Source organism: Megalobrama amblycephala, linkage group LG17 (assembly GCF_018812025.1).
Source record: "Megalobrama amblycephala isolate DHTTF-2021 linkage group LG17, ASM1881202v1, whole genome shotgun sequence".
Lineage (NCBI taxonomy): Eukaryota > Metazoa > Chordata > Actinopteri > Cypriniformes > Xenocyprididae > Megalobrama > Megalobrama amblycephala.
In genome coordinates, this window is record NC_063060.1 from 40,908,338 (window position 1) to 41,127,302 (window position 218,965).

Consider the following 218,965-nt stretch of genomic DNA (forward strand, 5'->3'; position numbering starts at 1 on the left):
GTAGCCACAACATCAGTTTTAGTTAAACTGAGGAATACAATAACATTGTTTTTAAAATTTTGTATTTATGTACAAGGTATTAATTTATTACACACACTGCACACATTAAAAGCACCGTATTTGGCTGATTATAGCATCAAGATGTCAGAAACACAACATTCAGCTCAGAGATCTGACAATAAACAATAATACCAGGTTTAGTTTTCAGTTGACAAAGCAACAGCTGTTTGCCATGAAAATAATTAAAGGATTAGTTCACTTTCATATTACAATTTCCTGATAATTTACTCACCCCCATGTCATCCAAGATGTTCATGTCTTTCTTTCTTCAGTCGAAAAGAAATGAAGGTTTTTGATGAAAACATTCCAGGATTATTCTCCATATAGTGGACTTCAATGGAGCCCAAACGGTTGAAGGTCAAAATTAGTTTACAGCGATCCCAGACGAGAAATAAGGGTCTTATCTAGAGAAACCATTGCTCATTTTCTAAAAAAAATAAAAATTGTATATGTTTTAATTTAAGTGTATTACTGCCCTCCACAGGTCAAAGTTTGAACTAAATTGTCATATACATTATGCTAGTGCAAGTATATAACAATTAGTTCAAACTTTGACCTGTGGAGGGCAGTAATACACTTAGTAGTGTCTACACTGCTGAAATTCAAATAGAGAAGAAGAAGAGAGCTAGTTCAAGATGAGCATTTATGGTTAAAACGTATATCATTTTTTTATTTTTTAAAATATGAGTGATGGTTTCTCTAGATAAGACCCTTATTCCTCGTCTGGTATCATTTAAAGCTCTTTGAAGCTGCACTGAAACTGTAATTTTGACCTTCAACCATTTGGACTCCATTGAAGTCCACTATAAGGAGAAAAATCCTGGAATGTTTTCATCAAAAACCTTAATTTCTTTTCGACTGACGAAAGAAGGACATGGACATCTTGGATGACATGGGGGTGAGTAAATTATCAGGAAATTTTAATATGAAAGTGAACTAATCCTTTAATTTCAATCATTCAATCAATTCAACTAATTTCCATACAATGATTAAGTGCTGTCAAAAAATGTCACTGTCCATTTATAATGCTGTGCGCTTCATCTGTTGTTCAATCATCATGTCAAACTCCTGTCTTTCTCTAAAAAAGTAAAAGAAGAATTGTTTAAACAGATGCAAGATGCAGTTTTTCAGGGCAAAGCAGTTCACAAATACTCCTACCTGTTACTAAAGCACGGCCCTTTAAGATACTTCTCCTCTGCCTTCTCCAGGGAAAGCTTGTGGACTCCAGCAATGGCATGGATAATGGCCTAAAAAGTGAAACAGTCACTGAAACATGGCTATGCATGATGCTGGAACATGATTCAGCAAGGATGCATCAATTGACCATATGCAGGGAACATTCTTAAAGGGATAGTTCACCCAAAAATGAAATTTCTGTCATCATTTACTCATCCTCAAGTAGTTCCAAAACTGTATGAATTTCTTTGTTCTGCTGAACTCAAAGGAAGATATTTGGAAGAATGTTTGTAACCATACAGATCTTGCCCCCCATTGACTACCATAGTAGGAAAAAAAATACTTATGGTAGTCAATGGGGGGAGAACTTCGGCAATAATATAAGCCAGCTGGAAAACTTCTGGTGAAATGTAACTTGGTGTGTCGGTATCTTCAATGTTCTGAGGTAGCTTTAACAGCATCAATAGTGTAATACTTAGTTTATAATCAGAATATAGTCACTTAAATAGTCAGACATGGCATTAATTTAGTTATTCAAACGTAAGACAACACAAAAAAGACGCATCCCTCATCACCTCACAAAATTCAATTCAAACATCAGTTTTCACACTTTTGTGTCTTTTCTGACTGACAGCTTCTGTCGGTGCTCGCTTTGTGCAATTCATTCACAAGAAAAGTTATTGTTTTTCATGAGACTATGTGAGTACTTATACTTCTGCTTCTGATTTTATAATGTTTAACATTTATTCAAAAGTGAAACGTGGAAAAAATATTACAAGAAATGGCTAATATGAGCCAATAAATGCTCCTTTGCTGGTTATAGTGCTAATTAATGTCTTTTTTATTTGTAAATAAAAGTGTTTTCTATCAAATGTTGGATTTCCTACATTTTGAAATGCTTGGTTTTACAAATGGGGACAATCTCAGAAGGGTAAACAAATAATGTTTATGGTCATCACATTAAAAATAACATTTGAAGTGCTGGAAAAATATTACGTGTCCAATTATAGGCACAATGTTTCTTTATCAAACGTTCCCAATAGCTTCAAGTCTTTATTGTAATCAATAAAACTGGTTTATTGGCAAATTAGGTAAGTGTGATAACTGCATTAAAATATAAATACAGCATTAAAAAAGTCAGCCATTGATGGTTGTGTGTTGAATAACTAACAGTTCACCAGAAATGCCCAAGCTGGCTTATCAAAAACCAGGAAGTAACCATGCATTTGGTCAATTGATCAAAAGTGAAGATAAAAAACATTTCTATTTCAAATAAATGCTGATTAAAAATGTTTGATGGTTTCCACACAAATAAGCAGCACAACTGTTTTCAGTACTGATATTAAAAATAAATGTTTCTTTAGCACTAAATCAGCTTATTAGAATGATTTTTTTGATAAAACAAACAAACAAACAAAAAAAAAACATAAAAAATCTTACCAACCCCAAACATAAACGCTCCCATAAATGAAGGCGATTACCTCAGGCAGAAGCACATCGAGAATAAGCTGGATCCGGTCCACCTGGATGTTTTGTAGGCAGGTGTTATCGCAGACTTTGTCCAGGTAGCGGTACACCTTATCAACCTGCTCCTCATCTTCCAAATAGACATCAACCACTGGGCGAGAAGGCTTCTGGAGGGCTTGCATCCATTTAGACGACTCTCGACCGCTGATGACTGCCTGTGTGCACCAGACAGAAGGGTTAGCTGTGTGCTCAACAAGTGCATACACGAACCTGCCTCAATTCTTCAATACAAATATTAGGGCTGTCAAGCAATTACAATTTTTTATCTAATTAATTACATGACGTGGCAATTCATTAATCGCACATCAGTTTTGGCACATCAGAAATTACCCCCAAAAGGTAATTTGAACTCATTGTATAAAGCATCAAATAGACATTACAAAAATTAGCCTCAGAAAGAAATATTTTATTCAATTCAACATAGAATTTTTTACACATGAACTTTTGGACCATGAGGTTGAGTAAATGATGACTGAATTTTCATTTGTTGGGTGAACTATACCTTTAAAGGGGTGGTTGATCATTATTTAACTTTAATTAGTGTTTAATGTTGCTGTTAGAGCATAAACAACTCGGTTTGAACAATGTAAGGCTGAACACCGTTACTGACAATCCTCATTTTGGCTGCATGAGATTCTCCAGCTTTGTTGTTGTTGAGCAATCAAAGCACGAGCTGTTAAAGCTCCGCCCTCTTCTGGAAAGCGGCCGGGAGCAGCAGCTCATTTGCATTTAAAGGGACACACACAAAGATGGCATGACAAGCTATAATAAATGATCTGTGGGGTATTTTGAGCTGAAACTTCACAGACACATTCTGGGGACACCAGAGACTTATTTATATTACATCTTGTGAAAGGGGCATTATGGGTTCTCTTTATTTATTTTTTTAATTAACATGGAAATATGAAATGATTTAAAGGTGCCCTCGAATGAAAAATTGAATTTATCTTGGCATAGTTGAATAACAAGAGTTCAGTACATGGAAATGACATACAGTGAGTCTCAAACTCCACTGTTTCCTCCTTCTTATATAAATCTCATTTGTTTAAAAGACCTCCGAAGAACAGGCGAATCTCAACATAACACCGACTGTTACGTAACAGTCAGGATCATTAATATGTACGCCCCCAATATTTGCATATGCCAGCCCACGTTTCCAACATTATGAAAGGCATTAGACAAGGGCAGCCAGTATTAACGTCTGGATGTGCACAATTTGCCGAATTATCAGACTAGGAAAGCAAGCAATAACAACAGCGAAAAATGGCAGATGGAGCAATAATAACTGACATGATCCATGATATCATGATATTTTTAGTGATATTTGTAAATTGTCTTTCTAAATGTTTCGTTAGCATGTTGCTAATGTACTGTTAAATGAGGTTAAAGTTACCATTGTTTCTTATTGTATTCACGGAGACAAGAGCCGTCGCTATTTTCATTTTTAAACACTTGCAGTCTGTATAATTCATAAACACAACTTCATTCTTTATAAATCTCTCCAACAGTGTAGCATTAGCCGTTAGCCACGGAGCACTAGCCTCAAACTCATTCAGAATCAAATGTAAACAATATAACAGTATACAATACTCACATAATCCGACGCATACATGCAGTATGCATGACGAACACTTTGTAAAGATCCATTTGAGGGTTATATTAGCTGTGTGAACTTTGTTTATGCACTGTTTAAGGCAAGCGCGAGCTCCGGGGGCAGGGAGCGTGAGCATTTAAAGGGGCCGCACAGCATAAATCAGCTCATAGTTAATGATGCCCCAAAATAGGCAGTTAAAAGAATTTATTAAAAAAAATCTATGGGGTATTTTGAGCTGAAACTTCACAGACACATTCAGGGGACACCTTAGACTTATATTACATCTTGTTAAAAAACGTTCGATGGCACCTTTAAAAAAAATAAATTAGACTTTAAATAAGAAACTAAAACTGCCAGTAGGTGGTGGTAAATGTCATTCATTCATTCATTCATTCATTCATTCATTCATTCGTACTCATTCAGGAGTTAAGTAAATGGTTCTTTTAGGCTTGTTGGACTTGAAGCGGTGCTGCTCAGACTGATGACATACACTGATCAGTCTGTGCAGCACCGCTTCAAGTCCAACAAGTCTTTTATGAATGGTCCGCTGAATCATTGATTTCACTCGGTTCGTTCAAAACGCAGATTCAGAAATGAAACACTGCTGTGCATTGCACTGAGATGAGCAGTTCTGCTTTGTCTTTATATTTTCATTAGCAAAATTGAACAAAATAGACAATATTGTGTCTAAAATAACGCAATATTAACTTCTTATTTACTGAACTGTTGTATAAAATCAGTATTGCATTTGCACTTGTTATACAGGCTATGGGACAAAAACAGCACGCATATTGTAATATTAATAATGTAATATTGCACTTATTCCTCATGTAATATTAACTCATATGATCTAAATATGAGAAAAAAAGTCAAACAGGGGCATTTTTGCCCCCATTTCTTTAATTTTAGAGACTTTCTGACTTTGAGTTGTTACCCTGCATCATATTCATCAATCAATCAATCAACTGTATGTCATGTCAGATGACCTACGTAGGTCTGGGGCAGGGCAAGTGCATTAAAAATTTTAACATGTTATTTTTTTTTACCATAATTAATGCAATTAACACATTAAATCAACAGCCCTAATAAATATATCAACAAAAATACGTACCAGTAAGCGCTTTTCAACTTTTCGTCTGATGATAAAGTCAACCAACTGCTTGTTGGCGCGGTTGCGTGCAGCCTTGGATCGGTCGGGCAACACTTTCTTGGAGAGGAGCTCATCCTGCTCTTCCACAACGATGTCCTCTATGTTATTATCAGAGTTGTCACACTGTTCGCCCAGAATCTCCTGACTGGGGAAGGTCAGCACAGACTTCTCCTCGGAGTACCTCCTCCGCACTGGCCAACCTGGGATCATCAGATCAAAGGAACATTTCTGTTAAACCGGCACTGGTGAATTACATCTAATGACAGTGTCTTAAATCTTAAATTAACAACAACTAACCATCACAAACATTTCAGATGAGTAAGAAATCTTTATCTGTAATGAAAGGAAACCTACTGATGTCAGCGGCACAATATTCGATGAAGGAGCCAGAGAAGGATCCACATCCTGTCAGAAAACATCTGAATTCAGTATTTGAATTTCACTTTATAAGTCAGGAGTCCAAAATCAATCAATAGTTATTGATATATTTTATATAAAGTAACAAGGTTTATTCGTGTCCGCTGCACAGCATCAGGGCATTTAGTCTGCACTTTTGGATAAATATTGATATATTCACATATTTGACTCTGCTACATATTATTTTTAATTTAAAAAGGAAAACAAAAAAATTTAGATAAATACCAATGCGGATCCTGTAGTCCGATACCAGCTCCAGAGGCCAGGTGATGGCACTGCCATACTTCTCTTTTGCTAAATCCTAAAAAAGATATTAAAAAGAAAAGGCCTACCATGTCAATGAAAATGTTTGTAGTATATACAAAATATGCTTAGTGTAATAATGTCTTCTAACAGCAGAAATATGAAAATAGTGGGCATGCACTGGTAAAGAGTCAAAGAGATGTTACTTTACCACCAATGTTTCATACTCTTCACAGTCAAAGCGTTTTAGGTTTCGCAGGGGTACAGAAAACCTACAGATTTGAACAGAATAATTTACTATATATACCAAAAATAAGTGAAATTAAGATACTGATGAATTCTTACCCTTTTCTGGTTCTCTTTTGGTCGATTAGGTAGCAATCAACAAATATAATGCTGGCTTTTTTGCTCTTGTGATTCACACTTTTAACCTGTGGCACAGATGAGCACACTAGTCATCAACTACAGGCTAAAATCAAGAGTTACAAACTGCACAAAATCATATGCTGTACTCACCACTGCTGGCCAGTAGGGATATTTCCTCAGTTTGCACCACACGCAAAGCCCCTCTGAGATTGACAAAGGCTCTATAATGCATCAAAAATATATCAAATCATTGACCAAAAAAAAAAAAAAAAAAAAAAAAAATTATATATATATATATTATTATTATTATATATATTTTTTTTTTTTTTATAATATATATATATATATATATATATATATTTAACAAATTTATTAGACCACCTGTCATAATAAAGAGAAAAACAATTATTGTCATTTATTAGGCAAATAACAAACTGAAACTAAGTAGCCTTTCTTCACACATAATAACCAAAAAAAGTATATATTTAATTTTATTTTTATTTTTTTGTATGGCCTTCTTTGGACTTGATAACAGCTTGTATTCTTGCTGGCATTGTTTTTATGTTATTTTCCACAGTCTCTGTTGTTATTGACAAATTATATACAGTACAGTCCAAAAGTTTGGAACCACTAAGATTTTTAATGTTTTTAAAAGAAGTTTCGTCTGCTCACCAAGGCTACATTTATTTAATTAAAAATACAGTAAAAAACAGTAATATTGTGAAATATTATTACAATTTAAAATAACTGTGTTTCTATTTGAATATATTTGACAAAGTAATTTATTCCTGTGATGCAAAGCTGAATTTTCAGCATCATTACTCCAGTCTTCAGTGTCACATGATCCTTCAGAAATCATTCTAATATGCTGATTTGCTGCTCAATAAACATTTATGGTTATTTTCAATGTTGAAAACAGTTGTGTACTTTTTTTTTTTCAGGATTCCTTGATGAATAGAAAGTTCAAAAGAACAGCATTTATCTGAAATACAAAGCTTCTGTAGCATTATACACTACCGTTCAAAAGTTTGGGGTCAGTAAGAATTTTTATTTTTATTTTTTTGAAAAGAAATTAAAGAAATGAATACTTTTATTCAGCAAGGATGCATTAAATCAATCAAAAGTGGCAGTAAAGACATTTATAATGTTACAAAAGATTAGATTTCAGATAAACACTGTTCTTTTGAACTTTCTATTCATCAAATAATCCTGAAAAAAAATATTGTACACAAATATTTTGTACAATTGTACACATTAAATGTTTCTTGAGCAGCAGATCAGCATATTAGAATGATTTCTGAAGGATCATGTGACACTGAAGACTGGAGTAATGATGCTGAAAATTCAGCTTTGCCATCACAGGAATAAATTACTTTGTCAAATATATTCAAATAGAAAACAGTTATTTTAAATTGTAATAATATTTCACAATATTACTGTTTTTACTGTATTTTTAATTAAATAAATGTAGCCTTGGTGAGCAGACGAAACTTCTTTTAAAAACATTAAAAATCTTAGTGGTTCCAAACTTTTGGACTGTACTGTATTTATTATTCCAAATAGTTTCTAGTTGTTCCCAAAGACTTGCTATTGATGAAACTTTTGTGTGATCTATCTTTGAATCCATTAAATCCCAACAATAATTATATTTTAGCATTAGAAACACTACTGTCACTAAAAGAGCGCACACATACTGGTGTGGATAAACCATTACAGAAACATAAAAATGATTTTGGTAATCACCAATACTGTTAGTTTAGGGCAGCTGTGGCACAAACCTTACATTGGGTGATGCTCTAATAAATTTATTACATATAATAAATTTGTTAAAGGCACAATATGTAATTTTTCGCCACTAGAGGTCGCTTATTCAAAACAAAGGCGTAGCTTGATGACACCTTGATTTCGCAGAATCATGGGAGGTGTTGTCTTTACGTCTACAGCCGATGGAACAGAATCCAACGGGACTCAGGCAGAAATCATTTTAATGGATGAACTAATGTATTAAAGATTTATTAACATTACTGTAGGATGAAGCAGGTTGTGGCTGAAAGCTGTTGGAGAGGAACAAGGCCGCTGGAGCGATTGCTAATGAGAAACGAGTGCGACACACGGCTCGAGAGCTTTTATTATGCCGCAGACGAGCGCTTCCGCTTCTTCCTGTCATGTGTATGTGAGGCAACGCAGCGCTGTTTATCATATTAGATACATTTGTGTGTTGAAAGTTGTTATAATGCTACTCTGTGCATTCGCTCGGCAGCTGCTATGAGACACTTGTAGTAAGATAGATCAATATTAGGCATGGTAAAACATGGCGGTAAATCAAGAAAACGAGATTTAAACAATAAGACTAAATGTGTTCAGCAATATAACATGATTAGTTTTCTGTCAATGAATGCATCCAAACAGTTGCTCACCTATTTAATAAAACATAATATATAAAAGCATCTTTGGTGTTTCCATGGTTTCTACAAAATAAACCCCGCAAATCGAGGGTAACGCGGCTATGATGTCATTGATAAGCAACACACGGACAAGGTCCTGGTTAAAACTGCTTATTTCTCTGGATTTAAACATTCTTGGATACATTTGGGATAATGTAAGTACACAAGTCAACAAAATATATAACACTGTTCTAGTGATTTTTGGATATTTTAATCCTAAAATACAGTTTTATACACACACACACACACACACACGTTCCTTTTATTGCTCACTCACTTTTATTGTCCTGTTTCAAAAAGCTGGGCAGCTCTTCATCATCGTCCTGGTCCTCCTCCTGCATCAAGACAGAGTGGTTAAGAGGATGAGGCTCCTCCTGCAGGCTCAGCTCGATGGACAGGTCAGAGGACATGGTTTGATCTCCTAGGTACACAACACTATATCATTATAATGACTGATTTCAGAAGACAATGACAACAATCATATATCTGAGGCTCTATTTATAACTATTAACATTAAGACTTATAATAATGTAATACATAGACTACATTATATTGATTTTTATAAGGAGCCAAAATTGTTGTATACCTGATTTCTGTGGCTCTGGCTCCTGGGTTTCAATGCAGGGTCCACTTGGAGGTTGCGTCTCAAAGGATGGCTCTTCCTGAGGAGATTTTACAGGAGACGTTGCTCTCTTCCTACCGCGTTTCACTGGTGGAGAAGCACTTGGCTGTTCCTGCACGTTCTTTTTCTTGCGACCTCTTGGCCTTCCTACTGCCGCGAGTCCCTGAGGTCTGACCATTAATGGAGTAGCTTCTGGAGGAGGTGACTAATAAGAATACCACATGAACAATAGTTAATGCAGGAATTTCAAACAACAGTTCAATAATGCTTTAATGGCTTTCATGCAAACCTTTACTAGACTGGAGTCTTTGACTTTCCGATGACTATGTGGCGTGCAACTATTCTCAGCTCTTTTTGGAGACAGGGGATGGAGGTGCGAGTTCGGTGTGGAGCTTAAGAGCGGGCGGGTCCGAGGCCGACCCCGGCCCCGTTTTGGGGTGTGTGGTAGAGAGCTACAATCACCATTAGTGTGGCAGGAGGATATCTCCTCGAGAGGACGAGCAGATAATGTAGTACAAGTGTGAAGCCCTGTAGAAACATCAGAAGGGGTCTGAGGGTTTTGAGTTTTTTTAGAGTGCCGAAAACGTGTCCCTTTCGTTTTTGGAGAGCTGAAGTGTTGTTCTGGGCATGAATTGCGTACAGAATTGTCCAGTGCATCTGCACAAGCTTTGCTAGCAGCTACTTCTTTCTCACTGGGTTGAATGCATTTCTTTTTCCTTCCCCTGTGAGATCTTTTCGAGGTCTCTGACGGGCATTTGCGGGGAGTAATTTTCTGAGGCACCGTCGACTCAGGTTTATGTGACTTTGAAGACGCCAATCCATTTAAACCCCTTAGTTCATGCGTTGAGTTTTGTAAACGAGCTGATGAGTCAAGACTTTGGTCTGCTGCATGAGGTTTCTCCTTTTTCTTCTTGGTCGTTCTCTGTCCGCATGATTCTGTGGTATTCAGAGCTTGTGACACTGTGGTTTCTTTAATATGTAAGAAGGAAGCTTTGTCGGTTGAAACAGGTTTGTTAAGATCTGCAAGAACTTCAGAAATGGTGCGACAGGTCCTGCGCGGATTCCTTCGGTGGTGTGAAGACAACTTATCTGATGAACTCATTCCTGCAACCACTGATGTCTCAGCACATTGTAACCAACCAATGGTTGGCTACATTCTGCTGGGCTGCAAAGAATCCCAAAGTGAGGTCTGTTACTCATGTTAGCTGTCAAATGTATCTTGGACATATGTTTAAAGGATTAGTTCACTTTCAAATAAAATTTTCCTGATAATTTACTCACCCCCATGTCATCCAAGATGTTAATGTCTTTCTTCAGTCGAAAAGAAATTAAGGTTTTTGATTAAAACATTCCAGGATTATTCTCCTTATAGTGGACTTCATTGGAGCCCAAACGGTTGAAGGTCAAAATTACAGTTTCAGTGCAGCTTCAAAGAGTGGTCTTCAAAGGGTCTTATCTAGAGAAACGATCAGTCGTTTAAAAAAAAAAAAAAACAACTGTATATGCTTTATAAACACAAATGATCGCCTTGCACATGAAAAAGCTTAGGCTGTATGTCCTACGCCTTCCCTATTAACTTACGGAAAAAAACGAAGTATAAGTATAATAGGGAAGGCGTAGGACATACAGCGTAAGCTTTTTGAAGAATACGGAAAGCGGAAGCATGTGCAAGGCAGTCATGTGTGTTTATAAAGCATATACAGTTGTTTTTTTTTTTAAAACGACTGATCGTTTCGCTAGATAAGACCCTTATTCCTCGTCTGGTATCGTTTAAAGCTCTTTGAAGCTGCACCTTCAACCGTTTGGAGTCAACTGAAGTCCACTATAAAGGAGAATAATCCTGGAATGTTTTCATCAAAAACCTTAATTTCTTTTCGACTGAAGAAAGAAAGACATCTTGGATGACATGCGATTGAGTACAATTATCAGGAAATTTTATTTGAAAGTGAACTAATCCTTTAACTTGCCATAAGTTTAGCAACAAACAAAGCAACTAAGAGTTCAACACAAAGACCTTTTACTGTAAAGACATACTATGAATTACATTATAAACAGGCTATATTATAAATATAAAACACATTAGAAGACATTTTCAGCAATTGCATCACTTAACGCTTATCATATTGCGAAATGCAGCCTTTAAAGCCGCTGTAAGTTCCTGTAAACAGTATCTTTGTTGTTATAGTGGAACTGATATCAGCAAATAAACATCTGCAAAATCAACCGTATAAGAATTGTAAGACAACAGATACAACGATATACGCATAAAATGCAACATAAAAGAAAGTATCTAAAACACAACAGACGTGTTGACTAGGAGCGCTGTGTATTAGCATTAGCAGCTCCATGGAAAACCAACGTCAACACGGTCAGAGGGCGTATGTTATAGTATCCTAAAAACCTGCAGAAGCATGTTCAGTTGCTGCTGTTTCAAAAGCGTGAAATTAAAGATATTGTAAAATAAAATGTATGCGCTCATATGAGGGATTAGCATAAGATCACTTACTTGTTAGATTTTTAGCTGTTTACGAAGTGCTAGATCGCGTCACTTGATCAGGGCTTGAATCAGGAAGTCGGTTTGAAGGAGAGAGAGCTCTGCTATTAAAAACACAATCTTTTTTTTCTTTTTCTTTATTTTTGCTGATAATTTTGATGTTTTTCAAGTTAAAAATATATTAATAATTATTAAAAAAAATTGGAACAATTGTATTATTCAATTCACTTAATTTGAATATTAATAACTGTAAATTAAATAATAACAATAAAATAATTCAAATAAATCATCGAATTTTGAATTAAATATTCAATTAAATAATATAACCCATTATATAAACCCACCTATTTTCAAAACATAAACAAAAAAAACAAACAAAAATACATTCAACTTAAAAAATAAATATAATATTTTGTCCTGAGAATAGGAATTCATTTTAAAAACATTAAAAATATGTATAAAATATATATTAAAAAAAAAATCAGTCAAATATTTTCATGTCCTCCCAACTTTATTCACACAATAACAACAACAACAACAACAATACTAACCTACTATTACTACTATTATAACATTATTTATTTCACATAACCATAAAAATATCTCATAATCTCTCATTATGAAGGACTTTATAGCACTTTCCATATAATATTAGGCTATGCTATAGTTGTTCGTGGTCGTTGTCGGTTTTCTTCAGTGACGTCTTCGGTTCCTCACCCATTAACCTTACAGTTCTCTCTGCAAAATGGATACAGAAATAAATTAAACAGTGCACTGTCAAATAAACGTCTTGTATCATCAGTGTTGGGGAAATATACTTTTAAAAGTAATGCATAACAATATTGCCTTACTCCCGAAAAAAAGTAACTAATTGTCTTAATTACATTTTATGGAAACTAATGGGTTACGTTATTTTTGCGTTACTTTTCTCACAGGGGCTGGGCTTGCTTGTTGTTTGTTGTTTTTTTTTAAATAACAAAAAAGTTCTATTTTTGGCAAATTTTCACACAAAAAGTGAAATGAATAAGCTTCAGGCTGATTACAAATGTGATGTTTGTCTAAAGTCATTTTTGCTTATTAGTAAGTTTGAACTGGATCATCGATATATAAAAACTGTTCACTCCTATTAGTTATAAATGAAACTGCAACGCGCAATATAGTGGAATACGTCCCGCCTTCTAAGTAAAAGAGCCAATCGCTAATTGAGAAAGTCATTGCGTCACTGTAGCTGCCATTAGAAGCTCCGGTTCCCATAGAAACCTGAGACTCGTGCTTAGGACTGCACATGCGCATTGTCTCGTCTAGCCTGAAAAATAAGCTTTTAAACAATATTTGAGCATAAGAAACAACATTTATGGGGCAGTTCATGTCAGATTTTGTTGCTGATTTGAAATATCAATATTGAAATGTTATTTAACTGTGAGTTCAGCAAGCAGTTTTTCAGATTTCAGGATTCCCCCATTCAAATAGATAGGACTTGGATGCCCGAAATAGCTGCCCAGAGGTGTTGCAAATATAGCCGCCGAGTGAACAGACTTTCCTTTAAAGGGACTTTGATTATAATCACTCACACTTTCTTGACAAGATAAGTCGTTTTGGATTCACAGGCTTTCCTCTGACTCTCTGCTGCCGCCTGCTGGCTGTTTGCGGCACTCCGTAAAGCTGCACATGAATCCAAATGATGCGATTCACTGGTCAGATTCACCCACAGAGTCTCCATTAGAGCTGCACGAAGCAAAACACGTATTAAACACGTTTTCATACATTTATTACCTGTTTTATTCTGAAGTAGCAATTTAAGCTTATGCAATAATAAAATGAATCGTCATGATCAACATTATAAGGAAACATTAGTTCATGGAATTTATTGCATATAAAACACGTAGGCCTAAATGTTATATGGGTCAATGACGGGTCATTTTTTGTCCAAAGGCCTTAATAATAATAAAAAACAAAGCTATGACATCCAAAGTATGTAAGGTAGTACAACTAGATCTCTTTTATTGAATCCAAAAGGTTTGAATTATATTTTACTACATATAAAAGTATTTTTAAGATTTTGAAGTGTCAAATCATTCGGGTTAACCATCCAAAGGCCAATACAGCCACTTCATTTGTGATTAAAATATCTTAAAATGTAATAAATGTATATATTTTTTATTCTGGCATGATTTTATAACATCATATAACAACGTAGTGCAAAATGATATTAAAATTATGTGTAGAAGTCGTTGCTTTGTTATGAGAAAGAATGTCCGGAAAAATGAATTTCATTGATGTCATTTGGAGTAACAAATATGAAGGGACTATTTTGGATCAAGTCATGCGGTCAATATCTTGTGACAGGATGTGACATCATTCAGACGTCTGCAAAGGACCACATGGTCATGAAGCAAAGTAACTAAATTTGAAAAATTCATGTTTTCACGTGCTCATACGCATGTCCCTGAAACATCAGTCATTTGGTACAACCGCTATAAAACATGGAAAATGTTGTAATATTTTAAAAACTTGTACTAAATATAAAATGTTTGATTGTCCTTTTGCTAGCTAGATATCATCCTGTTAGGACTGTTTGAAAATATCATCATTCGGTAAAACCGAAATTTTGGTTAAACCGCATGACTTTTTTGGTGACAAATTTTGTCCATCTTGTAATAAATGACAAAAGCAATTCATTATAAAAAATACGTCATCTCATTGTTAACACTTAATAAAACTTTAAAATTAATTATATCTCCATTATGTTTTTTTACACATCCGTCAATGACCCTTATCAAAGTGTCTTGAAGGCACACTTAGAGTAACTCATTTCATATATATATTATACTCCTCATCTCAAAACAGATAATTATGCTCTCATGTAAAAGATGTCGTCTTTGGTTGCACCAACTTTATCATTTTTAAAAATATTCCCATATTTGGCTCTCCTACCCTTTTGTTGAGCCAGCTCAGAAAAAAGTCTTGCGTGTTCACTGTGGTGCCTGAGTCTTTGATTTTCCAAAGCTGTTACGTTTTCCTTTAGGATCATCTAAAATAGAAACAGAAATTCAATAAAGTCAGCATTACCATCTTTAAAAAATCTATAAATTAATTTTTTGGACTCTTTATCAGTTCTTTTTTATCATCCTTCTATCGTACTTTGATATACAAACTGCACCAAGATATTCAAAACTCATTCATCACACATTTGATACTCACTTGCAGTTGCAGACTCTCGGTTAGAGATGCGTTGGTTTCCCTCTGGCTCTCTAGAATACTTTCCAGCTCTTCTTGCAGTCTGGTCTGGTTTTTAGAGCTCAGCTCCAGTGCAGATTTCAAGACATCTTGCTCCTTTTCCTTAATCACTTTAGCTCCCTCCATCTTTTCAATTAAGGCCTGATGTGCTGCTCTGCATTGTGTAAGGCTAGCCAACGGAGGCCAGGTGACCCAAACCACAATAACGATCAGAGAGATCATGGACCACAACGTGAGGACAGCCATAATCCAGTTACAGGTGTTCTGCGCTGAGCTGGATCTGGCCATACTGAGAAAGGTGATGCAGGACAGAGACCACACTGATCTTCTGCGGTCTGGTGTGGCGGTGAGGGAATCAGGGTTGAACCAGCTGTGTTTTGTTCACTGAGGCTGGGCTGACTCTCTGGATGTGAGTGGAAGCTACGTCAGCATATCTATCTACATTGTTATTTTAAGGTCCTTATCTGTGCTCTGAGGAATAATTACACATTACTGTTTTAGAAAACATCCAGTATTTCCCTGGAGACATTTTTTCCATGTGCTCACGGCAGTGTGGTTCATAAATCGCTGTATGAGCCATAATGCCTTACTCAGCAGTGTTGGGGAAAGTTCATTTTAAAAGTAATGCATTACAATATTGCGTTACTTCCTAAAAAAGTAACTAATTGCGTTACTTAGTTAGTGTTTCTCACCAGGGCTGTGCTTTCATGTTTGTTTTTTTAATAACAATAAAAAAAGCTATATTTTTGGCTAATGTTAAAGGGTTAGTTCATCCAAAAAATGAAAATTCTGTCATTAATTATTCACACTCATGTCGTTCCACACCCATAAGATCTTTGTTCATCTTCGGAACTCAAATAAAGATATTTTTGATGAAATCCGAGATGACTCATCCATAGACAGCAAACCACCACTTTCAAGGTCCAGAACGGCACTAAAGACATCGTTAAAACAGTCAATGTGACTGCAGTGGTTCAACCTTAATGTTATGAAGCGACGAGAATACTTTTTGTGCGCAAAAACAAAACAAAAGTAACTTTATGCAACAATATCATCTCTTCTGTGTCATTCTCATCCGTCATTTACATCCAGCTTTTCCGTGTTTACGTCAGAACGCCGACTCATTATTGGCCGGCTCCTGCGTCAGCATCACTTTCATGTGTCGTGCTGCTCATGTGAACAGCTTTGGCCAATACTGATCCGGCGTTCAGCAGTGGCGTGTTTGCCCCTGGCGTTCAGACGTAGAACCAGGAATTTAATATTGTGAATTATTACAGGTTTGCATATAGTTCTGAAATTCATTTCACTGTTTTTATTCATTTTGAGGAATACTTAAAGGTCCTCCAAGCGATGTCACAAAACATTTTTTGTCACATACAGCAAACATCTCCTCACTATCCGCTAGCTGCCTGTCCCCTGAACACACTGTAAAAAAATGCTCCGAAAACGGCAATAAAAACAAACTGGTGCAGCCTGGACCACAAAACATAATAAACATGCTCCAGCCAATAACCGACAAGAATGATTTTAAATGCGCGTTCATGACTGTTTCAGGAAGCACGGATGGGAGGGGAGGGGGGAGGAGGAGGGAGGGTCTAGCTAGCCTCTGTTTTGTTTGACAACACTTCGAACGTCAACAGGAAGTTACTCCGCTCAGGATCGCTTAGAGAACCTTTAATGTTTTTCATGCAAGTGAGATGAGTAAATGCTCATTCACATTTAGTCTAGAACTACAATACCCATCATCATGTTCACACAGCGCACATAACGCCTCTGCACTTTATTTCTCTTAACATGGGGACAGGAGAGCTGTCAGTCAATAAAAAATTAACAGGCTGGACAATATGACCTAAAATCAAAATCTCGATTAATTGAACATTTTACCTCGATTACGATTAATGAATGATTATTTTGTTTGCTTGTTTTTTTGCCCTCAAAGTTCACTGACAAGGTTTGTACTGTAAATATGCATGACTATTTAAGGCGGGATATTTGAAAGAGTGCTCCGACATAACAGCTCAGTTTCAGCACTTATTTTATCTATGGTTCATAACATTTCTTACAGATTTCTGCTCATTGTAAATCAGATAAATTAGCACAGTACCGATATATTTATTTGAATGCATTAATGAGAGAGCGATTGCATGTGTGAATTAGCAAAGTCCCTTTAAGACAAGTCATTTCACTCGGCGGCCATCTTTGAAACGCCTCTCGGGCATCCTGGGCATCATGCAGCTCCTATCTCTTTGAATGGGGAAACATCAAATTCTCCAAAACTATTCGCCAACCTTATGATTAAATTTCATATTTGAAATCACCAATGAAATCTAACAACAACCGACTCATAAATTTAGTTTCTAAACGGTCGAATCATGACAAAAAAAGCTGTATTTTTTCAGGCTGGATCAAGCTAATTCGCATGCGCAGACCTAAATGCGCGTCTCTTCGGAGGCGCGTGTCTGACTGTTTCTATAGAAACCGGTGATTCTAACGGCCGCTGAGGTGACGCGATGACTTTACCAGTCGGCGATTGGCTCTTGGCTTTAGAAGGCGGGACTTATTCCGCCATATTGCGCGTTACACTTTCTCCCATTCAAAACAATACGAGTGACACGTCTTGTGTTATTCTATAGTCTTTGGAATTAGTCATACCCTCTCTATAAAGTGTGAAGCTGTGGAAAGTAGTTACTTCAAAACTAAAGAAATATGCACTATAACTTTTGAGTTTCTAAGCTACTTTAGTGATAAATCACAGGACTGAGTTGACAACGACTTTCTGTGCTCCTGTCTGTGCACGCAATCTTCACTGATGTGCAGCTACTGTTCACGTGCCACAATGCATCAGTACTGTAGCTCGATAAAACGACACATCCGATGATCTAAAATCGCTTGAATGTCCAAACTGGCAAGACTTAAAACACATGCAACTGACAAACTTTTGTGAAGAAGCAAGTGAAAGTGATCTCACTTCGGGGCTCGCACGCTGTCTGTGTTGACTCACCGTTTGAGTTCACCTCCGTGTTGCTTCCATGCCACTGACAGGACGTGGCAGAGTCACGTGACTACACACACAGTACTATGTTTTAAGGGGAAAGTATTAACAGGATTAAAAAAACGAAATAACCGACATTATGTCGGTTAGAGGTTCTGAATTTACTTTTCGATTAATCATCCAGCCCTAGTAACTTGCGTTACTTATTTGAAAAACTTATTTATATTTTGTTGTAAATTGAAAAAGTAATGCGTAACTTTACTAGTTACTTGAAAAGTAATCTGATTACATAACTCAAGTTACTTGTAATGGGTTACCCCTAACACTGTTACTCAGTACAATGGGATGAATATGGTAGGATACTGACCAAAATGCACTAAAGATGAGAGTTCACCCAAAAATGAACAATCTGTCAGCATTTCCTCACTCACTGTCATGTCGTTTCAAACTTCAAAAACAGTTGAAACATTCTTTAAATGTCTTCTTTTGTTTCGAGACACATTCATGTCATTTTTCATTTTAGGTTGAATTATCCCCTTTAAACTTAAACTTGGTGACAGCATAAATTAATTTAAAAATACCAAAAAACTAAAGCGCATGTTGATGCCAGAGCCAAAGACAGTCATGCGCTGTTGATTTACGACAAAACATCTCATGGGAAGCCAACAGTTCTCAGAATATTCATAGATGCCCTGTGGTTTGAAATTTCAAAGTAAACAGTGGCATCTACAAGACCCCAAAAATCCAAATGTTTATCTGAGTAACAAAACACGATTATGTTACAATGGACATGGAAAAATCCTGTTTAGTTAAACTCTGGGACTTTCAACATCTCTAGACATGTTGAAAATTAAGATAAAGAGTATGTGACAAATGCTCAGATTTATAAAACACCACACTTGACCTCCCAGTGCGCTCCTCAGCCCACACACACACCTAATAAAGACACTGCATCTGGATTCTTCTTTAATTCTTTTATTTGAATGGACTTTTCTGAAGTATATATATATATATAAAATTTGTTGTAAATAAAACATAACAATGGATACAGTACTGTAAGCAAACAGACATGAATATTGCTATTACTACAAATGACCACAACCATTCCCTGTAGGAGATAATGATGCTCATTTGCATATGGAATGTCATACAAAAAAAATGGAATGTCTGAAGTGTGTGTTTTGAGCAAAAGAAAAGCGTTAAAGGGATAGTCCACCCAAAAAAATAAAAATACTGTCATCATTTACTCACCCTTATGTTGTTCCAAACCTGTACGACGTTCTTTCGTTTGTGGAACATGCAAAAAAACAAAATAAAAAAATAAATATTTTCAGCTGTTTTTGTACAGTACATACTATGAAAGTCAATGGGGTCCAAAAACAATTTAGACTTTCATTGTAGAGACAAAAAAATAAACACTTTTCTGTGTTCCACAGAAGAAAGTCATACAGGTTTGGAGCATGAGGGCGATTTTTGTGAGCGAACTATCCCATTAAATCATATTTATAGATAAAGCAGCAGCTTACTGAGTAAATATATGTACAGATCATTCAAGACAGCATTTAGGACTTTTATATGTTTAGAAGTAATTTCATTTGTCATCATAAAATCATAAAATTAGAATTTGATTTGCATAGAAAAAGCGGACATGCAGCACAACAAAAGCAACTGGCGCCTTGAGATTCTTCAATTCCTCATAGAGGACTGTGTAGTGCATTACTCACAATGTACATTAATGTGCTGTAATTGATACTCAAGTCGTAAATAAACTTTTCTCTACTGATCCAGCATGTATATTTGTGAGGTGGCGAGTGAAAACGCTTTAGACTGGCATCACATAAGAATACTGCAATGCACAGGGAAACTTCATTCTTAAAGCATGCACACCCACACAATTTTGCGCTGCATTTGTTCTAAGAGTAACATGAACACTACAGGCTTACGTGAAGCTTATTGCAAAGTTTAATGCTCTATATCTGCCCTGCACATACCAAGCAAAGATATTAAGGAGTTGTTGCGTTTTAAAAGCAAACAGAGCAGCTCAAGCCATACTGTTGCTGCGAGTGTCGTTTTCAGCCGAAATGGAGCGCACCAGCTCTTCCACCCAGCGCACCTCAGAGACCATCTGCTCAGCGAGCACTTCATAGCGGTTCTCCAACCGACCGAACTTGCGTTTGAGGGCGTTGGCCGACAGCATGGCGGCTCGGGCCTCCTCCTGGTTCTGTCTACGCAGGGCTTGTGCTTTCTGCAGCTCCTGTTTGATGTGACCGAGATCTGCAGCGATGCTTTCGTTCTCCTCCTTGTACCAGCCTTCCTTCTCCTCATAGATGGAGAGCAGAGCGGCCACGTCCTCCCCGCAGGAGCGCTGGTTCTTCTCCAGCTCTCGCAGGCCATCCTCGGCCGCGGTTATCTCCTCCATGACCTGCGAGAAGCGCTCGAAATTGATGTATGTGTTGTTAGGAGGCATGCTGGAGTGGGATTTGATGGTGTACTCCTTCAGACGGGTGGTCTTCAGACGCCTGCGCTCCGGCTTGCGCTCGCTCTCTTCAGGTCGAACGTTACGCCTCTTAATCACCTGTAGGGGATGATGGGATGAGAACTGGTCAAGCACAGAACAGATGGTGACAGAACTCAAAAGTGAGGGAAAGGGAAACATTCGAACCTTGATCCAGGGGTGCTGGAGACTGTCCTCGATTGTCATTCTCTTCCTGAATGTTAAAAGCAAATATTGAATTATATTTTAATAAACAGGAACATTTTAATCAATTGAGACTTATACACCAGTGTTATTTTAGTATTTTTTTCCCCTCGGTTTCACAGACAAGGCTTAAGCTAGTCCTAGACTAAAATGCATGCATGCATAATTTTTCCATTTATCTTTATTTGTTTAGTTTTAGTGATTTTACTACATCAACTTTTAATTAGGGCTGCAACAAAAAAAAAAAATCAAATCTCGATTCATGGATCAATTCTGAGATTTTCCGAATGCATCGCGATTTTCTCTCGAAACGATTCTGAGCTTAGTTTTTAACAGCAGATGGCGCTCTAGGCTATTTTTTAACCGCATGCTCAAATGCTCATGAAGAAAAGCACTCGTGCATTGAGTCTGAGAATGTATTTGCACCTCAAAATGCTTTTATGATATGAGATTAATGTAAACAGCCCACTGCAAACACCCTTGTAATTTGCTTTAACCTTTTCAAACTTTATGAATGATTATTTTATAAAGATTCAAGTGGTGTGTTAAGGAACTGGAAGAGAGCAGAGTACAACTGTTTCTAAAGCACGCAGTGCCACCTGCTGTTGAAAACTAAGCTCAGAATCGATTCGAGAGAGAATTGCGATACATATGGAAAATCTCAGAATCGATCCAGAATCATTTCTCGAGTCGCGATGCATCGATTTATTTTCCCATCCCTACTATTAATTATTTTAAAGGGTTAGTTCACCCAAAAATGAAAATTATGTAATTTAATACTCACCCTCATGTTGTTCCACACCCGTAAGACCTTCATTCATCTTTGGAACACAAATTAAGATATTTTTGATAAAATCCGATGGTTCAGTGAGGCCTGCATTGACAGCAATGTCACTGAACTTCTCAAGATCCAGGAAGGTACTTAAAACTGACTACAGTGGTTCAACCTTAATATTATAAAGCGACGAGAATACTTTTTGTAAAAAAAAAAAAAAAAGCTTTGAAGCTTTACGAATCTTTTGTTTCGAATCAGTTATTCGGACCGCCAAAGTCACGTGATTTCAGCAGTTTGATACGCGATCCGAATCACTGATTCGAAACAAAAGATTCGTAAAGCTTCAAAGCAGTGTTTTGAAATCGCCCATCACTAGATATTGTTGAAAAGTCGTTATTTTGTTTTTTTGGTGCACAAAAAGTATTCTCGGCGCTTCATAACATTAAGGTTGAACCACTGTAGTCACATGAAATGTTTTAAATATGTCTTTAGTATCTTTCTGGGCATCTGAAAGTGTTAATTATCTTGCTGTCAATATAGGCCCCACTGAGCCATCGAATTTCATCAAAAATATCTTAATTTGTGTTCTGAAGATGAACGAAGGTCTTACAGGGTGTAGAACGACATGAGGGTGAGTAATTAATGACAGAATTTTAATTTTTTGGTGAACTAACCCTTTAGTTTTTCATCTAATATTCACATTTTATTTGAACAGTTTTAGTAATAACACAGCATTATACTAACTTAGGATCCTTGACCAGCAGTCGGCGAATGAAGTCCTTGGCGAGCTCACTTGTGTTGCTGAAGTACTCCTCATCAAAGTCATAGTTGACAGCTGAAATGTTGGTAAGTGTTTCTTGTTTGGTCTCGCCAAGAAACGGAGAAGCGCCACTCAAGCTAAAGAGCATTAATAATGCATTAATAGTACAGCGGCATCATCTGGGTGTGGAAAAAGCATCATCAATGCAGCCAAACAAGCCAATTACATGATAATTACTTACAGTATATATGTGATAACTCCAATGCTCCTGCAGGAAAGAAAATCACAAGAAAACCAAACGAGCAAAAATTAGCATGTGAATATTATGCATTCACAACCCTACAATATTTTATAACCACCATTAGCTACGTTTCCAACCAAAGTTGTGAATGTATCAAATTTGGAATATCGCATAAAACATTTGCAAATAAAGCACAGTTTCCATCCCATGTGTTCAAGAGAACAAACTAGTCACTTCCTCGAACATTGCTGCAAAATATCTGTAATAAAAACAGAAGTTGCTGCAGTCAGGGAAGTCAGTGTCTCTTTTTCTACATTGCACCTCAGAGCGTGCAAACAAAACGCAATAAACGCGGTCATGTTATCTTGCGTTCGGATGCCTGGTGTTTGTAAGACACTTCTGGGAGGTCATTATACCAAATCATTTAGATTTTTCAGAATAACTAACACAACATTTGAGATGCTGTGCAATGAAACTGATCTGCTTGTTAGTCCAGTTATCCAATCAATCACATCCCGTTAGATTTTTTGTTGCGCATCAAGGGATTTATTTGGTAAATGTGTACTTTAGACAGGTTCCTTCTAATAAGGTTAAAAAAAATAACCTGACTTTTAGGGGTTTTTATGCACGTTTAGAATTTACGTGCATCTTGGTGTTTCCATTCAGCGTTTTTTTTTTATTTATTCGATAACATGGCTATTGACAGTTATGACTTACCACATGTCTGCCTCCAGGCCAAGGGGCTCATAATTCACAATTTCCGGTGCTACAAATGACAAAAAAATATGGCAAATTAATCTAGGACTTCCTAATACACTTATAATGAATAAAGATATAACACAACGTTATAATAAACTCAGGTTCCCACCAACAAACTCAGGAGTTCCAAAGATGTTTTTAAATTCGTTTCCATCCTTAATCTGATGCGCAATTCCAAAATCTATCAATTTGATTCTGGGGTTCGGCACATTTTTATCCAGCAGCATTATGTTTTCTGGCTGAAAAACAAAGTACATTCAAGACTTTTATAGTGCATGTTTCCATGTCAATGAGACACATTTCACCATTACTTAAAAATAAAAGAACATTTTGAGTGATTGGACATCTACATTAATCAAAACACACTAGAGCTCACCTTCAAGTCAAAGTGTGCTATGCGTTTAGAGTGGAGGTAGTGCACTCCATCCAGGATCTGCTTGAGGAACTGCGTGGCCTCCTCCTCGGTCAGCGACTCCTTCTCAGCCAGGAAGTCGAACAGCTCCCCTCCAGACACCAGCTCCAGGATCAGGATCACGTCGGTCTTGTTCTCAAAGATGTCGTGGAGGGTGATAATGTTGCTGTGCTGAATCTCTCGAAGGATGTTCACCTCTCGCTCGATCTCCTCTCTGGCTCACGCCCCGTCGACTGGATGACAGCCGTCTCTTCTTGATAAATTTGGCCGCATATTCTGATCCGGAGCTCTTTTCTTTACATTTACGCACAATGGCAAACTGTCCACTGGGAAACGTGTTAAAACGATACACAGAGGAAAAAAAGAAATCGAAACAGTGATCATGATGTTTTTCTCATTTAAATTTGACAGAAAATAAGGATCATCAATTATCGATTACAAATTACATGACATATAATCCATTGCATGACATATTTAAAGTAATATAATCTGAGTACTTTTGGATTACTTTTAGATTACTTTTGACCTAACTTGTTTATCATATTGATTTGAGTAGAATAATCTTGTACCATATTGAAATAAAAATACACAGAGAAATAACATATATTCCATTCTTTGTTATCAACAACATGAAGTGCATTAAATATTACATTACGTCAGGGTTTCCCAGACTGTGGTTTGAGAGTTAAATGATTTCTGTAAATCCAGTCATCAAATACTGTATGGGTCTCAGTTTTCAGTGATAGTCACATGACTAGTGGCTGGTCTGTGTGTGCAATTCTACACACTTTGCAATACCTTCTGAACATATACAAGCAGTAGCCGTTTATAGAAAGGAACATTTTTGTAATCGTTTATAGAAAGAAAAATTTAAAAGATAAAAAAGAAGTAATAGGGAGAATAGAATAACAAGTAATCATGTAATCAATAAAAAAAGTAACTGTAGTTTGAATATGAATATTTTGAAATGTATCTATGTAAATGTAATCTAATTAAAATAAAATAAAAATTGATTATGATTTCACTTTTTAAATTTTGGTTAGTGTGTAATGTTGCTGTTTGAGCACAAACAACATCTGCAAAATTACAACACTCAAAGTTCAATGCAAAGGGAGATATTTACAGAAATCGCCTTTTAAGGACTACAACAAACGGCTGGTAGGGACTACAATGAGCTTCTTCCCGGGTTGTGACATCACTAACCCTAAAATTTGCATAAACCCCGCCCCTGAGAACGCACAACAAAGGGGGCAGAGCCATGTTGGGCTGCTTTAGAGAAGAGGAAGAGTTGTTGTAGTAGAGTGTTGTTGTCATGCCGTCATTTTACACCGGACTGCTTCACAAACGAGGGTCAATTCAATGCTGGATTTGCACAAAAGATGAACATGACGGCACATGCTAGTGGATGAGTTGATCAACTCCACAGCAACTACATAAATTTATCCACTAACCGTTCAGAAACGTCCAGTTTCATTCTAAAAGTTGTAACTTCTTCCTGAGTCTCTCCATCAGTGTCGACTCCGGTTTGAACAATGTAAGGCTGAACACCGTTACTGACAATCCTCATTTTGGCTCAGTGAGATTCTCCTGCTTTGTTGTTGTTGAGCAACCGAAGCGCGAGCTGTTAAAGCTCCGCCCTCTTCTGGAAAGTGGCCGCAAGCTGCTCATTTGCATTTAAAGGGACACACACAAAAATGGTGTGTTTTTGCTCTCACCCAAATAGGGGCAAATTTGACAAGCTATAATAAATGATCTGTGATGGTATTTTGAGCTGAAACTTCACAGACACATTCTGCGTCCCCTTTAATTTAGGGAATCTGATTACATAACCCAGATGACGTGCATTTGGATGTGGAATGTGTGCAAAAAAATCACTACACTACACATTCCACAAAACCAAACTCTAGTAAATTATTCAAGGAGTAAGAGAGTACCTCATTTAGATAAACGGTACAAATGCTGCATAATACAACCAATGAGAACTATAAAAGTCGGATAAAATGTTGTGTGGTTAAAGTACTCCTCTGACGCCTCTTCTCCGGCCCATCTGTACTCTCATTTGCACTACAGCTGTGCTCAGGCTCAGAGAGCGAGTATATGCATTGTAAAGCAGTGATGTCATGCTGCAGCAGCACAGACCACAAACCTCCACAACCATATATAGGAAGAAAGGCAAGACTGGATTCAGTGTTCGCAGATGATTAAGTCACTGTTCTGGGGATTTTTAAATTGCAGGACTCTCATAATGTTTGTTTTTATTCTGCACTGATAAGCACAAACACTACATCGCCTTGGCAACTCTAGGCCAAACATTGTGATGTACTCATTTAACTTATATCTCATTAAAAAGCATTCATAATCATAGTGCTGAATCAAACGTTAAGATCTTAGGCTCAATCTTTTCTTTATTCGCTATGTGTGAGATCATTTTAAAGGGTTAGTTCACCCAAAAATGAAAATATTGTCATTTATTATTCACCCTCATGCCGTTTCACACCCGTAAAACCTTCTTCAGAACACAAATTAAGATATTTTTGATAAAATCCGATGGCTCAGTGAGGCCTCCATAGACAGCAATGACATTTCCTCTCTCAAGATCCATTAATGTACTAAAAACATATTTAAATCAGTTCATGTGAGTACAGTGGTTCAATATTAATATTATAAAGCCACGAGAATATTTTTGGTGTGCCAAAAACAAAAACTAAATAACGAATTATTTAGTGATGGCCGATTTCAAAACACTGATTCAGGAAGCTTTGGAGCACAAATGAATCAGTGTATCGAATCATGATTCAGATCGTGCGTCAAACCGCCAAACTGCTGAAATCACGTGACTTTGGCGCTCCGAACTGCTGATTCGACACACTGATTCACTCAATGAAGCAGTGTTTTGAAATCAGCCATCACTATATAAGTCGTTATTTTGGGGTTTTTTTGGCGCACCAAAAATATTCTCGTCGCTTTATAATATTAATATTGAACCACTGTACTCACATGAACTGATTTAAATATGTTTTTAGTACATTAATGGATCTTGAGAGAGGAAATGTCATTGCTGGCTATGCAGGACCATCAGATTTCAACAAAAATATCTCAATTTGCATTCTGAAGATTAACGGCGGTCTTACGGGTGTGGAACGACATAAGCGTGAGTAATAAATGACAGAATTTTCGTTTTTGGGTGAACTAACGCTTTAAGTCAGGTTACAAGAGTTTTAAGGAGTGAAATCACATCTCTTACCTTCCTAACTCCTCTCCCATTTCATAGAAGAGCTCCACATCCTCCTGCCTGAAGCCAGCCATGATTTGCTGACTTCAAATTATTCAATCTGTTAGAAAATGACCAGAAATAGTGCTTGTTAGGACTAGTTTAGCTTCATGTTTTTTACTTCATCAGACCACTTTATTGACTATAAATGGTTTGTAACTCTTCTGAAGAGTGCACATGCTGTGGTATTTACTCTTGACCTCACAGGAAGTTGGATTTTAAACTGACAAGGGAATGAGAAAGTCCAGTGTGGACATTTTATTCCTGCATACGTCATTACCTTCAGACAAAAACTAGGGACGTCAGGTTTTTTTCCTTTCTTTCTTTATCATGGACCTTTAACAGCGAATATCTCAACACTGTACAAACTCACACTGCTAAAATTACATCTCATCTATGCTATAAGACATGTTTCAAGCCTAAATAGGTAAAGATAAACACAACAACAACCGTTCTCTTTCTAACATTCGTTCAGTAGGTTATAGTTTCTCAGCCAAAAATAAGTTGAAATGTGGCTAACGAGTTCGTAAAAACAAATACGAAATAAGTACATTACAATAATCCACAAAACATCTAATACATCACTGACTAATTCCAGTAGCCATCTGGCTAACTCGTAAAAGAAGAAACGACCGGCGAGCTACGAATGTCGACACACAAAACACGTTACGGCATAAACAAATTTCTCTATAATATTAATAACACTACCTAGAACAGTGTTATGAAATAAGTAAACGCTGAGAGTTTTGTTACATACCTTAACGTCGCCGCATTCCTCAGCCAATGGGTATTTTCCGGTTGCTGCGCTCTGGAGAGGCGTGGCTTGTTCAGTGACATCATCGCGACTCCACCGCAGGATGATGTCAGTTCGCGTGTACCTGTTATTAAGAGTCTGCCAGGTGTTAGCGCGCCGATCTAAGTAAAAACCCTACTTGTTTGGGCTTGTTTTGGTCTGTTCTTTTGCCAGCGTTACCACAACAGACTCATAACACACATAAAGGTGTGAAAGAATGAATTGCCTAGAGAATCTTATATTAATCTTATCTTGAATATAAATATTAATATTGTGAATCTAATCTTTATCAAAGTCCCTTTAATATAAGTCATTTCACTCGGCGACCATCTTTGAAACGCCTTGAATCGGGCATTCAAGTGCAGCACCTATCTCTTTGAATCAATAAAATTCTCTTGCCAAGCTTTCGATTAAATTTGATATTTGTAATCACCAATGAAATCTGACAACAACCGTCTCATATTTTTTTTTTTTCTAAACGCTCGAATCATGACAAAAAATTGTATTTTTTAGGCTGGTTTAAGCTAATGCGCATGCGCAGTCATAAAAGCGCGTCTCTTGTGCCTCATTTCGGAGGCGCGCGTCTGACTGTTTCTATAGGAACCGGAGCTTCTAACGGCCGCTGCAGTGACGCGATGACTTTACCAATCGGCGATTGGCACTTATATTTAGAAGGCGAGACTTATTCCGCCATGTTGCCGTTGCACTTTCTCCCATTGAAAACAATACGAGTAACGCATCTTGTGTTATTCTATAGTCTTTGTCTATAGACCTTATTTACCAGAGAAACAAGCGCGCCGCCATCTTTATAAAATTGTCTTTGAACTTCCGTTTTGCGGTAGCTCTGTACATTTCTATGGCATCGTTGTCAAAGAATAATTAGTTGGTTAAGTGGATTTACTTGTTGTAGAGTTAATGAAAGTTATCATGAGCATTGTTATGTTTAAAGCAGATGTCTTAACAAATGTCAGTAGGTCGGGAAGATTTTAAAACGAGCAGTTCATTCATAAATGTAATATCGCTGTGGAAATACAAACCGGAAGTCAAAAGACAACGGGGCTACATAAGGTCTATATACAAGAAAAAGTTAACTTAAAGGGTTAGTTCACCCAAAAATGAAAATTCTGTCATTTATTATTCACCCTCATGCCGTTCCACACCCGAAAGACCTTCGTTAATCTTTGGAACGCAAATTGAGATATTTTTGTTGAAATCCGATGGCTCCATAGTGTGGCCCAGATCCGGCCCACATCTGGTAAATGTGGATTACATGTGGACCAGATGCATTTACATTTACATTTACATTTATTCATTTTGCAGACGCTTTTATCCAAAGCGACTTACAAGTGAGGAATACAACAAGCGAGTCGTCATGACGAGGCAAATAGACAAGAAGTGCTCATAATACAAGTTATAGGCAGTGCTCAGATTATCCTAAACTACAATAGAGAGGTATTAGAGGAAGTGAAAGGATAGGAATAAGAAGGTTTTTTTTTTTTTTTTTTTTTTTTAAGATGAGGTTAAGTGCTCACGAAAGAGATGGGTTTTCAGCTGTCTTTTGAATATTGCCAGGGATTCCGCATTCTGGATGAAGGCAGGAAGATCATTCCACCAGCAAGGGACAGTGAATGAGAATGTTCTGGAAAGTGATTTTGTGCCTCTCTGTGATGGTACCACAAGCCTTCGCTCCTTTAATGAGCGCAGGTTTCTGGTAGGAGTGTAGACTCGTAAGAGTGAGTGGAAGTAGGAGGGTGCTGAGCCTGTGGTGGATCTGTAAGCAAGCGTCAACGCCTTGAATTTGATGCGAGCAGCAAGTGGTAGCCAGTGAAGAGAGATGAAGAGTCGTGGCTCTTTTGGGCTCGTTGAAAGTCTGCTGCGTTCTGACATGATTTCAGCAGTTTGGTGGTTTGACACCTGATCCGAATCCTGATTTGACACGACTGATTCATAATGCTCCGAAGCTTCCTGAATAAAACATATTTAAATCAGTTCAATATTAACATTATAAAGACAAGAATTCATAATGACTTAATTGATGGCCGATTTCAAAACCGCTCAAGCTTCGGAGCATAATGAATCAGTTCCAGGGTGAGCGCCAAAGTCACATGATTTCAGCAGTTTGGTGGTTTGACACCTGATCCGAATCATGATTTGACACGCTGATTCATAATGCTCCGAAGCTTCCTGAAGCAGTGTTTTGAAATTCCCCTCCAGTGGGTGTATAGTTCTCAGAGAAATATGACACGTTGCTCTCTGTCTCAATCGCCCGTATCCACTTTTGTGTCCTTAAACGCTCATAAAAACTTAGTTCTGTATTTTTTTTAGCTTGGTTGCTGTACACCCTGTCACATAGCAGCTTTTAGTTCTGTTTTTTGTTATAAGTCAGAAATGACAAGGAGGCAGCTTCACGCAACGTGCAAGGCGATCATTTGTGTTTATAAAGCATATACAGTTGTATTTTTTTTAGAAAATGACCGATCGTTTCGCTAGATAAGACTCTTATTCCTCATCTGGTATCATTTAAAGCCCTTTGAAGCTGCACTGAAACTGTAATTTTGACCTTCAACCGTTTGGAGGCCATTGAAGTCCACTATAAGGAGAATAATCCTGGAATGATTTCATCAAAAACCTTAATTTCTTTTTGACTAAAGAAAGAAAGAAAGACATGAACATCTTGGATGACATGGGGGTGAGTAAATTCTCAGGAAAAGTAGTCACATAAACTGTTTTAAAAACATCTTTAGTAGCTTTCTTTGCATCTGAAAGTGTTAATTATCTTGCTGTCAATACAGGCCTCACTGATCCATCGGATTTCATCAAAAATATCTTAATTTGTGTTCTGAAGATTAACAAAGGTCTTACGGGTGTGGAAAGACATGAGGGTGAGTAATTAATGACAGAATTTTCATTTTTGGGTGAACTAACCCTTTAAGTCAGTATGCCTTTCTACATTAACATTAACTGCAGAAAATAATATCAAGGAATGGCAAATTTGGACGTTATGAAGTGAAGGCGTGGCCAAAATCTGATTGATTAGAGTGAAAGCCAATAGGCCAAGAGTGGACGTTCGCAAGCACACGAAATTAGCCAATCGGAAACGTACTGCAAAATGTGGGCGGGATATGTTTAAACAGCTGATGGTTGTGTCTGAGAGCAGTGCGGATGGGGGAGACGACAACTATCAGGCATCATGAGATTTTTGTCAAGTCTCCTTTGGGCAGCTCTTTTGTTCAAACAGGTAAGACGCAAGAAGACACTAAAGAACCGCTTTGCTTTTTGGCCGGTTTCTCAACAGGCTTGTACGCAGTTAGTTTGATTTATTTTTTGATTTATGATTACTGGCTACATGCTATGTACGATTAGCTCTCGGCGGACTTCAGTAGGGATGTGCTCGTGCATGTTTTGGGCCCGCGCGGCCGAGTCCTCTCGCGCTTCTGTTGACATGACACTGACTGTTATTGCGAAACAAACATAAAACACTAATCAAACGAGCGACAAACTGTCATTTTTGCTGGATCATCGTTAATGGCAAAGCTTTATTTTAACGTGATTATTTATTTTGCAAGCAATGAGACTGTACACTGGAAATGTCAGTTATTTTTACCAGAAGACGAATGTAAACATGCTACATCTTTAGTTGGTAAACCGTAAGTTACCTTACCATACACCTTACCAGAATTATATCATATTTAGATGTAAAAAGTATAAATTGCTTGAATATATATATATATATATATATATATATATATATATATATATATTTGTTTTATTTTTTAAAATGTAGTGTATTCTTTTTTCCTTACTAGTTATGCACATTTGAGTATTATGTTTGTTCCATTTAATGTTATTTAGTTAGTGTTTGTGTTTGTGTAGGTCACAATGAGCTCTGTCTTTATGTAATTATTGTCCAGTCGCTGGAAAGGCCAATTATGATGATCTATAACTCATCATATGGCCTTTCATCGTACCACGTGTTATTATCAGTCCATTTATATATACACACACACACACACACACACACACACACACACACACACACACACACACACACACACAGCTGATCAAAAAGTTTTAAGATAAGATTTTTAATGTTTTTAAAAGAAGTTTCTTCTGCTCACCAAGGCTTCATTTATTTGATCCAAAATACAGTAATATTGTGAAATATTTTTACAATTTAAAATTACTGTTTTCTATTTGAATATGTTTTAAAATGCAATTTATTCCTGTGATCAAATCTGAATTTTTTTAGCATCATTACTCCAGTCTTCAGTGTCACATGAATCTTAAGAATATGCTCAAGAAACATTTATTATTATTATTATCAATGTTGAAAACAGTTCTGTTCATTTTTTTCAGGATTATTTGATGAATAGAAAGTTCAAAAGAACAGCATTTATCTGAAATATAAAGCTTTTGGGTCAAATAAATGTATTTTGGATCAAATAAATTAAGCCTTGGTGAGCAGAAGAGATTTCTTTTAAACACTGCAAAAAATGCTTGCATTTTCTTGACAAGTAAAAATTATTTTCAAACCAAAAATAAGATATATAATCTTGTTTTCAGTTTGGATTAAGATTATTTTGCTTGTTTTAAGGAAAAACTCACTTAATTTTCACTTATTTTTCCTAAAAACAAGAAAATAATTTTTACTTGTCAAGAAAATGCTTCTTAAAACAAGAAACAAGACAAAAATTCGAAGAAAGAACAGCATTTTTTGCATTGAAAACCTTACAAAATCTTACCGTCCCAAAACTTTTGACCGGTAACGTATTATATATATATATGTGTGTTTTGTTTTTTTCTTACTACTGATGCACATTGGAGTATTATGTTTGTTCCATTTAATGTTAATTATTTTAGTGTCATCATGTGTTTACCTGATGGTGTATTGTGTTGCTGTGGGTCACAGTGAGCTCTGTCTTTAGGTAATTATTGTCCATTTGCTGGAAAGGCTAATAATACTGATCTGTAACTCATCATATGGCCTTTCATTGTACCATCTGTGTTATTATTATACGTTTTAAAAAGCTTTATTTAAGCTCATGTCACCCTCAGACTTATACACATTACTTTCCACAGCAAGGAGGAAATACACAAACCTGTTAACCAATAAGCTGAGCTGTATGCGTTCTGATTCCCAGGTTTTAGGTGAATATGGCATGGCACATTTCAGCGAGTGGGGGAACACTAAAGGCAAAGATTACTGCATATTCTTCAACTCTCAGTGGGCTCGATTACCTCAGGACCTCAGTAAAGCAGTTAGTAGAAATTTACATTTCACACACAAACAAATAAATTCAGATTGAAACTGCAGTGTACAGTTTATCATCACAATGCTGGCACTCATTCACCCTTTATTGTTTTCCAGGCACGGCTGCAGACTTACGATCTCACCACCTCTGTACTGTGCTCCCCCTCTGATGTACCTGAGGGCGGCTTCCCAAACAGCATCCCAATGGTGATGAGAGGAAATTGCACTTTCTATGAAAAGGTCCGATTGGCCCAGATGAATGGTGCCAAGGGACTACTGATCGTCAGCAAAGATAGACTGGTAAGACTTTTTATAACACCATTAATAGCACCATTAAAACATTTTCATGTGTCACAAATAAGCTTGTCTGACATGCTTTACAGACTCCTCCCTCAGGCAACAAGTCCCAGTATGAGGAGATAGGCATCCCGGTGGCCTTGCTAAGCTATAAAGACATGCTGGACATCAGTAAGGTAATGTTTCATAAGTGAAGTTTGTCTTTGGACTAAAATCGCCCATTTAAAATCACATTGAACAAAGGCAATAACTGTTTTAAAGGATTAGTGCACTTCAGAATTGAAATTTCCTAATAATTTACTCACCCCCATGTCTTTCTTTCTTCAGTCGAAAAGAAATTAAGGTTTTTGAGGAAAACATTCCAGGATTTTTCTCCATATAGTGGACTTCAGTGGTTACCAGTGGGTTGAAGGTCAAAATTACAGTTTCAGGTCAGCTTCAAAGAGCTCTACATGATCCCAGATGAGGAATAAGGGTCTTATCTAGAGAAACGATCGGTCATTTTCTAAAAAAATAAAAAAATTATGTACTTTTTAACCACAAATGCTTGTCTTGCACTGCTCTGTGATGTGCCATGCATTACGTAATCACGTTGGAAAGGTCATGTGTGACCTTTTCCAACGTGATTACGTAATTCGTGGCGCTTCGCAGAGCTAGTGCAGAATGAGCATTTGTGGTTAAAAAGTATATACATTTTTATTTTTTTCAGAAAATGACAGATCGTTTTGCTAAATAAGACTCTTATTCCTCATCTGGGATCATGTAGAGCTCTTTTTGACCTTCAACCCATGGTAACTGTTGAAGTCCACTATAAGGAAAAAAATCCTAGAAAGTTTTCCTTAAAAACCTTTCTTTTCGACTGAAGAAAGAAAGACATGAACATCTTGGATGACATGAGGGTGAGTAAATTATCAGGACATTTTAATTCTGAAGTGAACTAATCCTTTAAATGAATTTCTTTCTCTCGTCTTTGTCTCTAGACGTTTGGGGAGAAACGGCAGGTGGCCATGTATGCGCCCAATGAACCGGTGGTGGACTACAACATGGTGCTAATCTTTCTGATGGCAGTGGGCACAGTGGCTGTCGGAGGATATTGGGCTGGCAGCAGGGACATTAAAAAGTAAGAATTGTGGCCTTGTAACATTGTGAGGACATAAATAAGTAATTATGCTAACAGCCTGCAGAATTTATTCAACTAAACCCACATCTGTGTGCCGGCAGACGTTACATGAAGCACAAAAGGGACGACGGTGCTGAGAAGCAGGACGAGGAGATCGTTGATGTCACCCCTATCATGATTTGTGTGTTTGTGGTCATGTGCTGCTCTATGCTGGTGCTCTTGTATTACTTCTATGATCAGCTGGGTAAGTAAATAATCAAAGTATTACCGTCTTTCAACAATCTGTCTGTACTTCGGTTGAACTTGATGATTTGATTTATTCCTCTCACAGTGTATATGACTATAGCGACGTTCTGTCTGGCATCTGCCGTCGGTCTGTATAGCTGTCTTTGGCCTTTTGTCCGAAGAATACCATTTGGAAAATGCAGGTCAGAGATGTGCACGAGAAAGACAAGATGAGGTTCTTTCCTTTTGGTTTTGTATTGAAGGAGATGCTTTGTGTGTCGACAGGATACCTGAGAATAACTTGCCATACTGCCACAAGCGGCCGCAGGTGCGCATGCTGATCCTGTCAGCCTTCTGTATAGGAGTCAGCGTCACTTGGGGAGTTTTCCGCAACGAAGACCAGTAAGAATAGCGAAAACTACTTTAAGACTCCTGACACTTTCAGCACTCTTATGGTATCTGATGAAAAAATCATGTTCCCTAGGTGGGCTTGGATACTTCAGGATGCGCTAGGCATCGCTTTCTGTCTCTACATGCTGAAAACAATCAGGCTTCCTACTTTCAAGGTGAGTTTATTTAAAATGCTGGTGGATGCTGGCGATTACCTTAGCGTGTGGAGATGATCCATTTCCTGCTTATTTTTCTTCTCATTGTAGGCCTGCACTCTGCTGCTGGTCGTGCTGTTCGTGTATGACGTGTTTTTTGTTTTCATAACACCACTCTTAACTGAGGTACAAAGCTCTTCTTTTGTTTTTAACACTTAAAACTGATGCAAAATAGAATTTTATATTCTTAAAGGGATAGTTCACCCCAAAATGAAAATTATCCCATGATTTACTCTCCCTCAAGCCACCCTAGCTGTATAAGATCTTCTTCTTTCAGTTAAACACAATCAGAGTTATACTAAAACAATATAAAGTTATAAATATGGATATTTTTCTTACCAAAACGCATCGCTTTGCTTCAGAAGGCCTTTATTAACCCCCTGGAGTCATATGGATTACTTTTATGATGTGCTTTTTTGGGCTTAAAAAAATAGAAGATATCACTCCCATTATAAAGCTTGGAAGAGCCAGGATATTTTTTAATATAAGACGCACCTAGGATGGCTTGAGGGTGAGTAAATCATGAGATAATTTTCATTTTTGGGTGAACTATCCCTTTAAAGATTTATTTATATATTGTTCCATGCAGAGTGGGGAAAGCATCATGGTTGAGGTGGCGGCTGGTCCCTCTGATTCCTCTACTCATGAAAAGGTAGAAAGGCGTTTTTTGAAAATTTGGATAAATTTAAATGCATTTTTGTAATATTTTGTGGTGTCAATTTTGGCATTTTTGTCTTCATTAGCTTCCCATGGTGCTGAAGGTGCCCAGGTTAAATTCGTCTCCTCTGGTCCTGTGTGACCGGCCCTTCTCTCTCCTGGGCTTTGGGGATATCTTGGTACCAGGTAACATTAATATTATTGTTGCATCAGCTGCGTGATGAACAGATGTCCAGGGTTCATGGAGAGAAATTGATGATGCAAAAAAAACAAAATTAAAGGATTAAATATTGAATTTACCTCGGCATAGTTGAATAACAAGAGTTCAGTACATGGAAATGACATACAGTGAGTCTCAAACTCCATTGTTTCCTCCTTCTTATATAAATCTCATTTGTTTAAAAGACCTCTGAAGAACAGGCGAATCTCAACATAACACCGACTGTTACGTAACAGTCGGGATCATTAATATGTATGACCCCAATATTTGCATATGCCAGCTCATGTTCAAGGCATTAGACAAGGGCAGCCAGTATTAACGTCTGGATCTGTGCACAGCTGAATCATCAGACTAGGTAAGCAAGCAAGAACAATAGTGAAAAATGGCAGATGGAGCAATAATAACTGACATGATCCATGATAACATGATATTTTTAGTGATATTTGTAAATTGTCTTTCTAAATGTTTCGTTAGCATGTTGCTAATGTACTGTTAAATGTGGTTAAAGTTACCATCGTTTCTTACTGTATTCACGGAGACAAGAGAGCCGGCGCTATTTTCATTTTTAAACACTTGCAGTCTGTATAATTCATAAACACAACTTCATTCTTTATAAATCTCTCCAACAGTGTAGCATTAGCCGTTAGCCACAGAGGACCATCAAACTCATTCAGAATCAAATGTAAACATCCAAATAAATACCATACTTACGCGATTGGACATGCTGCATGACGAACACTTTGTAAAGATCCATTTTGAGGGTTATATTAGCTGTTTGAACTTTGTTTATGCTGTTCAAGGCAAGCGCGATCTCCGGGGCGGGGAGCATGAGAATTAAAGAGGCCGCAACCTATATATCAGTGCATAGTTAATGATGCCCCAAAATAGGCAGTTAAAAAAATGAATAAAAAAAAATCTATGGGGTATTTTGAGCTGAAACTTCACAGACACATTCAGGGGACACCTTAGACTTATATTACATCTTTTAAAAAGACGTTCTAGGGCACCTTTAAAGTTTTAATTTAGCTGAAAATCGAACATAAAGTGTAGGTCATTGAACATGGTATGCTGATTATTGTGTCGTGTTCTTTAGGTGAATTAAACTAGTTGTAGGAAGGTTCTTCACAACAAGCTGATATTTTTAGACAAACTAATTTTACATAATGCTACTTTAGCATCCTTTTTGTTCTCTGTACAGTGTTTCCACACTGCTGACATGTTTACCTGTTTAAATGTTACTGCGCTTAATGGTTTCGCCCTCCTGACATTTATTTTGCCATTTTGGATTAATATTTTTGCCTGTTGGAAATTCTGTGCATCACTAAAAGAAACTCTGGTTATCAAGCCTGATTAAAAGATGTCATTAAGGATTTCTTATGATCTTCAAATATACAATGCTTGTATCTGATTTCTTTGTTTTTAAGAAGTTATTGAAATCAAACATCCGTCTGTTCTTTTTTTCTTCCTTTTAGTCGTCTTGCATTTCATTTTAATAATGACAACAACAATATCTTTTTCCTTTTGTTTCCTCAGGTCTGCTTGTAGCATATTGTCACAGATTTGACATTCTCATGCAGACTTCTCGAATATACTTTCTGGCCTGCACTGTTGGTAAGACATTGACGACCTTTTTAATTCAGATATGTTTCATGTGGTAATATACTGACTGGCACATTGAATAGCAGTATTTCTATTTTCATGCTTTTATTTAGTATCTTTTAAGCATGTACAGCACATGGTGCTTCTCTTTTAAAGACTGTGATTGTGATCTCTGTTTGTTTAGGCTACGGCATCGGTCTTCTCATCACATTTGTGGCTCTGGCTCTGATGCAGATGGGTCAGCCTGCCCTCTTGTACCTGGTGCCTTGCACTCTCCTCACCAGCCTTGCGGTGGCACTGTGGCGCAAGGAGCTGCCTTTGTTCTGGACAGGAAGTGGATTTGTGGTGAATACCTGTTTGATATGAGTGCCTACTTCGATCGGAAAAGTTCTAGGGTTATGTACGGTTACTAGAATTACAGTTGAGTAAAACCACCCACGAGTTTTTGTTCCGCTCTTATTTTGCTTACTGTGGGTGTCTTCTTTTTATTAAAGGAGGGGTTTGGTGTCAACCTGTACCTTAATAAAACGATCATTTCCAATATGTCCTTAAAGGGACAGTTCACCCAAAAATGAACATTCACTCTCATGTCGTTCCAAACCTGTAAGACTTTCCTTCCTTTCACACCAAAATTTTGATGCTTCAAAACGTTCATAAAGAGATGGTAATTTAAATCCATGAATTGAGTGATTTAATTCATTTTGTGAAGAGAGACAGTCACTTGATATGATGAACGGATTTTATTTAAGCTTTTATTCACATATAAACGGTGATCAGCGAACATACATAGAGCGCTTAAACATGGTAAATGGAAACTCAACCGTACTTGTTTGATGCACAAGAACAAAATTCATTGGTTCTCACTTGTCAAGCAATCATGCTTGAGCTTCTGTTTACCAAATTTGAGTGCTATGATGAGTGTTTATATGTGAATTCAGTCTGTTCATCATATCAATCGATCGTGTCTCTTCAGAAGACTTGAATTGAACTGCTCGATTCATATCAATTTCTTTTTCTGAATGTTTTGAAACATCATTTTTTTGAGTGAGTTGACATTCAATGGGACAGAAATCTCTCAAATTTCATCAAAAAGATCTTCAGTTGTGTTCTGAAATCATCGAAAGTCTTAGAGGTGTGGAATGTCATGAGGGCGAGTAATTAATGATATTGGGTGAACTGACCTGATAACACACTATATGCCTTTTGTTTTTTTCATCTGTGGCATAGATCCTGAATGGAAACTCTGCCTTCTGTAGTAAAAGATTTTACAGGGATTTTGAAGGCTTTAGACAAATGCCTGTTTGATTGAAATTATTAAAATCCTTATTTTTCTCTCTAAACCACAGTAACAGGAAATAATATACCCGAGTTAAAGCCACTCACTCTGGGTTGATAACACCACATCTCTCCTTTAGTTCTGGTAAAAGATCTGGAAGAGGGCTTATGTTTCATCTCCTCAGCTCTTTAGCTAACTGTGTTCCTGCTTTTAATCTAATAATCAACCTGGAGATTTATTGGTCTTGAGTTGATCTATGGTGATTTCCTGTATGATGTAGGGAAGATCTGATCCTTGTCAAATCCTCTGAGTGTTCGCTCCTTCACTAAGTCATAGAACAGAAAACATTTTCTTATTCTCTTTTCCCAGTCAAGCGATTCTAACATTTTTCTTCTGCTTTATTGTATATTATTTATATATACGCCATCATTCAAAAGGGGCCAGTAAGTCTTGATCAAAAACACAGTAAACCATACAACTTATAATTGCTTTTCTATTTTTATATATTTTAACATGTAAATTATTCCTGTGATTCAGCATCATTACAGCAGTCTTCAATGTCACGTGATCCTTCAGAAATCATTCTAATATGCCGATTTGCTGCTCAAGACCCAATTCTCATTATTATTGTTGAAAATAGTTGTGCTGCTTCATATATTTGTGGAAATGGTAACTTTTTCCAGGATTTTTTGATGAATAGAAAGTTAAAGCTGCAGTCCGTAACTTTTTTTTTGGTTAAAAATGACCAAAATCAATTTTTGAGCAAGTACATAACCAATCACTGTTCAAAACTATCTTAGCTGTTTCACAACGGGAAGCTTTGAGTGGTACTGGTAGGTTTTCGCGGGAAATACTAGTTTGCCTTTGTGTCGTTACGTCACATCTGTGTACATAAAGGAGGAGTCCTGGATGCTGCAGGCGGCGGATCATTTATAGCCTTTTCTCACAGCAGCTGAAACTAAACTTATCATTTTGATGGCGGATTGTAATCGAGAAAGGTCCAAAAGACAATCATCAGTGACATTCACCCGTAGTCAAGAGCAAAAGACTTCAGACACTAATACACACTAAATACACATCGTCAGGCAATGCTGATGTTGTTAACATTAACAATTTGAGAACACAGTGTAACAGTAATAATTTGTACGGTTTGACGTGATCCGAGCTAAGCGATCGTTAGATTTAATCACCATTGGCAGCAAGATTTACTGTAATGCTTTTTTTCTCAGTTGGTCATAGGGCTGGGCGGTTTTTCAGATTTTTTCGATTAATTCGAATTTTTGTTTTGCCTCGATTTTATTATTTTTGGAATCGAGAAATCGCGATTTTTGAATAAAAATGTTGGCAAGTGTTCAATTAGACATGTTGACAATACAGCAATGATAACCGCATTGGGAGAAGAAAATGATCCGACCTCATGATGGCGCCGGCGCGCCTGATTAACCGCTCTCATGTGACGCTCCATGAACACATCACTGTTCTTAAGCGGCTGTTCATTCAGAAATCCGTTATTGCGTTATAAAAATGAGACGCAGGCAGTGGAAAAAGGCAAAGTTATTAAACGCAAGTTGAGCTTTTTTTTTTTTTTTTTTTTTACTTGACCCCCGTGTTTTTACAATGCCGTTTCATGGGTGAGTCGCTGCAAAAGACAAGAGACAAGTGCAACACCTAAACATGTCCGCCAAACATAAAAACAATAAGACAAAAATAGTGCAATGAAATGCAAAAACTTGTAAACCTGTTTGATATTTCGTGTTTGCATGATGGTGACAGGTTGAAAGCTGCTGTTGTTTTCTGTTTTTACAAAGCATTTGCTGTTAATAATAGCCTATTACTTGTGTTATTTATTGGTATTTTTGGCTAAGAAATATTTAGCATTTTCTTATATTATTTCTGAGTAGGATGTGTTTAAGATAAATTTGTACAACATTTGTCTTCATATTTCAGGCATATTTCTGCAAAGATATTTAAAAACTGTTTTACATTTACACCATTTTAATCACTTCTTGTCCCAGGTGAAAAAAATTACATTTCTATAATATACTTAAAGTGCTCTATTTTTGTGCACTAATTTTGTACTTAATATACTAAGAATTCTTCTTCAGTACTTCTTAAGATCATCTTAAGAGCATCTAAGTGTACTCAACTGTGCTATTTTGAGACACCATGAAATATGAACTAAAATATACTAATAATATACTACCTCTGTATTTATAAAATGTATTTAGATATCACTTATTGTACATTTGAACCCATAGTGTACTACAAGTGGTAGCTAAATATATTTTTTAAATACAGATATAGTATATTAAAATCACATTTTAGTTAATATTTCATGCTGTCTCAAAATAGCACAGTTGAGTACACTTAGATGTTCTTAAGATGATCTTAAGAAGTACTGAAGAAGAATTTTTAGTATATTAAGTACAAAATTAGTGCATGAAAATAGAGCACTTTAAGTACATTATTGAAATGTACTTATTTTTTTCACCTGGGTGGTGCACTTGGAACTGCTTTTTTTAACCAGATTGTTAATAAAGTGAATGTTACTTATATTGTAGTTAAGTTAAGGTGACTAGTTAAACCGGGAAAAAAAAAAAAAATCAAAATCAAAATCGTGAATCAGTCAATCGTTCGGAAAAATCGAGATTTTATTTTTTTGCCATATTGCCCAACCCTAGTTGGTCAGAACAAAAGTGGCAGACATTTTACTTACTTATTCAGATGACATTTTCTGGTGAAAATTCTTATTTTGGTCATATTTCCAAGACACAGAATCCGTGATTCCGAAGTAAAGTGAATATCCACACTGGTGTGATGACTGACAGCCACACATACTCCTCAAAACATTAGATTGATCCGCACTGAGGAGCCGTGCTGATGCACAACCCTCGTAAAGATGATAATTCCACAAATAACTGCAACTGACCCTTCACCAGGACTTTGATTGACAGGCGTTCTAACCAATCATAACTTTCCACATACCTTCTGATGTTCATTCATGTTTATTTGATGCTATAATTTAACTAGCAGGAACAGATGATCTGTTCACAAGCCGCTTGAGCTGAGGCGCTACAGCAATCTGTTACGACATATTAAAGAGCCACAAACGGTATTTAGTTTAAATTTAAAAATTACAATATTTTAGATTTTGTTTAATATCACAAGTAACCTGCTCTGTCTTGTCTGTCGACGCATTGTCAGTGTCCTCTTTGCGCCGCGATGTATTTTTCACTGCGTGAGAACATGATGTGTGGCGTGAGAGCGGCATGGCGTAGCAACAATAACTAAAGGGGGCGGGTCTTTGCAAACGGTCAATTGCAGGTTTCAAACAGAGATGGCGACAAAGAGGACTGCAGATTTAATAATCATTTATTTGAAATAGAAATCATTTGTAAAAATGAATGTCTTGATCACTTTTGATCAATTTAATGTGCGCTTGCTGAGCCTCTTAATAAATAAAAAAAATCTTACTGACCCCAAACAGTGTGCACATATAAATTATTTCTAATTTAATTTAAAATGAATCAAAATTAAATTAAAATTGTACTTTCCTGTCTCATTTCTTTCTCAGCCTCCTCCAATTGTCATGGAACAGATCAACTGTACTCAAACCCCAGGACCGTCCACAGACGAACCCCAGTCCAATCCGGAGCCGCCGGACTCTGAAACGACCAATCAGAGCGAGGAGGAGCCTCCTCCACCAGCCCAAGTGGAAGTTCCGCATCTTACAGATGCATCTACTTCATAAAAACAAAAGACTTGAAGGATGCTAATATCTTTTTCATTTTTGATGTCAGTTATATATCTGACCTTATATGTAATAGACTTGAGCAGTATGAACATCTCAGTGCACTTGTTTTAAGCCTTTGAAATTGTACAGTCTGTTCGAACCGAAAAAACACGAGGAGGAGACACGACATCTGCTGTGCTTCATCCAACTTGCTTTAAGTTTACGTTTGATGGTATTAGGAGGGAGTCGAAGGGACAGATTTATCTTCTTCACAAGGATTTCAACTCTGTGTGTTCATTTTGTTCATCTTTTCTTTCTTTTTTTAAATCAACAGTAAATGAAACAAAGTGCAGCTATTTTAAAACAAGTGTCGTGAGAATTCAAGACAGCTCACTGAAAATATTTCTATTTGGCTTCCAGGTGATAATGCATTACTGACGGGTTTTGTCCTTGTCATGACAGCGCTGAAGTCTCGCATCCTTTAAAATACGGTGCTAATAAGGACCGAATGAACCACAGGCATCAGGAATAATGATTTATTAGTTTCATCCCAAGTTCTGAGATGCGAATACTGTGGATTGATAAGATTGTTAATCGTTTATATTCTGGTATGCTGTATAATTAAGAGCAGTACTGTTATACATGGCCACATAATTTAACAAAAACTTCTTTATAGGTTTGGAATGTGATTTCAACTTTAGCTGCGTTGAAATCGATCATATTCATATGCTCATGGCTTGTTTGAAAGCATTGTATTTAGATTTTGCTGTTTACTTGATGGAAGGGACGTTTGAGATCTTTAAATAAAAACTCAAGTGCATTTTTAAAACAAGTGCAGTTTTTAAGCATACTTTTTTTTTTTGCCCATCTGTTGTGACAGTTTTTCTGTTTTATAGTAGGAATTTTGTATTCACGGTACTTCTTAAGAAGTTGTTTTCCCAGTGTAAAGCACTGATGTGTGTTTCTGTATATGATTTAACAGTCTGAAGTTACATCGAGTTTATTTAAGAAGTGTATGTCATGCTGTTGTCTCATTGAAATCTTTTTGACTTGGGTACACCGTGTGATCATGTGGAATAACTTGGACAAGTTGTAATCATGATCTGTTCGTTTATTAATATTCCTGCAGGCTGGAGGTTGTGTCAGATCTCGATTAGAGATCAACATATGCTGTAAAAGACATATTTTGAAAAGTTGTTGAAGAGAGCACATATTAAAGGAAAAATGCATTATGTTATATACGGCGTATTGTGTTTTAATGTGAGATCATTTGCGAAATTCTTAAACTGTTTACTGGCAAGAACGTGTTATACAATACTGTTCATGAGTTCTTGGCATTTTCCTCCCATATTAAAGGGTTAGTTCACTTCACCCAAAAATGAAATTTCTGTCATTAAGTAGGCCTACTTACCCTCATGTCATCCCACACCCGTAAGATCTTCGAAACACAATTTAATATATTTTTGATGAAATCCAGGGTTTCTGAAGTTGAACCACACATAGGCAGCAACGTCATTGCACCTTTTGAGGCCCAGAAAGGTATTAAAGACATTGTTAAAATAGTCAACATCTTATGGGTTTGGGATGACATGATGAGGGTGAGTAATTAACAGAAATTTTATTTTTGTGTGAACTAAACCTTTAAAGGGGTGGTTGATTATGATTTCGCTTTTTTAACTTTAGTTAGTGTGTAATGTTGCTGTTTGAGCACAAACAACATCTGCAAAGTTACGACGCTCAAAGTTCAATGCAAAGGGAGATATTTTCTTTTACAGAAATCGCTTTTTAAGGACTACAACAAACGGCTGGTAGGGACTACAACGAGCTTCTTCCCAGGTTGGTGACATCACTTAACCCTAAAATGTACATAAACCCCGCCCCTGAGAACACACAACAAAGGGGGCGGGGCCATGTTGGGCTGCTTTAGAGAAGAGGAAGAGTTGTTGTAGTAGAGTGTTGTTACCATGCCGTTATTTTTCGCCGGACTGCTTCACAAACGAGGGTCAATTCAACGCTGGATTTGCACAAAAGATGAACATGACGGCACATGCTAGTGGATGAGTTGAATCAACTCCACAGCAACTACATACATTTATCCACTAACCATTCAGAAACGTCCAGTTTCATTCTAAAAGTTGTAACTTCTTCCTGAGTCTCTCCATCAGTGTCGACTCCGGTTTGAACAATGTAAGGCTGAACACCGTTACTGACAATCCTCATTTTGGCTGCGTGAGATTCTCCAGCTTTGTTGTTGTTGAGCAACCGAAGCGCGAGCCGTTAAAGCTCCGCCCTCTTCTGGAAAGGGGGCGGGAGCAGCAGCTTATTTGCATTTAAAGGGACACGCACAAAAACAGCGTGTTTTTGCTCACACCCAAATAGGGGCAAATTTGACAAGCTATAATAAATGATCTGTGTTCACAGACACATTCTGGAGACACCAGAGACTTATATTGCATCTTGTAAAAGGGGCATTATAAGTCACCGTCAAATAGCAACTGGTAAAGTGTAGTAGTATAATTGTGTATCATCTGGTTCACTGGACTCGCTATGAATTCTCACTCAGGCTAATGTTGAACTGCATGACGTTTTTGTCTCCAACTATTGTGCATGAAATGAGCCGTACTGAGCTAAAGGCCAAATTGCACAATGAACAACACCAACAACGAAAAAAGGCACTTCATGTCAAAGGTTGTCAAGCCCTGGGCAAGAGAGCTTTCTTTTTCAAGTTAAATGAACAAATTTCAGAAGACTAAAACGATCCCCTTCCATTAGAGCAGAAAGAAAAATCTCAGTCCTTAGCTTTTCTTTCTTTCAAGAATGGTTACTGCTCTTTTTCATAAAATGAAAGTACAGGGTTATTTTCAGGCCACTATTTCTAAGACATTTTACAGTATGTGCCCAATAAAATGCATATAATACTGGAGCAAAAACACAAGCATACATGATTTATTGTGGTTATTGGATGTTCTGCTGAAATGCTATTATTTGATCATATGTGATATGTTTTGTATACTGTCCAAAAACCCAATTTGAAAATTCAGATTGTTTTTGTGTGTGTGTGTGTGTGTGTGTGTGTGTGGTCAATGTATAGGACATGTCATAAGTGGAATTTGGCGTCTTTCGAATAAATACAAACAATGAAGTAAAACTGAGCACATGGGTTTATGTTTGTTCATTTTACTGAGCAAATGGCAAGCACTTAAAAGTGCAACAGTTTTTCTTAGTGCAGAGTAAATACAGCTTTTTGTCCTCACAATTTACAATGTACGGTTTCTAATTAAGACAGTCTGTATTTTCTCAGAATAAAATCAAAATAATAATCCAGCTACATACACTATAAATGAATGACAAAAAAACTAAAAAGAAATAAGGAGTGGTACCTCTGATATCCAGTAGTGAAGAGCATATACCCCAGTCAAAAAGAAAAACAAGTATTTTTTTTCTAAAAAAAAAAAAAACCCACTAAAATATTTGCTCAAATATAACATTATTTTCCAGTTGACAGAAGCAAAACTATGTAAAAGACCCTTTCATCTGTACAAAAACAGGAGAAAATGAAAAAGGAAATTTACACTTTAAACCAAAACTGTCTTCCACATATTAAATAGGTCTACACTTTTTTAAAATGTCACAGCTGAGAAACTCGACTCCTATAAAGAGTCCAGGAAGAACACTAAGACTTTGTAGTGTAACGCTTGTGGGGCCAAACACCTCTGAAATAAAATCACAATAAATAACTAAAAACAGCTATTTACAGGAATGACAAATCATTAAGACAAAGACCACTGTGTAATGTGGAACTGAACAGGAAACAAGAGATTGTTTAGTTAATGTAAGAGGCCTAAAACTCTGAGAAGTACTGCCAGGAATGATTCTTCCTAAAGTGTTTTTTCACTAACCCTGTGAATTTTTTTTTTTTTTCCAATCAAAGGTAAAAATCAGAGTAAAAACAGAAATCATAATTGCATGATTTCATTTCTTTGAAAAATGCATTTGCAGGTCATGTTTGAGAAAAAAACCCATGTTGTAGTCCTGCAGATCACACAGAGTCATTAAAAGAAGTAAATGTCTTCTGCAGCTGCATTGTCTTTGGGTTTATGTTGTCCTGAATGGGTACTGTGGGAGTTATGATTGTTATTGTGCTTCCTGCTGCCATTTCCTGAATGAGAGGGTGCGGAGCTGGATAACCTCTCTGGAAGCATGAACGTATCTGCAGAAACACCACAGAAATGGGTTTACTAATGCAGAAACACAAGGATGAGTGGTTGAACCGACTAAAACAATGCTGCATTCACCCAAAACTGAAAACGATCCCATGATTTACTCACCCTCAAGCCATCCTAGATGTATATGACTATCTTCTTTCAGACGAACACAATCGGAGATATATTTAAAAATATCCTGGCTCTTCCAAGCTTTATAATGGTAGTGAATCAGGGGGGAGATTTTTGCATCCGTCCATTATAAAAGTAATCCATACGACTCCAGGGGGTTAATAAAGGCCTTCTGAAGCGAAGGCTTATATAATATCCATATTTAAAACTTTATTAAATATAATAATTGTCTTCCTGTATGCATCAATTTGCGGCAAAAGAATAACCTCTGACCTGACACGTGACGTATTGATGAACGCGGAAGCTCAGAGGATAAAGCAAAACAAAACAAAACACCGGTCGTGAATTAGAAGTCTAAAACGAGAAATATCAGAGGATTTCGACATAAGAGAAGAGGAGCTTGAGTTTGTTGCCAAGCCATGCTTGTTTGAACCGCAAGAGACGTCTAAACTTACGATACTCCTACATCCTGCGTCATACTCGTGACACAAGTCGACGTGTGCAGTATGTGTATGGTTGTTTGGCGGAAGCTAGTTATTTTAGTTTATAAAGTTTTAAATATGGACATTGTTCTTACAAAAACCAATCGCTTCACTTCAGAAGGCCTTTATTAACCCTCTGGAGTCATATGGATTACTTTTATGATGGATGGATGTGCCATTCACTGCCATTATAAAGCTTGGAAGAGCCAGGATATTTTTTTTTATAAATCTAGGATGGCTTGAGGGTGAGTAAATCATGGGATAATTTTCATTTTTGGGTGAACTGTCCCTTTAAGTAACATGATACACAGTGTACAAAGAAGTGTTAGAATATGAGGTTAAAAGGATGTAATTAAAAAAAATAAATGAAAAAAAATCAGTGGTTTTGGAGTAAAAATATCCTTAAAACAAAGAGAATGTAAACATTTTAATAACCAGAAACACTATCCAATCCTGTAATAGAAAGAAGCTCTCATGAGGTGAGACAGAATAAAGAAGTGTCACCTGGACGGAGTTGGTGAGGACTGTTGGATCTCACGGCTCTTAAACTGCCTCCTTCCTTTCCTGCAACTTTGATGGGAAGTAATTGAGACACCTCTATGCCAGCTAAAAGTGAGACAAGATGTTCAAGTTGAATTAAAATCACCTAAAACGTACTGATACCTCTTTACCACAGCCCAGAAACTGATGTGATGGAGGTCATACCTGCGCTGTTGGTGCGCTGATGGGAGTTCCTGTGCTTGCTGTGCTTCTCCTTGCCTTTCGGTTGGGCGGCCAGCTTGGTGGGGATCTTCTGTTGGACAGAGCCGGCTTTGTGGGATTGGTTGGTGGTACTAATGAGGTGGATGGGCACTTCTGCTTTAACAGGAAGGTTAATGATGCTCTCCCTGCGTGGCGGTACCAGAGGAGGCCTCTCTTCAAAGCCGGGAGTAACCACGTTCAATATGGGGTAGGGTGGAGGTAACTAGAGAGGAAGGCACGTTTATGCATGTCACTTTTTCTGACTTACAATGGCACATATATTCAAAAACTTCAAAAAAAAAAATAGTATTGGCCAGAAAAACTGCTTAGTCTGAAATGCATGCATTGTTATGTGCACTAATGTGTAGTATCTCTGACATAAATACAATACAATTATTGCCCTAACCTGTATCTGTTCATTCTCCAAGGGAAAGGTTGCAGTGTTGGGTACGTTCTCATTCTTCTCATACTTCTTATACTTCTTCTGCAACTGATCCACCTTTTCTTTCTCCTTCTGCAAATTACGCATAGAGTCTCGGAGCCGTTCCAGATCCTCCTGGTACTCCATTCTGCCCCTGGCCAGTTCCTGTTTATCTTCCGTAAGCTTTTCTTCCAGTTTGCTGCATTCCAGTTCTCTCTCGCTCAGCTCCTTCTCCCTGACCTCTGCCTGCACCCTCTGCCTTTCTCTTTCCTGCTCCCACTGCACCTGCTCCTGTCGGTGCTGATTCCGGAGCCGCTGGAAGTTGACCAGCTCCTCACGCTGCTTTTCCAGGTTCCGATGCTTTTCCTTCTCCAGGAGAGTGTTGCCCCGGGGGCGGGACATCAGCTCCTCAATAGTGGCGCGCTGCAACTCGATGTGGCTCTCTTGCTGCTGGACGACGGACTGAGGAAGGAAGGGAACGAATCAAAGATTAATTTGTGCCGATCTGGATTTACACAGATGAATCTTATATTTAAAAATATCATATGCAACTGTTAATGAATAATTGGATCATTACGAGTGAACTGCACATTTTGAGTTTGGATTACCTGAAGGCTGTAAAGTTTCTGAGACAATCTATTTGCAATGTCATAAAGCTGTGGAGATAAAAACAGATTATGATCAATAATAGTTACACATGTTTAAAGTAAGTGAACTACACAATTGAATATTAGAATATTACACACTATAGTTGCTTCTGTTAGGTGTGTGCACACATTGTCATAATAAAAATGCAAACTTAATCCTAATCCTAACAGTATGAAAATATGAAAGAAGTGTTTTTTTCATATCATGTAACATAAAAACTTAATATAATACTTGATATGAAAAGTAAATAATTGCACAAAAAAAGAAAAAACATTATTCAACTTTACGTAATTGCCTTTTCCGGAAAAGAAAAACAGGTTTTCTAGGGCTAATCAATGTAAATATTGTAAATAAAAAATATTTAATGTCATTTACTATATTATTATTGATGCATAACGGCCATTTTTGCAGAAATGTGCTCATAGATTTGATTAGAATTAGGGATACACCAAAACAGAAAATTCTGGATGCACTTGGCTGAAAACTGAAACTGGTTTTTAAAAATGATTTATTTATTATTTTAAATGATCTTTTTTGTATAATTGTATTAATATTAGACTTAATGAAATTCGGTAATTTTAAATGATACTGAATTTAAAGGGGACCTATAATGCCCCTTTCACAAGATGTAATATAAGTCTCTGGTGTCTCCAGAATGTGTCTGTGAAGTTTCAGCTCAAAATCCCCCACAGATCATTTATTACAGCTTGTCAAATTTGCCCCTATTTGGGTGTGAGCAAAAACATGCTGTTTTTGTGTGTGTCCCTTTAAATGCAAATGAGCTGCTGCACCCCGCCCACTTTCCAGAAGAGGGCGGAGCTTTAACAGCTCAACAACAACAAAGCTGGAGAATCTCACGCAGCCAAAATGAGGATTGTCAGTAACGGTGTTCAGTCTTACATTGTTCAAACCGGAGTCGACACTGATGGAGAGACTCAGGAAGAAGTTACAACTTTAGAATGAAACTGGACGTTTCTGAACGGTTAGTGGATGAATGTATGTATTTGCTGTGGAGTTGATTCAACTCATCCACTAGCATGTGCCGTCATGTTCATCTTTTGTGCAAATCCAGTGTTGAATTGACCCTCGTTTGTGAAGCAGTCCGGCGTAAAATGACGGCATGTCAACAACACTCTACTACAACAACTCTTCCTCTTCTCTAAAGCAGCCCAACATGGCCTCACCCCCTTTGTTGTGTGTTCTCGGGGGCAGGGTTTATGTAAATTTTAGGGTTTGTGATGTCACTAACCCAGGAAGAAGCTTGTTGTAGTCCCTACCAGCCGTTTGTTGTAGTCCTTAAACGGAGAATTCTTTAAAAGCAAAGATCTCCCTTTGCATTGATCTTTGAGCGTCGTAGCTTTGCAGATGTTGTTTATGCTCAAACAGCAACATTACACACTAACTAAAGTTAAAAGAGCAAAATCATAATCAACCACCAATTTGTAATTCTCACTTTGTGCTCATAGATTTGATTAGAATCACTTTTATTTTTTGACCAATTATCCAAGTAATGTATAGCTCTAACAAAGCTATTATTATCAGAGCATGTGAGCAGAGCATAGACATTTCATGTCCACGCATTATAAGAGCAGACTTTGCTTTTCCGATGAGTTTGAGCAGCACATGAGTGGAGCTTTCGCATGGGCCGTGAGCAACCGTGAGCTGTGAGCATGTGCACAGAAGGGAATATTGAGCAGAGCGTCACACTGAGAAAATGTGGCATACGCATATGGTGCTCGCAGACTTCTCTCTTTGGAAATGAATGACTTTCAGTCATTTATCAGAGTGAGTGTATAGGCTGAAGCTTTCAATCATCAGAAGTTGAGTAAAAGTGGTTTCTTTACGCCAAACACACACAGAATATTAAATCTCACCTCTGCTTTAGGGAAGAAGACCGACAGATATGCACTCCAGCTCTGTAGAGTCATCTCCTCATCTGCCTAATGGGTCAAAAGCAAAAACATACATTGGTTTATATCAGTACCACTCCAAAAAATAACAAGCGTGATACTGTAGTGTAGCTCACCGACAGCTCCAGGTCCTCATTGGAATAACTCTCAATACCACCTACAAACAAGCAGTCCATCAGTCATTGGCAATGAATATGTAAATAGTACAATAATGTCATGAAATGAAGTAGATATTTTACAGAAAGCTTCTCTTACTTCCAGGTAGCATGCAAGTTTCACTCTCAAAGCCTCTGAAAGCATCAGGTCTCTTGGGAAGTGGCACCAGATCCATCCCTTCACCAGGAGGAGGAGGAGGAGTTTGGCTGTACTCACATGTTACCAGCAAGTTTTGTAAATTCTCCACTGAAGAAAGATTGAAAAATAGATTGCAATCCATCATGCTGTACAGCAGCCCCTAAGTGGGCTTATCACATTTATAAAGTAAAATAAAAAGGTAACAGAAGCCTACACCCTATTCTACAGAGCTGTACTTATATATACGATAAGATGTCAATCCTGAACATAAACATGAATTCCCCTTCCTGCTGTGCAGTGTAAGTCTCACCATCTTTCAGGGCTCCAGCGAGGAGTTGCTCCCCCTGCAGGGGCTCTGATACATTCCCACGCAGCAGATGGCGCTCACTTGGAGAGATGTCAGTAACACCTGTCACATAGGCTGTAATGTTGGTGAATAACTTCAGCTTTTCTGTGAGGTTCTGCTCTATCATGGCATCATGAATGTAAAGCCTCCCTATTTGGAAAACACCATTGAACAAGAAAAGCCAATATGTTAAACGTGACAGGAAGAAAGAATGAAATCACAGATTGTGATGCAGAAATGTGCATGTTACTTTGAAAGTCCTGGATCTTCTCAGAGAGCTCTTCTGGCTCCTCTTCCTCATCTTCTGGACAGCTGAAACATAATCAGATTAATAATGTTAGAAAGAAATCCCAGATATATTACTTGAAATGGACTATTCTGAACTATTTTTTTAACAAATCTCAAGCGGAAAAAAGTAAAATGTCTATACATCCGGTTTAATGGACCACTATTTTGGCACTTTTCCACTGCGTGGTACGACTCGGCTCGCTTTAATTTGGCTTGGTTTGCTTTTCCACTGCAGTTTAGTACCGTTTCAAAGTGGGTGGGATTATAGACTTATCGTTATAGTTCTACAAATTTAAGGTTGATATCTCAAAAATTGAGTTTCCAGTAAATTTTGTTTGGGCGCAGTACCAAACTTTTCCACTGGATACCATACAGACTGCATTAGTGACCACATAAGGACTTTTCCATTTCCATAAACCTATGGTTTGGTTTGAGTGACCTAAACCATTTATTTTCATAATGTTCATACAATTTATGAAACTGACATCCTATTCAGAAGTATTATGGGCAGAATGGCAGCATTTGGTCTGAATTCAACCTTTAACAAACAATTTTTCATTTTCATTCCTATTTCAAACTAAATGTCTGAACATGCCTTATGAGTCAGAAAATATAGTTGCGAATTAATAAATTACTGTTCCCCTGTCATTTGTAAGCTTTCAAATGATATATAGGTTTGTCAATATTATTTTAGGTTTATACTAAGATATTATTGTTTTAAAGGGTTAGTTCACCCCAAAATTAAAATAATGTCATTAATTTCTCACCCTCATGTCGTTCTACACCCGTAAGATCTTCGTTCATCTTCAGAACACAAATTAAGATATTTTTGATAAATCCGATGGCTCAGTGAGGCTTTCATTGTCAGAAAGATAATTAACACTTTCAATGCCCAGAACGGCACTCAAAACATATCCAAACAGTTCATGTGACTACAGTGGTTCAACCTTAATGTTATGAAGTGACGAGAATACTTTTTGTGCGCCAAAAAAACAAAATAACGACTTTTCAACACTATCTAGTGATTGCCAATTTCAAAACATTGCTTTTAATCTTGTTTCGATTCAGTGATTCGGATATCTGCTGAAATCATGTGACTTTGGTGCTCTGAATCACTGATTCGAAACAAAAGATTGTGTTTTGAGAGCAGTGTTTTGAAACCGCCCATCACTAGATATTGGTGAAAAGTCGCTATTTTGTATTTTTGCCGCACAAAAATTCTCGTCGCTTTATAATATTAAGGTTGAACCACTGTAGTCACATGATCTGTTTTAAATATGTCTTTAGTAGCTTTCTGGATCTTGAGAAGTTCGGTGACATTGCTGTCTATGCAGGCCTCACTGAGCCATCAAATTTCATCAAAAATATCTTAATTTGTGTTCTGAAGATGAACGAAGGTCTTATGGGTGTGGAACGATATGAAGGTGAGCAATTAATTCACCCTCATTATTTTCATTTTTGGGTGAACTAACCCTTTAAGTTTATAATGGCAAACGTCCAGCTAGAGGGACGGTGACAGTTAAGGGGTTAAAGAGAGCCATACCGAGCCGTACCATTCATAGGCTTTCTCTGCAAATTGCCATTTTTACCAAACCAGAAACATTTTTTCCACTTTTACCGCTCTTCATATTTAGCTCATAATCGCCCTCAAGAATAACGAGTAGTGAATAATTTACTTTTTTTTTTTTTTTTTTTCATTGCAATACTACAGTTCAAAAGTTTATGGTCAGTAAGATTTTTATTTTAAAGCAATTAATTATTTTATTCAGCAAGGACTCATTAAATTGATCAAAAGTGACAGTAAAGTAATTTATAATTGTATAAAAGAATTCTACTTTAAATAAATTCTTTGGAATTTCCTATTCATCAAAGAATCCTGAAAAAGTTTCCCAAAAAATATTAAACAGCACAATTGTTTTCATCATTGATAATAAGAAGAAATGTTTCTTGGAAGCAATGTTATGGTAATTTCACAATATTACTGTTTTTACTGTATATTTGAACAAATAAATGCAGCCTTGGTGAGAATAAGAGACTTATTTAAAAAATATTACAACAATTACTATTATTATTAACAAACTTTTGAATGGAAAAAAAAGTTTATGAAACCTACAGTTCCACGGCCTTCCAGATTTTGTCTCTCCAGGTGTTGCGCTCCTCTCCGGAGGAGGTGTGAAACTCGTACATCTCTGGAGTGTCCGAGGAGGCGGAGATCAGAAACATGGTCTTCTCGTTATGAGCCGCTTCACGCACAATGAGCTTCAGCAGTGAAATCACTGCAGGCTTACCGTCCTACAGGTGAAAAGAACATCCTGGCGTTTAATGATAACGGCAACTGTATACTATACATAAAGAAAATGCAAATGATTACATTCTGCTCACCAGAGAGGCAAAGGTAAGTCTCTGATCTTTCTCCAGTAACAGCAGCAAAACATCTGACAACAGCAAGACTAGGACATCTAAAGGCATATGAGAGAACCACTGTAGTCACATGAACTGTTTTAATGATGTCTTTACTACTTTTCTGGACCTCAAAAGGTGCATTGACATTGGTGCCTATGTGTGCTTCAGAAACCCTCCGATTTCATCAAAAATATCTTAATTTGTGTTCCGAAGATGAACGAAGGTCTTAGGGGTTTGGGACAACATGAGGGTGAGTAATTAATTCATTTTCAGGTGAAATAACCCTTTAATAGATGTGTCACTGGTACAATGATCACCTTTGCTTTTGTTAGAAGTTAACCTCCAGTTAAGCATGCCCTCGTGAAGCAGCATCCTTTTGCCCTGTAGCATGTCCTCTCTGCGAAACACTCGCCCGTGGGTCATCTTGACCTGGGACTTGGGCTCCAGCTTACTGCTCAAGTCCTTTAGCCTTGACGCCTTCTCAAACTCATCCACGTGAGTATTCACTTGTGATATGGTGTCTTTCAGCAAGTCCAGACCTCGTACTAAGCATTTGTGCTCCTCTGAGTCAACTGTCAAAAGGATGAAAAATAAAGCAAATCATACAACCTCAATGAAGGTGAATTATGGACATACGTGCATATATTGTGTCTGATTAGACACAGTATGCTCAATTTAAACTGCGTTTCTGCAAACACTGTTTAATCTGCCATGCTAAAGAGATATTAAAAGCTTAACTTTGATGTTCTTGCACTTAAAGGGTTAGTTCACCCAAAAATGAAAATTCCGTTATTAATTATTCACTCTCATGTCTTTCCACACCCGTAAGTCCTTCGTTCATCTTCTGAACACAAATTAAGATATTTTTGATGAAATCCGATGGCTCAGTGAGGCCTCCACTGACAGCAAGACAATTAACACTTTCAATGCCCAGGAAGATACTAAAGACATATTTAAAACAGTTCATGTGACTACAGTGGTTCAATGTTAATGTTATAAAGCGACGAGAACACCTTTGTTGAATAAAGTCGTTATTTCGTTTTTTTGACACACAAAAAGTATTCTCGTTGCTTCATAACATTAAGGTATATGTCTTTAGTAGCCTTCTGGGCATCTGAAAGTGTTAATTATCTTGCTGTCAACGCAGGCCTCACTGAGCCATTGGATTTCATCAAAAATATCTTAATTTGTGTTCTGAAGATGAACGAAGGTCTTACGGGTGTGGAACGACATGAGGGTGAGTCATTAATGACAAAATTTTCATTTTTGGGTGAACTAACCCTTTAAGTGCATGCATCCTGCCACTTTTTACATTATAAAAACTACACAGCTGTACCTTGTTTCTGTAATAGAGCCAAACTATGACTAAACTATACAATTATTTAAGCATTCATATATATATATATATATATATATATATATATATATATATATATATATATATATATATATATATATATATATATATATATATATATATATATATATATATATATATATATATATATATATATACACACTACTGTTAAAAAATGTTTTTTTTTTTTTTTCTATTCATCAAAGAACCTTGAAAAATGTTTTTAAACATTAAGAAATGTTTCTTGAGCACAAACTCAGCATATTAGAATGATTTCTGAAGGATCATGTGACACTGGAGTAATCATTGCTGAAAATTCAGTTTTGCCATCACAGGAATAAATTATATTTTAAAATATATTAAAATAGAAAATTGCTATTTTAAATTCTAATAACATTTCACATAACTGTTTCTTCTGTATTTTGGATCAAATAAACACAGCCCTGGTGAGCATAAGAGATTTCTGTAAAGAACAATAATAAAAAAAAATTAAAAATCCGACCCCAAACTTTTCAACAGAAGAGTATAGTATAACATTTTAATGCCCTACTTTTTGAGTTACATTCAAAGAACAAAAACACTGAAACAACAGAAACTCGGTTCAGAAAAAAAAAAACCTACCTTCAGTGTATTTAATGACACGTTCAAACAGAACTGGATATTTTGTGATGCGCTGCGTTATAAGGAGAATAATCTCTGGGATTCCTAATCTCCGTATAATGGACAACTGACATATTTTCTGAGGACAGAAAAGTGTGTTGTGATCAGATCAAATGAGTCACTTTTTTTAAATAAAAGAATATTATAAAACTCTATTTCAAGTCCTTTTAAAACTTGACGACGAAAGGTCAGGTCTTACTCGTATTAAAGCCTGGAACTTCTTGTTTTGCATCATGTCTTTGTAGAAGTTGACTGCATCGGTGTGGTGACTGCAGAACACTCCATAGCAGTACTGCATTCTGTCCCTAATTTCACCTGAGAACTACAACACAAACAAACATGCAGATCAGAGAGCACCAAAGATTTTCATAACTACACTAGAAGTTAATAGAGAAATATTTAGGATATTTACAAATGTTTAAACTCTGTTAAGATGACAAAATATGAACACTGGTTCATTTAAAGAAGTCTTACACTCACAATATGCTGCTTTTATTTGATTAAAAAAATAAATAATAATATAATAAAAACACAAACTTGTGAAATATTACAATTTAAAATAACTGTTTTCTATTTTTTATATTTTAACGGTAGTAAAAATATGTGAAAATTTTTCCCAGAACTAAATTCACTTTTCTTGGCCACTTGCTATAAAATGACTTAACTCGTGTCTAAGTAATTTTAGTGTCTTAGCAAAGTAGTTCATCACATTAACTATGTTTCACTAAGTGTCAAAATACTAATATATATATATATATATATATATATATATATATATATATATATATATATATATATATATATATATATATATATATATAAAAAGTTAAAGCTAAACAATCAATCTTTGGCTTAATCGTAAAAAGATGGCGATCTCGATTCAAACACCCATGCGACCTTTATTAATGATTAATGACAACAATTCGCCTTTGTCTATTAAACCTTTGACAAAATCATACCGGAACATTTAAATCTGTGTTCGTGCTGCCGCTGATCCAGAGAGAGAGTGGTTTCGAACCACACAGTAGTTATTTCTCCGTTACAAAAATACAAATTATCACAGAAGTACTGAGATAAAAGTTTAAATTTAGCATATAAACACTGATGTCTACAAAAGCGATCAAAACAGAGCAAACCAACTTTTGAAACTAACTTGTTGCTTCAAATAACAGTTGTATCAATTACATCTTATGTCACTAATTGGCGACAAGTGACTGTTAAAAATGTATTTGTCATTGAATCATTCATTCAAAAGATGTGTTCAAAAACACTGATTCATCCAGTAAAGAAACAAATATTTATTAATGATTCATTGAATTCATTCCAAACCCTTATTTAAATAATTCATTCAAATTAATTAAACATTTTTCCAGCAATTACCATTTTGTCAGAACCTCTAGTAAATTACATGTTATTTTGTTTAGTTTTACATTCAGAATCGTGATCTCTATTTGAAACCAAAAAAGTCTCATTGTATCCAGAATCGTGCAGCTCTAGTATGATACATTTAAAACAAATGCTACCTGGTTTGATACTTTGCTATACATTAAATACATCTTGAATAGCCAATACTTTTTGGGGCAACCTAATTTAACGATGAAACAATAAATCCATTCATTTCAGGAAGCACCTGCTGCTTAGCTCAGCTCTGGGGAATGTAGATCATATAAAGGACACTAGCTATAACTGACAGTTCGGTGATCCACAGCATGCACCTAGAGAAACTGGTCATTGTCGTATAGCTAACTATTAATCCTCAAGTCTAATCTTTAAGACATATGCAGTATCTGTCAGGGCATCTATGCACATCCTATAGCAGATATATGATAAAGATACCTGTGCGATAAGGATGTCTCCAATACTGTGGATGCAGTAATTTTGGGTACTGCCTGCCTCCATGGAGTTGACTCTTCGCTGTTTAAGGCGGTCAAGGAAAAGCTGGTGCACCTGGAGCAGGTTTTCCACCTGTGGAAAGAGTCTTTCTAGTCGCATCTCATCCATTTGCAGGTTCTCACGTAGTTCTCGCACGTATACACCCAAAACCAGCTTAAGCGTCCGCACGTGATTTATTTCTGTCTGAATCAGCTCTGTTATAAAAACAATAACAGCTCAAATTAAATTTCTACAACAAGACAAAAAAAAAAAAACTTAACAAAACAAGTGATCACACCCCTTACCATGTATTACGTCCTGTCTTTTAATGGCCTCTTTGGAATAGTTTTTTAAATACTCCTGGTCAACAGCTAAACTCCAGGTGGGAGCCTCAAAATCCCGAGCATCTGCTTCCAGATCTTCACGCAGCGCATTATAACGCCCATCTGTGTAGAAAAAGAGTAAATATACTCTTCCTTAACGTCAACAAACAAGACCTGTGATGTCGACATGTTTACATGGCTACAGTAACTAAAAAAGGTTAAATGGCCAACCGTCAATATTGATGGAATCAGCATTTGAGTCTTCTGCCACGGGCTTGGCTCTCACATAATCAGTTTCTTCCATCTTACCTTCTGGGAAAAAAAAAACAATAACAACAACAACCAGAAAACAGTCAAAAAACACAGTTAGACACTCAGTTTTGTCTGAAAAAAAGTATTAAAGATGAAGCAAGTCATTTTTGTGCCACAAAATGCAATCAAAAAACAAACAAACAAAAAAACAGGCTTCTTAGGCCCTGTCCACACGAACACAGGTATTTTCAAAACCGCAGCTTTTTCTATGCGGATTGTCCATTAATCCACACGCAAACGCAGTATCCGGTCACTAAAACTCCAGCCAGGGTGAAGATTTTTAGTAGTGATGCACCGATATGAAAATTTTGTCCGATATGGATAACTCTTTATATTTGAAAGCGATAACCGATATATTGGCCGATAAATCTAAATTCAAATTTTTATATAATTTTTGAGAGCCTGATTACAAAAATGAAAGTCTCGCCATTAAAAGCCACACAATTATAATTTTATGTAGCCTACATGTCAGATTTGTGCTGCACATGTTGCACTTAACAGTATTTTTCTTTTTGATTTTAATCATATTTCAAGCATAACCATCATGGTGAACAGTGCGCATCTGAAGTGTCTCAGCTGAAGAAAATATATCATTATTTATCGGCTTTAAAATATATCGGCCAAATTTTCTTATCGATAACATTGAAAAATGAACACATATCGGCCGGTACTGATATTGCGAGCGATATATCGTGCATCCCTAATTTTTAGAAACTCTGGTTGCAGTGTTGTCGTGTAGATGTTGAAACTGCAGATTTTGGCTTCTGACGTCGGAAACGTTCTTCTTCCAGGCTTCTGATTGGCTTCATAGTGTGTTTTCACATTTTCATGTGGACGCGATTTTTTTTTAAAACAAAGGAGGAAAAACACTAGGCCTTAAACATGACATTGACCAGGTTGATCAGCAGGATTCAACAGTTCAAAAGTTTTTTTTGTGTGTGTGTTTATGAAAAGAGTCTCTTATTCTCACCAAGGCTGCATTTATTTGTTCATTAATTGGTTTAATCTGTAGCTGAGTCATGACACGCAAACACTTAAATCCTCAAATATTCTAATTATACCTCCCTTTCTAACTGATAAATCATATATATTTAATTATAATTAAATTATATATACAGTTTGAGCGGGAATAAAGTTTTCTTTGGCTGTGAGAAAAGTACTTTTGTAGCAGCTGTTACAGTTCCTGTCCAGAATGCCAGAGCACTGACCTGTGGCTGTAGTGATAACCAGTGGAGGTCAAAGGCTGGAGGATGCAGGTTTATCTGCGCTGTGAGAGGGTCATGCCTGCCTGGTCAGTCACGGAGCAGATACAACCAAACGCAGGATGAATAGTCTCTGTCAGACCTGAGCACAAAAGCAGAAAGTTAGCTTTGGATCTGTTATTTAAATGAATATTCTGGATCAAATACAAATTTAGATGCAACATCATAGTTTTCCTGGTATTCTTACAGATACAATGTGAAGTTACTGGGCTTCCAAGAATTCCAAGAATGTGTACATGACAAGATTCGCTCTGGCTAAACTTCTGATGAACTGTTTTGGTTTGACTCCAGCACACACTGCGGTGGAGGACTGATCAAGGACAGTCATGAACTGATAAGATGATAAATGACAAACTGACAATGTAATAAAATGTATTTATTGAATGTAGTGTAAGTTGCTTTGGGTAAAAGCACAGAGACTACTAAACAAACAAGAGAAGGGGAAAACAAGATAATGAAACAAATCTGTTTCTTCTTCTCTTGGTTTGCCACATTCCTAAGCTCTTGTCAAAGATTAAAGAGCAGAAGATACATGACTTTACAGTAAACAGGCTTAATTTTTTTGATCTTTATTTTTGGACTGTAGTTTTTTACTGGGGCAAAACATTTTTTCTGAGACATGTAATGTTTTTTTCCAGTTTCCGGTGTGTATGACTGTGAAGCACAAAATGTACACAAACCCACCAGCCAAATTTACACATTAATTTTTATATAATCATATATATGTATAATTAATTACACACGTCCTTTCAAATGTTTGGGGTCAGTAGTGAAGATATTTACAATGTTACAAAAAAATTATATTTCAAATAAATGCTGTTCTTTTGAACTTTCTATACATCAAGAGCCCATTTTTTTACTGGGTTATTAATGTTTTAATTAAATATTATTAATACTAAAGAGGATGTCTAATTATTTGAATTCATAAAACTTTAACAATTTAATAATTTAACATTTAAAAAAATAAAAATAAAATACATATTTTGAATCCACATTTTGAAGCAAAAATAAAATGCACCCATCCATAATGAAAGTAATCCATACGACTCCAGGGGGTTAATAAAGCCCTTCTGAAGTGAAGCGATACGTTTTTGTAAGAAAAATATCACTTAACTAACTATAATAACTAGCTTCCGACAGATGGCAGTACACCTTGATTTGTGGTAGAAGAGCAACCTCTGACGCATGACGTGATGTCGAACGCGAAAGTGCACAAAATAGAGCAAAACAAAACACCGGTCACGAATTACAAGTCTAAAACGATAATTTTTAAAGAGAAATGTTGGAGGATTTTGATATAAGAGAAGAGGAGCTTGAGTTTCGCTTCACTTCAGAAGACCTTTATTAACCCCCCAGAGCCATGTGGAGTATGTTTATGATGGATGGATGAACTTTCTTGATCTTCATAGTCACGTTTAGATCCCAACTGATTTCTGAGTCTGCCTTATCTCAAATCTGATGAAGCATCTATACTATGGTTTGATAAAAATAGCAAAATCTAAAACAGACAGAGAGTTCAGCTCATGTATGTTTCGGTCAATGAATACGCATTCTGGCTTCCCAATACGTTACAACAGCGATGATCAAAAAGCGTGGACAAAGCAGTCGCTCTTTGTAAACTTGGTTCACTGCGTGTGCCGTATGCTCAAATATGAGCAGTCATTCATGGGTGTTGATAGTGCACGAGCGCAGGTGAGACATGAACAGCATCATGCCATCTGTGTTTAAACTAAAATCATTTAAGCCTTGCTAATTTAAACAATCATGAGCAAGATGCAAAAGATCGTGCATTATGTCTTAAAGGGAAAGAAGCCTAATATTCCTGCTGTCTGTGTTTTTTAATGTTAATCAAACAACAAATGACAAAGAAATCACTCACTGCTCTTGACTGAACAGCTTTTGTAACTTCAATAATGATTAATCTTTACTTAAAGGATTAGTCCATCCTTTCAAATAAAAATTTTCCTGATAATTTACTCACCCCCATGTCATCCAAGATGTTCATGTCTTTCTTTCTTCAGTCGAAAAGAAATTAAGGTTTTTGATGAAAACATTCAAGGATTATTCTCCTTATAGTGGACTTCAATGGGCACCAGACGGTTGAAGGTCAAAATTGCAGTTTCAGTGCAGCATCAAAGAGCTTTAAATGATACCAGACGAGGAATAAGAGTCTTATCTAGCGAAACGATCGGTCATTTTCTAAAAAAACGTAAATGTATATGCTTTATATAAACAAATGATCGCCTTCCAAGTGGTTCCACCAAAATCACACTTTCATATTCTTCAAAAAGCTTACGCTGTATATCCTACGCCTTCCCTATTCTACTTACGGAACAAACGCAGCGCCAGTTCCATTTTTTCCATAAGTAGAACAGGGAAGGCGTAGGACATACAGCCTAAGCTTTTTGAAGAATACGAAAGAACGATTTTGGCGGAAGCACTTGGAAGGCAATCATTTGATTTAAAGCATATACATTTACATTTTTTTTCCGAAAATGACTGATCGTTTCGCTAGATAAGACCCTTATTAAATCCCTTATTAGGACCCAGTTGTCCTGTTTTCCCTGAACATAGCACATACCGAAACCGTGACCCTAAAACCATGATAAAAACCAAACCATCAGTAATTTGAATCATTGCACCCCTATAATATATACAAAGAATATCGGCCAAAATATATCGATATCTGACTTTTTTTTTTACTTCCTTTACTTACTTTATTATAAACCTATAGTCCCGTTCACTGCCATTATAAAGCTCGAATGCGAAAATGTATTACTATAACTCCGAAAGAAAGAAGAAAGTCATATACACCTAGGATGGCTTAAGGGTGAGTAAAGCTTGGGCTAATTTTCACTTTAAAGTGAACTAATCCTTTAAATAGAACAGAAACTCTGAACCAGATCTAAAACTATAGACTTTCACTGTATAAAAAAAACAAAACAAAAAAACAGATACATTCTTCAAATATCTTCATTTGTGTTCCACAGAATGAACTAAAGTCAGTCATACAGGTTTGGATTGACTTGAGAGAGGTTAAATGACGAAAGAATTTACAATTTTATGAGAACTACCTTATAATTTTAGTTGTCAATCATCAAATTAAGTTGTGACAGGAGACACGGTTTTAAAAATCACCCCAAATTTATGAATTTGAAATGGCTACAGTTGTACAGCACTCATCTGTTACAATGGCAAACTGCTCAAGAAAGGCAGGATACACCTCATGAGCACACTAACAATGCCTAATAGCACTCAAACAATGTGTGTGCTGCTATTCAAACAGTACATTCATTCATAAACACTAGCATGTGTAAAGTGCATGAAGGCGAAATAAAAGACAGGCAAACAAGAAGAGCAAACCTGCCCACAAACACATGACTGGTGCTCCATTAAGAGGAGGAGGAGGATACTGACTAGGATGCACATTTCATACCCAAATTCAGGTTAAATGCTCTTCAAACTGCCGGGAGACCAAGAAAGATCATTACATGAGCTGAGGCGCACTTAAATAATACTCAGACCTCATTGCAGTTTCCTGCAGGTGTTTTCACTAATGCACTATTCTAGCTGATTGACAGCTTCTGCTCCTCCCCTGAATCATCCACTGGATGGAGATGAATATAACCAAATGAAACGAGGCTAAGGTTTACTCTTATTTGTCAAACAAGAAAAGCAGGCTTCTCCAGTCTGCAGATGAAACAACAAACGCCCTCCTTCCTTTACAAAGAGCATAAGACACATGAAATTTGACACTTCCACCATCTTGGTTTATTTTATAAACGGAAAACGACATTCTGAAGTAAAACACTAATCGAGGGAGGGCACTGGCTGCATTAATATTAACTGGCTCGCTCTGGTTTTCATGGTGTGATAATAGATTCAGCAGCTGCAAAATGTGAGAATTTCTTGTTTACACATGCTGTAACTGATTTACCAGTTCTGTTACTGTGTGAAAAATGCCTGGCTATGACCATGAAGCCAACCTCCCCCTCTCACACATCAACAGGCCAGATAAAATACAGAAAGCCTCCCTGTTTCTCAGAAAAAAACAGATAAGCTACAGATTACACATGACCTTAAAAGATGCTGACCTTTACTGCAAGTCTAAGACAAGGTTTTGTGAGATTCTAGTTTGCCTCGGCTGAATTTGGTGGGCTCTTGAACGGAGTAAAGGAACTGACTGACCGAGTAGCAGAAAGTTATTGAATATGAGTTTATTTTGAAAACTGTAGGTTTATTGAGCTGTAACTTTTATTCCTTTAGGCTAACAAGTACCTATTTATAGGTTACAGGACTTAATATCTAATTTATTCCTTTTAATCGTCAACTAGACACCATTACTTAAAGGGTTAGTTCACCCAAAAATTCCCTCATGTCGTTCCACACCCGTAAGACCTTTGTTCATCTTCAGAACACAAATTAAGATATTTTTGATGAAATCCAATGGCTCAGTGAGGCCTGCATTGACAGCAAGATAATTAACACTTTCATTGCCCAGAAAGCTACTAAAGACGTATTTAAAACAGTTCATGTGACTACAGTGGTTCAACCTTATTGTTATGAAGCGACGAGAATACTTTTTGTGCGCCAAAAAAACAAAATAACGACTTTTCAACAATATCTAGTGATGGGCGATTTCAAAACACTGCTTCATGAAGCTTTACGAATCTGTTGTTTCGAATCAGTGGTTTGGAGCGTGTATCAAACTGCTGAAGTCACGCCCCCCAGTGGTGAACTATTGAAATTTCGAAACACATATGAAGTAACGAAGCCTCATTTACTGAAATCACGTGACTTTGGCAGTTTGATACACGCTCAGAACCACTGATTCAAAACAAAAGATTCGTAAAGCTTCATGAAGCAGTGTTTTGAAATCGCCCATCACTGGATATTGTTGAATAAAGTTGTTGTTTTGTTTTTATGGCACACAAAAAGTAATCTTGTCGCTTTATAATATTAAGGTTGAACCAGTGCAGTGGTTAATTTGTGTTCTGAAGATGAACAAAGGTCTTACGGGTGTGGAACGACATGAGGGTGAATAATTAATGACAGAATTTTTGGGAGAACTAACCCTTTAAGTGATGGGTCATATTAATTCAGTCACAAGCACTTGTTCTTTACTAGAACTTCTTTCTTCTATCCTAATAGTAGTTAGTATCTGTTCCTGATTTACTAGTAATTTTTTAGGTATACTGTTACTTATTTATGAGACACTAGTATCACTTTAAAAAAAATAATAATAATTTTGTCATGTGTAATGACTAGTCAGACACAGGGTTATTATAGTTAACTAAAACCATAAAAAAAAAAAAAAAAAAAAAAAAAGCACAAAAAATTATTTTTGTTACTCTTTGTAACCCTTAAAGACAGACAGCTGCCCATGGCTAAAAATAACATCTCATTTTCATTTAGTTTAACGATGCACTAAAATAGCTAAAACTAAAATACAGTTAATAATAAAAACTAGAGACACTTAAAAAAAAAAAAACCTAAACCCAGAATATTATATATTACACTAATTTAGAATATTAATTATATAAAAACTATATTGAAAAATTTTTTAGAATAAAAACTAAATTGATGTACTTATATATATATATATATATATATATATATATATACATACACACACATATATACATTATATATATACACATACATATATACATATGTGTGTGTGTGTGTGTGTGTGTGTGTGTGTGTGTGTATGTATGTATATATATATATATATATATATATATATATATATATATATATAGTACATCAATGGTTACTAAAATAACTAACTCAGAATGACTACTTTATAATTAATTTAAATGTCCCAATCAGTTTACAAAAAGTGATTTTTTATACATAGAAAGCACATTAAATGCAAGTAAATCATCTACTTTTAAGGTTTCAAAAAGTTTTGGCAGAATAAAAAGTCAAAATGTTCCATTGTTCTATTTATATTTATGTAAAATTGAAACATACTTATTCTGACCTGTATGTATTAAAATATATAAAAGAATATGTGAGCATACTAATTTTTTTTGCATTTTAAATGAGCAAAAAAAAACAAAAAATCTTGCTGACAAATGTAAAAAACCTAGGATAGTGGCAAAGTTTAAATATGTAAAATTACAAGTAATTAGGCTAGTCTTTAATATGGCATAAATAGATTTTTTGTTATAAATATTCCTGACAAGATTGTTACACTGAATGACATTTTAGTGGGTGTCTTCTGTAAATCATGGTAAAAATGTATATTATTTAATTTTTGCTCAGAAAAAAAAACTAATTAAACAGAACTCATTCTAATCTGATGTATTGAAAAAACAATAACAACAACAACAACAATTCAAAGCTGTATTACACTTATTGTTTTGATGCTTGAAAACCCTATATTGACTACCAGGAAAATCTAAATATTTACTAGAAGTAACTAATTGAATGGTTTCAAGTATCTAAAGTACTAAATGTACAAGTAATTTGAATAGGTTCCAGGAACAGACTGAATACATACTAGTCGGAAATGAATAGTTGACATCCGAACCAAAGATTCCCATGGAAAAAAATGGCATAAATTTGCCATTTGTTGATGTTGCATTAACAAACAGTTAATGTGTCACAACCCTGACACAGTATTACAAACGAATTATTACCAGGAGGTAACGAATAAAGGACTAGTGAATAATAGAACTGATGTGTTATTAGTGAAACTAATTCTAGTCACTACTGGATTAAGTACAAGTATCTAGAAGACTGATTATCTTACAAACACAAATTCCCAGGACCACAAACCCAGCTTTTCCACAGATCTGACACTGGTGAAACTTGTGTCATGAGTAAATGAGGCATTAATCAATCAAGAGAGACAGAATTCAAGGAATGTGAGTTAATGGCCGAACAGATAAACCATCCTTCATTGTCATCATGACACCAGAGGACAAGTGTAAACACAGCAATCAACCGATCAGAAAACATGTAGTTTCCATTGGCCACATCTACTCGCCACAATAAACGTGTCATTGTCTGATGTAAAGAAAGAAAAAGAAAAAGTTGTGGTTATTTCAGCAAAGACGCCATTATTAATCCTAAAGTGAAATCACAGCGAAACTCGTCCTGCTGCTGATATACGTCACACTCCTCTCAAGAACAGCCGCGACGACGAATGAATGATAGGGCACGAAAAACTCTCAAAGTAGCACTTAAAAGACGTCATATATCTCTAAATAAGGTCAAAAAGACGATTTAGCAACGAGAATACAAGTTCTGTAAACTATAAAACACAACGCCAACGAAATAACACGAGGCCTCGATGACAAACTTTAAACACAAAGAGGCTCGCGCAAACTTCAGCTAACGTACAAAAGTTTCTACTTACCGTTTTTTAAAGAAACATCACATCAATTTCTTAGTCTCTTTTTTTCGGGACAGTTTCTTTTCTTTCCTATATTGTCTTATTTTTTCGACACAGTATCTTTTCTTAAGCATCCGCCTCACCGGTAACAACAAGTGCAGCACACACACACACACGCGCGCACGCACGGGAACGATGGTGGAGCGCGCGCGCACGTGCACGCACACTTCAGCGCTGCTTTCCTTGAGGGATGATGGGAAGTTCGGGAACAGCAGCACACCTCCTTTCCTTCACACCAATGTTATTGTATTGTATTATAACTGAAATACTATTATAGTGTTTATTAACATTTTTGAATTTATTTCGTTCATTTTAGTTTTAAAGGTTTAGTAATTTTGTTGTGTTTTTAATTAATTTTTATTCGCTTATTTTTAATGTCTATAGCTTTTATTTATTTTAGTTTAGGTTATTTTAGTACAGTTCACTTTCAAATAAAATTTTCCTGATAATTTACTCACCCCCATGTCATCCAAGATGTTCATGTCTTTCTTTCTTCAGTCGAAAAGAAATGAAGGTTTTTGATGAAAACATTCCAGGATTATTCTCCTTATAGTGGACTTCAATGGACTCCAAACGGTTGAAGGTCAAAATTACAGTTTCAGTGCAGCTTCAAAGAGCTTTAAACGATACCAGACGAGGAATAAGAGTCTTATCTAGTGAAACCATCGGCCATTTTTTAAAAAAAGTAAATGTATATGCTTTATATAAACAAATGATTGCCTTGCATGTGCTTTCCATATTCTTCAAAAAGCTTACACTGTATGTCTTAATTTGTGTTTATAAAGCATGTACAGTTGTATTTTTTTTGAAAGTGACCGATCATTTTGCTAGATAAGACCCTTATTCCTCGTCTGGTATCCTTTAAAGCCCTTTGAAGCTCGAATCATGATTCGGATCACGTGTCAAACCGCCAAACTGCTGAAATCACGCTCCGAACCGCTGATTCGATAAGCTGATTCATTACGCTCTGAAGCTTCCTGAATCAGTGTTTTGAAATCGGCCATCATTAAATAAGTCGTTATTTTGTTTTCTTTTTGGCGCACCAAAAATATTCTCGTCGCTTCATAATATTAATATTGAACCACTGTACTCACACGAACTGATTTAAATATGTTTTTAGTACATTAATGGATCTTGAGAGAGGAAATGTCATTGCTCCCTATGCAGGCCTCACTGAGCCATCGGATTTCAACAAAAATATCTTAATTTGCGTTCCGAAGATTAAAAAAGGTGAGTAATAAATTACAGAATTTTCAGTTTTGGGTGAACTAACCCTTTAACATTGATGTGATCAAATTATTACAGTTACAGATCAGGAGGCTGGTGTTCAGTAGTGATTTCCCCTGTTGCTCATTTATAATTGGTCAAACCGATATTGCTACAACATCTTGATTTTCTTTGTTTTCTTCACACATCACATCTCATATTTCATCTAATGCATAAGTGAGGTCAAGTAGGTCAAGAAGAAAGGTCACGAAAATCTCAAATAGTAGGTAAAAGAGCTCCCACTTAGTTCTGCTTGAATGACTTGGAACTTTGCATTCCATTTTTGAATGAAAATGGAACTTTGCATACTATATTATGGCACAATGACATCATAGACACTGCATTCCACATACCCAAATAGGCCTACTGCGGTGCGGTCACTGGTCAGACCGCTCACATCTCCTCTTGATAGTTGCGCAGCTGTCAAGTTAGCAATGGTTGCAAGAAAAAGCGCCTCAGTTCCGAGTGTTCCTGTGAAGACGTCAACCCTCTACCTGAAATCCGCCTTCTCTTGGCATTATCTTGGCGCCTGGGACAGGCCGGATAGTGGGGAAGAGGAGATTGAAGCATGGCAGACAGACGTGAGGTCGGCTGGGGAAATGTCCCTCCACCACGGCGAAAACTCATCCGTCTCCCTCTCATGGACCGACGACGACTACTGGATGTCGTGGGACTTGTGGGACGAAGTAATAGACTGGGATGAAGAGGAGAGGCCAGCCCCAAGAACTCGGGAGCTGAGGAGCTCGATCCCCCATCCTGCCAGGCGCAGAAATGTACGGAGACACAATACTGTGGAGAATCCCGTATAAAACGTCAAGGAGCCCTATAGAAGGTCCTGGCGGACAGGGGGGTGGGGGTAAATTAATATAAATAATAAAATGTTAAATATATACTGTGTTAAGTGTGAAAAGATCAACTTTTTCTTCCTTTTACTGAAGGAATGTGTTTCCAATCTTCACAGAGATGACATTCAGGTAGGTAATGAAGCTTTAGCACTTTTTGAAGAGCTTTGCTCTTACAGAAAAAAAAAAAAAAAAAAAAAAAAAAAAAAAAAAAAATATATATATATATATTTATATTATTTATCACTGTGGGCTTTTGACCGAAAGAACAATCCCAAGTAGGCTGACTTAAAGTCCCCCGTGGAGAAAATCAAGTTTTTAATGTTGTTTATATGTCTATGTGGCTTTTTTAATATGCTTTAAGATGCAAATTCATAAGTCAGCACTGTTGCTGAGTATTTTCTTTAAAACTGTAGTGATCTAAAGACAGCTTTTTGAAATCGCTAGTGTTCCTGACGTCACAAACTACCTTGTAACCAATCACATCAACGTGTGGGCGGGCTTTAGCATATCATTAACTATGACCACTCTGAAGCAAGTGAGTTGTGTAACATTAGCAACACATTAATAGCTGTCAGGCTAATCATATTAATTGCCGTTATGTGTCCGATATTGTAAAGAGCGATACCTTTGTGCAGCGTTTACCTCAGTAAAGTTGACCGAGTGGATCTCTGAGCTCGTGCGAGTGAGTGGAGGCGGGGCTAATTTGCATATTCATTGATCCACGTATACTAAATAAAGCAAGGGTGTAAAGTTACATTCAAGCAATTTTAAGGCATGATTAAAACATTTTCATAGGAAAAAACGTTTAAATATGTCATTTTGGTGATCAAAGATAAGCTTTAAGGGACACAATTATTTACATACAGTGGGACTTTAGAAAGATGTATTTATATTAAATATAAATAAAAGACAACTTCCTGTTTGTGGGATGAATTTTATCATGATCTTGCATTTTTGTCATATGTCTCTTCACAGTTTAGTTATCACACAAATTGTGCGAATCTGATGTAAAACACTTCCTTCGTTAAAATGACCCTGTATCTACGATCTGTGCTTTGATAAGACTTTCTCACAACCACGCACAAGAAAAACATGACAGAAACACATCCATTCGCTCTTCTTGAATGCACCTCACTGCTTTATTTACAGCAGTTATTTCCATTGATATCAAGATCTGACATCTGAAGCCGAAGGCATCTAGACACTCCTGTGCATCTTGGAGCTGCTGGCTGATCAGAGGTCCAGGATGATTAGTATGATTTTCGGATTAGAAAAAATAAAGATTCGAGACAAACATGTAAAAACATTTCTACAACCGGCAATAACTCGAATGACGACATATCAACTATGTACAAAAACATCAATAATATATTTATATATACTTTTTATCGTCATCTATACCCACTAAAATATATCAAAGCAGCAACTATTGGTCAATCCGAGGAACTCTTTTAGTCAAAAGTCCTGAAAACGGTTTAAATATCCTTCAGCTGTAAATGTGTGAACACCAGGGGGGAGAAAGAAGAAAAGGAGCACAGGTAAGCAAATAAATAAAAAAATAAGAGTCCAAAAATCTGTTCGTTCTCTCCGTGTAGTCTGGAATACTGAGTCGCAGGTAGAAAAGCAGTGTCTTGTACAGGCTTCCCCTGCAGACAGTTTGTTCTTGGAAGGACGCTAAACGTCATCCTACAGTTCCCAAGTTCAACAGGTTTGCCACCAAAGCCAAACGTGTACAGATTCAGACACAACTCCATGTTGGCATGACATAGGCCACAAACAGAGTAAGGTCACTTTTTTTTTCTTTTTAAATTTTATATATATTTTGTCTTTTTCTGGAGAGAGTCCGGGAGAATCTGTTGGTGGATGAGGAGAGAGTCTGAGGAGATGTAAGGTTTAAAGCAGCCTTCTGGTTGTCTGAGGTTAGTTTCACAGTTTGTTCCATTTGACCAGTCCTTGAAACTTGGCAATATATATATATAAAAAAAAAAAAAAAAAAAAAAACACGACAGAAAAGAAGCAGTTAATGTGTATTTTCTTCTTTAAATACAAAAAAAATAAAGCCTGCACCCTGTATCATCATCATACTGAGGCAGTAAAGAAGAAAACGAATGTCCTGAGATTACTTTCTGAAGGGCTTCTGATAGAGAGCTCAATAAAAGTGAATCTATAAAATGATGAGGAAAAAAAAAAAATTAATATAGCTTGATGGGATTAATAATATTAAGAAGGGTTAGATCGGGGTAGGGATAAGATGCGTCCGTTTTTCTTGCCGCCGTTCATATGCGTGTACGGCACGTGCTCCTCGTAACTCCCTCGAAGGCCCACGGATGAGCCCTCGTCCCCATCTAGACAGCACTCCCTCTGAGAGTACGAGGAAGGGTCCAGCGGGATGCTCTCCATGTTCTCCAGGTCCATATCAAACTCTTCCGTCTCAGGCGGCTTGTTCTCCTCACTGTAGAAGAAGGAGACCTCCTGAAATGAGGGATGCAGATCCTCCCGGAGCATCTCGATGATCTCCTGGAAGGCGGGCCTCATTTTGGGATTGTAATGCCAGCACATCTGCATCAGGTTATGCCTGGAAGATCAGGAGATATGTAAAATTCAAGTACATTTATTTATGTTAAAGGGTTAGTTCACCCAAAAATTAAATTTCTGTCATTTATTACTCACCTTCATGTCGACCTTCGTTCATCTTCAGAACACAAATTAAGATATTTTTGATGAAATCTGAGGTTTTTTTTATCTCCCATAGAAAGCAATGAAATTACCACATTCAAGGTCCAGAGAAGTAGTAGAGACATCGATAAAATAGTCAATGTGACTGCAGTGGTTCAACCTTAAAGGATTAGTTCACTTTTAAATAAACTTTTCCTGATAATTTACTCACCCCCATGTCATCCAAGATGTTCATGTCTTTCTTTCTTCAGTCGAAAAGAAATTAAAGTTTTTGATGAAAACATTTCAGGATTTTTCTCCATATAGTGGACTTCAATGGGCACCAAACAGTTGAAGGTCAAAATTACTTTCACTGCAGCTTCAAATTGTTCTACACGATCCAAGATGAGAAATAATGGTCTTATCTAGAGAAACCATCACTCATTTTCTAAAAAAAAAATTTAAATTTTATACATTTTAACCAGAAATGCTCATCTTGAACTATACTTTTTGTGAGCAAAAAAAATAGTGACTTTATTCAACAATTTCTTCTCTACCCTGTTAGTCTCCTACGCAGTTAACGCAGTGAATGCAGTGCAGCTCTTCCATGTTTGATGCATGTTTCAATGTAAACTGCATAGGAGAATGACAGGGTAGAATGGAAATTGTTGAATAAAATTGTTATTTTTGTTTTGGCGCACAAAAAGTATTCTCGTCACTTCATAACATTGAGGTTGAACCACTGCAGTCTTTACTACTTTTCTGGACCTTGAATGTGGTAATTACATTGCTTTCTATGGGAGATAAAAAAATAACCTCTCGGATTTCATCAAAAATATCTTAATTTGTGTTCTGAAGATGAACGAAGGTCTTGCGGGTTTGACAGAAATTTCATTTTTGGGTGAACAAACACTTTAAATGTAAAAATTTTTAAAGCCATGTCAGCAGCAAGGCTATCTTCATGGTGAGAACAAAGTGAATAAAAAAAATTTAAATTAACTATACAAGAAATTTAAGGTTAATTTAAGAGAAAATACATTCAGGTGATACTTTTTTTTAATACATCAGTTACACATATCTATGAATTAAAACATTAAAAACAGTGCAGTCCAGTAAAACATGTTTAACAGTCATTAGCTATGTTTCCATCCACCTTTTTTGGTGTGGGATATTGCATAAAAAACACTAAATGGAGACGCCAACATGTGCATACATTCTAAAAATGTGCATAAAAAAGCTCAAATAAGTAAGATCAATTTTTTATGCGATACGAAAACGTGCATAAACTACGATAGAAACACTTTTACAGAATAAATTCCTTGATGCGCTTCAAAAAACGTGACTATGCGATGTGATGGCAACCAGTGGACCGATCTCATTGCACAGCATCCGAAATCTGTTTTGGTCATTCTGTAATGCCTGAGCAAAGTCTGTCGTTAAAGTGGTTTGGTTTAATTCCCTCCCAGAAGCGCCTCACACGATTGCGTTCACAAACACCAGGCATCTGAATGCAAGATAACATGACAGCATTTATTGTGCTTCATCTGCACGCTCTGAGGCGCAAGTCATTTATTTTATACAAAAATGATTATATATACAGTGGCTTCTACTGCAGCAACTTCCATTTTTCTTAGTGACATTTAGTGCCATTTTATCAGGAAGTGACGATTTCGTTCTCTTCGGCTCGCTGGATGGAAACGGTGCTTTATTCGCAAATGTTTAATGCACAAGTTATTGTTTAATGCACAAGCTATTGGCGTTTGACAAGGAAAGCATGACCGTGGTTCTTCACCTTTCAATAAATAACCATGTGTGAATCCTAAATGACCTAAAAAGGGACCTAGTAAAAATAACCTGATACCTATATTTGAAATTTCTTATACTAGGATTTATTTGCTACAAGACTTCTTGCAAGGACAAAAAACAAAATGTTGAAAAGAAATGTTAAAATTTCTAGCAAATATAAAAATGCATTGCTAATAATAAAAAAATGATCATTTCGTGATGTGCAGGTGAAAACATTGACAGTACTGGTCCGACTGACCAGCAGAAAAAACTCCTTTTTGAGCCCAGATACAGTAAAGTTAGTATTGCAATAAAAAACAACTTTAGGATGTTAACACGAGCAATAATTCAGAAATACACTCACAATCTGTCTGCACAGTTGTCAGGTCTGTCCAGGAATCCTCCCTCCATCACAAACTTAAGGACTTGTTCATTGGACAGCCCCTGGTAGGGCTGCTCAGCCAGAGTACTGATCTCCCATAACACCACACCAAACGACCTGGACAAGCACAACGTGGGTCATGAGTGACTAAAACATACTCTAAGGATTGTCCTACAACAATGACGCACGTCTTCATATGGTTGTATGTGAGTGTGTGTGCACATGGTCGGCTCACCAGCAGTCTGAATGAGCGGTGAAGACTCCATCCTTCAGCGACTCAGGGGCCATCCATCTCACAGGAAGCAGGCCCTTCCCACCCTTTCTGTAGTAATCCGTCTCATAAATGTCTCTCGTCATGCCAAAATCTGACAGCAGTCAACACAAGACCATTAGAAAACTCTTAAAATAACAGATGACACAATCCACGTACGAGATATACTACAACACATCCTGTGCTTCATACCTCCGTTTTCATTATGAGCTTGCATTCAGCATCTCATTTTGGCACTATAGCTAGAATATTTTACTAGCCTTGTGCAGTTATTTTATTTAGGAAACTTACATACTAGACCCAAGATGAGTTCCACCCCGACTGTGAAACATTTATCATAATTGGACATAATTATACAGTGTTTTTTCATCCACACGAAAACAAAGCATCTGAAGTGCATCTATTATAAAAAAATGCATTTTAACAAGGTATTTGCACAGAAATCATAATTGTGGGACATGATTAATCAGAGTGTCTGCCTTGTGTAGATTCTCGAGCACAGTGGACAGAAAACGCATTTCGAGTTATCTATTTCTACTTGTCACAGGTTCACTTATAATAAAGGAAAAATGAGATTTTAGTTTAGATATTATGTTAATGAAATGCTTTTTCTTTTTTCCAAAAATGTATGCTACACAAATAAATTTTAATTGAATTATTTGTGAATCTATACTGGGAAAATCAACCTTTTGAATATTTAACATTTACTGTTTGGTATTGGTATCATCCCTGGATCCGAATATTCATACTTCCCTACTATAGTATGTGAAAAACAGTATGTCTGAATTCATAGTTTTCATAAAACAGTCGGTGTAAAGTAGGGCTGGGCATTTTTCAGATTTTTTCAATTAATTCAAATGTAATGTTTTGCCTCGATTTTATTATTCTTAAATCAAGAAATAGCGATTTTGATAAAAAATGTAACAATTAGACATGTTGACAATACAGTGATGATAACCGTTAAGAGAAGAAAATGACCACATGATGCCGCACCTGATTAACCGCTCTTGTGTGACGCTGGTCTTAAAGCGGATGTTTACTCAGAAATGTGATATTGTGTTGAAAAAAAACAAGACGAGGGCAGTGGAATGAGAAAAAAGTTGTTAAACGCAAGTTGAACTTTTTTTTTGTAACTTGAGAGCCGCGTTTTTACAATGCCGTTTCATGGGTGAGACGCTGCAAACGATGAGAGACACGAGTGCAACAGCCAAACACATCCACCAAACATAAAAACAAAAGTGCAATGAAATGCAAAAATCTGTAAAGAAACTACTACTATATGGCATCATGGTGCCAGGCTGAAAGGAGCTGTTATTTTCTGTTTTTACAAAGCATTTGCTGTTAATAATAGCCTATTACTGGTGTTATTTATTGCTATTACTTTTTGGTTAAAAAATATTTAGCATTTTCCTTATTTTATATTATTTCTGAGTATATATGATATGTTTAAGATAAGTTTGTACAACATTTGCCTTCATATTTCATGCATATGTTTTGTCATATACCCAGATGACCTGGTAATTCCTGTAAAATTCTGAGCATCTGATGTCCACTTTACAATCCCATACTTTAAACTTTTTTTTTTTTAAGTTGTTTTTAAAAATCATCAAATGTTGTACCTACTCAGAGTGTATGTAATTTCAGATCCACCTTTTGGCTGCCAACTTGAACATTTACATCATACTGCTTATTTCATCTAATAACTAACATACTTACCTCCTGAAACAGTGTAAGTTATCGCGGGACTTAGGATCGCTCAGGGCATTGCAAAGAAAATATAGAGACAGGACCGCTTTAAGCTTAAATAAATAAATTTACCTCCAATTTTTACGGTCAGATCTTCGGCCACCATGCAGTTCCTGGCAGCAAGGTCTCGGTGCACAAACTTCTTGGCGTTCAGATAAGCCATGCCATCTGCTATCTCTGCGGCCATTTGAATCATCTCTTTCAGCGTTGGAGGAGGCCGACCTGGGTTATTCTGTAACAAAGCAATCATACAAGACAGTAAAACAAAAATGCATTATTTTAAATAAATATATATACATAACGAAAAACTCTAGCAGGTCTGATTAGTGACACTTCTGATTTGTTACCTCTGAGTCAGGTCTGAGAGAACGCAGGAAACTCTTCAGATCTCCATGTGTCATGAGCTCCATCACCACTAGGGTGGGCTGGCCTTTAGACACCACCCCCAGCAGCCTCACCTAACCCACAAGATCATGTCAGTAACCATCAGAATACGTCACAGTCCAACCAGTGTTAATATTAACTACAACTAAGCCTAAAAATATCAAAATCAGTTTCAGTAATTAAAATAAAACCTAAAAAGTATATGTTGAAAGAGGTTACTTAATAGTTTTGTGGAAACCGTGATACACTGTCATTCAGAACTGACAGTAAAGACATTTATAATGTTACAAAAGATTTCCATTTTAAATAAATTCAATTCTTTTAAACTTTCAATTCATATAAGAATCCTGAAAAAAGGTTTCCACAAAAATATTAAGCAGCAAAAACTTTTCAACACTCATAATAAGGACCATTATCAATATTTGAGGCAATAATAATTATAATAATAATTGATAATGATTGACAACCAAATCAGAATATCAGAATAATTTCTGAAGGATCATGTGACACTGAAGAATGGATTAACAATGCTGACTATTTAGCTTTCATATCACAGGAATAAATCACATTTTAAAATATATTCAAATCGAAAACTGTTATTTTAAATTGCAATAATATTTCACAGTTTTACTGTTTTTACAGTACTTTAGATCAAATAAATGCAGCCTTGGTGAGACATCTTTCAAAAAACATTAAAAATCTTAATTATTCCAAACCTTTGAGCAGCAGTGTATATATATATATAAATATTAGATTAAAAGAAATGTTGCCTTGGTAACTAACTGAAATAAATAAGTTTAAGTTGAAATTCTAAAATTAAAAACAGATATAAAATTAAATAAATCTAAATAGAAACATTAGAAAATGACAAAAGCACATAAACTACTAAAATTAAAAATTAGAATGAAAACTGAAAATATAAAAATAAAAGCTTATTCTAAATAATAATAAACAATATATAAACAAATACTAAAATAAGACTACAAAACACATGTAAGAGACATGTCTTACCACATGGTGGCAGCTGAACGCCTTCATCACAGAAGCTTCGTTGAGGAACTCAATCCTCTCTCTGAGGCTGGCCGACTCGTTAACCGTCTTCACCGCAACACGGGTCTGTGGTTCGCCTTTAACTATGTCCTTTCCGATGCCCTCATACACCATGCCGAATGATCCCTGGCCTAACTCTCGCAATAGATTAATCTTTTCACGGGGCACCTCCCACTCGTCTGGTTCATACACTGCACAAACACAACACACACGCAGGACACACAGTGTCATATTTGAGATGGAGCAGATCTCAGGCAAAAGAGAAAGTCATTTAAAATGTGATAATCTGCTTAAATCGATCGTTAATGTGATCAACTCTTCAATTAGAAGTTAATTAAATGTGCATCGACCCGAGCATTTTCTGCTAAAGGTCACACACAGAGAGAAAGGAAAATTGCTCACCTTCATCTGGGCTGAAATACTCTGGATTTGGGGAAGTATAAAGTCGTCCAGTCGGACCTTCTGTTTGCCTGGTTAAAAATTAATGAAATTCATTATTTACCTCATAAAGAATAGTTTTATGCTTGAGTTTTCAGGACAATCACAACACTTACTTTTTCTTGAACATGAAAAAGCCCACACCTCCCATCACAAGGAGTAAAAAGACACAGATCACAGGACCAATCACAATCTTCAGCATGTTGGATGGGTCCACACCTGTTCACATAAACACAACCAAAAAATATATAAAAGTTGTGTACTTCCAAACTAAGTTGTATACAGGTGAAGGATACAATGGAGCAAATAATAATTAATGGATTAAATAAAAATATTCTGTATATAATGATATAAACAGGAAGCCTTAAGGAATAAAAAAAATCAATTAAAGGCACAATATGTAATTTTTCACCACTAGAGGTTGCTTATTCAAAACAAAGGCGTAGATGGGAGGTGTTGTCTTCACATCTATAGCCAATGGAATCGAATCCGATGGGACTCAGGCAGATATCATATTAATGGATGAGCTAATGTATTGAAGATTTATTAACATTACCGTAGTATGAAGCAGGGTGTGGTTGAAAGCTGTTGGAGCAGAACAAGGCCGCTGGAGCGATTGCTAATGAGAGACGAGCGCAACACATGCCTCGAGAGCTTTTATTATGCCGCAGACAAGCGTTTCCGCTTCTTCCTGTCATGAGTATGTGAGGTAACGCAGCGCTGTTTATCATAACAGATACATTTGTGTTGAAAGTTGTTATAATGCTACTCTGTGTGTTCGCTCGAGATTTAACCAATAAGACTAAAACATATAATATATTAAAGCGTCTTTGGTGTTTCCATGGTTTCTACAAAATAAAACCGGAAATCGAGGGTAACACGGGTATGATGTCACTGATAGGCGACACATGGACACGGTCCGTGTCCTGGTTAAAATTGCTTATTTTTCTGGATTTAGACATTCTTGGAAACATACGGGATAATGTAAGTACACAAGTTAACAAGATATATAACACTGTTCTAGTGGTTTGGGATATTTTAATCCAAAAATCTTATATATTGTGCCTTTAAATATAAAAAATTATTATAATAAAACCCACAACTACGGAAGAGCATTAGGTCCAAGCAATAATAAAAAAATAAAAACTTCTCGAGATTAAAGTTGTTAAATTTAGAGAAAAAACTCGGTAAATTTCGTGAAAAAAGTCGAGATAAAATGTTGAGAATAAACTCATTAAATTATGAGAAAAAAGTCAAATTTGTTCTCATAATTTAACGTCTTTTTTCTCGTAATTTAATGACTTTATTTTCAACATTTTATCTCAACTTTTTTTCTCGAAATTTAACGACTTTGTTTCTCATAATTTAACGAATTTGTTCTCATAATCTAACGACTTTTTTCTCGTAATTTAATGACTTTATTCTCAACATTTTATCTCAACTTTTTTCTCGGAATTTAACGACTTTGTTTCTCATAATTTAACGAATTTGTTCTCATAATCTAACGCCTTTTTTCTCATAATTTAACGAGTTTTTCTCGTAATTTAATGACTTTATTCTCAACATTTTATCTCAACTTTTTTCTCGGAATTTAACGACTTTGTTTCTCATAATTTAACGAATTTGTTCTCATAATCTAACGCCTTTTTTCTCATAATTTAACGAGTTTTTCTCGTAATTTAATGACTTTATTCTCAACATTTTATCTCAACTTTTTTCTCGGAATTTAACGACTTTGTTTCTCATAATTTAACGAATTTGTTCTCATAATCTAACGACTTTTTTCTCGTAATTTAATGACTTTATTCTCAACATTTTATCTCAACTTTTTTTCTCGAAATTTAACGACTTTGTTTCTCATAATTTAACTAATTTGTTCTCATAATCTAACGCCTTTTTTCTCGTAATTTAACGAGTTTTTCTCGTAATTTAATGAGTTTATTCTCAACATTTTATCTCAACTTTTTTCTCAAAATTTAATGAGTTTTTCTCGTAATTTAATGAGTTTATTCTCAACATTTTATCTCGACTTTTTTCTCGAAATTTAACGAGTTTTTCTCGTAATTTAATGAGTTTATTCTCAACATTTTATCTCAACTTTTTTCTCGAAATTTAATGAGTTTTTCTCGTAATTTAATGAGTTTATCTCAACATTTTATCTCAACTTTTTTCTCGAAATTTAACGAGTTTTTCTCGTAATTTAATGAGTTTATTCTCAACATTTTATCTCAACTTTTTTCTCGAAATTTAATGAGTTTTTCTCGTAATTTAATGAGTTTATCTCAACATTTTATCTCAACTTTTTTCTCGAAATTTAACGAGTTTTTCTTGTAATTTAATGAGTTTATTCTCAACATTTTATTTCGACTTTTTTCTCGAAATTTAACAAGTTTTTCTCGTAATTTAACAAGTTTATTCTCAACATTTTATCTCGACTTTTTTCTCGAAATTTAACGAGTTTATTCTCGTAATTTAATGAGTTTATTCTCAACATTTTATTTTGATTTTTTTCTCGAAATTTAACAACTTTAATCTCGAGATGGTTTTATTTTTTTATTATTGCTTGGCCCTAATCCTCTTCCATACACAACAAAATTAACCAACAACAAACAATAAAAATGACCACAAAACGAAAATTTATGGTTTTAAAAAAAAACTAATTCATGGCATCTTAGGGCTTCCAACTGAACAACTGCAACATTTTGACCATTTTTCCCTAATGAAGACCTAGAGGTTGAAACTTTCCAATAAAACTCAATAGTATCAGTGTGTGAATAATTAATTTTTTTCCACAAATACACACACAAACCTCTTCAAAATTCAGTTATGTGGGTCTCATGCATAATTTAATAACTGAAGATATGATATTCATAGGTATTATAGACCAGCCGTCTTACGTAGGTCCTGAACATAGAAGTGTGTTGGCTCTGTCCACGATCCATTGCCTGCCAGGGAGGTTGCTCTGATCCGCACTGTATAGTTCCCAGGGTGCACCACTCTCAGCTTACAGCCTCCATCTGCAATATAATTCTTCCTGGATACGCAGTGGTGCAGCTCCTTAGACATAAAGGCACGCAGTTAGATAACCCATATAGCTGTGCACATCAAACTCAAGACAGCCAAAGGCTTAGTTATCATCATGTTTTTAAAGTTCATCTCACACTAATACATATAAATATTACTCATCAGATTTTAATGAAACTGCCAGAGGTCAGTGTAAACAGAGTGTTTCAAATCCATCAACCCAAACAGGTGCATGTGTCGCTAAGTGCAAAACCATCACATTTTGTTTTGCTTATAACAATTATTAACCTTTATATAATCATCCCTTGTTTATCCGAGGCTTTTCAAAAACAGCATTAGGAACATTTCCTCTGTCTCTGGCTGGATTTCTCCATGGTTACAGAAATACACAGCTGACGCAATTATGCTAAAAAAGCTTGTTTATTTGGAGCGATTTGGAGATTTCATCAGGACTGATAAAAATCAGTTTAAAAGTGCAGCCAGCATTCATGGGAGCAGAGTGCAGGCTTCCATCTCTATCCTGTGTAACATCTCACCTCTGTATCTCCCAGTCTCTTGTAATGGACTTCATAGAGAATAATCATGCCGTTAGGAGCCTTGGGCTCCATCCACCTGATGTGTACAGAGTACTCCGACACCTCGTAGGTTATCGGACCCACAATGTCATCGGCTTTTTCTGCACAGAAACAGAAGAATACATGTCAATAAAAAACAACTATACTATATGAAATAATGCATCATAAAATTACAATCCCACACCTTCGGGCATGGTGCGGGCACTGACGTAGGCCGCCATGCTGCAGCGAGTGGGGTCACTCTCGTGGTTGCAGGCATGGATTTCTATCTGGTAGCTGGTGAAATGGCGCAGATTGGAGATGACTGTTGACTCCTTGGAATGAACAATCAGTGAAATCTTATTGGCCTCTGCTTCCTCCTCTGGGCTACGAGTGGCAGAGCCGTTGGGCAACGAGGAAGGTGTAGTGAAAAGACGAGCGGAGGTCCTATTGGCAATGCCCACCAGAGATCTGCGCTGTCTTGATGTCCTGGGTACACAGAAACATGTAAAGAGAAGGAAGTTAGTCTAGATTTAGGTTCAGTCTTAAAGGAGTCCTTGATTATGATTTCACTTTTTAACTTTAGTTAGTGTGTAATGTTGCTGTTTGAGCACAAACAACATCTGCAAAGTTACAACGCTCAAAGTTCAAATGCAAAGGGAGAGATTTTCTTTTAAAGAATTCACTGTTTAAGGACTACAACAAATGGCTGGTAGGGACTACAACGAGCTTCTTCCTGGGTTTGTGACATCACTAACCCCAAAATTTACATAAACCCCGCCCCTGAGAACACACAAGAAAGGGGCGGGTCCATGTTGGGCTGCTTTAGAGAAGAGGAGGAGTTGTTGTAGTAGAGTGTTGTTAACCTTGCCGCCATTTATGCCGGACTGCTTCACAAACGAGGGTCAATTCAACGCTGGATTTACACAAAAGATGAACATGACGGCACATGCTAGTGGATGAGTTGAATCAACTCCACAGCAACTACATACATTTATCCACTAACCATTCAGAAACGTCCAGTTTCATTCTAAAGTAGTAACTTCTTCCTGAGTCTCTCCATCAGTGTCGACTCCGGTTTGAACAATGTAAGACTGAACACCATTACTGACAATCCTCATTTTGGCTGCGTGAGATTCTCCAGCTTTGTTGTTGTTGAGCAACCGAAGCACGAGCTGTTAAAGCTCCACCCGGGAGCAGCTCATTTGCATTTAAAGGGACACACAAAAATGGCGTGTTTTTGCTTACACCCAAATAGGGGCAAATTTGACAAGCTGTAATAAATGATCTGTGGGGTATTTTGAGCTGAAACTTCACAGACACATTCTGGAGACACCAGAGACTAATATTAAATCTTGTAAAAGGGGCATTATAGGTCCCCTTTAAAGCATATTCAGGTTGAACTTTAAGATGTTTTTTTATCTTGCATTAGAGCATGTGAATTCTAGTTTTTTTTATGTGTGAACAGGCATTTAATTTGCCAACAATACATCAATGTTTAGATAAACAGATATTTGTGGATGTTGAAAAAGTGTGCATATGTTGTGATTCCAGCTGATGTGAGTCATGTAATAATGCATGTAACTGTAATAAAACACATAATAATGCATGTGTAAACAGCAACCTGATTGACTAAATGACAGTTCTATATGTTGCAGTATTTTGTTCAATAATCTAATGGACACCTGTGCTAAACAACTGTTCAACCCTTCAAAGCAATGTGAGGAAAATCAAAAAGAATATGATATATGCCTGATGACGCAGAGTCTTTTCTTCACTCCCACTAAAAAGAGAAAGAGCTCTCATTATCCCTTCATTTTTGAATACAGACAACAAATGATTGTATAATTGCATAAAACAGTAGCAAATTACAGTTTAGGAAATATCTGGAGTCTGAAAGCAATTAAAGTGACTATTCATTCATCACATCTGAACAAACTGAAATATTAGCAACTTGAAATTGTTTACTTTCTGTGACATTTCCTATTGAAGCAGGTTGTTAGCAGAAACACTCTCATTATGAAAGAATTTGATTGGACAAAAATACTTACTACTTTACCACTACTAAGTTGTTTCAAACTCTAAATCAAACTTTAATTCGGCAAGGATGCATTAAATTGATTTGAATTTTACAAAAGATTTTTAAAAATGCTGTTCTTTTGAACTTTCTATTCATCAAAGAATCCTGAAAAAAAAGTATCATGGTTCCGACAAAAATATTGAGAAGCACAACTGTTTTCGACATTGATAATAATAATGAATGTTTTTTGAGCATCAAATCAGCATATTAGAATGATTTCTGAAGGATCATGTGACACTGAAGACTGGAGGAATGATGCTAAAAATTCACCTTTGCCATCACAGGAATAATTTACATTTTAAAATGTATTAAAATAGTTCTTTTAAATCGTAATAATATTTCACAATATTACTGTTTTAACTGTATTTTCAGTAAAATAAGACTTTCATTAAAAAATCGTACTGACCCCAAACTATTGAACGCTGGTGTATTTGACACACATTACCAGGAGACAAAGTCTAAACGAGCATCTTTGCTATTTTGGCCATCTTTTAAAGCATATAACACTAGCATGCATGGACTGCAAGCCACAAAATTCCAGTTCATTGGGTTCATTACAAACATCGCCTCTAGAGGGAGCAAAGGAGCATTTCATGTGGTTGATTTTAACTATTCCAGCGGTCAACCACTACCAGAGCACCACAGCCTTCAGTTATTTCCTCATATATAAGAGCTCAGGACAGGAGGATTCAGCACTTTTGGTGTGCTTGAAGAGCCAAAGCATTTCTGAGGATAAAATCATTCTCAAGTAAAACCATATTTTAAAGTCTAAATAAAACGAATTGAATACTTTTTATAGTCTGTAAAGTCGCAGTGAATAAAACGTGCAGAACAATGAAGGGTAGTGAGACAAACCGCTTGTGTAGGAGTCTCCACTTCCTCTGAAAGCGTTGTGGTAGTCGTTGTCAACATTGTCCATCCCTACCACAGACCAGACAACATCTTGCCCCCAAAACAAAGACTACATTAAACCAAGGCCTGAGAGAAACTGTGTGTGTACGTGGGAGTGTGCATGTGTGTAGGAGTGGAACGAGATCTTTAGAGCCAGCTGTGAGCTTCTGAAGGCCAAAGATACACAAAGAAGGTGGAAATGCAACTAACAAAAACATGTACTCAAGGTCTTGGATTCAAAAACAACCCAGTGAAGGAGAGTGTTCTGACAACTATGAAGACGCTCAACCCTGAGTTTAGAACTCTGGGCAAAACAGATGAACACAATAACAACATGAACCACTCGTCTTTCAAAAAATAAAAAAAAAAGTCTCCCTGATTCACATTTACAGTTCTAATCTAGGCTAGTTAAATGAGGAACTGTGAAATTCACCTGAGCTCAAAGACTTCATTATGGAGGTAGTTCTCAAAGGTTTTGCGGTACTCCGTCTCCTCTGCCTCTTTCTTCAGCTGTTTCTCTGTTTTGGGGCAAGCGCAGCAGCGGCTATCTTGGCCCTGCTCCTCGGTCTGGTTCCACTTCTGTTCCTCTTCGTTGTCCACTTGTGTGGGAGCTCTGGTGGGCAGCTTCATACCTGAATAACAGAAACACAAGGCCTCGATTTTGCTCTCCCAATCAAAGCACTCACAGCGCTCTCCCAGATAATTAGGTGCCAAGACCCATGTATCAGTAGTTCAAAAATTCAAAAAAGGTCTGCACTCTAAAAATTGTTTTATTAAGTTCAAGCAGGAGATAAAAAATGTGCAAATGTTTTGGTTGCATTTTGATTTTGTTCTGCCATCTTTACGGATAACTATGGAAGCTTGTTTCTGCCACTAAATAAAAAATAAAAGGCAACTGCGACTTTTAATCACGCAATTCTGACTTTATATCACAAAATTCTGACTTTATAACTCACAATTCGGACTTTATATCACGCAATTCTGACTATAACAATTCTTGACTTTATATCTCGCAATTCTGACTTTATCATGCAATTGTGACTTTATATCACAATTTTGACTTTATATCATGCAATTCTGACTTCATAACGCAATTCTTGACTTTATATCTTGCAATTTTTGACTTTATATCATGCAATTCTGACTTCATAACGCGATTCTGACTTTATATCTCGCAATTCTGACTTTATAACTTGCAATTCTGACTTTATATCTCACAATTCTGACTTTATCACATGCAATTGTGACTTTATATCACAATTTTGACTTTATATCATGCAATTCTGACTTCATAACGCAATTCTTGACTTTATATCATACAATTTTGACTTTATATCATGCAATTTTGACTTTATAACACAATTCTGACTTTATCATGCAATTTTGACTTTCTATCACACAATTTTGACTTTATAACGCAATTCTTGACTTTATATCTCGCAATTCTGACTTTATATCATACAATTCTGACTTTATAACACACAATTCTGACTTTATCATGCAATTGTGACTTTATATCACAATTTTGACTTTATATCAAGCAATTCTGACTTCATAACGCAATTCTTGACTTTATATCTTGCCAATTCTTGACTTTATATCATGCAATTCTGACTTTATATCACGCAATTCTGACTTTATAACGCAATTCTGACTTTATAACGCAATTCTGACTTTATATCATGCAATTCTGACTATAACAATTCTTGACTTTATATCTCGCAATTCTGACTTTATATCATGAAATTTTGACTTTATATCATGCAATTTTGTCTTTATAACGCAATTCTTGGCTTTATATCACGCAATTCTGACTTTATATCATGCAATTCAGACTTTATAACTTGCAATTTTGACTTTATAACTCGCAAATACTTGACTTTATATCACACAATTCTTGACATTTATATCACGCAATTATGACTATATAACTCGCAATTGCGAGAAAAAAAAATTGAAATAGTGAGATAAAAAGTCGCAATTACCTTTTTTATTTTTTATTTCATAGCAGAAACAAGCTTCCATACATAACAGTTCAAATCTTACCAACCCTAAACTTTTGAACGGTAGTGTGTATGTTTTATATTATAATCCTGTATGTTTTCTAACCTTTTTGACAGTAATCAAACTTGTAGAGCTCGCTGGCCTCTGGTTGCTGCTGGCAGAAGACTAAGTAGTGTGTGATGTTTCCGTTTGGATCGTTAGGGGGCTTCCACTTCAGAATGATCTGAGATGAGGAGTTTGACGAGGATATGGGGTCCAGGGGCACGGAGGGTTCTGAAAAACAACAACAACAAAAAAGTCACCCATTATTAAGTGGAAAAAAATAATGACTGAAGAAGAACAAAGCAAAAAAAAAAAAAAAAAAAAGTAGACTAGTAGACTCTAAACAAAACTCAATTCTGGTTAGACCGCATTGTCAGACTGGGTCACCGACGAGACAAGAATAACGACAGCTTCCTCCTAAAAAGGAAGAAGTAGAGGGGCACTATGGATGTCGCAGTGTGCGAACCCAACCGTTTGCCAAACCAGAAAGAAAAAAAAAATGAGAAAAACCCTGAAGCGCTACTTTCAGCTCTTGCCAACCAGCTGCCGAAACAATGTTCTCAGTTTAGTGAATGGTTATGTGGTTATCAGGAAGGAAAGACAAAACAAGCTCAAAAGGAAGTCAGACAGACACCTGGCAGCACTGAAACCAAACCACATTTATTTTTTCACCTAAATCACGGCCTGACATGGTGCACACTACTGAGTGATTTCACACCACTGAAAGTCACCAGCGACCTATTTTACCAGCCTTTGACCTCTTTTATTCCTCTCTCATGCCAAGTCTGCACAATAAACATTGCTACTGAAATCAACTTTTAAGCAGGCTTGGTAAGGAGATCACGCATACAAATGCTTTAAAGTGAAAGGTCTTAAAAGAGTAAATAGATGTTCTGAACCAAAAACTGGTCATCCCAAATTTCTAAATTTCTAGGTTTGTCCTAAAAGTTTCATTTTCCTTTTCCTTGAAAAAATCATAACCTTCCTACAACACTGCTTGTGAAGCTCTTACTGGTAGCATTGGTGCGGACATAGATGATTTCGCTCTTTGCTCCGTGGACCTGGTGCTCATCAGAAGCGGAGAGCTGGGTTTTGACCATGATGGCGTACTGCGTCCATGGCTTCAGAGGGAGGATGAGGTAGCCGGGCTCCTGCTGTTCTTTTCCCTCTGTGGCGCGAGGCGGAGGGTCCACATCTGCTATGACCCAGCTGTTAGACCCACATGCATCCTGACCATCGAACTCAGTCACATTCTTATATGGCCTAGAGAAGCAGAGACAAATGTCATCAAACACTAACACAGCATTGCATTGAACTCAATCTACAAACCAAGCACAGCCATAAAATGGACCTTAAAGTCATGATAGACACCATTGTTAAAATGGTGAAAATGAAAACGAGGCTGTGAGGGAAAATACAGTCCGTATAACTTGGTGTGCATCATTAAAGGGTTAGTTCATCCAAAAATGAAAATCATCACCCTCAAGCCATCCTAGGTGTATGACTATCTTCTTTCAGACGAACACAATCAGAGTTATATTAAAAAATATTTCCAAGCTTTATAATGGGAGTGAATAGTAACCAGGATTTTCAAGCCCAAAAAGCACATCCATCCATCATAAAAGTAATCCATATGACTCCAGCGGGTTAATAAAGGCCTTCTGAAGCGAAGCTGTGTGTTTTTGTAAGGAAAAATATCCATATTTATAACTTTATAGACTATAATCACTAGCTTCCGGTAACAGCTAACCCTTTAAGTCGACAAAACATAAAATATAGTTTTCACTGAAGTTTCCAGTGGACAAAATTCTCTGGATTTCGGATGGTATTTCTATCCCTCACAGTCTTAATTTCATTCACAACACATTATATGCCGTCTATCTTGATTATAGGTGCACTATGCAGAATTTTCAGTTACTGTTTGTAAACACAACGTTCAAACCTGGCCCCTCATCACAGGCAGAGCACCGCCAGAAGTGCAAGCCCTCGACCCTGACATGATTTATCAGTTGCACACGCAGCCCAGCCGACTCAAGAGAATACCAGCGGGATGAGCTATTTTGCAAAATATTGTGCTTAACATGCATAAATAGCATTTTTTGTACATATCAAAGAACAGTTACGCTAATAGTTAGATGACTAGCTGTAATTTGTGAGCAAGTTTAGCCAACTAATTACGAGTCATCATAAAAACGTAATTACAATGCCTAGTGATCTGTCGAGTTACAGAAGTAATGATTGAGAGGCATTATTTTTGTACGAGTCCAGAGTTTATTTTTTCAAAAATCCTTCATAGTGCACCTTAAAAAAAAAAGAAAAAAAGTTGAGTCACTTACGCCTCTTTGTATAAAACCATGAATCCCAGGAGGTCTCGAAAATCTGGCGGCCAGAAAGGTTCCCATTTAATAATGATCTTGTCTGAAAGTGTGCGAATCTGTGTGAACTTCAAAACCTGGCTCTCACCTGGTGAAACACCAACAACAATGCGTTCAGATTTACTCAGAAAAAGTGCACATGAGCATAAAGGAAATGCAAAGATATGTCCTCCTCACATGAAGCCTGATCTCCATTGGTCTTTGAGACAATGTCATTCTTTGTTTGACGGTTCTTAGTGCCAGTCACCTCCTCCATCTTCCGGATCTCCGACATGCAAAGTTTGGAGTTATGATGGAAAAACATGCGACCTTGCTGGATGGTCAGGTTGTGTTTGTTCCAGTCCCACAGCTGACGCAGGTTCTGGTTATCGAGCGCGTAGAATGAATAATTCCTGATGGGAAAGAAAACAGCACACAAATAAGAACAAGAGGTTGGTTGACAAATAAGTCCTGACATCCCAAATGGGAAACAGTGGCAAGGAAAACCTAGACATCCAATGAAGAAGACTCATACCCAACTTCCTGCGTCTCTCCATGGATGATTCGGAGCTTGCGAAGGAAAGATAGAGAGACTAGGGCATACGAGTGTCGCACTGTCAGGTAGCCGGTGATCTCCTCCAGCTGCCCCAGGTTAGCTTCCAGCTCTGCGGCTATGTTATCTAACAGGGAGAGGTGGACAGAAGAGCAAGTTTAACATTTATGAATTTACGAAAGTCTGCACACTGTTAAAAATGTGCAATAAGGTACAATAAAGCTACTCTGTAACAACTGTTATTGATTACATTGAATTATTGGAAGTGAATGTATCTGTTTGAGGAAAATGAACATTTTTGATTTATTCTACAAACTACTGACAACATTTCTTCCATATTTCAAATGAAAATATTGTCATTTAGAGCATTTATTTGCTGAAAATGACAACTGGTAAACGAAAAAAGATGCCATGTTTTCAAATCCACACAGCCAGGCCAATCAAGGTCAAGACCCTGTCATGTCCATCACAATCTCCAGACCCGAAGCAAGAGGGTCACCAGCCATTACATAAAGCCAAACCGCTTGAATTTTTTCACCAGGAGTGGCATAAAGTCTCCCAACAGCAATGTGACTGACTGATAGGGAGCATGCCAAGACGCAGGAAAGCTGTGATTAGAAATCAGGGTTATTCAACCAAATACTGAGTTAAAACATTAGTATCGTGTTGTTTAAAAATTAATATAAACTTGCTTTCTTGGCATTATTCGAGGTCAGAAAACATAGCATCTTTTTTCAATATTTTGACCAATTGCAAATAAATGCTCTAAATGACAAATTTTTTATTTGAAATTTGGAAGAAATGTTGTCAGTAGTTTGTAGAATAAATCAAAGATGTTAGTTTTCCTCAAACAGATACATATAAATAATAAATGCAGAGAAACTGCACATTTTGGAGTGGTCTCCAATTTTTTTCCAAAGCTAAATATTTCTTAAAGGTGCCCTAGAACCAGTTTTTACAAGATGTAATATAAGTCTAAGGTGTCCCCTGAATGTGTCTGTGAAGTTTCAGCTCAAAAAACCCCATAGCAATGTTCCCTCTAAGCTGCGCGCGTGCGCGGCCGCGCACTTCTGAAGCCGCGGCCGCGCAGAAGAAACAATTGCCGCGCAGAGAACAGACATGAAAATGATTGTAGTAGTTTAAATGAGAAATAATTGCAGTGCTCTGGACAACCGCTATAGAGTTATTGTCGCTATAGAGTTGGAACCGGTGAATGCGGTTTACAAGTTTCATAGAAAGACAACGATTGAGCGCGTATGAGCTGGCTGGCCCTGAGCCAAATCAGTCGTGGTAAGAATACTGTAATGTTTGCGGACTAAATACCTCAATACAAGAGGCAACGCAAAACGAAAAGAAATGTGAAATAAAACATCCATGTTTTAATGAAAAGTGATGGAAATAACGGATAACGGAAAACTCTGAGACATTTACAAACACTCCCACCACAGGTGTAGCTTGCAAACTCAAAATACATAAGTGATATACCTAAGTTTAAATAGATTTTTGTGTGTGTGGTGCTGTGGGTTTCAGGGATGTTTAGATAACTATAAACGAGTTAATGTTCACATTTCTTAAAAATATTTATCAGTTTAAATGCTTCAGTTTGTTTTCACTATATAATATATTAAAAGAAATGGAAGCATTTAAACTGATATAATACTGTATATCAGTTTAAATACTTAAATATTATATTATATTTTATTATATTATAATGTAAGCCTAATAAAAAATTGATCTCACAAGGGGATTGTTTAGGGCTCCTTGCCACGAAAAATCTTAACCTCCTGATATATAAAATCTGGGAAATTCATAAGCAATAAACATGTAATTTTGATGGTTTAACACTGTCTGTTGTTAATAATTGACTGTAAAAAAAACACATTATGGTTGTCCCAAACCATCATTGTAACTGTTCATATTATATTATTATAAAGAATTGAACTGTCCTGCAGGAGGACAGAAATTATTTTTAATAGAATTTCTTGGTAAAGACTGGTACAGTTAATACAGCAATGTGAAAAAATCTCAAGTAACCTAAAATTTGCTTAATTTAGTGACTGAACTGCTCATTTTCAAACATATTATTTAATAAATCACTAAGTTACATCAAGGGTCAAATAAAATAGAAACGGCACATTGAAGTTAAATGTTACAGTTGCATGATAAAACCATTTTTTTGTGTGTTTTTTTTTAACGTTCATTGTACAGGTCTGATATAAAGTATGTTTTTGCTCAGGTGGCCAAAATGTGCGCTCAACAGAGAAAAATTTTGCTCAGCGAGAAAAAAAATTAGAGGGAACATTGCCCCATAGATTTTTTTTTTTAATAATTTTTTTACTTGCCTATTTTGAAGCATCATTAACTATGCACCGATTCAGCGCGCGGCCCCTTTAAATCGCGCGCTCCCTCCTCAGCTGTGCACATCAAGACGTCCTGCCCTTGTGTAATGCCTTGATCATGGGCTGGCATATGCAAATATTGGGGGCGTACATATTAATGATCCCGACAGTCGGTGTTATGTTGAGATTCACCTGTTCTTCGGAGGTCTTTTAAACGAATGAGATTTACATAAGAAGGAGGAAACAATGGAGTTTGAGACTCACTGTATGTCATTTCCATGTACTGAACTCTTGTTATTCAACTATGCCATGGTAAATTCAATTTTTGATTCTAGGGCACCTTTAATAATAAAAATCAGAATATTATTATTAAGTAACCTGAAGGTAAATACACCTCCAGTTAGCAACAGGGTGATCAGAACACTGATGGGGATCTGAATCTAACAGTATAGAAGAATGGTTGCCACAAAAGCCAATTATATAGTTTAATCATCACTATATAAAAACATATGCAGAATGCTGATTAACCAATCAGAACCATGAATTCCAGAGAGATGCGTATTAAAGTCGCCCTTCTATGCTGCACAAAGAGGAGAAATAGTATTAGAGAGCTTGTTTGTTCTTACTTCCTCCGCGGATGTTGATAACCAAACTGCCGTTGATCACAGTGCATCCTCTCAGAGCCTGCGCCGCAGTGACTGAGTCAACTGTCTTCAGCCCCATGCACACTTTGGGACAGAGGCCAGCGCACGGGGTGCAGTTCAACCTGCAGCACAGAACACAAAGTCACATTTACACAAAGCCACATGACAAAAAACAAGTCATTCATCCACACTTGCTGCGAACAGACACAAAGAAATGCAGATATGATGGAGCGTTTCTATTTTCGTTGACGTTAAGGCAAATATGCAGCATTAAGACAATAACGGATTGTTTGTGTCAAGGACATGGATCCTGTTGCGCAAAGTGCCAGCGCTGTTTCGGTGGGAGCGGGGGCGCGGGTGACCTTGCAGGGCAGGCCGAGGGTGCAATCAAAGATGAATGAGACACTCTCTCAGACGTGCCAGAGACAAAACTTAATCACTGATTGTTTTTGTAGATTTGTTGTCCCTGACTGAGGAACTGCTTGTCCTCTGTGCAGGATGCTTTCTGCGCCACTGTTTCCTGTAAAACTATGCAATGCATGTTTGTACGACAACTTTAAAAAATGTGAATCCACAAGCAAAACAAAGGATATTAAGGTGTGGTTTTCACAGTCTTGACAATCATACTAGTGTCACAACATAACACCAGATCTGAAGCCGTGCCAAGAATGTGCACAAACCACAGATCGGGCAAAGCTCAAATAATTTCCTTTATGGGTCATCACTGTTTTGCACTAGGGGTGGGACAAAATATCCACAGGGCAATATTGTTGTCCTCCTTCGTGCAATATGAGAATCGATACGCTGGCGCCAAATATCGATATTTTAATTAAAGCAGAACTAACTAACTTTTTTTTTATCTTCATAAATAGTTTTCTAAGTCCTTCCGATGGTTAATTGACTTGTGGTGTGTTTGAGGCGTGCACTAACCCCCTCTGGCACGTCTACGCCAAAAAACAGCACTTGCAAGTTGAGCTGCGCCGACCCGACACAATCTCGCCTCACATTCACGCGAGAGTGACAAAATGCTTTATGGTAATTCAAAAACAATGAATATATTATGACTTTATAAGCCAATTTTGAAAATTACCCACCTCCATCGAGATTTCTTGTACTGTATTTGCAAAACTACTGCGCTGGTGAGCGTTGTAGTCGTTGTAGTCCAGAGCTGCGCTTGGAGTATTTACAACAGTGTGATTCACTGAAGGAACCTGTAGGGGGAGCTTCGCAAATCTTACCGAGTTCTGCTTTAATAAAGTAAGGCACTCTAAACAGAGGGGGATGGGATGGAGAAAGGTCCATGAGCAGGGACTCAAACTTGGGATACCCAAAGCGCAACTGCGCTATTTGTCGGTGTGCTGCCCACTAGGCTATCGGCACCGGCAGGAAAAAAAGAGAGTTTTTTTTTTTAATGGGACAGCAGTTTGAGTAAAATTATAGATGCCCCAGCCATTTTTAAGTCCAAAGTGTGGAAAACCTGCACCTTTCCACAGCATTTTTTTTTTTCATAGTTGGACAGATGTCGTGATGTATCATTATAGGATTGTCTAGCAATATATTGATTATCTCAGAATTGCTGTATTGTGATATTTTCGGGATTGTGAGCCATGTATTCTGTATCATGTATCGTATCTTGAGGTACCCTGTGATTTTTTTGCACGTTGTTATTCTTTTTCGGTACCCGCCAAAAAGGACAGAATGTGCTGCGCTTTATCCAGCTAATCTGAAAGGAAGCTTGGTGCGTGGGTGAAATCCTTATTGCAGACATATCAGAGAGTCTAGTATGTCGTGTCTCCCTGCGGCGAGGATTCAACTCAAGAGTCGTTTATCTGTCAGTAGCCAGACGGCGCTCCCTGTCTATGCATCTGACAGACAGTGAGAGACCAGCCGATGAGGACAAGGGTGTCGAAACTCCTGATATCTCGATGGACGCGTTTAACATGCAGAGATTGTAACCGAGGGCGGCAGCACTGGGTGTGAGGTTGGACCACTGCGCTGTTGTCTGTCCAGCCTCTGTGATTTGTGTGTCTGCTGTCTGAATTCCCACAGTGCACCCAAACTTCCCAGCCCAGGGGTCATACTGGCAGGGGGGAGCAAGAGTATCATGAGAAAGAGAGAACAGAAAGTGGGAGTCTCCTATCTGGCAGAACATGCATCTCAGGGTCAGTTCTGTCATCATTAACTCACCTTAATTTTGCTTCAACCATATATGATTATTTTATTTCCTAGGAACACAAAATGTCTGCTTTTTACTTACAACAAAACAGGATGGCGATTCAGACTGTCAAAAGGATAAAAAGTACCATAAAAGTGGTTCATTCAACACCCAAAGCCATTTAAGACACCCTCTGGTGAAAATCAAGTTTTTAATGTTGTTTATATGTCTTTGTGGTGTTTTTAATATGCTTTAAGACAAACCTTGAGCAAATTTATTAGTCAGCACCATTGCTGAGCATTTTCTCCTTAAAGCTGCAGTGAACCAAAACGCAGTTTGAAATCGACCTTGTTCTCTTTGTCACAAATATGTAGTAAGCAATCCCATCAAAGTGTGGGCGGGCTTTAGCATATCATTAACAGTGCTCTGAAGGAGGGAGTCTCAAGAAAAGCCAGGTTATATTTTTCTGTTGATATGAAAAATCGGGAACATTTAGCAATATAGTGGGTGAATTATGTATATGATAAACATTACAATGATATGATGAACTGTATGCCTTTCTCCACTGACTTCAAAGTTGTTCAAAGCGTTTATAAGGATAATGATTGTTAGAAGGCAGCTGTCCGACTCTGAGATGGCGAACGGGAACATGGTTTGTGTAACATTATTAGCTGTTTGATAACATAGTCAAGCCAAAGGCTAATCATATTAATTAGCGTTTCTTCTTCTGAATTCGTTTTTGGTTCAAACATATGTGGCTGAATTAAACCAGTATTGCCATTGCATAGTGTTTACTACAGTAAAGTTGATCGAGTGGATCAGGTATTCTGAGCGTGTGTGATTGAGTGGAGGCGGGGCTAATTTGCATATTTATTGACCCACGTATACAAAACGAAGCAAGGGTGTAGAGTTACATTCAGGCTATTTTAAGGCATGAAAAAATTATTTTCAGAAAAAAAAAAGATTAAATATGTCATTTTGGTGATCAGGGGACTTTAATAGTTACTTCTGAGAAACGGAACAAAACTGAACTTGTTATCCACAAAATATCTTGGTTTAAAATCTCATTCAAGTGTTTGCACATTAATAACATGGTGACTCATGATAAATGTGAGAACCAATGAAGATTGAGCAGTTTCTTATCGTCTTTCTCCTGATATGGTGTTGAGAAAGAAGCTTGTTTGTAGCTTAAATTTTAGTCCGTTTCTCACACAAAGCTATTGTGTGGCCTCAGAAGATGAGTCATATGGACTCTTTTTATTATAGTTTTATGATTCTTATGCTTTTTGCAGATTGACAGAATGACTCAGCATTTCACATTATGCTAATCATGTTCCTCAGTAGAATAAAACATCACTTGGGTATGGAGAGGTCAATCAAAATAAATTCTGGCAGATTCTGTAACTACACTATATAGAGTAAATGGACAGCCATTCAAAATTATATATTCTGACAAAATAATACTTTTTGCAAACAACATACATCACTACTAGTATTTTATTATATTATAGTAGATGTTTTACCAGTGCCCAATAATTTTTTTGAGAACTCTTAAATGATAAAATGGACATGTACACTGAAAGTTTTAAAAGTTTGGGGTCAGTAAGATATTTTTCACAGTGTTAATTTTGACAGCAAATTTTGATTTAGTTTTAGTCATAGTCTTTTGACTAAAATGCCATTTAGTTTTAGTCATAATTTAGTCATCGGAAATTGTTTTAGTTTTAGTCTAGTTTTAGTCGACTAAATATCATAAGATTTTAGTCGACTAAATCTACAGTAGATTTAGTGGACTAAAATCTAATTTAGTTAAATTGTAATGCATAAAGCATTTCTCTAACAATACACAGATCCTATACACTGATATAGGCACATCTGATATTCCCCAAACTGTTTATGTTCACCCAACTGTACTTTGCTCCCCAAAGAAGACGGTTTTTGACCGTTCAAGTGCAAAAAGACACGAAAGAGCAAAATTCAGCATATTTCAGGGATTGACACACTTATCAATGAGGTACTATAGTTTTTGTTTAAAATTTTATTAGATTTGATTTTTAGTTTTAGATTTTTAATTTTTTGTGTTTATGTCTTTTAGTTTTCGCTTTTAAATGTCTAAGTTTTTATTTCTGTTATTTTAATACCTCAGGTTATGGTAAAGCTTAGAAACTAGATGAAATAAAATAAGTTTTTTATATATATTTATTTTTTATTTCAGTTAGTTTATTTAAAATAATGAAGATTTCTTTGGTTTTAGGTTTAGTTAACTATAATAACCCTTATACTTGTAAAATATATTGAATAATATGTCAAATAATGTTCTTAGTCTTTCCTTCCTGTGACAGAAGATACAGTAGTTTACTATGAATTAAATAGAAATTAAATTAAATACAGTTTATTGTGTAAACAAAATAACAATAATGACCAGGAAAAAAATAATAATTATAAACCATCCCGAAATACACCGTGACTCTTATTCTGAAATATCTGCAGCCTGCGTTGTAGCCTATTGTAGTAGCAGGCTACTAATGAGGGAGATAAATATGCATTCTTACAACCTACAACACATTACCATATAAACATAGTGTAGTAAACATTGACATAATTCATCAATATTAGTTTATAAGCAATCTCTTGGCATAAATGTGCGCTATTCATTAATTACTAAGCAGTCTGAAGTGCTGCTGCGCGAGCCTGTAGAGCGCGCAACAGCGCCGCGTTTCCTGCGGTTAGATCAGCGTGTTACACTTCAAATGTGCACATCTTCCACACAGGACAGCATTCCTGACTGGATATCTTCCTAAATTGTCCCTCTCTTTCATTTTCATTTCATTTTTATTCGTTGGCGAATATTAAGAGTAGATTTTAGTCATAGTTTTAGTCATTCAAAACCCATTTTTATTTAGTCATCGTCTCGTTTTCGTCCGTGAAAAAATGTCGTTGACGAAAATTATGACGAAAATTATTCGTCAACGAAATTAACACTGTTTTTCAATACTTTATTCAGCAAGAAAGCATTAAATTGATCAAAAGCGATAGCAAAATTCAGCTTTTCAATCATAGGAATAAATTACATTTTAAAGTATATTAAAAGTTATTTGCAATGATACTTCACAATATTACTGTTTTACTGTACTTTTGTCAAATAAAATGCACCATAAGAGAATGTTTTCAAAGCGTTTTTTTCATAAAAAAAAAAAAAAAACAAAAAAAAAATCATACCAACGCCAAACTCTCAAACGATAGTTTATTTTTTCCTGTCTGCTGCTCTTCATATAACCGCTCTAGATAGTTGCTAACATGCATTTTCATTTAAACACGAGTATTATTTTGCCATGTTTAAGTGTGCGTGACGATGCATGTTTTTATCTAAATATCTCATCATGATTGTATGCTCTGCTGTTTTCTTTGAGGGTTTTCTTTGACCACAGCTGGACCAAAGCGATGTCTGGAAATCAGACCGACCATTTTTAGAATACGAAAAAAACAACATTCATGTGACCAATCCTTCTGCATATAGATACACATGTGTGTATATAGAAATAAGTGAGAGGGAAACAAGCTATGAGACATTGGTCATTTCCACCACAAACAAACAAACAATACAAACTGTGTTCTGAAAAGCTCTGTAAAACAGAGGTTAGCGGGCTGTCGTAATCCTCCCTTTTCTGCTCAGACTTTCTTTAAATGGGCACAAACAGCACTGCCAAGCCTCACACTAGGTCAGCGCTCACACACTTCCTCTCATTAATATACAACGCTCCCTTTTTGACACACACTCTCATTCTCTCTCCAATATGACCCTTTTTGTGCTCAGACAGTCGACTGAGGTCAGTACCGCCCTGATCACTCTAAGCCATCTTTGCAGTTCAGACTTTTTCTTCACTTATTGTTCCTGATCAGAGACAAACAAAAGGGATGCATGAAATCCCGGCTTAAAAAGCAACTTAAACTGGTTGGCTGGTCTTAGCAGAATTAGGGTTAGTTCTCCCAAAAATGAAAATTCTGTCATTAATTACTCACCCTCATGTCGTGCCAAAGTCGTAAGACTTTCGTTCATCTTCACAAATGAAGATCTTTTTAATGAAATCTGAGAGATTTCTGTCCCTCCATTGACTGCCTTTGCAACAGCGTTTAAGCTTCCATATGAATCGAGCGGTTTAGTCTATTAGTTTTACGATATCTTTATAAACTTTTTGATGCATCTAATTAGTCATTTCAAAGGCAGTCAATGGAGGAAAAAAATCTTCATTTGCGTTCTGATGATGAATGAAAATCTCACAAGTTTGGAACGACTTAAAGGTGAGTAATTAATGACAGAATTTTCATTTTGAGGTGAACTAATCCTTTAAACAAACGAACAAACTGGTGTGACACCAAAGCGAACTTTACAAGAAAAGTTGGTAAACACCTTCGAACTACCATTGGTCAATGGCGATTACGTAATAAGTAGGTGCAGTCTGGGGCTCCGCCCACTTTGAAGTGAAAATCTCCGGCTCATTCCCTCTGTCTGTCGAGGTCAGATGTCCGTGAGTGAAAACAAACACTGGAGGGCTGCTTAACAGTGGAAAATGAAGTGTAATTCGGTCCCACTTTATATTAAGTGGCCTTAACTACTATGTGCTTACATCGAAAATTAAGTATGATGTACTTATTGGGTTCATATTGAATTGCAAAACACTTTTGCTGCTATTGAGGTGGGGTACGGGTAAGGTTAGGGAAAGCTTTGGTGGTATGGATAGGTTTAAGGGTGAGTTAAGGTGTAAGGGATGGGTCAACAGTGTAATTATAAATGTAATTACAGAAATTAATTACAGATGTAATTACATGCAGGTGTTTTTAAAATATAAGTACAATGTAAAAACATGTATTTACACAATAAGTGCATTGTATCAAATGATTAATTTAAATGTAAGTACATAGTAGTTAAGGCCACTTAATATAAAATGGGTCCTGTAATTCTAATTGAAAGCAACATTAACCGTGTTTTTTCATGTTTAATACCGTAAAACGGTTTAACACAATCTACTGTATAAAATGCTATATAAATAAACATGCCTTTACTTGACTGGAGGGCCAAATTGCACAGCTCGTGCAAACAACCACATCGCTATGATCAGACAAGTCTGGCCTGCCTGTTTTAGAGGGATTTTGGGTACTTTTCAGGCTGCGAGTCAGCTAAGACAAGAAAACCAGGCTGAATTAAATGGATGGATAGCCGATCACTTCATATGAGCAACCGTGAGTCCTCTGTGCTGTTTGAGTATATACAAAGCATCAAAATCATCTTTTTTATTTAACTAGTAAATACAAACAAGAGGAAAAGACAAGCAACTACTCTGTCTACTATCCAGTTCATAGCCTAAATGAGGCACAGAGTGGTCCAATGACCCAGGCATCCTCTGGGTCATAGTTCATACACGAAATATTTAGTTTATGTGGGTTCTGACGCACACATGAAGCATTTGAAGTACCCTTTAAGACACTTGGGGACGTGCACGCTAGTATTTGTGCATGTTCACTGAGTGGAGAATGAATAAGTAGAGCGCTACTTACGTAGTGGAGTTTACAGTGGTGTACCCAGAAGGGCACTCTGGGATGCAGGCACCATCATGGATGACGTATTCGTGGCAGTCACCTTTGCCCTGCTTGCACTTGTTGTGGAGCTCCTGGCAAAAGCTGAAGTTGACGCAGCGCCAGCCCTTAAAGGTGTAGAAACCAGCTGGGCACTTTTCCACGCAGATGTTATTGTGCATGTAGTTGCGGCAGGCCACGCATTTGCGAGACGAGTTGGGCTCCGAACAGCCGCCCAGACACTGGTCGTGGCAGCACTGGTTGTCTTTGGTGCAGGCACGGTGCTTGCATGAGGATGGACACACTGTGGAGAGAGAAAAAGTACATTCAGAGAAACTATTTTAAGGGAAAACACAGATGCTTCTCATTCACAGAGAGATATTTTCATATAGTGAAAATATGGCTTAGCACGAAGAAGAAAAAAAAAAAGAAGGTTACCACACTTACCCCTTCATTTCTATAGTGAAAAACAAGAAAAATATAAAATATATTTGGCTTTTTCTGGAAAGAAAAAGGGTGGGTTTGCGCCATATGAAACAAATAAAAATGTCTCTTCCTGGTACACTTACAACACTGGCACTTACAAAGGTGATCATTTGTTTATATAAAGCATATACATTTACATTTTTTTCAAAAATGGCCGATCGTTTCTCTAGATAAGACCCTTATTCCTCGTCTGGTATCGTTTAAAGCCTTTTGAAGCTGCACTGAAACTGTAATTTTGACCGTTTGGGCTCCATTGAAGTCCACTATAAGGAGAATAATCCTGGAATGTTTTCATCAAAAACCTTAATTTCTTTTCCACTGAAGAAAGAAAGACATGAACATCTTGGATGACATGGGGTGAGTAAATGATCAGGAAAATTTTATTTGAAAGTGAACTAATCCTTTAACCAATGCCACGAGTATGGAGCGGAACTATTAGTTTGTCCGACCAAAGCATGTTTTTGGAAAGCTGATAAAAAATTAATTAATTATTTTTGCAAAACTGTTAAAAAGTTATTTGGAATAAGTTTATACTTTGGGAACAGGTGAGTAATGGTGCTGAAATGTCTATTGTAAGTGCAAAACTCTTTCTTCAGATTAAGCATTAAGTGACGGATTATTTTCTGTGGAAAATGACAGACGCTGTCAATACTTCAGTTGTAATCTACCTTAAAGTGTTTTCTCAGTAACTCCACGGTCATGTCCTAACTTGATGTAACACTAGGTTACCATTGTAAATATTAAAACAATGACAAAATGGCCTACTCTGATAAGCAGCTCCTAAAATGGTCTAACCACATTCCTCTGCCTTTTATGTGCTCTTTATTTCAGTCAAACACATGCACACAAAACCCTATAAACTCACACTACACAGAACAGCACACTGCTGCCAGTTGTTTGACAAGAGTCTTGTTGCAAGTCCTTCTCTCCCACTGAAGTCAGTGTTTACATATTTCTTCACCCCCCACCAAAACGACACTGGTGAAAGAGGCTGTGTGTGGCACAGGCAAAGGAAAGAGAGAGGAAAAACCCTAAAGATAACTACAGAAAGATCCAGAGGGTCCTTACATAGCGCAGAGAATCTATAGTGATCTACAGATTCCTTTGGACTAACTGTACGTGACTTTACTGGCCTCTTTCTAACAACGTGACCTGCAAGCTTGTCTCTGAGACAGCCTGTTAAAAATAAACCACGCATGGCTAGCTGGAGCATGTGCTGCTGCCCTCAAACACACATATGAACGCACTTGTGTATGTTCAAACGCACATACAATCTCCCTCTCACAAACACAGACAGATTAGTAGAGTTGCAGAGTGAGCCGAGTTGCCTTGCTGGCTGTAAAAATTGTTTAAAATCATGTGCCAAGTTCCTAGAAATGGACTCTCTGTATGCACAGTGGTTTCAAATGGTTTCGAAAAACTCATGTCATTATTAAGAAAAAAAATGACAATTAACCCTCTGGAGTCTGAGGCTGATTTGGGGCCTGGAGAAGTTTTGACATGCCCTGACATTTGTGCTTTTTTCAGTTGTTCATAAACATATAAATGACAAAAGTGTCATTACACTGTATTCAGCATGAACTAGGCTACAATAATATGTGAGGAACATGTATGTACATGTTTGTGTTTTTGAAGGAATAATGTTTATGCGTGGTTATTGAAAAAACAAAAACCTTAAGTCACTGAAATAAGGCCAAAAAAAGTATAGTAAATCTGTGTTCACAAGACTTCTGGGTATTGGAGGTTGTAAACTAGAGTTTTTGCTTCAAAATTATGTAAAAATTATGCTGCCTACTCCTTCATATAAAACAATATATTGATTTAGTTTTTGTAAGACACTTTTTGCCAAGAAACACAGTATGCATGGAGGCGTGAATTACCACTGAAAATGGGCCATTCTCACCTGAGAAGACAAAAGAATTGGATAGTAATGAGCTGAAATGACTTGCATGTTAATGAGGCATTTCAGTCAGGTAGGCTGTGAAAAAAACCTTCTGTGATGTCTCAAGCTCATCATGATATATGAAACATACAGAAAAATATTATTACAATATAAAGTAATGGTTTTATATTATACTTTAAAATATAATGTATTTCTGTGATGCAAAGAGTCTGAATATAGGCTTTTAGTTTAAAAGCATGCACATTTGGAGAAATATTGGATTCTCATATGCTTATGTCAATTTTCTATACAGAGTAGTTATATTTATTTAATATTCATTGTCATTACTATGAGCGCTGGTGTTTTCAATTCATCCTTGAAGTCGGAGGGCGCTCTCTGTGCATTTTTAGTCCACAAATTCATCTAAAAGAAGAAGAGGCTATTCCATGAATGGAGTTTCCAATTCATACTGCAGCCGGAGGGCGCTAAAGAAACAAAAACTCATCTAAACTTCATCTATAGAAGAAAAGAAAACAGGAACTAACTGCATGTCTTCTAGAGCTCCCTAACCATGACTTTTACATCCAGATAAAAACTTTTCAAGACAATAAATACACGATTGAGACGATGAATGCATGTATTGCCTCTGAATTTGCGTCTGAATAGCGCTGGCTCCGTGGGCGTGGCCGCATTAGCAGATAATGAGCTGAATCACGGACTTCTGACATGGCTCTCTTTTCATACAGATTAAATAAACACAGAAGGTTTGTTTTCGATTTGACTTACATGATTTAAAACCTGACATCTTAACGTTTTTTTAGACATAAGTTTAATTTTTCTGTGATTAGTATTCACTAAGTTACAGTTCATTTTCTGAGAACTATCAGATTGGACTTCGTTCAGAGGGAGAGGAGAAATCACGCATCATGTTAGTTTTCTTTATTTTACAAAAAGCACAACATTGTGTTTTTACTCTGAGTGTATACAAATAAAAGAAGATATTTTATAGTTTCAATTGATGTATTACTTATGTCTCTATGACAAAAAATGACGGAGTATTTTAAGTCTGTTTTGCTGCAATGTGAAAAAAAAAACTGCAAAACGCGCCGGCGCGTTTTCAGACCTCAGAGTGTTAAAATTTAGATTCTCTTTTAAAAATTGTAATGTTGTGTAACCATCAAATAAAAAGTACTTTGACTTGAACACGTGGTGTACACATTTTTATAATATTGTGAATAAATATTAATTTATAAATTGTAGGGCTGTCAAACGATTAATCACATACAAAATAAAAGTTTGCATAATATATGTGTGAGTACTGTGTGTAATTAATATGCATATATAAATACACACAAGTTAATGCATATATTTAACAGAAATATGTTATTTACGTACAAAATATTTGTATTTATATATAATGTAAATTATATAAAAATATAAATAAATACATATACTTGTAAATATTTCTCAAATATATACATGAATGTGTTTGCATTTATATGTACATAATAATTACACCCACATATATTAGACAAACTTAAACTTTTAGTTTGTATGCAATTAATCGTTTGACAGCCCTAATAAATTATTTTGGGGGAGCTGTGCACGTCTTGGCGAGTATCCTAGTATACATAGTCTGTTATATCTAAAGTGAACATAAACAGTTGAGAAATAAAACGTATGTGCATCAGTATATTGGATCCGTGCAGCTCTTAAAGTGACAGCAGCCTAACAAACCTGCTGCTGTCTTTGTTTTAATGTTAATCAAACAAAGGCCAAAGAAAAATCGCTCACTGCTCAACTGAATAATTTTTGTAACTTTAATAAGGATTAATCTATATTTAATTTATACAGTGAAGAATATGTAGTGCTATTTTACATCTAATTATTAATTTTTTCTAACTGAAAATTACTGGTAGACTTACCTGAAATACATGAAAAGCAGCAATACATGCTCTTAATTTGATTATTTGTTCTTGCTTTATTACTGACAATTTATTTGTCTTTAACAATATTTGAAATTTATAGTTGGACTGGTAGTTTTTGGTGTCACAACTAGTGATCGACCGATGTATCTGTTTACCGATATTTTTCCCGATATTTAAGCATTTTTCCATAATCGGGTATCGGTTTTGTAATATCGGATTCGCCGATTTACGGCGCCATCTTGTGGCCGTTTTGAGATTTCCGCCATTGCAGCCCGGGCGTCTGAGGAGATCAGTGCACAGGTAAAGTATATGTTCTACTTGGTTTGCTTTAATTAATCAACTTTATTTAACATAACAGACATGCACAAATGAGATCTGAGACATAAATTCCTGATATAGTTAATTTATGCAGCTTGTTTCTAAACAATTGAGACGAACTCATTGAGTCACGTAGTGTAATTCGTCATGTCCTGCCCCCCAATAAAGACGTAACTTTACATGAATTAAATAAAACAGACATGAATGAGTGCATGTTGAAAATAAAAGCGCTGAATTTAATTCTCTATCTGTTGTATTTGCTCACCATTAGTCTAGAAGAAAAAGTTCGTTCATATTGCTTAGCAACTGACGGATGATCAGGAGGCTTAAGCACGGCCAGTGAATGAAACTTTTGACAAGATTATCTTGTTTAAACACCCTAGATTATATTATCATTTACTACATAACAATTATTTCGCTAATACACATATAAATATAGCCTACCGCTTTGTGGAAATTAATTATTTATTATCTCCATGCGCGATCGCGGTTGATTAAGTTATAGTCAAACAGCACTTTGTCAGTTGGCATTTCATGATTTAATGTTAGATTAAATTTAGATCATAAAATGCCAACTGACAAGTGCTGTTTAACTTTATATAGTCTTGGAAAAAAAAGTTCGTTCATATTGCTCAGCACCTTGCTCGTCTGTCAAGAAAGTTCCTTTGCCCCCCACCGTCTTCGGTGCCCAGTGAACGAGTCTTCAGTGAAGTGGGAGCCATTTATTAAAACAAACGAAGCAGGCTTACAGGGCAGAATGCTGAAAGACTCTGTTTTCTACACTACAACCCAGCCCTAATAAATTATTTTGGGGGAGCTGTGCACGTCTTGGCGAGTATCCTAGTATACATAGTCTGTTATATCTAAACTGAACATAAACAGTTGAGAAATAAAACGTATGTGCATCAGTATATTGGATCCGTGCAGCTCTTAAAGTGACAGCAGCCTAACAAACCTGCTGCTGTCTTTGTTTTAATGTTAATCAAACAAAGGCCAAAGAAAAATCGCTCACTGCTCAACTGAATAATTTTTGTAACTTTAATAAGGATTAATCTATATTTAATTTATACAGTGAAGAATATGTAGTGCTATTTTACATCTAATTATTAATTTTTTCTAACTGAAAATTACTGGTAGACTTACCTGAAATACATGAAAAGCAGCAATACATGCTCTTAATTTGATTATTTGTTCTTGCTTTATTACTGACAATTTATTTGTCTTTAACAATATTTGAAATTTATAGTTGGACTGGTAGTTTTTGGTGTCACAACTAGTGATCGACCGATGTATCTGTTTACCGATATTTTTCCCGATATTTAAGCATTTTTCCATAATCGGGTATCGGTTTTGTAATATCGGATTCGCCGATTTACGGCGCCATCTTGTGGCCGTTTTGAGATTTCCGCCATTGCAGTCCGGGCGTCTGAGGAGATCAGTGCACAGGTAAAGTATATGTTCTACTTGGTTTGCTTTAATTAATCAACTTTATTTAACATAACAGACATGCACAAATGAGATCTGAGACATAAATTCCTGATATAGTTAATTTATGCAGCTTGTTTCTAAACAATTGAGACGAACTCATTGAGTCACGTAGTGTAATTCGTCATGTCCTGCCCCCCAATAAAGACGTAACTTTACATGAATTAAATAAAACAGACATGAATGAGTGCATGTTGAAAATAAAAGCGCTGAATTTAATTCTCTATCTGTTGTATTTGCTCACCATTAGTCTAGAAGAAAAAGTTCGTTCATATTGCTTAGCAACTGACGGATGATCAGGAGGCTTAAGCACGGCCAGTGAATTAAACTTTTGACAAGATTATCTTGTTTAAACACCCTAGATTATATTATCATTTACTACATAACAATTATTTCGCTAATACACATATAAATATAGCCTACCGCTTTGTGGAAATTAATTATTTATTATCTCCATGCGCGATCGCGGTTGATTAAGTTATAGTCAAACAGCACTTTGTCAGTTGGCATTTCATGATTTAATGTTAGATTAAATTTAGATCATAAAATGCCAACTGACAAGTGCTGTTTAACTTTATATAGTCTTGGAAAAAAAAGTTCGTTCATATTGCTCAGCACCTTGCTCGTCTGTCAAGAAAGTTCCTTTGCCCCCCACCGTCTTCGGTGCCCAGTGAACGAGTCTTCAGTGAAGTGGGAGCCATTTATTAAAACAAACGAAGCAGGCTTACAGGGCAGAATGCTGAAAGACTCTGTTTTCTACACTACAACCTAGTTCTGCTTAAATGGGAGTATTAAGTTACACTACTAAATAGCTATGCACTTCTAAATAGCCCCCACCAATATGTTATAATCATTTTTGTGCTTTATTTTTTTACCTCAAAGCTTTTATTTTAAAACAAAGACACTTAGTAACAATGCACTTTAATTTTTTGGACTCAGATCCCTCTATTTATTTGTGTATAAATATAAAGGTTTTTTTTTGTATGCAAGGAGGGAGTGATTGTTATAAATAAAATGGTTTGTTCAGCTCATTGTGTTGTAATAATTGTCAAAAACAGAAGTATAACAGTAAATAAATATCGGTTCTGCATATCGGTTATCAGGTACATAAACATGCAAATAATCGGTATCGGTTATAAAAAAATCAATATCGGTCGATCACTAGTCACAACCTTATTTATTAAGGTTATGCATCAAAAAGAACGAAGACAATAATTAGGCCTATTTTATTTATTTATTTTTTGTGAAAATTTTGGCTGGGCAAGAAAAAATTTTAACCACTGGCCCAATCGGGCCAGTAGAAACATCCTTAGCGTTAAGCCCTGATAATGTTACAAAAGATTTAAATTTCAAATAAATGTTGTTCTTTTGAAATTATTAATAAGCAGCACAATGGTTTTTACCATTGATAATAATAAGAAATGAATCTTGAGCAGCAAATCAGCATATTAGAATGATTTCTGAAGGATCATGTGACACTGAAGACTGGAGTAATGATACTGAAAATTAAGCTTTGCCAACAAAGGAATAAATTATATTTTAAAAGTGAAAAAAAGTAATTTTAAATTGTAATAATAATAATAATAATAATTCACAATATTACCATTTTTACGGTATTTTTGATTAAATAAATGCAGCCTTGGTGAGCAGAAGAGACTTATTTCAAGAACAAATCTCACAACCTCAACCTTTTGATACTTTATGAACTGCATTTTCAATGTATTTTTGGAATAAATTAATAGATACAATCAAACAATTAGAATTACATGACTGATATTAATATATGATTGTATCGGCACAACCCTAATGCACACACACACAAACACACACCATTAAAGCTGCGCACAAGGAAAGGACATAATAATGATTCGCATTAAGAAACCCAGACTTCTAAGAACAAGCCACAGAGGAAATGTGTGTGTGTGTGTGTGTGTGTGTGTGTGTCCTAATGGAATATTGGCTCTCGCTAGTGATGTTAACATCACAACTCAGTTCAGCACAATCCTGCAGTTGGTTTAGTCCAAAAAGAAAGGCCAGCAAACACCTCCACTTCCATGACAACAACAACACAAGATGAGGGCTTAGAAATCTCCAGACCTGTCTTATGCATGCCAATTAAGTGTTCATCTGACTTTTAACACCATGTTAAAGCGTCTGACAAGTGTTCAGTGTTTCAGGCAAACAACACTAAGCTTTCTTAAAGGCTCGGGGGCTTCTCTGAAGTTTCCACACACTCTTGACAAGCTCTGACAAACCCGGGGATCATGAAACGCTTGCTAAAAAAAGTGAATTTATTTAGAGCTTTGGAGAAATGGAGCATGCTGAGAATAAATAGATGAAAAAACAGAGGAAAGTTGTCATGAAAAGTGAGAATGCTGGCACAAATCCAAGCAGCTAAAATGGATTCATATGCAAGTTCAAAACAATTCTCAGTTTTTCCACTAAGTTCTTCAATACATCTTTCGAAATACCGAAAAGGTGTAAAACAGAGTTGCCTTTCACACACAGATTCTCATCACACATTATGGTATATAACGAGTCCGGCAACTGTTGTTGTTCACTTCAATGTCAGGTGACACCAGGTCAGCCAACTCAAGAGCAAAACAACATTACCCTCTGTCCCTTATACACGACAATCCAGGGAGGGCCACCTCACCGCCTGCCGTGAAAAGGAGGGGAAGCATGTGTGTGTGTGTGTGTGTACACACGTTTCAACAATGTAAGTTGGAAAAAACAGGCAAGCCTCCAAGATTGTCAATTGAAAACACGTTAAATTAAGAAGAATTCTTCACCGCATGAAAAACAATCTTGTTGACTCTAAAGCCTTTCTGTGAAAATGCATTACCATCTATTCTTTGAAAAACTCTCTTTGAATTGCCTCTGCCCCTATTTTTGCTCCCTCCCTCCTTTCCCTCGCTCTCCCGCTGAACGTGGATATGAGCAAATAGACACATGGTGCGCACAGCGACTCCTGATCCAGGAGAATCCAGTCCATTTAACATCCTCAACCGCAGACCCACCCTCAACCTTAACCAATGCGTTTGCTGACTGTAGAAGGTAGCCATTCAGTGTCCTGTACCGTCTGTGAGAAAGAGCCACTGAATGTTAACCCTTTATTGCTCAAATGTCTGAAACATTTGGCAGAAAGACAAGGGGAGGGGAAAACACTGCTACAAGAGTCAGAAAAACTCGTTCCTCTGCTCTGGAACGATGTCAGCTCCTCTCTACCGACAGAGCCGCAGCATGCTGGGAGCTCCTGCAGTCCCGAGCACTGTTGTCGATTAGTGGTGCATGTTTGAAACATGAAGTCATGTGGATTACTGAAAAGCGTGGGGTTATTTTATAAATCATGATTTACAATTTTCGCATATCCAATTTTAGAGCAATGCACCTGTTTTCAACACTGATAATAATCAGAAATGTTTGTTGTAGGGCTGCCTCCTGATAGTCGACTAAATGTTAGTTGACTAGAAGAGGCTTAGTCAACCAAGATTTTATTAGTTGGTTAGTCGCAGAAAAAAAACAAAGTCAAGCAATCCGTGAGGGACAGATCTTTAAAGGATTAGTTCACTTTCAAATTAACACTCTGAGGTCTGAAAACGCGCCGGCGCGTTTTGCAGTTTTTTTTTCACATTGCAGCAAAACAGACTTAAAATACTCCGTCATTTTTTGTCATAGAGACATAAGTAATATATCAATTGAAACTATAGAATATCTTCTTTTCTTTGTATACACTCAGAGTAAAAACACAATGTTGTGCTTTTTGTAAAATAAAGAAAACTAACATGATGCGTGATTTCTCCTCTCCCTCTGAACGAAGTCCAATCTGATAGTTCTCAGAAAATGAACTGTAACTTAGTGAGTACTAATCACAGAAAAATTAAACTTATGTCTAAAAAAACGTTAAGATGTCAGGTTTTAAATCGTGTAAGTCAAATCGAAAACAAACCTTCTGTGTTTATGTAATCTGTATGAAAAGAGAGCCATGTCAGAAGTCCGTGATTCAGCTCATTATCCGCTAATGCGGCCACGCCCACGGAGCCAGCGCTATTCAGACGCAAATTCAGAGGCAATACATGCATTCATCGTCTCAATCGTGTATTTATTGTCTTGAAAAGTTTTTATCTGGATGTAAAAGTCATGGTTAGCGAGCTCTAGAAGACATGCAGTTAGTTCCTGTTTTCTTTTCTTCTATAGATGAATTTTAGATGAGTTTTTGTTTCTTTAGCGCCCTCCGGCTGCAGTATGAATTGGAAACTCCATTCATGGAATAGCCTCTTCTTCTTTTAGATGAATTTGTGGACTAAAAATGCACAGAGGGCCCTCCGACTTCAAGGATGAATTGAAAACACCAGCGCTCATAGTAATGACAATGAATATTAAATAAATATAACTACTCTGTATAGAAAATTGACATAAGCATATGAGAATCCAATATTTCTCCAAATGTGCATGCTTTTAAACTAAAAGCCTATATTCAGACTCTTTGCATCACAGAAATACATTATATTTTAAAGTATAATATAAAACCATTACTTTATATTGTAATAATATTTTTCTGTATGTTTCATATATCATGATGAGCTTGATACATCACAGAAGGTTTTTTTCACAGCCTACCTGACTGAAATGCCTCATTAATATGCAAGTCATTTCAGCTCATTACTATCCAATTATTTTGTCTTCTCAGGTGAGAATGGCCCATTATTCAGTGGTGATTCACGCCTCCACGCATACGGTGTTTCTTGGCAAAAAGTGTCTTACAAAAACTAAATCAATATATTGTTTTATATGAAGGAGTAGGCAGCATAATTTTTACATAATTTTGAAGCAAAAACTCTAGTCTACAACCTCCAATACCCAGAAGTCTTGTGAACACAGATTTACTATACTTTTTTTGGCCTTATTTCAGTGACTTAAGTTTTTTGTTTTTTCAATAACCACGCATAAACATTATTCCTTCAAAAACACAAACATGTACATACATGTTCCTCACATATTATTGTAGCCTAGTTCATGCTGAATACAGTGTAATGACACTTTTGTCATTTATATGTTTATGAACAACTGAAAAAAGCACAAATGTCAGGGCATGTCAAAACTTCTCCAGGCCCCAAATCAGCCTCAGACTCCAGAGGGTTAAAGCTTTACTCTCCCTCAAGCCATCCTAGGTGTATATGACTTTCTTTTTTCTGATGAACACAAATCGTAGATATATTAATAAATATCCTGATGCATCCGAGATTTACACTGGCAGTGAGTGGGATCAACAAGTATGAGCTGAAGAAAGTGTCTCCATCCACATCCATCCATCATAAACGTGTACTCCACACGCCTCCGGAGGGTTAATAAAGGCCTTCTGAAGTAAAGCGATGCATTTATGTAAAAAAAACAAAATATAAATCCATATTTAACAAGTTATGAAGTAAAATATCTAGCTTCCACCAGACCGCATTCTGTATTCAACTTACGAAAAAAACGGAAATGCTGTCGCGTCAGTTAAGTTGAATAGGAAAGGCGCATGATGTAGCGTAAGCTTTTTGAACTGCGAGACTTTTACACTTTCTTTGTAATATGAATACGGAAGGCGGTCTGGCGGAAGCTATTTTATTTCCTAACTTGTTAAATATGGATTTCAGATTCAGAAGGCCTTTATTAACCCCTCTCCGAGCCGTGTGGAGTACATTCATGATGGATGGATGTGGATGGAGGTCCTTGTGGTAATTACAGTATGTCGGGCAGGAAATCCAAATATGTCATCTCAAATATGGCTTATCATTTGAAACATGCAAGTAGTTTTTTTTTATTTAAAACACCGTCATTTTTCCTGAACAGCCTCTCCCTGAACTGGAGCGCATCACAAAAATGAACCGAAAAACAGCATATACTTGCCTCACAGACATGAGAAATATATCTATAGAAAGCTTGAAAGTTCTACTTTTAGGGTGCGTTCACACTTGTAGTTCGGTTCGTTTGGTTCATTTGGTCCGGACCAAAGAAGAAAAAAAAAAACATTTAGTCCTGGTCCGATTAGCGTGCAGATTGGCAATTTTATCACTGAACCTAAAGGCATAGGGATACATTCACAACGTGATTGGTCGGATTTTATGACGTATTTTGAGACGGAACTTACCGAACATCCAAAACAATGCTGTTTGCTGAGGTGAATGCGCTCGTTGTGTTTGCGTAGCGGTGCGTAGACTGCATATGATGGTATTTTGGCCAGCTGGGAACTCGTGAAGAGCTTATAAAATGTGTAAAGTAGTCAAAACAGCAGCAGGAATCCATCCGTCACACACACAAATGATCTGCTGCGTGGAGACGCGCGTCTGATGCCTGTGATGGGCAATCTCGCGACTATGACGAGAAAAACCGACATGCGTGAGGATTCTGTCCTTTTTAGGGTCTCGTCTTCCTGTTTTGGGTTTCTTTACATGTCTTTGGTCTGTGTTGCATTCATATATCATTCGAACCGCACCAGAGTTCGTTTGGAAGCGGACCGAGACCCATCTTTTCAGCGGTCCGTTTTTTGGTGCACACCAGGGTTCGGATGGCAGCGTTCACATATGTTGAAATGAACCGCACTAACAGAGCAATCGCACCAGGGTTCGTTTTAATCGAACTAAACATGGCAAGTGTGAACGCACCCTTAAACAAACTAATTTGAATAGAAAACAAATACTCTATGAAAGGTGCATTTCTCTCTACAGTCGCGTTACTGCGGAGATGACGAGTCAGCATCGCCAGCTTCATCTTTGCAGCCGACACTGACTCAGAAAACACTAGTTTATTAATAAACAATTAAAATGTTATTTTATAAAAATAAACGTATATAAACTTGCAATTTTTCCCAACACATTCTTAATCATTACTTTTGCCAGTGCTTTGCGGCAAGCTTTATGCGTGCGCTTGAGCGTGAGGCATATATTCCGCATCCCAGTATATTTAATTAAAATACAAGTGCGATTAGTCGACTAATGGCTTAAATGAACGACTGCTTGTGGACTAGAAAAATCTTTAGTCGGGGGCAGCCCAAATCAACATATCAGAGTGATTTCTAAAGGATCATGTGACACTGAAGACTGGAGTAATGATGCTGAAAATTCAGCTTCAACATCACATCACAAATATATTAAAATAGAAAAGAGTTATACACACAAACACTATACAATGCTAATTTTACTATCGTTTAATCAACTAAATGTGCCATTTTTCACCTTTTACTTGCATCTAAATATTACTGCTTATTCATTTACTCCTACATGATTACAAGTCCAACTGTTTTTCCTTCTGTTCATTTAGTGAAAAACAATGTGGAAAACATGCCTTTACTTCAGAGCAGATATGTAAACAATAAGATATATGGGTCAATGATGTCAAAAAGCCTTAATAATAATAAAAACATAGATATGACATCCAAAGTATGTAAGGTAGTACAACTAGATCTAAGGTTTTAATTATATTTTGCTACATATAAAGGTATTTTAAAGATTTTGAAGTGTCAAAATGCCATTTAGTTTAACAGTCCAAAAGCCAATACAGCCATTTCATTTGTGATTAAAATATCTTAAAATGTAATAAATGTATATTTTTTTTATTCTGGCATGATTTTATAACATCATATATCAACATAGTGCAAAACGGTATTAAAATGATGTGTAGAAGTCGTTGCTTTGTTATGAGAAAGAAAAATGAATTTCATTGATGTCATTCGGAGTAAAGGGACCATTTTGGATCAAGTCATGCAGTCAATATCATGTGACAGGAGGTGACATCATTCAGACACCTGCACAGGACCACATGGTTGTGAAGCAAAGTAACTAACTTTATCATAACTATTTAAAAAATTCATGTTTTCACTTGCTCATACGCATGTCCCGAAACATCAGGTCATTCGGTACAACTGCTATAAAACATTGAAAAATGTTGTAATATTTTAATGTTTGATTGTTCTTTTGCTTGCTAGTTAGTAGATATCAGCCTGTTAACATTGTTTGAAAATATCGTCATTTGGTATAACCAAAAGTGTCATTCGGTAAATTTTTGTTAAACCGAATGACTTTTTTAGTGACAAATTTTGTCCATCTTTTTAAAAAAATGACAAAGGCAGTGTTAATTGATAAAAAAAACAAAAAAAAAACAATCTCATTGTTAACACTTAATAAAACTTCATTGACCCATATAATAGGAATGCCTAAAAAATATAATAAAAAGAAAATAAAGCCTTGGAAAGCAATATAAAAATCTAATTTCTTCAATGTTCCGTCTCTCAGTGTGACCAGGCAGAATCATTCATTGCTCATTAGCTTTCATTCATTCATGTTCAAGGCGTCTATCTGCTGGATCTGGGTCACATTTCAACATTGGGGAAGGGTGGCCACATGTGACTCATTTATCAGAAACAGTACGCTCAGCGGCAGTTCAATCCAGTTCAGCACGAGCAGAAACACCACCTACACCTGTTCGCAAGCACCTGAGACGGGAAGATAAACTTCCATTAAGGATATGCAGAGCATGTGTGTGTGAGAAAGGGAAGCGTGTTAAAGAGACGAGAGGTGTGTGAAAGGATGCGACTATTTACCTTTGGCGCCGACGCACAGAATCTGACCCCAGGAAAAGCAGCGTCTTCTTGTTGGACATAGATCACATACAGCTCAGTCTATAAACACACGACTGAACCACAGGAAGGAAAGGCAGCACTAGAGAGTTCAGCTATTGTTTTTATGACAGCCGATGTCTGACACGCCGGCAAGTGACAAACACTCTCACAATCTGCTCTTTGCCACCGCAAATACACAATAATTCACACTGAGACACATTATGATATGTAATTAGCACCCGAGACATGTGCCTTCAGTAAGAACTGTTTTATGCAGTTGCGCAGAAACAACAGATTTGGTTAGGAAATGTATGGTCAACCAGGACCCAAAAATGCTGTGTCCATAAACACCCATGAAAAGATTAAAGCAAGACAAACAGACACCTTAACAAGTGCTGGAGGAAAAACAAACAAGCTATCTCTCAAAATTATTTGTCTTTAAACTGGGTCAAAGGCTATGAGATTCTCCTCCTTCTAACAGAAGCCGAAATATTCAGTGCCAAGTCTAAACCTTCAAACTTTCATGTATTTTGTATGTGTATTCAATGGCATGCCTTTTCTTATTAACATCACGTACATATCGCAGGCAACACCATTTATGAAATTAAACTCTGCTTTGTGCACTTGTCAGACAATTTTCAAGGTTCATATCTCGAGGACTTCACTACAGTAAGGGGGCCCCTATAATTCAACATATGGGTGAAAGGATTTCTTGGAAAAAGTAAGGATCTCTGAGTAAAGCAACGGCAATATACTGGCCTGGATGGTTTTGACTATACAAAGAAAAAGATTCTCTAAATAGTGCTTGCCAACGCAAAACACATAGATGCTAGGGTATTCAAGGTTGCTGATTACTGGACCAGGTCGAATGTATTTATTAAAAAGTTTCATTATTTATTAAGTTTTATCATTAGAGTTTTGGCATGACATGAGGGTGAGTAAATGGTGACAGAAACTATCTCTTTAAAGTTGCACAATTTCATGAATCATCCAAATCCTTAGCTTGGATGATCCAAATCCATGAATCATCCAAAACCAGTTTATGGAACAAACCTAAAGACATGATATATACATATACAACAATTCAAACGTTTGGGATCGGTATGAATTTATGTTTTTGAAATAATTCTCTTATGTCCACCAAAGCTGCATTTATACAGTGATATTGTGAAGTAATGACTATTTAAAAATAATTGTTTTCTGTTTTAAAATGTATTTAGTCCTGTGATGGCAAAGCCATTACTCCAGTCTTTAGAGTCACATGATCCTTCAGAAATCATTCTAATAGGCTAATAATGCTCAAGAAACAATATTAGTTGAAAATAGTTGTGCTGTTTAATATTTTTGTGGAAAACAACAGCATTTATTTAAAAAAGAAAATTTTTGTAACATTATAAATAACTTTACAGTCAGTTTCGATCAATTTAATCACAATTTTACCACAAACTTTTGAAACTTAATTTTAATTTAAACTTTTGAAACATATTATATATTTATAAATATATATTTATATATTTAAGATATATTTATATATTTATATTAGGGCTGTCAATCGATTAAAAATTTTAATCTAATTAATTACATACTCTGTGATTAATTAATCTAAATTAATCGCATACATAATTTTTGCTGTGAAAGTATTAAATATTTCAATTCAAATGAATCAATACAGGGTTTTTCCTGGGTCAAAAATGGTCTTTGGTGGTGACAGACATGGTCATCCACACAAACAGTAAAAAGTGCCCTACCCACGTGATCTGCGAGCCCGATACTGACAATAAAATACCCGTCACTCTCACTGTAATTCTTTCTTGCCCTCTTTGCAAAAAAAAAAAAAGTGATTTTATAGCTTTGTAAGAGAAGATGCTTTTTTGCTAAACTTGAAAAGTATTAAAAAGTAGCATTTAGAAGTTATATTAACTAATAATATCATTTTCTACCATATACAATTGAATGCACCTAGCTAACAACAACTTGCTTTGTTCTGGTTTCACCTCACTCCAGTCTAAACTAACTGATTTTATAGGTAGGCCTAATTTACTACACATGATTGTCATTTAAATAACCTGAAAATATTGTGGATTATTAAGGCTAATTTTACTAACCACTCTTGCTAAATGGGGTAAGCACACTTATGTTCTCATTTCAGAGTTGTTCGAGTAAATGATTCGTTATAGACCGTGTGGACAGATCAGTTGTTGTCATGATTCATTAAAATGAATCTGTTCAAATGAGTCATTAGGTCGCGAATCGGACATTAGCGGATGTTGACGCGTTGCGTGCGAATCGCGACTGTTATTAAGATATCGCAAAAGATTTGTCAACACAGAAAACACTTCACCACTGGATAGGATTTTCTTTTTGTTTACTGAAAGTGTGGTTTATGTCAGCTGCACGTGCAGGGCGCCTGTCAGAGAAGATGAGGTGACGTTCTTTTGAGCACTATTCACACCCAGAGGTTATTCAGGAAAAACATTCTCCGAATGCGCCTCGTGAAACATGGATTCGGTCTTACGAACTTTTAGCATTGTGTCAGTTGATTTAGATTATTATGTGTGAAGTAGAGAGAGTGCAAAGACGGTACTTTGAAGACAAAGAGAGCTCTGCTCGTTCTGTCCGTCAGCGCAGCAGTCGTCTTCCTCCATTTTACAGTTGAATGGTGGCTAGAACGGCTCCAGGTTCAAAGGTCAATACGGAATGGATTAATCTGCGTTTTAAGGACAAAAACCTGACAAATGTCTTGAAATACAACATCTGAATAATGTCTTGAGGTGTGGGAACCGTAGTATAAGTGAAATAAATGACTCTGAGCCGTTAAGTTATAAAAAATAATGCCCGTTGTCAATTATTCCTGTCAGATCTGTGCTTGTGTTTCATCACAAGGATGCTTTATTGTCCTAGCTGAGTTACAGTGGGATAACCTGCACACAGATACCTAAACGCAATGCACACTGCTCAAACTACACCTCACATGTGATGACAAGACTGCTCTTATGGGCCTCTCTGCCAAAGCAACTTGAGACTGATAAACATCTTCTGTCCAAATAATGCATAATTCCAGAGTAAGGCGTTGTTGTAAACTTGTGGGATGATCTGTATTACTTCGAATGTAATACTTCCCAGCCTGTCCGTATCAGCTGAAGTGATTTCATTAAATCAAGGGTCTTCAACCGATTTAACCCAATTAATGTTTGAAACAAATGAATTTTATTTTGAAAAACATTATATTTTAGAGCATTTACTTTTCAATTGAACTCAATTTCTTTCTCAAAAACTTGTGCATAGTATGCATGCTGCATTTAGAAAGGCACATGACTACAGGAGGTGTCACAGTTCAAAGTGCATGACAGGGCAAAACCAAGTCATAAAATCCGATGAACTCTCTGTAGACCTCTGAAGCTGTCTCATCCTCGAGAAGAATATAATATTAACATTGAAGACTCTGAGATGCAATGTCAGCGAGGTGACGAAGCCCCCGATGGCCCCTCAGAGCTCCTAAGCTACTGTGCAGAGCTAGAAAAACATCCCAGAAGGACAATCATTTTATTAAGCAAGGACTGAGAGACTGGCTCAGCATCACACAGCTTCACATTACAGAGATTTAGTAGTACAACAACCCGAAGCACACAGCCAAAACAATGCTAGAGTCTCTGAATGCCCTTGATAACCTTGTTTTAGTCAGCTATTGTGTCAAGTGACAGAAAAGCTATTCAATCCATTTTGAAGTGTATCGCTGCATTTAATTTGCATATTTCAACAATGCACTAAAAACATAAATACAAAAAGCTACATTTCAGATATCATAGACCCCTTAGTCGCATAGGATTTGAACTTGCATGTTAGCATTGACATCTAGCTAAATTAATTTCACATATTTAAAAAAACAACTGCTATAGCAGCATCACATTCTTTGTCATTTTTGTCGTCAGAAAACTGAAAAAGACAACGTCACAAATGTAACTTAAGTTCTGCAAGGGATTGTGAGCTAAATAAGCTCAAAAAGCATGCACACTTTTGAAATCAACAAGAAAACACTACAACATTCCAGGCACTATTGTCAACACACTATAATTTAGAAATGCACTAATCCTAATCTCACATACTGCACATAGTGTGAATAAAATGCAAAGACTAAGCTTACTACAAAAAAAAAAAGTGAAGAGAGAATAAAGGGCTTTCAATACTTCCTGTAAACACTGTACTTTATAAATATTTGTCTAAACAGACTCATTCTACAGAGCCATTTTAGATTGCACTGCTAATTTGACATTTTACAAAGTTGCATTAGGAGCTTTCTGTGCAGCCACTAAATATTAGAGCTGTGAAATATAATCAAAGACCATAAATATAGAAAGAGGGTTCACTCCTATTAGTTATGAATGGGAGAAACTGCAACGCGCAACATGGCGGAATACATCCCGCCTTCTAAGTAAAAGAGCCAATCGCTGATTGATAAAGTCATTGCGTCACTGCAGCTGCCGTTAGAAGCTTCGGTTCCCATAGAAACATGAGACTCGCGCTTATACTGCACATGCGCATTGGCTCGTCTAGCCTGAAAAATAAGCTTTTAAACAATATTTGAGCATAAGAAACAACATTTATGGGACAGTTCATGTCAGATTTTGTTGCTGATTTGAAACATGTTAATTAATTATCAGTTTTTCAGATTTCAGGATTCCCCCATTCAAATAAATAGGACTTGGTCTTGGATGCCTGAAATAGCTGCGTTGCAAATATGGCTGCCGAGTGAACAGACTTTCCTTGAAAAGGACATTGATATAATCATTTTTACGATGCATGAAAAAAAAATCGATTTTTTAAAAAATATAATTAAATAGGCCTATAATACATATTAATGTGCTGTTTTATTGTAAATAAATTAGGCTACTCTTATTATATATAAAAATAAAAAAAGTAGCATTTGTGCTTGGGAAGCAAAGCATACAGTACAGTTCAAAAGAACAGTGTTTATCTGAAATCTAATCTTTTGTAACATTATAAATGTCTTTACTGCCACTTTTGATTGATTTAATGCATCCTTGCTGAATAAAAGTATTCATTTCTTTAATTTCTTTTCAAAAAAAAAAAAAAAAAAATTCTTACTGACCCCAAACTTTTGAACGGTAGTGTATAATGCTACAGAAGCTTTGTATTTCAGATAAATGCTGTTCTTTTGAACTTTCTATTCATCAAGGAATCCTGAAAAAAAAAGTACACAACTGTTTTCAACATTGAAAATAATCATAAATGTTTCTTGAGCAGCAGATCAGCATATTAGAATGATTTCTGAAGGATCATGTGACACTGAAGACTGGAGTAACGATGCTGAAAATTCAGCTTTGCATCACAGGAATAAATTACTTTGTCAAATATATTTAAATAGTACACAGTTATTTTAAATTGTATTAATATTTCACAATATTACTGTTTTTTACTGTATTTTTAATTAAATAAATGTAGCCTTGGTGAGCAGACGAAACTTCTTTTAAAAACATTAAAAATCTTAGTGGTTCCAAACTTTTGGACTGTACTGTACGCATCTGATGTTGTTTTTTTATGAAAAAAACATGCATGAATGTGAAGAAAAAGTACAGGACATGCTTGATTTTAAACAGTTATTAAGCCATCTCCATGCGTTCCTCGCACTTACTGTAACACACTCGAAATGTAACACGCCTCTCAGACAGTGCGCAATCCTGAATTCAGTTCTCTTTTGTAGTGTATTGCGCTTGAATGGTCAGATACACAGAATTGCAATAGGTCTTAGTATAATAAACCTGCTGCTGTCTGTCATGAAAGTTAATCAAGCAACAAAAGAAAAGAGGGAATCTTGACTGCTCTTGACTGAACAACATTTGTAGCTTTAATAATAATCAAATCATTTGTAATTAATACACAGAGATTATTTTTTACATTTGATTATTCAATTTCTGTATTGTCTTGAATGCTTCTGTTAAATTGATGTAAAATTAAAAAAGTAAAGCACTGTTAATGTCATTCGTTTTTTATTTTATATTTGTTCTACTGTTTGTTATTTGCATCTTTGTTCAAAAAGAACTAGTCTGTGATTATTCATATAATAATTATTATTAATAAAAATGTGTCAACAACCATCATTTTTTAAGCTTACATTTTAAAACATCATACCAGGATGCCACTTGCTGAATTAAACAATGACGACAATAAAAAGATGCAGTGAGGTCACTTGACAATGAACTCAATAAGATTCTTAAATAGGTGAGTGGAACAAGCCATTTAGAACGTTAGGCTGTTTCAAGAGTTCCAAACAAATTGACATTCACGCTTGAATGAAAAAACTAAATCTTATACTGAGTGAAACTGCGTCAGAGAGTGCACATTTGGCTCAATCATCTGGCAGTCAGTCAGTTTTCTTGGCCTTATCACGTGTATTTGTGTCCTTGTAACCTGTTTAGCCTGACAGGATGCTGTTTTAATGTGTGCTTACACATTCATTGAGCGCACTGAAGAGGATGTGTGTGGCCATGAGGCCACGGCAGAGTTCTGCGGGCAGCCTAACACGTCAGAGATGTGCGTTCGATCTACGATTGGACGAGGCCTGTGAGAAGAAGACGGAGTAATGAGATGCTAGAAGGATAGCTATTAATTAGTCTCTATGTTTTGGGGTTAATTGTGGTTTTAGAGAGGTGACAGCGCTATGTGACACACTGCAGGCGGTGAAACAGTGGCTACTAGCAGCAGAGCAGAGACAGATGCCGTAAACACTTTCATTAGGCAGCCAGCCACCCGTAATGGAGGAAAAACACTCTAAAATCACGATCGTACTTGCTCACGTTTTTACTTTCATTTCCATGGATTCGAGTATTGCAATGACAGTCAGGAAATCTAAATTAGACATGACGAGCCAGACTCATGAAACCGCATCGCATCAACTGTACTAATGTGTTGATGAATGAACACAGAGGCATCATGCAAATTAAAAAAAAATGTAGGAAATTTGTTTCATTGTCTCAATTTATTGAATTGATATTTATGAATGATATTTTGAAAAATGTCTCAGTGTGTTTTTTGTCTATACATCGAAAGTCAATGTACAGTTATTTTAGTATCGAGTTCAATTATTATTATTTTTTAATTTCTGTTTTCATTTTAATTTTATTTTGTTTCAGTCATTTTGTTGTGTGTTTTGGTGCTTTTATTAGTTATATACAGTACAGTCCAAAAGTTTGGAACCACTAAGATTTTTAATGTTTTTAAAAGAAGTTTCGTCTGCTCACCAAGGCTACATTTATTTAATTAAAAATACAGTAAAAAACAGTAATATTGTGAAATATTATTACAATTTAAAATAACTGTGTACTATTTAAATATATTTGACAAAGTAATTTATTCCTGTGATGCAAAGCTGAATTTTCAGCATCATTACTCCAGTCTTCAGTGTCACATGATCCTTCAGAAATCATTCTAATATGCTGATCTGCTGCTCAAGAAACATTTATGATTATTTTCAATGTTGAAAACAGTGTGTACTTTTTTTTTCAGGATTCCTTGATGCATAGAAAGTTCAAAAGAACAGCATTTATCTGAAATACAAAGCTTCTGTAGCATTATACACTACCGTTCAAAAGTTTGGGGTCAGTACGAATTTTTCTTTTTATTTTTTTGAAAAGAAATTAAAGAAATGAATACTTTTATTCAGCAAGGATGCATTAAATCAATCAAAAGTGGCAGTAAAGACATTTATAATGTTACAAAAGATTAGATTTCAGATAAACACTGTTCTTTTGAACTTTCTATTCATCAAATAATCCTGAAAAAAAATATTGTACACAAATATTTTGTACAATTGTACACATTAAATGTTTATTGAGCAGCAGATCAGCATATTAGAATGATTTCTGAAGGATCATGTGACACTGAAGACTGGAGTAACGATGCTGAAAATTCAGCTTTGCATCACAGGAATAAATTACTTTGTCAAATATATTCAAATAGAAAACAGTTATTTTAAAGTGTAATAATATTTCACAATATTACTGTTTTTACTGTATTTTTAATTAAATAAATGTAGCCTTGGTGAGCAGACGAAACTTCTTTTAAAAACATTAAAAATCTTAGTGGTTCCAAACTTTTGGACTGTACTGTATATATATATATATATATATGGGCTGGGTATTGACAAATTTCACGATTCGATTTCAATTCAATATCAATATATTACAAATATTACAATATTACATTTTATTCTTTATTTTAGTATATCAAGTTAAATTACGTTTGCGTTTTTTTTTAGTTTTCATTTTATTTCAGTAAATGTTTATCTCATTTCAAGTAATAAAAATGTTTTTATGGATTTAGTCATTATTAACTATAATAACCCTGTGTCAGTAGGGTACAATGTTGATTTGTTTCGTTTTGATTGTTCTTCTAAATAAGTCGCTCTACGGGAAAGAAAGTCACCGGTCTGGAATGACATAAAGGTGAGTAAATTAATGAATACATTTTTGGGTGAACTATCCTTTTAATGACTGTATGTGAGACATATCTCCCTCTCTCTCTCTTTCTCAAAAAAACTGCAGAGAGGAATGTCAGATCAACTATGTCTACCACACCCCAAACTGAAGCTTGAGGATCAGTCTGTACAACACACCCCTAAGGCTACTGAAACAGCACCATCTCTCTTTTGGTCTGTAACACATTAATGTGTATTGAAACACTAGTCTCTGGTTTGGGATGGATCTGTAAAGGACACTTAAGAGTATTGTAGTCAAAAATAATGATTTTTCGATATGTATTGATACGGAAATATTTTAAATGGTTCCAATGCTAATTTTTCCCAGTATCGATACACCGATATCAGCTGCGCTTTCTTGCGCTCTCTTCTCTCCGACAGCGAGTTGACACACACCCGCCTCCTCTCACTCACCCATGTTGAATAGGGCCTGAATTTCGGTGCGGGATTGCATTATTTTACTGATTCGCCCTCACACCCAAACCGAACACACATTAAGCCGCCTTTCAAACAGCTTGCAACTACCAAACAGAGTTCTTTTTCCCAGCCTAAAATGGTCCCATACACACAAAATTGTCAAAATGCCCATCTTGGCGAGTATTCATGTAAACAGTCAGTTTTGTCTTAAGTGAACGTAAACAGTTGAGAAATCGTATGTGTGTAACAGTATATTGGATCAGTGCATTCAATTCATTCAATTCAATGGATTACTGTTACGGTGTGTCATGTACTTTTTGAAGCTTGAAAATATTGATTATCTAGAGTTTCAATGGATGGACCAAAAATTATGATATATTAAAAATATCTATATCGCCGTATATATCACAGTTTTTCCCCATGGTATTGAAAACTGTATCAATTATCGATATTGTTCATGGTATCGAATTCCAGTATCATGACAACACTACTTAAAACTGAAAAGGGAAAGATACAGCCAGGAACATCCGAGCATATTCCAATTCTTCTGAAGACATAGGATAGCTTTGTGTGAAAACAGACCAAAATCATTATTAATTCATCGCTTGACTTAATTCTTTTGACTCAATCCACTGAAAATCTTGGCATCCACCCCTAGCTCTTCTCAGCTTGTGATGTCCGTTGTCTGAAAAACAAATAGTTCTTTTGCACATGAATGAGTTGGACAATTAAGTTAACTTTCTGACTCAATGATCTGGCCACAGAGGTCTACAGCTCAATTATGACTAACATTTTGGTCTGTTTCTCACACAAAGTTATTGTATAGTTTCAGAATGTATCTAGGAAGCTCAGCATTTTCTAGCAAAGGTAGCAGCGATGTATTTTCCTACACAATTAGCACAAAACAGGAAGAAATTGTTCAGATTCCATGTGGCCCTATTAATATCTATGTAAACTGAAATGTTAGAAGCACAACAACCCACTCTAACTGATTATGCATTTAGAAAATTACATGATTATAGAGACATGGAGGAGGAGACACACAGCCATGACCATAGGGAACTCATGGTAAGAAGAGCTAAAACATTACAACTAAAATAAAATAAGATCAAATAAAATTTAAGAAAAACCGGATGGCATCACTAAATCAACAAGTCAATTGCAAAATCTGTTACAGCAGCTTTGTATTTAATTCTTTATAAACTGACTAAAGCTGAGGTTTTGAAATTTCAGCCAACTGCAAGCAATGTTCTGACAGTTTGGAGACCCAGTGTAGAAATACCTCTCTCTGCAGGCTTTGATCTCTTTAAAATAACCAGAAAATCTAGAAAGGATTGTAACCAAAAAGTAAATACTTCAGTAATAAATTTTCCTTGCGTAGGACTGCACAAAACAAATACACTGCCAACATCCAGGATAAAATAAGACGAATCTTGTTTTATATTTCACGCTTCGGTGCTTCACAAGTCAAATCTGATTGCCATGATTAAGTTAAAACACTATTCATCAGCATGAAAGCAGATCTACAGATGTGCAGAACATCTAAAGAGACTGGCTATCTTCACAGCTTTCAAGAGCTTTGAATGAAAAACTGTAAGGAACACTGATGAAATGCTTGTCTGCTGAGGTTTAATGAATGCTTCGGATGTCTGGGATTCCAGGAGCAGTAAGGCTTTAGACTCAGTTAATAATGCCTTTGACACTCACTGGACTTGTCTCAGCCCTAAAAGAGGGGCTCCACTTGAGTGTACAGCCTTGATATCAGCTCAAGCATCCAAAAGAGCCAAACAAAGTCTGTGGAAACTTCAAAAAAAGTTAACCAGATCCAATAAACAGACTGTTATCATCTTATTATAATCAGTAATCATGGACAATTTGCAATGACATATAGTTATATAGTCTCTTTTAAGTGGCTGAAGGATCCCAATCTTTTTCCAGATCTTCCAGTGACCTCATAAGTGGGAAGAGAAAACCTTCAAAATGGGTTTTTGGCTTTCTGCTCATCAGGGTAAGAAAAACTCCACCTGATGAATGCATGCTTTCATCCATCCACAAAATGCTGCAGAGCCCATATAATTACAGCGGATTAATGCTGAGTATGGCATGATTAATTTCCTGATATTACAAAAGTGCTATTTAAAAAGAGGCTTAGGGAAGCACTTTTAGGGAAGCATGTTCAGAAGCCACATTTCACCAAGAGGAAGATCGTTTTGTTGAGTAAGGCTGTGCTAGAGAAAGAAGGATGGAGTGAAGGAGATTGACTGCAGATGAAGGCGTAGAGTGAGTGCATGGTTTAAACACAGACAGTGATGACAGAGAGAACAAGGGTGAGAAAGGAAGAGAGAAAAGTGAAGTGGCTCTGGCTGGGCTTATGAACATGTGTGTTTTAGGAGGCTACAAGGTGCTTAATGAGAACTTGCTACGGAAGAGTTTTGAAAATGGCTTGCGCTTAAGTTCTACATTTTAAGCGAACATCAAAAAGCTGCTTATTTAAGAAATGAAATCAACATTATTTGAGTTCCTTTGGCTTTTTAGTCTACACTGCGTTCCAAATTATTATGCAATTGACATATCAGTAAGATTTCAGTACAATAAAGATTCAGATTTTAGTTTTTCTAAGAAAATGTTTGTTTGTTTGTTTATTTATCCATGTCTTTTTAGATAACTGGTATCAATCTCAGACAAAATAATTTGCCAGATCTATGGAAACCCTACTTAGAGGTTGTTCACATTATTAAGCAAGTCACAGTTCTCATGCAATATAGGGAGGAAGAAAGATCTTTCTGAAGATGAAAAGCATGAATTGGTGCAATGATGTGCAAAAGGCATGAAAACAACTAATATTGTGTGAAACTGAATGGAGATTATCGAATTATCATAAGATTTGTGAGTGATTTAGAGCACAGCAGAACTCAAAGGCTTATTAATGAAAGTTCCTATCAAAAAAAAAAATTGTATTAAAAGGGCAGCTATAAAACAAGCCAGTGTTGAGCAGCAAACGGGTATTTGAAGCTGCTGGTGTCTCTGGAGTCTTGAGAACCTCGCCATGCAGGCTGGCGGTTGTGCGTAAAGATGCATTTCAGACACCACTAACCAAACCTCACAAAGAGAAACATTTACAGTGGGTGTAGAAATACATTTTCAAACAAATCTTACTGATTTGTCTCTTGCATAATAATTTGGAACACAGTGTATAAACTTCAAGGCTAATCTGCTAAATGTTGACAAAATTCACTTACACATTCAAGTCTCTGTCTTCCAAGAAAACAGACGAAAAATATTGACCCATCAAATACAAATACAAATGCTTTGTCCAATCAAATGCTAGAATGAGAATGTCCCACCCAAAAAACCAACTGAAAATGACTAAGAAAGCAGCAAATCGTGGTTCATAGCTAAACATGATGCACTCAAACACTACCCAATTTCACTAGTGTTACTTTAGTATTATTTATATACTAGTTTTAGTAATTTTGTTATGCACTTTTTAGTAGTATTTTAGTACATCAACTTAAACTTATTTAAAGGGTTAATTATTATAATTTAAGTGAATTGCCAGGGCAACATTTCTAATTTTCATCAAGTTTCAACATTTCAAATTTCATCATTCAAGTTTAAGTTTTTCATATAATTATGTTTGATTTTATTCAGTTTTATTTAAATTAAAAACACATTTTGATAGTTTTTTGATTAATAATAACAACACTGACTTTCACAAAGGTACACATATGACTGAAAACTGCTATTTGATCAACTATTTGACTTAAAACAATCACTTCCTCAAACTACATTTTAACATTTTCTGAGGAATGCAAGCCTGTGCAAATAAAAATGCCACTTTCACATATTTTGTGAGTGGTTATCAGGAAGTTTCTATGGGACTGATAAGGTCTTCACTGGTTTATATCCATCACCCATTTTCCCATTCTCTCAATTCAAGCAAATTCCTTGTGTACAGATCCTAACACATGCCTTGGTCTTCCCTTGAACTCTGGGAGAAAACAATCTTTTCCTCCCCACAGCGAAGCGCCGCACTAAAGGGTTTGGTTCCTGTCTAATAGTGGCGGTGGTGATGGTCAGAGGGTCTAGGAGCTCTGCCCCTGGGACCATTCATAACGTCCCAGTAGGAAGCAGCCTAACAATGCCTGGAAACAATTGGGATGAACATTCTGTGAAGTTCGGTAACAGCTATTGTTCCATGCTGAGATTGAACTGGCGCCAGTGTATCCTGTAGTACCGAAGCATCAGGCAACTGAGGGGGAAACGGGGAACTCGATAAATGTAGCCTCCTGCCGTAGACCGTCCTTCCCATAGGATACACCCCTATGTGCACTTTTCACACACTTTCAGCCAGGAATTACTTGCGTTTCTAAGCAGCACTGAGAAACAAGTGTACACATAAGATCCCGCTTTCACACATAAATAACAAGTATTGGTGAGTTATTTTCTAGCGGGTGACAAAACTGACCCTTACGGGCCCTCAGAGATTAAAACGGATGGAGACGTGAAGGATGCTGATGTGTGGGAATCTCACATGGAAAAAAATACAGGAAGTATCAAGGTCTACATTTATAAAGAGTGTTAAAAATAAAACCGCTTCATTAAAATGTTTCCTCTAGCCTTTATCTTAATTTCTCATGTTCTTTTTCAGAACCAGTTCCATTTTTAAAAAATAACACCACAATAGAATGATGTTTGGATACGTAAAAATGTCCTGCACGTGCATTATTCCATCGATGTGTGCAGAACCGTACTGAAACACTCAGACGGTGTTTCCTGTACTGCTATTCAGTGGCACCACAACACTACTAAAACATCTACAGTGCCAAACCATGCAGTCCAACCAATTCCTGAACCAACAAGATGGTTCTTTTTAGTGAATCAAATCCATACAGCTTACAACTTACTTGCAGTAAACATATATGATAATAAGATAATAACATGATAAATAAGACAATTCTTTAGTGTATGTTGAACAGCAAATCAGCATATTAGATTGATTTCTGAAGGATCATGTGACACTGAAGACTGGAGTACTGATGCTAAAAACTCGGCTTTGCACCACAAGAATAAATTACATTAAACAAACAAAACATTAAAATAGAAAATTGTAATGATATTTCTCAATATTGCAGTTACTGTATTTTTGATCAAATAAATGCAGCCTTGGTTAGTATAAGAGACTTATTTCAAACACATTAAAAATCTTACCACTTCCACATTTGAACTGTAGTGTACTTTAAATAACTTTGTTTCCTAAATTAACACACCCTTAAGCATCATCCAGTGAGCTATTTTGAGCTTGTAGCTTTGTTAGTAGCTTGCATTGTCATAAAAGACTTTTTAAAAGGGTAGACAGACTTTTAATGACTTTAAATTATGTGTAGCATGTAGCTTGGGAAGCTACGGTTTCAGAGAAGTTTCCTCAACATTGCCGTGGGTGCATAAGCAGTCAGACTAACTATATGACCCAGACAGAGCCTTGCAAATCGGATACGAATTTGCACCACAAAGCTCATTATTTCAATAATAAAAAAAGAAACATACTGTACTAGCTAATCAAATATGAGCCAATTCTCTAAGCCAAATGCAATCTGTCATTGGGGATGTAGACATTAAGCCACAAACTTAAACATTAGGCTTGTAGCGTTTCAATTTTCTCAGAAAAACTACTGTTTCTCCATCCCAGCTGTGTTTCTAATCCCCTTTGAGGACAGATAATGAAGATCATTTTATAATGTGTGTAAAATATTCAGTGCCGGGGGAAGCCCAGCCTCATTCAGCACTGGCTGACAGCCTGAACAGAAGCCTCGGCACTCCCCTAACAGATCTAACACAAAACATGGACTTTACACTGACAGCGAACTTCACAGGTGTGAAGAACAGGCTGAAACTGCTCTCAAACGTGTACTACACAAGCATCTTTAATAAAGCATTCAGGTACATCATCGTAATGGTTCCCGTTTACCCTATAGCTGCTTTTGCACCGGAGGAATGTTTTCATAGTACCTAGAGCTATTGGTACCCATCATTTTTAAAAAGCTGTGTAAACACAGTTTACATATACTTACTCTATGAACTAACTCCACGAACATGGGAAAACAACGATAGATGGACCATACAGAAAGGTAATGTTAACGCCATTTACCTGTCGCCTTTGTCTTGTGTTCTTTTCTCAGCATTGATGATATGTAGCACTGCAAGTTGTCATATGAGATTACGGGTCAGATTTACTAAACAGGGCAAATTAGCGTGAGAGTGCAATTTCAAAAAAGTGCCGATGGGAGTGAAAAGTTCTGCACATGATCTACTGACAACATGAAAATTAAAGAACACAGACGCAGCAGATCATTTCCATAATGAGCAACACAATCTACCAAGAGCTGCGCAAATTAGCATCTGGTTTAAGACATGCTTTTTTGGGAGGTAAATAATGGCGCAAATGCCAGTAAACTGACTAGCGTAAACCTTAGTAAATCACCTTGCATAATTAATTTTGCATCTGATAGGGAAATTCCTACAAATGCATATGCAATAAGGTCATGCATATGCCTTTTCAGGGCTAATTTTTCACTGTGTCTTTAGTAAATCCTGACAGAAGTTTTTTAATTGATCTGATTGAATTATTGATTATGATTTCACTTTTTTAACTTTATTTAGTGTGTAATGTTGTTGTTTGAGCATAAACAACATCTGCAAAGTGGCGATGCTCAAAGTTCAATGCAAAGGGAGATATTTTCTTTTAAAGAATTCTCTGTTTAAGGACTACAACGTACTTCTTCCTGGGTTAGTGACATCACTAACCCTAAAATTTACATAAAACCTGGTGGGGCCATGTTGGGCTGCTTTAGAGAAGAGGAAGAGTTGTTGTAGTAGAGTGTTGTTGCCATGCCGTCATTTTACTCCGGACTGCTTCACAAACGAGGGTCAGTTCAACGCTGGATTTGCACAAAAGATGAACATGACGGCACATGCTAGTGGATGAGTTGAATCAACTCCACAGCAAATACATAAATTTATCCACTAACCGTTCAGAAACGTCCAGTTTCATTCTAAAAGTTGTAACTTCTTCCTGAGTCTCTCCATCAGTGTCGACTCCAGTTTGAACAATGTAAGGCTGAACACCGTTACTGACAATCCTCATTTTGGCTGCGTGAGATTCTCCAGCTTTGTTTTTGTTGAGCAACCGAAGCATGAGCTGTTAAAGCTCCGCCCTCTTCTGGAAAGTGGCTCGGGAGCTGCTCATTTGCATTTAAAGGGACACACACAAAAATGGTGCTTTTGCTCACACCCAAATAGGGGCAAATTCGACAAGCTATAATAAATGATCTGTGGGGTATTTTGAGCTGAAACTTCACAGACACATTCTGGAGACACCAGAGACTTATATTACATCTTGTAAAAGGGGCATTATAGGTCCCCTTTAACACCAAAATGGGGTTTGCGTTGGTGCAAACCATTAGTAAATCCGGCCCTTTGTCTCTTAGCCCTCATTTTTGCTCTTTCAGTTGCATAACTTATACGTCTAGTCATCTACAATTAATCTCCACTATCATGAAAAAACATAAAACAAAAAAAAAAAACATAGCTCCGATCACAGAATCCTCCATCCTCCAGTTGTTTACGTTTTTGAATGCCGCGCTTAAATGGTAGGGGTGGGAATCTTTTAGTACCTCACAATTTGATTCAAATGATTCTTGAGGTCACGATCACAAAATCAATTCTCGATTTTGAATTAAATTTTGATTTGATATATGCATAGATCTGATTCTAGTTTACTGTGTGTTTTGTGTTACATTGACTGCAGTAGACAATTTAATAGGTCTTGAAGGAAAAAAATCCCACTGAATAAAATGTGACGTTTTTCCAGTTACAGTAGCCTAGGATTATTTAACATGTAGAAAGAAATACTACAGAAATTGAATAATCAAATGCAAAAAAAAAAAAAACTGTATAGTCTTCACTGTATGATTTTGATATAAATTAATTCATATTAAAGATACAATTGTGATTCAGTCAAAAGCAGTGAGTGAATTTTTTAATCAACAATAATGAAACAGACGGCAACAGTTTATGAGGCTGCTGTCCCTTATAGAATGAATGCACAGATCTAATATACTGTTACACATCCGATTTTCTCCTAACTGTTTACACTTGCATAGGACATAACAGACTGCGTTTACGTGAATACTCCATACGATGTGCATTTTGGCATAACTGTGTGTGGTTTTGACCACGTAAGCACCATAAGCTGTGAAAGAGAATTGAATTTGGGATCGCATGCATCTGAGAGGCGCATCTGTGCTCACGCTTCGCCTGTGTGTCCGTCAGCATGAGCACTGCATTGAGTCCTTTTTTCACGATTAATAACACTTTAACGTGTCAATAACTTCAAGTAGTACTGTTAAGTTAAAGAAGTGTAACACTTTAGAAAATGGATTTTTGAATTTGTAAATTGATGCAAATCGGAAGAAGATAGAAACGCGATTCATATGTGAATCCACCCTGGTGGCTAGTTCCTATAACGAAGTTCCTATAACTACCTGGTGCGAAAGCCCCTTATTTATTTGCCCATTTAATGTGTCAGTGCCCCACAGGGAGAACACAGTGATGCACAATGATGCTCGGTTATTCAGTTTAGTGCGGTTGGGTGGCATAAGTGAGCATTAGACATTCATTAAAAAAGGGCCTGATCTACCATCAGACTTTATTAATTCCTCAACAGCGCTAGATTCAAATCCGTTTTACTGCTTCCAACAGCCAACATTGAGTAAAGCTGCTCAGGGAAAAAACAGTGGCCAACACTTCCAAAAGTATTCCAAATATGAAACAAAACCGCTTTTGTACGACTGCCAACAAAACCGCGGAAATCTGCAAAAGGGACTTTGGCAGCACATCCCTGCGCAGTTACCACAGGCTCTTTTTTTCTCACTATCTCTTTCTCTCCTCCTCCTCTTTTAGAGGCAGCTGTGCAAGAGGCCTGCTGATCTGGCAGTCCCCAGTAACTTTCCTCTTTCTCTGGATCAGACACAGGAAAGGGTGCGCGGCTGCAGTCGACCACTTGCCGCTGATCACCTACAGACAGAATTAAGCAATGAAATTCTGCAACTCCCTCCACGTGGATCAGGATTGAGGGCGAGGGACACGCTTGATGCGCCTGTTGAAATCCAGCAGCTGGACAGACGTGTGTAAGACAAAAGCTCTTAATGTGATTCAATATATGGGACAGAGGGACCTCAGCAAATTATCAAGAATGGGGGGTGGGGTGGGGGGAGAGAGACTGTATGTGTGAGATCCTCCATGTAGAGGGATTAATGAGCAAGGAAAATTTACCTTACTAACGGTTTAATCCCACAGGGATTAACACACTATTATGGAGCTTGTCAAACTGATAAGTTGTGTAGAAGCCCTCATGTACTAATGCTAACATTAATATATTGCATGAAGAAATAAAATGCAGAAAGAACTTTTTATGAAATAACAGGGTTCATGCAGGTTTCAGTCAAATTTAAGACCTTTTTAAGACATTTTAAGACCATAAAGACTGAAATTTAAGACCTACACGACGCATTACCAAAAAATATTAAAATCAAAGAAATTCTGAAAAAAATCACTTTATTCCAATGAATTCAGTCAATGAAAAAGCATTAATTTAATTTACAGATAAAGCAATCACATTGGTAACCTTCCACACCCAACAACGTGCCAAATGCCCAAAACCTTAGGCTCAAAATGAAAATAGGCTAAAACAAACTTGCCCTCAAATAGAATAGATTTCATCTCATATTTATTTACATTACAAAACAGCATATTAATAGCCTAATAGAGATTGAACAGGCTACTCTAACCCATGTAACAACCAATGTAGCGCACACACACTCACTCACACCAGATAATCCATGTTAGATAGATAGATACTTACCTCGGGATAATTTGAGTATCTATCTATCCATCTATCTAACATGGATTATCTGATGTGTGTGCGTGTGGGTCCCGCACTGTCCCATGAACTGTGAGCCCAGGTACCTCGACTTAACAATTCCATTGTTCCAGGAGAACGTCTTCGCTTCGAGATCGTTAATCTCACTGTTGCTATTAAATGAGTAGTGTTTAGTCACCGTGTGTAGTATCCAAAGCACCTCAGCTTTCGATGTGTCAGTCGATCCAAAAGTACCCCGAAGTAGTGTTGCACGATATACCGGTACTAGAAATGTATCGCGATACCCTGCTTTTAAAAACGGTCCGGTTCTTCATTTTATTAGTACCGGTACTTTGAGTGCCAGCTGTATTTCCTAATGTGCGACAGCAGGGGGCAGTGTGCAGTGTGTTCTAAGGCAAATTGAGTACGTTTATTCCTCTCAACTGCGCAACGGCTTTTATGGTGACGGAACGAGAGGTATGGTTGCAAATACAGGTGCTCTTGCAGACCGTCCACAAATTGTTGAGAAAGCAGATGCACGAAGCGAAATATGGCATTATTTTACTTAAATTGCCGACAGCCAGGGCAAGCCCACGGACACCACAAAGCCCGTCTGCAAAAGACGTTACAAAATAGCGCAAGCGAAGGGAGTCAAAAGCATCTTGCCGACAAATATCCCGATTTGTACAAAAAATTTAAAGAGCGGCAGGTTAGTGTGATACCAGCATTATGTTTATGCTCTCAAACATTAAATGAGTGTTTTTTATTTATTTTACTCGTGCAAGCAGACCTGAGGTGTATTATTGAGTCTAATTTTAATAAGTGATATCTGGTTGCAAATATAAAATTAATTTAAAAATACATAAATATGTAAAGGGTATATACAGTTATTTTAAACCAATTTATGCTTTAATAACATTGCTCTAATTATTTACAGTAATATAATTTTTACAATAATCTTCAAAAAATCAAAAATCAAAAACACCTAAATGTATAAAAAAAGCATAACAGCAAATAATTTACAATTTTATTGAGCATGAAAATAATAAACATTAAAAATTATATTAAGTCTAACTCTAACTTCATGGCATCCAGAAGTATCAGCCTGCACACTGGTGAAGAAGTTCTGTCATATGTTATTTATTTACTTTTCCTGCTGTTTTAGGTTTTTGCCATAGTATCGTTTAAGTATCGGTATCGTGATATTTAAGTTGGGTATCATATCGAAGTCAAAATTTTGGTATCGTGACAACACTACCCCGAAGGTTGTTCGACGGAGATGCGATGATATTGCGCTGGAGACAGGAGGGACCAGGCATTGAGGAGGACGACGGCAGTGGTGAGGCTAAATGGCCGAGTCCGCTGAAGGCATTTTGCGGCTAGCTTGTGTTTCTCTGCTCTGGCGTGTGACTCCAGCGCCTTCACACCCAGAGTCCCTAATTGAATTTCTTTTTTTTTTTTTTTTGCAAAGTTTGCAGTGAGCCTTGTACCTGGAGCTGGGTACCGCTTGTAACCAACAGCAGAAATCGCTGTGATCTAGCCATGTCTCGTTGAAAGTACACTTTCCCATTTTACACACGTAGCCGAACTTTAACAAACTCTGAGGAGACGCAGACGTATTTCGCGGGCAGGTATTGCATTTATCACGGGATTTGTAGTTTTATCACTGCGTACGTACCAACACCAATATACCCCAGAAAGAACTACGACTCGCTACTTTTTTGCTACTTTGCAATAACTTTCAGTGGGCAGCGTTTCTGGAAATGGGTAAAAAAAATGTAGACCTGACTAAAGGAAATTTAAGACCTCAGATGAAAATCTGGCCGTTTTTAAGACATTTTAAGGCCTTAAATTTAAAGTTCAGAATTTAAGACTTTTTAAGACCCTGCGGGAACCCTGAATAAACAATGAATTAAACGCCTTTAAATAATTACTCAAACCACTTTTGGAGTGAAAGAAACTAAAAATATATATATAATTTAAACTTTGCAAGTTACATGCAGCTTTTAAAGAGTAAAACTGTCTGATTACATAATTTATGAAAATCCTGCACATATACGGACCTCACAAAACATCTTTACTATGCTGTATGCAGTGACATAATTGATCAATAAGCAAATTATTGCTGTGACAGATCATTAGTTTTGGATAAAAGCCTCCTCTAAATTAATTAATTTATTTACCATTTATAACTTGAATGTGCGAGGCTTTCGTTGTCTTTTCAGTTATTTTAGCTGTATAAAAAGCAGTCTGTTATGCTGCTTGATACCGCAAACTGATATTTGTTATCATATTTTTTCAATTTATGATCATAAACACACTGGTTTGTAGTGCAAAAACTTTGTTGTTCTTCTAGTAATTTACCTATAGCCACTAATGAATCGTAAAGTCTCGCACATTAACAGAAAAAAAACGTTTTGCATAAGGTGGATAAATTCCATTAATACAAATGCCTGATTAAAAATCTATAAACATTGTGTGGTATTTTAATGTAAAAATGTTTTAAATATATCTGAGATCTTAAATATATCTTTCTGTGCCTTTTTCTATGAAGCAATATACTGATATAGTAAGTGATGTATGCAACTATGAGTTCAAAGGCTCTCCTCTCAACAAAATCTGACCACAAGTGGTCACAAGAGACATATCTGAGATGCCAAAGCCATTGCCAAGTGTAAACAGTAACGTCTCTCTTGGCCAACCACCTGCGATAGGACCAACCATGACTGATGTCAGTGGCCCCGTTTTTATCTGGTAGTATGTCACTAAGGCACTGAAAAGTTAGTGCTTTTTCCCCCCCAAGAGTATTTTAGGTTCAAATTTATATGTCCCAGGGAAAAATTGTATATTGCTGATGTTTTAGGGCACTGCTACAACATGAATGACGAAAATAAGAGACTTATTGTCAGAATTAGCTCTCGAGGTCAAGTGCCAAATGGCAGAAAACCTCTCATAAAGCTGCACAAAATATACTCACTTTACACATTCAGCCATTTTCAACAAAATCCACACAACTTTCATTATCCAATCCATTATAGACGGAGAATATAATTCCTGTGGTACACACAACAAACACTGTGAGGTCTGCGTAACATACACAAATCAAAGCTGTTTAAAAACAACATTCATCTCTCTGTATCTCTTTGCTCTTTAGGGCCTTGTGGTTTTATAAGTTCTCAGAAATATTGGACCCCTGACCACAAGTCCTTCACCACTAACCAAGCAGCACGCCAGGACTGATTCTATCATTAGATAATGCTTTTTTAATCTCTGCCTTTGGCCAAAAACTCCATCCTCTACTGTCCAACTGCAACTCAGCAGACATGAGTCAAAGCAGACCGAACAAGGATTTTATCAAAGTACTTAACAAGGACTTCAGCAAATCCTTCCTCCTGCATTAATCACCTCCAGGCAGTCTGTCCCTCAACTCCACTAAAAAGAGTTACAAAAATGAGCTATCTGTTAATTGAAAAGTTGAGGAGTTTTTACACTAACATTCAAAAACGTCCAAAACTTTTTAAAGGTAGTATATTTTTGCTGTGTAAATTATGGAATGGCTTTAGCATGCTGCAGTGTGGTTTGAATGGTTGCCAAGTCAAAAGAGCCCACCTCTATGTATCTATTTTGGACACTAGATAATATGACTGGTGCCCTCTCTCAATGTAAGACAAAGGGATTTTTGCTTCAAATAGCGTTGTCAAAAATAGATATTTCGATATGTATCAATACTGAAATATCTGAAATGGTTCCAATACTTCTTTTCTGCAGTATCGATACACAAACACCAGCTGCGCGTTCTTGCTCTCTTCTCTCCGACGGCGAATTGACATGCACCCGCCTCCTCTCAATCGCTACGTTTGAATAGTGCTTGTATTGCGCATAATTTTATTAATTCCCACGTTTTGCACTCACACCAAAAGCGTGCACATCACTGACCTATATAAGTGGCGCTCTCATAAAGCCACCTCTCAAACAGCTTGCGAATACCAAATTGACTTCTTTTTTTAGTGGTTTATTGTGCTTAAATGGTCAAATACATACAAAATTATGTCAAAATGTCCGCCTTGCCAAGTGTTCATGTAAATACAGTCAGATTTGAAACATAATAGTTGAGGGAAAATAATAGTATGTAGTTAATTATTACTATAACATGTTGTGTAACAGTATATTGGATCAGTGCATAAGGTCTTAAAGTGACAGCAGCCTAATAAACCTGCTGCTGTCTGTCATGTTAATCAAAGAACAAAAGACAGAGAAAATCTGCTCTTGATTGGATAACTTTTGTAACTTTAATTGTAAACATTAATCTGAATTAAATTTTTACAATGAAAACTATCCAGTGTTATTTTACATTTGATTATTTAATTTCTGTAGTATTTACCTGAATACTACTGTTAGACCCACTTGAAACAACTTAAAGCCATGTTTATTTCATTTGTCTCTTTATTCTATTGTATTTATTTGTGCTATCGTTTGCAATTTGTTTATTTGTTCTTATTTTATTACTGACACTTATTTAAGGGTCTTATTTTTTTTTTTTAATTTTGTTCAACGATTCAAATAACGCCTTGCTGTTCTGTGTGTAAGCTATTGCATCAAAATTAACCAAATTATCAAAAAATTATGAGATAAATTTTCTGTGTGGCAGTATATATGGCAGTTTACCACTCGAAAATGGTATTGAATATCAATATTTTTTTTAAAGGACTAGTTCACTTCAGAATTAAAATTTCCTGATAATTTACTCATCCTCATGTCATCCAAGATGTTCATGTCTTTCTTTCTTCAATTGATAAGAAATTTTTTTGATAAGATTTTTCTCCATATAGTGGACTTCAACGACTACCAATGGGTTAAAGGTCCAAATTACACAATCCCAGACGAGGAATAAGGGTCTTAACTAGCGAAACGATCGGTCATTTTCTAAAAAATAAAAATAAAAATGTATATACTTTTTAACCACAAATGCTCATCTTGCACTAGCTCTAATAATTGTAATCACGTTGGAAAGGTCACGGTGACTTGTTTACAAGTGTGGAGAAGGAGGACCGTTCAAAAGTTGCTGTATGTTGAATGACACATATTTATATGCCTTTGTGTTAGTTTATTGTTTAAAATGGACTTTTTGAGTGCGTATCCTGGATGTTTAAATCTTTTGAAAATCTTGCTCGGTACTTCTGCCCGCGTCGCACGTGACCTTTCCAATGTGATTACATAATGCGTGGCACATCAGTTTTTTGGGTTAAAAAGTATATACTTTTTTTTTTTTTTTTTTTTTTTTTTTTAAGAAAATTACAGATTGTTTCGCTAGATAAGACTCTTATTCCTCGTCTGGGATCGTGTAGAGCTCTTTGAAGCTGCACTGAAACTCTAATTTGGACCTTCAACCCCTTGGTAGCCGCTAGGGCTGCACGATTTATCGCACGTGATTTGGCAATGGCTGCGATTATTTCATGCGTAGCTTGTCAGAGTTGTACGGCTCTGTGATCAGTAGTAAATGCTTCTCCATCTGAAAGCCAGAGGGCGCTCTCGGGCAGAAACGGCAAATATGCCTTGCTGCCGAAGTAGAACATGCGTCATTCCAGGAAATCCTAACAATCGCTGTAGCTGAATAAACAGAAGATTGAAACATTTTGATTGATTAAACATGATTAATAAACACACGACTGCCATATTCTGTGTAAGAAGCCACTTCATCTGACAGAAGGATGCTCAACTGTTGTTATGAAGTGAGTTTGGAGTAAAACATATTATTAAATGTTTTCTTTTGTTGGACAAGATATTAATAAATGCTTCTCATGTCTGGAAAGATGTTTGACGCATGTTGTTTTTTCAAATGCACCTTATAAGCGATAATTCATTGACAAGCCACGCATAAAAAATTATTGGAGCTATGCAATTTCATAATCGCACTAAGACAAATCGCTTAAGCGTGATTTCAATGGGTTTTTTCAAATCGTACGATTAATCGTGCAGCCCTAGTAGCCGCTTAAATCCACTATATTCGACTGAAGAAAGAAAGATATAAATATATTGGATGACATGAGGGTGAATAAATTATCAGGAAATTTTAATTCTGAAGTGAACTAATCCTTTAAAGTATCGTATCGAAGTTGGAAATTTCAGTATCGTGACAACACTAGCTTTAAAACGAATTGCTCACACCTGCCTAAGCAAACACAGCGAGAGGGAAATCTTTTTAAAATGGGGCTGTAGAAAGACCATTATCAAGCAGAACAGGATCATGCCTTCAGACACACATGACACCATACAGCTGGTCCAAAGAACAGTTACACTATATGTCCCACATGTTGCGTAATTATGCGAGCTCAAGGGCTTTGCACCAATATGCAAAGTTCTTCCGTATATTCAAACTCAAGCTCTTCGTCACTTTGAACTGAATGGATGAACCAAACTGTTGCAGACAGCCTCATCGCAGTATCTAGCTAACAATGTGCAACTGGCCACTCCAACTGATCCTGTCAGGTAATAAAAAACACAAACAGCTACATAAAGCACCACCCACACCCCAAACTACTGCACAAACAGGGCAGTTGCGTCATAATCTGGAACATGGTTCATGCTTTGACACAGAAACTTGGCTTACTTAACTGCAGCTGATCACCTGACCTGTTGCTTCCAGCATGGTTGGTGTTGGCCATCACTATTGCTGAAAGAAACCAGTGAATGTACTGCCAACACAGTCTGACACACACACATGCCTGACAACTTTTCACTCACTTCTCAAAACATCTCAAGACTCTATGGTAATGTAAATATTTTTACCCATGTGTGCCAGTGAAAACGAAGATTTGAAACGATTATCTGCCGATGAGGGGGAGGGGAAAATGGGTGGGATTCTTCTTGAGGGTGTAAATACCTTCTGAGGGATGAAATTAAAAGAAGTACTAAAGGTTACATACTTCTCTGGCAATGCTTCTGGTTCCAGCAGCGCTCGCTGAAGTCCCCGTTGATGGTGGTGAGGGGGCAGGTGGTTTTGCCCTGAACCGTGCCGGGGCAAACGTCTCCGCACTCTCGATCATTCTTATTGGCCACGATGTAGTTGTCCTCCACCGAGTCGAGGATCATGGACCAGTCGAGGGTGGAGAGGTAGCAGAGGTCGGGGTTCTTCTCCACACGCACGGCCCCACGGGTGATATTCATCAGACTGTGAAGGCCGATCTCCTTCAGCTGCAGCATCTCGAACAGCACGAGCGCATAGTTGAAGAAGAGATTATTGCCTCGCACCACCGTGAGGTTGGGAAACAGGTCGCTGAGGCTCTCTAGGCCATAGACACGGAACAGGAGAAAGTAGTCCGTCACTACTGTCAGCTTGGGGTAACTCAGGCCACGGAAATCCTCCGGTTTGGTCGTGAACATGAGTAGGATCTTTAAGTGGCCTTCGATCACGGTGCAGTTTTCCAGCACCCGCAGGTTGGTCACGTTATTTCTGATGTCTTTACTTGAGCAAACTGCAACGACAAAAAAAAAGACAGCAAAATGTTAATTGGTGTAGTAAAAATCTACAGCAAAAGTTCTGCAAAAAATTGCTTGCATATGATGACCTTCACTTTAACAGGATTTTATGCAAAAATATATTCTATAGAAACCAATAAAGGAGATCATATACAGAACAGTAAAAACTGATTAGAACTACATGAAGTTTTCAGTCGCACCGTTCAATTTTCCCTTTGAGCTGATGCTTTCCATATGACATTAACATGGTTAATGAAGATAATAAAAGCTCTTCCTGCAGCTTTTCACATGCCAGTGCTGCTTTACAAGTGCATGAGCTGTACAGCTGGAGAGATGCTTCTGAAGTGAATGAAAATCATTTGTCTAAGGCTCTAAGGCCAGACTTTTTAAGAGTGGTGTACCCCCTGAGGCATTTAACATCCTTCGGTGTACCCCTTCTCTTCCACTTTAGCCCTGGTATAAAGATGCGTTTTGGTCGATCGGATCACAAGTAGATGAGGGAGACAAGTTCTCGTTTACAACTGGTGTTTTAATCCGTCTACTTTCAACCAATTTTGTCCTGATTTCTTCGAGGGGAGGGTCTATGGGCGGATAAATGTATGGTTTTTGAAAAATGAGCTTGTGCAATTTACATATGAACACACCCGGAGATGACGGAAGAACATACGTTTCATTTCAAAAAGAGTGTGTGCTAAAAAACAGGAATGGTGAGAGAGCATTGTTTGTTGAACTGTTGTATAAAATCAATGTCACATTTCCAACCGTGTGGATATTTGGGAAAAATTGCATTTTTCAACATTAAAAACAAGAAATCACACAGGGTATGTTTTTTTTTTTTAAATCGAAGAAAGTTTGAGTCTTAAATCAGTCTATATTTGTATTTCATGATAATAAGTGCTAAATCCACACTTTTACAAAGGTACATTGTCGAGAACGGCAGTAATGTTGAGAGATTTGTTAAGGCGGCATCATATGCATGCTCTTTTTGTGTGTATGCAGTCAGTTTTGACCACAAAAGATGAGGTAATTTGATTGGATGTCATGTATTTGAACTTTTACGGCAGAAATACAAGCTCGATTTTAATTTTATTTTAAAACCCTCTGGTGCGCTTCACATGTCAGTCAAAAATGACCAATTTTTTTCCCAATGAAATGAATGTACTATATTTTAGTTTGATAATGTTTTTTATTTAATATTATGTATTTTTATGGGATTTTATGGTACTAAGTTATATTTACGCTGTAGTTACAATCCATGTATTCACTTTTTGAAAAATATGAGAATAAAATTTTGAATGCTTTAGAGCACAGACTTAATTTTGGTCTCTTTTTAAAGATGATACTTGGCAAATTATTGCTGAAGTGAAAAAGGTTTTAAAAATTTAACTTAAAAGTTACAGAATTTTACGTTTATTGTTATGAAAAATGCACAAAAATACTATTTTTTTAAAAATATAAAAAAATTCAATTATTTCAATTTTTCTTAAAAAAATATATATATTTTCAAAAACACGTTTTACTCTTAAACTGCAAGAAAATCAAAGCCATAAATCTAAAGTTGTGTTCCAAATTTGAGCTTGATATCTCAAAAAATTTGCTTTGAGTAAGAATTTGTTTGACTGCAGTACCAATAGTTTTCACTAGATGAAATTCGTCTCCCATTCATTTCCAATGCGTTCATTTTTGCGAGGAGCACAGGTGTGACTATTTTTTTCAGGACCATTAAACCTTTTCGAATCATCTTCATGATTTTGTGTGTGTGTGTGTGTGTGTTCATATAGCAAGTGGCAAAACATTTACCAAGTTTTGTACCATTCCAATGAAGTAAAAAATTCTTAAAAAAAAAAAAAAATTCTGTCAAAATGACTGAAGAGCATCAAAGGGTTAAGGTGGGGGTAGAATGAAATGAACTGCAAAACCCATTTTGTTCGCATACCCACCACACGTAACCCACTGGTTTAAGTATAAGACAAAACCCATGGATGGATGGAAATAGATTAAACAGATTAAAGTAGACTAAAATGAATAAGTTCTTCAAACAACTAAAACAACTAAAACTAAGTAAAAAGTGACAGACACAACCACACAATTAAATAGAGGTTACAACAACAATTAACACACAAACAAGTTAAATTTCCTAGAATCGTTCATAGCTAATTAGAGACTATTGTTTCCTGTTAGTGCCCTGGTCCCCTTTAAATGAAAAACGGCCCCGCTGCTCATGACTTTAAAGATTCCACACTGGTTTACATGAATTACACGCATACATGAACTCTGATGCGCGGTCAGCCGATGCATAACTGAGAGCTTTCAAACACTGGGCAGTCAAAGCATGAGGCATCGGAAAGGTCAAAAATACCTTGTGCTGGCTACTTGTTTACACTAGTTATAACAGCAGCCCACCACAGGGATTCATAAATATGGCAGTCCGGAAGTTTTGGAGCACGAGGAAGCTGAAATGCGTAGTATAAACCTACTGACATGTGTGTCCTCTCTCTCTCTCACTCTATCTCACACACACACACACACACAATGTGCAATACCTCTACGCTTACACTTATTTTTAGCACCACTCTCCTAATACACTATGTACAAATGGGGTGCCTGGCAAAAGAGTAGCACTGAAGCACATGAAGGGAAGGGCAGCAGAGTGAGGTGAGACGGGTCCTGGTTGACTGTGAAGTCATTAAGTTTATGAAGTGAATCCCTGAATGACGCTCTAGTAAAACATCAAATGGTGAGTAATGCAAGTTACAAGCATGCATTAAAGTGATAGTTCACCCAAAAATTAAAATTATCCCATGATTTACTCACCCTCAAGCCATCCTAGGTGTATATGACTTGCTTCTTTCAGTCAAACACAATCAGAGTTATATTAAAAAATATCCTGGCTCATCCAAGCTTTATAATGGAAGTGAATGGTGCTCCAAAAAAGTGCATCCATCAATTATAAAAGTAATCCTTACGGCTCCAGGGGTTTAATAAAGGTCTTCTGAAGTGAAGCGAGCTAGTTATTTTAGTTTGTAAAATTTTAAATATGGATATTTTTCTTCACTTTGCTTCAGAAGGCCTTTATTAACTCCCTGGAGTCGTATGGATTACTTTTATGATGAATGGATGCACTTTTTTGGAGTACAAAATCTTGAGCGCCATTCACTCCCATTATAAAGCTTGGAAGAGCAAGAATATTTTTAAATATATCTCCGATTGTGTTCGTCTGAAAGAAGATAGTCATATACATCTTGGATGGCTTAAGGGTGAGTAAATCATAGGATAATTTCATTTGGTGACATCCATACATATGGTAGATTTCATTTGTTTTAAAGACAAAAATTCAATTACTTAACACATTTAAATAAAATGTTAAAAATATATTTTTTTTTTTTTCAATGCAACAAGAAATAGAGAACTATTTTTAAAAAAAGTGTCATATAAATAAAGCAATTAACAACATTTAAAATAACATGAGAAGTAAAAGCAGGAAAAGATCAAAGCTTTTAACAAGTTTAAAGTTAACCTCAAAGTAAATTTTAGGTTTAAAATATGTTTTAACAACAATAAAAGAAAATGTTTAAAGAAGAAAAGGCACTTAACTCAGGTAGTGATTTATGTCAATGTTCAAATGGAAAAGCTAGTCTGCTTTGTTACAGACCTGAGAAGTATATTCAGACCTGACATATTGATTGAAATCTGCATTCAATCTGCATAAGTGTGTTTGCCTTAGCAGGCACCATTAAGAAATCAAAATAAATCGTGCGTCAAAAGATTTATAATGTTCTTAAATGAAAAAATATTAAATGCGGCAAAAGGCCAAACCACACAAAGTGTTCACTTTCCTCTGAAACAATACAAACAATGGCAAACATTTACACCAGGACACAGGAAGGAAATGCATGACCATATAAAAGCAGAAGTCTTAAAATTGGGCGTGTCTCCACACCTCTTGTCCCACTTCCTCTTTGAGGTTTCACTGGTTTGTATTCATCTGCTTCTTGGGTTTTACCCATTAAACCGAATTGTAATTGATCAATTTGGCTTTTTAAGAAAATAACTTACACATAAATGTAGGCATAAAGCATGAAAAATAATATCAAACAACCTCATTCTCATTATTACTGTAACAGTCATGGATTTCCTCCAGACACGCTTTGTGTATCAGGTCAAACTACAGTTACGAACATCCTTCATATCTCTTTTATATTTTAAAATATATTACAGCACATTTAGGCAATATGTTTATATAAGTTGGAGGCATAAAAGTGACAACATAGTGATGTTACCATCCTCCTGCCCCTGTGAGAAAATACTGCAACAAAGGTTACAGGAAATAAATTTAGCACAGAAATATATTGGGCAACCAATAACAGCGAGAGGAGAGGAGAGTCTAGACACGGGATGATTTAAAGATGCACCTGCACACCAGCTGCTGTGGTGTCCTCAAACTGGGTGAGAAGAACGATATTACTGGGAGGGTTTCCACCGCTAAACTGTGTAAGTATTTGCCCACACACTTCAGAATCAGAAGAAACACGGGTTCTAAGAGTTGTTGCTCAAGAATTTGTTCTGATTTGAGTCTGCAACTATCTGAATCTATTTTAAAACTTGTTGCAAGTGAAATTATAATTGCTCAAAGTTTGGGAATTACTTTAGATTTGATATATGAAATTACCCATAAATGTGCTTTTAAAAAAGTATTAATGAGCTGTAATGACACGGTTCCTACTAGTGGTGCACGATTATGACAAAAATCATAACTGTCAATTATTCCCTTGAAATTGTAATTGCGATTATTAATTTACAATTATCACAATTTACATTGAATGATGTTTTGAATCGCTTTATACCATTGTTTGAAGCAACTGCATGCCATATTTTTATATGAAAATAAACAACCTGAAAACTTCCTGAAAAACTTTTATTGCTTTTCTATAGCATTAAGCCTCAAATGTCAACTATACATTGGCTTGGTTTCTTCTTTAAATAAAAAAAGTAAAAAATATGCATGGTATTATAATGTTATACTAAAATTAAAACAATAGAAAAAACCCTTAAGATAACCTGTAGAAAGAAAAAAAAAAGACATTTTAAGCATGTAGAATAATGTAAATGGACTTTTTGTTGTTGTTGTAATTGCGCCTTTGAACAATAACCTAATTGTGGCATCCGTAATTGTAATCACGATTAGAAATTCGATTAATTGTGCAGTCCTGGTTCCTACACATTTTCTTTTTCAAAATTCCATACTTTTCCAGTCTCAAATTTTCAAACCTCTTTGTAGATTTTTCAGACCATATTTAACATAAATGTTTCATATAGTATTATTTTCAACTTTATATTTGGTATTAGACATGTGTTGTTATTCGGTAAAATTATATATCACAATAATGAATATGCACGATATTGTTATTGTGGGCACTTCAAAATAATTATTTAATGCCCATCAAACGTAAAAGTGACACACGCACTCAGATGCAAACAATCCCAACATGCACGAGAAGCACATGGCGGAACTAACAGCAGAGGACGCTGACGGAACAGCAGAAATGCAGCGGTTACCCCGGAAACTCTGTAAACAAATTGCTACTGAACAGTATTTAAAATGCATCAAATAGCCATTCAGTTTTTTGTATTCGCAATGTTGTTCATCACAGCACCAAATAGTTAATATTTAAAGACTTCATAGGCTATTTATTTTCAAACTTAAACATTTTTATATTTTAATATAGACTACAACATGGCCTATAATGATTTAAAATGTTCTGATTATTTGTTATTGTTCAGTAACGACATAAGGGTTCATTATTTAACATGTTAATTCATTATTACCAAACTGACAATGAAAAATACTCAAAGCATTTATTAATCTTAGTTAATGATAATTTCTTAGTTAATTTTTAATAACATTACCAAAATCAAAAGTTGTAACTAATATTTAACGGACCTGAGCTGAAACTAACAATGATCAGTTGTATTTTTTAACTAACATTAACAAAAAAATAATACCTTCTGTAACAACTGTAGCTATTGCTCATTCTTAATCTTAATTAACGCATTAACTAATGTTAAGAAAAAGAATTCTTTATTAGAATTCTCTATGACAACACTTTTTTTGCAACTTATTTCAATATCGTGATAATACCGTATACTGTGATAAAAGCTTCAGCAATTATTGCAACATGAAAATTTGATACCGTCACATATGTCTATTTGGTATATAGTACAGTCAATCTGTAAAGTCATCTTTTATATTTTATATGTTTTTTTTTCCTATTGGTTTTCTTGAAGTAATAACATGCACTTACATGATGAGAAAAAACCCTAAAATGCTTTAAACCTGCATATATTCTCCTCATGGGTTTGATGCTGTAAATGTGGTCTGATGTTGCACGATCACCAAAAAGCAAAGTACACTCTGATTTAGATGGTCGTTGCTCCTTTATTTGCTGCTGATCTTAGTGGCATTTCAGTAAACAGTGTTTTAGTGAAGTTCAAAAGAGACTCGCTTATGGTAAAGATAAAAAAGTTTAGCATAATGAAAATGTGCGCCTTGAATTCATTCAATATGTTCGACAGATCACTAAACATTTGCCATGAAAACACTTTAAAATGATTAAACACTCTGAAATTATTAGTTTTTATATTTTAGAAAACTGCATAATCTGGAAACAAACATACTGTTTTCTTTTAACCATACTAATCCAGACCTGGAAATTACTCAAATCACATTACATACTTTTCCAAACTGCGTGCGTAGGAACCCTGTAATGAATATAAGCCCTGAATGCAAACCAGATTAAATGGATGTGACACAATCAGAAATATCCGTAAACCACTCACAATGATATAGCAAAAAAACTGTGTGCATTACTAAGTAACCTCCTTGTGAGACAATAAAACCACCTGAACGGCCATGACGGACTTCAAAACAGAACAAACAACAGCTAGGGGGAAGGTTATAATCGTCGCTCGCACAGACTGAATGAGGCGATCACAAGGGGGGATCATAATAGAAACTGACAATGTGTACACACTCATGAAACACAATGAGACGCAAAATCTGAGAACACATGGAGTGACGTGGCTACAGGGTGTACCAAACACATCTGAAATGATTTCTCACAGCTTAAGTGGTCATGTCATGTCAGCCAGGACTTCACAAAGAAAGAACCTAGCAATTACGAAATTACATATGACCTGTTTTCGGATATTAGCAATGTAACCAGGCAGGTGATTGAGTCAAACGGTTTCGGATTCTAGTCTGTAGAGGTATAAATTATGTTGTCATATGCTGTCCGTGTCTGTAAAGACACAAGACTGAGAAGAATGTTAAGAGTGACAGCTGTACTATTAGTTTGCTCAGATAAAAACTTACAGGCAAACTGACTGACTAGCAGGAAGACAGTAAAACCAGACTTGCAGACAGCATTTGTCAAGTTAATTTATACACTATATTTTTAATTTAGCATTTATTACACTACGGTACACGAAAGAACGTTTCTTTTAGATTGAAATGAAATGGTTTATTAATAATACACAGTCAAATGTGGGATTCAAAATCTAATTTAAACGAGGAAACAAACATTTTGATTTTGAACATTTTTAAACAGAAAAATTATGACAAACTGAATGAAAAAATTCTGCATTGCTTCTAAATCAATAATCAAATAAGGAAATTTGTGATATTGAGCAAGTGAACTCCTTTGTACAAAAAGGTCAGATGTTTTTGTTTCAATCTAAGTACACATTGCTCTTTGGCTCATTCTCATGTCAAGCTGAGAAACATCAAAACATGATCATCAGGTTTTATTTTGGGGAATTCACGCAGTTTGTCATTACCGCAAAAGGGCGACAAGACAAGACATTCTTTTTTAATAATATTTTTCACTCACAGATTATAATTCATAATGGGAAAAAAACGTATTAAATCAGAAAAATGCAAAAATTGTGGTCTGAATGATTTTAACCCCACTGTATGTAAGTCTCATGTTTAACTTCGCATTAGCAAATGCTCCAAGATGAGCTGGGCTCTGCGCAGATTTCCAGTCCTGACAGGGCTGAACTGAGGCCCCAAAATAGTTTCACTCTTCCCTACAGTGGTTCACTACAAGCCTGAGAGGAACAAGAAGGGGGCCAACAATTACTCAACTTGTTTATGTTCAATCTGGTTTCACCATATTACTCAATCCTTTTATTTTCAGTTTAAATAAAAGGTAGCATACACCCTCAGGTGTTAACTTGCCTACTACTATGCTGTGGCAAGACAGAAAGACGCAACGCACTCAAAATATGTTCCTGGGAACGAGCCAGGCATGCACAATTCTTATCGATTTTATTGACAATAAAGAAATTTTAGCCAAGCAACATTTTAAATAAACAGGAATTAAAATCAGTACTAAAAGGTAAAGCCTATTTTCTGAAACAGGCCTATACATTGTAATAAGAATGTAAAGGCTGATTAAAGCCACATCACATAGCCACATAGACCTTAACCTAAAACCTAGCACAGTTTTTTACACAAGTACAGCTCTGACATACAGTAGACTAACCGTCATACACATGGAACAGAGTCCCAAAAAGGAAACTGGCAGAACTTTGAATGCATAAATTTCATCCAAAACAAGGCTATATTTAGAAATCTGCAGAGCAACAAGATAAGAAAATGTGCTTGGGGTTTAATAAAGCTCGCAAATCAACAAATAAAGCTTGAAATTCTCATTACGATAGTATGCAACTTTGATTTGCGCCAACAACTACAACAAAAAACAAAACAAAAAAAAAACACATGCCAAAAATACAACTGTATTTTTAAACTTTCCCCAAAAAAATTAAAACTCATTTGTTGGGTGAACTGAAGATAAGCCAATGTTTTGTTTGGAGCTGAACACAGCCAAGTGTGTCAAAAGCATGCTTATATTTATTTAGCTGTTGCAGGAAGTCTTCCAAGAGCACTAAAAAACGAAAAAACAAGTGGTACCTACTTACACAACCATTTAGATCAGTACTGCCTCATTAAAACCAATTACCAGCATGCATTTCGTAATACATTCTAAGTTAAGGTGTTTTATATGAAGTATTAAATAATAACTATACATAAGAGAATGCATTAATCTATTATTCTGCATTAAACAACATTTTCTATTCATGCAAAAGTCATTTGTTTCATAATACATTCTAAGTTCAGGTGTTTTATATTAAGTATTAAATAATAACTATAAATAAGAGAATGCATTCATGTATTATTCTGCATTAAACAACATTTTCTATTCATGCAAAAGGTATTTGTTTCATAATACATTCTAAGTTAAGGTGTTTTATATGAAGTATTAAATCATAACTATAAATAAGAGAATGCATTCATGTATTATTCTGCATTAAACAACATTTTCTATTCATGCAAAAGGCATGTTTCGTAATAAATTCTAAGTTAAGGTGTTTTATATGAAGTATTAAATCATAACTATAAATAAGAGAATGCATTAATCTATTATTCTGCATTAAACAACATTTTCTATTCATGCAAAAGTCATTTGTTTCATAATACATTCTAAGTTCAGGTGTTTTATATTAAATATTAAATAATAACTATAAATAATACAATGCATTAATGTATTATTCTGCATTAAACAACATTTTCTATTCATGCAAAAGGCATTTGTTTTGTAATAAATTCTATGTTAAGGTGTTTTATATAAAGTATTAAAAAATAACTATAAATAAGAGAATGCATTAATCTATTATTCTGCATTAAACAACATTTTCTATTCATGCAAAAGGCATTTGTTTCATAATACATTCTAAGTAAAGGTGTTTTATATTAAATATTAAATAATAACTATAAATAAGAGAATGCATTAATCTATTATTCTGCATTAAACAACATTTTCTATTCATGCAAATGGCATTTGTTTCATAATACATTCTAAGTTAAGGTGTTTTATATGAACTATTAATAACTATAACTGCATTAAACAACATTTTCTATTCATGCAAAAGGCATTCATAATGCATTGTATTGAGTTGACATAAAATAAGTGACTGATAATTAAAGACTTATTGATCAGATTGACTATTTTGCTCTGGTGATATCATTCTACATTTCATTGTAAACTTTAAAAGGACTTCTGAAAGCTATAGTACTAGTAATGCACTTTCCAAACTCATAAAGATGGGATCACAGACCTCCAGCCAGGTTTCATGATTTCTTTGAACAATACATAAATAAAAAGATAGCGCTGTAGGTTTCGACTGATCTGATTAGGGTTTAAAATCCTCTTGTCAGCGCTGCAAATGGCTGCATGAAACAGGGGCCTGGCTGAACTTGAAAACCATTTCTGAGCCTCACTAGCAGTTCGAGCTACAAATAGATCAATCTTGTCCTCAAAAGATCGATAATCTGGCTTTAGGGTCAAGGCATAAACTCGTGTCATTAAAGCCAGTCTGAAACGATTAATCGAAATCAAAACGACGCAATATTTGATTTATTTCTCCCTTGCCCTGCAATGTCCTTCTGTCTGGCTCTGCTTTACCAAATGTGTCACAGTGGTCAAGAACTACGATCCCCTCTTCAGAGGGGTCTATATCGTTTGTAAAACAACATTTAAACAGACAAGACTCTTAAAATATAAAATCCGTGTTCGTGTGAAAAACAAAACAAAGCCGTTAAGTTACACTTACTTTCTCCATTTGTTTGTTGACAGTGGCAAACGGTGTAGACAGACGCAACCAAAACAATCAAAGTCCGCAGCCGCATTTTGACCCCCGGGGAAGCAGAAAATCTGTCCAAAAATCCCCTCCGAATACGTCTTCTCGTGGGTACTAATCTGTTTTAATAGTCCGGTGTTGTTTTGGAACATAAAAATTAAAAAGAAAAGAAAAAAAAAGACCTCTGTCACCCCCCTCAGAAAAAAAATGGGCGGAGAGGAAAGTTCAACGTGTTCAATCCGCTCGCGCTGCTGCTCCGCGCGCGCACTGACGGATGCTGATATGAACACACACGCTCGAGCGCTAAGCTAATGACAGCGCGTGCTGCGACTTTCATTCACTGTAAAGCAATACCGCACGAATAAAGCATGCGGGCGGCATCATCTAGGATGAGCAGCCGAAACATTTCCGATCGATTGCATGTATTTGTCCAGCACTTGCGCAGATTGCTCCGAGCCTGGAGGAAAAAAAGGGAAAACTCACTGGCGAAGCACGGGGAGGAATGGCTGCGCACACAGAGCGCAGGCCAAAACAATCAATTGAGAATGTGCACGACTTTTTTGTTGCTGTTTCGATTTATTTAAAAAAAAAAAAAAAAAAAAAAAAAAAAAAAGGAAATTTAGCGTTACAATAAACGGTTTACAGACTTATAAGTTGCGGATAAAGCTTTAAAATTTCCAGGGTTGGATTTCAGACTTTTTCCAAGTCCCTGCTGATAGCGAGCTCTCGCCGAATCGCTGTAGTTTCTCCGTGCTATAACCTGTAAACTGACAGCTTAGTAAATCGAAGCAGTTCTGGGGGCATCTGCTAAAAACACAGCAGCCGCTGAGATTCCCAAATGTTCCTCATGCAGTCGCTTTGCTGGCGAGCGCCTCACGGATCAATATAACGGAGTGAAGCTGGTCCCGCAGAGGTCACTTACAAGTCTTTAATACTCTCGCGGAGGATAAAAATGCAAGAACAAATGTGTGTTTTTATTTTGTCCCCATGCTGGTTGTAGCTAGTGCATTGACTTATCCCCTCGCTCCAAGGATCCCTTTACAGTCTTTGCGCCAGTAAACAAGACCTGCCAGAGAGGCAGATGGAGCACAGGGAAAACATGGACTGGATCCACGGACCGAGAGTGACAGCGCGCGCTCTAAACATTAGCGTGCACTTTGCATATTATTAAAAAAAAACAAAAAAACATTAGCTTCTAATCTAGAGAATGCATTGACATCAAATTATACGCAGAGCAAATATCTATGTATGCATTAATACATTCCAATATTTTAGCTACTTCAAAACGTACTGTAAGTACAACCTATCCATAAAACGTTAAAGGATTAGTTCACTTTCAAATGAAAATCAGCCCAAGCTTTATTCACCCTCAAGCCAACTGAGGTGTATATGACTTTCTTCTTTCTGATGAACACAGTCGGAGAAATATTAGTCAATATCCTGATGCATCCAAGCTTTATAAAGGCAGTGAGCGGGATCAGTGACAATGAGCTGAAGAAAGTGTCTCCATCCACATCCATCCATCATAAACGTACTCCACACAGCTCCGGGGGGTTAATAAAATCCTTCCGATGAGAAACGATGCGTTTGTGTAAAAAAAAAAAAAAAAATCCATATTTAACAAGTTATGAAGTAAAATATCTAGCTTCCGTATTAAAGTTACGACAGGGTTTCTGCAGGTTTCACCAAGTCAAATTTAAGACTTTTTAAGACGATTATAAATGAAATTTAAGACCTACTGTATATCATGACATCAAAAAAAAAAAAAAGCATAGGAAATGCAAATACAAAATTACTTGCAAAGTAAATTAATTTATTAAAATTGAACAAAGCATCTATAATCTTGCACTTCCCCATAGCGGAGTGCCACCAAGATTTCGTTTTTTTTTTATTTTTTTTATTTTTTTATTTGTGATTTTTGTGATCAAAATGACAGATTTTGTGGTAGTATTTTAATTTTTTATAATTAGGATACCACATTTACCATACTATGTGTTTTGTTAGATGCACAATAGTCACACATGACAATAGAACAAACAAAATGCATAAATCTTGTTTATTTTGGCATCATCAATCTTGCGTAATCGTTTCGCCCGTTCCCTGGCACTTATGCAAGATGACAGGTAAGAAAGATTTGCTTTCACACAGACCACATATGCATGCACAACGTTTGTATCCTCGTGAAAATAATGCATTGCAGCTTTAAATAAATCAGAGATTATTCAATTAGATAATATTATGCATTTTTGTGATTAAAATGTTTTGCAGAATCGTAAAAAACTGGAGGTCTATTAGCTGAAGCATAAAATCGACTTTATGTGTCTGTGGTACAATCCAAAAGATACTTGCGGCAATAACACAAAAGCTGATTGGCTGCAATACATGTTGCATGTTGGTCACATTTGTAGTCATAATACAGCGGATTATATTTGGAACAGCAAAGAAAGAACTACAACACCACGGAATAATAAAAAAAACATTCTAAAGAGCATTTCGATGAGCATTAGAGGTAGCATTACATGGACGTGGGAAAATTAAAATGATTTAAGACATAGAACTCAATACTTCAGTGAATTTAAGACTTTTTAAGGCCCCGCGGAAATCCTGTACGAAGAAAGTGTAAACTGGCTTCACGTCAGTTAAGCTTTTTCCCAAAGTTAAATAGCGAAGGCGTAGGACGTAGCGTAAGCTTTTTGAACTGCGAGAGTTTTACACTTTCTTCGTAACTTGAATACGGAAGGCGGTCTGGCGGAAGCTAGACATTTTACTTCATAACTTGTTAAATAAGCCGTGTGGTGTACGTTTATGATGGATGGATGTGGATGGAGACACTTTCTTCAGCTCATACTCGTTGGTATCGCTTACTGCCATTATAAAGCTTGGATGCGTCAGGATATTTATTAATATATCTCTGATTGTGTTCATCAGAAAGAAGAAAGTCATATACATCTAGGATGAACTAATCCTTTAAGCACAACGAGTACTGAACTCATTTAACTTGATTGATTGAATTTAGTAATACTGGATGCTCTGCGGTCTCTTTACTCTCACATAATAAAATAATTTCAGCTCAAATCAATATTTCGTGTCCATTTACTTATGTATTTGGTAAGCGAGATAATGTACAGCCAGCTGGTCATTATCACACACATTCACACAGAAGCCAGTGTCCTGATTACCCTGCCAGGGTTTATTTTGTGATAATGGAAAATGCTCTGTTTCAGACAGTATATACCATAGAGACTTGCACTCTCAGCCTCACACTTTCCCATTGCTATCTCTAATTATGCATTGGCAACAGAAAAACCTGCATGCTAGGAGAATACTCATATCAATATACATTAATAATGCAGGATTTTGTCAAATAGATGACAGTGAAAACAAAACAACAGATTTAAGATGCTGACATTTGCGAGACACTCAATTTGATCAAGGGTATCTTCTAAGTTCCTTAGGTAAAGTCAAATGTCTTCGGAAATATTTGTATTAATTGAGCTTACTAGATATAAAACATTATTTGGCACTCGTTGAGAAGATGGTAGCACAACTGTGTTAGCTTAACTATGTTGTCCAAGACCTAGGAAAAATCTTGAAAGGAAAATATATGTTTAGGTGTAGTTCAGTTGAACTTGTGAGCCTCTAAGATGGAAGGAGATCACCATAGAAAAACAGTGTAGACTATGTCAATAAACATACACATCCTGGCCATCAGTGAGAACAGTGTTGGTAAGAAACAGGACTGTGTTGTACAAGATGATAAATATGTTTATGCTGCCACACATTCCTTACTACTCACATAAGCTGTCCAACATCACAAGTTTAGGATATTCCAGTTAGTTAAGTCATTTGACAGTATTTGTGGCAAAACATTTTGTTTGAGAAACCGATCTGTAAACATTAAAATACTCCGTTTCAATTATATAGCCATAAACAATAGGCATTTTAACATAATTTTAGTGTGTAAAATTGCTCACTAACCTTTCCTGTGTGAAGTTATATGCAATTTTACAACTTTATTGCCATTACAACATCGTAAACTATAAAATTTCCTGAAATAGTGACAAAAATAATTTTACAGCTAATAATACACACATTTTAACAGAAGAATTATTGTAAATGCTTTTTTAAAACCCTCCAAAGTCCCCATTTACTTCCATTGTAAGTACCTCACTGTTACCTTGATTTTTGCTTTTTTAAGAGAAAACGAGGCACAAGTTGAAATAATTTTTGTGGAAATCAACATTATGGCACAAATTTTGTCAATTGAGCTAAACTTAAACTTAGAATATTCCTTTAACACATCCATTTCCCTGTAGAACAATACCATCATGTAAATATTACATTTTAATCTGCTATTTTACTAATTGAATCATGTTCTGGCATACAAGAGAGACTTGTTTCCATCTCTGTGAGTACAAAGCCACAGGCCGTGTCCTAAAACAAATTGCACAAAGCGTATTCTGACTGATGTCTTCCCTTCCTGATGAACATGCGAGAGAGGAGGAGGCACAATAACATCCCCAATCCCTCTTGCCCTACAACCTGTTTACATCCTCTGTTCTAAGAACCGGCACCATTATGTGTGGGAACACCACGTTAAACCCTTCCAAATGTCAGGTACACAGAGAGAAAACAACCGTCTTCGTAACCACATGAAGTGAAAAAAAGACACCAACGCCTTTGCAATGTAAAATGCATAAAAGCTTTGTTTGTATTCACTCCTAAAAATAAAGGTTCTTTTTTGGCATCTATGGTTCCATGAAGAACCTTTAACGTCAGTGGAGCCTTTCAATTGCACGAAAGGTTCTTTATAGTAGAATAAGGTTCTTTTAAGAACTGTTCATTGAAAGGTTCTTTGAGGAACACAAAATTCTTTTATGGCAGCATTTGAACTTTTATTTAAGAGTGAAACATAATGGATTAAAATCCAAATGATTAATCTGATGCAGCCAACATACAGGTGAAATGTTGCTCTATAATGTATGTCAGAATTGTTGTCCACAAGGCTATGGCTGCAGATAGATACACTGTGCATCATATGATGATTGAGCCTGTAAGCCAATAGAGTGGTCTTGGTGGAATAAACCTGCTATGCTGCTGCTATTAGTTATTGCTGCTGCTGTTATCGGTGCTGCTATTAGTTATTGTTGCTGCTTTTATTGCTGCTGCTGTTGGTTATTGCTGCTGCTCTTAGTTATTGCTGCTGCTGCTGTTATTGCTGCTGCTTTTATTGCTGCTGCTATTAGTTATTGCTGCTGCTGTTAGTTATTGCTGCTGCTGTTATCGGTGCTGCTATTAGTTATTGTTGCTGCTTTTATTGCTGCTGCTGTTGGTTATTGCTGCTGCTCTTAGTTATTGCTGCTGCTGCTGTTATTGCTGCTGCTTTTATTGCTGCTGCTATTAGTTATTGCTGCTGCTGTTAGTTATTGCTGCTGCTGTTGGTTATTATTGCTGCTATTAGTTATTGCTGCTGCTGTTAGTTATTGCTGCTGCTGTTAGTTATTGCTGCTGCTGCTGTTATTGCTGCTTTTATTGCTGCTGCTGCTGCTGTTAGTTATTGCTGCTTTTATTGCTGCTGCTATTAGTCATTGCTGCTGCTGAAGCTGTTATTGCTGCTGCTGTTAGTTATTGCTGCTGCTGCTCTTAGTTATTGCTGCTGCTGCTGCTGTTATTGCTGCTGCTGTTGGTTATTGCTGCTGCTGCTGTTATTGCTGCTGCTCTTAGTTATTGCTGCTGCTGCTGCTGCTCTTAGTTATTGCTGCTGCTGTTGGTTATTGCTGCTGCTCTTAGTTATTGCTGCTGCTGATGCTGCTATTAGTTATTGCTGCTGCTGTTATTGCTGCTGCTATTAGTTATTGCTGCTGCTGCTGCTGTTATTGCTGCTGCTATTAGTTATTGTTGCTGCTGTTATCGGTGCTGCTATTAGTTATTGTTGCTGCTGTTATCGGTGCTGCTATTAGTTATTGTTGCTGCTTTTATTGCTGCTGCTATTAGTTATTGCTGCTGCTGTTATCGGTGCTGCTATTAGTTATTGTTGCTGCTTTTATTGCTGCTGCTGTTGGTTATTGCTGCTGCTCTTAGTTATTGCTGCTGCTGTTAGTTATTGCTGCTGCTTTTATTGCTGCTGCTATTAGTTATTGCTGCTGCTGTTAGTTATTGCTGCTGCTGTTGGTTATTATTGCTGCTATTAGTTATTGCTGCTGCTGCTGTTATTGCTGCTTTTATTGCTGCTGCTGCTGCTGCTGCTGTTAGTTATTGATGCTTTTATTGCTGCTGCTATTAGTCATTGCTGCTGCTGATGCTGTTATTGCTGCTGCTGTTGGTTATTGCTGCTGCTGCTGTTAGTTATTGCTGCTGCTGCTGTTATTGCTGCTTTTATTGCTGCTGCTGCTGCTGTTAGTTATTGATGCTTTTATTGCTGCTGCTATTAGTCATTGCTGCTGCTGTTATTGCTGCTGCTGTTGGTTATTGCTGCTGCTGCTGTTAGTTATTGCTGCTGCTGCTGCTGTTATTGCTGCTGCTGTTGGTTATTGCTGCTGCTGTTAGTTATTGCTGCTGCTGCTGTTATTGCTGCTGCTATTAGTTATTGCTGCTGCTGCTGCTGCTCTTAGTTATTGCTGCTGCTGCTGCTGCTGCTCTTAGTTATTGCTGCTGCTCTTAGTTATTGCTGCTGCTGCTGCTGCTCTTAGTTATTGCTGCTGCTCTTAGTTATTGCTGCTGCTGCTGCTGCTCTTAGTTATTGCTGCTGCTGCTGCTGCTGTTAGTTATTGCTGCTGCTGCTGTTATTGCTGCTGCTTTTATTGCTGCTGCTGTTAGTTATTGCTGCTGCTGCTGCTGTTATTGCTGCTGCTTTTATTGCTGCTGCTGTTAGTTATTGCTGCTGCTGCTGTTAGTTATTGCTGCTGCTGTTGGCTATTGCTGCTGCTTTTATTGCTGCTGCTGTTATTGCTGCTGCTTTTATTGCTGCTGTTAGTTATTGCTGCTGCTATTGGTTATTGCTGCTGCTGTTGGTTATTGCTGCTGCTATTAGTTATTGCTGCTGCTGTTGGTTATTGCTGCTGCTGCTATTAGTTATTGCTGCTGCTGTTGGTTATTGCTGCTGCTATTAGTTATTGCTGCTGCTGTTAGTTATTGCTGCTGCTATTAGTTATTGCTGCTATTAGTTATTGCTGCTGCTGTTGGTTATTGCTGCTGCTGTTGGTTATTGCTGCTGCTGTTAGTTATTGCTGCTGCTGCTGTTATTGCTGCTGCTTTTATTGCTGCTGCTGTTAGTTATTGCTGCTGCTGCTGCTGTTAGTTATTGCTGCTGCTGCTGTTATTGCTGCTGCTTTTATTGCTGCTGCTGTTAGTTATTGCTGCTGCTGCTGCTGCTGTTAATTATTGCTGCTGCTGCTGTTATTGCTGCTGCTTTTATTGCTGCTGCTGTTAGTTATTGCTGCTGCTGCTGCTGTTAGTTATTGCTGCTGCTGTTGGTTATTGCTGCTGCTCTTAGTTATTGCTGCTGCTGCTGCTGTTAGTTATTGCTGCTGCTGCTCTTAGTTATTGCTGCTGCTGTTGGTTATTATTGCTGCTGGTAGTGTTGGTTATTGCTGCTGTTGGTAATTATTGCTTCTTTTGCTATTACTGCCGCTGTTGTTGTTATTGCTGCTGCTGCTACAGAGCAAATACGGGAGCAAACACTCTGCTGTGAGCAAATAAGACATGCTGCTGCTGTACAATATAGCGCACATGAATTACCCGTATCAGATCTATACAGGTGGAGCTGTGGAAGGTGGAGGGTTTCACTGCTAAGGCAAATGTTAACCAAGTATTTGAAAGTTGAGCAGCGAGATCATTGGCTACTGATACAGCAGGAACCAATCAGCTGTGCCCTATAGAGAATGATGTGATTGCAAGCAAATTGAGTTAAGGACCTATCAGCCAGTGCCATCTAGAGTTTCTTTTGGTGTGTTTTGCTTTTTTCAACTCTGATTGGTGAAATTTTCTGTCACAGCATCATGGGTAATGTAGTTTTTCAACAAATTCTGCTGTTAAACAATTATTTTAAAACTAAGTTAAAATAATGTGGGCTGATGCCTTCAACAGAAGCAAATTCAATCAACCTTGTAGCTTACAGCAGGACTGTCTTTAAAGGTTTACAAGTTATTGTTCAAATTCAGTTTTTGCTTCTGGAACCTGACTGTTGCACTCTATGACAGCGGACCTGATGAAGATTTGGTTTAAAAACAATAGTGCACCAGAGCCAATATGGAGGTAATTGCCATGATCCTGAATGATTCTAGTCAAAGATCCATCAAGGACTGGTAGACACAGTTGTTGGCTGGTCTGTGCTACTTGCCATCAGAATAGCCTGACCTAATTTAATACCTTAATTTCCTCTCAAATTACTCTCTCGGTTTCACAAACATTCATATTAGGAGTAAATAAGCATGAATGGGTTGGAGTAAATTGCTACCGCTCTCTAATCACTTTTTTTGGTGTAAGGTCTCCATGACAACATGCTTTTAAATTTCAATATTGTGTTGTGTTCTTTCCCAGGGATTGGTTGGAAATGTGCAGGGAAAATAACACTTTTACAAAACGTCACTTTTAAAGATGGGCTAAAAATGAACACAAAATAGGACAGGATGTTTTTTCTCTGTTCATTATTATTGTATAAGCACAGGATATGACCTATAAATTGCTTTATTAAATTTGCCGCCCTTCCATGTTGTTTTGGATTAAAAGGAGAACATGAAGCATTATCAATCTATCATCTATCTATCATCAGATCTTTCTGGGCTTTTTTTTTTTTTTGGTCTCTTTGCCAAAATAAGCTTTTCTTTAGTAGAAATTGTCTGAATTTAAAAGACCAAATGAATTAATAATTTTCTTTAGCAGGGATCTATTTTGGTTGTGTACATATACACTACCGTTGAAAAGTCATTACATTTTTTTAAAGAAATTAATATTTTTATCTTTTCTATTAATCAAAAAAAAAATAAATCCACAAAAATATTTTAATGCTGATAATTATAAGAAACCAAGTGAGCATCAAATCAGCAGCAGTTTGGAATGATTTCTGAAGGATCATGTGACACTGAAGAATAAATTACATTTTAAAATATATTTAAAATTGTAATAATATTTTACAATATTACAGTTTTTTCACAGTATTTTCGATCAAATACATGGAGCTTTGGTGAGCATGTGAGACATTAAAAAAGATTTAAGTATCATTTTAAATGTCCAGCTGGGAGAATTTTGGTTTAAATAAAAAAAATTTATATTTATTTATTGTAATAAATTATAAATATACATTTAAATTTAGATTATAAATAAACATTTGTATATCTCTATATCTACATCCATGCCATATATGTGCTAAGTGATTTCATATGATGTGTGGAACATTTTGCTTAAATTCACTTCAGATAAAATGCCCTTTACCTACGAACCTCTAGCCTTTTATCCTTTAAACTCATTGCCGTTATCTCCAGGAAGCATAAATCTACACCATCCATCATTCAATTACAGATATAGCATAAAACGGTAGTTATGCAACTACTGCATCACCTCAGGAGGAAATGAGGCCAGCTATGAGTTAGTAAAAAGGACAACACATATATATCAGCAGCACCCATCACCTACGTAAAAATGTTTGCTGTTCCAGAGATGTGGCCGTTCACGCTAATTTAATCATTTCTTTGTGTATTCAGCAGAGGCTAACTGATAAAAATGAACTCACTTGCATGCACAAATCCTAAAACACATCATGCTGGCATTCACAACACAAATATGACCTGACAGCACGGTCCCATGAGCTCTGACTTCTTTTGTTAAGCACAAAACACACCCGCTGAGGGTTAATGCTCAACTTCTGCCCTTAGTTACCAAAGGGAAACGGCAGAAATCTATACATATCTGCTTATAGAACTGGAAAGGAAACAGAACAGGAGGTGAAGGCAGCCATGCAGGCTCCCACACTGAATGCCTGTCAGGAATGAATTTCAATAGAGATTCACCCCAAAGGTTCCTCCATGCATTGCTATCTAACGTAAGGGGCTGATATATTATCAGTTCCCCTTCGCAACCACTCCTGTTGACAGTGTTCTCCTTCTGAAAACAGAATGTATCCTGTTTCTGACCCCGTCCCTGTTTCACTGACCCTTGAGCACTCTAATAGGCCTAATAGGATTACATGTGCTGAGGCTGCTTTGAAAAACAGTCCTGAGCAACTATATCATCTGTGACACCATGTCATTTCTGTAGTGTGACAGTAAATGCAGAGATAATACATTTAAAAGAAATTTGCAGATGTATAAATTATGACTGCATTGGAGGCGCAGTGCAGCAGTGTTGTTTTAGATACTATTATAGTTTTTATAGCTTCTATTTATGTTATGTTTTCACATGTTTTGCATCTCCTCTTCTTTTCAAAACAGTGTAAAGACGTCTGAGCATTGAGGTTATGATTTTCTGGAGTTTTGGTGTTGAAATTTGGTCCCATTCTTGCTTGATATAGGTTTCCAGCTGCTGAAGAGTTTGTGGTCATCTTTAATGTATTTTTCTCTATAGGTGAAAGATCTGGACTTCAGGCAGGCCAATTCAGCACCTGGACTCTTCTACGACGAAGCCATGCTGTTGTAATTGTTGCAGTATGTGGTTTTGCATTGTCCTGCTGAAATACACGAGGCCTTCCATGAATTAGACGTCATCTGGAGGGGAGCATATGTTGCTCTAAAACCTTTATACACCTTTCAGCATTCATAGTGCCTTCCAAAACATGCAAGCTGCCCATACCACATATGCACCCCCATACCATCAGAGATGCTGGCTTTTGAGCGCTGATAACACGCTGGAAGGTCTCCCTCCTCTTTAGCCCGGAAGACACGGCGTCCGTGATTTCCAACAAGAATATCAAATTTGGACTCATTTGACTATAGAACACTTTTCCACTTTGAAACATTTTAAATAAGCCTTGGCCCATAAGACACAACGGCGCTTCTGGACCATGTTCACATATGGCTGCCTTTTTGCATGATAGAGCTTTAGTTGGCATCTGCAGATGGCACAGCGGATTGTGTTTACTGACAGTGGTTTCTGGAAGTATTCCGGGGGCCCATTTAGTAATGTCATTGACACAATCATGCCGATGAGTGATGCAGTGTCGTCTGAGGGCCCGAAGACCACGGGCATCCAATAAAGGTCTTCGGCCTTGTCCCTTACGCACAGAGATTTCTTCAGTTTCTCTGAATCTTTTGATGATGTTATGCACTGTAGATGATGACATTTGCAAAGCCTTTGCAATCTGACATTGAGGAACATTGTTTTTAAAGTATTCCACAATATTTTTACGCTCTCTTTCACAGCTCTGCCCATCTTTACTTTTGAGAGACTCTGCTCTCTAAGACATCCCTTTTATAGCTAATCATGTTACAGATCTTATATCAGTTAACTTAATTAGTTGCTAGATGTTCTCCCAGCTGAATCTTCTCAAAATTTCTTGCTTTTTCAGCCATTTGCTGCCCCCCTGCCACTGAGCTGTAGCAGGCAGTAAGTTTGAAATGAGCTCATTTAGTGGATAAAAGTGTAAAGTTTCTCAGTTTAAACATTTGTTATGTTATCTATGTTCTATTGTGAATAAAATATTGGCTTATGTGATCTGAAAGTCTTTTAGTTTTCATTTTATTCAAATGTAAAAAATGTCCCAACATTTCCGGAATTTGAGTTGTATTATTAAATGTCTATTTAGATTTTAATTTTTGTTTCAGTTTCATTTATTATAGTAGGCTACATCACGTTAAACTGACTTGTAAAAAAAACAACAACAACATTTTGACAATTCTATTTTTACACTGTGCAAGCCTTACATTTATAATGAAAATAAGCAGTAAATACGTGCTTAATAAGTGTCTATATATTATGGCATGTGGTATAGCTCTGGTGTTATGTTTTGAAACTCTGACTCAGCTCTTCAAACTGTTTGTGTTTCTCACTTCTCTTGTGTGATTCCACCTCCTTGTTATTAGCATTTCTGACACATGCAGTAGTTGGTGTCATCATTACACCAACTACTGGCTTTACAAAGTTAAAAAAATCAATTTGTGCGATGAACAAATTTACTTCAGTAGTGCACGTGCGATACAGTTTTGCATGTGTGAGAGACAGAGCCGCTTGTTTGTGTGTGAGGTTAATCTGGGACCAGTGCTGATCTTACACTTCTGAGGGCCCTAAGAAAAACTTTGTGAAGGGCCCCTGTCAGTGCATTCTTTAAAAAAAATAATAATAAATTTCCATAAACTTAAGTAATAATTACAATGGTTTTCAGTATGCAAGGTGCACTGCCAGTTTTCTGTAGGGTCATGGAATTAAAACATCAAGGAAACAAACTGCAAGTTATGAAAAACGTATATAAATAATGTATGTAAAGGGAATCCTGTTAAAACACGTTAAATTGGCAGTAAAAAAAATTAAGTAAAATTAAAACCAAATTTTCGTTGACAGCTAAATTAATGCTTTTTTAATAGTAATGCTCTGGCACCATCTGGCTATAACACACAGGCTTTCTAAATGCGCGATTTACTAACAAAATTACAGCATGATAGATAAAAAATGCATGGTTGTTTCAACACAAATTTGGGTCAAATATGGACAAACCCAAGTAGTTTGAGTACGGAGGATCAGCTCTGTCTAGGACTGCATGATTAACTGAAATGTATTTTTGATTTGGCGATTATTAAATTAAATTGCAATATATGCGCAGCATGTTTCATGGTGAAGTGCACTCTGGAGCTCTGCAAGTTTGAGTCACTTATAACATGCGTTTGAAACACGCGCCAAACATCTTTCCAAACTTGTGATAAGATGCGTTTACAAACCTGTTATTGTCCAACAAAAGAGGTCATTTAATTACATTTTTACTCCAAACTCCTTTTGTGATCTGATGCGGCTTCATATCATAGAATTAGACAGAAATGCTATTATTTTATAGTATATTTCAGTGATAAAGGCTATGTCGATTAAATTACAAATATACATTATTCTTATGGAAATACCTGAGATGTCTAGAAGAACACAGATAAACCCTATATTGTAACAATTGTATGATTATTGTCTTCATGTTTCATCAGTCAAAACAACTCTATCTGTGTTTCATTCTGCTAGTGATAGCTGGAGGCGTTTGTCCATATAAGGGGTTCCTGGAATGTCATAGGGTTTATGACTTCTATGAGTCTCACTTGTGAACTTTCTGCGCTAGGGCGCCCTCCGGCTACGAGTATGAATGAAAAAGACGTGTACACACTAATGCCAAAGTCCTTTTCAAGGAAAGTCTGTTCACTCGGCGGCCATATTTGCAACGCCTCCGGGCAGCAATTTCAAGCATCCAAGACCAAGTCCTGTCTACTTGATTGGGAGAATCCTGAAATCTCAAAAAACACTTGTCAAACTTATAATTAATTAACATGTTTCAAATCAGCAACAAAATCAGACATGAACTGTCCCATAAATGCTGTTTCTTATGCTCAAATAATGTTAAAAAGCTTATTTTTCAGGCTAGATGAGCCAATGTGCATATGCAGTCCTAAGCGAGATTCTTCTAATGGCAGCTGCAGTGATGCAATGACTTTATTAATCAGCGATTGGCTCTGTTACTTAGAAGGCGGGAAGTGTTCCTCCAAATTGCACACAAATAACTAATAGGAGTGTCACAACCTTTTTTTTTTTCTGAACAGTCACAGATTTTTATCATAATGATTCAATATTTTATATTAAGCTTTGCTTTCTAATGATTTATCCACCTTATTCCTGACTAGCCTAATGCGTTTTGAATTATGGGTTGCACTTCCGGTTTGGGGAACTGTGCTGTGGAAGAATCGCGCTTTTTCATGGCCTGTTGAAAGTAACTTGTTGATGCTTTTACACTTTTAAATGTCCTTGTTCATTGGTTTTAGAAAAAAAAAAAACTTATTATTGCGTTCATAGAGCGAGCCTTTCACTGACTGTTTACAGTTTACCGGAAGTTACACCCATAATTCGCGCCAAGTGGATTTTCAAGTGCCCAATCAAAATGGATTTGGATTGTGATTAGTGATATTGGGCAATGCAAACAAAAACGAGGTGTTGCGTTCCTGCAGTCTGCCACAAATCAAGGTTTATATGGAACAGTAATGTCCTTTATCAGTCACATAAGTGATGTACTGCAATACTTTTGGTTGTTTTCAGAGATGGTAACATACGTTTTATACTTGAGCAATTGTGTGGCATGTGGGTCCTCTGTAACACCAGTGCTATGTGCAAAAAAGTTAACGTACAACCCTACTTATGGCATTAAACCAGTCACCAACAACCAATCAGCATCACGAAGATCGAAAGAACTAACGAGTAAACCCACAAATGTCCTCAGCATTGCAAATCACCTCTGAAAGACGAGTTGATTCTTTGCTGCGAATAAAATGTCTAAAATGATTTTGTGATTGTCGTGTAGAGATAAAATGAGCTGCCTTAACAAATACGCTGTATGTGGTGGATATGTTGCCCACTGCTGCCCTCTAGTGGTTCAACATTACATTGTTTGTTTCAAAGCAATAAAGGCATGTCTTCAGTAAACTAATATTACCCTTATTCAGCAGACAGGACTTACAAACCATATTTCAAATAGAAGTCTGAATTCAGAGCGCAACTAAAATGGGCCCATTTTGCTAAACCCTGAACAATGCTTGTCCTGAGAGAGACTTATTTAAAGATTTTTTAGTTTTAGCTGACATTACATGAAAATGAACAATCATGATAATACCATACATATATTATATTTGCATATATTATTATTTATTTATTTTTTTTTTTTGAAGAAGAAAACATCACTTCTGGAAATATTTACAGATTAGAAACTGTTTGGTGGCAAAGGTTTCTATGGGACAGGAAAAGACTACCAAGAACTACCAAGACCCCTTCAAAAATCATCTAAATTTTATCAACTCAGTTTAAGGATTGATGATAAGAACTGTGAAAACTTGAGATTGATTTGGCAAAGAGACATTAATAGTGACATTTTGTCCTACAGCGGAAGGTGCATAAAGGAAGCAAGAGGTAAATTTTGTCTGATTGATAATAAATGCTGGAAATGTAAACAAGAAACTGGCAAATACATTCATGCTCTCTGGCAATGTTCAAAGATTTAACCTTTTTGGGAAATTGTGTTGAAATATCTTGGAAGATGTTTGGGATTTGACCTTCCATTTTCATCAAGGATTTGTCTTTTAGGAGATAAATCTGAGATTCCTTAGATTAAAAATAATGAGTTTTTCCTTGTTACTGTGGGTGTAATCACAGCAGTACAACTGATACTTAGATTTTGGAAAGATATTCAATGTCCTTCACTTAAAATGTGGATTGAATCTATGATAGAGAATGTATCATATGAAAAAATGATAGCTAAAGCGAATGGAAATCACATGGATGTTGACTTGTGGGAGAAATTTATTCAGACTGTCAATTCAGGCATGGATCTAGGATCAGTCATCCTTTGAAGTGATTTGCTTTTAAATGTCATTTCTATAATTATTATCATTATTATTTATTATAATTACTTTTGTTTGTTTGGTTTTGTATACAGTGTATTTACTCATTTAATTTTATACTGGTTTGCGTAGTATGGAAGAGGATTAGGGCCAAGCAATTATAAAAAAATAAAACCATCTCGAGATTAAAGTTGTTAAATTTCGAGAAAAAAGTCCAAATAAAATGTTGAGAATAAACTCGTTAAATTACGAGAAAAATGTTGAGATAAAATGTTGAGAATAAAGTCATTAAATTACGAGAAAAATGTTGAGATAAAATGTTGAGAATAAAGTCATTAAATTATGAGAAAAAAGTTGTTAGATTATGAGAACAAATTCGTTAAATTGAGAAAAAAAGTCGTTAAATTTCGAGAAAAAAAGTCGAGATAAAATGTTGAGAATAAAGTAATTAAATCGAAATTTAACGACTTTTTTCTCATAATTTAACGAATTTGTTCTCATAATCTAACGACTTTTTTCTCATAATTTAACGAATTTGTTCTCATAATCTAATGACTTTTTTCTCATAATTTAATGACTTTATTCTCAACATTTTATCTCGACTTTTTTTCTCAATTTAACGAATTTGTTCTCATCTAACAACTTTTTTCTCGTAATTTAATGACTTTATTCTCAACATTTTATCTCAACTTTTTTTCCTCGAAATTTAACGACTTTTTTTCTCGCAATTATTGAGTTTATTCTCAACATTTTATCTCGACTTTTTTCTCAAAATTGAACATTTTTCTCATAATTTAACTAATTTGTTCTCGTAATTTAATTACTTTATTCTCAACATTTTATCTCGACTTTTTTTCTCGTAATTATTGAGTTTATTCTCAATTTTTTCTTGACTTTTTTCTCAAAATTTAACAACATTTTTCTCATAATTTAATGAATTTGTTCTCGTAATTTAACTACTTTTTTCTCGTAATTTAATGACTTTATTCTCAACATTTTATTTCGACTTTTTTCTCGAAATTTAACAAGTTTTTTTCTCGAAATTTAACAACTTTAATCTCGAGATGGTTTTATTTTTTTATTATTGCTTGGCCCTAATCCTCTGCCGTAGTTTTGTTATATATAAAGAAAACCAATAAAAACTTCATTTTCCAAAAAAAAAAAAAAAGAAGAAAACACAAAGACTTCAATATCAATAAACTTTTAATAAATAGTTTCTCATTAGTTCCTAATATTTACAGCCGGATCACCATTCACATAAACTGTTTCTATTCTTTTAGAGCACATTTTAGGCACAAATTAATTGGCTTTTTTTTTTCTGAGGCAAACACCAGATTTCTTTGCAAGTTAGTGGCTAGTGAAAAGGAGTAATTATGCAGGTACAAAACAGGATGAAAATATATGACAAAGAATTCCATTCAAGTTTGGTCATACAGCTCAATGTGAAATGATGGAAAAAACCTTTAAATAACATTTACACGGTTTTCAATGCTGTAAGAGAACATAAATGGTCCAAAATGTTAGCTTAAAAACAAGTTACAATGACTAAGCCTGTGGAACATCTCGCGGATTTGTCTTGAAAATGGTAACGTAAAAAAAAGAAGAAAATCATACAAATACCAGAAAATGAAACACACAGATGAATAAAAACGCACAAAGACAGAAATAAAGTCATAGGTATGGCACCTAAAACCAAATAAACAAAACCCAGAGATCGGTTTTAAAAGAAAAAGTGATCTGAATGCACTTGAGGTTTTCTCTGGAAAATCGAACATTAATGTTGAGATCTGATAAAAGTATTCAAAGTTTCTCACCAGAAAAAAAATTAAGCACCGCAAATAGAAATCTGCCACAAAATTTGGGGTCTAAAATCACAATGGCGTGCCCGAAAAAGCGTAGCTCTAATAGAAACACCACGTTTAGAGGATAGTATTATACCACAGAACTTTGTAACCTTGTACACCCTACAGTAGCAGCATGTGTGATATTAGATTCACTGGATCTAGCGATGCTCATCCAATCACATCTAAGCTATTCCACCCACATCAGTGCTCGCGATAATATGAAAACTAGGTATGCGGTCAGTAAGCTTGTAACCCTGCTAGCCTGTTGTATCATGGCAGTGCTGACGTTCACAGGGAGTTCTGGTGGCGAAGCAGACGAAGAACGGAAATCAAATATGCGCAGGCTCCGACAGGAGCGATACGGTTGACCCTTCTCAGAGCGTAGTCTTCATCTGGGTTTGGTAATTGTGATAAAAAGTCACTTAAAGGCAACTTTTACTTCCTCTGCACGATTCCGACACGCCGCTCGTGATGGCAAGGGAGAGGAAGTACAAACTATTTCATCCGATGTACGAGAACAGAAACTCTAGTTCGAAGGAGCATGATACAACAGCGACGACTGTGTGAAATGACCTTCTTGGTTACGTTTTCCTTGAGGGTTCGAAAAGACGACACGCTCTTCTCTAGAAGCGTCTTTCAATCTGTTAAGTACAAAACCAAGAAGAACCAGTAGAAAGCAGCACATCAAAAGTTAGCCTGTAACGTCACGATAGACACGTTCCCTATTGTTACGGTTACCAGGTCTTTGGACGAGGAAGGAACATTTATACAATTGAAATTCTGAAAGAGAGAAAAGACACACACACGCACACACACACACACAAAAAAAAAACCTATGTAACAGTAAAAATGAGGAAAACCTTCACCAAGTCTGTATCGGCACACAACTGTGTCTGCTTGCATTTCCCTCAAGGCAAAATGTCCTTCGCTCCACTTCCTGTTCCTCAAGGCCAAGGTCAGCTCCCGGTTGGCCCAGTTACGCACTTGTAATACGCGCACAGCTCGTTCTGCCTTCGCCGAGCTGCGGGGGAACAAGAGAGGGCGGTGATGTCATCTTCTGTAAAAAGGTGCACTGCTCACGTGCGCCTGGGGAGGTCGGGGTGTTGACGTGAGGGGGTTTGGGGTCCGTGCCCGCCCCCCTCGTCAGTGGGGTTATACGCTGCTGTCCTCCAGCAGAGGCTCCTTGCCCTCGCAGGGTCCGCCCTGAGAGCTGTGTAAGTGGCTCTGTGCGCCGTTGTTGTGCTTCTTGTAGCTGCTGGGCCGCATGTTGAGGGCGTTGTGCTCTGGGATAAAGAGAGCAACCAGAAGGGACAGCAAAACCGAGCATGCTCCGAACAGGAAAGGAGGGCCGGGGATGATGGCACTCTGAAGGGGCACACATATATACAGATATTTGTGAGTGCGTGCTTCTGGTGCAATACAGACAGATTTCTTGTTTCTGAAAGCACTCACCTCATCTGTGGGGTTGGCCATGTTGGGTTTGGCACCCTTCTCTGGGCTCTCTGCAGGGTCCATTTCACTGAGCTCCACGTGAAACAGGTAGAAGACGAAGCCGTAGAGCGCAGGACCCAGGCCGTTACATAGTCCTCGAATTCCTGTGATCATCCCCTGCACCACACCTGACCGAGAAACAGAGGCACATTGAACGAGACTGCATCTGCCCACAACTAAACCGGATACTTCATTATATTATAACGTAATTAGTGTTGTCAAAAGTACAGACTTTTGTTTACAATACAGCTTTGATAACAGTCGGGGTGTACGCCCCCAATATTTGCATATGCCAGCCCATGTTCAAGGCATTAGACAAGGGCAGCCAGTATTAACGTCTGGATCTGTGCACAGCTGAATCATCAGACTAGGTAAGCAAGCAAGAACAACAGCGAAAAATGGCAGATGGAGCAATAATAACTGACATGATCCATGATATCATGATATTTTTAGTGATATTTGTAAATTGTCTTTCTAAATGTTTCGTTAGCATGTTGCTAATGTACTGTTAAAGTTACCATGGTTTCTTACTGTATTCACGGAGACAAGAGCCGTCGCTATTTTCATTTTTAAACACTTGCAGTCTGTATAATGCATAAACAACTTCATTCTTTATAAATCTCTCCAACAGTGTGTAATGTTAGCTTTAGCCACAGAGCACCATCAAACTCATTCAGAATCAAATGTAAACATCCAAATAAACACTGTACTTATGCGATTAAACATGCTGCATGATGAACGTTTGTAAAGATCCATTTTGAGGGTTATATTAGCTGTTTGAACTTTTTTTATGTTGTTTAAGGCAAGCGCGAGCTCTTGGGCGTGGAGCACGAGATTTAAAGGGCCACACACCCTGAATCGGCTCATTTCTAATGATGCCCCAAAATAGGCAGTTAAAAAAATGAATTAAAAAAAAATCTATGGGGTATTTTGAGCTGCAACTTCACAGACACATTCAGGGGACACCTTAGACTTATATTACATCTTATAAAAAAAAAGTTCTAGGGCACCTTAAAATTAAAATAGAAAACAAATATAAAATATATTTAAATACAAAATAGTTGAAATAATTTCACAGTATTAGTATTCTGATCAAATAAATGCTTGTTGAGCATAAGAGATTTCTTTCATAAACATAAAAACAAATCTTACAGACCAACTTTTGAACGCTGTTTATGTATTTAAAATGTTTTGTATTATTTTTAATAATGTATTATTCTAAATTTCAATGACATGAGGTGCATATTTGTGTGTCAAAGTGCATTATTTCCTTTTAAAATAATTTGATAAATTCATGACATATATCACTTTATTTCATTTTTTAGTACATTTAAATACATAGTATTTTATGTTTTGTTATCTTAAACCCTCAAAATGTCAGGTGGTGCAACTGTCCAAACAAATGAACAGATGAGAAAAATATTTAAAATAGTGTCTTACTAATAAAAAATTAAAAACTAAAGACTATGGCATAAACCTTTCATATAAACAGATTTTATAAATATCAGTAGTTTTAAAGCTGTTGAGATCATTGAAAAACTTTTGTCCAGCAATTTGAATGTCAGGGTGGCACAAGCGCAAACATGACACTTTTATTAAGTAAACATGATAATGCATCATCCAGAGGATCACAACTGATGCTTGTGGCAGAGTGAAATGTGTGTATATCCCTCTCAAATACTGGTAAAAACTGATCATTTCAAGTATGGGTAGGTTGGTACACTTACCATGTCAGGTGGTACAACTGCAGTATACAACTATTTGGTTGTACCACCTGACATAAAATATAACAATTTAATATAATGTTTTTTTTTTTTTTTACTATAGGCCATAACATGAAAATAATTAATCAGCTTATCAGTATCAGCCAGAATTCAGTGCATTCCTAAAAATACACCAAGGTCAGACAGTCATTATCAGGCTAAAAGTAAATTAAGGGGTTTATTCTGCACTGGCTGATTATATATTATCCTGTTTATTACATGCTACCAAATACATAGACAGGAAAAATCAAGTTCAGTTGATATGATTTTTTTTTTCAAATGCCAGAGCCTGCATAGTGATAGAGAGACATGAAACTATCACATCTTTGTGTTGAATGACCCATCAGAATTAAATATTCCATATAAAAACAATAAACTGTGACTTAATAATTAATAAAAATTAATTATTCTGTGGAGGAAAAATAAACCTGCCAGCCAGAGGACTATATTAAGATATTTTTGCTGATGTTACTGTGGTGTGGCCGCACGTGTCTCACCTTGTTGGTCGGGGTCTGCGTTGCGGGACACTATGGCACTGATTGCTGGGAAGGTGATGCTGGACATGGCAGCAACAGCTCCAGCGGCCCACATCATCCTTAAGAGAAAAATAAACCATCAGCATCTCTCTCTCTCTCACAGACTCTCAATTGGTTTCAGTTCATGAGCATGTGTAACTGGTTTTCAGGAGGTCATGTTTGAGTTCTAGCCAAAAGACACAAATAGATAACTTCATGTGTGTAATGGCATGAAAAAATAAGTCATATAAAGCAGGACATGACATCTTGAATGAAATCCATTGATTTTCTTCTTCCATTTCCCAAAATTATGTTTCAGAACAGCAACTAGCTGTAAAATATCTGGTTAAAAATCCTTTAAATAAAGCTTATGAAACACTACAATAAGTATTGATTTCAAGTAAAAATCCAATTACAATCTGTGACTTGAAGTGTATCATGTCTAATGAAGAGTTTGCTGCCCTCTAGTGGGTTTCTAGATGATCAACTCACCAGGGCTGGGAGCCAAAGCCGTACCAGGCCAGCTGTAGGATTTGAAAGCCGAGGCCTAACAAGATAGTGTTCTTATTCCCTATGGAACGCATCAGGATTCCCAGGACAACCGTCTGCACAGAGAGATGAACCATTACTTTGCAAATATTCACTGGCTTCCCTTTAGATCCTAATGCCGGATGTAATGGCGGGCGATACAAGACATGATTAACCGGTAGAAATGTGTCACATGACTTTTCTGAGGTCACAAAAGCTTATTGTTTGCATGTGTTTTTAAGCATTGCGGTTTAAAAATTTATTTTAAACCATTGAATCACAATAAACAGCTAAAGAGAACTGATTTTTATATGTGCACACTGAAAGATGGTTTCTGAGCACCATCTGAGAGACGTGCGCACATGAAGCCACTGCTCATACTGAGTTTTTGCCGCTAAATGGGCATCATTTTGGGCATCAAATACACATCAACATGCCTGTCTTTGCTAGTATCCTTGTAAACAGTCATTTATGTCTTAAGTGAACGCAAACAGTTGAGAAAGAAAACGCGTGCGTAACAGAATATTGCATCTGTGCATTCGGTCTTCAAGTGACAATAAACCTGCTGTCATCTGTGTCAATCAAACAACAAAAAAGAGAATCTCTCAATCCTCTTGACTGAATCACTTTTGTCTCACTTTAAGAAGAATAAACGTATTTTTAATTTATACAGTGTATATTTAATTTATACATTTGATTACTTTATACAATTTATGAAGGTTCGTATTTCTTATTCCAAGTGCTTGAAGTTTTTCAGGTGGGTCTATTTCTTTGTTCTATTGTAGTTTGTTGTCCTATTGCTTGTAATTAGTTTCTTTGTTCTTATGTCCATTTTCTTGTCTTCAGTAAGCTTGAGGTTTTTACGTAGGCTAGTATTATTTGTTTGTGATATTCAAATTGGTGAAAAGAATTATGAAGTTTCAATATTATCAAAAATTGATTATATTAAAACCTTATTTAAAGCAAAAATAGCTATATTGCTTATAACACATCATTACTCATGAAATTACTCATATCGTGATTTAAGATTTTGGTCATATCATCTGCCCCTAGCCTGATGCACTCGCACAGTGAGCCGATTAGAACGAATGAACACATGCTGTGCTTCTCAGAGTCACGTGGTACAAACTCACAATGGAAGGGGTGGAAAAAAGCCTGGAAACCAACCTGAGCCAAGATGGACAGGATTCCCACCACAGCAATGAAGGCAGCAACTGTTTCTGACGTAAATCCAATGACCTGGGAAGATGAAAATTGGCAGTTTAAGAACATCATCTGATTTAATCATTCAATTACAGAGCATTTTAGTTTTTTATTTCAGTATTATATAGTTATTAATACAAAAGTACATAAAATTGCTAAAAATTAAGATGAAAACTGAAAATATAAGGCTAAAATCTAATTCAAAGCTTTTAGCCTTATATTTTCATCTTAATTTTTAGCAATTTTGTTATGTGCTTCTGTCATTTATATTAGATTTTTTATTCTAAACAGTTTTATTTTTTTTTCAGTTTTAGTTTAATTTTAGTAAAAGTAGTAGTTTAGTAGTTTCAGTAATTTTAGTACTTCAACTAACACATTTCAGTTAGTCGCCAAGGTAGCATTTCTATTTTTATTTAAGTTGTTCATCTAATATTTACATTTTATTTTATTTCAGCCTTATTTTAAATAACAAAAATGTTTCAATAATTTTAGTTGCAATAACACTGGTGTGAAATAAACCTTTGATTTATTAATATAAAACCCATTAACATCAACAGCATACAGTCTCGTTCATGTCGTTTCAGCCTAATTTCCAGCCTGACAGCAGAAGAAATTAAAGTGTTACGTAATGATGTTTCTAAGCATTGTGTTTATGCATTTCACAAAACCACACAACACTCAGCTTTGAAATATGGACAAGAGGCATTCCAGCAGAAGCTGAGTGAGTTAAAAATCACATGACTATCTATTTCTAACTGTTTACTTGGAGGGTGAGGGAGTATATGTGACATGTGACTCACAGATATGTGACTCACTTTTTTGGTATTTGCTTAAGCTACAACAAGGTTTGAGTGTTTGCATAAAAATCAATGCATATTCATGCCACCTGCAGCAGCAGCAGCAACCTCAGCGACTGGCCATGCCACTAGATAAAAAGCAGTTCCAGTTGTGTGTCTTTGTTGCATCGATATAAAGGTGTGCAGTGTACCTGTCTGAGATACAGGAAGAAACTGGAATACTGTCCAGCCTCAGGCAGGTAGGACAGGAAGACTGTGATGCAGATCAGGAGAACCGTGGAGTCCTGGCCCACCTTACGCAAGGACTGTGAACAAAAGAGTCACAGAGAGAGCGTGAGAAAGAGGGAGGAAGACACTGAGAGAGAATGAGTGGGCAGAAGAACAGCAACATGATTCATTTAATAAGTGACAGACGACATCTTCGCCATTCTTCTTCAAATGCCAGCTCATGTTTTTTTTTTTCTTTCCTAAATGGTATTCACACTTGTACTGATTTGAGGCAACAAGGCAAACAGAGTAGGAACATGCAAAATGAAAAAAAAAAAAAAAAAAAAAAAAACTTATAGATTGGGAAATATAAAATATGTTATAATAATGATAACGATAATAGTAATAGTAATAATAGTAATATAATATAAATATATATAAATAAATATAAAAATCAAATAAATATATATATAAAATAATTAAATATATAAAAATAATATAATAATAATAAATAAATGCATTATATATATATATATATATATATATATATATATATATATATATATATATATATATATATATATATATATATATATATATATAAAATGTATTTATTACACATTACACACACTTATTTAAACACTTGTGGTTGGGTTTTTAATGTTTTTAAAATAAGTCTTGTGCTCACCAAGGCACCATTTATTTGATCAAAACTACAATAATAAAGTAAAATTGTGAAATATTATTACAATTTTAAAATAACAGTTTTCTATTTTTAATATATTTTAAAATATTTCATTCATGTGATGGTAAAGTTGTATTTTCAGCATCATTACTCCAAGTCTTCAGTGTCACATGATCCGTCAGAAATAATTCTAATATGATGATTTGGTGCACTTCTCACAGTTGATTATCACAGTGGTACTGCTTAATATTTTTGTGGAAACCATGATAATTTTTTTAGGATTATTTAATGAATACAATTTTTTTAAAAAGACCACAAACTTTTGAATGGCACTGTATATGTATTAAACCACCAAAAACTTAGCAACCAAAATTAAAACTGATTTATCAGTTGTCCGAACAATGATCTTGACTCTAAAATTAGACCACCAATCAGGTTCCATCAACCTTCTCATGTGACAGATAAGACAAAGGTCATTGCATCCCCATGACTGTACTTGCACAGACATCAGTGACTCACTGCAAAGGGGTCTGCCTGCTCCCAGGAGATGGGCGCCCCCCAGGAGGCCGGTCTCATCTTCTCAGGCAGGGACTCAGGAACCGCTACCAGGATAAAACAGATGTCGAGCAGGGCAATGGCCGTGGCAAGGATCACCACCAATGTATCTCCATACGCCACTGACAGGTACGCACCGATCGCTGGGCTTGTCACCAGGCTGGCTGCAAAAGTGGCCGATACCTGTGGGAAAAGATTTAATCAACTGTGGTGACCACAAGGGAAATGTTCTTCAACACAATTAACACTTTAATTTCATTGCAGTGCCAAAAAGGAAACCACAGACGGCTGTCAAATAACAGGAAACCAATAAGCGCCGACGATTCTAGGTATAGTTGCTGTGAAGTTGCTTACAGCACAACATCAAAAGGAAGTCATGAGTCATGTTCCTCTGCTCACCAGGCCATATGCCGTGCTCCTCTCATGCTCCTGGGTGATATCGGCCACATATGCAAAGATCACAGAGAAAGTGACCGCAAACACACCAGACATGGAGATCACTGCAAAGTACCACCTGCAGGATCAGACGGAGAGAATGATTAAGTCTAAAATAAAACATTTAGAGAGTTTCAAATGCTCAAAATAAAAGACTTAATACAAATAAATATGTGACTAAAATAATTGTACATTTATGAATTTGGCTTAAGTTTTCTAAAATGGTTTACAATTAAGATGACAATATGAACAAATCATATTGTCAATCAATCAATATATAATACAATGACTGTGTCACTGTAGGGTAAGATAACAACAATGTTGCTATTGTTAATAAAAACTGAAAATATTAAAAATCATTTTAGTTAATATAAATAAACCTGAAATAATATAAAATAAACTATAAATATTAAATGAAAAACAAAATGTAAAGTATTTAGTACAGTAACTAAAATTACTAAAATAAAAACAAGGAAATAAAATAAATAGAATACTTTCTTAAATAAGTAGAAATGACAAAAAAAAAAAAGACAAATGCACAAAACTAAACTACTAAAACTTAAACTAAAATTACAATGAAAGCTAAAATATTAAACGGTACAAAAGTATATAAATAATACTAAAATTACATTCACAAAGGAATATGCAGGTTATATTTTACCCCAAAATCAAATGAAAAAATAAACTAAATATGGCATAAAAATAGTCTATTTAATTTTTATTAAAAAGCAAAAAAAAAAAAAAAAAAGATTTTTATCATATTAAAAGAATTTTTATCACATTAAAATAATTTGGGCTGCCCCCAACTAAACATTTTTGTAGTCGACTATTAGTCATTAATTTAAGCCATTAGTCAACTAATCGCACGATTATATTAATTAAATTATTGAAATATATACTGGGGGAATACAACACCATAATGAGCCTTTAATATATTTAGGCGTAATATAGCCTATTCCTCGCTCAAGCGCGCACATAAACTTGCTGCACAGCACCAGCAAAAGTATAAATGAGTCAGAGAAAAAAAATAGCAAGGGGACATTTTAATTATTTACTAATAAACTAGTGTTTTCTGAGTCAGTGTCGGCTGCAAAGATGAAGTCGACGATGCTGACTCGCCATCTCCGCAGCATAGTGGATGCTCCTTTAGAGAGAAATGCACATTTCAAACGGATTACATAAGCAGAGAGGGTTTTTATTCTAATTGACTCATCTAAAACTAGACATTTTAAGCTTTCTATAGATATATTTCTCATGTTTGTGAGGCAAGTGTACGCTGAGTTTCATTTTTTCATTTCATTTTTGTGACGAGTTCAAGTTCAAGGAGACCGAGACGGCAGAAAGCGCATCCTGTTTTTTTCTTTATTTTAAGCATATTTTAACATTTTCTTGTTATTGTGAGTTTATACAAATAAAAGTAGACCCTACAGTTTCGAATGATGTATTACTTTTATCTGTATGACCAAAAATAAAGTATTTTAAGTTGTTTCCGCTGTTATAAAAAAAAAACACAAGTGATCACGCCGGCTCCTCCGTGTCTTGCAGTAATCGTGTATACTTTACCTTCTACACTCCGCACAAACACTTGGATCTACCTATCGCACAATTATCCAGGTTAACGTTAGAAAGTAAAGTAGCAAAGTAAAGTTGTTACTAGTTGTGTTTTAAATGATATGCCATATTTGAGGTCGATGAATGATAGTCGAACGTTTGGATTTCCTGCCCGACATTCTGTAATTACCACAAGGACCCGCCGTTAGTCGACTATTAGGGGGCAGCCCTTAAAATATTATGTAATGAGTATTAGATTTTCTGTAATTTCACATTAAAGTAGGAAACCGCTTCATGCAAGAGGCTTACCATGGGCTGATCTTCATGAGAGGGATGGGAGCACAGGTGAAGAACACAGTGAGCAGCAGGAAGGACTTCCGGCCCCACACATCTGACAGAGCACCGATTAATGGAGCACTCAGGAAAGACAGCAGGCCCTGAGTGAATACAAGAGCATGTGGCTTCCTTAAATGGCACAGTTACTCTGAAAGATTCAAAACAACTATTTGCATCTTAATATTTCACAGTAATATTCGGGTCAGGCTGGATTGCAGGATCTTGTTTATCGGTGAGGTTTAAACTGGTAAATTCTGTTCCCACTTTACCGTATTTAAGGGCATCACTGTGTGACCTGGGTTTATCATAAATAAACAGGGCAACGTAAGAGTAGCTATCCCTAATCATGACTCTTATCTCTTGTCACATCAGAAAGGGAGAAGATGAAAAGCATGAGTAAATGTGAACGGCTGGAGTCAATGTCCTACCTTGACACCATGAATAAGTCCGTTCATCAGGAATGTGTGCTGGGGGAATGTCTGATGTAACACCTGAAACAAAAAAACAGATTGACCATAAAATGTATGCTGTACATACATACAGATAACCTGTTGGGTACAGAATAACTAGGTTAATGATTCACTAGGTTTACTCTATGGCAGAGCTCAAAAGTAGTAATACTACAAGCTGAAACTTGGCAATAAGAATACTTGGCAATTTGATACGTCAAATATATTTGCACTGATTTTTTCGCAATATAAAAGCAGGCAGCATCACATGAACGTCACAATGATTTTAATGAACTTTTAGTTGAACTAAAGTTGTTTAAGATTCTTCCTTCTCTTGTGAGTTTAAGAGACAATCAGGGATGCTTTAATAGTCTCTTATTTAAACTTTAGATTTCAATGAATCAATTAAAAATTGACATTTGTTTACTATTTCATTAAACATTTTGATCATACTTGGTAACAATAGTTGTTTGGTTGAATTTGAAATGATATTCCTCTGATAAATAAATAAATAAATAAATAAATAAATAAATAAATTCATTTTAAGCCTTTTCAGAGAAAATAAATAAGTAAAAATACCCGTTAAATAATGTCAAAGCATGAAAAATACAGAATATTATCCATTTCCACATTAAAAATCATTAAAAGGGTTTCCATGTCTGTAATTGAGGATATCAAAAAATCAAGTAGCTCACAAGCCAAATGTGCTTCATGATCCAACTGGTTGCTTGTTTACCCACATAAATGTGTCATTGTTTTTGCTGCTTTACTTGTTAGAGGTTACAAAATAACCACCATGAGTACAAACATGTTGTTTTGACTGTGCAATGAAATGACCAACCCGTAATAAAGTATAAGGCAAGGAATGTCATTTAAGCGTTTTGAGATTTGAACTGTTTGAGGCTGAGCATAAGAACCATCATTGCGGTTGAAAGTCAGGTGCATACCTCTAACTGGAGCAATGATTCCCACAGCCTGACTAATCATTAAACACACTGTATACAACAGTGTCAATGTTTTACAAAAGTGTACAAAAGAGATCTGTTCTCTTATGACTGGGAAATAAATCAACTGATCTGTATACAAATTCAAAGATAAAGTCTTCAGTTCCAAGAAGTCAACATTACATATGGACTGAAGTCCAACAGGGCATATGCCTTACTTAAAAAGTGGCATGTTCAATTCTGATTAAATTTAACTTGAAAAAAACATTGAAAGGCATTTATTAATTTTCTGTAACTGCACAGTTAAGACATACTTAAAGGGTTAGTTCACCCAAAAATGAAAGTTCGGTCATTATTTACTCACCTTCATGTTGCTCCAAACTCAAAATTCGTTCAACTTTTTAATGAAATCTGAGAGATTTCTGTCCCTCCATTGACAGCTATGCAACTACCACTTTGACGCTTCAAATAGTTCATAAAGAGATTGTAAAACTAATCCTTATGAATTGACTGGTTTAGTCCAAATTTACTGAAGAGACTCGATTGTTTTATATGATGAACAGATTTAGGCTTTTATCTTCATTTGTGTTCAGAAGATCAACGAAAGTCTTACGGGTTTTAAACAACATGAAGGCGAGTAAATAATGACAGAATTTTCATTTTTGGGTGAACTAACACTTTAAGAAAACTGAAACGAAACTGGTTATTGACATTCAACTGTATGCTTACATACTGTCCTGCAAAAATCATTCTGCTTGTATACAGGTGCTGGTCATATAATTAGAATATCATCAAAAAGTTGATTTATTTCACTAATTCCATTCAAAAAGTGAAACTTGTATATTATATTCATTCATTACACACAGACTGATATGTTTCAAATGTTTATCTCTTTTAATTTTGATGATTATAACTGGCAACTAAGGAAAATCCCAAATTCAGTATCTCAGAAAATTAGAATATTGTGAAAAGGTTCAATATTGAAGACACCTGGTGCCACACTCTAATCAGCTAATTAACTCAAAACACCTGCAAAGGCCTTTAAATGGTCTCTCAGTCTAGTTCTGTAGGCTACACAATCATGGGGAAGACTGCTGACTTGACAGTTGTCCACAAGACGACCATTGACACCTTGCACAAGGAGGGCAAGACACAAAAGGTCATTGCAAAAGAGTCTGGCTGTTCACAGAGCTCTGTGTCCAAGCACATTAATAGAGAGGCGAAGGGAAGGAAAAGATGTGGTAGAAAAAAAGTGTACAAGCAACAGGGATAACTGCACCCTGGAGAGGATTGTGAAACAAAACCCATTCAAAAATGTGGGGGAGATTCACAAAGAGTGGACTGCAGCTGGAGTCAGTGCTTCAAGAACCACTACGCACAGACGTATGCAAGACATGGGTTTCAGCTGTCGCATCCCTTATGTCAAGCCACTCTTGAACAACAGACAGCATCAGAAGCGTCTAAAGACAAAAAGGACTGCACTGCTGCTGAGTGGTCCAGAGTTATGTTCTCTGATGAAAGTAAATTTTGCATTTCCTTTGGAAATCAGGTCCCAGAGTCTGGAGGAAGAGAGGAGAGGCACACAATCCACGTTGCTTGAGGTCCAGTGTAAAGTTTCCACAATCAGTGATGGTTTGGGGTGCCATGTCATCTGCTGGTGTTGGTCCACAGTGTTTTCTGAGGTCCAAGGTCAACGCAGTCGTATACCAGGAAGTTTTAGAGCACTTCATGCTTCCTGCTGCTGACCAACTTTATGGAGATGCAGATTTCATTTTCCAACAGGACTTGGCACCTGCACACAGTGCCAAAGCTACCAGTACCTGGTTTAAGGACCATGGTATCCCTGTTCTTAACTGGCCAGCAAACTCGCCTGACCTTAACCCCATAGAAAATCTTTGGGGTATTGTGAAGAGGAAGATGCGATATGCCAGACCCAACAATGCAGAAGAGCTGAAGGCCACTATCAGAGCAACCTGGGCTCTCATAACACCTGAGCAGTGCCACAGACTGATCGACTCCATGCCACGTCGCATTGCTGCAGTAATTCAGGCAAAAGGAGCCCCAACTAAGTATTGAGTGCTGCATGCTCATACTTTTCATGTTCATTCTTTTCAGTTGGCCAAGATTTCGAAACATCCTTTGTATTGGTCTTAAGTAATATTCTAATTTTCTGAGATACTGAATTTGGGATTTTCCTTAGTCGTCAGTTATAATCATCAAAATTAAAAGAAATAAACATTTGAAATATATCAGTATGTGTGTAATGAATGAATATAATATACAAGTTTCAATTTTTGAATGGAATTAGTGAAATAAATCAACTTTTTGATGATATTCTAATTATATGACCAGCACCTGTATAGAAACCTGATACTATTACTTTTTTAATCAGTCACTGTTATCATCATGGAAATGTAAACAGTCTAACAAGCCCAAAATGCACCTGTGAGAAACATTCAACTGAATTGAGAAAAAAAAAGGAGCATGTTGACCAGATCTGAGATCTGCACAAGAGATTATCCACATTCAGAAATAGAAATTTGCATTTCTTCACTTTAAATTTTTTTCTCATTTATTTAAGAAATGATGTTGAGAGATGAAAAAGCATGCGAACACATTTCACCTGCGGTGTTCATTTGATATGGCACTGAAGCAGAGCTCGACTGAGCAAAGCTGTGCCACTTGCTGAGACGTTAAGTCTTGTCAGTGCAGCGTTCATCTGGAAGGCTTTGTTAGGCTCATTAGTGCTTCAGTATATCAGAGGCTACTAATCAAATAAAAGGCCAGAGCAAAGAGCACTGAGGCGACTCTCTGGCTCAACTGTACCAACTACATGCAAATCTTCCTCCCACAGTGGGAAATGAGGACAATGAATAAGCAATTTATATATATATATATATATATACACAAGACATTAAGCAACTAGGGAATGTTTCAATTTCAGCCACTACCAAAAGCCAACTGACCACTGGTGAAAAAAACTTCTGTTACATTATTTTTCTGTTTTAACAATTTCCATTACAAATAATAAGCATAAAAGTTTGAGTGAAAATGTTCACTTTTATTAGTAACAAAATTTTGTTTAAACTATTTCTAAATCCTAAAACATTATTTCCAAGTTTAAATACACACACACAAAAAAACAGATTTCAATTTGATCTCAGACTTTTGTATGCCGATAATTGATAAAGCTCAAACAATAAGTCTATATTGTATTGACATTATAATGCTTTGATGTCTGATTTTACACTCTTGATGATCAATGTACAATAGAAATAATGCATAACTGTTTAGTACTTTTGTAAAGTGCCATAGAACGATACCATTTAAACCAATGAAATAAGTTTTTAGGTAATGATTATTCTTTCATTGATCAATAAAAGTATTGTTTTGTTCACAGCCCTGTTTTTTAATTTAACCATTTTACATTTTACAATGTTTAAATTCATTCTGCTAAATAAACGCAGAACAGACAGATGCCAAAGCCAATATTTGCAGATACTGATATGGCAACAGAATAACAGACACATTATACTGTACAGTACATCCCTAGAAACAAAGTAAACAAAGCTGGAAATATCTGGTAACACTGTGTCTACAATGGATGTGAGCGGAACGATGCGGCGCGACAAAAGACAATAAAACCCATTATAATCAGTGATGCTGTCTACACTGGATGCTGCGCGACAAAACACGACATGACAAATCCCCGAAAGTAAACGGAAGCCTCGTTCAATTTATGATGTACTCCAAGCATTCGCAATACTTCTCATAGAAAGGACAAATGGATTTGCAACGGTTGCTTTGTCGTGTCCAGTGTAGACAGCTTCTAGCTGCTGCGGTGCGATGCGATGCGTCAATGGTCGTGTCCGGTGTAGACACGGTGTAAGATTAAATGTGTAAAAGTACCGTTCAAACTTTTGGGGTTAGTAAATGCTTTTATTCAGCAAGAGCTGCACTGCATTGAAAATTAACAGTTTGGTGATCATAAGAGACAATACCACTTTCAACTCATGCATTATTCAACAAAAGAAAACAGCAATTCCACTTTGCATGTAGTGTAAATTTAAGGAAACATCGGTTACAGTCAGAGCAATGGATCACTTTGTGGAAAAAGATTTTGCAAATAGCATGTTGTGTAACATGCTGTGACTGTACTGGATACAGTGTCAACAAGAGCGTCATGCTGACCAGCATAAAAACAACTGGCACTTCGTTACAAAGTAAATCACAGGTTCAGCTTCATTTACAGCCATGTGGCCTGACAAACCCTCCAGTTCGCCTTCAGAATAAAAAGGTCATTATTAGCATGATGCTGTTTGATGTTGTTTTAATATTGCTTGGTCAATTATACTCAATGCATCCCTCATCAACTAAAACAGAGTGCACCATTCTGCCCTCTCCATTTGATCAGGATTCATTTATTCATAAATTTGTACAAGGCTCCTCGGATCTGGGCAATGGGAAATGTCACTCCTTGTTTTGGATACAAAAGGGAGAATGAATGCAAACATTCATGGCTCGTAATTCGCTCTGATCTGAAACTGTCAATGAGGGCGATTAAACAAAACTGGTTTACCGTAAGCATGGGAGTGGTGAGCAGTCCCCAGGCGAAGAACTCCAGGAAGATAACCACCACTGCATGGTAGACGCTGGGCTCTCCGATCCCCTGTGGCTAAACAAGGAGGAGTTACATTACTATGGAAGCTTGTTTGCACAACTAAATAAAAAACAATACAGGCAGTTGTGACTTTTTTATCTCCCTATTCTGATTTCTTTTCTCAGAACTGTGAGATATAAACTTGCAATTGCAAGTAACAGTCAGAATTGTGAGAAATAAAGTCAGAATTGAGTTATAAACTCGCAATTCTGATTTTTTTTCTTGCAATTCTGACTTTCTCACAATATTATAAACTCGCAATTCTGACTTTTTTCTCACAACTGAGATATAAACTCGTAATTCTGACTTTTTTCCTCGCAATTCTGACTTTTTTTCTCACAACTGAGATATAAACTCGTAATTCTGACTTTTTTCCTCGCAATTCTGACTTTTTTTCTCACAACTGAGACATAAACTCGTAATTCCGACTTTTTTCTCACAACTGAGACATAAACTCGTAATTCTGACTTTTTTCCTCGCAATTTTGACTTTTTCCCTCACAATTCTGACTTTCTCACAACTGTGAGATATAAACTCGTAATTCTGACTTTTTTCTCACAACTGAGATATAAACTCGTAATTCCGACTTTTTTCTCACAACCGAGATATAAACTCGTAAATCCGACTTTTTTCTCACAACCGAGATATAAACTCGTAATTCCGACTTTTTTCTCACAACTGAGACATAAACTCGTAATTCTGACTTTTTTCCTCGCTATTTTGACTTTTTTCCTCGCAATTCTGACTTTCTCACAACTGAGAGATATAAACTTGCAATTCTGACTTTTTTCTCACAACTGAGATATAAACTCGTAATTCTGACTTTTCCCCTCACAATTCTGACTTTCTCACAACTGCAGTTATAAACTCGCAATTCTGACTTTTTTCCTCGTAATTGCAAGATATAAACTCACAATTTTGACTTTTGAATTCTGATATAAACTCACAATGGCGAGTTATAAAGTCTAATTCTGATGAAAAAAAGCTTTACAAAATTGCGATTGCAATTGCGAGTTTATATCATGCAATTCTGAGAAAAAAGACAGAATTGTGAGATAAAGTCGCAATTATACCTTTTTTATTTTTTTATTCAGTGGCAGAAACAAGCTTCCATAGATACATTACTAATAATATTACTACAAACAAACAAAATACAGGAAGTAATGTGGAAGAACATGGATAAAGAAACAATAAGGTGGAAGGCTGGACAAGACAAATGACAGAGGACATGATTCACATTACAGACAGAACAAAATAGCAATATTTTTGACATAACATATGCTTCATTACCATTTATTAGCTTAAAATAAACATCATTATAGTGTGCAATAACAGGGTCCAAAGGGGCTACAATTCCAGACTCATTATCTCACACTTATCTAGTGTACTGCAAAAGCTTTCTCTTTAGAAAACAAATAATAGATGGATATCTGGCCCTAAATCAATCCCTGAAAGCCCAAAACTACCTTGCCAAACCCTTATAGAAATGATGCATGCTGAACATCGGAAGTGACTTAATGGTCCGCAAGAAAGCCTGTACTCATACGTTTAACAGCCTGCAGACTGAGCACAATGCTGCGGATCATTAGAAAGGGGGGAGAGCAAGAGTCGTGGCCTGTGCTCGAACAGTTAACAGTGCAAACAAAGCCTTAGGGCTACGTAGGTAAATAGACAAAAAACAACGTCAACCTACACATTTGCTCTCTTTGTACAGTATTCATAAAAGCTCTTGTTAAATTTGAAATTTGTGGGCTGGTGTTATTGTGTTAAACCTTTCAATTTACAGGAGTCCCAAGCTAAATCACTAAATCAATAAAGTCAATGATTAGAAACCTCCGATTATGAACAACCTGTTTATGGTACAGTGTAAAACCCTCTTGCACTGCATAAAATTACAGTAGAAAATATTTACTTTCAGAACAAGCATATAATTTAGCAGACCATTCATTTGCACTTAAAGGGTTAGTTCACCCAAAAATGAAAATGATGCCATTTATTACTCACCCTCGTGCCGTTCCACACCAGTAAGACCTTCGTTCATCTTCAGAACACAAATTAAAATATTTTTGTTGAAATCCGATGGCTCAATGAGGCCTCCATAGGGAGCAATGACATTTCCTCTCTCAAGATCCATTAATGTACTAAAAACATATTTAAATCAGTTCATGTGAGTACAGTGGTTCAATGTTAATATTATAAAGCGACGAGAATATTTTTGGTGCGGCAAAAAAAATGAAATAATGACTTATATAGTGATGGCCGATTTCAAAACACTGCTTCATGAAGCATCGGAGCATAATGAATCAGCGTATCGAATCATGATTCGGATTGCGTGTTATACAACAAAACGGCTGAAATCACATGACTTTGGCGCTCCGAACCGCTGATTCGATACACTGATTCATAACGCTCCGAAGCTTCCTGAAGCAGTGTTTTGAAATCGGCCATCACTATATAAGTCATTATTTCGTTTTTTTTTTTTGGCGCACCAAAAATATTCTCGTCGCTTTATAATATTGAACCACTGTACTCACATGAACTGATTTAAATATGTTTTTAGTACATTAATGGATCTTGAGAGAGGAAATGTCATTGCTCCCTATGCAGGCTTTACAGAGCCATCGGATTTCATCAAAAATATCTTAATTTGTGTTCCGAAGATTAACGAAGGTCTCACGGGTGTGGAACGGCACGAGGGTGAGTAATTAATGACATTATTTTCATTTTTGGGTGAACTAACCCTTTAACTATAAGTCCAAGGTTTCCCAAACATGAGTTGATGAAATACTAACCCTAAATTAAATGAAATGTAAAATTAAAATAAAACAAACGGGGCTGCATAATTAATTACGAAACAGTGACATCTCTCTTATCAAACTGAGATTATCAAATCAAAGGCTGTGATTTAAAGAAGTATAGCATGTTGGGAGGTTCACTTTATTTACATTCACACGTTTGTGGACAGAAGTTTGATGTCAATTACTTCCTACTGTCTTTTCAATCAATTTTAAGTGTAAGGACTTTCAAAAAGTGTTTCCTAAAAGGACAGACTACAGATATGTGAATACATACTACTTGATTCATGAAATCAAAATTTCACAGCCCATTAGGAGCTGTCTTGACGTTTAAGACCGAACTGACTCTTTTTTTAAGCGGTTCACGACCAAAACAACATGATAAACCCATAAACACGTCATTCTTAGAGAGAGCACCTGTCGGACAGGTGAAGTGTCGGACAGAACATATGTCATTAAAAGCATATTATTTAGTATCCTGACGGGACACCCACTTCTGTCACCATAAAGACTGATTATTTCTCTTACCTAATAATTCATTATCCCAGTTTCAAGCTTCCAGTTTCGTTTAACGTTACAGGTTTTGTGCGCGCGATGTCTCGATCGGACTTGTTTGTCGCCAGCTGGCTTGTTGTTTTGACTGTCGGTTATCTAATCAAACTATTGTGTCTCATATATTGTCGTTTATTTCTCCTTATAATACAGAGATACAAGCTTGAAATGACACTCAGAATAGAGTTGTTTCATCTCATCCTGTAAAAACACTGTTTTAGCTTGCTAGCCCTGTCTAGCGAATGGCTAACAGCCACAAAGAAATGTTTTACTCACAGTGCCTCCATCTTTAATGATGATTTTCTTAGCTAGAAGAATGCTGCGGTTCAGCCGCTTTTTCTTCTTTTTCTCTCCAGTCATTGTTAACTTATATCCATTCTTGTTTGTGGGAGATGGACCTGCGAGGTGTGGCTAAATATCACAGTTTACCGTTAGCATCCACGCTAAGATACGCGACTTCCTGTCCTCAGTTCTCGCTCTCAGGAGTTCCGCCCATTTTGTTCAACGCAGGTTTCTGATTGGTCAATTTGGCACGGGAGTGGTTCACCTCGCGATTTCATTGGCTGAGTGCATCGTCCGTGCGAGTGAACCCAAAGTGCTTATTACCATAATCGGGTATACAAAACAATGAGGAATCCCTCTGTCGTGTAAACTGCTGACTGTTGTGTTGTTTGTGTTGGGTTTTGTCAGGGAAAAGAGACTCTTGGATGTTATTTAGTTCAAATTTATTTTAGAAGAATAGATTTGTTTTAAATTTCCATAATGTAATAAAACGATTACAGTCAAGAGTTACAGATTCTAATTTATTTTAGTTTACAATCTGCAACATTACCTTATTTTTGTAACCATTTCTCCTCACTACAGCAGAATATATCCAGCTGGCACTAACATTTCTCACAGATTTCTCCTTTAAAACAAAAGTAAACTGACTGCAGATACAGGCTTTTCAAATCTGACATTGATAACAGATTTTTTTTCCCTTTTTTAACTCATGCCAGCTGCTATGTCTATGTACATGGCGCGAGTTATTCAAAAATTAAACTCAAAAAATATATTTAAAGGTGCAGTGTGTGAATTTTAGCGGCATCTAGCGGTGAGGTTGCGAATTGGAATACAGAGAAGCTACGGTGGCCAACACAGGACAAAGATGTCGTCGTCTGAAACAGCAGAGAGTAGCTAGTCAAGCAAACACGCTCTGTAGAGCAGTTTGTCCGTTTAGGGCTACTGTAGAAATATGCCGGCGCAAATTGTCGTCTTAAAGGGTTAGTTTACCCAAAAATGAAAATAATGTCATTTATTACTCACCCTCGTGCCGTTTTACACCCGTAAGACCTTAGTTAATCTTTGGAACACAAATTAAGATATTTTTGTTGAAATCCGATGGCTCAGTGAGGCCTGCATAGGGAGCAATGACATTTCCTCTCTCAAGATCCATTAATGTACTAAAAACATATTTAAATCAGTTCATGTGAGTACAGTGGTTCAATATTAATATTATAAAGCGACAGGAATACTTTTGGTGCACCAAGAAAAAACAAAATAACGACTTATATAGTGATGGCCGATTTCAAAACACTGCTTCAGGAAGATTCGTAGCATAATGAATCAGCGTATCGAATCATGATTCGGATCGCGTCAAACAGCCAAACTACTGAAATCACATGACTTTGTTGCTCTGAACCGCTGATTCGATACACTGATTCATAACGCTCCGAAGCTTCCTGAAGCAGTGTTTTGAAATCGGCCATCACTATATAAGTCGTTATTTTTTTATTTTTTGCACACTTCTGTCAATAGATCCTTCTAAAATTTACACATTGCACCTTTAAGATTCATTTTTTTCTTAAAACCTAAATTTGTATACAATAGGTTAAAACTTGGTACTTTTTCAAAAGTATAAACAGAATTAAAGGTGCAATATGTAAGATTTTTGCAGTAAAATATCCAAAAACCACTAGGCTAGTGTTATATATTTATGATTCATAACTAGCTAGTGCTCACTTGATTACTTACAATATCCCAAATGTTTCCAACTATTTGTAAATCGTGAGAAAATTGCAATTTTAACCAAGGCTCCAGGACGTGTGAGGAGTTGCCTGTCAATGGCGTCATACCTGCGTTACCCTCGGTTTCCGGTTTTATTTTGTAGAAACCATGGAAACACCAAAGACGCTTTAATATATTACATGTTTTAATAGACAAGGGAACAACTGTGCGTACCATGCTTTACCATGCCTCAGAGAAAAACACTATTTTGTGATTTAGCTAATATAGCATAATCAGATGCAGCTTTATTTTTAGTAACAGTAATACAGAATTTTCTCCATCATACAATACGTTTTAAAATTAATTGCATGACATTTATCAACACAAGCCATCCAATATTTAATATGATATTCTAAAATCGATCTATCTTACTGCAGTGTGTAACAGTGTCTCACAGCAGCCGCCAAATGAACGCACAGAGTAAGGTTATAACACCATTTACAACACTCTCAAATGTCTCTAATATGATAAACGGAGCTGCGTTACCTCATACTCATGACCGGAAAAGCGGAAGCGGCGCCGGCGACTGTGTCATAATAAAAGTCCCGCTGCTCGTGAGGCGTTTGTTGATCAATCGCTCCAGCTCCTCGTTCAGCTCCACAACACTCGCTCCTGCTCTGCTTCATACTACAGTATTGTTAATAATATCATCCATGAACATGATTTCTTCGAGTCCTATCCCTATTCTTTTGCACCAGCTGTTGAGGGACCACGTCCCAAGATTCTGCGCTCAAACTTGCCGTCATCAAGCTACGCCTTTGCTAGGCTTCTAGCGACCTCTAGCAGACATAAATTTTACATATTGCACCTTTAAACAAGTTTCTCAAAGGGTTAGAAGTATTACAGTCCAGAAAAATATGTTTAATGGACAGAGGATTCACAATTTTCTCCTGGTAGTAAAAATGTATAAGCTTTGAGTGTCATATCCAGCATAGTGTGTAAATGACTTGATCCCAGCGATTATTGAAAGGAAATATATATGTTTTGCCCCAACATCAATCTCGTAATTTGTTGTTTAAGCACTGATCCCATTTCGATTGCCATTTATTTTTGGTGTATGCATTTAATGTTGGTCTCAGATCTGTATCTGTAGATAATGCATCTTTGGCAGCACTGTCTGCTTACTCATTACCAGAGATTCCTGAGTGGTCAGGTACCCTGCAGAAAATAATATTACAATTCAATAATATTGATTCAAAAGATCACAATTTGATTAAAACCTCCACAGTTGTTGGGTGATCAGTTTTTATAGATTCAATAACTGCATTTTTAAAAATAAAAATTATCCAGCATTTCACACATGCATGCAAGAACAGCGATGGTATGATTTCCAACATCTTCAAATCTCCTCAAAACAAAAAAAAAAAAAGAAAAAAAAGATTTTGACAATATAAAAATATTCACATATAAAGGAGACTCATCAGATTTGATTTCATTGAGAAAGCACTGTTTTTCAGAACTATTTACACCACATACAGATATTTCACAGAAAACAATTAATGGAGCAATCCATTAACGAAGATAACGGTTCTCTACAGTTCCTTGTTTGTGATAAGAATAAAGAACTACAGTATGACTCCTCTAAAAACAATAACATAGGCCCAGTCCACTCCAATGTGGTCCATAGAAAAACTTACATTAGACAAAAAAAGAAAAAAAAGCTATTAATAAAATATTTTAAACTACCAAAATGTTGCCAAGTTTATAAGGAATGATTAAATAAAGCAAGACATGATACAAAGTAATAATGGCTTTAAAGTTAAAAAAATCATTAGACGTGTTACAAATGCATGCTATGAACACAATATGACAACAGGTGTCTAAGATAGCATGCATGAATCCAGCATTTGATTTATTCCTTAAAACAAATTGAGTGTTGATATGACCAGAAATGGGATACTGACTGTTGCTTGAACAGTTGCAGGAAAGACAAATATGGCCATTTTCTTTTTGTTGTTACCTAATGTCAATCATCGTCATCTATAAAAGGAATATCAAGGTCTGAAAATCGTCTCTTGCCCTGATTACTTGCAGAAACGGAGGTGTCGAGGGATTCTGAGACGTCTGGGCTCTGGATGACACACATGGACTGGACTCCATCACGGCGTGAGGCGGATCGGATTTGGTTGTGGTCCTCAGCAGGCTGTTTGCTCCCTGGTTTGGGATCATGGGTTGGAGGTTTAGCAGAATTCTCTGGCTTGGAGCTCTTCAAAGCAGTGTTCGCTGAAAGAGATGCCTTGGATTAGCCACTGGAGACTAAATATATGCAAATATCACGTAATAACTAAATATACAAACTAGGGATGGGAAAAATTAACATTAATGTATGCATACGATTATTTTTTCAGTTTAATGCATTAAAAATATTTAACGGAGCATCCGTTTTTTTTCCCGTTGTGATGACAAATCCGGTCCTCCCTTGAAATCGGGTCTCCCCAAACTGTCAGTTAATGATTATCCTAAGTATATATGAATGATATTAATTTAAAATACCCATATAGCCTACTGTATAATGTGTAAGAAAACAAATTAGTGCATAATAAAACCAACTGAACGTAATTTATTACACTTGATTAACTGTTAATTAATACATAATAATTATAATAGTCTATTTAGTGAATAATTGAACATCATTAATTTGTTGATTTATAACTGAAATATTTGCACATTTAACACTTAATTTAACATAATTAAGATGTGCAAATGCGTGTATGAATTAAACTATCAGGCTAATTGGTATCTGTATGCTATGCTAGTACATAAGCTAACTAATACAGACAAAAATGGTCATTATAATGTAGTTGAAACAGCATTTAACATAACATGATTTTGTAGGAATTGTAAACAGGCGCTAAAGAGAGTACCTATTAAAAGCAGTTTGAATCAATGGGATCGATGGGGGGGGGCAATTTGTCACTACACCATCATAATTTGGCTAGCGTTACATTATATGATGATCACACTCTTATTTCACACAAATGCTTTTAAACAGACAAACAAGTACTTATGTGCACAGAAAGATGCACGCCAGTATCAAGTTCTTTAACGCTTGAACAAACAATAACGCACAAAATTATGCCAAAATGGTGGTTTTGTCGAGTATCGTCATAAGAGCAGTCTTAAAATGAGATAAATAACATCTTAAATGAACTTAAAGAGTTGTAAGTAAATGAGATCCGCGTCATGTTCTGCAGCGGCAGCTCTTAAAGTGACAGCAGCCTAATAAACCAGTTGCTATGATGTCTGTCATTAAAGGTGCCCTAGAATCAAAAATTGAATTTACCTTGGCATAGTTGAATAACAAGAGTTCAGTACATGGAAAAGACATACGTTGAGTCTCAAACTCCATTATTTCCTCCTCTTATATAAATCTCATTTGTTTAAAAGACCTCCGAAGAACAGGCGAATCTCAACATAACACCGACTGTTACGTAACAGTCGGGATCATTAATATGTACGCCCCCAATATTTGCATATGCCAGCTCATGTTCAAGGCATTAGACAAGGGCAGTCAATATTAACGTCTGGATCTGTGCACAGCTGAATCAGGTAAGCAAGCAAGAACAATAGCCTATTAAAGCCTAATAAATGTTGAAATTGATAGTTTAGTTTTTTAGTTATACTTTAATGTTGAATGTCTATAATTTAGTGCTGTCAAACAACTAATCGCAATTAATCGCATCCAAAATAAAGGTTTGTGTTTACATAATATATGTATGTACTACATATATATAAAAACATGTATTTGTGTGTTTTTATATATATACATAAATATTTTGGATGTGATTAATCACAATGAATCATTTGACAGCACTACTATAATTATTATTTTTTCATATTTCATAGAGACATCAGTAGCAGTATTAGTATCAGTGATACTGGCCTTCATTCATAAAAAGATGCCATTAAACAAATATTTGAAATATACTGTCTTTTAAGTTTCTACATTAATTTCAAGAATAGCTGAAATTATTATAAATATAAAAATATTAAAAACTTGCAAATAGTTACAGAAAAACGTGAGCTTAATTAGTTAATTCTTCTTAAATCTATCGACAGCACTAAGACAAGCATTCTAATATTTGATATAAAAGCAGCAGAGCAAACCCGTGGTTAGTGAAACAGCAGGTTAAATAACAACAAGCACAATAACCAGCTCACCACAAGAGCAGCGAATCCAAGCCCTCTTTGACACAGAGCATGCGGGGCATCCAAGCGTAATGTAATTAAAACTTTCTGTACCTCAGTACTGACCTTCCGAGTCCAAACTCACATGATCTTCTAGCAGACTCTCAGAGCTGACCAATGATGCGGAGTCCATGTTCTCAGCATCAGAGCTATCTTGGTCAAACTCGGGCAGTCTGAAGGCCAACTCGTTCCTAAACCACAGACAGTACAGTTAGAGGTGCTGATAATTCTTCACATCAGAATAAACGTATTCTGTGCCCCTGGACAAAAGTTACTGAAGACTGAACGCATAAAATCAGAATGCACACGTGAAATGATACAACTTAAATCTGTGCTAGAAGACAATGAAAAATTGTTGATGAAAAAATAAAATGTTAAACATGCATTTCTCAACTCACTTTTCTTTCTTAATGGATTTGATCCGCTCCAGCAGGTTCTTTTCCATTTCAAGCTCGGCTCCGTCCATTGAGGAGGTATCTGGATCAAATTTTGGCCGCTCATATATCTAATGGAAAGTGAGATCATGAAATCATATAAAATGAGAGCCAAGAGAAGCACTTTGCAAACTCATATACCAGAGGGGCTAAATATTAGACTAGAAATGGCACATACATTTAAGCAATGAGGTTCGAGAGGCTTTGCTCGGTTATGAATACAGTAAGGCACGATGTGTTTGAAACGCCTACAGCTATGATGATATTCAGAAAAGCCTTGATTGGTTTATTGCTTTAAAAAAAAAAAAGTATTAATTGCACAATATTTCATGAAAAAAATATTTTATTAAATCAGATCATTTAGTATCATCTTTCCACTAGAAAATACATTCCCTGACATCTACACTGAAGTTAAAAGTTAATAGTAGGGGTTCAGCACGCTGGATTGACCCAAAAGGAACCATAACTGTCATGATGCTGATGCAATAATGCTTATTTTACAACTGTTCCTTAAGTTTGATCTCTTATGTACATTCACTAATGAAAAATGAATATACTAAAATGCATTTGAAATACATTTATTTTGTGCTAAGTATACTTCAAATACATTTACATATTATGTACTTATTAAAAATACCCTGCAATTGGTATACTAAACTGGTATACTTAAAATTCTGCTAAATTGGAACAACTAATTTTGTACTTAATGCACTTTAATTGTCTAGAAGTAGTGCTGAGACGTATATACTAAACATATACTAAAGTATGTTTGATTGTGCTAAAGTGTTATACTTAGTGGATTTTATTCAAAGATCATGCAATCCTTACATATAGTGACATTAAAACACATTTTAGGCTTAATATTAATAAATGTTCATTGTGCACAAGTAGTACTCGAAATAAAGTTTATTATAATTTTTAAATCAGTATAAGTCTCAAGCGATATGTCAGTAAATATGTTAATAGATTTAAACTATACTTAGTATGAAGTAAATGTATTTTAAATATATTACTTTTTGACTAGGGTTACCATTTAAAAGTTTGAGGTTGGTAAGATTTGTAAATGTTTCTGCTCACCAAGGCTGCGTTTATTTGATCAAAAATACAGTAAAGACAGAAGTATTGTGAAATCGTATTGCTATTTAAAAGGTAATTTAAAGCTGAATTTTCAGCATCATTACTCCAGTCTTCAGTGTCACATGATCCTTCAGAAATCATTCTAATATGCTGATTTGCTGCTCAAGAAACATTTCTTATTATTGTCAATGTTGTCAACAGTTGTGCTGCTTAATATTTTTGTGGAAACCGTGAAACATTGTTTCAAGATTCTTTGATGAATAGAAAGTTCCAAAGAACAGCATTTATTTGTAAAAGAATCTTTTGTCACATTTAACATTTTGTAACATCTTTACTGTCACTTTTGATTTAATGTGTCCTTGCTAACTAAAGGCCAAATTTTTCTTGGTAACACTTTACAATAAGGTTTCATTAGTTAACATAAACTAAGAATTAACAATACTTCTACAGCATTTATTAATCTTAGTTTAACATTTACTAATACATTATTAAAGGAATCAAAAATTTTCAAGGTAAAATTTACCTTGGCATAGTTGAATAACAAGAGTTCAGTACATGGAAAAGACATACATTGAGTTTCAAACATCATTGTTTCCTCCTTCTTATATAAATCTCATTTGTTTAAAAGACCTCCGAAGAACAGGCGAATCTCAACATAACACCGACTGTTATGTAACAGTCGGGATCATTAATATGTGCGCCCCCGATATTTGCATATGCCAGCTCATGTTCAAGGCATTACACAAGGGCAGCCAGTATTAACATCTGGATCTGTGCACAGCTGAATCATCAGACTAGGTAAGCAAGCAAGAACAATAGCGAAAAATGGCAGATGGAGCAATAATAACTATTATTGCAATAATCCATCTGCAATAATAATTGCAGATGGAGCAATAATAACTAATAATAACATGATCCATGATATCATGATATTTTTAGTGATATTTGTAAATTGTCTTTCTAAATGTTTTGTTAACATGTTGCTAATGTACTGTTAAATGTGGTTAAAGTTACCATCGTTTCTTACTGTATTCACGGAGACAAGAGAGCCGTCGCTATTTTCATTTTTAAACACTTGCAGTCTGTATAATTCATAAACACAACTTCATTCTTTATAAATCTCTCCAACAGTGTAGCATTAGCCGTTAGCCACGGAGCACTATCAAACTCGTTCAGAATCAAATGTAAATATCCAAATAAATACTATACTCACATGATCTGACGCATACATGCAGTATGCATGACAAACATTTTGTAAAGATCCAATTGAGGGTTATATTAGCTGTGTGAACTTTGTTTATACACTGTATTATAGTCGACAGCTGGGGGCGGCAGGGAGCTCGAGATTTAAAGGGGCCGCGCGCTGAATTGGTGCATAGTTAATGATGCCCCAAAATAGGCAGTTAAAAAAATTAATAAAAAAAAATCTATGGGGTATTTTGAGCTGAAACTTCACAGACACATTCAGGGGACACCTTAGACTTATATTACATCTTGTGAAAGAACGTTCTACGGCACCTTTAAAATAAAAAGTTGTATTTGGTAACATTAATGAATACAATGTGAACTAACATGAACAAACAATTAACTAATATTCACAAAGATTAATAAATACAGTAACAAATGTATTGCTCATTGTTAGTTCATGTTAGTTAATACTAACTAATTTTAACAAATGAGATTGTAAAGTGTTACCGATTTCTTTCTTTTTTTAAATCTTTGCAATAGTAGTATTTTGCAGCCTAGTATGTGAAGCTTCTCTTACCGTGTTCTGTCTCCTGAGCTTGAGCTGTTTAATGGCCATCGCTTCTGCATTTTCCAACTGCTGAATTTCTTCCATTTTCTGATTATAGCGCTTTGATTGCTCATTAATCAAAATCTCCACACATCTGCACATAAATGTTAACCATATGGTTCATATATGAGGCAATGTAGTCAAAGTAAGTTGTTTGCCTAGAATAATGACATTAACATCTTTATCATCAACCACCAGTATCAAGTCAAACCAGACAAACAGGCTTGTCATAAACAAGGAAGGCAAATAAACCAAAATGATTCTCACAGAGTGGTCTTGTTTATATCTTTCATACTCAGCAGAGGGTCAGAAGAATCGGGGCAGCGTAGAATGCAAGGTGCAAACACGATTGCCAGAGCACTGGCTGACATTCGATTGTGAGCTTCCTCTTTTGCCACTCTGAACATAAAAAGAAATTTGGCAAGAGGTGAAGCAATGCACAGGATGTTTTAATATTCAGCCCAGTCATATGCAATAGTTCCTTACTTCACAAGATGAAAAATAAGCCTTTCGAGAGTAGAGAAGTTTGAGGGAGGTAGTTCATCTAACTTTCGGTAGATGGCACGCAAACGCTCTGATGATTCTGGCAAATCTGGAGGGGGAAAAAAACACATGCCTTCTTTTTAACATATGTGGCATAAGTGTTATAGACTTCACACCCAAAATTGCATGTGGTCAAAAACCTACCTGCAGCATACAGGAAGTCATTGTAGAGGCTGTAAGTCATAAGTGGATCGGGCAGTTCTCGTAACCACTGTTTGACCAGGCCGGTGATGGTGTGGATGGGGTAATTGTCAAGACAGGCAGTCTGCGGATCTGAGGGGAAAAACAAAAAACCTTCAATTCAAAAAAAGTCAAGCAGTTATTTTAAATGAGATTTAAAAGATTTTAAGGCCCGTTTTCACAGACAAGGCATTTAAGTACTTTTCATAAACATGCCCTAGAAGAATAAAACATTGCTGAGACAAAACATGGCAGTGACATATTTTAAGATATGCTTAAGTTGCTTTCAGTTAAAACAGCTCAAACATGCATTTTAGTCTGGAACTAGCTTAAGCCTTGTCTGTGAAGCTGGGGAAAAGAGATTTAAGTCAACAGTAAAGTACACGACAAAGGTCTAAAACTTTTAGGCCCTGTTTACACCTGGTATTAAAGGTGCCCTAGAACCAGTTTTTACAAGATGTAATATAAGTCTAATGCTGCATTCACACCAAACGCGAATAGAGCGTAAAATTCGCGTCTAGTTTGCCGCTTGAACATTTTGAATACATTCGCGCGTCTAGAGCGAAATAGACGCGCGTAAAAAACAAGCGTTTGAAGCTAAATTGACGCGCGTCCGAGGCGAAATCCGCTTCTTGTGGGAGGGGCAAGTGCTAGGCGGTTGTCTGTTTGCAAGATGGCTGATGTTGATCGTGCATTCATCGAGAGAGCTACCGCTTTGTATTTGCTCTGGAGAGCAGAACAGCGGCGTAGAGGTCAGCATCGCGGGAAGGCTGCGGGTCGCTAAACGTGTATGTGACTCAAAAGTGAAATGTGTATTTACAACTTACCAGGTAGCCCAATCTCCTCACCGACACTTCCAAGCGAGGTCCTTTTTATTCCTGTCTGAAGTATGAACTTGTGTCATAAATCTCTGGGTGACTGCTCACTGATAATATCAGTCATTCCTCCATTTTGAATGAGTGACTCCGGGCGGGCCTGCCGCCACAGCAGCAAGCAGGCTCCTGATTGGTTAACGCGGCGCGAATTTACGCCAAAGTTCAAATTTTTCAACTCGGGCGTCAGACGCGAATTCGCGTCAAACGCTAAATGCACAAAAAGCACCATTCGCGCGTAACGCGCGTATCGCGTGAAACGCTCAATTCGCGTCATTCGCGCGAACTAGACGCGCGAATGAGGCGAATTCGCGTCTTCCGCGCCGCGCTAAACGCCTCATTCGCGCCGCGAGACCTCCAGATGCGCGTAAACGCGTCTTTACATTGACTTAACATTGAAATCATTCGCGCCAGACGCTCTATTCGCGTTTGGTGTGAACACAGCATAAGGCGTCCCCTGAATGTGTCTGTGAAGTTTCGGCTCAAAATACCCCATAGATTTTTTTTAATTAATTTTTTTAACTGCCTATTTTGGGGCATCATTAATTATGCACCGATTCAGCGCGCGGCCCCTTTAAATCGCGCACTCCCTGCCCCCCCGAGCTCTCGACTATAATACAGTGCATTTACAAAGTTCACACAGCTAATATAACCCTCAAATGGATCTTTATCCATCATGGATCTGTATGCATGCATCGGATCATGTGAGTATAGTATTTATTTGGATGTTTACATTTGATTCTGAACGAGTTTGAGGTTTTGCTCCGTGGCTAAAGCTAACATTACACACTGTTGGAGAGATTTATAAAGAATGAAGTTGTGTTTATGCATTATACAGACTGCAAGTGTTTAAAAATGAAAATAGCGACGGCTCTCTTGTCTCCGTGAATACAGTAAGAAAGGATGGTAACTTTAACCACATTTAACAGTACATTAGCAACATGCTAACGAAACATTTAGAAAGACAATTTACAAATCACTAAAAATATCATGATATCATGGATCATGTCAGTTATTATCGCTCCATCTGCCATTTTTCGCTATTGTTCTTGCTTGCTTACCTAGTCTGTTGATTCAGCTGTGCACAGATCCAGATGTTAATACTGGCTGCCCTTGTCTAATGCCTTGAACATGAGCTGGCATATGCAAATATTGGGGGCGTACATATTAATGATCCCGACTGTTACATAACAGTCTGTGTTATGTTGAGATTCGCCTGTTCTTCAGAGGTCTTTTAAACGAATGAGATTTATATAAGAAGGAGGAAACAATGGAGTTTGAGACTCACTGTATGTCATTTCCATGTACTGAACTCTTGTTATTCAACTATGCCAAGGTAAATTCAATTTTTGATTCTAGGGCACCTTTAAGATGGCATTTGGACGATCAGATCACAAGTAGACGAGGGAGACACATACCCGTTTACACCTGGTGTTTTAATTCGTCTCTTTTGTCTACTTTCAACCGATTCCGTCCTGATTTCTTCGAGGGTAGGGTTAATGTATGGGGTTTTTCAGATCTTTCGGTTTAATGGAGAAAATAAGCTTGCTCAATTTACATATGAATGCACCCATCTGGCTAGCGCACTTCCCATAATGTTTATGCATTAGGTCAGTAGGCGGACTTTTGTGGCTGTTTGAAGGCATTCGACTACATGAGCGTTTACACTATGAAAGAAATCCGGTCTAATGCATTTTGCACTACCTCTGGAAGTGGTCGAAAGTGGACAAGCTCAAAATGTTTTAGACCCCGTTTACACCTATATTTAGCGTCATCCACTTGTGATCCGATCGAATGAAACAAATCTTAATACTTCAAATCTTAATGCCAGGAGTAAACAGGGCCTTATTTTAAAAAAGCAGCCTGTAATTTCTGATAATGAGGTTTTTAAGAGCAATCAAATCACACTTTTACCTTTCTCTAGTATGTGATGAAGCTCTTTGGCTCGGCAGGCTGAGCCGGACTTTCGGTAGATGCCCTCTGTGTACAGTCCATTCATTTCGACATGTACCAGCATCTTCTCCATGACGAAGGGAACACAGTCAGTTGTGCGGGCCATGGCGCAGACAGGAACACCAAAGTGGAGCGTGTGCTCACCCTCTTTCTGAAGAATGGAAACATACAAATAAACTATAATAATATGATCCAACACATCTATCATTACAGATACAAATTAAACAATCACTATGTTAGTGAGGTTGTGTAGATGATGGCAGAATTTTCCCTGTGAGTATATAGCATGTGATACAGTAATACTGCTCACCTTCCTGGCACATTGAGCTGTGCACTTTACTGTTATCTTGCTCATACACTTCTTGTGACAGACCATCTTACAAGCTGCAACAGAAAGCACAGCATAAAGTACCTCAGAATCCTTGTCAATTTGCATTGGTCAGGGAAAGGGATGGTGGATACTTACAGCTGCACATGAAGGCCTTTTCCATTCCCCATATGTATGAGCTGCACTGGTCACATGATTGCATAATGGTCACCTGGTATGTGCTAAACAAGTGACCCAGTGGGCTGTTAGGCTAACAGAGAGAGTAAAAAATGTGTTGTTTTGAAAGAGGTGCGATAAATATTTTCACATCATATATTATAAATTTAAACATGTCTTTATGTCATGAAAATAACTTACATATGCATCTCTTTTAGATTTTCTTCTATTCCTTTCCTTAACCTGAAAATTAGACAAAGGGACACGCAAGTTAAATTCAAAGATAACTGATAACTAGGTTCACAGGAAATCTAACAGCTTGGGCCACATTTTCTAACACTACCGTTTAACCGTTGAAGACTGCAGTAAATGCCACTGAAAATGTTTGCTATTAGAAGAATAACATATTAAATTTACATTTTAAAATAGTTTAATTAATTTCACAATATTAAAATTTTTACTCCATTTTTGATCAAATAATTGTAGCCTTGGTGAGTATAAGAAACTTAACAGAATTATGTGAAATAGATTTCAATATGGTACAAGCTTTCATATGCAATTAGGTATATTTTGTAAACAGTGGGAATTGGATTTCTGCAGGCCCAGATTCCTGGAGGGTCTGGTGATAACTTTCCTTTCATTTAAAAATATATATTGGAGCACAATTAAGCTTCTGTGCAAATGAACCCTTGAGCATTAATTAAACAAAGTTACACATAGGTCCCTTGACCCTTGTCAGATTATTGTTGAAGAAACTAAAAAAAAGTTTAAAAAGTAAAACCAAAAAAAAGTTATAGAGGTTACATTTATGAAAATTATTTATGTAAATTTAGTAAGTAAATTTTTATTTATAGAACACATTTAACTTCAGCTTACACTGACCAAAGTGCTGTACAAAACAATCATGAAATACAATAAAATATAAATGAAATAAAATAAAATGAACAAAGAAAACAATCACTAATCCATAATTTAATAAATCGGGAAAGGCTAGGGAATAAAAATAGGTCTTAAGTCTAGACTTAAGAGCAATATTTTATATAAAATATATATTTTATAAAACATGTTGAACTCAAAAACTGCTAGAAAATCAAAGCCATAAATCTAAACAAGTTATGTTCCAAATTTGAGGTTGATATCTCAAAAAATGAGCTTTCAGTAAGATTTTTATATTAGGCGAAGGACAAAATTTTCCCCATTAGATCCCAGCAAAACTCAATTTTTTTATTACATACATACATACAAACCACATTGTGACATCCATACCAACACACCCACAGAATTATAGCTACATAATTTATCTAAAAAACAGCAATAAACAAGTATTTGCTTTATAGGCCAAACCCGAGAAAAATGGCACCATCTGGTAAAAAAAAAAAAAAAATTGTAAAATGTAAAATTTTGAAGCCTTGTCAACAGAGTGAAAGCCTATTAACAAAGACTGCACCATTTTATAGTTAAATGGCCCTGGGATTAAAAATTGAATGGGTTTTAAGGGGGACATTTTTGTCCTTAACCCCTTAGCTGTCACCGTCCCGTATACAGGACGCCTAAGTTTACTTCACTTTATTACAATTAAAATCTAATCTAATCATGACAAATTATATATCGTTGGAAAGGTCTAAGACTTCTAAATAGATATTTGACCACTGTTGTTTGTTACAAATTATGTAGTAACAGTAAAAGATTAATTTATGACAGGAGTGCCCCTTAAAACTATACATCGTAATAGGAGTTCTGACCTTTTTCACAAAAATTATTTTTTGTTGCCTTTGTCCCTATAAAATATTTAAGTAATAATCATAAATTATATATCATTTGAAACCTCAAAATTCATCCTGTGAAAACCATTTTGAAATCAGACATTGCGTTACCATGGAAATTGTACCGCAAAATCTTTTAGCGGTCTCCTCCCCCTAAGTGCGGGGTGTTATATTACGGTCTTTTAGAATCAAAACTTTTTATAATCTTGACAAAATACATATCGTTGGAAAGGTCTGAGTCTCAAGATTCCATATTTGGTGATTATTTTGTTATAGAAGTAATATTGAAAGAGAAATTTATGCATTTGTGACAGAAAAATGCATCAACATAATTCAATGGAGTTTGGGTGTCACCTGGTGGCTTTTTTTGGTATAACGCCTAAACAAAATTGCGTAGGAACCTCAATTTTTTTAATATCAACTTCAAATTTGGAACACAACTTAACTTATAATTTTATAGCAATTTTGGATTAAAAACTATTTTGTAAAATATTTATTTTATATAAAATATAATAAAAATAGTACAGTACATTTTCTTTACAGTAAATTTAAACTTGTATAACTTTTTTATACTTTCATGTTTTGAAATTATTTCACAGCCACAATAATCTGCTGATTGTCTTCTTTAAAAAGAGACCAACCTTATGTCTGTATTCAAAAGTGTTCATGAATTATAACAATTCAAGTTCGGATAGTGCACTTTTATGTCTAGGTTTAAAAATGGGGGGTGACAGTTAAGGGGTTAAGGTCCTGAGAGGAACTATTTTGCTACTAGTGTAAAATAGAAAATAAAAAATAAAATAAAATAAATGCACACCTGTGCCAAAATTTACGTAGTTGGCATTAACAGAGGCAAAATGATAAAAAAAAAAAAAAAAAAACTGAGGACAAAAATGTCCATAAGTGTTAAGCTTCTCCAGTTACCTTACAAGGCTCTGTCTCCAGTCGTTTGAGCTCCCCCCTGATAAATCCATCCAGAACTGATTGGAAAAGATTTACCACCAGCGGCACCTCAGACGCTTTCTTCAGCCCTGCGAGATTGGCTACCTTTGATTGGTAACCTGACATCAGGATCTTATAGCCGATATTGGGATTCTTTTGGGAGCAGGAAACGGATCATTTCAAACATTTGCCGAAAAGAAGAAGAAGAAAAAAAACTTTCAGTGCTTAATATCTACTGCATCTGTGAAACTATGATGAGGGTAAGGTCAGAGATGAGCACAGATGAACTTACTGAGATGGAGTACATGCTTTTGATGGTGTCTCTGAACTGCGTGGTGGCTGAGAAGAAGATTTTTTCCGTCTCTGAGAGTTCCTTTGTGCGGGTGCTTAGATCGTTCATCTGGATTTAACATCACACCAACAGATTACATACTTACAAAATTGATAAGATATGACTATCAACAAAAAGGAACTACTGGAAACACTTGAATCCATCTTTGGAATTAAAAAAATGCCTTTACAAAAGTGGAAGAAAATAAACATCAACACAAACCTGATTTCCCAAGAACTCATCCAGGTGGCGAAGTTCATTGGTATCGGTGATCTCTCTGTCCAGCGAAGCATTCCACTGTTCCTGAACGCGAGTAGCTCGGCTAATTTTAATGGTGGGGTTGCGACGGGGTCCAGGATAAGTGGCTGAGTTTTTGGCACGTGGAGAATTCGAGTGAGAGCCACTGGCTTTTGGTCCGAAGAAACAAAGGTAAATGAGAGAAAAAGAGGAGGAGAGTCATTGCAACTGGAAATAATAGACAGATAAATCAATAAATGAATTAAAGAAGGTCTGGGTGTATAATACAACCTAGCTCCTCTTTTTCTGCCAGTGTCTTTGCCATAGTAGTATTCCCATCCTGGGGTGTCAGACGCTTCTTAAAATATTTTAGGAATCCCCGCCTATAAACAGAAAATTGATAAAATATTAAAATCTGTTAAAAACCAAAATCACATTAGTGATGTTCCAGGTAAGAACAGCGAGATAACAGGACTAATCACCTTTCTGGTGTGCTGGGCATTGCAATTACTTCCTCACTTGGCGTTCTTCCTTTCATACTGATGCACCCATCGGCTTCAACAGGTGACTGGATCTGAAAGACCAAAACAAGTTAGAGACTGAAAATGATTATCATGAGACTGCAGAAAAAAATAACGAGGTGGTTCATTCAGCCAAATCCTGAACTTTGACAATCACTCCAATCAAAACTACACATAAGAATAAGTTTTTACAGCATATGACACTTTGTTACCCATAGTCCCCACATGCATTCATATTAGCAAACCAACCACAGACAGCTCAGAAAAAGCAAGACCACATTCAAGCGGATGCAACAAGATGAGCTGACAACCATTTAGCAAAGAATGTTGTGTGAAAATAATGTTCACTGAGAATGATTGGGCTTATTTCCTCCAATTTGTGCCATCACCAACATTAAACCTCCCACACTGAATCCCAAAATCCATGTTGACCTTTTTTGCTACGTGTTTTAGAAATATTTCAGATTGCTGAAAAAATTATTGTCTTGTTAATCCTGAAAAAAACCTGACAATTACTGTTAAATTAGTTAGCTAAGCTCTTCAGAGCCACAGTATCCACTATTGTGAGATCATTCTCTCTGGTTTAAAAGTAAATAAATAAGAAATTAAAACTTTACAAAAACAGATACTGGGGCTGTTAAAGCTTAGAGCCAATTTTGAGGAAGTGAATGTTACAAAAAAAGTTAATATAAAATAAAATGTGATTATGATTATTACTTTCTAGAATATAATATTATTTAAGACCCAATTAGTATTATAAAAGATGATTAAATCCCTTATATAACGATATAAATTGTTTAAAAGGCACAATATGTAATTTTTCACCACTAGAGGTCGCTTATTCAAAACAAAGGCGTAGCTTGATGACGCCTTGATTTCGCAGAATCATGGGAGGTGTTGTCTTCATGTCGACAGCCGGTGGAAAAGAATCCGATGGGACTCATATTAATGGATGAGCTAATGTATTAAAGATTTATTAACATTACTGTAGTATGAAGCAGGTTGTGGCTGAAAGCTGTTAAAGCAGAACGAGGCCGCTGGAGCGTTTGCTAATGAGAGACGAGCGCGACACACGGCCCGAGAGCTTTTATTATGCCGCAGACGAGCGCTTCCGCTTCTTCCTGTCATGTGTATGTGAGGTAACGCAGCTCTGTTTATCATTTTAGATACATTTGTGTGTTGAAAGTTGTTATAATGCTACTCTGTGCGTTCGCTCGGCAGCTGCTATGAGACACTTGTTTCACACTGCAGTAAGATAGATCGATATTAGGCATGATAAAACATGGCGATTAAATCAAGAAAACGAGATTTAAACAATAAGACTAAATGTGTTCAGCATTATAACATGATTAGTTTTCTGTCAATGAATGCATCCAAACAGTTGCTCACCTGTCTAATAAAACATAATATATTAAACCGTCTTTGATGTTTCCATGGTTTCTACAAAATAAAATGAGAAAATCAAGGGTAACGTGGGTATGATGTCATTGATAGGCGATGCACGGACATTAAATTGCTTATTTCTCTGGATTTAAACATTCTTGGAAACTTTTGGGATAATGTAAGTACACAAGTCAACAAAATATATAACACTGTTCTAGTGATTTTTGGATATTTTAATCCTAAAATCTTACATAATGTGCCTTTAAGCCAGACAAACATCAAAAGCATTGGGCAGTTTTAGGTATATAGAGTCAAACATTTAAAAACATATGTGAAACCTAACAACCACAACATTATTCTTCGTACATTTATCTACTAAATTCACTCATTAGCACAACTAGCAACGGCCTCAGTGTTCGTGTACGGTGTCAAATGATACAAAAAAGGTCAGAAACCAGCTTTCAGTGAGAAACATCCAAGTACAGGATCAGTCTGGTTTCTAAAGACAAAGACTCTGAAACGATCCACATATACAGCATCTACTGTTGATTCTTATGTTGCGTTAGCTGGTGCGTGCAAAAGCAAGGCCCACAGCAGCTTTTATGGTCTCTTTGTAACTGGGTCAGTTTTTTTACCACAGTCTCCAGTACCCCGTGGATACCAGACTGGTTGGGAGTGGACGGGCTTATGGGAGGTAGGGGAAAACTCCAGTACTCTGTGTCGCTTAGATCCGAATAATCCAACTTCATCCCGCTGCGGGGACGTGCTAGCCGGCGCTTGTGTCTGAAGCGCTTACGGCCGTGAACCATAACCTATGATATGTGAACCGGTTTAGGTAGGGGGAAAAAAAAGAGTAACCTGTACCTGCTGATCGTTATCCATAAACACTGTAAAATAATCTATGAAATTCTCTTGATTTAAATGTTTGGGATCTGTAAGATTTTTTTAATGTTTAAAATCTCTTCTGCTCATTTATTTGATCAAAAATACAATAAAATGGTAATATTGTGAAATATTATTACAATTTAAAATAACTGTTTTCCATTTTAATATATTTTAATTTATTCCTGTCATCAAAGCTGAATTTTTAGCATCATTAATCCGGTCTTCAGTGTCACATGATCATTCAAAATCATTCTAATATGCTGATTTGGTGCTTGATAAACATTTTCTTATTATTATCATCAATGTTGACAACAGTGCTGCTTAATATTAATGTGAAAAACATGATACTTTTTTTCAGGATTAAAAGAAAAGCAATTATTTGAAATAGAAATCTTTTGTAACATTATAAATGTCTTTACTGTCACTTTTATTCGATTTAATGTGCCCTCACTAAATAAATGTCTTAAAATAAAAAAATAAAAAAATAAATAAAAATTCAATAAATCTTACTGACCCCAAACATTTGAAACGGTAATAATGTTAGCATTAACATTTTTCATGTAACAGAAAGACCATAACTAGTTTTTAACAGTACCTCATTTTTGGATGAGGCGGAGCTGTCTGACTCTGAAGAACTCATCCTGGACACATTATCCAGGGACTGAGAAACGCCACATTTCCTGGAAATGGTAGCAAATAAATAAGGGATAATGCACTACCAGCCAGTCATTACTGCAAAATAAACTCTGGCATGGTTAAAATGTGTGATAATGACCAACTGACTGAAAATATTACATGGCTGCTTAAAAAATAACATTAAAAACTGATTAAATTTTCAGGTACAAAAGTCAAATATACAATTTAGTGGTAATTTTATGCTAAAATATTTGACCAATCAGAATCAAGTATTCCAGAGAGTTGCCTAATAAAGAAAAAACAACATAAAATGAGTCTTTACTTTAAAAAAATGATCAAAACTTACCCTAAACGCAATTTCCTCTGGCTTTGAAGTCGTAGTAACTCAGCACTGATGTTCTCCAACTGTGCTTCACTGCTCCTCTCCTTCCATTTCTCAGGCTTCTCCTTCAACCTGGATGTCCTGTTGTGGCGTTGTAGTTGTACAGGATTTTGAGTCTCATCAGAAGCACTTTGGCTCATGTTAAGTGGAAGTGACACAGGCCGAGGGAGGCCTGAAGGAGATGGTTGTCTTGCTTTAATGCCAATCTTGCCTTTATCATCTTGAGCAGGTTGGTTGACGCTAAGTTGCTTTGTGATTCTAGGAGTTGGTTCTATTGTAACCTTAGGCTTGGTGTCGGTGTTTAACTGCAGACTCGGATCCTCCACCTTCTTTCGTTCAGGGGTGCGAGAATTGTCAGGCAGTGGCTTTGGCTGACTTGGCTTTTTCTCCTCAGTCTTGTTCAAATCGCCCAGTTTTGTTTGAGATCTGAAAGAACAATCAAAATGATTAATATTGTTTTACCTAAGTAAAAACACCTAAAGGTAACTTGGACTTACGCCTCCGCTTTGAGTTTTTCTCTCTGCTTCAAATACTCTGCTCTCTGCTTGGACATTCGCCATGTAGCCTGAATCACAGCAGCTGCTCTGCCTCTGTATGTCTCACGCAAAAAACGCCACGATCGCTGAGGGATGAAAAAGGAAACTCTGTTCAGGTACATGATCATTTTTTCCAACCAAGTTCACAAACCCTTTGAGGGTCAGGATGGTTCACAAAAGCAATAATGTATAATAGCATTACATAAAATGAGAATATGTTGTTGGAACATCTGTGTAATAGTAGTCTTAAATATTTTTAGTTTGTTTATAAGGAAGAGAAAGACCTTTTTTTGAAAAGTTTTGAAAGAAGTCACTTATGCTCGTCAAGGCTGCATTGATTTGATGAAAAATACACTAAAAGCGGTAATATGGTGAAACGTGATTACAATTTAAAATAACTCTTTTCAATTTTAATATATTTTACAATGTAATTTAATTCGGTGATGGCAAAACTAATAACTCCATGAATCAGCAATTATTACTCCAGTCTTCAATGTTACCTGATCCTTCAGTCAATATAGCCTCACAACAAAGCTAATAGATAATATGCAGATTTTGTGCTCAAGAAACATTTATTATTATTATTATCAATGTTGAAAACTGATTAATAGTTTTGTCAACTCAACCAGAGGTCCCCGGCTCAAATTTTTCATTTTGTTAATATTTTTTCTGTTTAAAGACAAACAAAAATAGTGATGAAAGCCAAAGTATTAAATGTCACAGATGTATATTTACTGCGTAATACACTATTTTGTAGAAGGGGGTCAAAATGACAAATTAGAGGGGTGTAAAAATGACTTTAGAAAGATGGCAGCATCGTTATTTTATTTTTACACAGAGATTGGTAGATCTATTAGTGAAATCTGTTGACTTTAGCAATCTTTGTTTCATTATATGCCAACAGTGACTGTTCAAAAATGGTAAAAAGCACTTCTTGTTTTTTTTGCCTCAAGTTTGCATGCCTGTAACTCAAGAAGTATTAAAGATATCTCAATATACTTTTAGATTCTGGTTCTTAAACTTTGATTTTGGTATCTTCATTTTAAAGGCCCTCGATGGTTCAATCCCCAGAGATATGGAGATCTTACTGCGGCTCCATGAGTAAATTGGTAAAATGAACACATTTTCAGTGGTCAAAAACCAAATGTGGGTCACTTTGCACACAGCTGATACTTTGTTTTCTTTTAAAGAGGAATATCTGAAGAACAAACAATGTTGAAACTAGAAATGTATCTTGTGTTTTTCTATCATCTCAATTACACAAACATACCTGAGTGCCAAAAATACTCTGTTTCCAAAGTTCACATGCCTGTAACTCTAAAAGTATTCAAGATATCATAATATCCTTCTAGATTCTCATTCTCAATAAACTTTTCTTTTGAAATCTTCATTTTTAAGGCCCTACGTAGTTCAGTCCCATAGATCCCCAATGTGACTCCATGTGCAAATTGTTGAATTTTACCCATTTTAAGTGGTCAAGAACCATTGTTTTTTGGTTTTCGTTACTATTTATGTTTGTCTTTGAACAGAAAAAAATATTAACAAAATCAAAAATTTGAGCTGGGGAAGTTTTCAAAGTTTGGTTGATGACACCGTGCATTTTCAGTGGCTGCACCCCAGTTGTGGAATAACTTGCCTTTTAGCTTGAGATCAGCCACTTCTGTACCGGTTTTTAAATCTCTACTTAAGACACATCTTTTTAAAAAGGCTTATGGACTGGAGTAACTACTGTATTCAGTGTGTTTTTAGTGTTGTATACTCTTTGTGATTGTTTTATTTTTTGATAATAGTATAATTTTATTTCTCTGTGCAGCACTTTGGTTGACTCTGTCGTTTTAAATGTGCTATATAAATAAATTAAACTGAAACTGAAACTGAAAACTGACACGGAATGACCCAACAGCATTTATTTGAAAGAGATCATTTGTAAGATTTTTTTTATCAATTTAATGTGTCCTTCCTCAATAAATTATTAATTTCTCTCAAAATAAATTATTTAAAGGTTAAAACATTACTTGAAACTTGTGAAAGGAAGCAAGTAATATCTAGGTTATAGAGGTTCAGCTGACAAAAAAAGGCATATGTCAAATTATAATTAGAACTGAGATGCACTGTTGATCTGGTTGATTGTTTTCAGGCGAGGTTATTTAAGATTGTGTCCCCAGCCAACCAAATGATGGTACCTGTATGGTTATAATTCCTTTCCTCTCACGCAGGTATTGTTTCCTCATCAGACAGGCACGGAACCATCTCTGCAGGATGATGATGCGCCGCATCACCTCTTTATGAAGGGCTTCCTGAAGTGTTTGTCTCTCTGATTCTTTCAAAAACACCTGTGAACACAGATGAGTGGTCAAATATGGAAAGTTGGAAAAATTATCTGAATGACAAAATGCAGATTGTGGGTATTTCTTCAGTGAAGAGTGAAATTGAAATAAACCTTGGTTCGGCCAATCTGAAAACTGGAGCTGGGCAATCCCATTTTCATCAGCAGGTTAGTGATAGCCTCCTGAGGTGTTGATATTTCCTTTGGCAGCAGCACTCTGAACTGATCTGTAAACTCCTGCAGTGACAACGTAAGATTAAACCATTAGAAATGTCTGTATAAAGCAAATAATGAAAGCCATTTGGGAACATACTTTTATTTACCTTTGTGTGTACTTCAATTGTATATGGTAGAAAATTATATTATTAGTTAATATAACTTCTAAATGCTAGTTTTTAATACTTTTCAGGTTTAGCAAAAAAGCATCTTCTCTTACAAAGCTATAAATCACTTTTTTTTTTTTTTTTGCAAAGAGGGCAAGAAAGAATTACAGTGAGAGTGACGGGTGCTTTATTGTCAGTATCGGGCTCGCAGATCACGTGGGTAGGGCACTTTTTACTGTTTGTGTGGATGACCATGTCTGTCACCACCAAAGACCATTTTTGACCCAGGAAAAATTTAATTGAAATATTTAATACTTTCACAGCAAAAATTATGTATGCGATTAATTTAGATTAATTAATCACAGAGTATGTAATTAATTAAATTAAAATATTTAATCGATTGACAGCCCTAAAAAAAAAAAAACAAGCCCAGCCCAGGTGAGAAAAAGTAATGCAAAATTATTGTAACACATTACTTTTTCTTAAAATGTAATGTATATTTGTATTAAAATGTAATGTATTTAATTACTTTTTAAGGGGGTAATGCAATACTGTAATGCATTACTTTTCCAAGTAACTTTCCCCAACACTGGGTATGACAGACTTATTAGGGAGTCAAATTAATCTCTAAAAATATCAACATCTGCTGAGAAAGCTTCTTCAAATGAGGATGACATTAAGAGCTTTGTTTTTGCAGACTAGTAAAGCATTAAATAGACATTAAAAAAAATCAATATATGCATATTACTGGCATACAGTCCACAGCAATCCATTTTGTAATAAAGTTTTTTATTTATTTAAAAGTTAAAATTATATTCCTCATTAGGCAATGTATGTAAGGGTCAGGGGGCATGATCTAAATGGGTTATTTACCTCACTATTTATCCATTTATCTATTAAATTGACAGTCCTAATTAATAATTATTAATTTAAATTTAAATTAATTAATTAATTTAAAAATGTTATATTACCTTGAAGGTGAATTTGGCTCCATACCCGGATCTCCTAATCCGAACCGTTTGAAGCATGCCTGTGTACCTCAACTGCTGAAGGACCAGAGCATCATCAAAGTGCATTTCCCTCTGTAAACACATTCATAAACATTTATAAAAGAACAATGATCCATAACACATAATAGATTCATCACAAAACTTACGACAGCTCTCCACCATACCTTATCACCATTAGATCTGATACAGCGGACAAAGAACGGTTCTGCTTTCCTCAGGGTTTCCAACAGCTTGCTTAGAGATGCCTGGACAGTATTAGATATGAAATCATGTGACTCATTGATTTGTCCATCAGCATCCATTACACCTCTGTAAATCATATCAAAAACCACCTCACAGCTCAGGGGCTTTGAGCCTTTTATCTCATTTACCACAAAAGAGGCTTTCACACAGAGATGGAACGAACCAATGCTGAGCCCTATGATGAAGGAGCTTATGCTCTCCACACTACGATAATAATAATAATACTGAACCTGGAACTGAGCGCTGATGCTCGGAGGTTTCTTCTTGGTGTGAAGATGGAGCAGGGACCTGGTCGCCCGGTTGTGCTGCGTGAGGCCCATGATGAACTTCAGAGACTGTGAATCTATGAGATTCTGCATAGAAAAGAATAACATTTAATGCAATCGCTCGTTTTAAAATATAATAAATGAAGAACTAATACAGATACAATGCACAACAGAAAATATAATTTTTTTTTTACATTTTCTGAAGTGGGTCTCACTCATGTACAAATCGCCACCTTGATGCTAGGGTTTTCTGGGTAGTTGACAGGGAGTTGCTCAATGTTTGCTAGCATGTTGCTGGGGCATTGCTTGCTGGTTACTCATTGGACCAAGTCAAAAAATGCCCAAGTCTCTGATATGCTTGACCCTAAACACGTTTTGGGAGCTTTTGCAATGTATATTACCAGTCAAATTTTGGATATACCTGAAGTAAATTTGTTTCTCATGATTCCATAAAACTTGAATCAAATGTTTTCTATTTTAATATATTTAAAAAAAAATTTAATTTATTCCTGTGACTCCAGTCTTCAGTGTCACATGATCCTTCAGAAATCATTCTGCTATGCTTATTTGATACTCAAGAAACATTTATTATTACATTCTAACTTCTTATTACGTTAACAACATTTTCAAATATTGAAAAATATTTTTAAATTTTACGGCAAAATTTTTTGGAAAAGATTCTAGGCACATCAGTTTTTTCAGTTTTGAGGTACTGAATTTGGGCAATGTGTCAATGGTTTTCCAGGAAAGGAGGGACAAATATATGTATAGAATAATTCTTGCTTCAAGCAAAAAAAAAAAACTATAACTAGATGCTGGTATAAACCTAACCCTCCACAAAAACAAGATTGGATTGATGTTTTAAAAAGTATATTTAATATGAAGAAAATTACATTTTGTGTGAATTTTCAGAAAGATATATTTGTTTATTTCTGGACTGAGTATATAACTCCTATTGAACCAAATACTTTTGTTATAGAATGAGTGTTCATTTACGACCACCACCTCCTTCTTTTGTAAATAGATTTTGTGATGAAATTGAAGATTTTTTATTATGAAGAACTTGTCACTTGAGAGATTTTATATATTTTTGATTAATGAATATATTATTTGTTAGCCAGAAATGCTGTAAAAGTGCTAAATGTCACAAACATATGTGGAGAAATATAGTTGTGTTACAGAGTTTATTTGACACAGTAAGTTTTGTAACAATGTAAAAGTCGTTACTGTCACTTTTGATCAAATTTAAAGGATTAGTTCACTTTCAAATAATATTTTCCTTATAATTTACTCACCCCCATGTCATCCAAGATGTTCATGTCTTTCTTTCTTCAGTCGAAAAGAAATTAAGGTTTTTAATGAAAACATGCCAGGATTATTCTCCTTATAGTGGACTTCAATGGACACCAAACAGTTGAAGGTCAAAATTACAGTTTCAGTGCAGCTTCAAAGAGCTTTAAATGATACCAGACGAGGTCTATCTAGCGAAACGATCTGTCATTTTTGAAAAAAAAAATGTAAATGTATATGCTTTATATATCATAACAAATGATCGGCTTGCACCTGCTTCCGCCAAAACCGCATTTCCGTATTCTTCAAAAAGCTTATGCAGTATGTCCTGCACCTTCCCTATTCAACTTACGGAAGGAACACTGTGCCAGTTCCGTTTTTTTCCGTAAGTAGAATAGGGAAGGCATACGACATACAGCGTAAACTTTGAAGCTGCACTGAAACTGTAATTTTGACCTTCAACCTGTTGGTGCCCATTGAAGTCCACTATAAGGAGAAAAATCCTGGAATGTTTTCATCAAAAACCTTCATTTCTTTTCGACTGAAGAAAGAAAGACATGAACATCTTGGATGACATGGGGGTGAGTAAATTATCAGGAAAATATTATTTGAAAGTGGACTAATCCTTTAAGGCATCACTGCTGAATTCAAGTATAAAACTATAAAACAGCCTTAGTAAAAACCAGGACCAATGCATGAATTTACCTTAGGAATTAGCTGCTTGTGTCTGTTTGGCCTGTTCTTCCTAGAATGTAGCAGCATATAATTAGAATTTGATTACAATGAAGATTTGGTATAAAAAAATAAAAACAGCAGAATATCCCATTTGATTTTTTCCCCAATTAAATTGCACAAGCGGAAACAGAGAGCAGTAGCACCGCCACAGACAGATGGTCACAGAACACGCGGCCCACTCACTGAGTGAAGAGACGAGACTTCCTCACAGAAATTGTGGACAGACGCAGCTTTTGAGGAACTTCACCTCCATACTGCTTTAGGGAGTGGAGAACTTTGGCATGCAATTCCCTGATTCAACCCAACCCCAAATCAGAAAAAGTTTAGAAAAGAGATAAAACAAAAACAATAGGTAGTAAACAGCTGGAATAAGTCAGCTCAATCACCCATTTCACAGAAAGTACATGCAGTTAGATTCTTAATCCACAGAAGGAAATCATCATCAAATAGAGAAGAACCCAAGATCCTCGAGTGATGGTAAACTTACTTCTTATTTTCAAATGTTGCAAAAATGTCCTCAAATGCTTCGAGTGGACCCTCCTCAGACCGATCAAAGGAAAATTCAATCAAAGACTTCTGGCTGTAGAGATTGAATTGCAATTTTAAGCACTTGAACTGCCATTTGTATGGATCAAACTTAAAACAAACACTTTCATTTGGCATGAATCCATTGTTCCATCAAGACGTCATACGCCTACAGGAACTGATCCAGTCCATTTACCTCTTCAGCCTCTCTACCACAGTGCTGGGTCTCCTCATTTCCCCTAGAGAAAGTCTGGAGTAGCGCCTGACCTGATCTGATAGGAAAACAAACACGTTAAATCAATGCTAATCCGCTTCTGTAAGCTGTAAGTAAAAATGTGTTAGTAGATCGTTACTTGGATGTTTTTCCGCCCAGTTGCGTCCTGCCTCGTTAAACACGGCCAGTGTGCGTATGGTGGCCCGGAGGATGCCCCATCTGAACACAGCCACTGGATTAGCCCCGATCAGCTGGCGTAGGTAACTGCACTCACTACTGCGAAGCAACGCAACAATATCTGGCCTCATGTGGTCTGTGTTCTTCTCTCTGAAGTCCTACAGGGCAGCAACATCACAAACGCTTCTCAGTATTGTTTTCCCACCATAGACACATCATTTGTAACACAACTATACTCCAAATGTTTGTGTACAAAGGGAAAGTTTAGTTTCAGGGTCTGTTCCTTTACCTTTATCTGGTATTTGACCTTGCCAGCAAAATGCCGAATGACAAAAGCTGGTTCCCGCACTGGGGTCTGCACAAAGAACGCGTTGTCCTGGTGCTGCTGCTTAAACTTCTCTAGCAGGGTGCTATCTGTGGCTTGAGGGAAACTAGAGAGGCCATAACACTTAACATTAACAACTGGACTACTAAAAACCACAGAAGCCACTGGATGCATACTAATTCACATACTGTATTATACATCCTAAATGGTTTGACAGATCCAATTGAAGGATTTTTCACAATACAGCAGTAATGAAATGCCATGCTTTATGGAAGTGTTTCTCAACTTCAGTCCTCAGGACACACATCCAAGAGTGTTTCTGATCTCTATTTAACATTAAAGTCCACTGTAGTCAATAATATTATCCCTTAAAGGGTTACTTCACCCAAAAATTAAAATTCTGTCATTTATTACTTACCCTCATGTCATTCCACACCCGTAAGACTTTCGTTAATCTTCAGAACACAAATTAAGATATTTTAGTTTAAATCCGATAGCTCCGTGAGGCCTCCATAGGGAGCAATGGATCCATAAAGGTACTAAAAATATATTTAAATCAGTTCATGTGAGTACAGTGGTTCAATATTAATATTATAAAGCGACGAGAATATTTGTGGTGCGCCAAAAAAAAATAAATAAATAACGACTTATATAGTGATGGCCGATTTCAAAATGCTGCTTCGGGAAGCTTCGGAGCATAATGAATCAGTGTGTCGAATCAGCTGT

At 36.3% G+C, this 218,965-nt stretch overlaps 7 protein-coding genes across 19 annotated transcripts in view; 1 reads left to right on the forward strand and 6 right to left on the reverse strand.

The window, feature by feature from the left end:
* Positions 1-914: 914 nt before the first annotated feature.
* Positions 915-12,201, reverse strand: si:dkey-127k13.1 (PWWP domain-containing DNA repair factor 3B). Of its 2 annotated transcripts, none has more exons than XM_048164460.1 (13): positions 11,906-12,044; positions 9,889-10,764; positions 9,564-9,804; positions 9,255-9,398; positions 6,684-6,754; positions 6,513-6,598; positions 6,379-6,439; positions 6,150-6,225; positions 5,862-5,912; positions 5,469-5,707; positions 2,718-2,918; positions 1,219-1,307; positions 915-1,138 (listed from the first exon to the last, which is right to left on the reverse strand). In XM_048164460.1, exons 2-13 carry the CDS (start codon positions 10,699-10,701, stop codon positions 1,081-1,083), a joined length of 2,130 nt encoding a protein of 709 aa, XP_048020417.1. In that variant the 5' UTR covers positions 10,702-10,764; positions 11,906-12,044; the 3' UTR covers positions 915-1,080. The 2 variants fall into 2 exon arrangements, with proteins under 2 accessions (XP_048020417.1, XP_048020416.1); XM_048164459.1 differs by lacking the exon at positions 11,906-12,044 and adding an exon at positions 12,106-12,201 and having other exon boundaries at positions 916-1,138.
* Positions 12,202-19,281: 7,080 nt separating this feature from the next.
* Positions 19,282-28,125, reverse strand: dapk3 (death-associated protein kinase 3). The gene is given in 10 exon segments (XM_048164464.1): positions 19,282-20,897; positions 20,985-21,030; positions 22,540-22,692; positions 22,797-22,823; positions 23,514-23,562; positions 23,665-23,794; positions 23,932-24,186; positions 24,188-24,293; positions 27,212-27,299; positions 27,996-28,125. Coding segments are annotated over 9 exon segments (1,362 nt in total). The 5' UTR covers positions 27,274-27,299; positions 27,996-28,125; the 3' UTR covers positions 19,282-20,363.
* A 2,727-nt stretch (positions 28,126-30,852) lies between these two features.
* On the forward strand, positions 30,853-44,251 carry sppl2 (signal peptide peptidase-like 2). Of its 4 annotated transcripts, none has more exons than XM_048164462.1 (15): positions 30,853-30,913; positions 33,173-33,289; positions 33,400-33,582; positions 33,666-33,755; positions 34,560-34,699; positions 34,801-34,943; positions 35,031-35,127; positions 35,210-35,326; positions 35,409-35,490; positions 35,581-35,655; positions 36,119-36,181; positions 36,273-36,372; positions 37,940-38,017; positions 38,190-38,350; positions 42,856-44,251. In XM_048164462.1, the coding sequence occupies exons 1-15, from the start codon at positions 30,908-30,910 to the stop codon at positions 43,030-43,032; spliced, it is 1,629 nt and encodes a 542-aa protein (XP_048020419.1). In that variant the 5' UTR covers positions 30,853-30,907; the 3' UTR covers positions 43,033-44,251. The 4 variants fall into 4 exon arrangements, 3 of the variants coding, with proteins under 3 accessions (XP_048020419.1, XP_048020418.1, XP_048020420.1); XR_007181002.1 differs by lacking the exon at positions 30,853-30,913 and adding an exon at positions 31,114-31,269 and having other exon boundaries at positions 38,190-38,425; XM_048164461.1 differs by lacking the exon at positions 30,853-30,913 and adding an exon at positions 31,114-31,269.
* Positions 44,252-46,175: 1,924 nt separating this feature from the next.
* arhgef18a (rho/rac guanine nucleotide exchange factor (GEF) 18a) lies at positions 46,176-69,825 on the reverse strand. Of its 4 annotated transcripts, none has more exons than XM_048164104.1 (20): positions 69,692-69,825; positions 60,614-60,749; positions 59,325-59,405; positions 59,076-59,216; positions 58,735-58,985; positions 57,098-57,220; positions 56,860-56,977; positions 55,199-55,453; positions 54,861-54,937; positions 54,592-54,770; positions 52,441-52,502; positions 52,155-52,340; positions 51,806-51,952; positions 51,667-51,707; positions 51,515-51,580; positions 49,601-49,648; positions 48,978-49,454; positions 48,536-48,794; positions 48,335-48,436; positions 46,176-47,224 (listed from the first exon to the last, which is right to left on the reverse strand). In XM_048164104.1, exons 3-20 carry the CDS (start codon positions 59,395-59,397, stop codon positions 47,067-47,069), a joined length of 2,763 nt encoding a protein of 920 aa, XP_048020061.1. In that variant the 5' UTR covers positions 59,398-59,405; positions 60,614-60,749; positions 69,692-69,825; the 3' UTR covers positions 46,176-47,066. The 4 variants fall into 4 exon arrangements, with proteins under 4 accessions (XP_048020061.1, XP_048020062.1, XP_048020059.1 ...); XM_048164105.1 differs by lacking the exon at positions 69,692-69,825 and adding an exon at positions 68,037-68,232 and having other exon boundaries at positions 59,325-59,402; XM_048164102.1 differs by lacking the exon at positions 69,692-69,825 and adding an exon at positions 68,037-68,232.
* Positions 69,826-71,100: 1,275 nt separating this feature from the next.
* insra (insulin receptor a) lies at positions 71,101-154,127 on the reverse strand. Its single transcript, XM_048164101.1, has 21 exons — positions 152,781-154,127; positions 141,554-142,102; positions 101,088-101,409; positions 93,362-93,501; positions 90,379-90,523; positions 90,042-90,256; positions 89,826-89,952; positions 88,502-88,752; positions 87,553-87,720; positions 85,877-86,075; positions 82,678-82,961; positions 82,455-82,594; positions 81,792-81,951; positions 79,011-79,113; positions 78,859-78,926; positions 78,418-78,647; positions 77,370-77,480; positions 77,095-77,254; positions 75,241-75,370; positions 74,988-75,122; positions 71,101-72,758 (listed from the first exon to the last, which is right to left on the reverse strand). Exons 1-21 carry the CDS (start codon positions 152,854-152,856, stop codon positions 72,404-72,406), a joined length of 4,068 nt encoding a protein of 1,355 aa, XP_048020058.1. The 5' UTR covers positions 152,857-154,127; the 3' UTR covers positions 71,101-72,403.
* Positions 154,128-169,492: 15,365 nt separating this feature from the next.
* mfsd14a2 (major facilitator superfamily domain containing 14A2) lies at positions 169,493-190,100 on the reverse strand. Of its 2 annotated transcripts, none has more exons than XM_048163080.1 (12): positions 189,894-190,100; positions 186,190-186,279; positions 180,646-180,708; positions 180,191-180,318; positions 178,295-178,409; positions 177,860-178,078; positions 176,640-176,753; positions 175,616-175,687; positions 174,413-174,525; positions 173,903-174,000; positions 171,604-171,770; positions 169,493-171,516 (listed from the first exon to the last, which is right to left on the reverse strand). In XM_048163080.1, exons 1-12 carry the CDS (start codon positions 189,975-189,977, stop codon positions 171,304-171,306), a joined length of 1,476 nt encoding a protein of 491 aa, XP_048019037.1. In that variant the 5' UTR covers positions 189,978-190,100; the 3' UTR covers positions 169,493-171,303. The 2 variants fall into 2 exon arrangements, with proteins under 2 accessions (XP_048019037.1, XP_048019036.1); XM_048163079.1 differs by having other exon boundaries at positions 186,190-186,285; positions 189,894-190,098.
* Positions 190,101-192,891: 2,791 nt separating this feature from the next.
* myo9b (myosin IXb) overlaps positions 192,892-218,965 on the reverse strand; it is a 46,915-nt gene continuing 20,841 nt past the window's right edge. Inside the window, exons 12-42 of one of the 5 annotated variants that reach the window (XM_048162200.1) lie at positions 218,204-218,345; positions 217,877-218,072; positions 217,720-217,795; positions 217,486-217,578; positions 217,182-217,289; positions 216,969-217,008; positions 214,938-215,060; positions 214,629-214,709; positions 214,426-214,536; positions 213,246-213,368; positions 212,989-213,138; positions 210,767-210,891; positions 210,234-210,695; positions 209,847-209,931; positions 209,002-209,178; positions 206,945-207,036; positions 206,754-206,845; positions 206,448-206,632; positions 206,187-206,294; positions 205,877-206,047; positions 203,391-203,432; positions 203,172-203,283; positions 203,016-203,089; positions 202,667-202,856; positions 199,845-199,973; positions 199,644-199,749; positions 199,425-199,556; positions 199,128-199,251; positions 196,250-196,356; positions 195,918-196,042; positions 192,892-193,886 (exon numbers count right to left, since the gene is read on the reverse strand). In XM_048162200.1, the coding sequence (XP_048018157.1) occupies positions 193,630-193,886; positions 195,918-196,042; positions 196,250-196,356; positions 199,128-199,251; positions 199,425-199,556; positions 199,644-199,749; positions 199,845-199,973; positions 202,667-202,856; positions 203,016-203,089; positions 203,172-203,283; positions 203,391-203,432; positions 205,877-206,047; positions 206,187-206,294; positions 206,448-206,632; positions 206,754-206,845; positions 206,945-207,036; positions 209,002-209,178; positions 209,847-209,931; positions 210,234-210,695; positions 210,767-210,891; positions 212,989-213,138; positions 213,246-213,368; positions 214,426-214,536; positions 214,629-214,709; positions 214,938-215,060; positions 216,969-217,008; positions 217,182-217,289; positions 217,486-217,578; positions 217,720-217,795; positions 217,877-218,072; positions 218,204-218,345 (4,138 nt within the window). In that variant the 3' untranslated portion in view covers positions 192,892-193,629. Of the gene's footprint in view, positions 193,887-195,905; positions 196,043-196,249; positions 196,357-199,127; positions 199,252-199,424; positions 199,557-199,643; positions 199,750-199,844; positions 199,974-202,666; positions 202,857-203,015; positions 203,090-203,171; positions 203,284-203,390; positions 203,433-205,876; positions 206,048-206,186; positions 206,295-206,447; positions 206,633-206,753; positions 206,846-206,944; positions 207,037-208,372; positions 208,424-209,001; positions 209,179-209,846; positions 209,932-210,233; positions 210,696-210,766; positions 210,892-212,988; positions 213,139-213,245; positions 213,369-214,425; positions 214,537-214,628; positions 214,710-214,937; positions 215,061-216,968; positions 217,009-217,181; positions 217,290-217,485; positions 217,579-217,719; positions 217,796-217,876; positions 218,073-218,203; positions 218,346-218,965 lie in introns of all 5 variants that reach the window. The other 4 variants (XM_048162202.1, XM_048162204.1, XM_048162201.1 and 1 more) reach the window with 4 other exon arrangements.

What these genes read in the sequence shown, in the direction of transcription:
- si:dkey-127k13.1 (XM_048164460.1), bottom strand. Translation starts at nt 10,701, where the DNA reads ATGAGTTCATCAGATAAGTTGTCTTCACACCACCGAAGGAATCCGCGC. An exon ending in ATATTGTGCCGCTGACATCA is followed by an intron (nt 5,708 to 5,861) that starts GTAGGTTTCCTT and finishes TGATGATCCCAG; the next exon opens with GTTGGCCAGTGCGGAGGAGG. An exon ending in GGGCCGTGCTTTAGTAACAG is followed by an intron (nt 1,139 to 1,218) that starts GTAGGAGTATTT and finishes TTACTTTTTTAG; the next exon opens with AGAAAGACAGGAGTTTGACA.
- sppl2 (XM_048164461.1), top strand. Translation starts at nt 31,222, where the DNA reads ATGAGATTTTTGTCAAGTCTCCTTTGGGCAGCTCTTTTGTTCAAACAG. An exon ending in TTACTTCTATGATCAGCTGG is followed by an intron (nt 34,944 to 35,030) that starts GTAAGTAAATAA and finishes TTCCTCTCACAG; the next exon opens with TGTATATGACTATAGCGACG. An exon ending in TAACACCACTCTTAACTGAG is followed by an intron (nt 35,656 to 36,118) that starts GTACAAAGCTCT and finishes TGTTCCATGCAG; the next exon opens with AGTGGGGAAAGCATCATGGT.
- arhgef18a (XM_048164104.1), bottom strand. Translation starts at nt 59,397, where the DNA reads ATGGAAGAAACTGATTATGTGAGAGCCAAGCCCGTGGCAGAAGACTCA. An exon ending in GAAGATCCAGGACTTTCAAA is followed by an intron (nt 52,341 to 52,440) that starts GTAACATGCACA and finishes TTTTCCAAATAG; the next exon opens with GGAGGCTTTACATTCATGAT. An exon ending in AGAAACTTTACAGCCTTCAG is followed by an intron (nt 49,455 to 49,600) that starts GTAATCCAAACT and finishes TTCCTTCCTCAG; the next exon opens with TCCGTCGTCCAGCAGCAAGA.
- insra (XM_048164101.1), bottom strand. Translation starts at nt 152,856, where the DNA reads ATGCGGCTGCGGACTTTGATTGTTTTGGTTGCGTCTGTCTACACCGTT. An exon ending in CTTCTATGTTCAGGACCTAC is followed by an intron (nt 79,114 to 81,791) that starts GTAAGACGGCTG and finishes TTATGTGAACAG; the next exon opens with GTGTGGACCCATCCAACATG. An exon ending in ACCGCTCATTCAGACTGCTG is followed by an intron (nt 75,123 to 75,240) that starts GTGAGCCGACCA and finishes GTGCTTGTCCAG; the next exon opens with GTCGTTTGGTGTGGTGTTAT.
- mfsd14a2 (XM_048163079.1), bottom strand. Translation starts at nt 189,977, where the DNA reads ATGACTGGAGAGAAAAAGAAGAAAAAGCGGCTGAACCGCAGCATTCTT. An exon ending in TCATTAAAGATGGAGGCACT is followed by an intron (nt 186,286 to 189,893) that starts GTGAGTAAAACA and finishes CTCCTTGTTTAG; the next exon opens with CCACAGGGGATCGGAGAGCC. An exon ending in CGCAGACCCCGACCAACAAG is followed by an intron (nt 171,771 to 173,902) that starts GTGAGACACGTG and finishes TTTCTCGGTCAG; the next exon opens with GTGTGGTGCAGGGGATGATC.